Here is a 243,793-nt window from a genome sequence, read left to right as displayed (position 1 = left end):
TTTGTTTTGTTTTTTAAAGTACAGTTAATCATAATTTATCCTTGGTAAAATAACCGGGAGCCAAAATAATTTTACAAATTCTTGCCTCTTTGGCTCGGGTCATGATCCCGGAGTCCCGGGATCGAGTCCCGCATCGGGCTCCCAGCTCCATTGGGAGTCTGCTTCTCCCTCTGACCTTCTCCTCGCTCATGCTCTCTCTCACTGTCTCTCTCTCTCAAATAAATAAATAAAATCTTTAAAAAAAAAAAAAAAAAAGAAAAAAGAGGCTCTTAAGCCTATTTACTTACCGAAGATTCCTCCCTAAGCTGAGGCAGGAGCTCCTCTGGTTTAAGATCCAGGTGCTTGTTCTGCTGTTTGCCGGGCCCTCCCCCCAACCGCCCTGGGGGCTGAGCTCCAAGAACAGGGGGAGCGTGGTGGTAGGTGAGTTCGAGGCTTACTTGGGTTTGGCCACCAGGGTGAAGGACCGAGGAGACAGAGATTGGGATATTTCCTCCTTCCTCCGGGCTGGATTTTCTAGCAGAGACTGGGTGGACCTCCACTACAGCTCCCAATGGCCCTTCCCCTCTTTGAAGCTCCAGCTACTTCCGGCTGTGCTAACAACTTCCTGCTTTGCTGATATGCCTTCCCCCAGCCAAGTAGCCCCTTCATTTTCCTCTCTTGAACTACCAGAATTAGGTTCTGTTTCCTGCAGGGACCCCAACTACTAAGTCCATGAAAAGAAACCCTTGTCTGGGTGTGGAGGGGGACGGTGATGTCCGGACTTGTGGGTTATGGTGGCCATCAGTCACATTAGTGCTGGTATTCCAAGGTATTGATGGGGTTTTGGAGTATAGGTGAGGTTGGGTGGGGTGAGGTCTGGAGCCTATGACCAAGAAAGAATTCTTTTTGTTTTTTTAAAATTTTATTTATTTGACACAGAGAGACACAATGAGAGACGGTACAGAAGCAAGGGGAGTGGGAGGAGAAACAGTCTCCCCGCCAAGCAGGGAGCCCCATGCGGGGCTTGATCTACTGGGATCATGACCTGAGCGGTAGGCAGACGCTTAATAATGAGCCACCCAGGCGCTCCACCCACCCCAGGCCAAGAAAGAATTCTTAAGACATCTATGGTGCAAAATGGGGGTTATTAAAGCATGGGGATAGGACCCGTGGGTAGAAAGAGCTGCTGCCCCACGAGGGTGGCTGATTATATACTACAGGGTTGGAGGAAGTAACGGAGAGGGAGGTTTCAAAAGAACTTTCACATGCTAAAGAGGACCTACCATTGTCAAGTTAAGGTTGTTTTTTCTTCTAGTCAGGCATGAACAGTGAGACATTTGGGAGCTTCCTAGAGGAACATTGTGCTCTCTGGGCTTCAAGTATCAGTCAATCAGCTGCAGATTATAAGGACATTGAACTGTATGCACATTCCCTTCCAGAAGCTAGACCATCTTGTAGATTGCTAAGACTTTTGTAAACTGAGGAAGACTCCTGTCTTTCAGGATTGGGATCTCTGTAAGTTAACTATTTGTTTTTCCTTAGGGCAGCCAGGAGTACCTGAGGAATGCCACTTAAATCCCATGGCCGGGGGCGGGGAGGGGGTGTTGTGGGGTGTCAGCTTCTGCCTTGTCCTCAGCTTGCCTTCCCTTTATCAGTATGACTGGAAAGTTGAATGACTGAGTTTGTAAAACCAATGGCCTAGAACCCGTACCTCCAAATTTGATTGCCTCCTCAAAGTTGACACCTTAGGATGCTTGAAGACGTATTTCAGCAATGGCTACCATGTTAAAGTATTCTGAGGTTGGTTGCTTGTTAAGATTTTCTTTAGTGTTCATAACCTGTTATTCTTAATAATGTTGGAAAATGGTCCTCCTCTGACGGCAGATTTGATTCAGATCAACAGGCAGTATCAACAACACATTGAAAATTGGAAAGAATTTCATTATGTTTCTATGCAAATTTCACTGATTATTTTCAAAATAATCAGTGAAGGAAAAGAAAATTATTTTTCTTTTCTTTTAAGCCGCGATCCAATCAAGTTTCATAAATTGCTTTTGGTTGTCTCTTTAAGTGTTCTTAGAGATACAGAGATGTGAGTTTATGCCCTTCATACTGGGACCCAGCATCCTGTGTACCATGATAAATAATGTCAATGAACCAGATGGGTGTTTAGTGAAGGTTAAGAATGTTCCAGGCATTGCAAAGGACACAACTTGCATATGGGAGGAGGAGATGAGTCAGTCATTCATAAGGGCCATTAAATTGGTAAGAGCAGTCAGCAGTTTCCTTTTTCATGTTAAGGCACACAGAGCACCCTCTTTCCATAATGTCCTGGGGTAAACACAGGGAGTTCCTTGGGGGTTGTTTGGGGGCTCTGGCTGCCTCAGGTCCCTCCTCCTAAGGGCTGAGGGACCTACATTTGTATTATGGCAATTTTATGGCTTTCCAGTTTATGTCCCAGGGTATTCTTACTTCATATCTTTATCACTTTATTATTATTTTTTTAAAAGATTATTTATTTATCTTGTAAGGGCCTATTTAGCCAGAGCGATTCCATCTTGGATTAAACAGTCATTTTGTTGTTTATGCAGTAAAATTTAAACTGTCCCTGCCCCCCTTCCCCCAGGGGACTTAAAAACAAGTCCCGGAAACCAGTCCCAGGTAACAAAGCCCAAATACAAGGGTGGGTCAGACCATCCTTGGAGACATCCAATCAGCGGGGGAGTGCATACTGTCTCCCTAGTTACCAAGAAGTATGGGCTCCCCCTTTGGGTGCCAATTCTGACCAAGGTGATAGGCTAGTTCAAATAGCTACTAGGGTAAACTGTAATTCAATTGGTCACTTATGTGTGACCTAGCATGACTGTGCAGCTTTCTCTGTGTGTTACAGTTTCATTGGCCACCTGTGCATGGCCATGCCCAACCACATGGCCTTTGCCCTCAAAAGCTAGTCTGTGAAGCAGAGAGAGGTCGCCCTCTCTGTAAGAGGCGCAGCCCCGAACGTTCGGTTTGATTCTTGATGCTTGGTGCGGAATAAAGCTTTGCTTGACCTTCGTTTTGTATCAGTCTCGCTCCTTTAATCACGGACCCATTATTGGGGGACCTTTTAATCTGACAGAGAGAGAGAGAGAGATGGTGAGAGAGGGAAGCAGGGTGAGTGGGAGAGGGAGAAGCTGTCCTCCTGCTGGGCAGAGAGCTGGATATGGGACTCCATCCCAGGACCCTGGAATCATGACCCAAGCAGAAGGCAGGTGCCCAAAGACTGAGTCACCCCGGCGCCCCTCTCTATCACTTTAGATAACCAGGCATATTTCTAGATAACCCTACTTTAGAGTCTTGCTCCCCTTCAGCAGCCACCAATACTCATTAACCTGGAAAAACAAAGACAAAGGTGGCCCTTTTTCCATGTTATTTATTCACCATCAACTAAGCTACATGAGGGGGATAAACAAATTAGCACAAACGTTTTGGGGAGAATGGGGTATATGAGTGGAAGGGTGGGATTTAAGCAGAAAATAATCTTATACACAGCTAGATAGAAGATTTACAGATATTCTTAAAAAAAATAATATCCTCTGAAGGTAATGGAGGAAGATAATATCATCATGAATAAAATAAAATTGCAACTTATCATTATGTAACGCACAACAAAGGTCTCAGAAAATGGTTTGGATTTTCTGTCATGATTTACAGATACTCCTGTGATAAATATTTCCAACACAGAAAAATAAAGACTAACAGCAAGTAACAGATTTATACAATGCAGAGGGAAGTTTAACGCATGAAAATAGCTATCATCTGGTAGCAAAAATAGATTTATGCCCATGTTAATATCAAAATTAAAGACATTCAAATAAAGTATGCTAATACATTGGAACTATTACTCCTAACATCATAAGAACAACTTTATTGCTCCTACTCACAACTAAAAGGTCGGAGAAAATTCTATGATAGCTTGAGGGCATAATATAACTCACTGAATATGTAGTAGGCCTACAGCAAGGTTCAATTGCCAAATAAAAACTTAATTCTTTTCTTTCAGGGTGGAGACTGCTTATAGCAGCACTCATCGTAAATCTGGAAAATAACAGATGAGGGACAGTCCTTGAAGCCCAAGCACGTGATTTACTGGAAGTAATTAAAAGGAGAATATAGGAAAAGCAGCAGCTCAAATGAAGTAAACATGAAGAGGTTTTTTTTTGTTTTGTTTTGTTTTGTTGTTGTTGTTTTTTTTAGATTGTGTATTTTTCTCTTCCAGAGAGTCCCATGGGAAGCACACAAAGACTGTGGGCTGCTGGGGCACTCTAGCGACTTGATGGAGAACTGGACTGTTGTCCTAAAGTGAACTCGGCTGTTCAGTTAGTCCCGGAACCAGACTGACTTCTTGGGGGGTGAAGGGCCGGGAGAGCCTCAGTGGGATTCCGATGATTACATTTGACTCAGGGTAATACCGGCCTCTGCTCTGGGGCCTGCAGCCGAAGGGATCTGCTGTCAGGCCACACCGGAGGCTGCTGGACTCTTCCAGAAGGATCTCCTGCAGCTTGGGGTAATCTATAGTGGCCACAGGCACATCCGAAGTACAAGGTAGTCGACTGCCCAGAATTCCATTTTCAAGAATACATATGTAATTCACCATCAATTTGGGATAGAATAATCAGGAAGAATATGGAGGTTAAAGCATGTATCTCAGATGGCATGGTGATCACAATTACTGGATTGGGATTTTCAAAGTCCAAAAAGCTGAATTCTACCCTCATTCTTCCCAAAGAACAACACGTTTCTCTTTTCTTTGCCTTAAAAATAGCAAAAGCCCTTGAGCTACAGATGAGATGGGGAGGTGCTATGGAGAAAAGGGACTGAAGGAGAAAAGAAACCATTTCCCCTTCAAGGTAGTTTTAAGACTATAATAACAGGATGCATCACTAAGCTATTTAAATTTTAGAAACGCCCTTTATAGGGCTGGTACTACTGACCAATAGCTTTTTATGAGACTGACGCGCTACCTGTTGCGCTAACGAGGCACCTGACCAGTAGCTTTTTAAATTTGCATATGGTTCCATATCCTATTCTAATTTATCTCCACTTGCATCTCAAATAAGATGACTACCAAGGTGGTATTTATGCTTGTGATTCCAAAATAAAGCATAAGATCAATTGAAATAGCGGGAGAATTAAAACATTTCCAGATACTGTATGACAAAGCTACAGCCATTCAGGCTGCCTGTCTTGCTTTTCTTGTGGTGGGTTTTTGTTTTGTTTTGGTCTTTTTTGAGCCAGCTTCTGGAGGAGGCCTATTTAGTAGTCAGTATTGCTCAAAGTCTGCATTTTCCTTCATAATGTGAAAACTGGATTTGGTTTTCCCTTGAGTCTCCTTAAATCTACAGAATGCTTCTTCCTGTGTGTGAGGAGAATTCGGATACATGCTTGAAAAGAAAAGAACAAAGCACATATGCCGAAGAATTGGACTGTGTCATCTAAACTGCTTAGAAATGGAAATGATATTCACATTGTATTCATCTTGATTTCCTGATATGGAAGGAACGAGTGTAATATTTAATAAGCCATTTATTGTTTTTAAATGCTAATCACTTGCAGAGTCCAAAAGGCTACTGACCCACTTTAAATAACTCCATTTTGAAAATGCAATGCTGTCCAACTACTTGTTTATTTGGTGTGACACTGGAAAAAAAAATGCATTCTTTTTTCCCCATCACTTATTCTACTTTTCGTTCACAGAATTCTACACGCTCTGAAATTATTTAATTATCTGTAAGCGTTTTCTGGAGAAATCTTTTTACTACACCATTATACTTGATATTCCATAGGATTGTTATGGACATTAGACTAAAAGGCTTAAAAATTAGGCTTTGGTTTTAATGTAATCTGGGCAGAAGTTGGCTTTGCTTTGATAACACACTTCAACTACTGCACAAATTGTATTATTGTACATCAAAGTAACATATTTAAAAAGACAAAGTTTCCCCTTTTACTAGTTGTAATCTGTATTATTCAAGACTGCTGCAAAACTCACAGAAGAGTAAAATGAGTAAGAGGAAAGTGTAGGAAAGAGGTTATCAGAACACAACACAAAGAAGAACATCAATTCCCTACATTGTCTATAAGGCAGATGGTCAAACTTTTTATACAAGATCTAAAATATGGTGTTATTAAGAGGTAGAAAATATCAAAACAGTATTTAAGAAAAACGCATTATTTAAAATAATCCATTATTTTGCTAAACTTTTAGAAAGTCAAACTGTTGTGTGGAATGCACTGTATGTTTTAGGCTGAACTGGAACATCCCATACTCCACAGAGCTATGGTAAAGGGTGAGGAACCCAGGGGTGGGGGTGGGAAGCAGAAAATAGTTTAACTTGTCAAGAGTTCAGTTCTCACTAAGGAGAAATTTCCTACCATGTCTCTGGGATGCCACTATAGCATTTAATTAATGGGAATGTCTCAGATTGATGACAATTTCTCTGCACAACAGGGTACAATTTTGCACAGAAGGCAATACACCTCTAGGGAGGGATGAGCTCAAATGCTTCCTCCTCTTCAGGAAGGCGCCGTATCTGTTCGATATTAAAAACATACATTCCACTACTCTTGTACCATCCTGCCAACCGCCAAAATGCAAATGCAAATATTCTTCAGACTCCAGCACCAGCAGAATTGTTTCCTACCAGCCATTCCAGAGCCACTGGAGCCAAAAAGAGATCCGAGTTACCAAATTAAACTCGGGTAGCTTATGCATGAGTGAGTAACCTTGGGTATTCATATTTCTTAATGCACCTGGATAAATTTTTGTCTCCAACACAATTTTATAAGGCATAAATTTAATTTGAATTTTCCTAACCTTTGGAAAATTAGTGTTAAAGCTTCTTTTTTAACCCACACATTAACATTCAATCTTGCATTTTTATTAAATAGTTTATATATAAAATGAAATATCAAGGTGTTCTACATTCATATAAACAATTGTGATAACATTTGAAATTGTAAAGAAACCTATTGAAGAAAAGACATACTTTACTACTTACAATGCTAAGCTAAGCACAGGTGATCATTCTAGATAATTTCTTCTAAATACATAGACGCAGGTTTGTGGCTTCAGAAAGCAAATGCAGGATAAGTATTAGGATGTATCATTCTTCTTTCCTTTTTCACCATAAGACAGGATGGTCCAGTTTGGAAAAACCGAGATCTTTTCTAAGTTCCAAATAGGTGCCATTGCTCACCCAGGAGTCATCACTGGATTTCCTGTGAAGGTAAAAGAATTTCTTAAAAGCTATAGAAAATATTGTCATATTCTCTCTTTCTCTTTCCCTCTCCCCATCTCCCCCTCTGCATCCCCCCCATATCCCCCCCCCCCCCAGGGGCCTGGCTGTCATTCTCATGGGCACACAATATCCCTGACAGTCTCCTTTGGGGACCGTGAGGGACCAGGAAGCTTGGAAACCATTTTGTTACTCCTGACTTGCGTTTCTCAAACTTACAGGCTATGACAAATGGTGCTTCTGAGAGAAACATGGATAAGGGAAGAGTTGTCAGTGTGTAAAACACGGCTGGGATGACGGCCACCATGTTGGGTGTGACTATATAAAAGCTAGGAATCAGCTGGGTTGTTCACAGCAAGTTCTAAGGTGACATTAAAAACAAAAGGAATTGGAAGACATAAGAGTCAGGAGAGCACAGCCTTGGTTCACTATTATTTGACTAGACAATATATTAAATAGATAAAAATTCCTTAGGTCCAAAGGGGTGGATAGCTAAAAGTCTTCTTTCTATTCCCATTTCCTAGACTCCTAGTCCTTTTTCTTCAGAGGCAATGCTCTTATAAGCTTCATTCTTTCAGAGAGATTTCACGCATGTCTGAGCGTGCATGCATACCCGTGCACACTCCACGCCTCCCATTTTTTACATAAAGACAGCCTTGTATGGCGTCCCACCCCTTGAGACTTTGACAGAACGATATCTACTGGAGATCATTTTCCATTGTCACAATAAGGTCAGCAAGCTATAGCCCAAGGGCCACATCCTGCCTTCTGCCTATCTTTGTATTATTGGTTTTTAAAATTGAAGTAGAATTAACACACAATGTTTTATTAGTTTTAGGTATACAACATATTGAGTCAACAATTCTATACATGTCCTTCTATCAGTGGTCATCACTGGACATCTGCCACCATACATTATTACAATATTATTGACTATATTGCTTGTGCTGTTTTTCATCTCTGTGATTTATTTATACTTAGATCCCCTTTAATCTTAATCCCTTTTTACTGGAACACCACCACATCCACATCCATTCACTTAACTATGGTCTATGGCTGCTTTTTATGCTGTGCAGGGGGCTTGGGCAGATACTACTATGACCCTACAGCCTGAAGGGGCACCTGGGTGGCTCAGTCATTAAGTGTCTGCCTTCAGCTTGGGTCACGACCCCAGGGTCTTGGGATGGAGCCCCACATTGGGATGCCTGTTCAGCGGGAAGCCTGCTTCTCCCTCTCACACTCCCCCTGCTTGTGTTCCCTCTCTCTGTCTCTGTCAAATAAAGAAATAAAATCTTAAAGAGGAAAAAAAAGACCTTACAGCCTGCAAAGCTAACAATATTTACCATTTGTCTTTTATAGGAAACATCTGGTGACTCTGGCCATAAGGAATCCTGATTTTAAACAGTTGCATGATATTCCATTGTAGAAATGGACCACAATTTAACAGGTAGCTTACTGGTGAGCTTTTAGGAGGTTGTTTAAATCTCTAGCTATCCCAGACATATGTTAATAATAAGAAGGTAGACCTGCAACAATATGTAATTTTGTATGCACATGAGTACAGTCACATTGAAAATTCCTGTAAATGGAACTGCTAGGTCAAAGGTTGCATGTATTTGTAACTTTGTCTGATATTTCATGTTTTAAGAAGAAAAGGGGAGAGACTGCCTGTTTTCCTACACTCTTGGGGACATAGATTTTTGTCACACTGGTTTCCCTCTTCTGATAAAGGGATGTGTCTAAACTGAGCCAGTCTGCCTAGCAGACACTTTACTGTGACACAGAGGAGCCCGGCTTGTCCCAACTGTAGTTTCCACATGGAATTCCTGCTGACGCTTTCCTTGTTGCCACGTGCCTCTCGGTCACCTCTGTGCTAGGACCACTATGGCTCAGTGTTCTTGCCTCCTCTCCAGCCCCTTATTTGGCACATCTGATACTCTGACACTTTCCCAGACTATCCAGAGGAAAAAGAGCCGTGGCCATGCGGCTGCAGCTGTGTTCCATCCTTTCAAGTTCCATTCTAGACGGTGGCCACCACAGCCTAGGTAAGGTTTTGTATTTTACATTTAAATGTTAATTCATTTTCCACAGAGCTCCACAGCCTTTATGAAGTCACTTCTGATGCTTTCACATAGATCGAATCGATGCCTCACCCTCCCTAGTTCTTGAGACAACTTAGTTACTTGCAAGTTTTAATGATCCTAAAAAACAGGGCAGTGAACATCTTTATATATGTAGATTTCCCTTGTTTAAAAATGACACTGGGTGAAAGAAAGAAAAAAGAGAACTGGCCTACTTAAGGGTATTTGTGAATATCTATCAACTGGTCAGTTAAGTCAATAGATCAAAATAAACAGGTTTGTTTGTTTATTTTCATCTATCCCTTTATCTATCTGTTGTCTTTAAAAGAAATAGTTTAAGGAGTCTTGTTTTTAAAATATTTAAATGCAACTGATGAATCATTGAACATTACATCAAAAACTAATGATGCACTGTATGTGGCTAATTGACAATAAACAAAATAATAAAGATAAATGAAATCTATAAACAAAGTTCTGAATATTCTGGATATTCTGAATATTCTGGGATGAAACTCTGGCCAGTTGAATGATTTTCATTTGCTCGTAACCTGAGTTGGTGGAAATGATCAGAAGGGACCTGACAAAATCCACAATGACTCTAAAAAAGTAAAAAGCATTATATTTTGGGGATGAAACGTTACTTGCTGCTCTTTTGCTATTTTGGAATATACAGTTACTTAATTGCTACTACTGCTGCTGCAAGATTAGTAGCTAACTCCTATTGTCCATTAAAACATAATGACAACAACAACAACAAAAAACTAAACAGTAAAACCCAGGCTGCTCTGAAAATAAGACTGGGGTGGAATGGGCAGGGCAAGCATCTGCTGCATGGGCCCGGTTTGTTTATTTTTTTAATGAACAAACAAAAAAGCCCCTATGGCCATACACAGCCCTGGCATGTAGGCAGGAGGGCTAGACCCCAGCCTGGGGCATCTCCCTGGGGCCTTCCGTAGAGCCCCTATGTTCCCCGGGCCCCTGTTTCTTCTCAGGTAATAAGAAAGAGGGGGTGAAGAGCTGATGCTCTCTGATGCCCCTTCTAAATCCTGGAGTCTACTTTTAACAAGTCCTTTCATGGCAAGTTACTTTCAAATGAAGAGTAAGTGTCCCAAATCCAAACTGGAGTGTTTCTGGAACTTCTGCAAACCGAGCATTAGACCACTTGCACGTTCCGTGTTCCAGAGGAGAGGTTTTAGGCCTCTGGAGCAAGAAAGACACCAAGAACGCTCACATTTGGGGAGGGGACACTCTTGTCCTCTTTCCTGCTATAGAAGCCTCCAGGGTCACCAGTCCCTGTGAGCCCAAGACCCCCGTGCTGGGCGTGCACACCTGAAAAACCGCGGCTGGTGCTCCACGCAGTTTTCTTCTAAGACCCGCCGCCTTTCTCTCTGCAGCTGTTCGATCCTCTGCTTTTGTATTTCAGCTTCTTCTATGTTCCCTTCCTCCAGGAACCTGGGGCAGGAAGGGGGGAAACACGCAGGTTCCAGGATAACACCGTCATCATGACTACTAGAATGATGGGTCTAGAACTGGAGATTCCCTACCTGTAAGATCCCTCTCCAAGCCTAAAAGCAGTATTTTGCAGTAGTTAGGGAAGATACTCTTTGTGGAATTGGTGATACATACAAGGTTCCAAAAATTGTATCTCTAAGAAGGAATCTGTCGCTTTCATCCCCATCCCTCATCCCACCTGCTTCCTCACCACGCCCTTCCGTGGGAGCCTTGGAGCCCATCAGACTGTTGAATCTCCGCTAGCTGGTAGGTTATGAATTCATAGGTCAACATGTTTTTAAAAATATGCCTTTCTTTCAGGGACGCTGAGCACCTATTCATATGTTTGAGAGCTGCATTTCCTGTTTTGTGAACGGTTCATTTTCCGATGTCCATTTTTTTAATGAGTTCATCTCGATTTCTGGAACCAATTCATTAAATGAATTGTAAATACACATTTCTGTTTGTCATTTAACTATTTAATTCTTGGTATGTATATATATGTATATACACATATATAAAAATATAAAAATATATAAAATATTAAACATATGTACATATGTGTGTATATGTACGTATATACTTATGTGTGTGTGTGTGTGTGTGTATACACACTTTTTTTTTTTTTTACTTTGCCACGAAGAAGGATTTTTTTCCTAAAATAAAGTCAAATATATAATTTTTTTTTCCTTTCTGGGTCTTGAGTCTTAAATAGGCCCAAGGACAGAGAATAGTTTCCATTTTACAGATTAAGAAACTGAGACTAAGAAGGTTTACACAGCATATTGCCAGCAAACACAGGATCAGAAGTTAGATTTTTATGTGCCAAAATAAGTGAAATCTGAGGGATAAGGGAGCTGGGTGCTTCTCACTCTTCCAGATATATAGTAAGTTCTGTCTTGTTGTGTGCAATAGAACTCTTAAAAATTAACACGTGTTTGGAGATTTCAATCAATTGAAATAAGGTGCTACTGAGCAATGACCTGAGTCCCTTCCTTTCATGACCTGAGTGCTTCAAGGCCCCCTGGGCCTCTAATCCTGATGACATTCGTCTCTCTTGGGCGCCTCTGGTGGGGTGGGAGTTGTCAGTAAGACTTTTCCCAACGAGTTTTACATCTCTGGGGATACAGATCTTTTACAAAGTGCTTACCTTTGGTCTGGTCTAAATCGAGTGTCCGTAGGTGGTAATAAAGACTTTGACAATGGATCCATTTCATTTAATTCCAGGGCAAACTGTGTGAAGCCATAATATTGCTCGTAGCCTTTTGGCATGGGATCTAAAAGAAAAAGAAATCATTCATCTCTAAGTTGCCTTTCATCTACATTACATCTTAATTCCTGCCTCTTTTTCATCCCAGACCAGCTATAATTTTTCTCTCTCAGCTCTAAATCCTGGCTAACAAACTGGTGGTGAATGTTCCACTATAAATCTTTTTCTCTAGAAGTTTTCTTCTACCTACAAGGATAAGACCTCTTTTGTGTGGTCATATAGGGAATTTATGTAATGCCATGAAGTTTTTATACTGTGTAAGCTATAAAAATAATTTTACAAAAATAAACATGTTAAAAAGAACTCTGGGTCCATTTTTTCCTGACTAACAAGACTCTGATTCTGGAGAATCCATTTTTCATTTAAGAGATGTCAAATCCTCCTGGAACTCTGGCTAGTTCCTAGAATAGTGTTGAAGCCCTAGCAAGCGGTCAAGGTTATTCTTTTCTTACATGCCTGCCCTTCTTTCTACCAACTCTTTCCCTCTAAATCTTACACATTTAAATTTAAATCTAGTTCAGCAAAAGCCAGGAATAAACATGGGATTACACCAGCAGAAATGCTGCCTGAGGTGAAGGGCATAGAGAATATGGGACCGAAGGAAGTAAGGCTGCTGGCCGGCTGGCATTCTACAGGATGGGACCCTCGCAGTCTCCAGCCGCAAATGTGTGTTATCATTCAAGCAAAGGGAAGAACACGCAAAGGTGATTCAGAGAACCTCTCGGCTGCCCTTCCCACCACAGGTCCAGACTACACAGGCCCAGGGGGGAAGGCAGCCTCCACCTTTCAAAGGGCGGGGCTACCGCAGAAGTTCTGACCTGCCTTGCGGCCACCACCCAGAGCCCTGGGGGCCTTGGGAGCAGAGCCACTGCCCCCATGCATCCAGAGGGTGGGGCATCGAGCCAAAAAGTATCATCTGCTGTCTTAGTATCTAATGGCATTTTTCTTACTGGGTTTGGGACTTACCCAGTAGCCATCGCCCCTTTCTTCTTTCCTATCTCTCCTTTTTGGAATGGGAATGTCTATCCTATGGGTGTCCTGTCATTATATGGAAGCACATTTTTGTTTCATGGGTTCAGAGCTGGAGAGGCTGGAGAATTAGACCTCAAGTCTCACCCGTACCTGATTTAGATAATATCTAGTTAAGAATTTGGATTTTAGACTTTTAGAGTTGATGCTGGAATGAGTTGAGATTTGGGGGGCTGTTAAGATGGAATATTTGACATGTAAGAAAGGTGAGGTTTGGGGGGGGGGCCCAGGGGCAGTGTCATGGGCTGAACGTTTATATCCTTTCAAAATTCTTATGTTGAAGCCCTACCCCTTCGTATGGCTATATTTGGAGAAGGAGCCTAAGAAAGTAATTAAGGTTAAATAAGGTCCAAAGGGTATAGCCCTGATCAGGCGGCCGTCTGCAAGCCAAGAAGAAGCTCTCACCACAACCCAAATTTGCTAGCACCTTGATCTCTGATTTCCCAGATTCTAGAACTGCAAGAAAACACATTTCTGTTGTTTAAACCACCTGATCTGTGGTATTCATTATAGCAAGTGTATATCCAAGTGTATTGCCCTAACTTAAATCCCAGCTAAAAATCAAGCTAAAAATACCAAGTTTATATACTGGGTAAATCAAATGTAGGCTAATAAAGTCCACTTCTAGTCTTAGCAGGAGTTGCTCTCACATACAAATACAAAAGCTTTCCAAGCACTGTTCTGCAAACCCAGTTTTTCAAGCCTTGGGAGTCCTTTCTGTCTAATTTTAAGTCTAATGTCCTGTGCATCCTAGTCATGAAAATAGTAGTAAAGCTTCCTACTGTGCCTTCACAAATCCAGCCCAACCACCAGAGTCAAGACAGTGGTTCTTCTTGAAGATGGGCCAGAGATGCTCATGGTCAAGGCACAAACACAAAGTCAGTGAGCAACCACAGCAAACGTACAGCCCACACCCACCACGTGCTCAGCCCAGCCGCTGCTTTAACATCCCAGAGAGAAGGTTGTTCTCATCTCCGAAACATACTTTAAGCAAAGGACAGTGAGTGCCTCTCTGAACTTCTAAAGCTAGGAAGGTGGCTGCTAGTGCCAATTCGTGCCAGCTTCATGGCTACCTCTGTGACAGTGGATGCTATATATGGCTGCCATCCAGGGAAAATGACACTGTTGGTTGCTTACCCTACAGTTATTTCCCTTTCTTACTTGCTAATGGGAAACTGATCTGTTTGTGTGGCACTGTGTCCTACCTAGGGGGTGAATCTAAGCCCATCTGAATCTTTTCTGCCTTCCCAGTTGCCCTTGACTGGATGGATTTGGACCCACTTGAGGCTGACAAAACTTAGTGACTCCTTTGCTGGGGAATCCCAGTAAAGGTTTCCTGAAAACTGAAAGGCTACAAGAGAAGATAGCTCTTTTATTCTGGCTTCTCTCCTGCTTAGTGACCTGTCGCATGGGGATATGATATGGAATCATGATAAATATTTTACACCCATGAGGGGACACATCACTGCCATATTGGGAGTAGAGGAATGTGTCGTCAGTGGTCTGTGCTTTTGACACAGGTAAGTTGTCTGTATAAACACTGTGGGGCCATCCAATCCCTTACTTGTTAAGTAATAGCACACCTCCTAATGGTTTAAGTTACTCTTAGAATGTTTTTTTTGTTTTACTTTGATCAGCCTAAAGCATACAACTGTTGGTATCTCAGAGCAATAGTTTATAATATGGTCAACACTTGGAAATATACCTATCAGATTAGAAGATGGACAAAAGTTTTAAAATGTTTTAGGGGACATGGTGTGAAGGTTTGGCTTCCCTAGCCCTCCCCACAGCTACTTCGAGGGCTCAGTATTTTCTAGAATTACAGGAGAGATCAGAGGTGGTAATGGTAATGGGTGAATCTGGGAGGCCCCTAACTTTTATAGAAGCCCCAGGTCACTCTTGTCTAGCAACTGCTTTTTCTTTACTCATTCTTACTCTATGATGACCTCTTATACTTCACTGACATTCCTTCTCAGAGCCCAGGATAGGCACGAGAGTGATGTGCGTAGCCTGGAAGACTTCCTCTGAGAAAGTGACCATGGATTAATAATGGCTTTGTTCTGGGATTAAGAACCAGGACCTAGCAGGCCAACTGAGGTGTTGTTGGTAAGCAGGAGGATGAGGTTGAGAAAGAACTGGGGAGTGAATGAAGGGCTGGTTGCTTGAACAGCATTTAAGCAGGTACAGGCTGGAGACTTGGGACGGTGGACATGGAGTCCAGCCTGTCTGCAGCAACTCTGGCCGTGCCTCCCCACCAACCCGTGCCCGAGACTGATTAGCCGGGGTACTGACTTGCTCTCCAGACACACGTGGATGAAGATGATCCCCCACAGTAGATGCTTTCATGCCATTTCCCGAACAGCCGATGCACCACTTTTCCATCCTTGTCAAATACTGTGCCTTCAATTTCACGGGCGTTAGTGCTCCAGTATTTTGCCTAGGATTCCAATGAGAGTTATTTATTTAATACTTTGGAGTCAACTAATGTCAGATACTAAGAGAAAAAAAAAGTCCAGAGAAAAAAAAGCATAGGAATGACTCTACATTGCATATAATTTGCTAGCTCTGGGTTCTGCCTTTTTTAAAAAAATCATACTTTTAATTACTTAATAAAAATTAACATCTAACCCTTTATTTATAGTTTGTGACCCAACAGTCGACATTGTGAGAGATACAGGTTTTCTCTTCTTTTGCTACACACAACATCAGAAGGAAAGGCTCAGGGCTCACACATTAGCCAAGTAATATAGTTAGCTCCTAAGCCCGCTTGTCTGGAGAAGCTGTTCCGTGGACGTCACCATGGCTCTATTACAATTTAAGACAAAATTAACTCATATATATTCTTTCTCAACAGGAACTGGACAGTCTTTTGCAAACCAACAAAGGGGGTTCCTTTGTAAAGCAACCCATTTTCTGTTTCTACATCATTTCTCCCCCAAACTAGATTTATTCATCCAATCCACTGGAACGTGATGCGTCCCATATTTCCCCTGTGGATCAGTCCTGATCTGAGAGCCCCTCAGTCGGGCTCAGCCTTGTGGGTTTCATGCAGTACTGCAAGCTGGCCAGCAGAGGGGGGTCTAACTCCCTAGAGTTGACTTTTCCCCCCCAATCTCCCAGTTACCTGCCCTAAAAAATCCCCAGGAAAGAACGGAAGGCATTACCTCATAAATCAAAACTCCTAGTGCTATTTTCATCCCAAACAGAATCCGTAGTTAAAAAACCCAGTAAAACTGAGTGGCATTTTGGGGTCATATTCTGGTGGTCTGGTTTCCCCATGCTGTGTCTTATGGGGAAGACAGGAGGAAGGCCAGAGGACAGCAGCATCACAGAGCTACATCAGAAGCATTAACCTGACGTCTCGACTCACGTAAACATGGGGGAAAAGGGAAACAAACACTGTCTAGGCTCTTAAGTGTATTCTGAAGCAGGAGTCAGATTTTCTGTTACAGCTGCCCCTGACAAATCCAATGCTGGCAATACGGTGGGACGCAACAGGGGAAGGCGCTCACGTTCCACTGGGAAGGTTGCATCTGTTTTCAGATTCTCTTCCAACACCAGAGGCACATCCAGTATTCTAATTCCCTTTTCTCTCGTAGCCACAGAAATGGATTCTCTGGCCCTGAGTGTGTGAGTACCAAGTGGATGGTGGAAATGGGACTCGAGCCCATTTCCTTGGCGGAGCTGCTGAGAAGCCACGGCCCTCACCTGGAACAGGGGCGTAGCGCCCTAGCCCAGATCACCCTTTGCTTCTTTTTGCAGAGAGCCTACGTGAAGTTTTCAAGGCAGGTTCATTTTTACTTTACCCCAAACATCATTAGCTTTTTCTCTGTCTACATCCTGGTCTGAAATCTAGGATATAAGAAAGACCCCAACCAGCTCTCCATCGAGTCCCCCAGCAGCTCTAAGTGGTGCCGAGAGGTACTGCATGAAATTCCACAGTTAGAGCCTCATCTCTCTGCTTAGGATTTTCATCTTAATTCAATGCAAATATTCCTTTAAGACCATTTTAAACCCATGAAATTTTTAAGGGCAAGAGGAATCTAAGGGAATCAAAGCACTTGCAAAGGTAAGCAGACTATTCCTTGCTTTTGCCTTTGGCCAATCTGTTCATGTACCCTATGAATGTTCATGAGCCTTTCCAGACATCAGCCCACAGCAGTGAGCAAGATTAGCTCAGGCTTTTGCTTTTCCGGAGTCAGGGGCGGCGAGGAGGGTGCTGGGACTGAAAATGAAAATACCCAAGTAAACCAACAGTGAGCAAGTTAACTATAGGCGGGAGTAAACACTTGTAAGAAAAGGGGATATGACTGAAAGTGACTAACAAGGCTGGGCTGATGATGTAAGGGTCTGAAGAGAGGGGCCTGAGGAAAAGAAGGTAGAGAGAGAAATGCCAGTGTGGTCAGAGGATGGTGGGGAAAAAAGAGAAAGGGAGCGTGGTGGGAGCTGAGACTGGAGAGAAAGGAGTGGGTGGACGCGTGCACGCATGTGCGGACACAGAACCACGTGCAGGTGTGTGCAGGTGTGCATGTGTGTGCACGTGTGTGAACATCGGGATGAGGGGGCAGTGCATACCGCACAGGGCCTTGGGGGCGAATGTCAGGAGGCAGGCTTTTATACTGGGAAAGATGGAAGTTGGGGGGGGAATTCTTGTGATATACAGCATGACATTCTTTTTCTAAATCCTAGTAAAATATGCATAACAAAATGTACCACTTTAACCATCTCTAAGCATACAATTCAGTGACATTCCGCACATTCATTCACAATGTTGTGCAATCATCATTATTATATATTTCCAGAACCTTCCCAAACTGAAACTGTGTGTCCATTAAATACTAACTCCCATTCTCCAGCCCCCCAGGCCTTGGAATCACCATTCCATTTTTTGTCTCTACGAGTGATTGCTCTAGGTACCTCACAGGTGGGGGTCACACAGTATCTGTCCTTGTATGTCTGGTTCATTACATGGAGCATAATGTCTTCAAGGTTCATCCATACTGTAACACGATGAGTTATGTTTTAAAAGTGTCCCTCTGGCCACTGCCTTGAGGACAGACCATGAGGAAGTATGAGTAGAAGAAGAGAGGCCAGAGGGGCCATGGCCCTGATAGAGGTGAGAGAGGTTGGGAGGGGGGACACCGGGGAGCCCCTGGCATTGCTTGCCCGATGGCACAAAGGTGAAGGTGGAAAGTTCCCTGAGATGCCCTGTGCCCCCGGGCCCCAGCTCTGCCAAGGCCTTTCCAGGGTCAACCTCACGAGGCCACCTGGGTTACCTTGATAAAATTCACTTTGCAGTGGCAGGAGTCATCATTCAGGTTCTTGATGACAATCTCTCCATAGTGCTCGATCCATCTCTGGCCACTTAAGATGTTATGGATGCAAGAGGTCACCTTGTTCCACTCAAAATGATCTCCGAAGCTAAAAAGGGGGCAACAGTGTCCTTAACAATTCCCAGAAGAGCCAGCAGCAAATGCAAACAAATATAGCTATTAAAAAAAATAAAGTCCCAGGATGAATTACTCATTCCTTCATTTACAGAACCAACACTGACTGAGGACCTAAGCTGTGCTGGGCAGCCTGAGCTTCTGCTCTCAGACATGCAGGCCACAGAGGGCCACGGTGGGCAGAGCTGGGCACTATGGAAGCTGTCAGGGACTTCACTAGAAGCTGGTGATCTCCTGGAAAAACCTACTCTCTCCTTTGACAGAGGAGAAAACTGAGAGCCAGAGGTGACTTGTCTAAGTCATCAGACTAGAGATGGAAAGAGCAATGGGGAAGGTGTGGGGATCTCACAATCTCCTCTCTCTCCCCACACACACATGCATATGCATATATATATATATACACACATATGTGTATGTATACAGTCTATGCAGAGACACATAACTATCTTACATATAAATCTTAATATACACATATCTTATACCTTTTTATGATGAGAAAGTATTCAGGTACTACTTTCAGAGTCATATACCAGTTATGTGGATAATGGTAATAAGACCAAACACTTAACACAGCATAGACTCTGTGCCATGGACTTTCTTCAGTGCTTTACAGATATCGTCTGTTTAATCTTCACAACAGTCCTACAGAGTAGGTGGTCCTGTTTTGTAGATGAGGGAACGAGTGCTCAGGAAGGTTAAAGAACCTGCCCAAGGATCTGCAACTGGTAAGCGAGCATCGGAGTCCTGTTGGGCCCCAACCTGGAAGCCACCCTTGCAGCCACTTTGCTTTATAAATGAGGGTCAGTAATCCCTGTAGAATCAAGATGTTCTTCTTAAAAAGAATTTTGACAGTGAGGTAGGTCAATGATGTTAAAGCAAAACCACCATCCCTAATTTTGTTAGGAAGTAAAAATAAGTTTTTAAAAAGCTTCTGTTCAGGGAACTTTGGTTTCTAGGTAGTATTCCCATGGGAAGGAAAGAAAATGTGAGCTTGTTGAAATGAGCTACATTTGAACTTATTGTCAAACCAATTAAAAGAAAAAAAAAACAAGGGGCGCCTGGGTGGCTCAGTTGGTTGAGCGACTGCCTTCGGCTCAGGTCATGATCCTGGAGTCTCAGGATCGAGTCCCACATCGGGCTCCCTGCTCAGCAAGGAATCTTCTTCTCCCTCTGACCCTCTCCCCTCTCAAGATCTCTCTCTCTCTCTCTCTAAGTAAATAAAATAAAACAAAACAAAACTAAACAAAACAAAAAACCACATACTCAACACCATGGGGTATAACAGGAATCCCATTCCTAAAGCTGTATCTTGGCCCTAAATTCCACACAGTTCCCAACCATAGAAGAACTTACGCTGGCAGAGTCACGTGGGTTGTGCCAATAGGAACAATTTCCATGGATTTGCCCCAGAATTTGTTTTTCCATCTCACATCTGAAAAGAAATATCAATTAGTGCATATCTAGCAGGAGAGCTACACAGATCAAAGAATTCTTGGGCTGGGAAAATAATCACTATATAGAACAGTCTCTCCATAATAAAGTCCATTACATTATAGGATAACATTTCATTCAATACAAGTACCAACTGAGTATCTGGGACAGAATCAGGAAAACTAAAATTATAGATGAAGTCCCTCTCTTAGAATAACTCATGGTAGGAAAGGCAGACAAAAGTGAAAACAAGTAATGCTCAAACAGAGAAGCACAGGCTATAGCTAGGTACACTGTATGATGAAATGGAGCCAGAGAAGCAGGAATGACCAACACTCTTGGGGAAAGCATCAGAAGGGGCAACTTAGATCAGGCTTTGAAGAATAAGCAGGAGTTCACCAGGCAGAGAAAAAGTGACAGAAGACAGAAGGCAGCTGGTCCAAAGAGAGAGAGAGGTGTAAAAGAACAGGGTGTGCTTCTGTCCTTTGGGTCTTGGATTGTTTAGAAAGAAGAGCAGAGAGACAGATTGAGCACAAGAACAATGGACTCTAGAAGCCAGGCAAAGAAGTTTGGTATGTATGCCTTGGGGGAAATGAGATATTTCTTTAGACAGAAAATGCATGCGATTATATATGAACTTTGCAAAGACAATTGGGAGAAACAGTTAGTGGACCAGTAGCACAAGAGATGAGAAGGAAGGTGACAAGTTACAAGGCTGCTGTAATTGGTCAAGAGGTAAGGAGGGTAAAGTGAGCTAACACAGTAGTGGACAGAGTAGAAGGGAATGATCCGAAAACCCGAAAGAAGTAGAAACAGAACTAGTTGGCAAATTAGATGCAGATTCTGAACAACAGGGAGAATTTGTCGGTTATTTCATATCTGTCTCACTTGCATAAATGGTGGCACCAACAAGGAGAAAAACAGAAGAAGAGAGTAGAGCATGGCTCAGTCAGTTAAGCTTGTCTGCCTTTGGCTCAGGTCATGATCTTGGGGTCCTGGGATCAAGTCCCGCATCGGGCTCCCTGCTCAGCAGGGATCATGCTTCTCCTTCTACCCTTCCCCCCTGCTCATGATTGCTCCCTCTCTCAATTTCCTTCTCTCAAATAAATATCTTTAAAATTGAGAGAGTAGAATAGAAATAGAATTTTTAAAAAGGATAGAAAAAGGGTGGCATAGACAGGTGATCCCACAGACTGCTGCAGGACAATACACAGACCATGGGGGAGCCAAGGTGAAAGTAGGGAGGCCAGTAGGGGACCATGGCCATGAACCAGGAGAGGGATAGGCCTGGGACCAGGCAGCCCCTAGCCACATATATATGATTTCACTTACATAAATATCCAGAATAGGCAAATCTATAGAGATAGAATGTAGGTAAGGGGTTGCCTAAGGATGGAAGAGGCCGATGGAAATTGGAATTTGTGGTGGGAATAGGTATTGGCTAAAGGGTGGTTTTTTTTTTTTTTTTGAGTGATGAAAATGTTCTCCTTTTTTTAGAATTTCGTTCATTCATTTGTTCATTCATTCATTTATTAATAGAGCTCAAACGGGGAGGGGCAGAGGGAGAGGATGAGAGAGAATCTCAACATACCCCACACTGAACATAAGAGCCCAACACAGGGCTCAATCCCATGACCCTGACGTCATGATATGAGCCAAAATCAAGAGCCAGATGATCAACTGACTGAGCCACCTAGGCACCTCTGGAGTGATAAAAATGTTCTTAAATTGATTGTCATGATAATCGGAAAATCTTGTGAATATATTAAAAATTACTGAATTATATATACCATTTAATTAAGTGAATTGTATAATATACAAATTACATCTTGATAAAGTTGTTACCCCCCAAAAAAGATAATTATTGTTTTTGTTTTTTTAAAGATTTTATTTATTTATTTGACAGAGAAAGAGATCACAAGTAGGCAGAGAGGCAGGCAGAGAGAGAGGGGGAAGCTGGGCTCGATCCCAGGACCTGAGATCATGACCTGAGGCCAAGGCAGAGGCTCAACCCACTGAGCCACCCAGGCACCCGAAAACTGTTGTTTAAAGCAAAAACAGTAATGATGTATTGTGGGGTTTATAACATATATAAATAAACATTACTTCTGCAATAGTTACAAATGTTAAGAGAGGGGAAATGGAAGTATATGTGTAAGTTTCTTATATGTAAGTGGCATATTATTACTTGAAGATAGACTTATGATATATTAAACATATATAATATAAAGCTTAAAGTAAAAATGAAACAAAAAGGTATAGCTAAGAAGTCTACAAAGGAAATATGATGGAATCATAGAAAGTACTCAGTTCAAAAGAAGGCAGGAAAAAAAGGGGAGCAAAGAACAGATAAAACAAACAGACGACAAATACTAAGAGGCCACATTTAAATCCATCTACATCAATAATGATAATAAATGTAAATGGCCTAAACAACCTGGTTAAAAGGTAGAGAAATGTCAGATTGGTTTAAAAAGCAAGATTTGGGAGTTGTGAGCCTATGCGAATAGGTGAGATTGCCCAGGAAAAGGCTGATGAGGAAGAAAAGAAGAGGGCTAAGGAGAAAACTGTCATGTAAAGTAAGGAGCACACAGAAACTAATTGGAGGAAATCCATATTATCCGTAACTTAAAAAAAATAATAAAGGGCTTACAGGGTCAAAGACATTTAGCAATTAGAAGGTTAGAGATATTATAAGAATTATTCCCAGAGGGCTTCAGTGAAAGTTAGAGGTGTTTCTAATCAAGCTTCACTTCTAAACTTTAATAGGTTAGAAGATTCAGAAAAAGTACTATAGTACTTGTACCCTAAACTGGTAATATTGTCTCCAGAGAAAGAAACTGGTTGGCTGGGAACTCGGGTGGAGGAAGGAGCTTTTTTTAATGGCAAAGGAGTAAATCAAGTGTCATCACTGTTGACAGAGAAAAATGCTTTAAAGTTTGATGTGTGTGCTCACTGTTTGAAAAACCAGGATGCTCAAATTTTCCTTGCCCTTTGAATAAATATATGTTAACAAAATTAATTAATCCATTTAGAAAATATTTGCAGTCTTACTTATTCTTCAGAACAATCCACCCTCCTCCCAAATCCAAAATACAAATGGAGACAACTGCAAAACTAAAAAAAAGTCAGCAATCTAAAATGTACTGTTTAGAAATAAAATCAAAACTTTTCAAAAGCAAGAAGAACCCTGTTGTCTAGACTCTGATAAATACCTATAAATATTTAGTGTCTCTTGAATACACAAGGCATTTCAAGCTGCTGTGGAATTAGAGAAAAAGTTACAGAAATAAGTGGCAGTGGCCCAGACACAGATGGAGAAATTTTTTTGTGTGTTTTAAGGGAAAAACCAGATTATCTTCCTGAATCCTTAATTATGAAGTAGACAGGTATTGGTAATTGTTCAGGGGTGACAGGCAAGAATGCCAAGTGGTGTAGATCCATACAATAAGGCCCAAGTCCAGGGCCTACCTGTCATATTCATAAGCACCTTCAGTAGTTCTTGAATAAAAGAGCTCTAGAACATTACAAAAAGCAGTGCAGGCCAAATATATGAGCACATTACCTTGCCAGAAAACAAAATTTCCAGACTCAGCATGACATGCAGAGATAGGTGGATGGTGGCTGACCTGATGGAAACAAAGGCCAGAAAACAAAAAATTAGTTCACTTTTGTGTCTCATGAAATCCATTCCTTCGCCCTTGTCCTGAGAGGTGACACAATGTACAGTGTCTAAGTGAATGAAAACTTCAGTTTTCCTACAACAAATCGGTCCTCAAGAGGGCGCTCTTCATACAGCCAGCCCCAATTTGCTCATCTTGCTGAGGACTGAGAAGAAATCAGGTGCATGGAAGCCTCCCGAAGTACAGGAAAAACAGCCAAGAGGTAAATGTTGGGTATAGAGACACATTTTGAAAGATGTAGAACAAAAGCAGGGTCTCTCTCAAACAAATAAATAAAATCGTAAAAAAAAAAAAAAAAAAAAGACTGGTTCAAGAAAATTTTTAAAAGAATAATGTTTATTTTTTAAAATTTTATTTATTTATTTGAGAGAGAGAGAATGAGAGAGAGAGAGTGCGCGTGCACACGGTGTGTGGGTAGAGGCCAAAGGAGAAGCAGACTCCCTGCTCAGCAGGGAGCCCGATGCGGGACTTGATCCTCAGACTCCAGGATCATGAGTTGAGCTGAAGGCAGTCACCTAACCAACTGAGCCACCCAGACGCCCCAAGAATAATATTTCTATATAAAAGATCCAAGCAATTATTGAAGAAATGTTAGTCAACTGCTAAGGAAAACATCTAATTCATTTTCTGTCAAGATAAAGAAAATCTTGAGTAGATATGTAATTTTGTTCCAGGAAAGAGAATTCCCCACAATGGAGACTGCTGCACATTTCTCTGGGTTTTGTCACTGGGGTCATTACTTCTGTGCTGTTCACTAATGAAGAAGTTAAAGAGAAAACCCAGCTCCCGAGCTGGGTTTCCTCATTTCCTTAGTAACTCGAGGCAAGTGAGCGGTGTACATATTACAATTACAGTTCAGGACCAGTGAAACCAGACAAATGCTGTCAGCAGCTTTTCAAAGTTTCTCTGACTGGGCTGCTTCTTAGCAAGTATCTTACATTTAGAGCATCCAGTCTAATTAACGTCTGTATATTACCCAAGAGACCAACATCAGAAAAATTCAGCAGTGTTTACCAAACACACCGACAGGAAAGAAACAGACGTAAACCTCAGCACTTTAGGTTTAGTAAATCAGCGGTTTTCAGTGGGGAGGTGACCCATCTCCAGTCACTCGCCTTGCCCTGGACCCTCAGCTGTAATGAGGAACAGGGTCTGAAAACCCGTTGTATGAGCCTGTTCCTTCCTCGGAGAACTCTGGGATAGGATAGGCTAGTCTAGAGTCGTTCCGCAAGCACATGTAACTGACGGAATTTCAACTTTACCAACTTGACCCGAAGAAAAGTAGAGACAAAGATTTCAATAGTCCATGTATCTTTCAGGTCTCAAGGAATATAAATGCCAGATCTGATATGAGGCAGGAGATGCAAATTTGCTACCCCTTGGATGGTTTTCATTCCCACAGGCCTCTTAAAAATGTAGCCCCTCTCAACACCTGGGTGGCTCAGTGGGTTAAAGTCTCTGTCTTTGGCTCAGGTCATGATCCCAGGGGCCTGGAATCGAGCCCCGCATCGGGCTCTCTGCTCAGCAGGGAGCCTGCTTCCTCCTCTTTCTCTGCCTGCCTCTCTGCCTACTTGTGATCTCTGTCTGTCCAATAAATAAATAAAATCTTTAAAAAAAAAAAAAAAGAATGTAGCCCCTCTCTGTGCCTATGGGATTTTCTTTCTTTTTTAAAAACTTTTTCTCCCCCCAACAAAGAGATTGAGAGAGAGTGTGAGTAGGCAGAACAGCAGGCAGAAGGTGAGGGAGCAACAGGCCTGAGCCCCAGTGTGGGGATCCAGGACCCCAGGATCATGACCTGAGCCAAAGGCAGGTGCTTAACAACTGAGCCACCCAGGTACCCACTATGGGATTTTTTAGGGCAATATTCACTTTTAGCAGGGTTTAGAAGCCTAAGTCTTCTTCTGGCCTTCATTGTCTTTTTGTCACTGAACTCCTTGGAGATATTTAATGTCACAAAATGAGGCATTCCTGTTCCCCCTTCTTCCCCCAACAGCTCTCAGTGAAAATAGTGGAGTTAACTACTACACCTTGGGATCATATAAAACTAAGTCACGGAAGACAACCTGCACCCTAGTTCTTCCTCCGCTCCCCCCACCTACTCCGCAGTGCAGCAGGTGAGGAGCTACGGAATGTTCCCCTTCCCCCAGAACGTAGGTATATTTTAAAGTAGATAATTAAAAGTAGATCATAGTCATTCCCACATAAACAATGTGGTAAAAAATGCAGGGTTTGCAGTCTTGATTAAGCATGTGGCATTTCATAGGTGTGGCCAAATCTGGCTACAAAAATCAAACATCAAAGCAAAGTACAGTATATACAAACTATAAATCTCTTCTGTAATAATTTTAAATCCCATAAAACTGGGATAAATATACTATCCACATGAACTATAAAAGAAGCCCTATCATACCATAAAATCTATACACACCCATAAAAATTCAACTTTGACCTTTTAAAATTATTGTGTCAGACACATGAATCAGTGCTTAGCAAAAGACCTTTATGTGGGTTCAAAATCTGTTTTCTGAACGAATAAATCTCAGTGGTCAAATATCAATGATTTTGCTTATTTTTTTTCTGGCTTAAAAGGGCCTTTGGGAGTGATTTATTTGGTGCACATTGCTTTTAAGAAGTTTACAAAGCTTCCCAGGAAAATTGAAGTGAGGTCTGATTTTTTCATGGATATATTTTCTCACAACAGGTATTTATTCATGAAACATTTCTGGAGCATGTGCCGTGTGCCACACTAGCATCAGGGAACGAGGTAGGGCTTCTGGAGCCCCAGAGATGCAGGTCTTAACTCGGCAACGTCGTCTAATGGCTGAAGGGCCTTGAGCAAGTTTTTAAGTCTCTGGGCCTGAGCTACCTCATCTATAAAACAAGGCTCATACCACTGGTTTTGCAAACATAAAGATGACACATAAAATTACAGGATCTTGTGCTGGTATGAAGTGGGCAGGGACTAAAATTTAGCCATTTTTCATGAGTAGTATTTCCATTTAGTCATCATGGTGACCTTGACCTCATGTCTTCATTGGTCTTATTTTATACATTAGGAAACAAAGAACCTCTCCAATGCTACGTGGTTAATTGGGGGTGGCTTTAAACCAAAGTCCTCTGATTTCGAATCCAGTGTTTTCCTTTCTGTCCCAGCTGTCTCTCTATGGCCGCTTTCAAAGCTGGGCTCTGGTCCTCCCCAAAGCCTCCACACACCGTTAAGATCCCATCGCATGGATATTTAGAAAAAGAATCTTCTGAGTCTGAAATTCCAATTTCTCTGAGTCTCATTTATGTCATGGTAAAATGAGGTCTGAGGGTCCCTCTGACTTCAAAATGCTCTAAATCTAATTCTCAGTGTCTCTTCAAATCCCAGCACCAGTGGATGTCAGCCATTTGGGAGAAGATTATACTAAGGCTTTGACTAACTTGAAGGCCCATTGAAAGGGGGTAATTCAAGGCTCATCATTTAATTTTTGCTGATGGCAATCTTTCTAAAATCTACTGGAACAGAGAATGACGAGCACAATATAGCCTTAGTGTTGGATTTGGTTGAGTTTCTCTTCTGTTACATCTTAACCCAGATGTAACTCAGAAAGTTATTTGGTTTTGAGTCTGAACTGACCCAGCCCTGAAGGAGACAGCGTCTGTCAGCTTACAGGGTAAATCCAGTTTAGACGGTTTCTAGCATCCCTCTCTGCTTCCTCCTCTCCATCCCAAATCAGAGCAATCTCTAACTGGTAAAGATCCCCAAACATTCGGGAATTTAGTATATATGGTCCTTACTGTTCAGGAATTTTTATGTAGCTTTCTTTCTACAAGCCCAAAGTCAGCAAGTTCCCTGACTAGTTGAGCATTCCTGTCATTTATTTCTATCTCTCAAGACTTTCTTACCCTGACCTGACATTTTTAATTTATGTTTTAAATGTACTTTATATAAGAGGTGAGTGGTATGGGGAGAACCAGATGGGGAAAGAGTGTATTTTAATATTTGTGTATTTGTGAGTATATCTTTTTCAGATTTAGAAAAGTCTCCCTTAAATACATCACTTCTGCAGCTGCCCAAAGACCTAACTATAGAGTCTACCTAGTGTCTGGTTCGCCTCCAGCCTTGAAGGACAGCTTGTAGAAGGGAAGACGAATGCCAGGTGAGAAATCAGGCAGGTGCCTGCGTGTTCAGGTGCCTGCCTCTGATGTGTCCCTCGCTGTCCTAATCCCTGGGGATAGAAAACATTCTGGTGCATAAGTGGGCGAGATAGATAAGGAAATAAAGAAATAGATAACATAGATAAAGAAATTTGTCAGTAGAGAGGATGGTAAGTGGGAGCACTATGCCAGACAGGGCAGTAGGGGCAGGACTCTGTACCACGGAATCGTCTGGGGCTAGGAGAAATAAGGAAGCGCACCGTGTGGAAAACCGGGAGAAGCGCATCAGAGGCAGAGGACATGAGCACTGCTCAGGGCTAGCCAACACTCTGTATGTTTTAAGAGAGGCAGAAAGCCAGTGCGGCTGACACTGAATGAGCAGAGGTGGGAGAGGTATCCTCTCCGGGACTAATATCTTGGGGAGGAGGGGAGAGGGCTTTGTGGGGCCATGGCCAGGACTTTGGATTTTATTCCAAGTGACAGGGGAAATCATTGGAGGGTGTTGAGCAAGTGTTGCTCCTGTTTTGAAGCAGGAGCTGGCTGTTGGGTGAGAAACTGGCTGTGGAAAAAGAGACCAGCTAATGAGTCTACTGCAATGATCCTAGTCATTGATTACCCTGGCTTGGGCTTGGAGGCCAACACCAGTGGGGGAGCCAGTGAAAATGGCTGGCTGTGGAAGGAAGGCTTCTGAAGGAAGACCCCAGGATTTGCTGATCAACAGGATATGGATTCTAAGAAAATGCTATTAAGGATGATGCCAAGGTTGCTGGCCTGATTTTTTGGGGGAGAAGGCAGTTGCCAATTATTTTCCCTTCCTGCATGTTCAGCATGCATCACGTTGTTTGACAAGCCTATGGCTTCTTTTCAAAAGCAGAAACAAAACACACATTAAATGATAACTTGACCCAGAGTGGAGGTTTAAACCAGAAGGCTGGTTTAGCAGCCTTGGATTTGATCTACTGTTAGTTCTCTTTGAACATCCTGAATCTCCCTTCTGAAAACCTCTTTAAATAAGATGCCACTTTAATCAGTAGTGACAAACTCTGCCTGCTAATAGATAACAGAGCTATTTTATTGTGAGTGAGCGCGCAGGGAGAGAAGTGATAAGCATGGTATTTATAAGTCCGTCCAAGAATATCTGTTCATAGTTCTCGTGATGAGTAACAGAAAAGCAAGGAGGGCTGAGGCCAGGGAGCAAAGGGGAAAAAAGACTTCATTTGAGTCTTTTATGGGTTAGTGACTGCCAAGAACTCCATTTAACTTTTCAGTCCTAAACTCTAAACAGCACGTGGCTGGGGGAGGGGATCCAGGGGGAGTAAATGGTTAGAATGGCCCCAACAGTCATCCGAGAACTGAAGTTCCAGATCATCAGGAACGATCTTTTAGAATAGCTTAACTGCACAACCTTTAGATACCAGACCTTTCCCAAAGGTCTACAAACAGAAGCAACGCTAACTGAAAGCAGTTTTCTGAACCAGTCTCATCTGAACCCCGTCTCTGATGATGCTCCAAGCCAGCTGCTTAGCTGTCTGCCAGGTGGCAGGAGAACAAGTCAGGAAGAACCTGTCGGTAGGACACTTGATCCCTGAGGAGAAAAAGGAAGTTGGCTGTTGGCTGTTGGGTGAGAAACTGGCTGTGGAAACAAGACACCAGCTAATGAGTCTACTGAAGGGAATTCCTGTCTGAATTCCCCCTTTTCCGAGCTTATTTAGACGGCCAAGGCTGACTCACAGTTCTCGGCACATCAAAGTCCTCCCCAGAGAAGGTGTTACAGCCAGAGGGTGGAACGCAGGACAGGAATGTTTATGATTTGTTGCTTATTCACAAAGTCCTACCTGCGTTTGGTCTAAGTGACAAGGGCAGGCCAAGTTCCAGAGTCTGATCAGCATACGGAGCGCTTTTTTCTCACCAGAAGCCAATGACCCCGGCAGCTCGGAGCACAGTAACTACACCTACGAGAGACCCCGAGGCAGGTGAGGGAGGGAGGCCACTGCAGGGAAACAGTGGGCACCAGGAGAGGCGAATGCTCCAGGCCTCGGGTTCCCTGCCTCTGACTCATCCACACCTTACCTGCCACACAGCGGGTATTTTGAAAATCAAATGAGTCTGTGAAAAGCACAAAGGACTCTGAACCTAATTGTTCATTGTTTTGAGGAAAATTTGAGCAGCCACGTGCTTCCTCTGGTTTCTGACCGCATGAGTCATTTTGATGGGGCATTTTGGGGTCTTTGGGGTGAGAGGCGACACAGAGGAGCAAGCTGCTGTGGAGCCAAACTCTGTGAAGAAGCAATTATTTCAGTGTCTTCAGCCACTGACCACTTCGAACAACCACATCCCCACCCAAACCACAGAACAACACCGTCCAAAGGCTTGGAGTAAAGGATAAATATAGCTTTTCAAATCTCGAAAACTCCACAGAAGAGCCGAGTTACCCTAGTTTCTTTCCACCGGGGTAAGTGAGTTCCGTCAGCATCTTTGTTAGAGTAAAATCCCACCCAAAAGTACTAGTTTGGAAGTCCTACCCAGCTTACTAGTCATTCAGTACACGCGACTCGCTGTAGAGAGGTACCAGAAGGCAAAGCAGGCCCCGAGCTCTGAAAGCCGACGTGTAACGTGTGCATGTAATGTGTGCTGGGAGCCATGTGCTGTCTCCCTCAAGGCAGAAGATCTCCTGGGCCAGGAGCAGGAAGAGCCGCACCGGCAGGTACCAACATGCAACCCACCAAGCAGCCCAGCGTGCTCTGTCAGTGTGTCTAAGTCTAAGAAATTAGACATAGATGGTCTTCGCGCGCAGTGAGTCAGCGGGTCAGCATAAACGAGGCTGGAAGAGGGAGTGCAGGAGGCTGAGCTGATGTGTCTCCCCAGGGCCAGGAAACGGACAGCCCTGCCCCAAACCCCTACCACTCCTGGGGCCGTGGGCAGCTGAGCACCTCAAATTCAACAGCCGCCTCTCCTTTTCATTCTATGCTCACCCAGTGATGAAATTCTGGTTTCCCAAGTCATCTGTGTATGGGGAGAGGGATGCCTGGTCTTGTGACCGAAACCTGCGGGTCCCCAGGTCAGGCCTACTCTTTAGAGCAAACGCACAGAAGGGCGTTCTAGTTTATAGATCAGTTTCTTAAAGGCTTAGCTAAGGCGACTCTGTCCTTGAGAGACTCTTCCATTCCTGGGTATCCTCAAAGAACCAGCTCTCTGAGGCCCTAAGGCTTAAATTCCAGGCAGATGATTGGGCTCCAGCATGATGGGGACTGGTGAGCCCACATGGCTGACTTTCTGTTAGAGACTCGCCAGGGACAGTCTGCCTGCTTTAAACCCCTCGAATTATACACCTCATTTACTATTTTTAACATGGCGCAGTAAAAAGCACTTTCAAAAAGTTGCCCTCAAGATGAGAGCAACAGCCAAGTGCAGAACGTTCACTGTCTTCAGTGGGAGTATTTTATACCTCAGTGTAGCCCTTCACCTGAGCCATACGGCAGCCTATGAGTTCAGCCTTATCATTCCTGTTTTAGAGAGAAAGACGCTGTTGAGGCTCAGAAAGTTTAAGTAGCTTATCCGAAGCCACACACAGAAGAAGTGCTGGGGTTAAGGTAGGAAAACAGGTCTCCATTACACCCACACACCCTATGCTGCTAACAATGACCAGATCTCTTTCTTGCTTATTTCCTGGGGATCCATTTCACAGAACCAAAGACTGAGTTATGTAATGCTCTTTCTGTTTTTGTGCACACATGTCCAGCAGCTCTGTTTTCTCACTCCGTGCCACCACTGGAGGTGTGCAAGCAGATCCTGATTTTGGCCCTGCCCCGCCGGGGGCTCACGGGATGGAAGCTCAGCTTCACGCGAAGCCCACGTTACTACTCTTTCCTTACACCATTCATCCTGTCCTGACTGTCTGCTGTAGTCTGGGCTATTTCGGGCCGTTATTTCCTCACATGAGTGCATATAATGCCATGGTAACCAAATCATATTTTCATTTATTCCCATTCCATTTTAGCTTTGGTATTTAAATAACCCAGTTGAATTTGAATCGAATTATCTTTTCCTTTTAACTACTGATTTAACTCTCACTTCCTCGATATCCGTATTTAATTTGTTTTAGCTTCTAACTGGAAACCTACTAAAAATGTGCTTTGGGATTGTGGTATATTCCTTTGCCTTTGAGTCTTGGAGAACACTGCTTGTCCTCGACAATGAAGACCAGCACCAGCCTCCTAAGTCCCTCAGCTACAGGCCTTTCCACTTCTACCTGCGGGATGCAAATCCATTGACAAAGGGGGCAGCAAGGTAACAGGAAGGAAAACAATATGCTAGCATCCCACCCATTTTCCCTCAGTTTTCCAAGAACTGGGAGGAGAGAAATGTACTGAGCAAATGTGTTTAATGCTCCCAGGCTGACATTTAGGGATATGTGGAGGGTGGACATCTTGGGTTGTTGTCTTAACTAGAGGTGAGAGGAGTCTTTTTTATTTTCAGTATTAGCTATTTCAGCTAAACAATTCCTTACTGGCAGACACTCAGGATGTTCCAGTATCCCACTATTCCAAACCATGGTGTCATGTATCAATCACGACCACAAACACTCCGATCACACTTCATCCTCCACGTACGACACCACACCGAGCCCGTGGTCGAGAGTATCTCATTTAATCATCACAAAGCCATCTGAGGTCTGTAACCACTGTCATTATTTCCGCTTTAAAGAGGAAACTGAGGCACAGAGATGTTAAGCGACTTGCCCAGGGTTACAAACCTGGTGAGAGTCAGAGTTGAGATCTGAACCTAGGCTAACCCCAGAGACCCTGCTCTTTCTTCTCGAATATTGTTATCTGCTAATGCTTACGTGGTTAAGTCTCAACGAACTTCCAGGAATGCAGGCTACATCAGTATAAAGTATGTCCACCCGCCAGATGAAAACAGGCATTGCCGGCCCCCAGCCCCCATCCCACTGCCGTCTCCCCGCGCCTGGAACAATGCTGGGTAGGCTTTACACGCTCAAGAAATAGTTATTGATTGAATGAATAAATACATGAATGAATGATACCTCTTAAAATCAAGAATGATGTCTTTTTTTGGTGCTACCCATTTCCATAGTGACGTTCATACCCCAGAAGGACAAGGTCAATGAGTAAGGGTGCACACTTTAAACCTTTAGATCAGTTTGGGCAAATGCTTCACCCTTTGAAAATCTGTCTCCCTATGGCTTTCCACAGAGGGCACTGTTGATGCCTGCTGTCAAAGGCGGGCTCTGCCTCCCAAGTGCCTTCCTGCTCACGGGGGTGGTCAGGTTTCAGTGGAAGGGAAATCGTTCTTTCTCTTTATGTGTAAATGCACTGTAATTATCTCGGTCGCTTTAAAGCCTGTGAAAGGCGGACAATAAATATTTCAAAAGCACATGTAATGGAAGGCGTGAGTGACTCCTTCAGTGCAAGCTGATATAAAGGGGTACACAACAAACAAAAAGGGTAGATAGCCACCTGCTCTGAAAAAAACTGGAAGCCTTTGTCCTCACGGATACACTCATACGTTTCTCCGAGAACAGGATTAAAGGGCTTGCTCCCAGCTCGGAAGTAGCTGGACGCATATGCCGAGACAGCGAAGGCGGCCACGTACACCTGAGGAGAGGGAGGAAAGAACGTTATTATTTAACAAACAAACATTTTTTTTTAAACAAACAAAGATATAAACAAAACAAATTTCTCCCTTGATGGTTTATTTTCGAAAGCCAACAATTTATCTCTGGTTTAGAAACAACCAAACCAACTTTGGTTTAAAGTGGCAGGTTTAAATAAAGTTCATTTTGGCCCAAAGACAAACAAAGCAAACATTTGCAAATGGCTCATCTGTCCTAATGTCAGTTGGTAGAGGCTTTTAAGAGGATGATATTTATCAAGTGAGCTCCCCTGTTCTTGAGCTGTTCAGCCAAGTCCAGTAGCTCTAACCTGGTAATAATCCTAATTCTCAGGAAGGAGAGAGAAAAATATATTAAAGGAGCCAAACTCCCCTCAGAATTCAGGAAAAGCGACCATTCCTAACTAGATACCGTGGAAACCTACAAACTCATTTTGACAAAAGAAAATCTGTGATAGCAATTTCCTGAGTTTTCTGTAACAAACCACGGGACAGGACACAGTGCCTTTGAGAGAATCTGGCTTTTCTGGGAGGAAAAATGAAAAATCAAAAGGCAAAGGAAGGACAGGCTATAGATAAACATGAAATAAGCACTCTCTGTGACGCTCTCAGCATTTTTATCAGTTCTCCTTTCAGGCCACCAAAAAGACACATTATTTTTCTAGTCTTTTTTGGGGAGGGGCAAGTACAGAACATTGAACCTAGGTAGTGATAGCAACTTCCCCTTTCTACCAGTGAGTAACAATCTCAAGGCCTCCCCTCCCCAGCACATTTCAGGAGGTTTCTTATACTGGGGGAGAAAGCTGAGCGCCTTTCATAAATGTTCACTAGTCACACTACTTTTCTTAAGCCTTTTGCATATAGGACCCACTTTTCCACTCACATTACAGAACATCGTAGAGCATCTGGAGGCTTATAAAAATCAATTCAGTTTGCTCAATTCTGTCTTTGTTCTGGAAATCTGGGGATCTGTGCCTCTCTTTGACTCCCCACATGTTGGTTATCTGTTAAACAGTAAGCCCACACTGTCTATATGGAATGTTGAATAAAGCCTGAATCACCGGCACAATTTAAAATGTAACAGAATCTGGTGTCATTCCTAATGCTGGGGGGAGAAGGGAGTGAGGGAGCAGGCACACGGAAGCAACCCCCTCTTAGGCTGGTGACCTGAGAGGTATCCCATGCAGGGGCAGGAGCAGACCTGCAGAGCAGTGAAAACCCACAGCTATGGTTCTTGTGCAATGCCTTCCTGTCCCTTCCCTTCCAGGGGCATTGTATTGGAATGCAAAGCCTTCCCTCAAAGTCCTTCTCAAGGTCAAGTCCACCAATCAATCAGCTGACACTCTCAGAGTCTCTAAATTTCTATAAGAATGAAACACCATGAAGAATATTTTCATCTTTAAAGTCAGTCTTTTACGAAAAGAGCTGTCCACAAATGTTGACTTTCCACACTTGCTTTAGAAGCCATCTGCCTCCCTTTGTTCAGCAGAAAGTCTCTTGGAAAGAATAATAAAGAAGATAAAAAACACACAGCAGCTTTTTTCTTAGTCTTATTATCATTAGTTATCAAAAAAGTCTCTTTGACAGAGAAGTCCCTGGAGACTGTGGAACTGTGGGATGCATCTCTCTCTCTCTTTTTTTTTTTTTTTTAAAGATTTTATTTATTTATTTGACAGACAGAGATCACAGGTAGGCAGAGAGGCAGACAGAGGACAGAGAGAGGGGGAAGCAGACTCCGTGCTGAGCAGAGAGCCCCATGTGGGGTTCTATCCCAGGCCCCTGGGATCATGACCTGAGCTGAAGGCAGAGGCTTTAACCCACTGAGCCACCCAGGCGCCCCCTGGGATGCATCTCTTGTCCATAGCTCTCTTCATCCACAGAAGACGAAGGGGCATCCATGCCCCTTCATCTTCAAATCACTAATGTAAAGAAGTTTCAGTAAGGGTCAAAACTAGGAAACACTTAGAATTTAGAAAAGAATGGTGTCCTCCATCAGTGAGAGGACGACTTAGGGTCAGGTCTACGAAGCCCAGGGAGGTGTGCCGACTCCAATTTAGCCCACGAGCAAATGCCCAGCACAGAGACTGCATTCAGGGGAAGACACTGAGGTCCAGCCACCCATACCAACAATGACCTTACCGTGAAGCAGGTAACTTACGAGGGAGCCGAAAGGAAGGGACACTCAGTGTCAAAGAACAAAGCTAGTCACGGAGAGGGCTGATTTGGCAGTCACCTGACCACCAGGGTCCATTCTCTCCACCCCACAAGACAGGGGAAAGATGAGAAACACCTGGGGAACCCTTCACTGACCAGCCCATCACTTGATCAGAAGTAATACTGAGTAAAGAACAGAAGGTGAATTTTTCTAAGATGAGACTTTTTTTTTCCTTTCCTTTTCTTTTTTTAACTTACTCTATAGCATCAGAGTAGGGTTGGAACAATCATCTTGTGTAAAAGCCTCCACTACAAATGTTATTTTCAAAAATCTAGTTGATTGTGGGACCATTCCAAGAATAAACAAAGCATTCTCAAGGGAAATATACCCTGGACAGGAAAAACAGCTTGAGAAATTAAATTCTGTCCACCCAGGATAGTAAAAAATAAACATGCAGACAGCCTTCAAAATATGGTTTCCAGTCAGGCATATCAGGACAATCCCTTGGAAGGCTCTGGAGAAAAAGGAAGCATGACACCTCAGAGCTGAACTACCCAGAGGCACTGTCACAGAGAAGCTCCCCACCAAATGCCAACTCCTGACGTGACTGCGAACCGCTAGGCACAGGGGAACTAGAGGCTGGTGAGCCAGGAACCCATCCGCAGAAGAATCAAGACGATGCGCAGAGGCGCGCCCAGAGCTCTGGCTCAGCCCGGCTTAGCTCTGCTGGGCCGTGGGAAGGGCCTGGGGGCGGCCAGGCGGGGGGGCTGTGGGGGACGACAGGACCACCCAGCAGGAAGGTTAAGTCCTCACCATCCTTTCCAAGGCGTTGGGGATCTGGGCGGCCTTGTCCAGGAGCTCGCTGTACTCGAGCTCCTCGCACAGCCGCTGCAGCGTGTTCAGGGGCTCGTTCAGCTCCACCGGCATGGCCACTTTGGACAGGTCTTTCCCGATGTTGTTCCGCAGGATGTTCCACAGGCTGACGGCGCTGGCGCTGGGGCACGGCGCCGGCAAGCAAGTTCTTCGCTTGGACTTGGCTTCGCCGCCGCTTTCAAGCACAGGCCCTGAAAGGGAATTCAGCCCCGTGGTTTGTAGAGGACTTTTTATTATATTACTTTAAAAAAACACAGAAATAAAAACCTGACCCAGCAAGTACTCGATTCTACTGTTAATCTCAGTTATCTAGGGCTGAAAGCCAGACAATGAAAAGAATGGACACAGAGCTCGATTAAGCACTGAATATGACGTGTGCTAAGCTCCACAGACTTTATTCACAGGGAGGTCTTCAAGTCCCTAACTCAGAAGCCAGTGCCACAAAGCTTAAATATACTTAGGGTAAAACCGGAAACTGGATTTCTATGCTCCTAGCAGTTACTATCTATACTTTTAAACTTTTCAGGTTGTTTGTTTTTGTTTTTTTTTTTAAGTAGTCTCCATGCCCAGAGTGGAGCCCGACAGGGGTCTTAAATTCCTGACCCAGAGATCAACACCTGAACAGAAATCAAGAGTCAGATGCCTAACCAACTGAACGACCCAGATGTTCCTAAACTCTTTCAATTTTTTTAAACTTTTTTTAAAAAGATTTTATTTATTTGTTTGACAGAGATCACAAGTAGGCAGAGAAGCAGGCAGAGAGGGAGGAAGGGAAGCAGGCTCCCTGCTGAGCAACAAGCCGGATGAGGAGCTTGATCCCAGGACCCTGGGATCATGACCTGAGTGGAAGGCAGAGGCTTTAACCCACTGAGCCATCCAGGTACCCCAACTCTTCTAATTTTTAGAAAGCACTACAAACTCTGCCTTTTTAAAGACAATCTTTTTTTTTTTTTTAAGATTTTATGATTTTATTTATTTATTTGAAAAAGAGAGAGAGAGAGAGGCAGACAGCACAAGCCAGGGGAGTGGAAGAAGGAGAAGCAGGGAGCCAATGCTGTGTCCATCCCAGGACCCTGGGATCATGACCTGAGCCAAAGGCAGTCGCTTAACCAATGGAGCCACCCAGGCATCCCTGATTAAAAACTCTAAAGCCTTTAAATATCTCTTCAAATTCTGATAACAACAATTATTTATTACAGAAAAAAATGGTAATGAAAATAAAAGTCTTCCATTAATCCCACTACCTACAAATAGTAGCTGTTTATATTTTGGAATATTTTCATGTAGTATTTTCTCCAACCACAGAGCTCATATAGCACAGCTAGTTTTATGTTCTGCTTATTCCCTTAATTATTTTTCCATGTTATTTAGCATTTTTCTAAAATATCATTTGTAATGACTGTAAAAGAAATTCCATGCTATGAATATGCCATAATCTACTGAATCATTCCTCTATTATTGGGCTTATAGATTTGTTTCAATGTTTTGCTATGAGGCAAAATAAATAAATAAATAAATAAAATAAAATAAATCCACTAGTGACTATTTATATTCTTAAGATTTGATTATATCTCTGAGTATTTGCTTCAGATATGTAGACATGCAATTACTATGTCAAAGACTATAAACATTTTTAGACATTTGATTCATAGGATCAGATGGCTCCTCAAAAACGCTGTATCAATTTCCTATTTACCAGCAGCACATGTGTGTCCATCTCTTGAGACCTTTCCAGGATTATTATCATTTGCTTTCAATTTTGGGCAAATTTTTGAAATTTGGACAGTGTTATTTCCTTGTTTCAACATTCATTTAAAAAATTCCTAGGGTGATTTGGAATGCTTTCATAAATACTTCCTTCCTGAACTGTCTGCTTTCCTATTTCTAACCAGGATATATTTCTTTCTTTTTATATTTGTTTTACAATCAAATCACTGTTTGGCATTTATCTTTAAATTTAGACCATGTGGTTCATTGATGAAACAAATACTTGCATCTACCAGTCTTTTCCTTTGTGACACTTGCATTGGCTCAGGCTCTGACATTCTTTTCCCATCCCAACTGAGCCTATTTTTAAACAAAATCTCACCAACATAGGAGAAAGGGGCATTTTATCTGCATATATTTATCTACTAAAAATAAATATTTAACATTTACTCATTGTAAAGCCAATAGCTCTGAATAAAGAGGCTGCTTTGATAAACAGAAAAGTATGAAACTGGGATCATACTTTGCAGTTTCACAGTAACCTAAGCATCCAATGAATTGTTGAATTTAATTGCTTGACATAAGCAAAAATCTGATTTACCCAAGTAAATCAAAGTAATTTTTACCCAAGTAAATCAAAGTAATTTTTAAGAACAGTTTTCCACATCATCTCAAAATATTTTCTCTGATTACACTAACCTAGCTTTTGAAACAACACTACATGATGACTATTATCTAAAAATAACTAGTATCTATCTAGTTTTTACTCTGGAGCAGCAGGTCTTCAAGAATTTTACATATATTACCTTACATATTTTTACATATACTTTACATGTATCATCTCTTAAGTAATTTGCCCTAGAATACAGTACCAGTGAATGGGAGAGCTGAGGTTAACCAAGAGAATTTGGTCATGAATCCATATTCCTAAGCCCGGAACCTCCCACAACACCCATCATAGTGACAGGGGATCCTAATATTTGCCTCCTGATTTGGGGAGGGAAAAAATCAACAGGAAGCACTCTAAATATCTAGCCTTTCTTATGGACTCAGAAAAATTCTCCTGTCTTAAATTATCAAGAACTGGATTCAATCCCTATTTCCTTTTGTAGGCAAAAGTGTGTCATATGATGCACATGTTATTTCTACATCCAGTCTTTTCAGTAGAGTACTGAGGTTTAGAAGTCTAATCTTCAGTGGAGACAGTTAAACTGGAAGACACCTATTTTTACTTCTAAATACTGCTGAAGAAGAAAGCTGGTTTTGGCCCACTGTTTGTTAAAGCCAAGGCAATGTGTTGGTCAGCATTCCAGCAAAGTGGCTGTAGAACAGGATGGAGTGAACTGGCTTCAATGCTTCTCCTGGCTGATGTCAGCTCAGCACAGTTGTAGTCCTACGTTCTGGGACAAGTCTTCCATTTCCACTATACCCCCTCAACCTTCTAGACTTGCACTCCTCTTGGTCCCTCCCCAAGGCCTCAAAGAGAATGAGGGCTTCAGCATTTGTCTGTCGTCCTCATGCATGGCGAGAGGGCCATTTTAGTGTGTGATCTGTGTGTCAAGGGAATGTGATGTTTCTTCATCTTCTTTCAATTCACCTCCTTGTTTTTCTAGAAAAACAAATAGCTCCCATATTATTGGCTTTCTCCTTTGAGCCACTGGTTCTCAGACTTTTCCACCAAAGAGTTCATCTCTCCGGGAACATTTCAAGCAAGATAGAGTATAATGAGCATCAAACTTCTAGCAGGTCTGATGCTATAAGGATGTTCTGCTAGAAAATGGTAAAATTATCTTCCTTTTTCATGGTCCCCAGAGAGTAGGCTCTTTGGCCTTCAGAGGGCAACTCATCATCATTGTAATTCACACATACTTACTAACCTGGGAAGCACCAACACAGAAAAAGCACTGACATGGTCCCTCTCCTCTGGATAGATATGAAAAGAGGTGGTGCCCATTATGTGATACAGACAAACCTCAAGACCCCAACACATACTGAATACCAGGACTGCAAACATCTGATGGTACAGGATCCATGCAGAGAACTGTCCAGAGGGCTGACACTTTCCTAAACAGACTGCTTCTTCAGCTCCTACATTGGGACTGTTTGGGGAGACACTCTGGGTATCCCATGGTACAAAGTAATATTTCTTGGGCATCACTTTGCTCTTGGGATAAAGCAGTAATAAAGGAATATCTCAAGATACCTTGACAGCCCCATCCTCCCCTCTAGGAGGTAGCAGTTACTTTTAAATGTGTTACCTTGAAGAATCTGAGGCTAAATGACCACTTAGAGGGGAGCCTGGGTGGCTCGGCCAGTAAAGTGCCTACCTTCAGCTTAGGTCATGATCCTGGAGTCCCAGGATCAAGCCCCATGGGCTTCCTGCTCAGTGGGTAGTCTGCTTTTCCTTCTGCCCTTCACCCTCCTCATGCTTGCTCTCTCTCTCAAATAAATAAATAAAATCTTAAAAATAAATAAATAAATATTTATTTATTTATTAGACCCAACCTTTTTATTACATGATCCCTACAGATTCCTAAATCATGAAAACCACTAGGTACCTAAAGGCAAAAAGCTATATATTAATATGTTTGCTGAGAGAACACGTAACCATATCAGGGGTATCTGTTGGACTAATTTTTGATATTTATATGATCATTGGTACACATTCACTTTTAAAAATAGACATTTTTATGAGCTGACAAATTAACCTGAATGAATATAGTTTTCACACATGAGTGCTGTCTCCTGCTTAGACAACATAAACCTCAAGGGAAGGGAGCATATCTTTTCTTATACAGAATGTGTTACAGTTCAGTGCCTGCAGCAGATACTCTGTATATGCTTGTTAGTATTCTGTGAAGACCCAAGCTTTCAGACATCAAATAATTTACATCTTACCCAAGGTCTGTCTCTCATTATCTAGGTCATTACTGAGATTGTCTAAGGAAAGGTTATCACTTATGTCACTGACATAGGAGTCATCTTCAGAAATCTATGGGAAAAGAAACATACATTAGAATAAGAAACAAACCAGATTATCATCACACCTTTACTCCAAATTATCAAACATCTTGAAGCCCACATTATAAACCTCCAGAAATAATTTTGGGTTGTTTTCATAGAGACCCATACACCAGTCTGCCTAGAAAGTGTTCATGATAAACACCTGTTATTAAATTGTTTATACTTTCTTGACCAGTTATCCCAAAGAAAGCGTAAGTTAACTTGAGACTATAGTATTACAGAAATTGTTATTAATTCACACTGCATTTACACATGTGTTTGCATGGAATGAGTTCTAAATTGTCTTTGAACCATTTGTGAAAGAAAAGAATCTTCTATGAAAATTAAATAAGATTAGTACTTCTATACTAAAGGGGTAAAATTATCAATTTGCATTTTCACAAAATAATGCAAACTACGATACTTGCTTGTTCAGGAAAGTAAGATTTTTATGCATCAATTTAAGATAATATTATTATATGTTATAAATGAATTACTATAATAGCCATATTACAAGAATTATCATAATATAATAATGGCATGTTATAAATTAATATTGATAAATTCACTGATTAAAAAAACCCCAAGATGCTAATTTCGGGTCCTGCAGTAGAAATAAATTACATTATCAAACAGCTAATAGTTAAAATGATGAACAAGTAATTGAAAAGAGATAGAACAAATCAAGTTACAGAAATGAGGTAGTACCCAACACCTTCTACTTTTGCAACCTCCTCCCTAAGGTCTTGTATCTTTTTGTGTTTTTTGGGGTAGGAGTTACAGGAAGATTCTCAGAATGTAATGGTAGAAAGAGGCCATCGAGTTAAGTATTTCTAAAGACAGGTATTTACTGAACAAGTAAAGCAACAAAAGAGATTTTGAGGCACCTAACTAAAAACAGGGCTCAAACCTCATTTTCTGAAGAGCTAGGAGATAACAGAACTTCCTGTGCATCAAAAAACTCGGAAAGGGAGTCAGTGATGGAGAGTCTACTCTCGTTGGAAAGCTGATGGACCAGAGCTCGGCTGTCATCTCTGGAGTTTTCCTATTTGAAACACAAACACAAAATTGCATATAATTAGAAACAGTCTCAAGAGAAGCAAAATAAACAACTGATTTCGTTGCACAAGACACAAGGTCACAGGTGCATGCAAACAAGCAGCTCAAAGCAGAGGTCAGCTCCCAGGTTGAGAAGAAGCAAGCCTCACACGAAACAAAATGAGAAACGAAGGGCCCCTCACTTCATAGGCACTATCATTGGTTAGGTACATGCAACAAATCTCAACGCCAAAGCAGACTGTCCAGGTCAGTGTTCATTCCATTTAAGAGGGGGAAAATTCCAACACTCTCTGAATCATATCCTCTTATTCTCTACCACTGCAGGATGTTTCTTTTCATTCTAAAATTTCTTCAGAATTGTACTCAGTGTATGTCCTTGCATGGCTGATTCCAGGCAACGTGCTTTCTTCTGCCACCACGCTCTCCCAGAGGCCAACATGCTGCTTTTGTGGCATCCCTTGATAAATACAGTGTTTTGCCCCAGAAGTGCCCCTGGTGGCAGATCATTCATTATTCATGGCTGAATGAGATAAATACTCTTTGTCAGTATCTCTCTAACACAATGACTCTGAGAGGGAAGGAAACTCCCAATCCGCTTTGTAAGCCTCCCTACAAACAACACCGAGGCAATCTTGATTTTCTCACCTTGCATGGCCCTCCCTTCCCGACTTGGCTGGGTCTAAACTTTCCCTCTGGGAAGGACCGAACTACTTTGTTTGGGAATGCACTTTCTAGTCAGTTTGCAACTGCAAATTCAATACAACTCAACAAATTGAACAACTGCTCTATGCTGGCTTTGGGGAGATAGAAGGATGAATAAGACAAGGTTTCTGGCCTGAATGAGCGTCACAGAGAACGCCCCCAACACAAGAGACCAAGACTGTGGAATAGAAAGTACTACAGAGGAGAAGAGGAAGGTGAGATTGATAGATTCTGTTTTGGGCTTTGGCTTAGGGAAGGCTTCACAGAAGAGGTGACACCTGATTGGACCTTGGGGAATGAGAAAAGACTCAGGACACGATAACTCGATTCCTTCAAATCCGAGGAAAGGACTTTTGCCCTGTATTTCCCTCCAGCTTATGTTTCTCACAGGGCAGATAAAGGAACTGCTTCTGCATCATTGTGCATCTGATAAATGAGTCCCAGAATAATCTGGGGAACAAAAGTAAAAGCGGATTATGTCTTTTCCAGAAGTTTTTTCATGAGTTCAGGCTATACTCTTCAGTTTCAAAAACAAATTATACCCAAGATGGGGATACGATAACAGGCGGCCACGGCAGATTTTCAAAGTGGTCCCTGTGTGGAATGTTTGCTTCAGGAACACATTTAAAGGGCTATCCCCTCCTCATGGATTCTTTCTAAATAGGATACCTGGTCATTCAAAGGTCTTACCTATTTTACTATCTATATAGCCTGTGAAAAGCAAGCTGCTTCTCTGCCCTGACAGAGATCACTTTAGGATCGACAAACAAGTACCACAGCTATTACCTTCAAGGGAAAGTCACATCTCTTCCAAAGAGGAGACGCCATAGGGAATAACTGAGCTCCTTCAGTGCTCACCGAAACAACAGAATCTTCCTGTCTTGATGTGCCACTGCCATATAAGACTCTAATGATTTATTTACTTGTTCTATTCATTAATTCATTACTCTCTATCACCCTCCTTCTAGACTGGTGGATCAGGATGGGCTGATCAACAGGGAAAATAATACACCTTGCCCTAGCCCCTTCTGGCATTCCACCCCTCCAGACACTTCCTGTTAATACCCACTGAAAACTCAGTGGGACTACAGCAGCCCCATGCCCCAGCACACTACCCTACAGACACGGGACCATGCTTGTAAATATCAACTTGGACAGTTCAGTTCAACAATCTCCCCACAAGTTTAGGAGGCCTGAATGGTGGTTTATATTTTTTACATTGAAAAAAAGATAAACAGAGAAAAGGGAAGGAGAGGGACGCTCATAATCCTATCACACTAAAACCACTATAAGCATTTTGATACATTTCTCTCCCATCCTTTTTATACATGTGGTCTTGCTTTGTTTTAAAATAATTGTCTATATGTATGTGTGTGTGCCTATATATAAAACATATATATATAATATATATTAAAAACTTTCTCCTAACACTGTACCACAATAATTTTTTTAAAAATAAACATTTATCCTGAGGATAAAAGTAGTTCATCTTCAAAATAGAAAGTACAGAAAAATGTAAATAAAATACGTATTATTTAAAGCTTCATCAACCAGATGTGGCCCCTGTTAGCCTGTTGGTATATTTTTTATATACCAATATTTTATTAATTTAATATTAAAATATTTGTGTGTGTATGTATGCATATGTGTAAATGTTATATATGGATACATAGATAGTTCGAAATACTGGGATCACACTTTATATAATCTGCTATATTCATTTAACAGTATAAACTTTTTTCCAGGTTGTTAGTTTCTTGAGACATTAACTTTAGTTGATAGATAATACTTTATTATAAATGGGTGTTACAGAGTGACCCTTTTATGTATTGGAAATTAAGCGTGTTTTCAAATTTGTAAAGATGGTGAACATGTTTGTAAATGTCTTTTGTAAATAATGAGACATTATCATTATTTTTTAGGATCAGTTCTCAGGGGGCACCTGGGTGGCTAGGTGGGTTAAAGCCTCTGCCTTTGGTTCAGGTCATGATCCCAGGGTCCTGGGATAAAAACCCCCATGCTTCAGCAGGAATCTGCTTCCTCCTCTCTCTGCCTGCCTCTCTGCCTACTTGTGATCTGCCTGTCAAATAAATAAAATCTTAAAAAAAAAAAAAAAAGAATCAGTTCCCAGAAGTAGAATTATTAAAAACGTTTATAATAATATAAATATTACCTAATTACATTAACAAATAAGAGAACATCTGTTTTCTCTAAAATCTCTAAGGGCATATAGTAATAATATAATTTAGAAAAATTCTTTTTATCTAATTGTTCTAATTTGCATTTCTTTGTTAAGAATTAGGTCAACAGTTTTTTCTTTTAAAAAATCTCACTGTAGAGATGTTAACATTGGGGGAGACTAGGTCAGGGTACTTGGGAACTTTGCATTTCTTTGCACTTTCTTGTGAAATTTTAAGTATCACAAAGTCCAAAGTTTTTTTTTCTTTAAATCTGTGTTTGGGTTTTCTGGTAAATTGTGTCCCTTTTTCCATTCATTTGTTGAGGTCTTCAGTTGCTTGTGATTACCTATTACTTACATATTAAAGACATTATCACCTAATTCACAATATCTGAGTCTGTCATTTTCACTGAAAATATTTTTCCTTGTGTATTATTTGTCTCCTTATATTTTCACACACACCATTTTTTCCCTAAAAAGTCCCATCAGATTGAGTCAACATTTCTTTTTTAATTTTTCTATTGTTTCCGAGTTTAGGAAGTCCTCCGCGCTCTAGCCATTTGATAAATCTTTAAATCAATCTTTCAATTTCAGTTTTTATATTTAACTCTAATTCACTAGCAATTCATTTTAGTGTGCAGCGGAAAGATTTAAACTGCTTTCCAAATTGCTTTTGAGCTGTGCCAACAAAATTGATTGAATAATCCATCTCTTCGCCATTGATTTTCGAGCCTCTTCTATCATATGTTTCTTTTATACGAAATGGTGTTTATGCCTGAGATAGTTATTCCGTCCATTCTCACACCATCCCCAGCGTATCTTCACTCCTGGAGCCTCACTAGGTCATATTTTCTGGCCTGGCACATTCCTCAATATATAGCAGTAGATCCTACTGAGAAAACAGTTCTGACTCACCAGCTATGGACTGAAATCCCCACTAGGTCTCTACCTAGCTGTGTGCCCTGGGAGAAGCTACTTAACCTCTCTGGTTTCTTGTCTCTAAAATGAAACTACCATCACCTACCTCAAAGAACTGTGGTTAGGATTTTGTGAGTTAATGCATTCAACTGCATATGGACTCTAGCCATGAGGCAATTAGAAGGAGCTCCCTTCCTCTCTGACATTGCTTTAAAGTTCTTGCCTAATTAGTCTCTTAAACGGACTGTAGATTCAGTAGAATGTTACCACCCAAAGTCACTTGGCCTTTCATTTGGAATCTAAAATAAGGTAAGAACTAATAAGCTGATAATATTAAATGTTCACATTCAGAAACACAAAACAGGAGAACTTAATAGAACGTGGGAGTAATTTCTGATAGAAGAGGGGGGATTTTAGAATCTAGGAGCCAGGTTCAATGCCAAAGATGGGTAATCTGCACAACTCAGAGGTAAGGAACAAAACAGAAACACAGAGAAGAGAGCACCCTGGGCTGACCCCACTGTGGGGACTGTCATTCCCTGACAGAATGCTTGGGAAGTCTGGGAGCCATCTAAGAAAAATAAGCAGGAAGGGCACCTGGGTGGCTCAGTGGGTTAAAGCCTCTGCCTTTGGCTCAGGTCATGATCTCAGGGTCCTGGGTTTGAGCCCCGCATCAGGCTCTCTGCTCAGCGGGGAGCCTGCTTCCTCCTCTCTCCCTGCCTGCCTCTCCAACTACTTGTAATCTCTAACACATAAATAAAATCTAAAAAAAAAAAAAAAAGCGGGAATGGAATTTTTAGGCTTTGGGGCGGCCACTTCCACTCACTCTCTGGTTTCCTGAAGACAAGAATGTCTCTTCCCTTTCTGGAAAAGTGAGCCTGAGTCACTCAAGTGAAAAGCAGGATAAGACATGGAGAACAGAAAATCCCTGTAAGAGGAAGCAGCAAGGAGAACACTCCATCATCAAGACTCCAGAAGGTTGTTTTGGAAAGTGTGAATGTGGGGGATACCACTGTTCCCCCTCAAGGACATTTGAGCCTTCAGGTACATGCCTTGTGAGATCAGTTTAAGAACATGCATCGTAAAGACTTATAATTCTATACTTTCCTTTCCAAAATGCAAACAGCCCCAAGTATGCACACTAGGCATAAATACATAGAGCCATAAATGAGGGGTCAGCTTGCTTAAGCTGATAAACACAATTAGGTGGTAGTACTATTTAAAAGGTAAGTACTGCTTCGCAACAGGTATGCAACCCCACGGAACACCCTGGCTCCTGGTGGCCAACGGCACTGAGCGACGGCCAGTCAGAGTGACTGCGCCCTGCTTCAGCAACCACGCACATTCCCTCGCCCAGGCCTAAAATGAAGGTCAGTCCAGTAATGTTCAGGTGCTCAACGTCAAAGATGATTCAGTTTAGTCTGGGCTAAAATGACTGGAAAGATCTCTTCGTGGGGAGTGAGTGCGCAGAGGAATGCCATGGTCAACGAATGCGTCTCAGAAGTAACAGCAGCCTGGGAGCCTCTGCAAAGACAGTTAGGTCCCTCGTCAGAAAACAGGGTCCCCTGGGCATGTGGCCCAGCCCATGGTCCCCGTGGCTGCAGATGCCCAGGCCTCGTCCTTGGTGCTGACCCATATCAGCCAGTAGTCTCCTGGGGCTTCCCACAGAGTGAAGGATTGTGTGAGGGCTTTGTTTTCTTTGAGGATAGGAAAAGGAGGAAGAGGGATTAAGCTTCAACATTAGAAACTCCTTTTAAAAATGTACACACACACACACACACACACACACACAAGCCTTGTATATTACCTTCCTTCTTTTCATTATAAATACTCTCAGTCTAGTAAGTTTGTTAATGAGAAATATAGCATATCTGAGGCAGGCATATACATATGATAGTTTTTAAGCCTTATTATCCTTTTCTACTTATTTTTTGAGCAATCCACTTGTATCTTTTCTGCGGTTTCTAATTTTAAACACATGCAAGGAACCTTTTGTATAAACATCCTGAGTTTTGAGAAAAGCTATTTTAACATATTATTAGTTGACCAAGACACTTCAATTGTAATACAATATTTTTTCCCTCACAGGGTACTGCTGTGCTTTTTTAAAAGAAAAAAAAAATCATAGAAGAAGAAGGGAACAACCACAAAGAAAGGGGAGAGGGGATGTCACAGAGGGGGCAAAGGACGCTAGCAGGGACTTTGGATACCACAGGGCAGAGGAAAGGGGGCCTCTTTAGAAGTAACAGAAGAAAATATCTCTGGGCATTCCCACTCTAGGAATACTAGTGAAAAGAAGGCGATTGTTAGGAGGAAATAGGGTAAAGAAATACAAAAGGAAGACAACTTCTGGGGGGGGGGGAGCAGTTGAACAATGCAGTTAGCACATGAGTAGGTAAGAAAGCCTTGGGGTGCGGGGTTCAGACCCTGAAGCAGCTGCGGGGCGGGCAAAGATGTGAGCACCACTCCCCACTCCCCACTCCCCAGGGAAAAGAGGGGCACAGGGACGGACAGAGGCTGTCGGGTGAGGGGGTGGCGGTCGTGGAAACATTCCCAGGCGAGAAGCCTTACCCACCTCTGCCAGACTGTCACCCGACTTGGCAGCAGCGGGGGAATCGAGGAGTAGAGACTCAGCATGGATTCTGCGTAAGCGTTCTTTAAGGTCTGTGTTTTGTGCTAGGGCCTGGAACATGTTAAAAATAGTGGGGTTCTGTTAATAAATGGATGTATCAGAAAAGCACAGCAGGGGGCCAGGAGGACGGAGCCTCTAGCAGGGCACTTTCCAGGACTTTCTTCTTGAATGTTATCCAACAGGATACGGTTCTGAGCTGCCAAGGAGATCAAAGACACTAAACTTTGGAAGTGATGTCCCTTCTCTGGTCTCACTTCCCGGGATGGAAGAAGGGGCTGGAGAGGCTTTGCTTTCCGTGGAGAAGGAATTCACCAACACCTTCAGCTCTTACTAGGGCTAGTGGTTCCACAGCCCTACCTCCCCAGCTCTCTCTCTATGATCCCATGCTTCTCTTATCCCACCTCTATGACTGGACATCTTTTAATGTTATTTAATTTTCATACCAGTTGAACTGGACTTTAGGTAGTATGCTTGGAAGTAGGATTTTGTGGAAGAGTAATTTTATTATCTCCCAATATAGGTAATGATTGCTTTATTCATTCTTCATGACTAAGATATTTTATGGAAAATCAACTACGCACTTTCACTTACCTGGAGAAAGGCTAAGGACCAGGGCCCTGGGAATGGGGGGAGGGAGGTGGGCACGGATAAACCCTCCCCTGGGCAGGTCAGATTCTCTATCCCAACATCCCAGAGGGGAAGGAACTGGCTTAAAGGTAGAGGAAGATGTTTCCAAATGATCTGTCTTTGGAAAGGGACAAGTGTGCCTGACTGTCCCCCCAGACCCTCCCACAGTCGGCTCCCCAGGTGCTTGCACGCAGATCTGTCCTATCTTCCAGGCTCTAGTCCCAGAAGCTCAGAGCCTTTCCCATCCATTAGTGCCACAGGGCCTACCTGCTGAGATCATAGAAGGATGTGGCATGGTCTGATCTATTGCCTAAATCTCAGACAGGATGTTGGTTTTAATTTTTAATACCCAGGAATGGAATGGATTATTTGGAAATTCTTCAGGATCATTTAGGAATCACTGAGTAAATGTAAATGAGTAAATACACACATGTACACTGAGTAAATACACACATGTACATGTAACAATCTCTATGGGGTACTCACTTTTTTCTGGCCAAGATGTTGCTGGCATCTTAGCATCAGTGGCCAGAATCTATACCAGTGGCCAGACTGGCAGTACGGTCTGGAAAATGTGTTATTTTAGCAGCTTCTCTTTCCTTTGTAAACCACAGGAGAAGAGAGAAGAATGCCAAGACTGCACGTACAGCCCAAACATACGCATTCTGATACCCTGCGATGACACTAAAAATGTTATTTTTAAAAAACAAGTCTTGAATCTAATCCAGAATTCAAGCCAAAAGAGGAAAGAAAGGATCATTTTGTTTTATCTTAAGTTTCCAAAAATCCTGAACATAGGAGAGAATAAACTCCTTAGAAGGGTAACAACTCTGGCCTAGGATATCATGCCCTCGACCAGACAAGCAGACTAAGAAAATGAGGCCAGACCTCCAACGGAGGAGAGCAGGAGAGAGAAGACCCCTGTCGGGGGGAACGCATCAGAAGTATTTTCTAAAAGTACTAAAAACCATTAAGACCGGGAATAATAAGAAATGTTCTGTAGCACTAAAAAATAAACTTTAAAAAAAAAAAAAAGGGAACCCACCTCACTTCTTTCAAACCCAAACAGCACCCAGTGTGCAGCTAGTTGTCCACTGCAATCCAAAAAGGGGTGTTTCTCTCTGACCTTGGAAAACCCAAAGCTCCTCAGGGTAGACGACAATAAGACTAAGTCCACATTATTTTTTATTTCTTTCAAAGATAACATACTTGGAATGCCAACTGAGTAGATATTCCTTAAGTATTTTTCGACAGCAAATATGTACTATGTAATGTGTTTCCCATTAAGGTCATACCACAATCATTACTTTACTTTTCTCAGTAATATCATGAATTGAAAAGATGAATGGATATTTTCTAGTTCTCTCAAAGGCTGAATCCGCTCCTGAAAACAAGATCCTGAAACTCATCTCCCCGACCCAGCCCTAAACAAAAAGTTCTGTATTGCTTCAGCAGGTGACTTCCCGTGTGTGCACACACTCTCTTTGCAGTAGGGATTCGAAAGGACAAGAAAAGACTGGGGCATAATAAAATAAGATAAAAATAAAAGAAATATATAAATAAGTAAAATAAATAGAAATAACAGAAACGGTATGCTATTTTTAAAATCCTCCAGCTTTCCGATAGATACAGAGTGAGCAATCAGACAACTCCAGCTGTTCAAAGGAGAGTCCTAGGACACTGCGCCTGAATGGAGCCCAACAGGAATCATGGGGAAACTGGAGAGTGACTAACAGAAGAGCGGACTGAAAAACATGTGGGGCTGGACCGTGATTTTTCTGTTGGGATGAGAACACAATGATTATCTGACATTCCTTATGACTCATCTCTTTGTGCCCATGCAGGAAAAAGAAGCTAAACGTTTATATTACCAAATCATATCAAATCACTTCCAAACAATTTTGAAGGAGTGGTAAACCGGATCAGAGCTGGGCAGCAGAGAATTTAAAATAACCGCCTGGTCCCCGTCACTTGCAGTCAGTCTAAGCTTGAGAAGTCTTTGGTAAGAAACCTCCACCAAACTGCCAGATTTTGATCTAAAAAGCGGATGTCTGGAGACCCACACAAACACACAACAAACGCTTTACAGAAACAGAAAAGTCAAGATAAATGGAAAGAAATAAAACTTAAAAAAGTCTCTAACGCTCCATGAAATACAAGCTACCAAGACTGGAGGTAGGCTCGGTGTTGGCGCTCAGAATTAGCAGATCTGATACAAGGTGAAAACAGAATTTGGATAATTTGTTTAGTTTTTTCATGAATTTTCAACACAAGCACAGACAGAGTCAGAAAATGTAGAAAAAGATTCAAGAGCTTGGCCAGGTGGTCAGGCATTTCTGTGACACAGGCATGCGACTTACGGATGACAGGGCGTGTTTCAAGCCGATGACCTGGGCAGAGGGCGGGGAGGAGACATCCTGTTCCATCAGCTGCTTCATCTTCTCTCTCTCCGCTGACAGGGTATTAAAAGCTGACCTTAAAGTGAAGTAAACTAGAAAGATATAATCATTATAAAAAGGAGTAAAGGAAGAGGCATAATTAAATGCAAGACACAGAGACACGTATTTCTTATGAAGGAACTTAGAAAAGTAACAGCCCCAAACAGTGCCTGAAGAGTACAGCAAAGGGACACTCTAAGTTGACATTTAAAGAACACATCTGGAATGTACAACACCCAGAGTGAACCCTAACTGAAACTATGGACTCTAGGTAATAATGCTGCCTTGTTGTAGGTTTACTGATTTTAACAAATGGACCACGCTGGTGGGATGCTGGCAGTGGGAGAGGTTGAGGGTGGGTGGGAGGGGGAGGGCTATATGGAACTCCGTACTTTCTGCTCCATTTTGCTATGAAGCGAAAACTGCTCTGAAAAAGTCTATTAAAAAAATTTAACAGTGTACATATTTTTCAATTCCAAACCCCCTACTGACTACGCAATTCTAGGAGTTGATGACCTATCAAGATATTTTGACACTTGAAAAAACAGCTCTGGATTCTCCATTATCAGCATTTAATTTTGTTTCTATCCCTAAAGACCAAAACTGTTTGAAAACAAAGCCTGTTGGTCACTGGGGAGTCATGAAACTAGAAACCAAGAAACTAGATAGCACCTTAACCAAGTGACCACAGTAAATCCCCAGTGGGGCTCAGATGGACTTGTGTGCCTCTGGGTGTGATATTCTGAAGAAGATACACCTTGGTTTGTGTTGTATTACCAGCCAGGGGCAGGCCACTCCAAAAGGAGGAACATCTATGTAAAAACTGACCTGTATCCTTCAAAAGCATCAGTTTCATCAAAGAAAAAGAAAGGCTGAGAAACTGCTCCCAATGGCAAGAAACTGAAGAGACATGACAGTTAAGGCGGCACATGATCGTGGGTTCGATCCTGGACTGAAGGGGAAATGTGCTATTGAAGGACGTTATTGCAACCACTGACAGCATCTGAACGTGGTAAATAGGGGAGTTCAAAGTCATGTTCCAATGTTAAATTTCCTGAATTTCACAACTGCACTGTGGCTACGTCCCTATTACTATCTCTATTCTTAGGAAATAGATACTATAGTAAAAAGGCATTAAAAAAACGAGGTAGGATTCCTACTCTCACATGGTTCAGAAAAAGAAACACCTATGTGTGTGCATACATATAGTGTGTGTGGAAAAAGAGGTAAGATATATGTGGCAAAATATTGAAAGTGATAAATTGGGGTAAAAGATCTGTGGGAATTCTTTGTATTATTCCTGCAACTACTCTGTCAATTTGAAATTATTTTAGGGTGTTGCCTACACTCTTGTTAGTCTTCCAGCTGCTTTATCCAGAATCCCCAGGCTCTGAACTTGGCATTTAGCTACCCTGTTCACTTTAGTGTACACTTAGCCCCATGAGCGCTTAGCATCGCTAGGCATTCAGATGCCAGAACTGAAGTTTTTAGAACCCACTAACACATACAGCAAAAAAATTAATCAAATTTTGATCACATTTGTATGAGTTATCCCCTAGGAATGGGGGAATGGCATCTAACTTACGGATCATGGATATGACATTTAAACATTATCTTTCCGGTGTCCTTTATTACATTTTGTTTTAGAAAGGTAGCAAGAAGGAAGAGGCAGAGACACACTTGTCAGAGGACACTCCCGAACTCCACGGGGCTGCATCTTTGGAAGTACTGTCACTCAAGAGTGGCTGATTCAGTACTGCAGGACTAAATAGGCATTACTGACTTGCTTCCCTCATTTCCATAGCCGCAAGGACAACTGCATCTCTCCACAAGTTGCTGCTGAACTCGTCTGAGGTTGTGGTTTAGTGATGGATTTAGACCATCTTCGGAAAGTCATCGTACAAATAAGCAATTTGCTTAAACACACACTCATGCACAGTTTCCTTAGTTTAGTAAGTACAGTTCATTTCTTCCCTTCTGTCAACAGAAGACAGGGTAAATAGGTACTAAAGGCAAACAAGTACTAAAAATTTTCCAAAAATATCTAAGGAACACACTTAGCGCTTTGATCTAAACAATTCCGTCGAGCAAAAGAATGGGCTGCACAACAGAGTGACCCAGAGTGTGGGCTCTGAACCAGCTCTGGATTCTTCCCAGCTCTATCGCTCAGGCACTGCAGGACCCTGGGCCAGTGCATGCTGTACCTGAACTTCCCTTCCCTCATTTGTAAATGGGGGTCATGAGAGCGTTAACTTTATGAGATGGTTATGGGGATTAAAGAGGACAGTGTGGGGATAGCACTTAACCCCATGGGCAGCCTATAATAAAGAATAAGTGTTACTGCCATAGTAAGAGTGATGGTGATAAAAACAACACACGAGAGTCGAAGTGGTGGGGACTGGAATGCAGGTTTTAGGAGAGTACTTCGTTCTCTTGCCAGAACAACACTTGTCAATAACAGGCGTGCAGGGTACAGGGTCTGATGAATGAGGGACTGACCGGAATCTGTTCAACAGCAGAAGAGCAGCCTCAGCTGGGGAGCAACGAGCCCCGCAATTAACACTTTACGGCCCAGTAGATAGGCACCCCTAACACACACTCCGTAGGATACCCACGCTCATCTGAGTGGGTCCCGGGAGGGAAAAAACCATGGGTTTTTTTGTTTTGGCCTTTTGGTATAAGTTTCCTTAATTTGCTATTACAATTGACATTAACCTTCTATGAGTTCTGGTGTCTACCGTAATGATTTGGTATCTGTATCCACTGCAAAACGATCACCACAATAAGTCTAGGGAACATCTGTCACTTTACATTGTTACAAAAGAAAAAAAAATTTTACTGTCATGTTTATTGCTTTAGATTAAGTAAATGTGGTACTCAGCTGGCTACCACTTTACCAGATCCATTCCTCTGGCCTCCAGACAGCCTGTAGTGAAGCAAGGCCTTCAGCCTGATGAGAAGATTCCATTTAAAATTGGCAAAATACACACTCCTTGGTTCAAAATGGAGAGCTGGGGCGCCTAGGAGGCTCAGTCGGTTAAGTGTCTGCCTTTGGCTCAGGTCATGATCCCAGCATCCTGGGATCGAGCCCCATGTTGGGGTCTTTGCTTGGTGGGAAGCCTGCTTCTCCCTCTCCCACTCCCCCTGCTTGCGCTCCCTCTCTTGCTGTGTCTCTGTCAAATAAATAAAATCTTAAAAAAAGAAAATGGAGAACTGATTAAGACTGTGGTGGGCATAAAATAAACAGAAAGTCATACAGTCACGATATCTGATTTTCATGTGTAAAATGCTTCCTAAACCACCTGACAAAGGATTGCTATCAACTGAATTTCTTAAACGACTGGTGAGGCCACTCAGAGGACAGGAAGATTGTCATTCGCAGCAGCCTGATGGCCCAGCACACGCAGAGCCATTGTGAGGGCTGCTTGCAGGAGACTATATTTATATTAACCGCTAAAGACACAGGATCCCAAAGGTGAGGAATATTCTCTGTGGCAGAATGCTTTCTTACTAATTTCTAACATGATGTTAGAGAAAAATAAAGAAAAAACTTACAAAAACAGAGCGATCCAAATGAATGCATCACATCTATGGATAGCTGACAACAAATGAAACCACATAGAAAGGCTTTGGTGGTGGTGCCTGGGCAGCTCAGTCAGTTAAGTGTCTGCTTTTGGGTCATGACTCCAGGGTCCTGGGATTGAGTCCCACATCAGCTTCTTTGCTCAGCGGGAATCTGCCTTTCCCTCTCCTTCTGCCCTTTCTGCTCACCCACTCACTCGCTCGCTCTGTCTCAAATAAATAAGTAAATAATCTTAAAAAGAAAGAAAGAAAGAAAGTCTTCAATGTTCAGAGCTACAAAGAACCCCAAAGATCACTAAGGCCACCCACCATATGGAATGATCAACTCTTCTCTGCCCCTAAACCTCCTTGCCTGTGATTTTGGACCATGTTTCTCAGACCATTTTCTGTCTCCTAAAGCAGTCCACTCTGCCACTAGGATCTGCTGCAGGGAAGGAAGTCCTCCTGTGCCCAAGCCAAAATTTCCCTCTGTGTCTCTTCACTGGCAAACAGCACTACCTATTTGTTCATTTGGTGTTCAAATTTCGAAAGGCAATCATGGCATCTCTGTTTACTCATCTTTCCCAGACTGTCCTTAGCCATTTCTCAGACCCTCTCACCGTACTAAGAGAGTGGGACGCAGGTTGAGTTCTGACAGAATGGAACGTTGTACGCCGCATACAACTGACTCCTGGACCACTACCTTTCTGGTTTCTACAGGATTCCATGATATTCTTCTGTTGAGTTAGACGGCGAGAGTGCAGTTAGCATGTTTGGTACTGAAGGACACCTGTACTCTTAACACTACCTGAGCTCTACTGTTGAACATGCTCCTTCTCTAGCAGTTTCTGAGAATCAAAGAGAATGAAGTCTGGGGGAAGACAGTAATGCCATGGACGCCACGTCCACAGAGGTAGTGTGGCAGAAGGGAAAGACATTTTGTAATAAGGCAAATGCAAACCAAAATCCTACTTCTACCAATTGGTTGTCATTTAGATTTTGGACGAATTCTCGGTTTCCACATCCGTAGTTGGGGGTAATGCCCGTTATCTCATGAGTGCTTTAAGGAAACAGTGAGAAAACATATCATATAGTGCCCAACCCACATTAGGACTCATTACTTTTCTTTCGCTCTTTTTTTTTTTTTAAAAGATTTTATTTATTTGCCAGAGATAGAGAGAGAGGGAGAGAGCACAAGCAGGGGGAGCAGCAGGCAGAGGGAGAATCAGGCTCCCCGCTGAGCAAGGAGTCCAACACGAGACTCAATCCCAGGACTCCGGGATCATAACCTGAGTCGAAGCAGATGCTTAACTGACTGAGCCACCCAGATATCAGTTTCTTTTTAATGAAAAGCACTTTTTGCTGAATTTTCTTCGAAATGATAACATACCTAAAATATCTGGGGTGGTTTTAACTTCTCTAATCTGCTTCCTCTCATTTTCAAACCTCACAAGATATCCATGGTTTTAAAGTACTTTCTGATATTCTATCCAAATGGTTCTTTCATTTAGATACATTAGGTAATTTGATTAAATGGTCCTACTTATTTCTGGATAATTTTCATAAATATAAGTGCTCAGTATATTTTCATGCTGAATTCTAAATTATGCTTGATAAATGATCTGGCTTTTCTTTAAATTCTGTATAGCTTCTAGCTTTTAATCTATGAAAATGATATCACTGTGATATGCTTGGCTCTTTATCCAATGCTTCCAGAAACTCAAAACACTTCAGAAAATGATCCTCCAACAATTAAAACTCAACATAGGAAAAGAATCAAAAATGAAAGAATACTAAATAATGGAATACAGTTTAATTCTGTTCTACTTTTAACCTTTTCATTTATAAATCAGGATTTCCCTGTCTGAAAATGCCTTCAGGAAAGTATCAGTAAGCCTTGTTTCTTTCCAAAGCCAAACATAAATGCCCCATTCCCAGAGGACCCTGGTCCTATCCTAGTCCTTGCTTTTCTATCCTAGAACTGCTCACCATATTCAGTCATTTCTATTTCAGCTAAGAATAGAACACTGTCTCATAAAAACTTCTTGTAACAATAAGCAACAGCATGAATTCTTTCTATTCAGAACAAAATAACCAATCACAGAAAATAGTTACAGAATTTGAGACCCAAAAGTCAGGAGAACTACTTTAGGACATTTTTTTTTTTTTTTTAAGAGAGGATTTTTTTTTTAAAGGATTTTATTTATTTATTTGACACAGAGAGAGAGAGAATGACAGAAAGAGAGAGGGGAGGTCAGACGGAGAAGACGACTCCTTGCTTAGCAGAGATCCTGAAGCAGGACTCCATCTTGGGTCTCCAGGATCATGACCTGAGCTGAAGGCAGCTTGCTTAACCAACTAAGCCACCCAGGCACCCCATATTTTAGGACATTTAACAAATGAGGCAACTGAGGACCAGAGAAGTCAATTGGTGAGCTAAAAATTCCACAGCTAGTCATAACAGAGTGGCCTAGAATGAATGTCTGCCTTCTGATTCAGATGGTATAGAGGGTTAGCTCCATAAAAGTTTATTATTTACTATGTTCTGGCATTATGTTTCTCAAGAACTTTAGTTCCTTGGTATCAACAGCTACTGGGGAAGTGAGGAAAAGTTTTCCAAATACATTGAAAATCACTGACTTAAAGCTAACCGACTTCTCTGCTGCAGGACTTCTCAGGGCCTTTAATATTTACTGTTTTGGGGCAAATTCAAAGGGGACCATAGTCAGAAGGGTTTTCCAAACATTTTTAACCATGGAATTCTTTAGTTTTTAAAAGCATTTTATGGGCAAAATGTTCTGTGAAATATATTTGGAGAGATGTAATAGTTAATATATGCAATGTAAATTCCTTAATTTCTTTTAAGTTTTAGTATTTTGTTCTCTGCTTACTTAAATGTGTGTCAACATATGCTCAAAGCCAGACACATGAACCAATGAGATATGCCATAAAAAGCAAATTCCATTTATAATATATAAGGACTTTTTCACCTATGATGGGTATCTATAGGTTGTCTAACCTTTGATCTAATCTTCTAAAAAGTAGAGAACACAGATGCATTTGACAAATTAAAGAAAAAGTAAGTAACACAGACTATGTTACAACATCAGTAGAATTCCTACATTTAGTTCACGTTCCCTGGAATCACAGTGGATAGATTAGTCATACAGTCAAGAAAGTATCACAAAAACTGTCCTTGACCAGGTCAGGCTCAGGCAGGAAGAAAGGAAAGGTCAAGATGCTTTGAGTTTGAATGTATGGAAGTGAGCAAGCACACAAGCGTGCGGGACTGAGGACAAACCTGAGCAGTGTCTCCATCCCAAGAGGACTCCGAGTCACAGCCTGTGTGAAAGGGACTCCCAGAGACCCTTCAGTCTATGCGAGCGTACTTGAAAACCACAGCAGGGAAACACAGCCTGTTGGGCTCCCGGTGCAATTCGAGTCTGTGAGCCCACAGGGCAAAGGATGCTGTTGTTGAGTAAGCACACCTGGACCTTTCTGGGAGCACAGATCTCGACCTCGTCTAGGCGTGTGGCAGCTCTGCGGCCAGCTGTTTTTTGACAAAGCCTGAAAGGCAGAGCAGCTGGCTGCAGCCATTATAGATGGTCCAGGAGGCTGAGTGCTCTGCAGGGGTAAGGCATTGGGGGCTGAACTCCACATGGCAACCTCTCTCTCTGCTGAGGGAGCAGCTTCTTCCGTGATAAAATGCAGGATATCCCTGCTGTGGGATGCATTATCCTCTCATTTGTAAAAAGACAGTTCATGTTTTTTTTTTTTTTAAATTTAAAGATCCACTTATTTGGGGCACCTGGGTGGCTAAGTGGGTTAAGCCTCTGCCTTAGGCTTAGGTCATGGTCTCAGGGTCCTGGGATAGAGCCACGCCTTGGGCTTTCTGCTCAGCGGGGAGCCTGCTTCCCTCTCTCTCTCTGCCTGCCTCTCTGCCTACTTGTGATCTCTCTCTCTGTCAAATAAATGAATAAAATCTTTTTTTAAAAAATCCACTTATTTATTTGCACAAAAGAGAGCATGAGTGGGAGGGGCAGAGGGAGAGAGAATCTCCAGCAGACTCCACGCCTAGTGCAAGCCCAAGACAGCCTCACCACCTGAGCCAAAACCGAGAGTCCAGACGCTTAACCAACAGTGCCACCCAAGTGCCCTGACAGCTCGTGTTATTGAAAAGTCATGTTCTTTTTCAGGGATTTCCTCCCATAAAGCCTAAAAGGCAACACCAATTACAGCAACTAGGACACGAGTTTGGTTGAGGTGGGGATTTGTAAAGAACATGAAAGGGTTTCTCGTACGACTGTGGGCTAACGGAAGAGAGACCTGAAAGGTTCAACAGTGTCGTGGCGGAAAAACATGGGGCCAGAGGAATAAAGCAGCAGAGCCCGTATCTTCCTTCCTTTCACTTCAAGCACTGCCCTCCCATTTACAAAAAAAAAAAAAAATTAAGGCAGGGAGGGGCAGAAGGAGAGGGAAAGTTTTAAGCAGGCTCCATGCCCAACTGATGCAGGGGCTTGATCTCATGACCCTGAAATCATGACCTGAGCCAAAGTGCCAAAGTCAAGAGTAAGATGCTTAACTGAGTAAGCCACGCAGGCACCCCACTGCCTTCCCATTTAAAACTTTTAAACCCATCTGCCCCTTTAAAAAATGATAAATACATCACATTTTTTAAAAAGATAAGCAATAAGAAGATAACAAGCCTTTGCAAGTCCAGTCTCCATCATTAAAATGTCGGTGTAGATCTTCCCAGACTGTTTAATACACCTCTATGTGCCAAATTTATATAGTTCATTTTTTCCGAATGGATAGGATCCTACCTATACATTGTTTACTCAACGTATTTTTACTCAACAGTGTGTTGTGAACATCTTTCTGTGTCTGTAAAAGTAGCCCTGTGTAAGGGCGGTGAGACACCAGACGCTGGGCCAGGAGGACTGGATTCAAGTGTCAGTGGGTCACTTCCTACCATTTTCTTACTCAGGAAGCTCTTCAGCTTCTTCGAGCCACAGCTTTCTTATCTGTGCAACGAAGATTACAATACTATCTGCTCCACATGCTGCCGCTGGAGTGAAATGAAACAGTGCTTGTAAAGTACTTAGTGAATACCCAACCTCAGAGCTGTGTGCTCCATATGTTTATTCCTGTGCTGTTGACTCTTCTATCACATAATTATATTACATTAAAAATCCAATTTCCCTATTTGGCATTTAGGTTATTTCCATTAAAGAAATAGTTTCTGCTCTGAAATTACTATAGATTCACAGGAAGTTGCAAAAACAGTACAGAGAGGTCCTGGGTACCCTATAGCTCATTTCTCACTGTGGTGACATCTTACAGAACTATGCTACATTATCCACACCTGGAAACTGACCTTGGCCACCTCTGTAGTTCGCCCGCAGATGTCACCAGTTTTATGTGCTCTCATTGTGTCTATGTGTGTAAATACACATCAGTGCAATTTTATCACACGTGTAGATTCATGGAACCCCCACCACAATCAGGATACAGAACCTTCCATTACCATCAAGATCCCTCTTGTTACCCCTTCATGATCACAGCCGTATTTTCTCTCTTTCCCTGAGCCCTGGCAACCACGAATCTCTATTCCTATCATCTTATCACTTCAAAAGTGTTAATACATGGAAACATACACTACACAACCTTTAGAAACCAGCTATTTTCCCTCATCATAATGTCCTCGAGATCCCCCCAGGCAGCTATGCATACACATCATTATTTGGTCCTTTTCGCTGTTGAGCTGTATTCCATTGTAAGGACGTCCTATAGTTTGTGTAACCGTGTACCTGTTGAAGGACATTTGCGTTGTTCCGATCTTTAGCTAATACAAATAAATACAAATAAAGCTGTTCTGAACATGTTTTTGTATAGACTTCAGTTTACATTTCTCTGGAATAAATGGCCAGGAATGTGAATGTTGATTTAATGGTAAGTGATGTTTAATTTTATATAAAGCTGCCAAACCACTGTCCAGAGTGGCTGTACCATCCTGCATTGCCACCAGCAACAGGTGAGAGACCCAGTTTCTCCATGTCCTCACCGGCATTTGCATCTTTTTGGAGCTAAAATAGGGGTATGGTAATATTTCATCCTGGCTTTAACTTGCAGTTTCCTAATGGCTAATGATATTGAACATCTATGTCTAATTTTTGATACGATAAACAATGCTATAAGAGATCTCTTTATTTGGATAAATTCTAAAGTAATTTCTATGAATGAATTCTTCAAAATGGAATTGCTAGATAGGCAGATTTTTTTTTTTTTAAGCTCGAAACATAATGTCATATCGCTCTCCAGAAAAGCACCAATTCATACCGCCACCAGCAGCATGTGAGTTAAAGAATACCGAATGCTCTCACTCTTTCCCTTAGGGGCTTAAAAAAGAAACTTCCTGTCAATACACTCCCTAGTACAGGGAAATAAAATAAAAATTAGATTGCCCCAAATCCTACTAGAGCAGAAGATGAACCAGCTAAGATTCCCTCTCCAAGGACATCCCATACCCAGACATGCCTCTGACATTTTCATCAAACACATCAGGAAGAAAGGAAACTCATTTACCTTTATGGGCAATATGACACAGGTCTTCTTGCATTTTAGAAAACTCTGACGAGGTTTCAGAGCCATCAGAGTAATTTTTCTCTTCTCCAAAATCTAATGTTGACAAATTAGGATTGGAGGAATGCAGTCTTACTGGGCCAGAGAAAGGTTTGGGGACCTGAAGTGACACCAAAGGGAGACATTCCTTCTCAGATGCAAGAGGCTTAGAATATTTACTTGGTACTAAAATTAGAATTTTGTAGAAGAATATTTTATAGGTAAATCTTTCTACCGAGTGACAACTTAAAAGAAAATAAATGAAAACCCAGGAAAGCACTTTCTCTAGCAACTTGCTCTGGCTTCTTGCAAAATAAAAATGGGTGAGAAATCACATATTCTTTTGCAAATGATTGAACCATTAAAGCTCTAGGTTGGAAATGACAGCTACAGCTGCCACACTCTTTCTCATTTCTGTTCAATTCCCTCCTCCTGGCAATAGCCATCCAGTACCTAGGTTGTGAACAGTGGCTAGGTTTTAGAATGTTTCCTTAATTTGCATCCGGTGCTTCCAAAAAGCTAACTTCTCACATGTCTGTACACAAATCATTCTTCACTTTGAAAGTACTGACGTTCAACCCATAAAGTGCTTTGAACCAAAGAACATACATGAGTATAGACAATGACTTATCCATTAAGTCTCTGATTTATATGACCTTAACAATGTCCCCATTTAATATGCAATGGCTGAGATGCAAATCTTAGCCTCTGGCTTAGCTGTGCACTCAGGAAATTGGCAGCTAGTGTAACACAGTGAAACTCTGATGGGGGTCTGGGGGGTTGGACACAGAGGCAAAAGAGAGTCTGCACAATGTCCCACTTCAGAGACTCCAGTGGGCTCAGAGGGATGATGAATCCCCTGACTAGCCACAGGAGAGGTGGGTCAAAGCACACACGCAAGCAGGGAAGAGGGCAAGTGGGTTTGGCATTAAAGAAGGGGAAACCTAAGTCCAAGAAAGGGCCCAACTCCTTCCATCTTCATGCCATTTCCCCTTACCCAATTCCATTACATGCTTATTGTAGCAACCAGAAAATCGAAGTGATTGACTTTCTCTCTGCACAGGCTATTAGCGAGCACAACTGCAGAAAATCCCATCGGAGTCCCCGCAGCCCCCAGCATGCGGGCCAGAGAGCAGGGGAAGCAGCGGTTACCTGCAGCGTTCCTGTAGTGTCTTTGCCAATAGCTCTGGACCGCCACCTCCTGTGAGATCTTTTTTCCTTTTTGGGACTTTCAAAAGCTGTACCCTTTGTTTCAAAACAGGAGAGAGAGCACAGAAAATAAGGCCTCCCAGACCGAAGAGGGAAAACTGCACAGCAAAGTGACCACCTCCGTCCCCTGGAATATGGCGGAAGCAACCAAGACCGGACAACGTCCCACTGTTAGCTCGAGGCTGAGGAGGAGAGAGGGAAGCAGAAAAACACCACAGTGCAAACAGCAGAGGGATCTGGCTGACCTGGATGGCATTGATGGCAGGCGCCGAATACGTCCGGTGCAGGACGTCCATACTCTGCAGGAGCTGGCTCATTTCCACCAGGTATGTGTGGCAGTGTGCCAGGTCTGTGGGACAAAAGCAAAAAGAAGATTCATAAGCCCTCATCCTGGCACCCAGGCTGCCCTATGCTCATGCCAGATACTTCTTAAATTTCTCTCTACAATCTTACTTCTTCCTTTTTTACAGAAGAGGCAGTGCACAGCTATGGTGATGGTCATAGATTTGGAGAACAAGACTGCCTTGGTTTGAACACTTCCTGAACTCTGAATCTTGGGCGAATTATATCACTTCTGTGCCTCAGTGTCCTCATCTGGGAAAGGGAGAGAATTATACACCCCTTTATAGGGTAATTGTGAGCTGACATAGGTCAGCATGCTTTTGGAGTGCTGGTACCCTGGTCAGCAGTGAGTAAATCAGCTCCCATCATTAGCATCATTATGTCCAATATTGCAATAACAGGGTGTCATTCTTTGCTTCCGAGGACTCCAGACAAGTGAATGAATGAAAAAAAAAAATGAAGGTTGTACTGGTCTCCAAGGACACCTATCGATCAGGGACCCACATGAGATAGTGGTGATTGTCTGCACATTGACCTGAGAGGACCTAAGAGTTCTCACACCAGTTTCTTGGTCCCTAACTCAAAAGACAGTCCTTAATTTGCTGTTTGTTGGATGATGGTGGCTGTTTCCACTGAGAAATCAAGACCCAACGGCTCTCAAACTTTGGCCTCATTGGAATCAGCTGGGGGGGTGCCTGGGGGGCTCAGTGAGTTAAAGCCTCTGCCTTTGGCTCGGGTCATGGTCCCGGGGTCCTGGGATCGAGCCCCTCATTGGGCTCTCTGCTCAGCAGAGGGCCTGCTTCCCCCTCTCTGTCTGCCTCTCTGCTTACTTTTGATCTCGCTCTGTCAAATAAATAAATAAAATCTTAAAAAAAAAAAAAAAGAATTAGCTGAAGAACTGATTAAACCACAGATCCTTGAGATCTGCCCACAGTTTCTGATTCCGACTGAGAATTCGCATTTCAAATAAGTTTGCAGGCCAGGCCTGTGCTGCTGGCCCAGAGATACCTGTGCCAAAAATGTCACTCAGTGAAGCTCCTGAGTGACGTTTACTGGGAGGGCAAATCTTATAAGGCCCCACATGTGATAGTATCTGCATTCAACGGAGAAAATGCACTTTTCAAGACCTGGCATCTTTCTCTTATCACGGTTCTCAATCATGGCTTTGCTTTAAAATCCACTGGGGAAATTCTTTAAATTCCATATGTCTGACTCCCTTCTGGAGATAATTAAATCAGAACATCCCCAATCCCACTGGTGACTTGTTTTGTTTTTTAGTTCCCTGTGTGGTTCTTAGCTCATTAGGGTTGAGAACACTGAGCTTCCTTATGGAAGAGTTCTCAATCCTGACTCCTTATCAGAGTCATTTGGGAAACTGTAGAAAATCAGTGATGCCAGGGCCCAAGTGCAGACCAAATTAAAGATTCTTCTGGAGAGTGGGTATTCTTGCCTTTCAAATGCTCTTCTGGTGATTGTGTGTGCAACTAGGGGAGAAAACTCCTATTCGTGGGGATCTCCATTTGGTTCGCCCACTTACTGTGAGCCATGACTCCCAATCCTGGATGTACACAGGAGTCAGTTTGGGTACTTAAAAACAATAACATCGACAACAACCAGAGGACTGCACAGAGCCCACCCATGGAGACAGCGATTTAGTAGGTCCTCATGGAAATCAGACGTGGGTACTTAAAGAATACTTCACCATGCACAGCCAGGTGAAGATGGGAAGCTCTGCAGGGAGAGTATCGTTTGGTCATCACCTGTGCAAACTCAGTGAGCGAGCTCTGAGAGGAAATGTAGACTAGTGACAGGAAAATTCACCCGAGGTGTGAATACTCAACGAGTGCCATCTGAGAGCCATGACAGAAAGAAGCAGAGGTTTCAAGTCACTTTACCTTTGGAGCATTTTTCCATGTCCTCTGAAGACAGCAACCATAATGGAACTCGCGTCTCACCAGCACAAGAAAATGATAAATTGCTTCCGGTTTGAATTGAGTTCTGCTTTGATATACTGCTACGCTGTTCCACAGATGACAAAAGCACATTATAAATGAAAACAGAGCCCCATGGGGACACGTTAGGATAAAGAACAACAGAGTGAGCTGGTTGCTAACAGAAGCCATTGACTTATAATGGGAAAGAAGCTTCTAGAAAGCACTCCACTAGCAACCCCCAAGCTCTGGCTGTCACCTCAGCCTGGCCATACCATGCTCTCATGCCTGGGGCTGCAGTCCTGAATTTCTTCTTCAGTCAAATGATAATCATACCCAAATTATGATACAAATGTTGAGAAATTTCATAATCCTATACGGCTATTAACAAGCACACTTCATTTTACAAGCAGAGAAGAAAACCTAAGTCAGAATGGTCAAGGGAGAGCTGGAGACACCATTAAATTCCTCCCTGTGTTTTTTCAGTTACTGTCACAGTGACAACAGATGCTCCTCTGGCCCTAGTTCTGAGCAGCTGGGCAAAGAGATTCTTTCCCACGAGCCCTTCCTCCTCAGAGAGTCCCCACTGGGGACACGAAGTCACCACCTTCTTCTTGATTCATTATTGGCAAACTCTTACCTTCCTACTTGATATGGAGTCCAAGACCCCAGATGCTGAGTCTGTGACAGTGGATCCGGGGAAATAATGATTAACCTCATGTGGAAACATGGCGATTTCATTCTGACGATACATTCTGTGGTGGCGGAGTTTGGATACCCACTCATCAAAGATTTCTTCTGACTTGACCTAAATTGATTAAAAAGAAAAAAACAAGAGTGTCACTCACTGAAAGAAACAATTTCTTCATTAAATTGAGACGCCCTCTCTTTACATGTTGACCCGTGTAGAAATGTAGAAATATGAGTTTATTGATTTAGTTTAAATTTATGTGGAATTATAGGAATACGTTTGAGAAGGAAATGGAGAATAAAAATGGTCTTCATAATCTTCACTTAGGTTCTCAATGAAAGGGTCCAATTGACATTGGGGAGGGTATGTGCTTTGGTGAGTGCTGTGAAGTGTGTAAACCTGGTGATTCACAGACCTGTACCCCTGGGGATAAAAACATATGTTTATAAAAAATAAAAAATTAAAAAAAAAAAAAAGAAAGGATCCAATTGTCATGCTATTATTAAGAAAGCAAAAACATTACCACTTATATTAAACAACAAATAAACTAGAATTCATGTTGATCTGTCTCAAAATATTCCCAAATTCACTTGTCCCCACTTCCATTCTTCCTGAAAATATTAGCACCATGTTTCTTTTTAAACTCTTCTATAATTCAAACTTTTCAGATCAATCTTCTCTGAACTGGAATGAATTTGTAAATTCTTCCCAAAATATTTAACCTTGTTAATCTTCTCTGACAAAGAACACATTGGTGAGGAATGTGAAGGTTTTTTTTTTTTAAAAACACATTTCCCTGTACTTGGAAATAGGAAAAAAAAATGTGAAAAACTATTATTGGACATTTCCAAGATTTTTCAAACACACCTACACAAACAGTTAGCTACTCTCTCCATAAATGAGTATCTGTGTCTTCTTTGCAGGAAGAATAATGTTTATAACTAGCAACTTTTATTATAAAGTAATTAGAATGTTCATAAAAGTACTAGAAAGAATGTAACAAGCACCTACGCACTGGATCTTTCTTCACAGTCCATGTTTTGTGTGTACGAGGGTGTACTAATATTTTCAAAGTGGAAAACTATAGATACCTATATACTGGAATAGAGTTTCATGAAGTGGCAACTTAAAATCACCCAACATGATGCATGGTCGGTTATCTTCCAAGAAGCAAACTCCAGGTCAATCTGTTCAAATCTTTCCTATCATCACTGCCGAGAGCAAAGATGTCTGTAGCCATCACTCACTCGTTTAGGAAACGGTAGGTCAGCTCTTAGGTATGTTGTGTTGGTAAGAAGGACATGCAGGACCTAAACCACCCTCCTCCCCAGGTGCTACTGAATATATCACTTACAGGAAAAAGCAACACCAACTGGCGGACATCTATTTATTCTCCCTAAATTATGTCTTTGAAATGTATTTCACTTCCCAGAAACGCTTATGGCAGGAACTTCACAGAAATCTGACACCACCCTTTGCACTGATCTGCTCTCAGAGGCTCTTAAAAATCAGCGCCCAGAACATTCGTCTTCACTCATTTTTTTTTATTGGTTAAGTGAGGTAGAAGAATCAAAGCACTTTATTAAATAGCTGTCCGGCTTTCTGTTCCAACCCCACCAGCAGATATAGGACTGTGGGTGGACAGCCACTTAACCCTTCGGCTACCCAGATTACTCATCTAGAAAATAAAATAATGGGATTGGGCAGCCACCACTTAAAAGCTGCCTGACTCTGAGGCAACTAACAAGGACCCTCAGACAATAGCTCGCACCTACACGAACACTCACAGCTCACTTTCAATCAAATGAACAAGAAACACGAACAGAACTTAGAGTAAATCAACACAGAGAAATACTAAACTGTTTGTCATGGTATTAGCACACAATGTTATTTTAAGCACTCGGGTTCTTCCAAACCTAGGAATGAATAATTACTTTTATTCTATTATGTGAAATAGTGGATGAACCTGACCATGTCAAGACAGAACTAAGTAGGGGTCATTGAAAATATATGGAGACACAAGTGACACTCTTCTAGAGGAGACTAATCAACCTTTGAGACGGGGGTGGGAGAGTGGGCTGTTTTATCTTTTTTTTTTTTTTTTAGTTATTCTCAACCAAGGGACATTTGGCAATGGGAGATTTTTTTTTTACTATTATAACTTAAAGGGGTTTGTTACCAACATCTAGTGGGGAGAGGCTAGGGATACCCCTCAATACCCTCTAATGTACAGGACAGACCCCACAGCCAAGAATTCTCCAGCCCACTACGTCAGTAGCGCCAAGGGTGAGAATCCCTGCTTTGCTCAGGCCTTAGGCTAGGTAGCAGCATGACTGACCACATGTATGTATTAGGCATATACCTGTGTAATCGCCACACAGGTCCTATGAGGAGAGCAGGGGCATCCTAAGACATGGAGCTCACCATCTCGTGCTCATTTTCCCAACCCCCAACCCCCACGCTCATTATTCCAAGTAATTTGCTCAAAGTAAGAAAAAAGTTTTAAAATCCTCTCAATTAACTCCTCATGTTCTGGTCCCCTCTAATTACACACAAAAACTAAAGTTCTTGAGCTTACAGCAGGCTGGGCATCACGCCAAGTTTCCTCCATGCAGCAGTACAACATGGGCACTATAATAATTCCCATTCTGGGGAAGGACGGTGAGAAAACGGAGACTTTCAGGATTAAAAAATTTGCCAAAGGCCAATAGCCTGTAAGTAGCCAGGTCAAGATCTGAACCAGATGTGGACCTCTGGACCCTACCACCTAGCAGGGGAGAGGGCAGAAGGGACGAGTGAGGCACTTTCAGAGGTACTAACTGGAAGCCCCTACTTTAGGAGAAAAGTTCCCGACACTCACTGTACTATGAGAATTTTATTGGAATCCCTATAAAATTAGCTAAAGCGGTAAATACTGTGTTTCAGGGAACTTACTTTAACCCATGGTACATGGTTCTTCACTAAAGGCGCTACAGTCTAGGGGAAGGAGGAGTTATTTGGAAACATGACAATTTTAGTAATTATTGACTGGAGTCATAATCATGGTATATGTGGGGCGTGGTCCCTACGGGGTGGGCAACGAGGATGCTAACCCTCTGGCAGCCTGTGAGACGGTCCATCCAAATATCAATAGTGTCTGTTAGAAATAACTTTGGTAATGAAGATCTTCTACACGTTGGTTGGATCTTTTGAAATAAAAAAAGGGCATTACCAATTAGCACTGTAACTACAATCCCTTTGCAACCGAAAGAAACCATGGGACAGAAGATCACGCCAGGGAAGCAGCCTCACCTTCAGATGGTAGATGTGCTCCTCGGTATCCAGATCTATGCATTTTGATGACTTTTTCACGGACATCACCGAGAGCCCAACATCGATGCAGCCGTGCAGCTTCTCTCTCTCGATCTGCAGAGGCGTGAGAAGAGGGCCAGTTGAGGTGCAGGGTGTTAAAAACAGTAGTAACATCCCTGACGCTCCTCTAGCCTCCCCTTCACATCCACGAATACAAACGTAATAACGATGACTTACCAAGCAGTTAGTGTGAACGGGTACTGAATTAAGTGCTGTGCATGCATTACCTGTTTGAGTCTACGGGGGATTAAGCAACAAGTGCTATCTTCACACAGCCAGTGAGTAAGGAAGCAAGGGAGGAAGTCCATGGATGGACCCCCATGGCGATGAATTCACCTGCTACCTGCACTGACTTCCCCAGAATTAGTTCCCAGTCTCTAAATTCATCTGGAAGTGATTTAAGAAGGGGAGTAAGGGTGGGAGGCTAAGACAAGCCATTGCGTCAGGACTTACGTCGGGTTTTCTACAGGCAACCCGAGGACATGAGCTCCAGGAGGCGAGGGAAGCAAGAAGGGATGAGGGATGTGCCAGGGAAGAGGAGGACCCGCACAGGGGACAGGACGAACAGTCATTCCAGCCCTTGTGGGCTGTGTCCCTCATGTTAATGCAACAGGGAACTTCCTATCCCCTTCATCAAGGGCCTTCTCCACCAAACCCCTCGGTCACTGTAACTGTGGGAGTGATACCTGTCCTATGTTTTATTCCTGTTAGCTTCCTGGGAAAATGTCTTTTCCCACCAGAGGACCCCTCAACCCAACCCTAAGACCTGAACAGACCCCTGGATACCCACTGGGGTGTTGAGAGGAGTCCTCCACCTAGACTTGATGGGCAAACTGAGCCCATCCAGAACCCAGGGCTGGGACAGTGGGAAGCTGACACATCTGGTCCATACGAAGGAAATATTACCCCCTATGGTTTCCAGTTCAGAGAAATGCAATCCCCCAATGTGTACAATCTCATCCATAGGCTGACAACAATGAGCACTTCAGAATTCTTTAATAACATATTCGATTAAGGAGAAGACTCACATCGGTTTGGCTCTTGGCATATTTCAAGATTCCTTTGTCCAGATAGAAAAATCTCTGTAGGGAAGAAAAGGGTAATTCACTAAGGCATCCCATTTAAACATGCACCCTTCCCTTGGTCCCAATGTTCAACTTCAAATTAAATATACACTATACACGCCTACAAACCGTGTACTGAGTAGGTACAAATAAAGATGAGTCCAAGGCCAATGTCTTACCTTGTGCCAACCTTTCAAGGGCCATTTCCTCTTTTTCAGCAAAAATCCTTTCTGAATGGCTGGCTCCTGGGTGTAGCTCATCTCCCCTCTCAGCCCTTCCACCACTTCCCAGCTGTCCTGTTCCAATAAAACAGTCGTGCTAAATGGCTACCTTCAAAACCAATAACAACATTTAGAAGCTACTTTATCCTATTGGTAAATCCATCCGAGATGGTGAGATTGGCTGGGCTTGCTGGGGGAAAGAAGTTAAACTTTAATTTCCATACAGGTCCTGGACTTCATGAATTTAATGCTATAATTTAATGGCATCAAATTTGATTTTTTTTTTCCCAAAAGCCCTCTCCTAGAAAGGAATATTTTTCTCTCTTTCGTACTGAAACACGGCTAACGGTAAAGCTTTTACTGGAAGTTCTATTTTTGTTCCCTTTTACATCATCACACAGTTACTGCTTGCTCACCGCCAGACTTCAGTCTGAATTTTAACCAAAGGCTACAGCCATCAGGTGGGAATATAGGAAAATTGGCTTAAGTACTGGCTGAAAAGTAGGAGACTGAATGCAAGCTGGTAAACATGACAACTTGGTCAAAATAATGAGTCAGTTGCAAGGTAATTGTTTCAAATTCTAGCTATTTAAGTACTGGAAATCCTGAAGCATTAAAAAGGTGCTTTTGAAACAAGTATTTTCATCTTTTTTCAGATGCCACGTCCTTCTTCCGTTTCAAAAACATTTGTTTGGAAAGCAATTATTGCTCTACTGAGCTGCTTGTAATTTTGAAGAGGTACAATGTTATTACATTGTTATTACAATGAACCCTCTGTTGTTGACTAGGTAGTGTCAACTCATTGACTGAGAAGGATTTAAAAAACACTAAAAATTCTGAAAATTTATTTTAAGTGTATGAAAATGCATAAATCATTGCAAAATTGCCCTAAGATAGACCAAAGTTGGCAATAGCCATTTTAGAGGCCAAGATAATGCATTTTTATCTTACTAATGGATTAATATACATGAAAAGCACAAATCTTAAAAGTACGACCTGATGAATTTATACATCTATGCCATCAGTAACTACCATCCAGATCAGAGAGAAACATTTCCAACACATAATTAAGTTTTGACAAACATGTCCTTCCCCACCCCTCCAATGTTTTTGAGATATTACTGGCATATAACACATACAAGTTTAAAGTATACAATGGGATGATTTGATACCCCTCCTCTCAGCACCTCCCCCCTTCATTACCCCCTTTTTTTGTGTGGTGATAACACTTAAGATCTACTTTCTTCACAACGTCCCAAGAATATAATAAGGCATATACTCACCGTGCTGTACATTAGATCCCCCAGAACTTACTTAACTTAGAGCTGGGTGATTGTACAATTTCACTAGCATTTCACCATTCCCACCCCTGCCCACTCCTAGGAGACACCATTCCACTCTCTCTTTCCTGGATTTCAGTTTTTATAGATTCTGCATATAAATGACAACGTACAGTATTTGTTTTTCTCTGATTTATTTCACTTTGCCTAATGTACTCGGTGTCCATCCATGTTGCTGCAAAAGACAGGATTTCCTTCTTTTTTATGGCTGGATGATATTCCCTTTTGTATGTGTATCACATTTTCTTTATCCATTCATCCACGGATGGACACTTAGGTTGTTTCCTTGTCTTGGCTACTGTGAATAAAGTTTCAATGAACATGGGGTGCAGATATCTCTCCATGAGACAAACATGTCCTTTTCGCCAAGAGTTCATATTGACTAATGTGCTCTTAGTCAAATGTCCAGACTACAGGTGAGGGTTACAGGTAGAGGCCAGAGGAATTGGGAGATGGACAGTAGTAAGTCTGGACCAGCACCAGGGAGCAGAAGCAATTTGATTCAAGCCACTGGAAACAGTCTAATGGAAGGGCATGGAACCAGAGGGGTCTGGGGTCCCCTGGCTCAGTTTCTGTGTTGTCCTCAAGTTCAATACCTAGGAAACACGTGGTATCGAGAATACCTCTCTACTTTAGCAACTGAACTCTATGATAATCCTGGCAGATCTGCCTTCTATCTGATTTTACCTTTACCTTTTTACCTTTACCGTGAATATAGTTAAAGGCACATTCTACACTTCTGAAATGGTAGTAGGATCCCAAGAGCTAGAGTGGTAAAAGGGAATTCTTCTATGGAAAAAAGCAAAACTTATATTTAGTTCTTAAATTGGAGGACTTTTTCAGAAAGGCAGCAACATCAAATGAGATTTCTTTATCACATCACCAATTATTCAGTCACTTAATTACACCCAGATGATACATGGAGAATGCGTTTTATTAAGGAATGAGAAGCCACACGCACATGCACACACACACTCATGAACTCTGTTCACATGTATTTCAGCTTAGAAAGCCATTCCTCAAAATTTAACATGTCCTACCTGCCAAAATTTTAATGAATTCTTAAGGTCAAGTTTAAAACTTCCACCACCTCCAGGAAGCCTTCTTCAAAGGAGACTACTATTTCATCTCAGAAACTTCATCCACACTCCATCTTACCTTTCCAGTGGTTTACCGCCTACTTTTATATGTGAGATTTTATCATTCCTCCTAGACAACAGACTCCTTGAGGGTGTAAAGCGTCTAGTTCACTTCTGATTTCCTCACAATGCTCAATCTGTTGTCCTGAATAGTATACATCTGATTGGCTAATCAATAAACTTGGTCTTAGAATAAGACTGCAAACCAATTTATGTCCTTGGAATATTATAAGTCAGAATGTGTTTGAAATGTGCCCAATCTCTTTGGGCCAAATGGCTATTTACAGGTTAAATACAGCACATTCGTATCTGCGAAAGAGAGGATATGTGCCTGTTACCGTTGTTAAATTAAATGGAAATCAATGGCTCAAAAATCTTTTGGGAAGTACTCTCAGGGGATCAAGTCCTTTCCATTTGTTTAAAACACCCAAGCAGAAGGCAACATGTAGTGATAATACTAGACAATCGTGCATGTCTGCTCAATACATTCAATTGTGCAGAATGCAAATGCCAATGGGGATTAGATGTTAATTGCATACCTTACAAAACTGGAAAAAAATGGAAGGAGATCATATCTATAGTTTAAAGAAAAACAAGAATTAAATTTCAAAAATGTTTCAAGGATTCATGTTAGAACTAGATATCTCCTGAATTCTTGAGACCTAATACATTCCTGCCAATGAGCCAATGTGGAAGGCAGGGAATCAGACTGCATTTGCTAGCATTTAAAGGAAATAAGCCAGAAATGGTTTGCACTTATGCCAAACAACATATCGTCTTTTTCCCTCACTTTATTTTCTACCTGGGCTCAGAACTTAAAATGCTCACCAGGTTGGAAAAGCCAGATTTGACGTATTTAAGGAAGTGGAGACTCTGCTCGACTAAGGAAGAAAGCTCTGCAGCCAGCTCCTTTTCTGGGCTTGCCACCCAAATCCTCCCCTTCCAGCTTCCCTGTCTGCCACCATCCTTGAGTTACCCGGCTGAAACCTGAGAGCCAATGTTCTCCGTGGGGGCAGTCCTCTCCCTTGCGGGCTGCCAAGTGGTGGGGGTACTTCCAGTTGTTTCGGCTCCCCAGATCTAATGGATGGGATCCAGGGACGGTCAAAGTCCCACAGGGCCTCCATCTCAGACAATGAAAAAGTTGCCCCACTTCCCACTAAGTGCTAGTGGACTTTTTTGTAGGTGAAACCTGTTTATAATTTCTTGAGCACAGAATTTGACTCTGTTTCACACCTATACCAAAGTATTTCTGCAAGGTTTTTAGACCCTTTGAATTCTTAGTATTGCAACTACCAGGTAACTGAGGGGAGGCTCTATTTCCTTCTGTTTGGGACTTTAACAAGCATCACCCGCCATTCTGGAGAATCGTGTCACTGAAGGCCGTGTCACTTGTGGTATCTGAGTTATTAGCACAACACACCCATATGGGTCTGCATTGGTAGCTATCATGATTTACATATAAGTATATCTGACCACATCATTATATCTTCTGGTATGATCATACGTGGACATCTATATTTTAAAATAAATACTTTAATATTAACCACTTTCTCTGAGTTTTCCTTTATGTTCAGCAAATCATTACGGTGATACTTTCAAAATTATTATTCATTATGAATTAATAATGAATTTCATTTGAGGAGAGTAAAGGGTCACTAAAATATTGGTCACAACAAAAGGATATTGTTTTGCTGGGATTAAGGACCACTACTGAACCTGACACAAATTCTGTGAGAAGAAATGTTATGCCCTCATGGTGCAGTGAAATCATTCGGAACTGAGAGGGCTTAATTAATTTTCTTATAAGTAAGTACTGTTGGTTTCATCCTCAAAATGTTTATCTTCTCTGTCCCTTCCTCTCTGTTCCCCAGCCACTATACAGACCCAAGCTCTCATCCAACCTGGTTTCCCAAGACTTTCCACTTCCATAATCATTTATGAGGCCCCATTATGCCCTATACTCCATGCAATATACAAATGAATATAATGCAATACTTGTCTGCATTTCCACTTTGGTGGTTTATTTATATTGTTCGAGCCTCCCAAAATCTTCTCTTGATCTTCTCCACCCATGCAAACCCTTCAAAATTTTAGTTCAGTTTCTCAAATTTTCCTATATTATCCAACCCACATCAACTGTATATTACTGAAATATGGTATTATTTATTATCAATAATTATTATTGACATTATCAATATTATTATCAATACTATAAAGTAGTATTATTTATTATCAAAGACTTAGTGTCTCCTTAGTTCATGATATTTTTTCCCTACTTTTATCCTAGGACTTTGGTCTTTTCTCCTCAAAACAGTTATGGGGAAAACCCTACATTGCTTAGAACACCAGCAATGATCTATATATATATTTAAAATTTTTGCTATATATGTGATATTTATTTTATATATATATATACATATATATATGTATATATATATATATATACATATCAAATAAAATAATTCTCCCAGGTTTATTAACTATTGGGCTTTCAACCAAGAAAATGGATAAGTTCTCAAACCAAGTAAATGGAGCTAGATAGATGGCTAACAAGGAAGTATTAAGTCGTACCCATACTTCTATACAGCCTGATATTTAAAACACAAAAGGATAGGGCCAGGAAATACTACCCAAGGGGGTCGACTAAAACAAGAACATATAAACAATAATAACATAAAATAATTGGAGAACAGTTTTTAGCTCCATAAAAGCAGGAATCTTTTCTGCCTTGCTCACTACTTAATAGGGCACAGTAGGTATGAATAAATATGTTGAACAAATACATGAAACACAATAACTAAATGTATTAAGCATTAAGTATCTCCCAGGTTGTGTGCTAAACACTGTATTTACATTATGATACTTAATCCTTGCACTATCCTGTGAGGTTGGATTAGTATCCTTATTGGTGGAATGTGGAAACTTCTGGAAATTTTTGGAATGAGGAAGAGAGCATTAGATAACTTCCTCAATGTGATAAAGCCAGCAAATAGTAAAGCCACCTGACTTCAGAACCTCCATTGTTATTCATGCTGCTACGTATTATAATATAACACATATTCTGCTATAATTTTAATATATAAAAACTGATGATGAACCGGAGTAAATGCCAAGCAGCAGCCAAGATCCTGAAGCAGTCTGAAGGAGTTAGGGAACACTGCCCTACGGGCAGAGACAAGCAAGGTCTGGGGTCCTGCTCAGAGCTACCATGTTTCCTATTCTGCAGTCCCACTGAACAAGGGCAGGAAATCAGCCTGTGCGTTTTAACACAGCCAACTCTTGGCTTGTTCGCTTTTTTGTATTTGGAATGTCTGCCCCATCTACTTCTCAGCCTGCGAGTTCTTATTTGCCCCAAACCTTCTCCTTGGGGCACAAATTCTCTCCCTCATCTGCACCTCCACAAGCCTCACAAATGAGTCTCTCTGAGCCAGAACATGGTTGCATGAGACCAGGAACAAAGTCCTCTATGAAGTAATCTCACTACTGGGGACGTATGGGGCCTGAATAAAATACTCACTGAATGAACGAGTCTGAGGAGCAAGGGGGTATGAAAAGGGCCCAGCAGAGTCCTCAGGATGAGGGATTTTAATCAGGTGTGCTGGAACGGGGGTGAACTGGTACTCAGGACAGAAAAAAGCAAAGATGCTGGCTTCTCTGGGCTCAAGGGACCAGGCGTCCCAAAGGAGCTATTTCTGTTCCACACACCTGGTGACCAGGAATTAGAACATGCACCTTGAGCTGAATGTCCTAGGATACAGGACAGGGTGGCCTTGGACCCCCGGGGAAGATCGAGGCCCTGCTGACTTAGCCCAGCACGGCTGGGCTGATGTTGTGTCCTGAGGCTGTCAGGCAGAAAGCCCACAATGAATATCAGATGGGGAGAGAAATGTGACAGGGGCTGGGGAAAGCGGCTTCCTAAGGTCTTCGCTTCAGTTTAACTGAAGACAGTCTGGCACTGTCGTCCGGCATTAAATTCAGTCTGTTTTACTGAATGTCAAAAGAGTGCCAAATATAGAAAGCTGCTTTGTGGTTGGAAAGGCAACTAAGCATTTATCTGTGCTCATGAGCTGGCACAGTTCATTTCCATATTGCTGAGTGCACGAGTTGAAAGGCCCCCCTGGCCCCCCCGCCCGGCACAGCTGTTTCCACAGTATACGTCTCCTCTGCGACTTTCAAATGCTGGATTCTCGGCGCTGTCCTTGCAGTGATGTCAGAAATAGAAAGTGACTTAAAACTTCTATTCTTCCTGCAGCTGAAGAGTGTTGGGGAAGAAGTTTTGTGGCTGCCTCTCCCTATCTGGCATGACTGGGGAGTGGGTTGCTCTAGATTATTTAATCTGTTTCTCAGGTTTTTAAAATTCACAAGGCAACAATACCCAGCATTAGATCACATGGAGCATAACTTAACAAGTTTAATGATTTTAAAGGCATTTCTGATTTTTTAAAAAGATGTTATTTATTTATGAGAGAGAGAGCGCATGATGGCGGGGAGGGCACAGAGGGACAAGCAGAGCCCCTGCTGAGCATGGAGCCCAAGGCAGGGCTTGGTCCCAGGACATTGAGAGCATGACCTGAAAGAATTCAGAAGCTTAACCAACTGGGCCACCCAGGTACAATACTTGCCACCAAGAGCACCCAAGGCAAATACTTGTCAATAGATTTCCAGTTAATATAAGGACAGCTTTAAATGATGCCAGACCGATTCTGTACTTACATTCAATCACAGAGTTGTAATTGTTACTTCTCGTCCAATTGTTTATTACTCAACTAAAATTTCTGAGCACCAGCAGGCCTGATAGCAATAACAATTGAAAGAACACATTAGGGGCTCCCAGGTGGCTCAGTCATTAAGCATCTGCCTTTGGCTCAGGTCATGATCCCAGCATCGTGGGCCCGCTTCAGGCTCCCTGTTCAGGGAGGAAGCCTGCTTCTCCCTCTCCCACTCCCGCTTGTGTTCCCACTCTTGCTGTCTCTCTGTCAAATACATAAATAAAATCTTAAGAAAAAAAAAAAAAGAAGAAGAACAAATCCGTTGGGGGCATGGTGTGTGTGATCTAATGTAGTGCTTCTCAATCTGTAATATAAATGCTGATTACTGAAGATCTTGTCAGAACACAGATGTCAGTCTGCAAGGGAAAGCTAATCATTCCTTCTGTACCCAGAAAACTAAATAAACCTGGAAGAGACTCTTGAGTCTCTTGAGCGCAGAGTTACCCTGTCCTCACTGGCTAACACACGTGCCTGTCAAGCGCGGGAACGTGAGACAGACTGATTGTGCTGTGGGGAGAGCAGTGCCCGGCGGCAAGGAGCCGGACTGGCAGGGCAAGCAGGTGGTCTTGGGTGGCCTCTAGTATCCTCGTGGGTGATCTTGTCAGAGTGGGCGTTGGGCAGAGAGGTTCTGTGTGCCGTCTGCAGACCACAAATGGGGCCGCCACTTCACAGTGGGTGCTGTTGGCCAGACTCTGTGCACCTTCATTACAGAGTCATTGGAGACACACAGACCATCAAGCAGTTGTAGATGATGGGCTGCACGGCCTGAGCCCAGTGACATTTGTAGGTTTGGTGTCTCCATCTTTAACAGTAGGTGCAGCTCTCAAGAGGCCCTCTTGCCAGAGAAGAGCGTCACAGAGAACAGAGTGCATGAAAGATGCTGTCCACAGCCTTGAAGGGCTTGTGTACCATTAGGGGGATTTTTAGCAAAATTCATAACCCACAAATATATTCGAAGATCCTTAAAAAAGTACAGATGTCATTACAGCCATAACTGCTGAGTGCCCAACAGGGTCAAAATCATCATTATATGTACATTAAAGTTTATTTTTATTAATACTACTTTAATTATAAACCCATCTGTGGTTAACACAACTGGAAAGCATTTTTCTCTTATTTGGATCTCAGGTGGAATTAGCAACAGAGCTGACACAGCCCTGGCTTTTTTCTCCTCCTTGTCGGCGTCTGCGGCCAGTGACCCTCCTTTTCTCTCCCTGACATCCCGTGCAAGCACTCACCCCCAAGACTGAGCGCATACTCTCCCACTCTCCAAGTAATTAAGGCACCAGTGTTTTGGTTTGTGACAACCCCAGGAATTAAGACTTAGTACTTTTTGAGGACTAAGGCCTCTGGATGTTTGCCTCCCTGCCTAGGCATGGGTGGGGGAGCTGTGTGTCTGGGTGGGAAGGGAGAGGAAAGATATGGCCCTTGGCAGGTCATGACTCTAGTCCGCACGTAGCCAGTCTGGGTGGGCTCTTCCCTGCTCAGCCTTCCTTTTTTCGTCAGTCTTCTCACTTAGGTCCTTACATCAGAGACTGTACCTGAGGTTACTAGATAGAAGCTAATGCTATTGGTTTTTTGGTTTGCTTTTAGGAGACTTTATCAGCCAACATTTTATTTTATTTTTTATTTTTTTAAAAGACTTTATTCATTTGAAAGAGAGAGAGGGAGAGCACAAGCAGGGGGGTAGGGGTGGAGAGAGAGAAGCAGGCCCACTGCTGAGCAGGAAGCCTGACACAGGGCTGATCACAGGTCACCAGGATCATGACCTGTGCCAAAGGCAGACGGTTAACCCACCGAACCACCCAGGCGCCCCAGAGATACCCTCTTTTAACAAGCTTTTACATTCACAATACAGTATCGTAACTTTTGGCATAATGTTGTACAGGTGATTTCTAGAACTTACTCATCCTGCATAACAGAGACTTCGTGCCCATTTTCTATGATATGAATTTGTGATATAAGATTTGGAGGAGATTTTGTGGTTCATTTATCCCGAGCACCTTCCTGGTCTCGGAATCCCCTGCAGTCCATCTGCTAGCTTCCGATGGAGCTCTCCAGTGATGAGGGAACTGGCCATAGAGGGGCCCATGTTGTTTTTGTTATTGTTCATAGCGTTAATTATTAAATAATCGGACGATCGGTCCTTCATCAGCACTGGGATCCAGGGCCTTATAATTCTTACCCATTAGTCCTGGTTTGGCTTTCAGAGCCTATCAAGTAAAACCCAGTTCTTCAAGACAGCCTGGTCTCCTAGAGTGTGGCTGCTCTAAGTGGGCCTGTGGTCCAGCAGCAGCAGCCGGAACTGGAAAAGTGTCAAAGCGCAGACCTCACCCCAGAGCTGCTGAAGGTGCACAGAGTCTGGCCAACAGCACCCACTGTGAAGTGGCAGCCCCATTTGTGGTCTGCAGACGGCACACAGAACCTCTCTGCCCAACGCCCACTCTGACAAGATCACCCACGAGGATACTAGAGGCCACCCAAGACCACCTGCTTGCCCTGCCAGTCCGGCTCCTTGCCGCCGGGCACTGCTCTCCCCACAGCACAATCAGTCTGTCTCATGTTCCCGCGCTTGACAGGCACGTGTGTTAGCCAGTGAGGACAGGGTAACTCTGCGCTCAAGAGACTCAAGAGTCTCTTCCAGGTTTATTTAGTTTTCTGGGTACAGAAGGAATGATTAGCTTTCCCTTGCAGAGTCATGGAGTCATTCTTTTAAACCTCAGAGTTTGAAAGAGAATGTGAAGTCATCTCCCCGGCTCTTTCCACTGAGAGATGAGGAAGCTATGAGAAATAATTTGTGTAGGACCACGAAGATGAGTGAAGGACTTCTGGGGACTCCGACCTAGTGCCCTTCCCACTACCTTTTCTAAGAATTCCCTCACTGTCACAGGGGCAGTTAGTCTCATGGAAGAGCCCCCAGGCTCACTCTCCACACAGGGGCAGGTGCATGTGATGTCAGAGAAATTCTCCCAGGCAGACTCTTCTGTAAAGGGAACTCAGTCAGAGGCACAAAGTGGGGACACTCTCTTGCACTCTTTGTTGTATACCTCCCAGCACCATTTTAATATTTTACTTTACTACCTTTTCATTAAAAAAAAAAAAAGAAATCATACTGTAGGGATGCCTGGATGGCTTAGTTGGTGAAGCATCTGCTTTCGGCTCAGGTCATGATCCAGGGGTCCTAGGATCAAACCCCTCACCCGGATTCCCTGCTCAGCGGGGAGACTTCTCCCTTTGCCTACCACTTCCCCTACTTATGCTCTCTCTCTTTGACAAATAAATAAAATCTTAAAAAAAAAAATCATACTGTCTTTGGCATATCATAGAGCTCTGCCCTTCAGTGTCTGAGCCTGGAGAGAACCGCAGACTCTTCGTGTTCAGACATCACACATCTGCTCTCCAATTACAGGGCACACAACTCCTGAAGAAAACCCTCTTCGTTGCTGGATGGCGCTAGCTGATAACGGTGTTCTCTCTGGTGAGGGTGCTCAAAACTGTTTTTTTTTTCCCCCCCAGAGCTAACTGAAAATTGCAATCAAAGTAGAGACACATTCTGGCTAACTGATGCACATATAATTTAGAATCATAGGAGTAGGTACCAGAATAGGCTCTTCCTGTCTCTGATCCAAATCATCAGCGATTTCCTCCTCAGTCTGTACAAGAATAACGTTCTCATAATGAGGACCCAGTGACTGGATAACATCCCGGGGAGCCTTGCGAATCAAAGAAGGAATGACTTAGGTGTTACGGAAGTTAGAGTCTGGTTCGTAACTGGCCTTCCATTTAATAAGGCAGGCTCTACCCAGAGGTCTGAGGCTTAGAACCAGATACTGGAGATGAAAAGACGGAAAACCCAGGGCTGGCTTCCAAGAAGTTAGCATATATTAAAAATAAAGAGATACGAGGCTGAAGTCTGGAAAATGCTGAATGGGAGATTCAAAAGAAAGTGCTACCAGAGTTCTCAAGCAAAATTCCATGAACTAGACCCACCTCAGGAAGAAGCCTTGAGCTGGGACTCAAAGGAATATGGACACGGGGGTCAACGGCTCAGCAGAACCACAGCGGCTCTGGAGGCTCTTAGGGAGAATGTGTTTGTATCAGCTAAGGTTGCTGTAACAGAAAACCACAGACTTGGTAGAGGCTGGGAAGTCCAAGATCAAGGTGCTGTGAGATTCGGTTCCCAGTGAAATTCTGCTTCCTGGTGTGTAGACAGCTGCCTTCCTGCCTTGTGCTCCCATGGCCTTTTGGTGTGTGAGAGTGAGCGCTGGTGTCCTTCTCCTTCTTATAAGGGTACTAATTCCATCTTGAAGGCACCAGCCCTCGGGACCTCATCTAAACCTAATTACCTCCTGCAGGCCTGCCTCTAAATACCAGTAGGAGGGTTAAGGCTGCAACATGTGAAAGGGGGTGGGGTCGGGGACGAAAACATTCAGTCCACTGAAAGCATTACTCTTCTCTTCCAGTTCCCAGTGGCTACTGGCATCCTTGGTTTGGAGCCACATCGCTCCAACCTCTGCCTCTGCCTTCACATCCATGTCTGTATTCTCCCCTGTGTGCTTCTTATGAGGACACCAGTCACTGAGTTTAGGATTGAACCTGATAGTCCAGGATGATCTCTTCATCTCAAGATCCTTAAATTAATTATATCTGTAAAGATCCACTTTCCAAATAAGTTCCAAGGACTAGGCTATGGATGTAACATTTGGGAGGTGGGGACACCATTCCCCCACAAAAGGAACCAGGAAGCCAGAGATGCGCCAGGGATGGGCCCGCTCTGACATGGGACAGACAGAAGGTGACTTTAGTTGGGAGACAGGCTTGTGTGCAGATGTGAAGGGAGACACAGCTGCTCTTGAAGGCAGGGCCAGCATGTAGAGGACTTAAGGAGGCTGTCAGATTATTCTAGAGAAGGCTTCTGTTTTGCCACCATCCTACTTCTTATACTGTCATTTCTGGGCCTTCAGCATTTTAATATCAGCATAGCACCAAAGCTGATTTAGACTCTCCCTCCCTAGGAAAGAACTGTTGAGTAGGTTCAGTTTATATTTGCATGTATAGCTTCTAGAGGAAAATTCCAGTAACTGCATAGCCAGTAAGCTGTGCTTTCAAGAAAAGCTTTAGGGTCACTGTTCTGCTTTCATATATACTGCACTATGGCTGATACCAACTGTAAATAAATAAATTGAATTCTTAAAGCACCGCATGTAGTCTCTCTCATAGCAGTATTTCTTTTTTTCTTTTTTTAAAGATACTATTTATTTGTTAGAGAGGCAGAGAGAACACAAGCACGGAGAGCGGAAAAAGGAGAGAGAGAGAAGCAGGCTTCCTGCTTAGCAAGAAGCCCTATGCAGGACTCGATCCCAGGACCCTGAGATCATGACCCAAGCGGAAGGCAGACACTTAACCAACTGAGCCACCCAAGCACCCCCCAAGGTAGTATTTCTAAATCCCACTGGAATATAGTTTCTGTGCTTGTCATCCTGCAACTGCACAACAGGCTAAACAGTCTAGCAACTTCCAGAAGTGTTTAAGGAGCTCAATTTCTCCTCTTTTTCACAGTGTGGAATGTAGCTGACAGTCTATCATTTGTGGACGTGGAGAGTAACAAAGATGCCCTGACAACTCAAATATGTCATTTTAGCTGAAGTCTTCACCTCTTCTACCAAACATTTGTTTGCTTTTTTCTTTCCAAGACAGAGTGGGGACACGTTGAGAACTCAGCCTTGTATTTTTGCCCTTCCTCTTTTCAGTGTGACCTGCTTAGGTATGACCAAAAGGTAGGCAATATGAATAAATCAAAGGGCCAGTAAGTGAGAATCTGGAAAGCTAACATAGAAACATATAACTAATTATTTTGCTCTGCTGGGTCCACCAGGAAACAAAAAACAAAAACAAAACAGAACAGCAGCTCCAGAGAGACCTCAGGGATCCTAAGACCATTTCTGCATTATTCTCGTCCCTACATCCACAAAGGTATTTCCCTATGGAGGGTTTGTTTCAATAACAATCTTTTGTACCTAAGGCACGTGGGACTTGAATGAATGTCTAAAGCAGCTTTCTAGTACCTAACGAAATCCGAAATCCGGTGTTCTCCCAATAGCTGGTTGCCTGGTCCCCTACCACTTAGAAGCTGTGTGACTCAGAACAAGTCAGTTAATATTTCTGAGCCATATTTTCTTTCTAAAGTGTAGAAAATAATACAAACCTCCCTGGGTTGTTTTGAGATTCCAAGGGATAGTATGAAAGGATACATGAGCTATAAAAATGTTAACAGACACTTGTTAATTTCTGGTGTCCCTCACTAACACTTCCTTTCAGACCAGCCCAGACAGAAGCAGCCCAGCCATGTGACTGCTGTGCCACCCAGCTGGCTGCTGAAAGGAGGAAGTGGGGAAGCAGTCACCATAAGGTGTTGAGGGCTCTTGGGACTCCTGCTTCTGGAAGGTCAATGGTTTATGCATCCAACACTTACACAGAATCTACTGCCTGCAGCCTTTCGTGTAATTTGCACAGCCTTACAAGAAACCAAGGCAAAGAGAGTTAAAAAACTTGTGCAAAGTTAAACTGTTTATAAACAGTCAGAGGTTATAATTCGGGCCCTCCAATTCCCAAGGGAGTTCATGCTTGTCGCCTGTCATCTTTTGTGACCATCACAGCATAATGAATGATACAATCACGACATTCTCAAGTCTCTCCTCCTTGACTGGTTGGTCTTCCTTGTGGTGCTTATACAGCTCCTACTTTAAAAAGGCAGATGTTAAATCTCAGTGTCTCTAAAGATACGATTACATAAAAGAAGTAAGTAGGACGAAGCATGTTCAATACTCGAGGACTACGCAAGTTCGATAAACACCAGAGCAGTAGAGCTTTCATTCACTTTTCACTCCATGGCACATTCTCTCCCACTCAGCCTCAAGTCTTATGGGTTCTGGCACCAAACCCAGACAGCCTGGGCTCCCGGAAGTACAACATAATCTAATAGCCTGCATAAAAACACCCTCAATCAGGTGACCCTGGGAGAGCTCAAACATCATCTCAGATTAGCCCAGGGCCAGGCGGGTGACCAGAGCAAACTGCATAATTGTATGGAGACTTACCTAGCAATGGCTCTCTCTCTCTCTATTTCAAATCCCCTACAACCAAGAGTGAAACACTTGCCAATTATTTTGAAAGGATTCACTCCCTGATTCCTAACTTACTATCTAGCAAATACTAACAACACATTAGGAAAGAAAGGAAGCGTGCTCTCCTAACAAAGCAGTCTCCCTCACAGTGTCAATTTTTTTTTTTTTTTTAAGATTTTATTTACTTGACAGAGAGAACACAGTGAGAGAGGGAACACAAGCAGGAGCAGTGGGAGAGGGTGAAGTAAGCTTCCCGCCAAGCAGGGAGCCCGATACGGGACCTGATCCCATGACCCTGGGATCATGACCTGAGCTGAGCTTAATGACTGAGGCACCCAGGCACCCCACAGTGTCGATTTCTTAACTTTAGTGGTCTGTTCAGCTGTCCTGTCCTTGGTAGCGTCATATATCCCTGCCCAGGGTCTTTTAATGATAGCTTCTTAGTAGATGTTGCCTAAAGAATGGGCATACCGGACTGTTTCAGTAAAGACAAAACTTACTCATCTTTATCTAGCACAGTCTGGTTTCTGAAATGTGTTACTTTGAAAGTTCTAGGAAAGAAATGTAAGGGGGCAGTGGAAAGAAGGCGAGAGAAAATTACTCATATTTTACAAGTTCAGAAATAGCAATTCTTTCTCCCACTTAGGTATCCCTTAACCTACTTAATATATCCACAGAGCTTTCTGAATAATTATCTCTCAACCTAGCAACGGCATGCTTATTCATTCATTGATCCACACTTACCTAATGTCTGCCATGTGCTACCCTAGGTTCTTCATATTTATTATTTCACTTAGCTCTCCAAAGTAAGCACAATGATCCCAATTTCACAGCTGAAGAACTGAGACTAAGAGGTTTTAGGTAATGCGGCAAGGTCAGCCAGCGAGCAAAAAAGCAGAGCCCGTGTGAATACAGGTCAGTTGCAACAAGACACCTTGACGTCTGTTCCATACTTTAGAACAGAGTGTTGGTTCAGAGACCACGGGTACAGAAAGCGATTAGGAATGTCATCATTTGCCAGAAGAAACTCAATGGAGAGGCCTTTGTTCATTTTTGAAGACCCTCACAATACACCCTTGGAAGGAGGGAGCTCGGAAATTTGTGGGCATTTTGCTCCCACCCCCCTATGCCCACCTGGCCATATTGTTCTAACGTATGGATTCTTGCTGTTGGCATTCAGTAAATTTGTCCAATAATTTGCATCTGCCATGTGCAAAGCCCTGTGCTAGGTACTATGAGGACTAAAAAGATGTGTGAATAGAAACTCAGGATTCTGAGACGTATACACTCTTTCGACCAATGAATCAATCAAAAGAGGGTTATCCACGTGAGCAGAGGAAAGGGCAATGTTTAGCTTGGCATTAGTCAAACTCAAGGTTCCCAAATGGAACATGTGAAGGCCTATCTCAAATCCTGTCTGGGGCCTGGTAGAATTGGGGTGCCCTCTTTCTCTGCTCCTCTTCTATGAGAATGAGCTCTAACCAGCCTTTCACACCTACCTCTCCCACTAGACAATGGCACCAGTGACCTCCACAACCAATGGTCATTTCCCAGATTCAATTAATTGGAACTACCAACACTTTAATTCATTAAAAGTAAATGAATTAAAGTGTTGCAATTCAACACAGACTTGCACTTACCTTGGAAATGATCTGCAGGGAGTACATATTATTTTTATAAGTTACTTTAACAATATTACAGTGATGGGGTGCCTGGGTGGCTCAATGGGTTGAGCTTCTGCCTTCGGCTCAGGTCATGATTTCAGAGTCCTGGGATTGAGCCCCATATGAGGCTCTCTGCTCAGCAGGGAGCCTGCTTCCCCCTCTCTGTCTGCCTGCCTCTCTGCCTACTTGTGATCTCTGTCAAATAAATAAATAAAATCTTTTTAAAAAATTAGAGTGATAAATGAAGATTCTTTTCCAGAAAAACCACAAAATTCAAAAGGGAAGAACAGTTTCATATGACTCAATCTAGCTAGAGGGGTAGCTGAAGCAAAGCCTGTAACAGGTAGGGACACTAAAGCAAAGACGGACCTAGCACACTACAAAAAATAGGGTATGAGTAAGACAGTCAGAAGGGACTGACCGCCTGTTCCTTGGGTAAGCTGGTTCCTTTAACTGGGGATTTTCTCAGGGAGAAGAGGTTCCCGTCCTACAGATGAAGGCACTATACCAGAAGGATGTTCTGCTTTTCTTCAAAGAGATTCATCTCTTCCGCAGACTGTCAGGTTTCCTAACACAAGACCATTTCCCTTCTGGCTCGGGAATGGGCCTCAGTTCAAAGGGAGCTGATCTGTAATTGTGAGAACTTCATAAATGGACAGAAGATCTTCCTCCAAAGAGTTTTAACATCTTTTAGCCAGTAAAAACATTCCATTTTTTCTCGTAACAATCCTGGAGAGGGAGGAGGGGAGTTTTGTCTCCATTTCATGGCTCAAGAACTGAGGCAAACTTCACTTGCCTAAAGTTCTTGCAACAGCATAATATAAAGCTCTAGCAGAGAGGGCTTGATCTCAACCCTCCAATATCGCTAATGGGCGACAAATGCGACACCTGTGCTGCCATTCACCCTGCCTATGCCCGCGGGCTGGAGCTGAGAACATGGGGTTCTTTCGCACGACAGTCAGACTCAACCACAGAATCATCCCCAACACAAAGCTCTAAGCAGCTGCTCCCAACAGATAGGTGCTGGCACGGAAGTGGAAAAATCACTTATACCCATGAGAGCACAAGGCCCAACAGAACAGGAAAGGGGTGAGGATTCACCAACTGGTTTCACTTGTTTTAGGTACGGATCAGGCCAGATATTGAAGATTGCAAATGCAGCCCAGACATTAAATATCCTATTACCGTCTTCTCAAAAAGCATTTTGGGGGCACCTGCGTGGCTTAGTCAGTTAAGCATCCTACTCTTGATTTCGCCTCACATCATGATCTCAATGTCGTGAGATCAAGGCCATGTGTCCGGCTCTGCACCAGGCATGCAGCCTCCTTGATATTCTCTCACTCTCTCTGCCCTCTGTCCCTCCCCCATAACACATGCACTCTCTCTCAAAAAAAAAAAAAGGAATGAAAATAAAGGAATAAATAAAAGCATTTTGTTAATGTGTATAAAGGAAGGCACTTTTATGTTAAAAATATATATTCACATATACACTGTATACTTTTGTGGACCTTTGTACAACATTAACCAGTACTGGGTAGATACATGTACAATGCCTGTAGAAGCTCCTAGGGGCAAAAAGCAGAACTATTCTCTATGAGTATTTACATTCTCCACACATAAGAATGAAGTTCTAATTAATGTTAACTATAATAACAAAAATGAATGTTAATATTAACTCAGGACCTATTATGAGTCTGACCCTGGATTAGATGTCTCAGTTTTTACCCTCATGATAATCTATGTGAAAAGAACTATTATTATTTCAGTTTTACTGATGAGAAAACAGAGGCTTAAGTTTAAGAATTTAAGGTCACAGAACCAATGAATGGTTGGAACCGAGGCTGGAGAGTTCAAGTTCTAATCACCCACGCATACATTCCTCCCAAAATCATATCGATAAGATTATATTTATAGGTTGTTCCCATACTGACAAAATGAGGCATGCTATATTTAAATTTCAAAAGCCCTAGTATTTAAGCTAAAAGATGACAGAACTCTTCTTGGGTATTCATGTTCTAAATTGTCAAATCTGTCTTAGATCAGAAGCAAAAACAAAGACACCAATCACAATTCTTGATCATTCTGTCCTTTAAGATTTTCTAACAAGACGTACAGATAGGGAATACCTCTACCTAAATGCATAGTTCCTCATGATTTCATGTGAGGAGACTCTGGGATAGGAAGGACAAGTTCAAATTCAGTTCAAGAAACAAGGACAAGAGCAAGTTCAGCACAAGGAACTGAAAGAAAACCAGTGTGGCTGGAGTACATATACTCCCAATGTCACCTAGCAATGCTAGAGGAGAATTTAAGTAAAACGACCTAAGATGACAGAGTCTTTCAGCCAAGACTATATTGTAAGTGCGTGCATTCAGTGACCCTCTCTTGTCACCACCCCAGGTCCAAAACAGCAAAAATATACAAAGTTACAGACATGTAGGGGCTTAGTGTGTATGTCTGTGTGATTAAAAAAAAATTAAATATCTCCATGGATCAAACACAAAATAGAAATGCAAAGGAAATTGCAGACAGAAGTGTCTAGGAGTTCTGCTTCTGTGGGCTAATGGGGCCAAAAATGTCCATAGGAAAAGTCTGGGACCTGAGTTAGGCTCACAGCTGGAAATAAGCAAATGTGGAGGGGGGAGCTCCATACCACAGTGAAAGGGAGCTTTAAAACTTGCCTTATCAGACAACAAAGGCAGTCCTGAGAGGAAAATATATAGCGGTACAAGCCTTTCTCAAGAAACAAGAAAGGTCTCAGGTACACAACCTAACCCTACACCTAAAGGAGCTGGAGAAAGAACAAGAAAGAAACCCTAAGCCCAGCAGGAGAAGAGAAATCATAAAGATCAGAGCAGAAATCAATGAAATAGAAACCAAAAAAACAATAGAACAAATCAACGAAACTAGGAGCTGGTTCTTTGAGAGAATTAATAAAATTGATAAATCCCTGGCCAGACTTGTCAAAAAGAAAAGAGAAAGGACCCAAATAAATAAAATCATGAATGAAAGAGGAGAGATCACAACTAACACCAAAGAAATACAAACTACTATAAGAACATACTATGAGCAACTCTACGCCAATAAATTTGACAATCTGGAAGAAATGGATGCATTCCTAGAAACATATAAATTACCACAACTGAACCAGGAAGAAATAGAAAGCCTGAACAGACCCATAACCAGTAAGGAGATTGAAACAGTCATTAAAAATCTCCAAACAAACAAAAGCCCAGAGCCAGACGGCTTCCCGGGGGAATTCTACCAAACATTTAAAGAAGAACTAATTCCTATTCTCCTGAAACTGTTCCAAAAAATAGAAATGGAAGGAAAACTTCCAAACTCATTTTATGAGGCCAGCATCACCTTGATCCCAAAACCAGACAAGGATCCCATCCAAAAAGAGAGCTATAGACCAATATCCTTGATGAACACAGATGCAAAAATACTCAACAAAATACTAGCCAATAGGATTCAACAGTACATTAAAAGGATTATTCACCACGACCAAGTGGGATTTATTCCAGGGCTGCAAGGTTGGTTCAACATCCGCAAATCAGTCAATGTGATACAACACATCAATAAAAGAAAGAACAAGAACCATATGATACTCTCAATAGATGCTGAAAAAGCATTTGACAAAGTACAGCATCCCTTCCTGATCAAAACTCTTCAAAGTGTAGGGATAGAGGGCACATACCTCAATATCATCAAAGCCATCTATGAAAAACCCACCGCAAATATCATTCTCAATGGAGAAAAACTGAAAGCTTTTCCGCTAAGGTCAGGAACACGGAGGGATGTCCATTATCACCACTGCTATTCAACATAGTACTAGAGGTCCTAGCAATCAGACAACAAAAGGAAATTAAAGGCATCCAAATCGGCAAAGAAGAAGTCAAATTATCACTCTTTGCAGATGATATGATACTATCTGTGGAAAACCCAAACGACTCCACTCCAAAACTGCTAGAACTTACACAGGAATTCAGTAAAGTGTCAGGATATAAAATCAATGCACAGAAATCAGTTGCACTTCTCTACACCAACAGCAAGACAGAAGAAAGAGAAATTAAGGAGTCAATCCCATTTACAATTGCACCCAAAACCATAAGATACCTAGGAATAAACCTAACCAAAGAGGCACAGAATCTATACTCATGAAAGAAATTGAGGAAGACACAAAGAAATGGAAAAATGTTCCATGCTCCTGGATTGGAAGAATAAATATTGTGAAAATGTCTATGCCACCTAAAGCAATCTACACATTTAATGCAATTCCTATCAAAGTACCATCCATCTTTTTCAAAGAAATGGAACAAATAATTCTAAAATTTATATGGAACGAGAAAAGACCTCGAATAGCCAAAGGGATATTGAAAAAGAAAGCCAACGTTGGTGGCATCACAATTCCGGACTTCAAGCTCTATTACAAAGCTGTCATCATCAAGACAGCATGGTACTGGCACAAAAACAGACACATAGATCAATGGAACAGAATAGAGAGCCCAGAAATAGACCCTCAACTCTACAGTCAACTAATCTTCGACAAAGCAGGAAAGAATGTCCAATGGAAAAAAGACAGCCTCTTCAATAAATGGTGCTGGGAAAATTGGACAGCCACATGCAGAAAAATGAAATTGGACCATTTCCTTACACCACACACAAAAATAGACTCAAAATGGATGAAGGACCTCAATGTGCGAAAGGAATCCATCAAAATCCTTGAGGAGAACACAGGCAGCAACCTCTTCGACCTCAGCCGCAGCAACATCTTCCTAGGAACAACGCCAAAGGCAAGGGAAGCAAGGGCAAAAATGAACTATTGGGATTTCATCAAGATCAAAAGCTTTTGCACAGCAAAGGAAACAGTTAACAAAATCAAAAGACAACTGACAGAATGGGAGAAGATATTTGCAAACGACATATCAGATAAAGGACTAGTGTCCAGAATCTATAAAGAACTTAGCAAACTCAACACCCAAAGAACAAATAATCCAATCAAGAAATGGGCAGAGGACAAGAACAGACATTTCTGCAAAGAAGACATCCAGATGGCCAACAGACACATGAAAAAGTGCTCCATATCACTCGGCATCAGGGAAATACAAATCAAAACCACAATGAGATATCACCTCACACCAGTCAGAATGGCTAAAATCAACAAGTCAGGAAATGACAGATGCTGGCAAGGATGCGTAGAAAGGGGAACCCTCCTACACTGTTGGTGGGAATGCAAGCTGGTGCAGCCACTCTGGAAAACAGCATGGAGGTTCCTCAAAATGTTGAAAATAGAACTGCCCTATGACCCAGCAATTGCACTATTGGGTATTTACCCTAAAGATACAAACGTAGAGATCCAAAGGGGCACGTGCACCCGAATGTTTATAGCAGCAATGTCCACAATAGCCAAACTATGGAAAGAACCTAGATGTCCATCAACAGATGAATGGATCAAGAAGATGTGGTATATATACACAATGGAATACTATGCAGCCATCAAAAGAAATGAAATATTGCCATTTGCGACAACATGGATGGAACTAGAGTGTATCATGCTTAGCGAAATAAGTCAAGCAGAGAAAGACAACTATCATATGATCTCCCTGATATGAGGAAGTGGTGATGCAACATGGGGGCTTAAGTGGGTAGGAGAAGAATAAATGAAACAAGATGGGATTGGGAGGGAGACAAACCATAAGTGACTCTTAATCTCACAAAACAAACTGAGGGTTGCTGGGGGGAGGGGGTTTGGGAGAAGGGGGTGGGATTATGGACATTGGGGAGGGTATGTGCTTTGGTGAGTGCTGTGAAGTGTGTAAACCTGGTGATTCACAGACCTGTACCCCTGGGGATAAAAATATATGTTTATAAAAAATAAAAAATTAAAAAAAAAAAAAACTTGCCTTATCGGGGCTCCTGGGTGGCTCAGTGGGTTAAAGCCTCTGCCTTTGGCTCAGGTCATGATCCCAGAGTCCTGGGATTGAGCCCCGCATTGGGCTCTCTGCTAGACAGGGAACCTGCTTCCTTCTCTCTCTCTGCCTGCCTCTCTGCCTACTTGTGATCTCTGTCTGTCCAATAAATAAATGGGGTCTTTAAAAACAAAAACAATAACGAAAAAACCCTTGCCTTATCCAGGGAGATGGCAGAAGGCAGACATAGCCTTACAATCAGACCTGGGCCAAGTATGCTGGCCTGGCAGTGGATCTTGGATATTCTATCACTGACATGGAACAGAAGCCTCCAGCTGCAAATATAACCCTCGGAGGCAAGAAGCAGGTAATAGCAAATCCCTAGGTAAGGCAGGGCAGGTGCTAGGAAAGAACATGGGGAAACAAACTCAAGATGACCCTCTAAAGCATAATTCTAAAGCACAGGAGAAAACCCAGCATTAGGACGTTCCAACATGGTCACCATCAGGCTTACCCACCCCTCCTCACCACGAAATGAAAAGAACAGCCTCATAGTGGCTTTAAACTGAAGCTTTAAAAAACAAGTAGGTTGTTGCACAGATCATCTTTATCAGCTAGAATTCAACATTCCTCACATTGAATTTCTTATTATATAAATCTTGAAGTTGTAAGTGTTGAACTCATACTTTCCAGTGAAGTGACTAGAAACACAGTGTTACTATCTTTAGCATCTGTGAGATCATGGGATATGTCTCTGCTCCCTCAGAGCCATGAAGGTCGAACTTCCAAGGTGCCTGTACCTTTAGAGAATGAAAGATGACCTTGGGACAGCTTGTGATGTTGGAACGGACATGGCTTGTCGAGGTGAACGACACGGATGGAGGAGCTAAGCCACTCCTGTGACAGAACACCTCCCTCTGACAGAAGGATGGGAAAGTGGGCAGAATAAGAAAATGGTCCCTGAAATTAAACATGCCCTGTAGAACTAGATTCAGTCTAGAGTTGGAATAAACTTACTAAATTATCCACCTGCCCTGCCTAGAAGCGTTTATGTGTATAAAGCAATGTTACACATACTGTAAAGTGGGAGATCCTAAATACAGAAGATGACCATTTGATGAATGAAGAGCTGAATGGCCATCCATTCTAAGCAGGAAAAAATTGAGGCTTTGTGCACATTCCTCTCCATCTTTAGGACAAGCTCAGAAGAAGCTGTGCGAAAACCAAGTTCATCAATTCAAGTAACAACACCTAAAGAAAATTCCTGTAGTATTCAGTTATAGAAGGTCACTGCACAGCTCTGATTCCTATACTTGTTATAAGCACCAGCCATTTAAATGAATCATGTTCCCTCTCTTTATCCAAGAAGGACATAGCAATAGATGTGACTAGGTACAAAAGGTGAGGGAAAGATCCCACATTCAGGCTCTAATCCCCATCGGACTCTCGGCTCAGGGAGAGAAGCACCCCCATGGAAAGCTGAATGAGCTATCTCACCCTTCTGAAGCCAGAACTCCAAAGGGGCCACGATGCATTAGCCAAGGACTAGTTTTAGTCGTTTTTTTAAAACCCCAGACAGAAGTGATTATAGTGCTAAAAAAATCTTTTGTCTTCCTAACCCCTCACAGGAGATCTTGGAGGGCTCCCCAAATGTCCAGCCTGGGGCAAAATCTGACCTGTCTAGAATCGTAGATTCTAATGACACAAAGCAGCACTGGGAAGTGGCCAGCTCCCTGTCCCAGCCAGTGCTCAGATGGAGAGACCTGTGATGATGTGTCAGAATGTGCAGGCATGCCTGAGGTGGGAGGCTGCCGGATTGTTGCTTCCAAATCTGGAACCAAGGACTCTGGGCCAATTCTTAGGCCAGAGCTTCCCGTGGAGGAAAGGCAATGCCAGCACAGCCAGCAAATGCTGAAAAGGCTCAGAGACCACTGTGTCGTGAATCCACAGCTTCCTGACAGCCCACTCTCTACTTCACCGAAGGTGGTACGATTATAATGATTAACGTGCATTTACTGCCACTGACCTAAAGCCAGCGAATTCTGCCAACAGAGAGTTCTTGGAAAGAAAACGAAGAAATAACATATAATTACGACTGGCACTCAGGCGCTACATATTCAGCTCTTTGTTTCACTTCTTTCTTCTTCCTACTGAATTCCTTTGACCACTTCTCTGTGGCTTTAATTCCCTCCCCCAGGGGTAAAAGAAAGCAGGGGAGACTCAGAGTCACCCACATAGCAATCTGTGGTGAAGGGGAAGGTAGAGGAAGGCAGGAAAATATTAAACTTACTGGAACAGTGACTGTTTTTTTGTCTTTGTTAGTATGGTACAAAGGAAAGTATGGGCTCTGGAGTCAGACTGAGTTTTGACTTCTTGTTCTGCCACTTGCTAGCTGTGTATCCTTGGGCAAATAACTCAGGTGGTCCGACTCAGCTTCCTCGGGGAGAAAATAGGGATATGCACATCTGTGTTGGAGGAGAGTTGCAAGGATTGGAAAAAAATAATGCAAAGAGCCAACTATAGATCCCTCCCATTATGTAAGCATTCAAGCTGCCTTATTAAAAGCACCTAAAGTTTACTCTTCTCATGTAATTAAGATATGACTGAAAGCAAATGCTCTTCCACTGAGAAGTAGGGGTTCCCCAGTAAATGCACACATCTTAATTGGACAATTTCTTGGTATAAATTTGCATCTTAAAATTTGCATTGGTTAAACTTTACCTGTCGACTTCCCTGCTTAGAGGAGCAGCTACTTGTGCTCCTTGAAGGTGAGACCAGTTTTTGGGACACCCCAAGGTTCTTCTCGTCACTCATCATGAGCAGTGGGTCACTTGGCTTTGGTGTGGTCAAAATGCCATCCGAAGACAGTGGAGCCGAGAGTACAGAAGTCCCACGCAGGCAGGTGGCTCAGTTCTTATCCAGTACGTTTTAAAAGCATTTTGTATGACCCAGAGGAAATCTCTAAAAGCAAAAGAAAAGGATTACAGAGAAGATCAGAGGCACCAGACACCATCTGTAATTATCCCCCGATTGTCTACAGTACAGATCACAGGAGCCACTATGCTTAGTTGTATCAGGAGCTGTGAAGGAAAAAGATGCTCTACACCCATCTCTTACTGGAAATTATGTATAATGGGTTTTTCATGTAGCTTTGCAATATGCCAAAATTAAGAACAGTAGTAAGAAAATTTTAATCCAGACACGTGCAAAATCAGAACTATAAAAAACCATCTCAACCACGGTGAGATTTACCATTTCATACCTACTAAATGATAAGTATAATTTTTTTTAAAAATGGAAAATAACAAGTATGGGAAGGAACTGGAACCCTCAGGCATTGCTGGTACGGACATTAAACAGTACGACATAGTTAGAAAGAGTTCGGTAGTTTTTAAAAAAGTGAAGCAGAATTTTCGTCTGATCCAACTGAAAACAGGTGTTCAGACAAAAACTTGTACAAGAAGGTTCACGGTAACGCTACTAGCAGTAGCCAAAGGTAGAAACAACCCAATGTCCATCCACTGATGAATGGAAAAACCATATATGGTGTACACTGCGGTCTGAATGTTTGGGTCCTCCCGAAGTTCATGTGTTAAAAATCTTAAACTCAATGTGATGGTGTTAGGAGGTGGGGCCTTTGGCAGGGACTTAGGTCCTGAGGACACAGACCTTTATGAAAGCAATTAATTATAAAAAAGATGACACAGAGCTCCTTAACTCCTTCTGCCATGTGAGGATACAGTAACTCCACGACTGGAAGAGAGCCCTCTGCCCATCATCCTCATTCTGGGCACCCAGCCTCCAACACTGGGAGGAATAAATTTCAGTTGCTTATAAGACACCCATCTGTGGCATTTTGGTATAGCAGCCCAAATGGACTAGGACTGCATAGCCATGCAATGGAACATTATTCAGGAATTAAAAGGAATGAAGTGAAGTGATACAAGACACAACATGGATAAATCTTGAAAACATTATGCTAAGTGAAAGCAGCCAGACAGAAAAGACCACATATGTATGTTTCTATTTATATGAAATAACCACAGTGGGCAAATCCATAGAGGCACAAGGCCAAGTAGTGGTTGCCAAGGGTTGGGGGAATTGGGAAATAGGGTATGGCTATGAGGTTTCCTTTTAGGGTGATTAATGTTCTGGAACTAGATAATGGTGGTTGTTGTACAACACTGTGAATGACTAAATGTCATGAAACTTAACAACAGAAAATGGCTAAACGATGATTTTATGTTATATGTATTTCACTATAATTTAAAAACACACACACACAACTGTTTTTTGGAGGGATGGGGTGGAAGATTTGTTCTACCAAAGGTTTGGAGACATCTTTTTAAACATCATTACATAGTGTGACAAAACTATGAAGGAAAACAGAATTTCCCACATCGTCTATAGTACCCCAGTTACTGAAACAATAATCACCTTGGAGTGCCCACACTACCTACTGTCAAGTCCCATAGTAAGAGTTACCCATACACGTGATCTCATTTAATTAACAGTCTGCTGGGAGGACTCTTACAGAGGAAACAACAGAGTCTCTGATAAGTTAGGTAACTTGCCCAACCACGCAGCTGGCAAGAGACGGCTTTCAGGCAAACGCCAGACCTTTCACCTTGGTGTTGGAAATGAGCACCCTTTAATAGCTGGGTGTGGTGCCCACCCAGCTACTGCCCAACTCTGGGACCCAGCAGAACTGAGGAACTGCCTAGAAAGATTCAGTAGGGGGCACATCGTAAGCCAGCTTCACGGAGTCCTGCCCCATTCCTTCAACCACTGCCTTCATCCGCAGCCCTGAGTCAAGGGTGACTAACATGTTTGGTTTTGGCTTCAGAAGGCCAGCCTTTTATTTGACACACTAAGTTCAAACAAACTCTGTAAATTTCCCATGCATGTTAACAACAATTATATATATATAATATATATATGATTATATATATAATAAATATATTACATAAATATATTTAATATATAATATATGATTATATCATATATAATACATAAATATATAATTTTATATAAATATATTATATATAATAAACAGATTGAAGATATATATATCTTCAATCTATTTAGCTCTTAGTGTTCACATAATCTTAATTTTAAAAGAAGCATGTTATATAATTATAACATGATATAACCAGGACCCAGCTAGTTGGATATTATTTTAAACCTCTGGTTCATTAATAAGTATTCAATCTCCTATGCTTTTCATGGACACATAGTTCTTTAAAAATGAGTATGCTGATGAGCACTGGGTGTTGTAAGGAAGTGTTGAATCACTAGATTGTACACCTGAAACTAATATTACCTGGTATGTTAACTGGGATTTAAATAAAAACAAAAACAAATGAGTATGCCAAAGCCATCAACTAAAATCAAGCCAATGAGAAGTATCATGTCAGAAAATAAAATTAAGATAAGTGTATAGCCAGAGAACTCAATTCGTACGCTGCTTTCATAGAAACCCCCCCAAATCTCTGTATTCATACATATTGGATCCAACAATAACTAAGACTAAATAAAACCAAACCAACACCAGCCTCTTCACAAAGTTAGCTTGGCTTGTGGGGCATGACTAATTGGACCCAAAGTTAGAAGCCAATGCAGTCGAGTTCAAAGCTGCCAAGAAAGGTTGTACGGATATATTAATAGTTGGTTTAATAGCATGTTGGCTATTGCTGTTGAAGAAAGAGAAGGCAAAAAAAACCATGATGGGAACCCCAAACGATGAACTTCGTGTGGGGGCAGCCGTTGCCATGACAACCGATTCCACAGCAGATCCGGAACGCCAGCAAAGGGTTTCTGTGTGTGTCTGCCAGCATTTTTGTCATGTTTTTAAAAGCCGAGGCTCTGACAGGGAGGGCTCAGGACAAGAGACACCACAAGGGGTGGTCTGCAACATGTGCAGAAGGGGCAGAATGGGATACTCGGGTAAGAGAGAGTCCCAGCAATTCTGAAACTGCCAAATTAGAAACACAATCACCCTGTCCCAGAGGCAACTGATACAAAGGGTCGTCTTTATGGCTTAGCTCCACCAAAGTTCACCTTGGAGGAAAGAGCTACCAGGGCCAGGCTGGGAGCCGGCCAAACCCCATACTCATTTAAGTTGGTACTTTGAGGTAAGGCCTCTGCACTCACCACAAGCCTCTTTTTCTCCTCCAGGGAAAAGAGAGGGTGAGACTGCAGCCTCTCCCACATCCATCTCCCAGGGAGTCTGGGATTATCACCTAAGGAAATATATCTTATTTTATCCCCCAGAACCTTCGAGCCTAGCCTCATGAGAAATTCAGTTAAAATCACCAGTTAAAATTCAGTTCTTGGGGCACCTGGGTGGCTCAGTGGGTTAAGCCTCTGCCTTCGGCTCGGGTCATGGTCTCAGCGTCCTGGGATCGAGCCCCGCATCGGGCTCTCTGCTCAGCGGGGAGCCTGCTTTCCCCTCTCTCTCTGCCTGCCTCTCTGCCTACTTGTGATCTCTATCAATTAAATGAATAAAATCTTTAAAAAAAAATTCAGTTCTTTACAGCGTGAAGGGCAAAAGAGGTCAAAATCTGAGAAAAGGAAATACTTAAAACAGGGTAGAATAGAGCGTGAAGGCAACAGAGGCCTGAGACCAAGGTGTCCCAGGAATGAGGGTGTCCTGTGGAATAAGGCAGTTATTGTGTCAACCTTGGAGAACCTAAGGGCTGGCCTGCGGGTCCTCAGAGGGAAGACCCTGACAGGAGTCCCACGATAGAGGACCTTAACAAAGAGGAGCCACATGAAAGGTTGGTGTCTCCTACTCCAAATAGCTGACTTCGCAGTGCCGACCTAGTAAAATGGGGAAGACGGACCACGGACCCCTTAGGGGTGATGGATAGTGGCCAGGAGAGAAGGCCCCTGCTTCAGGGGTATGGGGACCTGTGAAAGAGCTGCGGGGCCTTCTCCTCTTGCAGTGACCCTTCCATGGAAAACCTCTAACTCAAGGGGTTTGTATAAAATATAATAGTTTTCCTACTCACAAGTTGTGAATAACTTAAGGACAATCATTTATTTCCCCCTTTGTTTTTTTTTTTTTTTTACTGAGCATAACTTCCATATAGTAAAGTGAACAAATCTTAAGCACACAGACAGCTTTATCAAATTTACATCTGCAAATACTGAAATAATCACCACCCAGATAAAAAAAAAAATAGAACACCTGCAGTCTCCTCAGAAGGTTCTTCCACCACTTGGCCATTGATCTGACAGGTAGGGGGGCCAATCCTCCTACTGAATGCTGTGGTACTTGCCCCAAGTAAACCTGTCAGGTAGTCTGGGGACTACGTGTCTGTGCCCTGGAGAGAGACAGCTGGGACTTCCCAAACTCACGGGAGCAGGTTGTAGGACGGCTCTTGTGCCTTCTGCCTGATACAAACATTTGATGCATGACAGAAGTCAGCGTGGGATCTGCTTTCATTTCAACGAACCAGCTGGTAGCCAAATCCAACAGGGATGAGAAGCTCAGTGCACTTAAGTCAACTGAAAAATGCCCTTCTTGGGGGTGCCTGGGTGGCTCAGTCATTAAGCGTGCCGACCTAGTAAAAGCCGAGGCTCTGACAGGGAGTGTCTGCCTTCATCTCAGGTCATGATCCCAGGGTCCTGGGATCAAGCCCCACATCAGGCTCCCTACTCAGTGGGGAGCCTGCTTCTCCCTCTCCTGCTCCCTATGCTTGTGCTCTCTCTCTGTCAAATAAATAAACGAAATCTTTTTAAAAATAAATAATTAATTAAAAATGTGCTTCTGAAATGAGCTAGGTCCTCTCTCATCATTGCTACTCACCTGGGAAGCTGGTGGGTCAGGAAATGGTGTTCCCACTACAAGTCCAATGCATGAGACGTGCAAGCGTGGAACATCCAGTAGGGAAAGAGAACTCTGACTTCTACCAAGAATCGGGAAGAACAAATGATCAAGGCACTGCCAAGTTTTTTGGTCACAAAGGCTGATTTTAAGACTTATTCTGGCCATTTTCACTTTAAAAAGAACATAGAGTTTGGGCAAAGATGCAAAGGAGATACATAGACCAAGATGTATGTGACTCAGACCAAGATGTATGTGACTTCCTTGGCTATCCAAGGAAGCAACTCTGTGACTCAGACCTAAGTTTGCATTTAGTGCTTTCTAATTACAAACTCTATGCACACCTTGACATGCGTGAATACTACCGTGGTCTTTAGGGGTTTTATGTAGGAAATGGGGCATCCTGAGGATTAAATGAAAAACGAGGACAAGGTGTCTGGGGTGGATAGAATAGACACTCAACAGACGTCAGTTCTGTTTCTTCCTCTCCTGGCTTCCTGGAAGTGGCACACACAGCACCAAGTAAGATCCCATACTCTCCTGGCAACCAAAAACAAATAAGGACTCTGCAGAATTTTAAAACATATTAACATTTCCCCAAATCTGTATCACAAATGTGAACAGATTTTTAAACCATCAAACCAGCATGCTTACTTTGAATAAGACACAAATGCAAAAAGATAAAAGTCACATTATTCGTCACCATTGGCTATCCAAGGAAGCAACTCAATATTAACTAGTTGGGTTTGAAACAGTGACCTATAACACAGGTAGTTATTATTCTATTAGGCCTGGCGGTCTGCACGCACACACTCGGTCATGTTTCGCCAAGAAACAGGTTCTCCTTCCATCCTTGAAAACAATTTGCACGAAGACCAGATGGCATATAGTTCCAGTTAGTTTAAAATCTCCCAGTAAAATATATAGAAGAATTATGTCCCAAATTAACACCAAAAAAAATTCATAATGGAATATCCACTTTTGGTCTTCCAGTCTTCTTTGGTAAAAGAAAATTATTCAAATCCTGGATGTGCATCTTTTTAGAAATGATGCCTGCTGAAACCCCTTAATTTCCAAGATGTTACATGACCAACAGTACACCTCTGGTCATTTGGCTCTAAGATCCATAAATTGATCAGAGGTTTCTGGAAGGAAGTTTCTAGCCACGATGCCCTCAAATGGCTGATCTTGGACCTCTGTGTGTCATGCTGGTCAATCTGCTGTAACAACCTGGACGGCTGACTTGATCCAGGGACGGTGCTGACTGTTCGCTGGGGGCGGTGAATCCCGAGACTCATAGCCAAACTCGTCTCCAAAGAAGTCTGTTCTAGACGGTGTTTCCTTTAGGGTTGAAATCTGTCTCACTAGGAGGAGACTATTCCCAGACCTGCCCTCTGTTGTGACAGAGAGCAAGATTAACAATTTCCATCAGCTCCTGTACTGGAACCACCACTGCTCCCCATCCCACCCGGAAAACCTTTTCTTTTCCAGACCAGTCACATTTTCATCTGCTGTATCTCATGTGACCCTAATGATCACAGCCACCCAACTCTGATCACACGTTAATTTGTCTGTGCTTCCCCGCAAAGGGTGCCTAGACCTCAAAACCAGCTCCAGGTATGATCTGGCTAGAGCAGGAAGGATGGGCACACCAGCCTCCCTGGCCACATACACGCCACAGCTACGACCACGACCTACACTTGCCTGAGCTCTGGGGACACCGACACCTCTTTCTAGCACACACCATCCCCACCATTCCCTAGGACTCCAATGCGGTAGGAGCTGTGGAGAAGCTGGGCTCTTCTCTCAGGAAAGGACTCCTTTCCTTCCTTTGGCTGAAATTCAGGACTTGCCTATTCTTTTTTATTACTGTATTTCCTCACATTAGTTTTGACCCCTGATTCCAGTCTGTCAGGACATTTCTGTGGCCCAGCTGCCATTCAGTGGTCTCAGCCGGCTTTTTCTTTGTGGGAGCATTCGCAGACTGCCTAGGCATGTGGATTCTGTCCTCATCTAACAGATGTTACTGGCAGATTTCCTAAGAAGAGCACCAAAGCTACTGAAATCCTCTCCATAGGCTGATGCTAATTTATCCCTTCATTGGCCTTTCCGGGCTCAAAGTTGCCAACCCACCCACAGTCAATCCCAACTGTATAGCCATGTCCAATTTCCCAAAGCGTCCAGATCCACCTTCTTCCCATCTCCAGGGTTCTTTTTTAAAATGCGGATTTTGGAAGCTCCACTTTAGACGGATTCAATCAGAATATCTGGGGATGGGCCTAACATCCTGTACACGTGACACAGTCTCTATGGGATTTTGTGTGTGACGGAGCTGGTCGTTCTTAACCCTGCTTTTCTGACCCCAAGCAGATCCTCCTCTCTGTGTATCTGTGATATAACAAGTAGGTAGAAAGCCAAAGCTCTTTTATTATCCTAGGCCTGTGCTTTGCAAAAGGTGGTGCTCAGGCCAGCAGTGCCAACATCACCTTGTTAGAAACGTTTGCTAGAAACACAAGTTCTCAGAGCCTGCCAAAGCCCACAGAGCAGGGGCTGAGGGTGGGACCCAGCAATGTGTTTTTAGGAAGTTCTCCACAAGTTTAAGTATCACTGCCCGAGGTTAAGACTCTTCTCCCCATGGAATCTTGAGGCTTCTGGGATATATTTGTCAGAAATAGACCCTGAGCTCTCCTCTGAGGAAGATTCTGTCCTGCTGCCTAACGATGCCTTTAAGCCAGGGACGGCAAATACCAGATCCACGTGCTTCTGGTTCCCACTCCCATGCTGAATCACCACGGCAACCTCCAGAAAACTAAAAGACATTAGTGGGACAGACAGATCCCACCCTACACAGGCCTGTGTGGACGTGGTGGGGTCAGTGGAGGTCCAGGCATTCCCTTTTCCTGATCAGGGGCCTTCATTTCATGAGACATTAAGTGCAGTCTGATCAAGAGAGTTACCCTATCTGGATCTGTCCTTGATCCTCAACACAAACTGTCCTCCCTGGAAGCTCTCGCCAAGTATCATAAGCTTGAATGTGGCACTGTCCAGACTCTGGAGAGCGGTGGATCTCAACTCGGACTGCACATTAGATTTATATGGGGAGCTTTTAAAAATGCTGGGGACCAGGCCCTGCCCATGATCTAGTGTGTTGGACTTCGTGGTCGGGCCAGGCTTTGAACTTCCTGAGACCTCCACAGGTGACTCTGATGGGGATCCTGGGCTGAGGGGCATCAGTAATGATTTAAAAGGGTAACTTAAAAAAAAAAAAGATTTGTTTATTTATTTGACACAGAGAGAGAGAGAGCGAGCACAAGCAGAGAGAGCAACAGAGGGAGAGGGAGAAGCAGACTGCCTGCTGAGCAGGGAGCCCGATGCGGGGGTCAATCCCAGGACACTGGGATCATGACCTGAGTCAAAGACAGATGCTTAATGACTGAGCCCCCCAGGCACCCCTATAAAGGTAACACAATGCATGCACATAGCTCAAGCTAGGTCATTAGATGGAGGAGCTGGCCCAATGGTACTGTTTTCACCTCTGATGAAACGCTTTGCCTGCACTGCCCTCTGGGTTGTGTCCTTTGCCTACAATGCAAGTGATCATACATACAAAAATAAACCACCAACCCACTTGATGATATTGGGAGGTTTTATAGAGTGGTATAATAATTAAGGTCACGAGGGGTGCCTGGTGGCTCAGCCGTTGGGCATCTGCCTTCGGCTTGGGTCGTGGTCCTAGGGTCCTGGGATCCAACCCCGTACTGGGCTCCCCACTCGACAGGAAGCCTGCTTCTCCCTCTCCCACTCCCCCTGCTTGTGTTCTCTCTCTCACTGTGTCTCTCTCTGTCAAATAAATAAAATCTTTTAAGAAAATAATAAAATAATTAAGGCCATGGGCTCTGGATTCAAACTGCCTGGGTCCAAAGCCAGCCTTACTAAGTGGCTTTCAGCAAATATTTAGCTTCTCTAGATCCTCTGTATTTCGTGTGACAAATGGAAATAATGAAAGGATCTCCCCCATAGGGGTTGTTGAGGTGATTAGATGAGTTAATGCATATAAAAGCCTATGTAAGGTGGACAGGGCCGTCATCACTTGATGAGCTAGCCAGTGTACGATGCTATGGTCACTCTGGTGCACAACATCACCATGGCTGCTCTACTCTTGGAATCAGAAAAATAAAAAGGATATGTACAGGGAGGCCCAGATGCTCAGTGGGTTAAAGCCTCTGCCTTTGGCTCAGGTCACAATCCTAGAGTCCTGGGATCAAGCCCTGCATCAGACTCTCTGCTCAGCAGGGAGTCTGCTTCCCCCTCTCTCTCTGCCTACCTCTCTGCCTACTTGTGATCTGTCAAATAAATAAATAAAAATCTTTTTTTTTAAAAAAGGATATGGGGGCCACCTGGGTGGCTCAGCGGGTTAAAGCCTCTGCCTTTGGCTCAGGTCATGATCCCAGGGTGCTGGGATCGAGCCCCGCATCAGGCTCTCTGCTCCACAGGGAGCCTGCTTACCTTCCTCTCTCTCTCTGCCTGCCTCTCTGCCTACTTGTGATCTCTGTCTATCAAATAAATAAATAAAAATCTTTAAAAAAAAAAAGAAGGATATGTACAAATATCCACATTCCTACCACCCAGCATCAACAGGTCTCCATCCTTGTTCACACAATATTCTATATCTACTATTTTTCTGGCTTTTAAAAACTTGAGTCAAATAAATAGGATCATACCATACATTTCTTTCTGCAGCTGGCTGATTTGCTCACAACTATTACACACACACTGTAGCTCATTCGTGCTCACAGTTTTGTGGTATGACGATGCCTTGTTTAACTTATTCTTCCTTTAGTTCGTCTCTGATTCTTTGCTTTTAAAAACAGAGCTGCAGGGTCTGCTCCTTGTGAGGCTGTGGCATCATTTTCTAAAATAAGTGGAGTGACACTATGTTAAGATAAGGCTTTGCTGGATAGTCCAAATTCCTCTTCAAAATGGCCACATCAACTTGGACAAGGATTTCTTTAAAGGACCTTGATAATGAAATAGCCGGGTCTCAGGATCAGAGTGTCATTCCTAAATGACTGGCTTGTTCTCAGCTTTTGGACTGGGGAATTTATTTATTTTTTTAAAGACTTTATTTATTTATTTGACAGACAGAGATCACAAGTAGGAAGAGAGGTAGGCAGAGAGAGAGGAAGAAGCAGGCTCCCTGCTAGGCAGAGAGCCCAATGCGGGACTCAATCCCAGGAACCTCAGATCATGACCCGAGCCGAAGGCAGAGGCTTTAACCCACTGAGCCACCCAGGCACCCCTTGACCGGGCAATTTATATAGGAGACCATATCCCTCTTTGTTTGGGGTGCGCAGAGGGACAGAGAACCACCGTGGTGGTGATGAGCTTACCTTTACTGCCATTGTGCTCAAATTCTCTCAACTACCCACCTATTTGCCTGGATTGTGTGCATATTCTTGGGAACCACTTCAAATACTTGGTGAAATAAGACATTTCAATAAAAAATGCGTTTTTTTAGCTAGAAAGTTATGCGAACTGCTCTTGGCAAGATGTCCTGAGAGAGTGGGCATCCTCAGCTTGCCGGGATGTCCCCATGCTGTCTCGTCGGGGAGCCCCAGCCTCAACCTGACCATCCAAATGCCTCTGAGATGCTGAGAACAAGTGAGAGTGGGAGGGACAGACAGACAGAGTTCACAGAATCAGAGAGTAGCCTAGCAAAGGTACCTGTGGTGAAGAAAGGCAAAGGACAGGACAACTGGGGAAGATCCTAGTGGCCACAGCTGCTCACACTAGCCTTTCCGAGTGTACAGATGGACGGCTCCAAGCTGGCAGGCTTCCTAGGACGGAGCACTTGCATGCAAATATGGAGACGGAGGTAGAGGTAGTTTCCAAACAATAATTATTTTTTGTCCAAGTGATTATTGCGAAAATTCCATGTCATACACCTACATGTATCCTATCCTTCACCAGAAGAGAAGCTCTTGACTCAGACCTTAGTTTCACAAGGCTATCACAAGATGGCTACGTTAGCGGATACTTCAAACACACTTAGAGAAGTCCGACATCCTTCTCAAAAAACGGGAAAGGAGCATGCTCCCAGAAACCCTCTTGTCTGGCAATACCAGTGGGCCACCCTGATGCCCAGGGCTTTGCCCCCATGCAGAGCCCCTAGTCCTGGTCACGTGGGCTCCACTCTTGGCACTTACCCCTCCCCCCATGTCCCCAATTGCCGACTTCCCTCAAGAGAGTGCCTTTTGCTGCTGGTGTGACTTCATCAGGCTGTGTCCTCCTCAGCAGTTCCATATTCTCACCATTCTCCCTCCCCATGGTTCCCAAGGTTGTAGATCTCAATTATCGTTCCATCCTAGCTCTCACAGGACAAGTTCCTGAGCTGAGGACGACCCAGTCGACTGGTAGAAATAAGGTCTACTCTATCAGTGATCTTCCTAATTCTTGATTCATTTTTTACCATCTGGTAACCTAACCACAAGGGCAAACTAGAATAATCCAGCCTGTTTTAGGTAAACCCAAATGAACTCCTTTACTTTCTTTCATTCTTTTATTTAAAGATTTTGTTTATTTGAGAGAGAGACAGTGAGAGACAGCATGAGAGGGGAGAAAGTCAGTGGGAGAAGCAGACTCCCGGTGGAGCTGGGAGCCCAATGTGGGACTCGATACAGGGACTCCAGGACCATGACCTGAGCCAAAGGCAGTTGCAAACCAACTGAGCCACCCAGGTACCCAAACCAACTCCTTTTCTAATTGTAAACTGTTCACCTGATTCGTAATACTACGTGAAAGAATTCTGCAATGGATGGACAGAACTGATGAGCGTGCATTCGGGACTCTTAGCCCTGGGTGCTTGTGGGAATGTCCCAAGGGGTGGTGGAATGTCCTTACAGCCCTTTCATCAGAAATTTAGGGGTAGGACGTGGGCAGCAACAGTTCAGTAAAAGCTCTCCGGTATGATTCCAATGTGCAGCCAGGACTGAGAAGCCCTGTTCTAGAGTTTTCAGAAATTTCCTTTCTCTTTCTATAATAATCTTGACAGCATCTACCCACTGGGAACCCACCACATCCTCTTTCATACAGCACAGCTTGCTCTCAGAGGCTCTGTGAAGACTGGAGGAACTCAGTCCCCTGGTGTGTTTTGGTCTGAACGGACACCCCGAACTCATCTCCCAGAGTGAGGTACGTTTCCTACCCCATTCCCCTGTCTTGGGTTTCAATTTCCTCTTGTGTGTATTCAATTCTTTTCAGCTGGTGCTTCTCCTTTAGAAAATAGATTAAGAGGGGGAAGAAAAAGTGGAATTGGAATAATTCTTCTCAGTCCTGATGTTTTGTTAAGAGAAAGTTTCCACACCAGAACCTTACTTTCATTTGTTCACCTGGCTCTGGATATATGTTTGAAAAGCTGTTTTGTAGCTTTCCAGTATTTTTTTTGAAAGCCTCAGCTCATTCCTGACATGAGTTATGCAGACTTTATTCCAGCACGTGTGACACTCTTAGTTCATTCCTCTTCCATGGGTGGCATGTTGGCTCCTCTTCTTATCTCCCAGGCACACAGGCATTTTATTAAAGTTTTGTCCTTCATCTGCTTTTTTCTCGGAACTTGAGCTTTTTGTCATCTTACCCATGCCCCAGATTTCAGTAAGGCAGCTGTCTACCCATTTTGCGATCTTTACCCTAATCTAGACCACAGCCTGGATTTATCACTGGAACATGAAGCCTACTGCTTACTTCAAGTGCAAACTCATCACTCCTGCATGGGGACACCTGGGCTGAGCTCCCTGACTCCAAGACACTCACTGTCTCCTGGTCCACCCCAAGCCCCCCGACCAGATCTCTCAATACTGTAGATTCCAACTCTGACCTGACACTCACCTCAGCACCGGCAACCAGTTTCTCATTCTAACGTGGCCATAAGCACCCGTCCGCCCTATACCTCCGCTGAGGGTGTCTCCCATCACATCAATCCACCTTACCTTCCCTTGCCCAACTCACCTTCCCCAAAAGATTCCAGTGTCTCTCCTCAGCTCAAAATTCCCACTGGTCTTGGAACTAGGTTAAAAACCCCAAGCCCTTCATATTTCGGTTAAATTTAGCTGGCTCTGGACTTCAGCTCTACCTACCATTCACTGTGCGTTACAAAGCTTCTGAATTGTGTCTCATCCGAAAAGAGAATGAATGATAGTATTAAGCTTTTGTGAAGAAGGACTGAAATAATGCATGGAAAGCACTTGACACAGTACCTGGCACATGTCACTCCATTATACTTTGGCTGTTACCACTCATACCTCATCTCCAAAAGCTCACATAGCACACCCTGTGTTCTAGCAGATAGAAACACCTGCAACTAACCCACTCTGATTGATTCTGGCTAGTTTCCCTCTGTGAAACACCCTAGGAAGCACATTCTCGCCTCCTTCTGTGGGAATGTCCTCCACCCTCTAAAGAGCACTTCAAATGTCATCTTCTCCATTAAACCTTTTCTGAAACCACGCCCACCTCCAGTTTGGGTCTCTTTTGAACCCCTGCTTTACTTTCGTGTTCTCTGAAAGCCTGTCTTCTGTTTCCTGTAGTGATTCACTCTTCACACACTGACCACTAGGTGTTAGGTCTACATCTAATGGGGGACTGCATTTTTCCTCATCTTTACATTCTATGGGAAAGCAAACTTAACCAAGACTGGTAGCAATAGTAACAATAATAATTGTGATTGCTGAGCCACACTGATGGGAGTTTCAGAACATTCTAACCATCCCTTCTTTTTGAGGTCTCCTTCCCATGCTGTCTGTGGCCCCAAGAGAGCTCATTTCTCTCTTTCATCCCAACTGTTGAAATGTTTCTAGAGTATATGGCTATGCCCACAGCATGCTTCTTCAGGGATTTCACCTCCTGGCTCCTGTCACTTTATAGCACTGGCCAACGCATCTTTGTTGGATCAGAAAGAAATCCAGAGATGTCAACCCCTGTGTTATTTTCTCAGTCTTAAAAATTAAATGATTGGCAAAACAAGCCAAGAGTTGATCAGAAATGAGCAGAACGAGACTTGTGGTGCTTCCATCAGTACCTCTGGCAGCCGCCCTAGACTTACAGTCTAGGAGAGAAAGACAAGATCCATAACCTCTGTCCCGCGATCCATAATATTGATCCCACTGCAGCAGCGCTTCTGTGGCTTTTCCCCCTCTTCCCCAGTGATTCACCCTCAAGGTCTGGATCTTCATAGGTCTGCTTCATTAAAACAAAATACGCCCTTCTAGAATCATATTTTAGCCATGAGAACAACCCTCACCTTCTAGGTGAGATGATCAGATGATTGTATCTACATATCTATGCCCATGTTTTCATGCCTCGTTTCTACTTTGCTTGACCCTCACAGGCTGCACTAAGGAGGATGGTACATAATCACCTCACTTCCCAGGGGTCTACGTGAATTACTACTGAAGTTCTCCTCTGTTAGCGCTCTTAACTTTGCGATGCCTACCGTGCTCTATCCAATCAGGTCTTAACATTTCTTCCTTGCCATTACACTTCAGTTGAACTCTCTTGACCAGGTTGGTGAAATTCTTGCCAAACATGCTTGTTTACAAAGATGCCAAGAGGCTGCCCCACAAACCAAACCCATTTGTCAACACGCCCTGTGTTATGGTTAGATGTCCATTTTCCACAACCCCTTCCAACTCCTGGCTCCCTTCCCCAGAAAGGTAGAAACATGACATGGTCTGTTGGAGCCCTTTGGTGTCCTACCATGACTTTATAGCATGAGAAATACATCTGAGGTTCCTTTTAATAGTTTAATTTTTTTTTTAAAGATTTTATTTATTTATTTGTCAGAGAGAGAGCGAGAGCGAGCACAGGCAGAGTGGAAGGCAGAGTCAGAGGGAGAAGCAGGCTCCCCGCAGAGCAAGGAGCCTGATGTGGGACTCGATCCCAGGACGCTGGGATCATGACCTGAGCCGAAGGCAGCTGCTTAACCAACTAAGCCACCCAGTCGTCCCAGTTTAATGTATTTTTAACCAAACCAATCAACAGGGGTGATAGTTGGTAGATCTCATATTTTGGCAGATTATTACGCATCCCCTGGCTTACGGTTCACTGATAGCCATTCTCCGTTCCTTTCCTAAGAGAACTCTTAAGTTGTAGTTGGGCACAAGGTAATCTAATTAGAAGCTACATTTCTAGTCATCGATGCAGCATCATGGCGGGGTGGGGAAGGGGGTTATGACCAAGTTCTGCCAGTAAGGTGCCGAAAACAATGTGCTAACAAGAGATACACACTTGTTCTCTGTCCTCTTCTAAGGGCTGAGAGACAGGGACGACAGGAACCAGAAATGAAGCCATTGGTTGAAGAGAATAGTGTTACCATGCCCACTCAGGGATCACTGCATTTAGATAGTTATATAAGGCAAAAATAAACTTCAATCTTGTTAAAACCACCTAATTTGGGTGTCTGTCAGTTACAGAGCTGGAGTGCCAATAACGTATGCCCTAAGAAGGCAGCATGACTTAAACTTAGGAGTCCTGGTAACTTTCGTACCCCTCCACAGGAGGGCGTCACCCACCCCTCCCCTAGTCAGCATCCTGGGCCAGAAACAAGCCCCTGAAAAACTGGCAGTGAGAATCCTCACCACTCGACAAAGTTCAGAAAGCTACTATTTTCCAGTTCTCAGGGCATATTCTGCTGAAACAGTCCCATATTCTTTAGCAGGCTTTTCCTAAAGATCTGTTCCTTTAAGCACGATCGCTTTCTCCAGCAGGACAGCCCCCCTCATGTTGCATCTGTCACTCACAGGGCCCTAAAAACCACTAAGGAACAGGATGACCGAGTGTTCTGATTGCAGAAGGAGGAGTCCACAGGTCAATCCCTCCAGGCCTGACCCTCAAAACCAGCAACGGGCTGGGTTTCCCCCATCCTGCCATTTCGCCACTCTGACTAGCCCTGCCATTTCTCAAGAGGGAGAAAGTGATCATGAAAACACAAGAAGCCAAAGGAGAATGAAGGGCTACCCTGATGAAAACTGAGCTCAGGATACATCTATACAGTACCTACTAGGTCGGCATCCAGGGCTAACCCGTAAAGGATGGATGGAAACTAAGTGACCAAAGCTTAACGCAAGGAGGAAACCACTCTGATCAAGGAAATAAGCGGCGTGTAGATGAAGCCAGACAGAACCCAGTTCACCGTGGGCCATCTAGTCGGGATTATGGGCAGTCACAGGGAAGAGCTCAGTGGGGCTGGATTTGTGAGCAAAAGCTTGAAAGAGGTGGTCTGTGGGGAGAAACTCCCCAGGGGAGTTTCCTGCGGCCAGGCTTGAGAAATATTGTTGCAGGACAGGATCCCCCTAGGGAGCTTCTACAAAATACCAGTCTGGCCCCACTCCAAACCCATTCATCGAGGAGCTCCAGGTTGAGGCCTGGGCCCCCGGGGGGTGGGGGAGGCATTGGAAAGCTCCCCAGGTGATTCTGATGCACCTTGAGGGTTGAGAACCACTGCCCTAAATCTGGCCTCCAGGAATGACAGCAAGACTTACTCCACAGAAAACCGCCTTCTTTTATTTTGGCATTAAATTTCATTTTAGTATCTAACGCCAGACCTACGTCTCCTGCATCTAATTTATAGCAAATTAAAATGCAAAGCAGGATGTGACTTAGCAGTTTAAAGGGTAAAAAGAGAGCGCGCCACCCAAGAACTTAAAATAACATCTTGTGGTTTGAATTTTATCAGTGGGTGTTGTTATCCAACCGTAACTGACAACTGCTGGCGGAAGCAGGGTAGAGTTTTAACAAGTGGCAACCACAGGCTGCCTTGCAGTACTTATCTAAAAAGGCGATCGACCGAGTCACTGTGAAACATGAATGCAAATTTTTAAAAAACTTCTCTATCATCTGTAAAAATCTACTAATTGTCTTTTCAGAAATGTAAACAGGAAGCTAAATGTAAACATGAACAATGGTCCCTAAGAGCCACCTGAACCTTCTCAAGTAACAAGAAACTAAATACCAGGGGCTGATGTATCAGATGGGCACACTTGAAGTTCGTCTGGGCATCTAACTAAAAATAACCTGAGGAGGAAGAAACTAAGCTGATAAAAAAAATTCTATCAAATGAATTTCTCTACATACAGTTTGGGGGCGTCCTTCCGAAACTGCAGGGGCGGTAATAAGCAAGGCGTTTTAAAAGCCTCTAAGGAAAGCAAGAATTCACTAATTCGGTGAATGCAGGTGGGGAGAGAAAGCAATACAGGAAGTTTTACTCCTCAGGGAAGGGCTGAGAAAATGAACACACAACACTTTTAAACTGTGCAAGTGGAACAAAATTATAAGGAGAATTGGATGGAAAAGGCAGAGAGAAGAGATTTTTTAAAACTGGGGTGGATGTAAGGAGACGAGAGCTAAAAAGGGAACAAAAACGTAAAAGCACCTGTCTCTGTAACTCATGCCAACAACGCCGTGGTATTTTTTCTCTCCAGGAGTGACTACACCAGAAACAACTGGAAGGCCGTGTCTTATTCTTTCTTGGTTCTATTTTTTACATCGCCTACAATGGGCACAGAACTCGGCATGTGACATGTTATTTATCAAATGGATGACCCATGTGTCCCCGCCCCCTTACACTAGCTACTAGATTTCTGCTAGAATCTATTTTAATCTAGAATCTGAAGAAGAAATATTCTCATTTATCTGTCCCCATTTATCAAATGTGATAATGTTAAGTCTGGATGGATCCTGTTTAGAAGTTTGTGTCTTCTGAGGGCACTATAAAATTAATAAGCAATAGAAATTACAAGAAACCCGAAGTCAGAATGTGAGATGTAAATAATGTATCAAAACTCCTGCTGGATTCCATCAGATACATTTTTTTTTAAATGAGGGTCAGCAGCCAGACCCCTGCTCTTCACTTGGAATTCCCCAATGGACTGCAGACCTAGGCTGAGTCAGGGAGGTGAACACACTGGAGGGGTTTCAATGTCCTGTTTTGTATTCAGATGGCATCTCTCATCAAAGAAGTCCCAGCATTATGCAAATGGCAACCCCCCACCATCATACCCACGAGCCGCTCCAGCACAGAGCAGTGACAATCCTCTCCTGGAAAGGAAACGTGCCCCAGTTTCTAGACACAGGTCAGATCTCAAGGCTTATATTTATGGCTTAAAGAGAGCTGATGCCAATTCTGATTCATCATTACCAATGTAGAAGACAGTTTTCAAAGATGACGACACCAATATACACCTCATCCCCAAACACTCCCCACTTTCCTTCCCTTGGACCTGACTGAGCTTGTCATTATGGCCAAGGTGACCCCCTCTCCGTGTGACTTCCAAGGCTACATTAGAAACAGGAACACAGCTTCCGTCTGATGCTGTGTCTCTCAGGATGCTCCGTCTTCAACTAAGCCATCGTGATGTGAGGAAGCCCAGACTGGGCAGTGCAGAAGGAACACTTGGAGGGGTTCGTTTCTAAAAGAACTGAGGCCACACCCCACACCAGCCAAACACCGCCACTAACTCTCAGGCACGTGAGTGAGTCTTTAGAGGATCCCCCTGCCAGCCTTCTCACATCCTAGCCAACCCTGAATGGAGTAGACTCCAGCTTTCCCCCAACCCCCAAATCCTATTCACATCACAGATTTGAGGGCTAAATAAAATATTCATGTCTTAACTCACCAAGTTTTGGGGTTGTTTGCTACACAGATTCACATAACCATAGCACTAGGCAGGAAGCCTTAGCAGACCCTACTCTGGGTGGGAAGCATAGGAACATGGGATCAAAAGGACAGTTCAATCAGCAGTAATACCCCCTTCTCCTAACCCTCAGGCCAGCAGGCTCCTCCTACCAGAGTATCATGCTCCTGTCACATATGTCAGACTTGGTAGCAGGCCTCTTGGTCAACAAAGCGAGACCTGCCTTAGAAAGTCATGGACATGAAGCACACAGTAGAGCATGTGGGTCAGTCAGCTGATCGAGGTGGCTGTGTACCTGATGGTCACAGACTACAAAAGGGACAATGGAATCTAAAACGGGAAATATGAGAAGGCAAACAAACCCTTAAGAACCATTTAAACATACATTTTAGCACAGACCACAGAATTTCTCACTCATCATTTGGCATTTATCAGTTGCTTAGGCTGGGAGTGTCCTACTGCGGTCACAAGGTCAATCATGGGAGTACAACTAGGGCAGAACCAGGACCATACTCTCCATCAAGAACACACACCCAGAGACAAAGAGGGAATTGAAGTAAAAGTCTGGGGCAGATACATTTCTGAAGAGCAGTTTTGTTGTTAAATTAAAGAGTCAAGTGGCATCTAGGTGGCTCAGTCAGTGGGGCATCTGACTCATGGTTTTGGCTCAGGTCGTGAGATAGGGTCCCACATCGGGCTCCATGCTCAGCAGGAAGTCTGCTCGAGTTTCCCTCCTTCTCCCTCTCCCCTTCTCTCTCTCTCTCTCTCATGGGTAAATAAATCTTAAAAAAAAAAAAAAAAAAAAAAGAGTCAAAATCCCAAGTCCCATTGAATCCTTCAGTAAGAACACTAGTTAGCTTTTGGGCCTTGGCCATACCATTGCCTACTTGACCCTCAGTGCAAAGATCTAACCTGGGCCACACACAGGATTCCCAGCAGCCTATTTAAGCTTAGGACTGGAGGGTGCCAACAAGGCAATAAAGAGAGCAGTCCCTCATCATCTGAGTTGGAGCCGAAAAATGATTGAAAGCAGAGAGACGGAGAGGAAAAAGCCAGAAGATTAACTCATGCAGACTGTAATGAGCCCTAACCATGACCTCATGACACCATGACCAGCACAGAAACTGGAAGTAGCCGATAGAATCTTCAGCACTGTCTGATACCAAGGCCTCTTCACCCCGGGTGGTGGCTGTTGAGTCCTTGAATGTGGCCGGTGCAACTAAGAAACTGAATTTTAAATTTTATTTAACCTCAAGTAATTTAAATATACATAGTCCCATGTGGCTGGTAGCTGCCATTAGACAACCCAGCTTTACCACACCATCCTAAACCCCTGATTTCCTCCCAGCTTTTCTCTGGCACGAAGTGAGAACACCTTCAGGACATCGCCACCTCTGAAATCTTCCAGGTGTGTTCTCACCCCTACCAACTAGAAAAACTCAATGGCTGGTGTGCAGCTGCGTCACCATAAAGGATGATGGCCAAAATGTAAACGTAGTAACTCATCTGCGCCACTTTCTTTCCCATTCCCTCCACCGTTTGAGAATGAATTACAGGGAGAGACAAGCTAGTAGTTTTCTGCATAAGGTCAGCGGGGAATTTTAGTAATAAGCCCAACCTACACTAACAGGTACCTTAAACTATTTCAGAATGGAGATAGCTTCTTTAAAAGAATCAAATCCTCCAACTCATAACCCATTAGGAATGTTATAAAAAGATGTGTAAAGGTCATGTGTCATTTAGGAATGGCTTATAATGGCTGCTTAGTTTTAAGACAATAGTTAGTGATAGGCAAAGATCATATTTTGCAACAGAAAGATGTTAGCCCACACAATTATCAGATGTTAATTTTTTGGTAGATGAAAATATTTACCATTTTCTACTATCTTCAGAAGGCAACAAAATCCACTCTTGGCCAGCCAGGTGCCTTTTCACAGAGAGTGGGGAGGGAAGGTGAGAAGCCTTTTAAGGGGGTTCCTGCACCGTTTACAAAGTCCTAGAAACAGCTCCACAAAGCTGCCGGGTAACTGTCATTCGGCCTACCGTAAAGTTATAGATTTGGCAAGGAAATGAGAAGTTAACGGAGAAAACAGCCAGTCTCCCAGGTTCTTAATATTCAAGTGTTTTCATAATCCGACATCTGATTTACCAACTTAATTTACCACTGCCCAGTATAATAACCTCTTCTGCTTGCCTGAACCAATGTCTGTTTGCCTCCAATTCCTAAAAGTTCCCAATTCATGACAGGTGTTCTCATAAATTGCTAGTAGACTCTGACACCTCTTTAGAAGACAATGTGGGCCATAGCAAGGTTGTGTTTCAAAACTAAAGGCAATAGGCAACCGCTTCCAAAAATAAAACCACTCAGAAAACATGGCATCCAAACGCCCTTTTCCAACGAATCTTAATGACAATGAGCCCCCCACACACGTTAAATGACCAAGAATGACCAAGCCATGGAGAAAGACCAATGGTTAACAATGCATTGATTATGACTGAAGCAGTCAGGGAATAACCAGGGGAATTATGACTACTGGGGTCAAAAGTATAAATCCTAACAAAATAAAAATAAAACAAGTGAAAACCATCTGAAACCAGGGTAGGGATGCTGGGCAAAAGCGACAGATTGTTTATCATACTATTAGCGTGTGCGCAAATCATTCTGACTCCCAAACCTGCTGGAGGTGCTCATCTCTCTTCTGCACTTGGAGAACTAACCCTCTTCAGATAAAAGATGACTTTTCAGAAGATTGGCGATTTATTTTCCTTTTGTTAAATTCAAGTAAGATCAACTAGAATATTTTACTTTTAAAACTCCGTTTAGGGGTACCTGGGTGACTCAGTTAAGCACCTGCCTTCAACTCAGGTCATGATCCTAGAGTCCAAGGACCCAGCCTTGTGTCAGGCTCCCTGGTCAGTGGGGAGTCTGCTTCTCCCTCTCCCTCCACTCCTCCACCACTTGTGCGTGCTTGCTCTCTCTCTCTCTCAAACAGATAAAATCTTAAAAAAAAAAGAAGAAATAAAAAATAAAACTCCATTTAGTATGAGTTCAATCTTACACAATTATTTCTGCCTGTCATTTATCTGTCCCATCCCTCTGTCCATCTCTCTCACTACAGGTATAGAGGCAAGCCTGAAATAAAGGCCAACACTGGTTATTTTCTGGTTGAGATTTTTGGGGTAATATTTTAATTTCTCCTTTGACCTTTTTTTGTTTTGCTTGATTTTTAAACATAAGGAACACATGTCACTGATATAAAAATGAAAAAGCAATTACTTTCTGATTTGAATGGTTCATTGTCCTGATCCGGCTTTACCTACTTCCCCCAACTTCACCAACCTCGGATTCGGACTCAGATACCCCAGCCTCTGATTCTTCTTTCTTTCTGGCTTTTGTCTCCCTTGTTGGAAACACGTTAGGATCCCGGAGAGAGAATCTGCCTGCATCAGGCCTCCCAACAGGGTGAGGCGGCCACCCTCCCAGAACAGAGTTAAGACCAGCCATGGTGCTGGGGTCTATAGACTGGAGGTGTGAATGGAAACTACTGACACCGAGCACCCACCTGCGAGGCTTCTCCACCACAGCGGTGACACACCAGGCCACTGCGCTCGCCGGACGTGAAGGCAGCTCGAGCACCAAGTCCCCTTCTGACTCTCTCTCTACTCTCCCCACAACGCTCACCCCCCTCTTTAAAGAAAGTTAAAGAAACAGACTGTATGGGACTTGGAAGCAAGGAGTGTTTGGGAGGAAGGAGGGCATCTGGAAGAACTAGGAGGGGAAGAGAGGAGCCTGTATCACACTGTTCTAGCCAAGAACTCCAGGAATGCGTTCCAGCCATAACATGCCTATCTGACAACTCAGAACAAGGTAGCCTCTGAGCTCTGTTTATTTCACAGAAGTCAGTGGCCTTCTCCTGCTTCTTCCTGTCCTTTATTTTAAGGAGTACATATCAGAGTAAAAGCTACAAGAATCAAATTTTGTAAATTCATTAGATCAGAGATTATTAGGCCCTACACAAACCAAGCTATACACATAACAGATTAAAGATAAATAAATATGTAGCTCTTAGAAGCTATAAAGTATCTTATAAGTTATATATACATATTTGTGGTGTTTCAGGAGTTTGATTATAGCTCCTACTTTAAATGTTTCCTTTTTGGATAGGTCTCTTAGTAGCACAACAGAGAGACACAAGCAGCTTCTATGTACTAACAGTCATGGCTTCCCAGAAATAGCAGCTCAGAATCGGAGTTCATGCCTGAAAAATTAAGGAGCTACCCTAGATCATAATTACTCAAACTGTGCTCTGCTAGGGACACCTGGGTCTGGGTGGCTCAGTCGGTTAAGCATCTGCCTTCAGCTTGGGTCATGATCCTGACATCCTGGGATGGAGTCCCTCAAGGGCTCCTTGCTGGTCAGGGAGCCTGCCGCTCCCCCTGCTTGTATGTGTGCTCTTTCTCTCTCTGACAAATAAATAAATAAATAAAATCTTTAAAAAAAAAAAAAAAGTGCTCTGGTAAACAGGGTTCTCTGTGGCAGTGAAATAAATATAAGTCCCCACAGACCAGTGACCTTGGTGATTACTGCTCCTACCTTCACTATTGAAGACACAGTGTAATACACACTGGCACATTAAAAGCGCTGAGAAGTCCTACAGTTAAAACAATTGCATGTTTATTTTGTTGAAGCCATTCAAACACATGTGACCATGGAATGTCTTCTTTGAGGTGACACTTAATAGTCCTTCAGTGTGACAATCCTGTCTAGCTTTAAAACTCAATTATCCTGAGTCCATGAAATTATCTGAACTCTTACTTTTAAAGGTTGGTTTATCCATCATGTAGATAGTAGTTTACCATGCATAGGCACCACTTCTTGGTTATAAATTAGGCACACAACAGCTGGTAAATAACACTTAGACATTCTTTGTTTACAGTTTCATGTCTAGACTTGGTCTAGAGAAACCACAAGAAACCATGAAAATCACATAAAAACCAAAAGCAAGTGTCAGAAACTGGGAACATGCTTCCCTGTTTGACCCAACAGTCCCCTAAAAGGCCCTCCCTGGTCTCACATTATCACATATACCCAACTTCCCCGCTCTCGTTCCCCTCTTGTTTTCCAAAGTTTATACTCAGACTCAATCTTTTCTACCTCAGTCTGAAATTGCCCTGAAGAGGAAACATCTGAATAGGAAGTAAAACATCATTTGGAGAAAAGAAGTAGCACTTCAGAGAGAGGCACTCTTAATTAACTGGACAAAATGCTCAAAGAAATCTTGTGGAAACTATCTCAGAAATTAAGTACTCACACAACTGTTATGTAGGCTTCAAAACACAGCTCAAGCAATTTGCACATATTCACCCAAGTAATGGGAATCCCAAGAAAATGGGGTCGACATTAAGTATTTACTTCACAAATGTTTACTGATCATTTACTATCAGTCAGGGACAACTCTAGACAGTGGGGATAAAGTAGCGAGCAAAGTCTGAAACATTGTGCTACAAACAATACTATAGAATAGACTAGAAAACTCACTAATACTAATCTATATGATAACTTTGGGGAAAACAGTTTCTAACTTGAGGAAGGCTGATTTTAAAGAAGAATTTAAAATGATCTTATAAGGCACAAAGAAAGTTTTCTTGCATCTCTGAGAAGGGTATGGGAAAGGCAAGAGATATTTATTTGGTACCTGTCATTTCCCAGATACTATGCTAGATGCTTTCACATATATAATGTTATTTAATTTTCAGATCTGTTCTTTGACTTAGGTTTCAAGTTTCAGTCTATGGTTAAGAAACCAAAATAGAGCTAGTGGTCAAACTTTTATAATATATCTGATTCCAAATCAGATATATTAGTTCTGGACCAGACTCCAGAACTAAAAGAAATAGATGTTTGCTTGCCATTTAAGCCAACCAGTGTGTGGTAATTTGTCATAGAAGCCTGAACTAAGAGATCAGACAACGGAATATTATTCATCTGTAAAAAGGAATAAAACATTGAGTCAAGCTACAAGTGGATGAACCACATGTAAGTGAAGGAAGAATGATAAAACAGGCCACACAGGGGTGCCTGGGTGGTTCAGTGGGTAAAACCTCTGCCTTTGGCTCAGGTCATAATCTCGGGGTTCTGGGATCGAGCCCCACATTGGGCTCTCTCCTCAGCGGGAAGCCAGCTTCCCCCTCTCTTTCTGCCTACTTGTGATCTCTCTATTAAAATAAATGAATGAATGAATGAATGAATATTTGGGGGGAAAAAAGTCACACATTATGTAATTCCATTTATATAAAATTTCCACAATAAGCAAATCTATAGAGATAGAAAGTAGATTATGTTTCCCAGGGCCTGAAGATAGGCAAAATGGGGAAGAATGGGATTCCTTTTGGGGTGGTTAGAAATGTACCATAATTAGATGATGATGATCGTCACACAATTTTGTGAATGTATTTTTAAAAAAAAATCACTGGGCACCTGGATGGATCTGTTGGTTAAGTGACTGCCTTCAGCTCAGGTCGTGGTCCCAGGGTCCTGGGATTGAGTCCCACACTGAGCTCCCCCTGCTCTGTGGGGCACCTGCTTCTCCCTCTCCCTCTGCCTGCTACTTCCCCTGCTTGTGCTCTCTCTCTCTCTGTCAAATAAATATTTTTCTAAAAAATCACTGACTGACACATTTTAAAAGAGTAAATTTTGTGGTATGTGAAATTATGTATCAATTTTTAAAATCCTCTCTTCCTAAAAATAACCTTTGAATCAAATAGAATCAGACATATAGTTATCAATCTCCTCCCACAAAAACCACTGGCATGAGGTAAATCCACTTTTGCGGAGTCAAATGCGACACCAGCTGTGACACTGGCATTTAGTCCTAAGATTCAAAAAAGAACTATCTGTGTTCTGAAAGTGCTTTAATACAGCATATTCAATTAAAAAAAAATGATCACAGACACCTGGGTGGTGCCCTTGGTTGAGTGACCGACTCTTGGCTTCAGCTCTGGTCATGATCTCAGTCATGGGATGGAGTACCAAATGGGGTTCTGTACTCAGAATGGAGTCTGCCTGAAATTCCCTCTCCCTCTGCCCCTCCCAATCATCCTCTCACTCTCTGCCTCTCTCTCTTTCTCAAGTAAATTAATAAGTCTTTAAAAAAACCTAATGAGGGGCGCCTGGGTGGCTCAGTCGTTAAGCGTCTGCCTTTGGCTCAGGTCATGACCCCAGGGTCCTGGGATCGAGCCCCACATCGGGCTCCCTGCTCAGCAGGAAGCCTGCTTCTCCTTCTCCCACTCCCCCTGCTTGTGTTCCTTCTCTCACTGTGTCTCTCTGTCAAATGAATAAATAAAATCTTTTAAAAAAATAAAAGTAAATTAAATTAAAAAATAAAAAAATAAAAAAACCCAATGAGTAATATAACATCAGCATGGAAGACTACATTTTCAGATTAGTCTACATAAAGCTTCTGAATCTATATGCTCTAATGAACTCATGGAAAGGAAAGAATGAAATAGCCAAGTCAAAGGTCAAAGGCAACCTCAACACGTGGAAATACCAACATAAATCCCAAGACTTGTCAACCCTGCCTGCCACATTAGTCATCCTAGAAATCGTGACTAGATCATGGACACGCCTCCTCATTTGAGAGGTTGCTGACACTCAGACCCAGAAATGAAACACTGGTCCCCCCTCCAAGATCTCAAAGGCATTCTTCTACGTGGGTAGCAGTAACAGCTTCCATTACCAAGGCCCTAGTTACAAGCAATTGGGCCTAATTAAAACCTTTACAGAACGACTGAAAGCCAAATCTGGATGTGATGTTAAAATGACTTTCAAGGGGCGCTTGGGTGGCTCAGTGGGTTAATGCCTCTGCCTTCGGCTCAGGTCATGATCCCAGGGTCCTGGGATCGAGCCCCGCATCGGGCTCTCTGCTCAGCCAGGAGCCTGCTTCCTCCTCTCTCTGCCTGCCTCTCTGCTTACTTGTGATCTGTCTCTGTCAAATAAATAAATAAAATCTTTAAAAAAAAAAATAAAAAAATAAAAAAATAAAATGACTTTCAAGCTCTGAAACGGTTGGTTGATCTTCGATCTGTACTCCTGCTTTACATTCAGCAATGACTCACACCCACATTTAAAAAAAAAAAAAAATTTTTTTTTTTTTTTTACTATGTCTTTAATTCTCAGAAATACCACCATATAGGTTAAAATATTCACACAAGTCCACCCATCACTAGTCCAAAGAGCACCCCAAGTTCAATAAAACCCCAGATTCTATTGTCTGCAATAAAAGAACAGGATAAAACTGAGCAAGCACAGATAATTCCAACTTTTGAGAGGTTATGTTTTAGAAGGTATTCTAAATCAGCTGTTTCAAACTCAAAACATTTTTCTATAGAAATATTTTAACTCATGATCCTGTATTCAAGCTAGCCCAGAGAGACCTACTCAATGCACTTAAAGTAGAGAGATGATGGCACTTCTTATAGGGGGAAGATGCCTTCAAAGCCAACTCCAGAATGTAGCTTAGAGTGGCAGCACCCCAAGTGCAGCATCAGGAAACAGGATGGGAATGCTCTGGTCCCATCATTCCCCACGTGCTCTAAACTGGTGGACAAATACAGGCCGTGGTCCGCTGTGGGAATCCCTCCCTACTCCCATTCAGACAAAAGAATCCTTTTTCACAAGGACCTCTAAGGCTGGGAAATCTGTGGTTTTTGCTACTCTCCCAAAGTTGGTTTTTTTGTTTTGTTTTGTTTTGTTTTGTTTTGTTTTGGGGGCGTGTTGAGAGAGAGAGAGCACGCATGTGAGCAGAGGTAGGGGAAGGGCAGAGGGAGAGGGAGAGAATCTTAAGCCGCTCCACACACATCCAGGAGAGACACAGGGTTCGAGCTCATGACCCTGACACCATGACATGAGCAGAAATCAAGAGTCAGACACTTAACCAACTGAGCCACCCAGGTGCCCCCACAAAGTTCTAATTTCAGTAAATGTCTGCTTATCTGGAAATGAAAGCAAACCAAAGAATTCATATTGCAAGATTTTTTAAACCTTTGTTGAACTATCCATATAGAAAGTCATATTGCTGAATTTTTTAAAAAGATTTTATTTATTTATTTATTTGGGGGGGGCATGCAAGTAAGAGGAGGGAGAGGGACAAGCAGACTCCACAGTAAGTGTGGAGACCAATGCAGGGCTTGATCTCACGGCCCTGAGATCATGACCTGAGCAGAAATCAAGAGTCAGATGCTTAACTGACTGAGACACAGAGGCATCCCTATATTGTAGAATTTTTAAAAACGCATTTTGTAGAGAAGATACATGAAAAGTAGTGAATTTCAGCAACTGCTTGTATGTTTCTATAGTCAGCACAGATTTCATTCCTCATTACTACTAAGTCTGACAGATAGCAGAGAGGCTATACATAGCAAGCCCCTCAAAGACATCTATGAAATCTCTGTACCTTTAACATCATTAGTATTGTATCTGCTACTTATTTTTAAAACTCCCTAGAATAGGGGCATCTTGGTGGCTCAGCAGGTTAAGTGTCTGACTTCGGCTTAGGTCATGATCTCGGTGTCCTGGGATAGAGCCCAATATCGGGCTCCTTGCTCAGCTGGAAACCTACTTTTCCCTCTCCCCATGCCCCTTCCGCCAACTTGTACTCTCTCTGTCAAATAAATAAATAAAATCTTAAAAAAAAAAAAAAAACCCTAGAGTAACTTATGTACACTGCAATAGGGACTAACAGGAATGGCCTGGCCTCAGAAAAGATATCATATAGGTGGAAAATAGAAAACATGATTAAAAAAATAATCATCACTATCCTCAAATGCTTCAGTGTCTGGACTGTGTTATAAAGAATTCCAACGGGAAGCAGCGGGACAGCAGAGACGAGGGTGGCAGAAAGATGGCCTTGCCCTCACCACAGTGTGACCTTGAGATCTGCCTCTTGGTGCCTCAATTTCCTCAACCACAGAACTATTTTCACTCAGGGAACTGGGTGGCCGAGTGGCCAGGATGGGAGGGAAACTGAGTATTCAGTGGACGCCCCTGATGCCTGTAGAACGTGGTTTCATAAATAGGCATCACTCATCGAACAACTGAAGAAATATGACACCTTAGGGGATAGATCATTCCAGCAACCCCACAGGAGAGCTGGGAAGCAAGTGCTAATTCAGGCCACCCCCAGCTCTTCTCCCAACACCTCCTGGCTCTCCTCCGACTTACCCTGTGGGGCCGGCTCGGCCCCCATTCTTCAGTCTGACCTCATTCCAGGCTGACTCACAGCCTTGCCATCAACCCTGAGGTCAGCACTAATCCCCCCAGCCCCGACTCAGGTGTTCAGGTGAAGGCTCTGTCTCCTCTGCACCTGCCATGGCCTGCCAACGCTGGTGCTGACCCGGGCCTTCCAGGGTCAGAGTGAGCAATTGTCCTCCTTGTGGAAAACCCCATGGTTAATTCTGAATACAAAATGTCAATACAGAAAGAAAAAAAAAAAGGGAAAGAAAAATGAATGAAAAGTCTGGATGAGTTAGAGTTTTAGGAACTGAAGAAAAGAAAAAGAAAAGGCAAACCTGTACGTGCGGCCATCAGTCTCACCCACCTCCCCTGTGCGTACACACACACACACACACACACACACACACAATGTCAGGGATGGGGCAAACTCAGCAAATTGTTCTCCGCTTCAGGGATGGCAAATCTCATCCTAAAAGATAGGTAATCTATCACAATGGATGGAAACGATCAAGAAAGGGTCTGCACTTAACCTCTGCCTTTAAAAGGCCCACGAAGAACACAAGGCCTGCTTGCTCAATTCTCTCCTCAGAGAGGAGCTCACCATGACTGGTTGTGGGGGCAGGTGGGGGCAGGACGTGCCACAGTCTCATTATAGGCACCTGTGAGAGGGACTCCTCTCCTTAGCACCCCTCTCTCTGAAAGCCAGCCCCTCCCCGGCCACCGGAGTCACCCAAACCAAGGGCAGCCACTGTATTGACTCACCTGCACCGACGTGATTCTCTTTGTCCAGAATTTGGGAGGCAGACAAGGGGGAAGAGGCTGACTGTAAGGACACTTAACTTGGGAGACACGTGGGATATGTGGGGGTGCTATTCTGAACCACAGGCAGGGAAAGCAGAGAGAATGGGACAGCAGGGTGCGTAGACAGAGAGGGGCTGGAAGACAAAGAGAGGCCAGCTGCAGACGCAGAAATGAGGATGAGACACAGAAAGACAGACAATACACTAAGGCCGTAAGGCACAGCTTTAAGTCAAAGAAGAGGCACATAAAGAGACAAATCAGACAAATGGGCTGCGTGGGCTGGGCGACCCTGTGGCGGGGGGGGACACAGATTTTGGGGAACTGCTGCGATGTCTGAGGTCCTGCCAGTTTTCAGCTGTGCTTTCTGCCACCTGCCCTGGGCACGACCCCTGCGTCCCTCCAAAAGCACCCTCCCTCTGCAGATCCCACTGCATGTACTATTTTCCACATGTGCAGATAGAAAAACAATTTTATTTTGTAAAATTTTTTTTAACATTTTATTTATTTATTTGATAGAGAGAGACACAGGGAGAGAGGGAACACAAGCAGGGGGAGTGGCAGAGGGAGAAGCAGGCTTCCCGCTGAGCAGGGAGCCCATGCTGCGGGGCTTGATTCCAGGACCCTGAGATCATGACCTGAGCCAAAGGCAGATGCTTAACTGCTGAGCCACCCAGGCACCCCTAGAAAAGTAATTTTAAATATCAATACCCAGGGGCACGTGGGTGGCTCAGTGGGTTAAGCCTCTGCCTTCGGGTCAGGTCATGATCTCAAGGTCCTGGGATCAAGCCCCACATCGGGCTCTCTGCTCAGCAGGTAGTCTGCTTCCTCCTCTCTCTCTCTCTCTCTGCTTGCCTCTCTGCCCACTTGTGATCTCTGTCAAATAAATAAATAAATAAAATCTTTAAAAATATATATATCAATACCCAAGGAGAGGAAGTTTGGCAAATTTTGACACATATTATTGATTACAGTATAAATACGTAAAAGGAGCTGGGAAACCTATTGAGCAACTGTTACTCAAATGTTATAAAACACTCTAAACCTTTTACTCAATATTTATAACAGGGGAAAAGTCGATACAACCTTCATGTCCAACAGTAGGGGAAAAGTTAAGCAAATTAAGACTAGAATATATTATATCCTACCAGGAATAATATTGCCTCTAAAATCATTTACGAAGAACGTTAACCCGTAACCTGTTCATGTTAAAAGAAACATGCTAAACACAAAATGCAGAAAAATTTGTAAAAATGTATACTGAAAATAAAGACAATAGTTAAGACTCAACCAGACAGTGAGGGGCTTGCTACATTTGGCTATCAAAACAAGGGAGTTCCCCCCCCCGCTTCCTTATTAATATATTTTCAATACTTTTATGAGAATGTATTCAAGATGATATAATCACTTAAAATAAGGGCAGGGTGGGGGGAGTAGTGAGAGTCTATCCCCTCACAGTTTCGCACTTGTTTCTCTCAAGCTGTGACTTACCCTATAGCTATGGTCCCACTCTGGATTCCTCCACAGAACTACCGACTCTAATAACAGTGTGAAGCTTCTTGCCAATGCTGTCATGTGGGTATTTATTAATTACACATTTCCTCAATGTCTGCCACCTTGTATAAGGCTGGGTTTAACTGGTGCAGACACACTGATGGGATCTTCTTACTTTCTGAGACAGCCATTTCATCTTTTTTAATTTTTATTTTTTAAAGATTTAATTTATTTTTTTTTGAGAGAGAGCATGCAAGTGAGAAGAGGGACAGAGAGAGAGAATCCCAAGCAGACTCCACAGGGAGCATGGAGCCTAAGACAGGAATGGATCCCACGACCCCAAGATCACAACCCCTGCCAAAAATCAAGATTTGGGTGCTCAACCAGTGCCACCCAGGTGCCCCAGCCATTTCATTTTTAAATGTTTTGATGATGTCAATGATCTCCAGCTTCATCTGCAGCCCTGAGGTCTCTATAAGAGGCTCGCCAACGCACCAATTGTCAGGACACTGTTCCACATCCAACAAGGTCCCACTTCCCCTGGATATTTAGATCTACAGTGTTACTCGAGGTTCTGCCCAGGAATCAGATTTGTCCTGGCTCAGGTTGGTTGCTTATGCTGTTTTCCCTTTGGCCATAATACAGATCAGCCCTATTTGGCTGCCATTAATGTCCTCTTTTCCCCATTTCCTTTTTATTTGCATACATACATACATGTAAAGGGGACAAGGGAAGAGGCACAGCAATTAATCGTTTTTATACATGTCGTCCAATCTAAGAGCACTGTAGACCTATACATATAATTAACATTCAAAAAACATTATTAAAGGTTGCTAAATAAATTGTATGACTACAGAGTTCAGTGTTTTAAATACCGTATAAGTGAGCATGAGGTCTGATTAACAAGGGCCAAGAGATGAAAGAAAAATTCTCCCAGTAGGCTCTTCACGGACCTGCAGCTATAACAACAAACCCTCCTCAGTCACCCCTTTCAGCATGCAGCCCGGTGTAGATGGAGGGTGGCGAGGTCAGTATACTTACCTGACTTTCTTATTTGTTGTCTAGGTCTTGGAACACAAAAAAAGGGTGCCCACCTATTATAATATATGGCCAGATGCCTTTTCAAGACTAGAAGTAATATCTCAATTCCAGCCCAGATATTCAAAAACCCAATATATTTTCCAAACCTCTCCTTTCTGGGTCTCTCAATGAACAACAAAAATTTTTCTTTCCCACAAGAGGCCAATGGGCAGGCCTGCTTGAAGGGAGAAGTACCAAAAGGTCTCCAGTGATTTCTACATGGATGGCTTTTCTTTCAGGTTCAGTTCCTGAGGAAGGAAAACTTCCCCTTAGGAGAAATCTCTAGCTTCTTAGGGCTATAAACGGCTTTCCACAGTTCCTGTTCACCTGGGAACATTCCACTGTCTTTCTCTGTCACTGTCTGTAGCGGAGGCCATCGCAGGGTTCCGCAGAAGAGGAAAAAAGCAGGGAGAGAAGTAGGTTCTACTAACTATTTAAATCAGGCTTTCCTCCTTTACACTTCAGTGTGGCTACAGTTCAGAGAGCTGGCCGCTTTGACACGTGCAACCCCACAGCCATTATCTGACCCATATTTGTGACACAGAAAAGGCTGAGTAGAAGAACTGTCTTGGCTTCCTTGGATCACTTTTAAGACAGGCTGACATGCCTGGAGTTAAAAAGACAGAACATTTTTTCTGTTGCATTAAAACAACCCTTAAATAGCTATAGAGTAAAAGCTTATCAGCCTTTAGTTTTGCCCTGGTGCGGTGGAGAGGCAGACACGATGACTAGGTGACTCCCATAACAGGGCTCGATAGGCGGTGGTAATTGGAACCTACTATTTCTTTATGTCTAGAACAATGACCCTCTGGGTGTTTGGATTTGAGGGAAATGACAGTGATCTATCTGCAGCTATAGAAACAGTGTTTGCAAGACGGACACCAGTTTATAAAAAGCTCTCCAGTCCTTGGTTTGAACATGTCAGGGCATGACATGCCCCTGCTCAAATTTCCTCAGTAGATACTCATTACCTATAAATAATAGATAATCTGCGAGTCAGAATCTGCGGACATTTAAAAAACCAAACACGCTCCAGTCCTCTTCTTGAAGATTCTAATTCAATGGTTCTGGGATCTAAGGATGAACATTAAAAAAAAAAAAAAAAAAAACAAAAGCTTTCCAGATGGTTACAATGCACAGGATTGGGCACTTGGGTGGTTCAGTCGGTTAAGCACCTGCCTTCAGCTCAGGTCATGATCCCAGGGTTCTGGGATCCAGTCCCACATCAGGCTCTCTGCTCTGTGGACAGCCTGCTTCTCCCTCTCCCACTTTCCCTGCTTGTGTTCCCTCTCTTGCTGTGTCTCTCTCTGTCAAATAAATGAATAAAATCTTTTTAAAATAAATAAATAAATAAAATAAAATGCACAGGATTGAGGACTACCAATTTAAAAGAAGAGGTCTCAAGCCTTGTATGACATACAAGCCTCAATTCCTGTAACTATCCACCTCACATTCCACCTTCCAACAACACCCACTCACTCGCAGTTTCTCACCAACTGTCTCTGAGCCTTTGTGGCAGCCACTTCTGCCCTCATGGTGAGTACGGCAGGTTAGCCACATCTAGGGTGTGGCTCCAATGGGGCTTTCTGTCCATTCTTCCCTGACATTTCCAGACACACAGAAGATATAGGACAAGGAATCAAGGAGACCACTGCAGAAAAGCATCAAATCACAAAGGAAGAGAACCACAGAAGAACAAAGGAACAAAGGAATTATAAAACAGCCAGAAAATAATGAACGAAAGGGCAGTAAGTGCACACCTACCAATAACCACGTTAAATGTAAATCAACTAAATTCTCCAGAGAGTAATGAATGGATTAAAAGAAAAGAAAAAGACTCACTTCAGAAGTAAAGACACACACAGGCAGAAAGTGAAGGAATGGAAAAAGATATTCCATGCAAATGGAAATGAAAACTTAGTAGCTATACTTACATCAGACAAAATAGACTTTAAGACAAAGGCTGTAATATGAGACAAGGAAGGTCATTATATAATGATAAAGAAGTCAACCCAACAAGAGATACATTATGTGTAAATATTTATGTACCCAGCATAGGAGCACCTAAGTAGATAGAGCAAATATTAACAGACCTAAGAGAAGAAACAGGCAGCAATACAATAATAGCAGGGGATTTTAATGCCCTCTTTCATCAAGAGCTAGATCATTCAGGCAGAAGATCAATAAGGTAAGATTAGCCTAAAGTGACAAGTTAGATTAGATAGACTTAACCTTCCTAGGCAGGCACACACCAGGCTGCTCTTCCACACACCTGATTCTGGCAATCACATTCATCACAATAAAGTATTTGTTTGCAGGTCTCCTTATGAACAGTAAGCTCCTGGAGGACAGACATCATTCTTCTTCTTTATACCGTGCTGTTAGGTAAAATACCTATCCTGTGATAGGTACTCAATCTTTTTTTTTTTTTTGTAAATGAACTAATAAATGCACCATATGAAAGTACTATAGCCAAAAGTGTGATAAATAATAGCACTGGCATTATTTTGTTGCCAAAAGAAAACATGAATAAACAAAAATCAGTTTTATTCAGTTAGAGTCTCCACCATGTACCTTAGGTTCTAAAAGTTACTTAATAATCCTCTAACACACTTAAAGGAAAGCTCTTGGGAATTTTTGACTCGGTGAGAAGCAATGCTGCTTTCATCTTATGTCTAGAACTCATTCAAAGGGGACTCCTATGACTTCAATTCTAGTCTCAGACATTGCTGAAAGAAATCTCTGAAAGAAGCTGGCAGGAGAATTGGCAAGACAAGGATACATTATACATGCAGTTTAGGGTTTTCTGAATAGCATTTTGCTAAGCTACAGGCTTACAGGATTTAAAATCTGACTCAGAACACCAATCATGATGCCAACGTTTTTATTTTTAGATTTTTTAGCAGAGAAGATGGCTATAAATTCAACCTACTCAGTCTACAAATCCTCTAAACTTCCTCCTCGAGAAAAATGCCAAGAACACTTGGCATTTCTCCGGGTATTATTTTATTTGCATGTATAGTGATGCTGGTAAAATTTTGGTAACTAAACAAGAATTAATAACTGAAGTTCTAAATGATTCCCATGATTACGGCTTAAGTTGGCAAAATATCCTCCAGAAAAGAAGAAACTTGCTCATGGAAATGTGCATGGGTGGACTGTTCAGTTTTTTTCACAATGGTATGCTTGCTTGTAGTTATATCTGTGTTCTCAGACAAGTGCCAAGGGGATGACAACAGAAGGACCACAAGTTTGGGTGACGAAATAGAACCACAGAAAATTCAAAGGCAAGGTAAAAATATTTTTTGCCTTATACCAAGTGTGCTTTGCTTTTGACACCTCAGCTTCTCATAATCGTATTTCTTATTTTTAAAAAAATTCGACTATATTGAAGTATAGTTTATATGCAACAAAATGTACCCCTGTTAAGTGTACAGTGTGATGAGTTTGCACAAATGTGTATACTTGCGCCCCCTCAAGCAACAGACAGAACCCTTTCCTCACCCACAAGCGCCTTCTACAGTCAACTCCCACACTCACTCACCTTTCTGATTTCCAACCCTATCAATTAGTTTTGTCTGTTCTAGAGCTTCACATAAATACAATTGTGCAGAATATACTCTTTTTGTGTCTCTCTCTTTCCTTCAATGCATTCTTGACTTCCAGCCACAGTGTATCAGCAATCCCTTCCCCTTGGTTGCTGAGTAGTATTCCACTGTATAAATATACCACAAGTTATCTGTTCACCAGCTGAGGAACATATGAACTATTGTTATAATAAAGCTGCAATGAACATTCGTATAGAAGCCTTTCTGATGGGTAAATACACAGAAGCAGAACTCCGAGGCATTAGGGTAAATGTATTTAACATTAGAAACTGCCAAACTGCTCTCCAAAGTGGTTGTGTCTTTCTTTACTCCCACCAGCCATGCCTCCTGACCTCTCCAGTTGCTCCATATCATAGTCAACACTTGGTATTGTCAGTCGTTTAAATTTTAGCCATGCTGGCAGGTATAGGGTTACTTCACTGTAGTTTGATATACAAGGTATATCATCAACCTTAAACATCATTCAACCTTCTTCTCCTCCTAGAATATAGGCAATATGCTATAATAAAAGATCACTGGGTTAGTTTCTGGAATCTTGAGTTTTATCATCAAGTTCATCACTAAATAGTTGTATAATGCTGTAGAAACCATCTACTGTGACCTCATTTTTGCCCCATCTATAAAACGGTTAAGTCAGCCCAAAGGAGACTTAAATTCTTGTTCTAAATGAAAATGAGCATAAATGAGTTTTACCAAAAGCAACATATTCCTTTCATAATATTTAAGCATTATTTTTGCATAATGTCCCACAGTTTTCAAAGAGAATTTGTATCTGTCCTGTTTAATGCCAAAGGAATAATTATCTCCAAAATATCACACATTTAAAAAGGGGGGGATAAGAACCCATCAAGAAAGGAGATTCCAAGGGGTACATGGGTGGCTCAATGGGTTAAGCCTCTGCCTTCGGCTCAGGTCATAATCTCAGGGTCCGGAGATAGAGCCCCACATCAGGCTCTTTACTAGGCAGGAAGCCTGCCTCCCCCTCTCTCTTTGCCTGCCTCTCTGACTACTTGTGATCTCTCTCTCTCTGTCAAATAAAGAAATAAATTCTTTAAAAAAAAAGAAAGAAAGGAGATTCCATTTATGTAAGGCTCCCTCTTTTGCCTGGTGCTACAAACCTGGCTTGCTAAATCAGTTAACCTTCCTGAATTCCTTTTCATAGTCCTCTGAGCTTAATTTCCAAATTGCTTTTAAAACCCTTTCTGAGGGGGGCGCCTGGGTGGCTCAGTGGGTTAAAGCCTCTGCCTTCGGCTCAGGTCATGATCCCAGGGTCCTGGGATCCAGCCCCACAGCGGGCTCTCTGCTCAGCGGGGAGCCTGCTTCTACCTCTCTCTCTGCCTGCCTCTCTGCCTACTTGTGATCTCTCTGTCAAATAAATAAATAAATAAATAATCTTTAAAAAAACAAAACAAAAACCTTTCTGAGGAGTGCCTGGGTGGCTCAGTGGGTTAAACCCCTGCCTTCGGCTCAGATCATGATCTGTGTCCTGGGATCGAGCTCCACATCGGGCTCTCTGCTTAGAGGGAGCCTGCTTCCCCCTCTCTCTCTCTGCCTGCCTCTCTGCCTACTTGTGATCTCTCTCTGTCAAATAAATAAATAAAATCTTTTTAAAAAATTAAAAATAAAATTTAAGAAAAAACCCTTTCTAACTCATAAAACACAAATAATCACCTTTGGTCTTTTAAGTTTTGCTCACTAAGCTTTAAATTGCTTATAGTGACCCAGTTAGCAAATTATTGGATTTCATTGGTGATTTTGCCTTATGCATATACAATATTTCTTTACTACTCTTAAGTCTCATCTACCTAGCAACTTATGGATATTAAGCAAATTCCAAAAGTCAATCCTCATCCTTTTCATTCCCATACGGCAAGGTAAGGGTAAAGTAAAGGTGAAGACAAAGTTAATGATAAAAGTAGGAACACATCATACATTCTTTATGAGGAAACTCAAGGAGATGGAAGAAAAGGTAAGTAGTGATCAAAGTGGGGAATACATGGCAAAACACTAAAGGAAATGAGTTTTCAGTTCCAAAGAAATATGTACTGAAAGAAAAAACTACAGATCAAACATCGTGTTCAGGGAGATATGGGGGGAAGAACACAACACTTCTTACCTTCAATCCTGTCTACGCAAATCACATATTGTCTACCCAGGATTCAGATTACACTTAACAAAGGCTTCCCATATCTTGTTTGTTCTAAAGATATCTCAGAATATGCCAGCAGACACAGAATCAACCTTTTATTGCTGACAGCAAAAAAGACATGGGCTTCAGTGGGAGGTCTATTTCAATATGAATGAGGGAAGTGGAGTTGAAGCTAAAAAAAGATCACATCATTTATTAAAAACAAAAAAAATATGCAGTGTACACTTCGAGTGTACTCATCGAGGGCAAAAGGAAAATAATCTACCTGCCATCAGTTGAGTAGATCATTAACCTCTCTTAGGTCACTAACCTCTTTAAGTCCAGTGAAAGTTAGAATGCAGACTTTCCAGAAAAGCAATCCTATGGCTTTGCCCAGCCCCAAGAAGTTCAGCTCCATAAAGGCCTTCCATGGAGTCTTTAAGGGTTTAGGGATCCTAGGACTAGAGGAAGGGCCCCTGGTTAAATAAATTCATCAGTGTGCTTTCTGCTGACAATAATTCAAGCAAATCTGTATCCAAAAAGAGGAAAGCAAATGTCTCGTAGTCCAAATCCCCAGTATCATACATGGTAGAATCGGAAGATTTCTTTTTTTTTTTTAAGATTTTATGTATTTATGTATTTGACAGAGAAAGGGAGCTAGAGAGAGCACACACAAACAGAGGCAGAGAGAGAGAGAGAAACAGACTCCCCACTGAGCAGGCAGCCTGACATGGGGCTCAGTCCCAGGACTCTGAGATCATGGCCCAGGCAGAAGGCAGATGCTTAGCCGACTAAGCCACCCAGGCACCCCAAAGTTTGTTTTTCTTTTTTAATTCTAAAAATTACTGAATATTCTCTTAAGAAGTATATGTTCAGAGGTAGAAAGTGAGCTGTACAGATGCTCCCAGACAACCATTCTCCAATGGCTGCCCCTCCAACATCAGAGTAAGCCAACAAGTATGAATAGTCATTTGAGTGGGTGATGTCAGTACCTTCCATTTCTAGAACAGGTTTATTCTAAAAGGAGGAATTCTTTATGGGGCACAGAGGGAGGAGAGTAAATGGCTAGAAAAATGTATGGGAACAAACTGATGTGATTTAATTTTGAGACATTCAGAAATACAAGTGAAAAAGGATGATTTGAGAATTCTGGCTCGTAGGACAGATGCCTGTCTGTGGCAAGTAGAATAACAACCCCAAATATATCCACAGCCTAATCCCTGGACCCAGCAAATGTTACCTTATATGGCAAAATGGACTTAAAAGATGTGATTAAAGTAAGGCCCTGGAGATGAGAGGGTTATCCGGGATTATCCATGTAGGGCCAATGCAAGCACAGGGTCCTTCTAAGAGAGGGGCAGGTGACCCGTTAGCGGCCTGCAATGTGATGAGATGGGATGGTGGAGAATGAGACGAGATGTGGACCCTGAGCCAAAGAATGCAGGTAGCCTGGAAAAGTTGGAAAAAGCAAAAAAAAGTTTCCACAAGAGCCTCCAGAAGGAACACAGCCCTGATGACAAGCTGATTTTAGACTTCAGACCTCCAGAACCATAAGGGAATACATTTGTATGGTTTAAAGCCACAAGACTCAACAATTTAGTTTTGTTACAGCAGCAATAGGAAGCTAACACATTCTCCATCTGTTTTCTTTAGGATGCTAAGGAAACAAAGGAACAGCACATGAAACAAGTATATCCTGATGAACAACAAATAAGACCTCCATGAACAAGGCTAAGGATGGTTCAGATGTGGCCCTGAGCCAGTAACACATGGGGAGGTTATGTGGTATCATGGAAAAACCACTGGACTAGGAATTCGAATATTTGGGTTCTCATCCTTGCTCTTCCAATGTACAGCTATAGGCTGCCAAGCAAGCACAGCCTCTTTGGGTCTCAGTGACTGATCTTTAACATGAAACATGTAGATTACACAAATTATAATGTCTCCTTAACAAAGGCCAGAGAACTTTCTCTACTGACTGGTTCTAACCAGCGGCCAGTTTTCCCATTCCCTAGTGTTTCCATATCTCCTCTTAATCCTTATAACACCCTGTGAGGTTGGCCCCAATGTTTCCTGTTTTAACCTTAAAGAAGTTAGGTCATTTGCCCACCATCTTTGGGATCTGAACATAGGCCTGTCTGATGGAAGGCCACCTCCTTCTCGGCAGTACTGTGCTGCCTTTCTGAGCCAGGGTTCATGCTGTGCGTCTATGAATCTGAAACGGGTTAGAATAGAAGAGCCAGAGAAGACCACCAACACCAACCAGGATCATGAAGATGCTTGAGAAAAAGCAAGAAAATCTGGGGGCGGTGGAGAGATTACATTGCCTCATATCCAAATATTTTAAATGCTAGACATTCAAGGATAAACTTTCTGGGAGCACTTTTTAAAACAAAAGAAACATTTCATGACACAAAGTGGTCTCAGAGGGCAGACACCCTACTGTTCTAGGAGGTAGAAGGCCATGTTCCAAACCAGCGAAACTTCTTTCCTTCACATGCAAATTCCACTCTGGGTCTCTACTGCTACAGCAACTCTAGCCTTCATGGTTCATGAGAGGAGAGTGGAAAGGCTGCTGCCCAAAATAGTTTAATAAGGCCAGCAATGAATCATGGAGTAATAACAGGCCAAGCAGGCAGATGCCTGCAGAACTGGGGCCCAGCTGAGAGGGGGTTTCACAGCCCAAGGTTACAATGGAGAATAAAGAGGACATTCATTACCCGTTTTCAAGGAGGGAAAGATTATTAGTACCACCTGCAAACTCCCAAAAAGGAAGTCAAATATGAGATAATTCAGCTCGATGATTTATTAACACTGTCCTAGAGTTCAAAAGCAACAGACCCATAAAGGTAAAAAGCAACCATGCAAACAAAAGCCCTTCGGAATGTCTTCTCTCTCAAAGGTTCTGATTGAGTCCCAAAATCTGCCAAATAAATTTCATATGCATAACCACATCTTATGTTTATGAATAGTTTCAAAGAAACAGAACATGTAAAGGAAAACAAAAATACCCAGAAAACCACAAAGAGACCAACAATTGTAGGCCCGTCTAGAAAACCAAACTTGAATAACCCCACGATATGGAACACTTAGGTCATTAATGATATTTCTGATTATACTCCTGTTCCCAAGGAAAACTAACAGTCAAGCAAAAGTTTAAGCATGTTGTACAAGGAAAGAAAAGTTGCTTTTTCATAATTAATCTATCTTAAATTCCAGGTGAGGCAAGTATTTGCATATGTTCCCAGTTCTCTTCTGAAGTCAACGTTTACATAATTAGTTACTAGACAAGTAAACAGATGGGCAATTTACAAAGTTAATCACTATCTGTTTTTGCTATCGAAATTTGGTATTCCAGCCAGAGTCAGACATACCTATGCAAAGATACATACAAGAGTTACATACAGCATAAATAAAAAGAGTAAAACAATAAATACTAAGATTCATTGGCATTACAGTGGTTTCGTCTAGAAATAGCTGCGTGGATAAAACGAGAAAAGCAAAGTTTAAAAGAAGGAAGAGACAGAATGTGATGAAGCTGATGAGAAAAGGCAGGCCATATGTGTCATTGCTCTAAAATGGAACTTGGAGAGAAAGTCAATTTTCTCAGCTGGAGTCAAAAGTAAGAGTTTGGAAGTGATGGGAAATAAGGTCATGTGAGAGTAATTTTTCACAGGTGAAAAGGTAAATCTCACCACTTCAATGAAGGCCTTGTGAAAAACATCTGTATCAATGACCTCAGTATGTTTTTATTCAAATATTAACAAGTAACCACAGCATGTTCAATGCCTATCTCACTGACAAGTGTGAGTCTTTGCTGGCCACCTGAGATGCAGAAATCTTTCATTATATTCCTCATTTATCTGAGTTAATGACAATAACTGAGTTCCTGGGATCAAAGACAAACTACCAGTAATAGACGTGAAACGAAAACAAGTGCCTAAGAACAGCAACAACAAAAAATACCTTCATCAATTATTAGAGTATAAGGTACCTGCTGAGCCAAAATGGAAAACAACATTCATTTAACAGGTGCTTTGCCAAAAATATATCTACTTTCCCCCCAACCACTGAGGAGGAGCACAGAGTACATTATGGCTTCCAGAAGCCTGGGTCCAGGCTGGTCTTCTTAAAATCAGGTTAAAAATCAAGATGAACGGGGTCATCTGTCTGGCTCATTCAGTAGACCACGTGACTCTTGATCTTGGGATCATGAGTTCAAGCCCCAAGGTGGGCATGGAGCTTACTTTAAAAAAAAAAAAAAAAAATCAGGATAAACAATACCAGGAAAACTTAGTGTAACTGTTCGGATGGCTTTGCCCTTGAAATAAAGCCTGTAAAATTGAGTTTACCATGCAGCTTACCTTTGAGTGAATCTTCTAGAAATATTTCAACCTTGAGAAACAATGTAATGACCTATGTTTTAGTTAGGCTGCACATCCGTTTATATCTTCTCTTTCTTGGTGCAAAGTTCAATATCCTTGGGCTTTAGGCAAGAAAATTCTGGCAAGAAAAGCCAGAAATTACAATTTTGCTGAAATGCCATCTTCCTGGGAGAGCTGATTATCCCCACTGCACAGGTCTGTCTCACTCTATGAACTGCATGATCTTAAAAATTGTATATAGTCATGAAAAATGATTTCAAGAGCCTTGTAGTAGCTTCTTCAAGATAAGACCCCTTTGAAAAACACATTCATTTTTACTCCAGAAAATGAAGAGAGAATCAGTCATGTAAGCTTTTATGTATCTCTACAGTAACCCATAAGATATCCGTTAAAATAATAACACAGGCATGAGGAAGACTCTTTTAACTTAAAAAAAAAAATCATAGAATCACAAGAAGTTGCCAAAACTAAGTGTGCAGTGTACCCTTCACCTAGCTCCCACTAATGGTAATATCTTCCATATAATCAGCCAAAATCAGGAAATTATCATTGGCGCAATACAATTTGCCAGACCAGAGTCTGCTCGGATTTCACCAGTTTTACATGCACTCGTTTTGTGTGCATGTGTGTGCAGTGTGTACAGGTCTGTAAAATGTTCTCACAGGTATATTCTTTTATCCAGGTACCCACCAAAACTAACACACAGAACCATTTCATCAGCACAGAGGAGCTAAAAGAGAGCCTTCTGCTGCACTAGTACATGTTCTCTCTATCAGTCTGGGTAATGGTTATGCTGTACACTTAACATTTATGAAATTTAGAATGTAATTTATGTCTGAATTTTTTAAAAAATGATGATGATGAAGCTCTATTAGTTGACATGGGCAACTACTCCAGAGAGATTAGGCTAAAAAATGTTATAAAACAGTCTTTATAAGAGAATCCCATTTTTATAGAAGTCTATGTCTCTATGTACACCAAGAAAAAGAAATCCCAAAACAAAAAAAGTACATACAGTCTTGAGGAGGGAATCTTTTTTAATCACGATTTAATTCATTCATCGTTTTCTCCTGGTTGGGAAGTTAACTTTTATATCTCCAATGCAATCCTTTTTATCACTCCCCTAAAATGCAATGCCAATCAACTTTGTAATGAATGGATCTCAGGCTATCAGTTCTAGTAAAAAATGAACTTGAAAAGGCCTTCCTTCTGAAGCTCAGTGTGTTAGAATATGTGTGAATTTTCCAAAGAAAGCTGAGACACTGCATACAAACTGCATTTAGGGCTAACTTTTCCTCTCACAATTAAAAAAAGAAAAATACCACTACATTCTTTTGCTATAACCTTCAATGACCACAGACCGTGGGCTAAATTGCAAAAAGGTCCGAGGGACCTCAAAAAGCAGAAGACAAATATCCTGCTCTCAATGAGATCAAATTTACAGTACAAGGGCACCTGGGTGGCTCAGTCATTAAGCATCTGCCTTCAGCTCAGGTCATGACCCCAGGGGTCCTGGGATTGAGTCCTGCATCCAGCTCCCTGCTTTGTGGAGAGTCTACTTCTCCCTCTGCCTCTGCCTGCCACTCCCCTTGCTTCTGCTTCCATTCTCTCTGTCAAATAAATAAAATCTTTTTAAAAAATTGTAATACAATATGCCAAGTTCTTATATCAACAGCAAAAATAAAGTCCTGGGAGTAGAGAGCAGAGTAAACCACCAATTTTGTCCAAGAGCAGGAAGGTGGAAGTATTCTAAACAAAGGATGACTCTAGATCTGGGCCTTGAAAGCTTGTATTTGGGCCAAGTGAAAAGGAATGAGGAAAGAGGATAGAGTCATTCCAGTCAGAGAGACTGCTATAGGCACAGGAACTTTGAGGACCTGCTGAAGGACAGATTCCTACAAGGTAGGGAAGATGTGAAGGGAGATGATTCTAGAAACAATCTTAAATACCATGCTAAAATTTTGGACTGCATTATCTTTTTTTTTTTTTTTAAGTAGTCTCCATAGACCAGCATGGAGCCCAAGATGGGGCTTGAACTCACAACTCTGAGATCAAGACCTGAGCTGAGATCAAGATGCTTAACCAAATGAGCCACCCAGACGCCCCTGGACAGCATTATCTTACATGTGGTAGAAAACCAAAGGATTTTTAAGCAGAGGACTGGATGGCTGGCAGTGTTTAAAGTGAGTTAGAAGGGAATTGTAAGAAAAGATAAATTACTGAGCTCTGACTGGTGTCCTAGATGAAAGACGAGACCTGAATAGGGACAGCAACAGCAGTTGTAAAAGAGAAGGATACAGATTAATAAATTTGATTTGTACTTTTTCCAAATAGATAAATGGATCAGCATCTATATATTTCCAACTATATAAATGGATACAGCATCGTGCTGTATATACCCCACAACCTGACTTTTTGTTCAACATTATTCTTGAGATTTATTTGTCATGACCCATGTAGTCCTAGTTCTTTCATTTTAAGCTCTATAGAATTTAGTTGATTGAATACACGATCACTCATCCGTATGTCATTCATGAACATTGACGTTGGTTCCAATTTTCTAATTTTCCAATTTTCTAACAAACAACAGAGTGGGGAACAGAGTGTATCTACTTCCTTATTCATATCTATGAGACTTTCACATACTGGAAATAGAACTGCTGGTTTTTCCTTGTTCATATCTATGAGACTTTCACATATTGGAAATAGAACTGCTGGTTTACAGAGTTATATGGTTTGAACATCTTAAACCAAGCTATTTCTTGCCAAATTAACCTCTACAGTAGTTGCTCCAAATTACATGCCCATAGACAAAAGAGGGGTTTCCATTCTACATGTCCTTGTCCACCCTTGGTATAGTTAAACTATTGAATTTTAACAAATCTGTGAGTGTAGAATGGTTATTCCTGTCCTGGTTTTATATTACTGTTTCCAGGGCCTAGAGCTATTTCCAAAATATAATCCATGAATTAGAATGTGGGTAGTGAGGGAGAGGGAGAAAAACTACTGTGTGTAACAATGCTTGGGTAACAAGCATTGAAATATACTTAGCTGTAATTCGCACACACATGCGCAAACATGCACACACACACAAATGATGGCCTAAATAAATAAGGGTTTACATGCCATGAAAAAATCCAGAAGGCATTCCAAAGCTAATATGGCATGCAGCTCTATGGTCACAAAGAGCCCAACATCCTTTTATCCTGAATTCCATCTTCAAGATCACATAAGAGTCAAAGACGACTTCTGAAACTCTAGCAATAATTCAAATTGGAAGGCCAGAAGAAGGAAAGAAATTTGGGCAAAAAGGTCATTATTTCCCAGCCAAAGAGCTTCTTTTTTTAGCCTTCCTGGAAATCCCATAGGAGACTTCTGGTAAGATTCACTGGCCAGATCTTAGTCCTATGGCCATACTTAGCTTCCAGAAAGATTAGATAATGAGGTTTTGTTGTGTTGTTTGTGTTTGTTTGTTTTTAGGCAAGGTGCCCAGGAAGAAAGCAAAATTCTTTTACTAATGAAGAAGTATATGATAGGAGGGAAAATTCTTTGGTGTAAGTAAATGATATGATTAATCAAGATACAGAACACAAGAACAGACAAGAAAGGAAATAAAGATCAAAAGACGGAGGTCAGTGTAGAGATACAGATTGAAGAACAGATTTGGAACTATAAGATATAATCATAGGAGTGACTAAGTTCTGGAAAACACCACCGATCAAGAAAAAGACATGGTGAGGTGACTGCACCAGGAAAGCCAAGATTTAATAGGAAGGAGGAAAAGTCAATGAAGGAAGCCAACATATAGAAAGAGAACATTCAGAGAAGGAAGGAAATTAGTGCTCAAAATTCAAAAAGAGCAAAGTCTTTGAGCACTTAGGAAGCAGGTGTAGAAGCTACTAGAAACTGTGTCCCCAACAGCCATTCTCCCTGGCTTCTTCATTACTAATAGAATTCCAGTTTTGTTCAGACACTGAAAAGTTATGTATTTGAAAGGAGCCTAAGCCCCTCCCCAAATCCAGGCTAGAAACCTAGACATTTCCAAACCTATCAGGAAATCCCATTCCCCTGGCATTGATTGGCTTAGGCAAGGAAATGTGGTGCACTCCTGGCCAATGGGAGTCCAGGGTCAGTTTGAAGAGGAAATACAGCTAACATGCTGTGATTGGCAGGAGGAGAGCTTAAGGACACTGGGTCCTAGTGACGCTGTCAAGCCATTAAATTAAGCTAATCTGGAACTGTCCTACTTCCAGACTTCTTTTATATAGCCTCTCTCTTTTTAGAGAGAGTAAGCAAGCCAGTACAAGCAGGGAGGGTCAGAGTGAGAGAGAGAATCTTAAGCAGACTCTACATCCAGCAGGGAGCCCAATGTGGGGCTCAGGACGCTGAGATCATGACCTGAGCCAAAATCAAGAGTCTGTCATCACTTAACCTGAGCCACCCAGGCGTTCCTATGTAGCCTTTTATTTAAGACTCTTGAGTTTGGGGGTGCCTGGGTGACTCAGTCGTTAAGCATCTGCCTTGAGCTCAGGTCATGATCCCAGTATCCTGGGATCGAGCCCTGCATCAGGTTCCCTGCTCAGCAGGGATCCTGCTCCCTCTCCCACTCCCCCTGCTTGTGTACCCTCTCTCGCCGTCTCTTTCTGTCAAATAAGTAAATAAAATCTTTAAAACTCTTGTGTTTGAATTTTCTATAATTTCATCCCAAATCAACCCAACTGATAGAAAAGTCAACAGTATCAAAAGTTATAGACAGGCAGGATAGCACCAGTAGGCCTTGGGACATGGGATTTAGAATGGAATGACACCGTTCCATCACTGAGGGAAACATCAATAACTCTGGAGGCTGTATATAAAGTTGGGAGAGTTGCTTCTTAGGGACCTCTGTTTCTAGATAAAACAAGGACAAGTTCAAATGCTGAGAATGAGGTCGTGTAAGAAACTGCATCCTTGAAGAGAATAATAAAGGTTTAGAATGGCTGCTCCAGAAAATGGGAATATATATATATTTTTTTATATTTTATATTTTATATATATATATATATACACATACATACATACACACACATACACGCATACACACACAGATCAGCAAAGAGATTTCCAAGTAATATCAAGTGTTGTGGTAAGCTTAAAACCATACATTTGTGGGGTTTTTTTAATGAACATATAATGTATTATTTGTTTCAGGGGTACAGGTCTGTGAATCATCAGGCTTACACATCTCACAGCACTCACCACAGCACATACCCTCCCCAATGTCCATAACCCAACCACCCTAACCCTACTCCCCACAACCCTCAAGTAAACTTCAGTTTGTTTCCTGATATTAAGAGTCTCTTATGAAAACCATACCTTTGTAAGGAAGCCCGCGATCAGTTACAGAGTGAGTACAGAGATAGAAGAGGCTGTGGTGTTGATTCAGAGGTGAAAAAAGAGTTGAGTACTTCTGAGGAAGATTGGTGGTGAGGAAATCGCTGTCCCTTTGACAGATAATCAAAATCACCGACCATGCTGTCCAGGTATACCAGGGAGAAAGAGAAGGAGTAGGGGAAGTCAAGTGCAGACAGACAGAAACAGGGTATTAAGGGAATAAATTCACAAAGTCTGTAGAACAGGTTTAGTGTGAGAAAGCAAATGAGAAATGTGGAGGCTCTGACAGAGGGAAGATATCTCAGAAGCCAGAGTCCCTGGGTGTGGTCATGGAGTGGGTTACTGAGGTGGCGTGGAAGGGAAGGTCACGGACACCAAGGAGATGGGGCACAGTGAATGAGGATGTCCAATTAGTCCCCCAAAAGGGCACACCACAAGCCAAGAGATCAAAGGAAATCAGGACACAGCTACAATGGGAGCTGACACCACCCAAACCACTCTTCACATTTCTGAACACTTGTGGAATCCAAAGATTCCTTAAAAAGGAGAACTCTAGGGCGCCTGGGTGGCTCAGTGGGTTAAGCCTCTGCCTTCAGCTCAGGTCATGATCTCAGGGTCCTGGGACTGAGCCCTGCATCAGGCTCTCTGCTCGGTGGGGAGCCTGCTTCCCACTCTCTCTCTGCCTGCCTATCTGCCTACTTGTGATCTCTGTCAAATAAATAAATAAATATCTTTTTTTTAAAAAAAAAAAAAGGAGAACTCTACTAGCCTACACAATAGTTCCAGGCAGACAACTTTATATTTATATATATATATATGTGTATATATATATATATACACATATATATATATACACACACACACACACATACATACACACACATACACGCATACACACACATACACAAATATATATATACTATATATATACATATATATACACACACACACACAAATACACGTGCATACACACACACACACACACACACACACTCACAATGTGGCCCTGAGCCCTGGGAAAATCCTCGAAAACTCCGTCTGCTATCAGACAACTCCTTCTAATTGGGTCTTCCTTCTTACCAATTTAAAATGCCCTTGAGGAATGAAATGAGAAAACTGCATCTAAGAGATTTTTTTTTAATTTCTGCTTCCAGCATTTCCCTTTTTTCTCTTCCCACCACTGCCTGCCAGGCTCAGATAGAAATTGCTGCTTGTTGCCTAGATGATGACAATAGCTCCTATCTCGCTTGTCAGCCACTGGGCGCTCCCTGCCAAACTGTCCCCTACATGCTTACGAAAGCCGCCCTCCTAGAGCATCTCCCTGGGCCCATCCTTCCACTAGGCAAACGTGTGCCCGCCCTCATCTTGTCTAGGGCTCTTGCTCTCAGGTTGAGCTCTTAGAGCCACTACAGCCCATGAATGGAGGCAAGTGCTCCCCCCATGAAAATCCAATGATGCAACTGGTTCTCAAATTGAAGATAGAAAAAAAAAATAGATGCAACAGATATTTTTCCTCCATTTTAAGTTTCTCTCGTTTTTATATTTTCTTAATTTTTGGCCCCGATTCCCTCTTGTCCACATTACCATCTCATAGAAGAGATAGGTAATCTAACGTAATATATTTAGTTACTCGAAGCATAACAGATCATTTTGTGGAATTCTTCCACATGTAAACCTTGTGACAACATGCTATACAAAATAAAGTCCACCGATTCAGAGGCGGTATTTGACCGTCTCCAGTTCTGACCTGATCCTTGCCAACCTTGCCTCGCACACTGTAGTCCACTTACCCTAAAGGCAAAGCCAGCTGGACAGGCTTCACAGTTATCTGTACCCACAATGATACTCTCTAAGGACACGAGGCTGAATCTTGCTCGAGTTTCTCTGTGTCACATGTAACACAGCATGGGGGGCAGCTTTGTTCTGTGGGTCCCCTGCTTATCTGCTTCATCTACTTTTGGGCACCACCAGAAATGTATGTTGAGTCCCCCTGACTCAAGTAAATTTATCTTAAAAAAATCTCAAGAAGTTGGGGAGCTGGGTGGTTTAATCGTTAAGCGCCTGCCTTCGGCTCAGGTCAGGATCCCAGAGTCCTGGGATCAAGCCCCGCATCAGGCTCCCTCCTGAACGGGAGGCCTGCTTCTCTCTCTCCCACTCCCCCTGCTTGTGTTCCCTCTCTTGCTGAGTCTTTCCCTGTCAAATAAACAAACAAAACCTTAAAAAAAAAAAAAAAAAACTCAAGAGTTATTTTATGACATTTTATAAAGAAAAAAAATGGATTACCTGAAAAGAACAGAACTTGCAGAGTATGGAATAATCTATACCAAATTTATGAGCTAGTCGGTTGAAGTAAGGACATTCTCACATATGGCAATAATGAATACAGAGCTCAAATAAAACTAAGAGGTGTCTTCCCCACCCCCTGCCCCCAGACACAGCAGTAAGCCCACTTGAAGCCGTGGGTGATGAAATTCATGACTGTGGAAATTTCAGTGTCTAGATAGGAAATTTAACTCCTCTCTAAACACTCTGCTTCTTTTGTTTCCTGGATTTTGATCCTTCCAGGCCCCTTCTCGGTCACATGACGATCCACACATTCCATGCTGCTGCTCACCAGAATAGGAACATCCTGGTATGAGGTCTCGTTTAGCTGGCAAGAGAAAATTCTAAGTCCCTGAAACGTGAAATTCTGACAAATGCAAAGTACAAAAGTTTCCGGTTTCTATGATGATGGCCATTTCTTGCCCTGTTAAGTGCAAGTCTTCTGACCCTCTGCTGAAATCTTTGAGGCCAGAAACATTCAGAATTATGTTTCTTTTTGTTTTTCATTTTAGAAAGGGAGTAGGGTATGTATATCATGTAACAGCCATTCCAGCAGGACCTGGAGCAGCATCTCATAGACAAACACAGTATAGAGAAATGTAGGAAATTCCTATTAACCACAACCACCACCATAAATAACCTCCTATCAGTTCAGGTCAGACTCCGCCTTCAAATATGCCACCAAAACACCCAAACCAAAGCAAATCAAAACCTGTTGCTGCTCAGATTTTACAGCTGTGAGAAGAGACTTGAGTTACAAATAACTGTGCAATGCTGTGAATACCACTTCTGTCGTGCCTTCTGCGAAGATAAGATGCTATTAAGGCAATGCCTGCTTGAAAAGCCCATCTTCCCTGCAGCTCGGGACTCAGGGGCCACAGGAAATATCCAGATCAGATGCAAGGTCGGGAGCTTTTCCCCCATAACTTACAAATTTCCCCAACTTATTGGTTATTTCAAGGGCTATATATCACGAATTCCTTATTCTACTCTATCCGGACTGCGGCAGCGCCTGGTTTTAGGACTTAAGCAATTTCTGCCGCCTCCGTAATTGCACCACGCAATTTACGTGGTGCGTAAATACACCACGCAAAGTGGCAATATTCACACTGAAGACTCGGGCTCAAGCTCCGCAGTGCTCTGGGTCAGACCACAGCGCATCACACCCCGGCAGGCAGCACAAGAATGCTTACAGCACACAGGCAGCTTTGTGTATCTGCTCATTCATCCTACAGGGGGAAACATTTCAGTCTGTTCATTCATTCAGCCATTTCATTCCAAAACAAAAATCATAAAAAAGGCCGCTGACTTCTACACCGGCCCCTCGCCACCAAAGATCATTGGGCGGGAGGACCGGCCCACATACAACTTCCCAGGATTCTGCTTTCCGGCAGTCTGACAACCCAGTATTTAGTAATCAGCAGAAAGTTTATACAACAGGAAACAAACGGAAATGAGCCAAAAAGAAATGGGGCATATGCATACCCAGAGATGTAAATAAAGTAGTTTCAGGAAACATTTGTTGAAATGCATGACCAAAGAAAACAGCCTGAGGGCTATAAAAATAGTTACTGAGGGGTTATGTCGGGTTTGTCTCACGATTTATGAACGATGTCGATTTGCATCTCTGCAGATTAGACTTCGGCAGGGAGGCACACTTGTGTTTGGCTTGGTTTGGAGGAAACATTGGCCAGCATTAAAACAAAAACAAAAACCAACCTCAATTCTCTAAGCAAGATGTCAAAAATTCCCTCCCAGGATCCTTCTAGATTTCTCTAGTCTTCAAAGTTTACAACTGAGAAAGCAGAACCCTTTTCCTCTTACCAATAAATAGAAAGTGTCAGTAACACGCTCACTCTCTTTCAATGGTCATAGGAATTCCTTAAATTGCTGGGATGGAGCTTGGGATTTGCCAGGTACTCAAGATCTGTTCCTTCTGGAAGACCTAGATGTTGTGATAGTTGATAATGCCATCATTCCCCCCCATCCTTATCTCTACCTTCAAAATCGCCTCTATGACAGAACACCAAATTCAAAAGGAGAAATGCATCACCACAAATCTCATCTCTGCAGCTTCTATATTTGCTTTTGTGGAAATCTTAACGACCTAAATAAGAACATACTTTTCTATGAAGGCCATTAAACTAGGTAAGATCAGGGTTAATGCTATAAATCTATATCTATGCATATCTCCAAGGAAACCCATCTAATATTAGAGCCATGCTAAGAAACAGATTCAATTTTGAAGGAAACCAGGCAAGTAGAATTTAATAAAATGGAAATGTGACTCTAAGAAGAGCTTTCATGTTCCCTGATGCTGATTGTATCTTCACAATGTCACAACTAAATTGGGATGGACTACTGAAAAGGGCCCTACCCACAGTCAGTATTATAAACAGATGGGACTTTGGCTGGTCCATTCTGAATCTTCCTCAACACACATCACTGTACTCTAGTGTAGTCCGTTTATGACGCTTATCTTGTGTTTCAGGTTAAACACAAACCAGAAGAGGCAATAATAGCCAAATTAAGAATCCTTTACTCAACCAGTCTTCCCCGTGTGAATAGGAAGCTATAACAAGTCAACAATCTCCTTTCAAATGCAAAAGGAAACCAAGAAAGAAATTAAAGTCTGTAGATCTGAGGTCAAGAATAATTAAAGAAAGCAATTTTATGGGGCAGAAACCAAAAAGCGGTCTGACTTGGAGGGATGGGGTGATCGCGTTCTGTGTATTCTAAAATACGACTTTCTGATCAACAAATGTGGCTGTAATAGCTCCCAACCTTAGGATAAAACTTTGATCAAGAGCTACTATTTTCCTATTTGCATTAAGCTTACCTGAGATCACAGTGGCAGTGCTAACAAGAAGAAATTTCAGATGTTAAAAAAGCCTTTATTTAAGAATTAAAATGCTCAATAAACCCGACCCATCTCTCCCTTCTAAAAGATACGGGCTCTTCTGTAAGCTTCTATTTATCCAAATGTTTGTACCCCAGAATGGGGTTTGTGTTTCTATTCTTCATATCTGGCGAGATACATGATTTCTTCTTTTATTTTCTTTAATGGTGACATATAAATTAATGAACAACCTACATCTACACTGTCATCAAAAATATTTTAGAAACCATAAAAGACATAGCAATAATTCTGTCCCAAAGAGTCAACATCTGAACTTTTTTGTTTCCCTCAGGAATTCCATGGTTAGCTTTTTTCTTGTATTTGAGCAAGCAACATTCGTCAGCCAAAACAGCCATGGCCAAGTTACTTGATCAAGTCCACCTAAGGCACTATTTGATAATAAAGAGACAAAAGACAGTCCACTTTATTTCAAACCATGCACCATTTTTCTTACCCATAACAGGCCTTCCCTCCTTCAAGCAAGTCTTCTTTTTCCAGGCTGAGCCTCTCCAGTTCATTCACTGATCTCCCACAACACCATTTCCTGCCCCTTCTCCATCCTGCTCACTCCCCTGAGAGCAGAGTCCATGGTGAGTGTGTGTTCTGACCGTCTACCATAGTGTCCTGTACCTACACACTCCACAGAGGCTTAGTGAGCAACAAGCACTATTCTAGGAACGAAGGCTACACCTCTGGCAAAGTCACGGCTCTCTCGAAGCTTAGCATCTCATATAGCACCTAGAAAAATGCCCGACACAAAGCAAGCACTCACCAAAAAACAAAACAAAACAACAACAACAAAAAAAAACCCACCTCTCATGAAATGTATAGCCTGCACTGGAACACAATATTCCAAACATGAGGTTTCACGTCTTGAAAATGGCACACTTGGAGATGCTGAAATGATTACTGACAGCTAGGGGAAAGAAAAAGCTAAAAGTATGTGCAAGACTTTGAAAAGCTGAGCAGTCTAGCTCATTATATAGCTAAAGGCCATAACTACATTGTGAGGTCCAAATTACGTCTGCACTCTGTTCAAAAGTATAGATAATATATTTTAGAGAAGTGTAAGGCACAGCTGATTTAAAATACTCTCTTTCTTTGTACATGTTCCAATTCTCCTTGCTGGGTAACAGATTACTCTGGCAACTTTGAACAACTATTTTACATGGCGTGTAATTGGGAAGGGTCAAGAACTTAGGAAAGGCTTGGCTGGGCAATTCTGGTTCAGGGTCTCAGATGCCAGGAGGGGCCGGCGTCATGTGAAGGCCCAGTTGGGTGGACGTCAAGAGGGCTCCCTCACGAGGCTGGGAGCTCCTCCACATGGCTTCTCCAGCACGTGGACCTCAGAGTCATGCTATTTCTATACCGCACTTGGCTTCCCCAGAATTTCCCAAGAGAAGCAGGTGGAAGTGGATGGCCTTTTATGACCTAATATTATAAGTCCAACAGCGTCATTTCTGATATATTCTATTGGCTGAAGCAGTCACAAACTAACTCATATTCAAGAGGAAGGCACACAGACCCCATCTATCAATGTCAGGAGAATTCTGGCCATTTTTCTAAAAAATTGCCACAGTTCTTAAAGGATAAGTTTCAATTACTTATAAAATGTGGGAAGGCAAAATACTGCATTCAAGATATGAGTCATTATGAGAGAAATATTATCTGCTACTTTGCTTGGTCCAAATATTTTCTTTTGTTAAACAAGTTAAGCTTAACTGATTAACAAGAAGGTCACGAAAGGCTTTCAAACTTTGGGGCTCTTAAGCAACAAAAGGCCACATGAGCAAAGTCCCTCTCTTTAGAACTTCTTAAGGACAGGCTCTGGGTTCACCTTACCCACCCCAGATGGCAGTGATTTCTCCCTTCTCTGCTCTGCTCTGCTCCCCTCACTTTTCATCATGTACTTCAGGCGGATGAGCGGTAGAAGCAGGTGGGAGCCGAGGCAGTGACGCTAAGAACTGTCTAAATTCTCTCTTTCCCATAGCATCCAGCAGGCACCCCAAAAAAGGCTTGCTCTTTGACTTGCACTCAGAGTCTCAGTGCTCGTTATTCCTGCCCCATTCATACTTTTAAATTGTTGAAACAAGACCATCTGGATTACAGAGGCCGGGCTGCTGAGTTGCAGAGAGGCTCAGAGCTGTCTAAAACAGAGATGGGAGGTTCCTCCTTTCTCACAACAACCATCGAGTCTTCAAGGGATTTAAAGAAGATCAAAATGTCCCATGGAGGTTGGACTCAAAGATTCTAAAGGTCTTTCTGAGTAAGAGCTTTATAACGATGTAATATAGGATTTATGAAATAAAAGGAAAATTGAATTCCTATAAATTTGTGAAATATTAACATTCACTACCCTCCTTCCAAAAATGTATTAAAATAGAGAAAAGGATACTTAGGAAACTCTGATTAACGCATCTTAATTGGGAGGGCATATGGGGGAGCTCTCCAGGGAAAAAGCTCTTCTGAGATGTACATACAGAACGTTTGGTTGCATATGATTCAGCAAAGGAAACCAGTTGTTCTTAGTGGTGGCTGCCATTCCCTTATCAACAGAACAGTAATTAGTTGAACAATATTCAGGAGAAAGTTTTAGGCATGACTGTCATGATCTGCTAATGATTAACCAAAAGACTCTACCAAGTCATGATTTCTCTGGGCCTCTATTTCTCCTTGTAAGTTTCTTGGTTCCCTGTACATTCTCCCCATCATTAAGTAATCTCACCACTCTGGGAAGAATTAATGTTAGAAGTTTGGTGTGAATCCACCTAGAATTTACTGATCTGTTTATATTAATGGAATCATATTCACATGTTGTTACGTGTGCATTCTACAGATTTCATTGAATAGGACATCTTTCCATGATAAGACATACCGACCTATGCACAGCTTCACAGTATTCATCATATACTGTTTCATCCATTTTAGGAAATGTTTTTTCCTGCATTTTAACATCCCTGATATTAAGTGTGCCTCATATTTAATAGCCATCCAAGTTTACTTGGCCGAATAGTTTTCTTACCATTCACAGCCTTTGATTCAATGATATTGTTGGCTGTGGTTTATATAACCAACCCACGTTTGGTGTTGGCAGCAGATACTCTTGATGCCCCGCATCGCAGTCCCCTAGCCCAGCTCTGATTTCAGCCATAGTCATGGTAAGGAGTTCCAAGTGGGATAGATACAAGCTGATGACTCCCACCACAGGCATACAGGGATCTCCTTGGTTTTCCAGGGCCTTCTCTGAAAATGGACAGTAGCTCAGTCTGAAGGCAAACGCGTGGGAGCATTAATGGCCTCGGTTACAACCTCAACTAGGAGGGAACAGGGCCGGCTGTGTAAATGCTCTAGTGTCCTTCCTTTCAAAAGGAGGACCAAGCCCTAGTTGCCTACAGTATCAGCTCACACATTCTTATTTTGGCTTTTCCTTCCTCCTTGCCTCTTTCCCTGCTGCCTCATTCCTGCTTCTTGGGATCATCCCCCAGATAAACTATGTGCACTCAACTTCTTGCTTAGGCTATACTTCAGGGGGAATCAAAACTAAGGCGCTGGTCATTTCAGTTATTTCTAGGTCTCAGTTTATCTGTAAATGAGAAAATGGAACTAAAATTCCTTCCAACGCTCAAATTCTTAGACTCCAAAGGATCTCCTTCTCCTTTATATCATAATAAGGGCGACCTCTTAAGCCCAGAGGAGCAAATCACCTCTTTTTTTCTCCTGAGGCTAAGTGATTTGTCACACCAACAAGCTCTGATATTCTAAAACCAAGTCATTCAACTTTTTGGTAAATATAGGACCAGGCCTTTGAAGTGAGAGAAAGAGAAAGCAAGAAAAGCTCAGAGATGTCACAGCTGACATGAGTGATCTGCTTCAGAATGGTGTGATCATCACATTAAAGAACTCACCTGACATGTCACTTACACAGACATCTGGCCCCAGTCGGAGAGACTGACCGGACTGCACTATTTAAACAGCCTCCAGGGGCCCCTGGAGGGCTCAATCAGTTAAGCTCAGGTCAAGATCTCAGGGTCCTGGGATGAACTCCGTATTTATTCTGCAAAAGCACCAGCAAAAAAGTTCCTAAGGAAACACATAACTTTACTGCACTGTATTTCCTAACCACAGAAAATATTTCGTTATGCAACCAAGATACCCAGAACAAATATTCACCCCACCCCAATGTGCAGACTTACAGACAAACAAACTAGTGAGAGGGGATTTTTCAAGAATCAAAATGCCTACACAGTGTTTATTTAAGTCCTTATACCTGGTCTCAAATCCAGGTAGGGAACAAAAACTTAAACTCACCATAGCTCTCAAAGGGGAAAACAGAGACAATTAAGTTCAACACAAAACATGTAAAACTTCTTGGCCTAAGGTAGAGTTGAAGGAAACAAAGAGGGCCATTCAGAACAAGTGTGTTCAGAATTAAAGTGGTTATATAATCTGGAACTCAGATCACCACAAAAGACTGTTTAAAGTTAATGCCTAACAGCTAAAAGCCAAGCTATAAAAATCACAAGAGACTAAACCTAAGTTGAAAAAAAAAATTAGTTTCGTATTTTTTAAAGACTTAAATCTTAATAGATCAAAATTACATTTAGATGAAATTATATCAAAGCTCTACAATTAATATTTGTTCATTTAACCTCTAATCAACCACCAACCACCACCACCACTGTCATAAATGGACTCTCTTGAAACTTGCAAATCCTGTATCTGATAAGGAGTCAATAACCAAAATATATAAAGAACTCATGCAACTCAATAGCAAAAATACCAATCTGACTAAAAACGGGCACAGGATCTAAATGGACATTTTTCAAAAGAAGATATACAGATGACCAACAGATAGATGAAAAGATGCTCAGTTTCACTAATCATCAGGCAAATGTAAATCAAAACCAAAATGAGACAGCACTTCACACCTGTTAGAATGGCGATCATCAAAACAAGAAACAAGCATTGGCAAGGCCATGAAGAGAAGGGAAGCCTGTGCACTACTGGTAGGAATGTCAGTTGGTGCAGCCACTGTGGGTAATAGTACGGAGGTTCCTCAAAAAGTTAAAAATGGAACTACCACATGATTCAGCAATTCCACATCCGGGATTTATCCAAAGAAAATCACAACATGACCTCAAAGAGCTATCTTCATCCCCGTGGTGATTGCTGCATTATTTACAATAGCAAAGATATGGAAACACCCTAAGTGCTCACTGTTGGATGAATGGATTTTAAAAGTTGTGATATTTATATACAATGGAATATCATTCAGCTATAAAAATAGGAAATCTTGCCATTTGTAACAACACAGGTGGACCTGGAGGTTATAATGCTACGTGAAATAAGTCAGATAGAGAAAGGCAAATCCTGTATGATCTCACTCACATGTGGAATCTAGAAAGAAAGAAAGAAAGAAAGAGAGAGCAAGAGGAAGGGAGGGAGCGAGAGAGGAAGGAAGGAAGGAAGGAAGAAAGGAAAGAGAAGTTAATTCATACCAAACAGATTGGCAGCTGCCAGAAGTAGGGGTTGGGGGGGTGGGCAAAATGAGTAAAGGGAGTCAAAAGATATAAACTTCCAGTTATAAAATAAGTAAGTCCTGGGGATGTAATATACAGCATGGTGACAGAATCAATAATACTATATTCCATATTTAAAAGTTGCGAGGAGGTGGGGGGGGGTGCTCCTGGGTGGCTTGGTCAGTTAAACATTCCACTCTTGATTTTGGCTCAGGTCATGATCTCAGGACCATGAGATGGAGCCCTGCATCAGCTCTGTGCTGGGTGTGGAGCCTGCTTAAGATTCTCCCTTTCCCTCTGCTCCCAACGCCCCCCACCCCCATCCCCACTACACTTGCTCATGTGCTGGCTTTCTCTCTTTAAAAAAAAAAAAAAAAAAAGGTTATTAAGACAGTAAATCTTAACAGCTCTAGGAAAGAAGGGAGGGAAGGAAGGCAGGAGGGAGACTGAGCTTCCTAGCTTATTACTGATAATTGTGGCATCAGGGAATAGAAAGTGGAGAGGAGAGAAATGAAGAAATCTGGGATTGTGGAAATTGACTGTCAAAGAAAGCAATCAAAATCTTATGTAAAAATCTTTCATGGCTGGACATAAGTGGATCCTTAAGTGATCTTTTTTCAAGTTTCTTAAAAATAAAAGTGTTTTCAAAGAAAAGCAACTCCTTTAAAAAAGGAAGGAAAGGGGGCGCCTGGGTGGCTCAGAGGGTTAAAGCCTCTGCCTTCGGCTCAGGTCATGATCCCAGGGTCCTGGCATCGAGCCCAGCATCGGGCTCTCTGCTTAGCAGGGAACCTGCTTCCTCCTCTCTCTCTGCCTGACTGTCTGCCCACCTGTGGTCTCTGTCAGTCAAATAAATAAATAAAATCTTAAAAAAAAAAAAAAAGAAGAAGAAGAAGAAGAAAAAAAGGAAGAAACAAACAGACAAACTACTTACCCAAGTAAAAAAAGTACACATAATTATTTTTTCAATTGTGCACAGAGGATCTGTATTTTAAATTTCATAGGGCTTCTGGTCAAAATGAAATGAAAAGTAAATGCAAACCAAAAAGGTCATACAGTAATATTAAAGAAATACCTACAGTCCATGACTATAAATGTGGATACAAAAACAAAAAAACACTTTTAGAGGCAGGAAAAAAATTGTTTACAAAAGCCAGAAGACTATTAGGGTTTATGACCTAAACCTTATTATTTCCCATGTTCTGTTTTTCTCTTTTCCCCAAATTCCCTAGTTTACTGGCAAAGATGTAAGAGTTGAGCTGAAAGAAACAATACTCTGTAACTTCTTTCTTCCATGTAAGGGCTGACAAAAAGAACCACAGGGGAGAAACATGTATTAATCATCCTCATGGTTTGCAAGAAAAGCTCTTTATTAATCTCTGTCTAAACAAATACAAATAAACAGAGACAAAACACTCTAGACACCAACCTGCTGCAAAAGCTCTCAGAAATCAGACATAACACCCACAGTACGTCTTTCGGCTTGAATGAGTAAACACTTCCAGCAAGACCTCAACTGTTTTTGTTTTCTTAAAACATAAAAGGGAATCATGTTATTCAAGCACGAATAAGACTGTAGAGAGCTTTTGTGTTGTTGACAGCAACACTTCTTGGGGATACGAATAAGTGGATATCACCAAATAACTAAAAGGAAGAATATTAGTGAATGTGGAGGGTCCTCCTCCCATTCTTCCAAGCTTGGAAAAGAGAGCTCAGACATGGATATTGTTAGAATGCAATAGTCAAGAGGCACTTGAACTACCCAGGTACCAGAATGAGGCACAAAATTCTACGAAAAAGACTAATATTTGATTTGGGTTAGGACCAAGAATCACAAGATTAAGAAAAGGAATTTAGGAAGCTAAGTAAAACATCAGGAGGTCAGTCTTTTATTTTAGGGGCAGGGAAACTGAGGCCCATAGACAGACTCATATCTGCCCAATGTCATGTAACCACTAACCGTAGAGCTGTGTATCTAGGTGTACCTTGTGTCTTCTTTGTCACTCAGTATAATGCATGATAGAAGACTGAAACTTCAGAAGGTTAAGTTCTAACCTTCCATGTTTGAAAAATTATTTTTATCATCCTTAATATGTGAAATCAGGTGAAATTTTTGGTGTTGCTTTACTGATAAGGAAAGCCTCACATAAGCCGTCTCAAGAGACTAAGTATTAAAATTTTTCATCTAGTTCAATATAATTCATGCCAGGAAGAAGTATATTTATAGACAAAATTCTACAACGTTCTTAATTCTCTGTGTTACATCAACCATAACGAGGTTATGGTTAAGTAATTTCCAGGATTCCCTGGCCTTAAAATCTGCAAATCATTAACTAAATTTATAAAGAAGAGTACCGTCAGTGTTCCTGGATCTAACACACACACACACACACACACACACACACACACAATTCCCTTTCCCCTCCTCCATCTCACCCAAAATAATTCTGGGATATTTCAAACATAGTACCACCTTAAAAGGTGAAAACTTTCCCACTCTTGAGTAGTTTTATGTCATCATTCTAATTGTTTTAGTGACCCATCTCCAGCTCGATTCCCAACACCCAACCAATCCCCGGCACTGCCAAGGAGTCTGCCCGTATCTCTTCAAACCAGGCAACTCTTCTCTGGGGTTTCTTTCAAGGAGAATTATACCAGCAAGTTCTAATTTCCTATCCCTGTAGGAAAGGTTGCTCAGAGCTGAGTTTTAATACCTCTTATTCAAGTATAGCCTGCCTGCTAAATTATGACCAGATTTTCAATCATCGTCTTAAATAGGAGTTTATTAATTGAGGGTTTATTATTCTCCATATGAAAGCCAAAGAGACTAACAGAGAAAGAATGAAGCATAATAAACAGCAGTCGGACTGTGCCACTGATTAAGTACTTCACGGCCATGGACAGAAGCTGCAGGTTTACCTCCACTCCCTATTTTAGGACTTGGCATAACAGATGCTCGGGAAATGTTGCATGAATGAAAGAAACTGCATATTGCTTTAGGCAAAGGCATAATTGAGGCTCTTTATAAATGGTCACTGCCATCTGGCACCACCTTACACGCTCAACGGCATGAGCTAGAAGGATACCACATGTAGCCCGAGATAACTCTTGGTCAGTGTTAAATCGCTTCGCAAAGAAAGTCACCTTCATGCTAATCAACATAACAGCATTGGGGCAGACCTTAAAACATACTCAGAGAAAGGGTCTGAGTAACACTGGGGCAATAGCCCCAGTAAATCACGTGAAGCTTTTTTTTTTTTTTTGAAGATTTTATTTATTTATTTGACAGAGATCCCAAGGAGGCAGAGAGGCAGGCAGAGAGAGGAGGAAGCAGGCTTCCCGCTGAGCAGAGAGCCCGATGTGGGGCTCGATCCCAGGACCCTGGGACCATGACCTGAGCCGAAGGCAGAGGCTTTAACCCACTGAGCCACCCAGGCGCCCCATGAAGCTTTTTTCTACTCAAGAACTTTCTTTCTCTTACATTGTATTTCACTCTACTACCTTCCCCCATGGCTACAGTTTCCATGTAGGCAAACAAAGGAGCTAAGATGTCCAATTAGACAGTCACTCAAGCCAAAAACAGCATCCTGAATCCCAGGAATAAACCAGTTGCTTTATTAAGTGATGAAAAGTCTTTCCAGTCAAACATTTTGGATTGTTTTTTCATGAAGTTATTATTTATTCTCTGTACCAACACAGACTGTTATTTTTTAAGCCTTTCTCCATGAGTGTGTCAAAACCTCAAGGTAAGGCATCAAACCAAAATAGCTTTCAATTTCCATATAATTATGAAAGTCTTTACAGCTACTCTTACACCGAGAATCACATTACACCACTTGAATTCATATAAACACATTCCCTACAGACCCACTTCACCTAGGCATGTCTGCTCCAAAGAAGGCTTTTAGACAAACAGCACTCTCACTGTTCCAACCATATCAGTCAATGCTGCCTGGCCAGTTTTCTCACACAGATCGGGAAAAAAGTGTAGGCGCGAGTGGGGTCCAAAGAAGAGTCCTGCAATCCTTCTCACCGCACCGTCTGCAGACAAACTTAGGTTCTGTCCAAATAGCACAGGAAAAAGAACTGAAAATTTTGACCATAAATAAACAAAAATCATTCTGCATTGACACATTCTCTTTCAATTCAAACCTAGAAATTTTTAGCAAGTCTGTAGTAGCCAAATCATATTACCTAAAAATTAGTAAGGGCAGAAGACACTCTGAAAGGATTTTTTCTTAAAGCATAAGAAATATCACACCAGGTCTGATAAATGGTCCCTCTGGCCAAGGGTTCTTGCCAATGGTACTAAAGGGGATAGAGTCAAGGATAAAGCAACTAGGCAAATAAGGACAATGTAGTTATCCCCTCCATAATCATGACCTCAAAACCCCATGATGTCCTTTGATCACCAGAAGTTTCATGAGAACAGGGACTTTATTTTGTTCACTGCTATACATAACCCCAGCACTTGAATGGTATCTGGCCCAGAAGAGGCTCCCCTCAAATTATTTTTGAATAAATACATTATTCCAGTGCAGTTACTCATGAATTTGCTTAAAGACAGTAGCACATTAATTTACCAATTAGTTCCCCATTAAGAAGGCCAAAAAAAACCCCCCAAAACAAACAAACAAACAAACAAAAAAACCCATAAGACTGGGCACCACCACGTCATTCAGGGATTCACTGATTCTAACAACAAAAGTATACTGAACACCTGCAATGTACTGTCAACTTTTCTAGCGCTGGGGACACAGTGGTGGACAAGACATGGAGTTCGCGCCTCATGGGGCTTCCATCCTAGACTCGCACAGGCTACAGTGTGGAGGACGGGCTGCTGGGGTAGGAAGGAAAACAGAGGCCAGTTAGGACACTAGTGCCGACCAAAGGTGAGACAATGATGGCTCAGAGCAAGGAGGAGCTGGTGAGCAGGGACTGGATTCAGGATACATTTTGTACATTGAGAGCTTCATGGGAATAATCTAGGTGAAAGAGAGACGGATAGTGCAGGAGAGAGGGGATCCACCCACAGCGCAAAGTCTCTGAGTAAGCAAGAGATGTTGGGGACCCATGTACAGGTGGACGGCCTCAGACCGGGGCAGAGACCAGGGAGCTCCTGTAACAGGAATGAGGACAGAGGGTGTAGGGATCGTAATCTTCCCCAGTCCTAAAGTCTGCAATAAAGGAAATTCTTATCTCAACAAAACCTCCTAGGCTTTAGGTTAAACTCACTCTTTTCTGTGACTAAGAAAAGTAATACATATTCATCACACTTAGAGATTTCAGACAATACAGAAAATTATTGAAAAGCACACACTGATAGCACCTGTAGTTCCACCATCCAGTAATAACTATTATAAACCTCTGTTGCATTTCATCTGTGAATTTAGATTATAACTAATTTTTTTTTTTTAAAAAGTCATCAGTTTCCCCTGGCTTTATTTCCCACCTGCCCATTCCATGTTCTTGCTGTTGTGAAGTAATGAAGAGTAAAACACCAGGGGATGCGTTCCCTTTTCCCCATCTTCCTTAACTAGCAAATAAGCATCTTCTTTCATCTTTATATGGTACACAGGATGCATATGTTTCTCAGTAGGAGGTGTTTCTGTTTATAAACTTGGTCTTATTGTTAGACTCAAAATTTGTAGATTGTTTCGTATTCTTCCTTGTGAATCTGGCCTTTTTTCTACATTGTTTGGTTTTCCCAAATGTTTTTAAGCTACTTGCATAATTTCACTTTATTATCCAAATTTTATTTCTTCAATGAGTATAGATTGTTTTGTTCCTCTACTTTTAAAAAATTCTTTCCCCTCTTAGCCATTACTTTCCTCTCAGTCTAGTTCTTTTGGTGATGAAATTGCTTTTGAAGATAAATTCTCTTTGTTCTGCTGAATTTCTGGTTCCTGAGTTCATGGTTGGTGCTCCATTAACTGAAAGAGTGAGATCTTGAGCATGTCCTTTCACATATTTTTCTCTCCTCATCGATGCCTCCCCTCCACTCAAGCCTCCAATATTAAACACTCAACAGCATGTTCTAACTGCTTATAGGTATGACTGGAATGAGTCGTGTCCCCATAGCCTTTCGCCTCACCTGGTGCTGTGAAGGTCAAGTAAGACCAAGTGGGTAGGAACTGGTTCTCAAGCCATTCTAGAAAGTTTCAGTCTTTATACTTACTTGAATAGACCCTTTGCTTCTGATAAAAGAGGAATTTAATACTCTGAATGGGCACCTGGGTGGCTCAGTCGATTAAGCATCTGCCTTCTGCTCAGATCATGATCCCAAGGTCCTGGGACAGGGCCCCACGTTGGACTCTCCTCTCAGCGGGGAGCCTGCTTCTTCCTCTGCCCCTACCATATTCATGCTGTGCATGCTCATTCTCTCTCTCAAATAAATAAATAAAATCTTATTTAAAAAAATACTTTGAGGGGCGCCTGGGTGGCTCAGTGAGTTAAGCCGCTGCCTTCGGCTCGGGTCATGATCTCAGGGTCCTGGGATCGAGCCCCACATCGGGCTCTCTGCTCAGCGGAGAGCCTGCTTCTTCCTCTCTCTCTGCCTGCCTCTCTGCCTGCTTGTGATCGCTCTCTGTCAAATAAATAAATAAAATCTTTAAAAAAAAAAAGTACTTTGAAAGGAAGGGGCCCAATCCAGCTGAAGCAACATAATTTGCTCATGTGGTCTTTGCCAAGATCATGGCAGAGCAGACACAAGCACACAAAATTTGCCATCATTAACTAAAGTTTGTGAGAAACAAATCCTTCCCATCAATAAAATGAGATTATACTTCCAGACCCCCCCAAAACAAACAAATCCACAGGCTGCATTAAACAAAGTGTTATCAAGCTTTCAACCACTTCTTTCTTAATGAATTTCAACTTTTTCACCCAGGGATAGTTTGAGACCCAGCTCTAATCTAGATTGAAGTGCTGAGATCGGATCACAGTGCTAACAGAGGATACAGGTAAAAATTGCTAATAAATTCTCAAATCACAGCTTCATCTACTATCATTCAGAACATATTCATTCTGCCTGGAACTACCCTCACATTTTGCTTTTGCACATTTATTAAAATTTTAGTAAATGATTTCTCTTAAACAATACACTTGCTTGTCCCAAATCTAGTATCAGCCACTAGAAGATTTTATGAAAACTGCTTAAAATACCTTAGCCTAAGGTTTCTTATTTCCAGAACAAAAATAAATTCTGCTTCTTCATTCAGTTATTATAAAAATGAAAAGAAGGAATACATGTGAAAGAAATTTATAAATGCTAACAAACTGCACAAAAATTCAGTTGTTAGACTGTAATTGAAAGTCCTGTGTGATCTCACTTCCTATTTGGGGGAGGGGGTCACAGGGAATAATTTTACTTGTTTTTAGTAGGTAATACATTCTCAGAATTCTAAAGTTGCCAAAGGCTATACAGTGAAAAGTCTCCCATTCCTTCCCACCAACCACCTAATTCCCCTGGCAGGGAGCAACTAATAAAATCAATTTATTTACTTTTCAGATGCATGTACATTTTCCCCCAATTTTCACATAAAAGCTATCATACTGTTCACCACTACGCACCTTTTTTTTCCAATTGAACAATACATCCTGGGGATTGTTTCATTTCCACGTATCAATAGTGAGCTCCCCCATTCTTTTCACTGGCTGCTCAGGAAGTCATCAAGTGGAGGAACCATGATTTTATCTTCCCGTCTCCCACATACAGGTTATCTCCCATCTTTTATTGTTAAAACCTTTTGCTCATGTATAAACATATTTGTAAGATACACTTCCAAAAGGGAATTGCTGCGTCAAAAAGTATACACATTTTCAACTTTGAAAAAGACTGCCAGATTACCTTCCATAAAAGTTTATAGCAATTTATTCTCCTTCCAGCTATAAATGGAGACAATTTCTCCACACATTTGTCAATAAAATCTCTTGTCAAACATTGTTGTTAAATCTCAGCCAACAGGGCAGTGAAAAACAGTATCTCAGTGTGTTTTAATTTGCTTTTTCTAATGAATTGTTTTTGGTCCTTTATATATCAGTAGTCGCTCTCTGAATATTAAAAGAAAATTTATTTTGCTCCCTTTAACTTTCTTCCTCTGTATCCCTCTGTACATCCTAAGACCCAGCCACTCTGTGCTGCTTGCTATCCCCAAATGGGCCACATTTGGGGAAATACCCATTCCTTCTAGTTCTACTCACAAAATTTTTTGGACAGTCAACTTCAAAGGCATTTCGATGTTTACGAAATAAATGTTCCATACTGTATTCCTCTCATAGGACTTATTCCCTCCTTCCTTGGAGGGGCCCAGGGCACATTTTTAGAGCTTCATAAAGTATAAAACCAAGTTCTCCAACTTACCATCCCCTATGATAACCAACATATTCACTCAATTAATGTGGGACAAAAGACTGAAGTAGAAATAGAAACTGAATTTTTTTTTAAGATTTATTTTAGAAAGAGAAAGAGAGCCTTGCAAGTGGGTGTTGGGGGGATGGGGAGCCAGAGGGAGAGAAGCACAGAGAGAGTCCAACTAGGGGCTCGACCTCAGGACCCTGAGATCATGACTAGAGCCAAAAGCAACAGTCAGATGCTTAACTGACTGAGCCACCCAAGCGCCTCAGAAACTGTGAATTTCTAATTGTATGTGTGTCCTCAACCTTCCAAAACAACACTGTGAATCTAGTGATGGGCATAATAAAATAAAGATCTGGGAACTTGTTCTTAGGCCGAGAAGGTCATATAACAATAAATGGTAATAAATCTTTTTTTTTGTTTAATGTTTGTTTGTTTTAACACCAAAATCCTATGACTTAAATGACCGAACAATGTAATAAGATCAAAGTATTTTTAAAGCAATATGTTAATTCCCAATAAACCCACAAAAAAGGGATTGACTTCTTTACTGGTCAACGAAATGTAATCTAAAAATCACAAGATACCATTGAACAACCATCAGAAAGGCTGAAATGAAAAAAAGAATGTCAAGCGTGGTATAGGTCAACTAGAAATCTCATATACCGCTGGAGGAAATGTAAATTAGTACAGCCATTTTAGAGAACTGTTTGGAGAAATCAACTAAAGATACACATATGCCAACCTTGTAACCTAGAAATTCTCCTCTAGATACAGACAGCCAGCAGAAGCACACATGCTGTTCACCTAAGAATGTTCACAGCAGCATTAATCATAACAGTCTAAAATGGGGAAAACCCAAATCTTATCAAAAGAATAGATAAGTAAATTTCTGGTACAGTCACACAGTGAAATTCTAATAGCAACAGGAATGAGTGAACTGCAACTTCGCACCAAAGCATGAATGAATCTCACACACCCAAAGAAACTATATGATCCCATTTATGTAAATTCCAAAAACAGGCAAAGCTAATCTGACAGTGTTACAAATTAAGAGAGGATAGGGATGGGATAGGGATAGGGATGGGGGATAAATGAGGGGAACTCGTAAGAATCCAGTAATATTCTGTTTTTAACCTGGATGCTGGTTACAGATGTGTTCATCTTACGCAAACTCATTAAAGTATACATTTGTGCTCTATATAATTTTCTGCACATATATTATACTTCAATAAAAAAGTTTATATAAAATAAAAGCAATAGGCTAAACCTCCAAAAGGGAATATATTTCTTTTTAAATACCCTTCATGTATAAATGCTTTTTAAAATATCATGGTGATTATCTGACACTTGCAAACCCAACTAATGTGCATTGGTTTAACCCAAGAGCCTACGATTAAAAAGAGATCCCAGCAAAAGCAATATTCTATTTCCGAAACAATGCAGGAGCCACAAATGGTACTCAGGCTTGTTTGATTGAGGGAGGGAAAAAAAAGAATTGAGGTGACCAAGGAGATCAGCTATATGGAATAAGCGAAGATTGCAGAAAAGATGAAAAGAAATAGAATCTCCTTAAAGTGTACAAAAATAGCTATTACTCTTACAGGAGCCTTCTGTGGAGCTCCTAAGGAAAAAAAGAAAAGAAAACTGTTTATTCCAGTGCAGTTATGTGCCTCAAAACCTTGCTTCCCTCCCAGTATTATTTTAAAACACTGCACAACAGACAAAGAAAGAGTACCATGGGAGTAGTAATTAATGGCAAATGCAGGTGTCTGAATAGAGGAAGGCCAAGGGAAATGAAACACAAACCCTTTCACTTCATTAGTGTTCTAAAAATACTCTTGTAATACAAAGGCCTGCCCTGCTTACATAGTGTGTGTGTGTGTGTGTGTGTGTGTGTGTGTATACACACATACATACATATGCATATATATATGAACGAGAAATCTCATCAAAACAGTTTTTGTGAATCCTGACCATAACCAGATACAAAGAGATTCAAAATGGAAGTTAAAAAACTGATGGCACTGAACTGGTAAAGCAGTGTTCCAAACAAACATGGAAATAGATAAAATAAAGGTAGAGTAAATGCAATTATCTGTGTGAATGAAAACGGATTTTTTTGGGAAAGGTTTATTTATTTGAGGGGCGGTTGGGGCAGAGGAACAGGGAGAGAGAATCTCAAGCAGACTCCACACTGAGTGTGGAGCCCCATGTGGGGCTCGATCTCGCAACCCCAAGACCATGACAAGAGCTGAAACCAAGAGTCAGATGCTTAATCAACTGAGCTACCCAGACACCCCTGAAGACATTTTTCAAAATACATTTTCCATTTGGCTGTGAAGTATAAAAATAACACCCCCTCCAAGACTAATAAACAGACCCTAACACTTAACGCTCTTTTGAACTGGACATTACTCTCATATTTAACTTGATCTCAATAGGGCTTAAGAAGAAGACAAAGAAAAAGATCTGAAGTCCAGGCAATTCCCAGAGGGAATGATTTTGCAGCCAACGTTCAAATTCCTGTTGTAAGAGACAGGAGAAAGATGATCAACTGAAATTCACAGATAATCCATCACTGTTTATGTTGGTCAATGTACAAACTGGTTTTGCACAGAAACATTGCCAAGGAGGTAGCCCCTCCAGGAGGAAACAAGAAAAAAGACAGGATGCTGTTAAAGTTTTAATTACAGAGACTCCTTGATCTTATCTTATCTGCCTTCAGGCAAAGGTGTTAATAAGCAGTGAAATTTGCAGAAAGCAGGTAGCAACAAGGAAAACAAGCAAGAGATTGGAATAATCAAACTTGCAGGTGAATTTTTTTCTTAAACCTGGGAAATAATTCTTGGCTCATGTAATAATAAAAAATACTGGTCTCCCCTTACAGAAGGAAGGATTAGAATTAACTACTAATGACCTGAGCTAGAAATAGCATCAAGGGAAAAAGATCAGACGTTACCTCCCTTCCCCCCAATAGCAAAGCAGATTTATTAAAGACATCTATGCTGACCATTCAGCCAAAACCAATCATTAATTGTTGAACACTGACATGGTTAAACAGGTTCAAAGAAAGGATTACCATCATCTACCCATGACTAGCTGAAATTGGCCTTGCAATTAGCATTAACAGCAAGAAAAGTGTTTGCTGAAGGCTTAACAAGGGCTAGCAGTCAAGTCCAGACATTAATCAAGGAATGACTAGGAGGTCTCTCTAAAAGAACTCACAAGTCCACGAAATAAATGAGTAGCTTGGGAAGGGACTAAATAAACAAATGAACAAAGAGCATAAGAGCTGAGCACTTGGGGCGCCTGGGTGGCTCAGTGGGTTAAAGCCTCTGCCTTCAGCTCAGGTCATGATCCCAGGATCCTGGGATCGAGCCCAGCATCAGGCTCTCTGCTCGGCAGGGAGCCTGTCTCCCCCGCTCTTTCCCCCGCTCTCTCTGCCTGCCTCTCTGCCTACTTGTGATCTCTGTCTGTGAAATGAATAAATAAAATCTTTAAAAAAAAAAAAAGAGCTGAGGATTTACTTATCCATCAAGCATTTACCCGAGTGTTCACAACACTATAAATGGACATCCATTATTCTTGTTTGTCCAGCCAATTCATCTTTCTGGTAGCAGCACCTCAAACTTCCTCAGAGGAACTATCCCTTGCCCTGTCCACAGGAAACATCAGACCCACACTTGGCCAATGACAGCCCTGATAAGTCTGGCCCCAGTTACTGGTTCAGAATTAGGAGCATGAGTCAAGGCAGGGACAACCAGAGGCAATAAGCATCTCCAGTCACTTGGCTTGCAGGAAATAAGCCAATACCTGCCAAGAGGTATTCAGGTGGAGAAAGCCTGACTGAGAATGAGGCCAGATAAAAACAGGGCAGGAGATGGCAAGAAACAAGGCCCCGATGACATGGTGTGAGTCCCTAGATCCAGCCATGCCTGAAGCTAGCATTACTCATGGACTTTTTAGCAACATACACCACCAAATTTTCTCCTTTTTTTTTTTAAAGATTTATTTATTTAGAGGTCACAAGTGGAGGCAGGGGCAGAGGGAAAAGGAAAGAGAAGATCTCAAGCAGACTCTGTGATGAGTGCAGACCTCCACACAGGGCCCAATCTCACAACCCTGAAATCGTGACCTGAGCTGAAATCAAGAGTCAGACACTTACCCAACTGAGCCAACCAGGCACCCTGCAAATTTTCTTTTAAATTGTCTTTAAGCTTGACGGGTTTCTCTTCCTTACAAATAAAATGCCCTAATGCATCACTACTGCCCTAGTCCCTTAAACTTCTTTATAGAAATAATTTTTCAGCCAGAGCACACACCCTCAATTATTAAATTTTTTTTTCAAAATATCTTCTGAAATTAAAGATTCTGAGAAATGGATATGAAATAAGTTTGTCATTTATTATTCCAAGAACCTTAGGAGCCTTTTGGTGACTGGATTATTTCCTCCCACGAAAATAAGCTTTGTGGTGTAATTGATTATTCACACCAGACCCTAATAACAGGCTGCTTGGGTCTTCAGAACACCAAAACCCTTTTTGTTCAGCTCTTTGTGCATCCCAGGAGTTCATAATAGCATGAAGTGAACTTTGAAGGTTTTGCTGCTTGAATTCCGTTCTGTTTGCCACCCCATTGAAAGGGGAGAATTCAAATGAAGAGTCCCTGGGTTCAAGGAGCCTCCCTTCTGTTCCCACTTCTCTGCAAAACAGACCAGTCATGGAGAACCGCAGTAGTGAAGTGCTGACAGCAATGGTCACATTCTGTGGGTTCATTAAGTCGTTCACATTACACAACTCCACTCAGACTGGAAAGCACACACTTGCTGGGGCAGTCTCCCCAGGGAATGTGGCCAGTATGCGCTCGTACCTATCCTGGGCAGGCAGCAGTATATCAAGCTGAGTTCAGGTCTGATTGCCTACGGACAGGCACGTGAGTAAGGTGGGAGAATGCTGACCCAGGTTCTGAATGGCAGAGTTGCCAACAGAAAATGATAGAAAAGACCCGGGCCTAGAAATCTAGAGGACCTGGTCCTGGCACCGGCTTTGCTACCAACTACTCATGACCTTGGGTGAGCCATCTCACCTTTAAAATGCTGATGTCCTCATTTTAAACCCAGAAATGGGTCTGTGTTTTCACTGTGGGTAGTGACTTAGGTAGCAGATGATATAATCAATTTAGTGGATCAAGACCAACATTAAAAACACTATTCTAGAGGCACCTGGGTGTCTCAGTGGGTTAAGGCTCTGTCTTCAGCTCAGGTCATGATCTCAGGGTCCTGTGATCGAGCCGTGCGTTGGGCTCTCTGCTTGACAGGGAGCCTGCTTGCCCCTCTCTCTCTACCTACCTCTCTGCCTACTTGTGATCTCTGTCTTGTCAAACAAATAAAATCTCAAAAAAAAAACCACAAACCCAAAAACACTGTTCTAGGGCTGACACAGGAATTATATATGATGAATCTAGAGCAACTTGTAGCTCCAGAAAGAAAGAACATCCTAAAAAAAAGTCGACAATGATGGGCTTAGGTCAAAAGAACAGAGGAACCAGAAGTGCAGCTGGTAAACCAAAACCGGTACAATTACAGCGACAAAATAAAGCACTACTGGGTCATAACCCAAAACATAAAATAAACATCCATGAACCCACAGATATAAATATTAACTGAATAAATCAATAAATGAGGGACAGACAAACCCAACATGCAGAAAACGCCAAATAATGTATGTAGCTACTCCAACCTCAAGGTGAACACAACCCCCCACTCCTTAGGTGTGGCTTGCACAAGTGAGTTGGGGAAAGAATAATTTCACAGTGGAGACACCTGACAAACAGCACCTCAAGTGGCTGACCAAAGTCACATGGACAGTGATAAATCATGTTGGCAGTACGTACCCTCAGTCTGGTGTGAGGAGAAGGGCACTTCATCTCTGTTATCTTTCTCCCCCAAACACATAACCCTAGTCTAGTCATGAGAAAAACACCAGACGAATCCAAACTGAGGGCCATTCTACAAAATGGCCAACCAGCCTGCCTCGAAATTATCAAGGTCATCAAAAACAAGGGATCCTGGGGCGCCTGGGTGGCTCAATGGATTAAGCCGCTGCCTTCGGCTCAGGTCATGATCTCAGGGTCCTGGGATCGAGCCCCACATCGGGCTCTCTGCTCAGCAGGGAGCCTGCTCCCCCCTCTCTCTCTCCCTGACTCTCTGCCTACTTGTGATCTCTTTTTCTGTGAAATAAATAAATAAAATCTTTTTTAAAATAAATAAATAAATAAATAAAAATTTGAAAAAAACAAAAAACAAAAAATAAGGGATCCTGGAATAGCAAAAATGTATTAAGTAAAAACCAAGGAGGTCGAAATGAAGTAGAGACTTTGGTTAATAATAATGTATTAGTGTTGGTTCATTAACTGAGACAAATGAACCTTCCTTGTGTAAGATAGTAACTATAGGGGAAACTGAGTGTGAGGCATAGGGAACTCCAGTATCTTTACAAGTTTTCAGGAAATCTAAAACTGTTTTAAAATGAAAACCTATTTTGGAGTCGGAAGGGTGATTAAAACAAAGTCTGAGCATTCGTGGAGTAGCTCATCTCTAAGCTTTTCACTGGCGGTAAAGCTAGTGAAACTATAAGGACCACAACAGCTACAATGAGAAAATCTAGACACAGTCTCAGCTCTGCAATTTGCCCCTCGGTTAAGTGACTCACCTTACCCAAGGTCCGCAGTCAGATTTTCCCCAACTATGCAACAAGGTTAATACCTTTCCTGACTACCTCACAGTGTTATTTTGTTGTGAGAAGCAAAGTAGATCAATGTGATATAGAAATGTGGAAATACCCTAAAAATTATGGTTATGATAACCTGGCCATGATGATAACCAGAATTCTCCGGCCCTTTCCCGAGTCAGAGCAGACGCTGGGCTGTCAAGACTCAGTCTTCTGCCTACTGAACCAATGTTTGGATTTTCAAAGCGGTACCCAGGCCAGCAGCAGCAGCATCACCTGAGAACCTTTTAGAAATGCAGAATCTCGAGCCCCACCACAGATCCACTATATCAGAAACTCTAGGGCTTGGGGAACAGCAAGCTGTGTTTGAAAAGGCCCTGCAGATCATTCTGGAGCTGCTGGAGCTTGGAACCATCGCCCCAGAGAAAATGACAGATCTTGGGGATAACCGTGAGTCCCAATCAAATGGGCCACATTCCTCCAGCTGGCTTCCTTCCCCATTAGCAACCCCGTGGCTCCATCTCCTCCGGAGTCCCCTTCACCTCTACTGACTCTTAGCCAATTCTCCCACAACTCCTCTGAGAGCATGGAGGAGACACAGTACTAGCCGCAGGGAGGTGCAGAAGGCCATGATATGCTAAGCATCAGTGTGAGCTAAGTAGCTAGAACAAGACACAAGAACATGGCTTTATTTGGCCCAACTAATCTGTCAAGTTCTTAGCAATGAGGGAAATCAGGGCACCCCTCAGGACCATTCTGCCAAACAGTTTACCAATACCCAGATTCCAACATTCTGTCCTTCTGGTCCCAGGCCTTAGTCAGACAAGGTGTCTTCATCTGTGCCTCAGAAAATGTAGACACCCATCCACGCTTATCTGCAAACACCCGTGAAAATAAAACCTTGGGATGCCAGAGAACCAAAGAGATTTCCAGGCCCTTAAACGAGGAACAAATGGCAGCACTGAAAGTAACAAACCAACTGGAATGCTACTAGAAAAACAGGAATTGCAAGTCAGGAGTACAGCTCCTTAGCAGGTCTGCACCAAGAAGCCCATGCAATCCTTTCTCTGAACCACGTTTAGGCCACAGCTGCCACCCCTTTCCTTTTTGACTCAATACTGGCATTATTCCTAAGGATATACATACAGTAAACATCAGACAGGATGGGGCTTGAAAAAGATGGAGAGAAACACCTAATTAGGGCAAACCGTACGCTGTCTGTGTACATGCACATTGACAAGGTAAAAAAAAAAAAAACTGCCGACACAGAGTCTCTCTGAAGAACAGAGGCACGGCCGCTTGGGTCTTAAGACAGGAAGACGATGTCTCAGCACAGCGCATAAATAAAACATTAGCGTAAAAATATATGCCAGCCAGTAATCCTTCTCTTCATTCACTTCCACTTTCCTTATTCCCCATCGACAGCCTCCTGGAATATAGAGGCTGTAGCCCATAATTTACCGACAGATGAAAGAAAAAAGATAAACGATATGCCATCACATAGGCAAACTGACCAAGAGTCAGAAAACCGACTAAGTGCGAGCTGGTACTAGCCCCACACTTCCAGTCTGCAGGGACCCCAAACACCTGTCCTTAGAGCCACCAACATGATCCAGCTTGAAGTTTGACCATAACTTCTCCTGTCTCCCACCATCCCTCCTCCCCACCAAGGAACACCAAGTAACTTCTCCAGTAAGAGAGCATTTACACTGATGAAAGTGTATTCCAATTTTTACAACATTCTGTGGCTCCCAGCTGCAGAGGCTGGGGTACTGCCTTGCCCTCAAGCTCCCCGGAATTGCTACCTTCCAGCTACATCAGACAGCACCTCTTCCAGCCCTTGCTCAACATCCCCTTGGCCTAAAATGTCTTGATCTTTATGATCTTACCACATTTCAAGGTCCTGCTCTGTTCACATCTCTCCTGCACCAGCAGCTCTCTCCTGGTTTATTCTTTAGAATTACTTACCTGCATTCACTGGCAATCTGGAAAGCAACATTCCCACTGCCACCACCACTGGGTGGCTGCAAGAAGGAAATTAAGTGATGTTCTTTCAAAATGTGCTGAGAAGACTGCCTCACTTTTTGTAGATAATCCATTAAAGGAAGCTACTACTATTATCAGTATATGGTCCTCCCGTCTTCGGACAAGTTGCCCTTCCCCGACCTAACTCTTAGCCGGCCTTCCGCAAAGGACCACATGCATCTATTCCCTCACCTTCTCTCATGAGACCCACCCAAAAGGTTGTACAGGTTGAGCCTCCCTTGGAAACCTCAACTGCCACAATTTCACGTAGCCTGGCTGACTCACAGAGGTGATTACCAGCCTCGCCCTCTCCTCTGAGTTACCCGCTGGACATTTCCAGTGATGTCAGCCAGACACTTCAAGCTTAGCATGTTCAAACCCAAAAGCTTTCCTTTTCCCTAAAATCTATTCAATCTTCCTATTTTCCCTTAGAGCATTCACGGCACCTTAAATAACACCGTCACGTATGCCTGAAACTCTAAAGTTCCTTTATGTGTTTGCTTTAATATTTACTGCACAATAACACACTGATGTGGAACAAAACTCAAGAGGTACGATTTCAATCCTGAGCGCACCTGTCCTTTTCCCACCACTCTCCCTTTCTCGGGGAATCTGACGTTACCAACCTCTTGTGCATGCTTCAAAAGATACTTTATATGTATGATCCACAGTGGGTACCAGTAAATGTTTATCAACCAGTTGTCTGGAAAAGCAAAAACAAAAACAAAAGCCCTGATTTGTTGCCTATTGTCTTGAAAGTTTCAATCCATGTGGAATTTATCTTTCTGGAAGGTATGTTGTAAGGCTCCAACTTTTTTTTTTTTTTTTTTCTCAAGTAGGCAGAGAGGCAGGCAGAGAGAGAGGAGGAAGCAGGCTCTCCACGGAGCTCGATCCCAGGACCCTGGGATCATGACCTGAGCCAAAGACAGAGGCTTTAACCCACTGAGCCACCCAGGCGCCCCGTAAGGCTCCAACTTTTATACCTGTTGGTACCAACGCCGGTTATTACCTCCCACAGAATCATCTTTGCCTTCTCCCTCAATGTCCCCACACCCCCTATCCCTGCCCAGATCACCAGAATACCGAGGGCCTGTCATTCTAACCTTCCAATATTTCTGAGTTGTCTTTCTCCTTTCTTCTCCATTGTCACCACTCCAGGTCAGGCTCGCCGTGCTTGTGTTCCGAACCTCGGACCTTCTCCACAAGCTCTAGCATACTTCCTCTAAGAGGGCTCCCGCCATGTCCCCTCTGTATTCCCTGTCTACAGAATAAACCCTCCCGGGGATTCAGGACCCCTCTCTGTTCTCATATCCTTTCACTTTCCCCATTTAAAACCATTCTTATCATCACTCTGGAAGTTTCCTCATTCCTTAAAATGCTAGGGCCCTGACTCACCCTGCATTCGCTGTAGGATGTGCTTTCTACCTAGCCCTCTGTTCCCGTCCTTCACCCTATGCGTCCTTTGAGGCTTGACTCAAATGCCCACTTCTCTGCGAAAGCGCCTCCATGCTCCTCCAACCGGGCAATACTGTGTTCCCAGCCGGCACCCACCCCTTCTTGTCTCTCACAATTTTGCCTTTAGATCTGCATCCTGGAATGACTGTCCCCTGAGAGCAGGACTGTACCAATTTTTTCATGCTCCCTGCTTCTAGGTAGCCCCTTACACACAATAAATTGTTTTTAATGAAATGAAAATGCCTTTGTGTGCATCAGAATCACCCAAAGGACGTACAAAAATTCAGATTGCTGGGCCCACTGGTAGAGAATCAGAAGTTTCAGCAGGTCTGGGGGAAGGCCCAAGAATCTGCATTTCTAAAGAGGTCCCAGGGAATGCTGACACAGCAAATCCTGGAACCCACTTTGAAAACCACTGTCTCAGACCACACCTCAAACCTCAAACTGAAGGCCTTGAGAAATATAGGTCTAAAAATCTCATGGGGGAGGAAATCTTCTGAATTATTTAGATATAGGTAGATCTCATCCTGTCCTCCCAGTTGGGCTTAAAAAGGTGGTGAATGGCCCATGGCCACAGAGGCAGAGACACTGCTGGGATGGCACCCATCTGCTGATTCTCTGGCTCCCAGTCCAGGGCTCTCCCCACACCAAGGGGCCCTCTGGTCAAGGATCTGGCAGGTGAAGCAGAATGATCAGATTGCATGCTGGTTCACTTTTTCCCTCTGTGACTGTCAGTAAACTACCTAAGCCTCTCCAGGCCTATGACAACCAGGGGTTCTCTGAGAGGAAGAGGAAGTCGAAGGCAAAGTCAAGGAAGTCAAAGAAACCAACTTGGCAAATGAAACTCCCAAAAAAATATTTTGGAAAAACACCAGAGTTATGAGCACACTAGGAAGTCACACACATGAGTCGTCTTTCTAAAACCAGCTTTATTTAGTCACAACGCAAAGTTAATCCTAATTCTAAAGCAAGTTCAGGATTCCAAACTCAGTGACATTTCACCATGTGATTAAACTTGGCTTCTTACACAGCACACAGAGCAGAACATAAGACAGGCCACACAACAAACACATAACAGAGGAGTATAGGAAATTAAGAAAGCAAACATGCAGTCTGTGGGCACGCAGTTGAGATAAGGCCTGGCTCTGGTCTGGTCTGGGTCAGTTAACTGCTTCTTATGTTCAAGCAGGAAGGATCCATTCTGCTGAGATCAATCCGGCAAGCCTTACTGGCAGCTGCCTTTTTTACATGGTCAGACATAGAGGGGTCAGGTCTGGAGAGTCTGACAGCTTGATGCCCCCCACTTTTTTAAAGACTTTTATTTATTACAGAGGGGGGACATAAGCAGGGGGAGTAGCAGACAGAGGGAGGAGGAGAAGCAGGCTCCCTGCTGAGCAGAGACCAGATGTAGGGCTTGATTCCAGGGCCCTAAGCTCAAGGCAGATGCTTAACCACTTAACCGACTGAGCTACCCAGGCGTCCCAATCCTCCCCTTATCGTGGGATTTAATGGGTCTCTGCCCCAGTAGACCTCCTCTGGTTCAGTTCCTTATCAGTTCCAGGGAGTCAGCTGACATGGGTAGCGGAGGTATCTTCTATCTGCAGTACCTTTAACTGCTTGCCTCATTGATGACACATTCTCCTTGACATGAGAGTCTCCATTTTGCTCGCCACAACCAGCTTAAGGAATTAGGAGGAGCTGACAGGCAAGCCCTGGCACAGCTGCACAGGAATGGAAGCCAGACCACAATCATGTGGCACAGACAGGCATGGTCTAGTCAGAACACACCCTCAGCAGCAGAACCTCCATGGCCCTTGGCATTGGACCCAGAGTCCAGCCTGGCTCGCAGGGCCACCCGGGGTCCAAGAGAATGGAGCCCTTGTTCTGGTCTCAGCAAACCAGATGCAAAGAAGTGATTCCTCAAATGGAAATCAGGAAGGGTGAGTGGGTGCTGGACAACCAAAGAACCAGTAATGGCTCCCCAGCTTCAGTTTGGTCACTGGCAGACTGAGACAATGACAGCCACCTCCCAAGTTATCCAAAGATCTAAGGGGTCTGCGGCACCCAGCAAGGGCTTCTGTTACTAGCTGCCACTGCTGCTTCCATTACTTGATAATTATCATCACTGCCTTTCAAGGCAGCATGGCTCCCCATTCCCTAAGGATGCCAACAGGCTCCAAAGGACACCTTAGTTAATCCCATATGCACTAGAACTCTGCTTGAAGCAGCTCTGAACCCATGAGAAAAACCCAAGTGGGTCTTCCCTATATTCTTGGAGGCCTTCAAATACCCCAGACTTATGGCAGCTCAGCTACTAGACAATGAGCTACTTTGGAATTAGAACCAGCAAGTGATTTTCAGCTACTTTCGTGGCTATGCTAGAGAACAGGTTGTTTTATCTCATTCAATTTCAGTTACAAAGGCGGTAAAAACTCAACTTCGGATTCAATTCCCAGTAGCAAATAAACCTGTGTAGCATCATAGAAAGCAATCCAATAGTTCAAAAGAAACACTGAATCCTTCTTCCCACTCAGTTCCACCTGGCCTCCCCTCCCGCAACGCAAGCAGCAAAAAGACACAAATAGGGCAGGGTTTTGCTTCGGTCATCCTCTGAGGTTTCCCAGCCCCATTCTCTTTCTCCTCCTTCGTTAGACAATCAGCAGCATGAATCATGACCTACAGAAAAATGGAACTTTTCTCCCCAGAGTCCCAATTACAATCCAGACTCGGCTCCCTTTGAGCCACAAAGCCCCACTGTAACTAACAAATTCTCTGTGACTGTGTTAATATCTCCCTTCCCTATCTAAACTGTAAGCTTCTTGAAGGGAGGTTCCACATCTGTCTATTCATTACCACATCCCCAGTACACAGTCTGGCACCCGACACAGTGTGCATCCTCAATAAATACTTCTTATGTATGAGAGCAGAAATCCCACTCCCGTTTCCATTCCAGGGAGGCATTTACTTCAAGTTTAATAATGTTTGTGAGATTTAAAAAACAATATTATGTAGCTTTTGCTTTGAAACATTTCAGATCACTGTCTACCACAATCAATTTGGGAAAGAAAAATGTGTTTTATAGAAGTTAAACTATGAAGTTCTTGAATTACAGTATTTGATATCAAGAAAGAAAACAAGTATGGGAATCTTCAATGGTACTACATTTTAATATGTAAGTGGAGAAACATTATATGGAAAAAAGTGTTTGACACAAACACTTTTTAAAAAGATTTTATTTATTCATTTGAGAGGGAAAGAGAGAGCACAAGCAAGGGGAGAGGCAGAGGGAGAGGGAGAAGCAGACTCCCCGATACGGGCTGACAGGGGGTTCGAACCTAGGACCTGGAGATTGTGACCTAAGCTGAAGGCAGAAGCTTAACCACGTGATCCCGGAGTCCTGGGATCGAGCCCCGTGTTGGGCTCTCTGCTCAGCAGGGATCCTGATTCCCTTCCTCTTTCTCTGCCTGCCTCTCTGCCTACTTGTGATCTCTGTCTGTCAAATAAATAAATAAAATCTTTAAAAAAAAAAATCAGATTTTAACATGTTAACTGTAGAGAGTAAACAAAATAATAAATCTGATTTTATATGGACAGTTACAGATCCTTTGATGATCTCTTGGGCTGTTCGTCGCAATTTGATTCTGTTCTACTTACATTAAAGCTATTTTTCAATTCAGGTCCACTCTCTGTGAGGAAACAAAGACATCCAGAAACTGACATAATGCTCCTCTAAAGAAATTTTATATGAAAGCAATGTGCTTCTCAGCCATAAATCCACTTATTATTATTTAAGCATCATACTCTGCTCATATTCCAGGGGTCTTGGGGAGCCTAGAAACAATCGCATTCTGACTCATAAACAAACAGATTTAGGCAGAGTGATTATAAATCAAGTCCAGAAAAATTCAATTTCAGGGTATAAACACTGTGAGTAAGAACAATGACATTACCATTGCATTTTCTCTATTTTTCCAAGATGAGGGAAATATTTCATCAACTTTAAAACAAAAGAATCAGATAAATCACTGAAGGAACAAGTCCCTCATGCTGCTGTCAAAGAGGTTTTATTGTCAAAGAGGTTTTAAATGCCCACACAGGTGAAGCAAGCCCAGGAATGACACTGCAAGCCCATTTGCTATTAAGCTTCTACAAAGACTCATCTCCAAACAAATCAGTATTTCTCAATCTTTTCCTATAAGAGGGGTCATTTATAAAAAACATTTTACTTCGGACTTCTAAAAAAAAAAATCAAATGTCTTTGATTTTAACTTATTTTGAAAAATCTCAGATATATGTAAAAGTATACAGCACTTCCCAACACTGAAAGTCAGTGTCCCAACAGAAAGGTAGTATGTCTCATATATGTAATTTTAATTTTTAAGTAGCCAATTAAAAAAAGTAAAAGGAAACAGGTGAAATTGGTTTTAATTATATATCACTGTAGTATGTCCAAACCAGCATCATTTGAACATAGTAACAAAAATTGAGATGATTTTACATTCTTTTTCATCCTACCTCTTCGAAACTCAGCCTATATGTTACACTTGTCACACATTGCAATAAGGATTCACTGTATTTCAAGTGCTCAGCAGCCACACATGGCCAATGGCCACCCTAGTCAACAGCAAATATAGAAAACAGTATTAAAAAATCCCATGAATTCATCACCCAGCTTCAGTCATCACTACTGTTTCCCTCTAAACTTCCTGCCTAACTGCAGATTATTCCGAAGCAAATGCTTAAAAAATTGTAACACTGCATCCATGTTCAAATTTCCTTATCTTCTTTTTTAGCAGTTGTACAGTTGCTCAGATTGGGATCTAAACAATCACAAGGATCACTTTTTAATGACATTGTTTGAGGACACTGATGTAACAGGAGCTATACTTTTGGTAAAATGCTCCTTTCACTCACATGTTTCTTACACATCTATCTTGTGCCAAACACTGCTCTAGCCCCAAGACAGGACAATAAACAAGACTCAAGGGACTTGTGGTTTAGTTCCTGACTGCACATTAGGACCACTCAAGGAGGCTTTACTAAGCAAGACCAATCCCATCAAAGGGCAAATGGATAAATAAAACACGGCATTACGTACATCAAGGAGGTGGTAAGGCAATTAAAAGAATGAAGTACTGGGGTGCCTGGGTGGCTCAGTGGGTTAAGCCTCTGCCTTTGGCTCAGGTCATGATCCCAGGGTCCTGGGATCGAGCACCACATTGGGCTCTCTGCTTGGCGGGGAGCCTGCTTCCCCCCTCTCTCTCTCTCTACTTGTGATCTGTCAAATAAATAAATAAAATCTTAAAAAAAAAAAAAAAAGAATGGGGAAGGAATGAAAGGAACAGAGTGCTAAAGAAAGAAATCCGCATACTCAAATGTCAGAAACTGAACTGGGGACTCACACCTTTTTTTTTTTTTTTCTTTAAATGCTGTAAGAGATTGAGTTCAAAGAGATTATTCTGGCAGAAGTTGCTTATGAGTTCAGCTTTGAAAGACTTGAGTTTTTCACAGTAAAAGATAGTGAAAGAGCTTTCTAGGCAACAGGAGTGTAGGTGCAAAGGCAAAATGCTCCATTGCTGAAAAAAGTTCAGGCTGCCTGTGCACAGGGCTGGGGAATGAAGGGTCAAGGTGGGCACTGAGCCCAGGCTGCCAGATCCGGACTCTAGGATAAGGGCTCCAGGTTCAAATGGGGACAGAAAGGACTTGGGTTTTTGGTCTCAGATCCATCTAGTCTTAGCTGTAAAGCAGCCTCATCTGGAGTACAATTTTTACTATCCTCACCTGGGTATAAAAATAGTGCCTACCCAGGGCACCTGGGTGGCTCAGTCAGTTATGCGTCTGCCTTCGGCTCAGGTCATGATCCCAGGGTCCTGGGATGGAGCCCCACATCAGGCTCACCAGCGGCAGTGGGGGAGGAGGGAGGTCTGCTTGTCCCTCTCTCTCTGGCCCTCCTCCAAACACATGCTTTCTTCCTCTCTCCCTCTCTCTCTCATAAATAAATAAAATCTTTAAAAATGACAGTACCTAAAAAATAATCACAGTGCCTACTCTGGTGTTGCTCTGAGAGTTAAAGGAATAACTCACCTACAGCACACAGGACGGTACAGCACAAGAAGTGTGGCAGCACTGCTTTTATTAATTTCATTATTATTAACTATATAAGCCACACAGGAACTCTGAACAACATAATGACGGCACTTAAAGAATTCACCTGACTGTGACGTACAGGAGAGCCTGAGGGAGGAGCATCCACCTGTAAATAACGTTAGCACCATGCGCAGATGTCCCTAAGACCCTGTAGCGATCATGGTGCAGGGGCAACAGGAAAGGATCGATCGATATGAAAGGTGCTGAGGAGGATAGCGCCAAGAATTGGGGTACACATGAGCGTGGCCTGAACACTAGTGATCGGGAACTCAAGAGGGAATTTTCCAGAAGAGAGAGCTCAGAAGCTAATGAATAAGATGCAGACAGAAGAGAAATTTACAGGGAACTACAAACAACTCTCAATTATCCATGGAAGGCTCTTTCAGCTGAACAGTTTCCATCCTCCTTTGTACGCACACTCCCATTACTTCTGTGGGTATTCTAGGTTGGAGGGCTCCCCAACCCTCCCTGGAGTACTCCTGAAATGGAATTAACAATTTAAAAACATAGCACTTCAAAAAAGCACATTATAAATAAAATTGGATTATTCAGACCCTCATGTAAGGGGAAAACGTTATACTACCCCCTAAAACTGGAATAGAAGTGGGGGGGGGAGGATCACAAATTCCTTTCCACCTCTATTTTGCCATTAGCCCTTTAGGTGGTAACCATGAAACTCTTATTTAACTTCTCCTTGCCCTCAGTTTCCTACAAGAATACAAAAAGCTGTAACGTAGTTATTTTACTAAAAGGTTGCTGCAGAAGCATTTAGAATTAGCTGTAGTTTCTGATTCTCCTCAGTTCTACACATGGAAAAAGAACAACTAGCTGGCTTTCCAGAACTTTCCTTAAGGGGCATATAGCATTACTGCATTCAGAACTCATTTACCATAATGGGTAAAACCCAACTGATTTCTCTTTAGATTTCGGTAAAAGTTTCAATGTAAGTGAAATTATTTCCTTTCCTCCTTATTAAAAGTCCCACATCTACCAAGCCCACAAACCATAAACTCAACCACAAAAATCAATGGCAGTAAGAGTCTCAACAATTCAGAAAACTATACAACTAGACACTTGATACCAGCAGCGGTAAATTTACAGCCCAACCTTACATGTTTTTAACTCATCACTGGACTCCATCGTTAACAACTAATTAAATCATGGGAGCAGGAGAGATTTTGTATCATGGAAGGAGCTAAAGATTCAGAGTCAGAAAGACTATTAACAAAATCTAGCTCAGCAATTTAGTATTGATGGGGCAAGTTCTTGAACCTAGGCTGCAGTTTCTTGATCTGAAAAACAAGAGACAACCTCAAAACACTGCCTATAAGATGTTAAAGATTGAATGAGATAACGCAACCTTTGGCAGCTTGCTAGGGTGTAGCTACAATGTAACTACTAGCTAGTATCGAAACTCTATCTCAATAATGATAAAGCACCAAATATTCTTTTGACTAAACAATAGTTTTTATTATAAATAAGGCTAAACATCTATTGGTTGTAATAGTGAAAACCGTATTTTACTTTCTTGGAAGTGGTCCAGCACAACAGAAAATGAACTTGAATTTTAGTTCTGCCAGGATAATCTTGGGGAAATTGGCTAACCTGCTAGAGCTTCAATTTCCCATCTGCTTAGAAATACCTAGCTAACAGGGGTGCTGGGTGGCTCAGCTGGTTAAGCCACTGCCTTTGGCTCTGGTCATGATCCCAGAGTCTGGGGATCAAGTCCCGCACTAGGCTTCCTGGCCCATGGGGAGTCTGCTTCTCCTTCTGACCTTCTTCCCCTCATGCTCTCTCTCACCCTCAAATAAAATCTTAAAAAAACAAACAAACAAACAAACAAAACCCCTAGCTAATAACAAGACTATGATAATGTTTAATGAGCTAATCTATATCAAGTTCCAGCACATATCAATTTCTTATTAAGTACTCAATCTATAGCAGTTACTGGTATTTGTTAATTTTCCAAATAGGAAAAAAAAAAACAAAACGGATAAATGACCATGAAAATCAAACCCAGGTATGAAGTCCCCTTTCTTCATATTTTACAGAGAAGTTCTTATTCATTTATTTCATAATTTTTTCTTGCATATCTACTGTGTGTCAGGCACTATTGTTGACTTGGGGGGTGGAGTGATGAACAAGACAGATAGGGTGTTTGCTTTCCTGGAACTTCCATTCTAGTGGAGGAAAGCAGACAGTAAACAGCCCAAGGAGATAATTTCTGAGAGAAAGGAGTGCTATGAGGAACACCAAAAAGGATGAGTGCCAGCACGCTGGGGGGTGAGGGGGAGTGTTTAAAATAGTCATTTAGCTAGGGTGCATTTCAACCCAGGCCTGCCTGATTGGTGTCCCTTGGCCAGAAGGAGAACCTCACCTTGTATGAGGCTTAGATATAGAGTGGGAATGATCAGAAGTCAGGCCTACATCTTTACCTATGTAAAGATACAGCTGCAGCTTAAAATATTTATAAACGCCCAACCCAGTTCTCAAACTGTGAGGGTCAGTGCAATATCGGGGAGGGGGGTGATGGAGGGAGCTTCAGATGCACCTTAGCACAGTTCCCAGACACGCCAAAAGCGACAACTTCAGAGTCCCCTCAGCTCCCGGTCCCGACTGAGACTGATGCTTTGTGAGATGGAGAAGGAAGAGTACAAGTGTGCACAAGTTGGCCGGCAAGTTGCATTAACGAAGGAGGGCGGCTTGCCCCGGTAAGAAATAAATACCTGGACGATCTACCACAATGCCCTGCAGAGACTCCAGAGGCTGCAAACGTTTCCTAGGGCGGGCGCTGGGACGCCCAAGGGGCGGGTGCCCCTGGCGGGGAGAACTGGGAGTAGGGCAATCCGAGCAAGGGGATTCAGGCAAGCGGGCGCCTGCAAGCACGCCCCATCCCGCGGATGTGGCCAAGCCTTGCGCTCGGCCCATTTTACACAGGTTTCCTGTGCCTCTCGCCCCGGCGCCGCGCCTCTTGGCTGCCCAGGACTACCTCTCCTCTCCCAACCCTGGGGCGCCCGGACTCAGGCTCCTGCGCTCCGCGTCTTCTCACCGTCAGTCCCGCTCAAACCGTCCCCTTCGGAGCAGGACCCCGGTCCTACCTCCCCGGAGCTGGCGCCGGCCGCGATAGCCATCTCCCCTGCTCGGGGCTGCCCCAGGAGCCGGTTCTTCCCTGGGCGACAGGAGAAAGACCCTGCTCGCACGGCGACTGGTGGCACCCCCCACATCGCAGCCCTTGGGAGAGCGCACCGCCCTTGGCCCCCACCACCCCAGAACCATTCTGCCCGGCGTCCCAGCGCTCACCTGCACGCTCCGCCGCCGGGGACACCGCCTAGTTCTCTGGTGTGCGGCTCCGGGCTTCGTCCGCAGACCCGGGAGGAGGCAAAGCCCGCTTCTCCAGTCCCCCGGCAACGCGCAGCAGACAGTTCCCGTGCCAGCCGCAGGAGACCGAGGCGGGGACGGGCACTCGTGGAAGGACAGCGGGGCCGGAGCCCGCGCCGCGTACTGGCCTCCTTGCGCTGGGGTTCCCCCCTGCGCTGCGCTGCCTCGCTCGAAGGCGCTGCGGCCGCACGGCCAGTTCCCGGTACTTTGCCCAGAACTTCGCGCGCCGCCAGTAGAGTAGCCGGAGGAGCTGCACGAGGGGCGGGGACGAGGAGGAGGAGCCTGTGGCCGCCCTGGGGGCGGAGCCACTTGGGGGGCGGGGAGAGCGGCTGAGTGACCATAATCTCACCAATGAGGAGTCGACCCTGAGGAAGAAGGTGGAGCGACGCACTGGGAAGGAGCGAGCGGATTCCATGACGCCGTCAGGGCAGTTGGGACTCCGGTTTCCGGCAGGTGGGCGGGTAGGAGGGAGAGGAGAGCTGCAGCAGCGTCGCAAAGGAGCTACTGGCAGGCTAGCCGTAGGAGCTTAATAAATGTTCCTCGAGTGGCATTGCCAGGCCCGGGAAGGAGGGAAGAGGAAGAGAACAGGGAGAAGCGAGGGCGGCGCGGGAGGGGCTGGTCTAAGGAGACGGTTCCAGGGGACACACGTGCGAACGGGCAAAGAGGACTCGACCTCTTGAGAAGTCAGAGACAAAGAAGGGCAGGGGGACGTAGTGAAGGGAGCGTTGCAGGCATCGGGTGGCGACGGACAGAATCAGCGTGGGACACCCGCCCAAGACTGTGACCCTAACATCCAGAGGCAGTGGGCGCAGATTCGTGCCGGGGTGCCAGGAGAGGACTTAAGGGGAGTGTGGTCGTTTTGTTAGGCTGTTCGTGTGCAAGAGGGAAGGGAGAAAGAGCATCATAATTAAAATTAAACTGCTGGAGCTCCTTGAGGGACAAGGAAATCCACCAGACTTCACTGCTCACTCGCTCCTCCGCCTCCTTTGATCCTACCAAGAACGCAGCAGCTAATCACCTGGGGCTAGTTTGGAGACTGCGGATGTGTCGAGGGCCGCAGGTGGCTGGGTGGAAAGGAAATTAACCTCTACTCAGCGCCTACCGCGTGCATTTACTGAGCGCCTACTGTGTGCTCCTGGAACAGATGCGGGCTCCGCTTCAGTGATGATGGCACACCAGGTTCCTACTCTCAAGGAGCTGAGCTTTTAAGGGGAAGCACACCATAAACAAGAACATACATAAATATAAACAAACGAGTAAATGCGATGATCTATGAGCACGGGGGTAATTGCTATGCGGAGTTTTCATAAGTAGGCATTGGGAGTTTCGAAGTGTTCTGAGGGTCTCTTGGCGGAGGTGGCTTCTGTGCAGGTTCCTGAACCAGGGAAAGGAGCTACCACACCTCAGTCTCCGAAAAGGCGTTCCAAGCAAAGGAAATGGAATATGCAAGGTATTTAACCACCCCAAAGACCCAACTAACCTACCTGACCCAGCTGCCCAACGAGTGTGATTCGCTGGGCTTGGTGCTCCCCACAGAATAGAGGCTCCAAAATGTTAAATTCCAGCGCCGCGTATCACTTGTGGCACTGGAGGCATTTCCAGTCTCCCAGCTAGCCCCATATTGAGGTTTCTAAGTCTCCCGCCAGAGCCACTCTATTCACATTTAATTCACCGCGTTCCATCTTCTGCTTTCTGGAACTATCCCTGTCGCGGAATGTCTGGGACTGTCAGTTTGGAACCTGGCAGGCGGCTTAGCGAGGGCGGGAGGATCCGGACACGCTGCAGAATGAACTCACTGAAAGCTGCCCGCGTCGCACACACGGAGAAACTTAGTGGAGAAGATCTAAAATCTAGTGACTCCAGAATTCTTCAGTCACCCCTCCCGCACCCCAGGAACGCCAGCTGGACGAACATGCCTGGGAGGTGCCCGGACCACTCAAAATGAATTCAAGGAAGCACCTTGCCCACGCCCAGCCCGGAGTGCCTGAGCAGCTCAGACTTTGTTTTCCCAACAACCATTATGGTTGTTGGTAATTTCCCAATTACCATTTTTCGGTAATTCTTCTCTAGGAGAGAAGCTCGCTCTTTCCTCCTCCTCCAAGCTCTTTTTTCTTTCTTTTTTTCATTTCCACTCTTCACCCTGTTTCATTAGCATTCTTTGGTTTGTTGTGGGGTTGGTTGGTTGGTTTTTTCCTGCAGGAGACTAGCCTTTAATCCTAAAGGAAGTTATTTGCATAGGATTTTATTGTTGAAACTAGCAAACCGGTTCTTGGCTTTTTCTTCAATTTCTTCCAAATAACCAAGTGTGTCTATTTGTTTTTTCTATTTGTACTTGAAGCGGTTAATTTGACGGGATGTGAGAGTTATTCATATTCATATTGTGCTTTGCCTCCAAGGAAAAAAGGAATTGTACTGTGCCTTTTCATAGTTTCATTTCCTCTTCTCCTAAATAAGCTTCCAGGCTCACCAGCTCCCAAAAACAAGAGGAAAAAAAAATTAAAGCTGAATCCCATGCAGAGCTAATTATTCTTGAAAAATCTCATTAATGTCCTAAATTAGCTTTCTCCTCGGAGTTTTATTTTAAATCAAGGACCCGAATGTCTACTCTGGTGGAGATCAATGGTTCTATAGTAGGAGTTTCTGAAGACCCTCTTTGAACTGTTGAACAAATACTTTTTCTCTTTGGAAACATACCCACCACAGTGGGAATTTTTCAGAGTTGTCTGAATGTTCTAAACCTCTGAAATTCATAATTGGTAAGCAAATGTCTCTCAAATGTACATATTTAGATGGTAAAGGAAGCTGATGGTAATAGTATGTCATGATGGGGAAGTCCAGAGGCCTCTCGAGTCAGACTACCTGGGTTCCTGTCCCTCCCATCATGACCACTTCCTGATTCTGAGAGCACCATTCTCTGTTTTCTCATTTTCTTCCTGTGAAGTGAAGGCATTGGATTAGATCAGCAGTGACATAGCTTGGCTTATTTGCTACTCCCCTCCCTGCCTCATGCCAGACATCACTATTAAGTCAAGGCTGTCTTTCCTACTAAGTCCAAATAGGGCCTCAGAATCCTTCTCAACACAGTGCTTCCAGAAGCTATTACTGGGGATGCCTGGGGTGGCTCAGCCGGTTAAGCCTCCACCTTCAGCTCAGGTCATGATCCTAGAGTCCTGGAATGGACCCCCACATCAGGCTCCCTGCTCAGCAGGGAGTCTGCTTCTCCCTCTGCCTGCAACTCCCACTGCTTGTGCTCCTTCCCTCTCTCTGCCAAATAAATAAGATTTTTTTTTTTTAAAGGAAGCTGTTACTGATAGATCGGTATCAACATGTAGGTGATAGGTGATACAGAATTACTATGGGGGCTATATGAACTTCAAGCCACTTTAAGATAAAGATCTTAAATCATCATATGATTAGAGCTTCATTGTTCTAGAATAGTGACTAAAAGACAAATGTGATGAGAAGGAACTATAGTTCATCACCTCATCAATCCCTCTTATGAGGGAGGAGGAGAGAGTTTGTTCTAGCATCTTATCTGTAATCATATAGCCTCTGGGTAATTAGAGGTGGGTCTCCTACCTTCTTAAAGTGTCCTCTTTCTGCCACTGTCACTGTGAATGGGAGGTGGAGGAAACCCTTGTCTGAAGCACTGATACAACCTTCCCCATCCTGTACCCATTTTTCTTTCTCCTTAATCTGGCATGTGAAACAAAGTATTTAGTCACATAGGAACACCTTGTCAGCATTCATTCACAGAAGTATTAGTCCTCATGGCTAAGGACTGCATAAGAACTCACCAATTCCTCTATTAAATATAGATTGACAGGCTCCTTTGTAAAAGAATCCATTCTTAGCAGGCACTCTAAGAGATCCAAAGATGAATCAGTGGGTGTCCCTGCCCTCAATGCTTTTGGGCAGATCAGAAATGGATATAAATAACTCCAATACAAGGTTAAAAAATAGAAAATGTTCCGGCAGTGTCTGAGTGGCTCAGTCAGTTAAGCGGCTGCTCCCTCAGCTTGTGTGCTATTTCTCTCTCTCTGTCAAAGAAAATCTTAAAAAAAAAAAAAAAAAAGAAAAGAAAGAAAGAAACAAAAGTCCTGAGAGAGGTACCAAAAATGTATTTAGAGAAGGGTGAAATTATTTTGGGAATTGGAAAGTAAAGAGTCACTTCCTGCATGTCTTTGTCGACATTTTTAACTTTTGGATCAAAAAAAATTTTTTTTTCCAGATCAAAAATTCTTATTTATCGCCATCAACTTATCCTTGTAGCGGGAGTTGCAACACTGTTAGGCTTCCTGGTTTAGACACAGTTCCTTACTCAGATACTATCAGTGCAACTAAAGGTCAGAGATCATTCTCACTCTCCTAGCATTCTTCATCAGATGTTGAAAATTTCTGGGATGTTCTAGAGGAAGACAGCTCATCTTTAATGACAACAGTCTAGCTTTCTCTCAAGCATTCGACAGCACCAGTCTTTTTACACAATATGCTGTGGGAGTACGGGCTATTTGTAAGAAAGGAACAGAAGTGAAGGGACACTAATGTCCTATATGATGAACCATGAAACAATACTTCCTTCAGGACAAAACTACCTCGGAAGTCAGGCTGAGGGACACCTAGATGGTTCAGTCAGGTGAGCGTCTGCCTTCAGCTCAGGTCATGATCTCGGGGTCCTGGGATCAACTCCCACATCAGGCTCCTCACTCAGTAGGGAGCCTGCTTCTCCCTCTGCCTTCTGCTCCCCCTGTTTGTGCTCTCTCTCTATATATAGTAAATAAATAAATCTTAAAAAAAAAAAGGCTGAACATTCTATTATCCTTTGGGGACTCTCTTCATAGCACACAGACACCCTATAGTATTCCTTATGGTAAATATTAAGTATAATAATTAGAGCCCACACATATGAAGCATTTAGGTAGCAGCCATTGCTGAACCGGGGTGCTAAGATTTCTGTCACTCCTGCCACCATCAGGAGGCCACCTGTCAAACCAGAAAGACTTGGCAGGACTGCCAGAACCACACCCCTCCCTCCACAAGCCACAGCAGCAAAACATATGCCTCGAATCCTGCTTCTCCAACTCTGTTACCTCATGCCTTGCATAAACGAATCTGATTGGTACATTCAGAGTCACGTTCACTAATCTAGCGCAAGGAGGGCCGGGAAATGTGCTTTTCAGCTCTTCAGCCTCGACAGAAAGGCACGTTAGGAGGAGGTTGGGTTAGAATTTGATAGAGCCAAGCCTCGGCACCCACCCTGCCTTTTCCTTCAAAGCTCCAACAAATATGTTGGCAGGAAAAAAGCTTCATATGTTACATCCTCTTTGATGTGTTTCTGTAGTTATGGAGTAAACCAGAAGGCCTCGTCCTTCACCAATCCCCCTAAGTTCCCATTTCAGTCTCCACCAGCAACAGCACTGCCATCTAAATCACCATCATTTCTTGCCCATATTAAGTTGGATGCTCATTTTATATTCCATTCTGAATTATAAACACTTTTTCTTATTCTTCTTGAATGTCTTCCCTTCACATAGCACAGTATTCCTCACACAAAAGATGTTCTATCACTTGTTCATTCAACAAACAAACATATTTTCCCCAAAACTACAATCTAAATTCATTTAGCAAGGTGAAAGTATGTTCTTTTTGTCTACTAGAATACTTTGGCTTCAAGTAAGAGAAAATCAATTAAAAATCACTTAAACAAGGAGACGTATTATCTCACATAACAGGAAGTTCTGCAGACCTAGTGACTTCCCTCTTGGTTCATTCAGTAGTTCAAGCATGTCAGCGATAGACTCAGGTTCTGTCTGTCTTCTCTGCCAAGTTCACCAGTGAGGGCTTCCTCCTCAGACTGGATGTGGTGCAGATACAGCAGTTACTAACATCATGTTCAGAGACAGGAAAGAAAATACCTTCCTTGAGTCACATTCTGCAAGTAAAGAAACCTCTCCCACAAGTCCCCCAGCCTGGTGGTCTTCATGTTTCATTGGCCAGAATTGGGGCACATGTCCATTCACACTTAAAGCAGTTACCAGCCAACTGTCAGCTATGATCGACTGAGACACAGGTTCATACAGAAAAACAAAACAAAACAAAAAGCTGGAGTTCAATTAGCTAATAGTGTAGACTGTGTTACCTTTAGCCATTATCTGCTATCCTTCACCAAGAGAGAATTATACTCCCCTTCCTCCCACCCACAACCCCATCCGCACCACCCGTTGAAGTCGTTCTTGGTCATATGGCCTGCTTGAGCCAATAAAATGACAGCAGAAGCTTTAAGAGCCGGTCCTTGCTTTGCTTTGCTAATATCCTCTCTACCACATGCACTAGCACTGTTGCTGTCAGAGAACGGCTCCCTCTGCCTGCCTCCGGGGGGTGAGGAAGATAATGATGCAGCAGTATGGACCCAACTGAGCTGAAGAGTGAAATATAAACATTTGAGGTTGGATCACTGAGATTTTGGAATTGTTACTATAGCATACCTTAACCCATTCCTACTGTTAACAGCAGAAAGAAATGAGAAGTAGATGTGGAAAAAGCAGCCGAGAGCATTGCTGTATCTCCTTTCATTCCGAAGGATAAGGAAAACCTGTCTGAACATAGAAGTGACACGACACACCTGACACTGGGTGTCAAAGCAGTCCCTTGCGCCCTCACTTGGGGCAGCTGCCTTCCCAGCGCTCCAATCACCTGCCATGGCGTCACCACTCTTCCCTTCACGGAGCTCACGGCATTTGTTCTGAATCTTCCTTGCCCCTGGCTATTACCTCAACTCCAGTACAAATATCCATTCTGGTCTTCGTGCTTCCATGCAAATCTGCTGGGCTCACACATGCTGGAATGTTCCTTTACATCCCTCCCCCCCCAACCTACAGCTTGAGAAATAGCCCTCAAAGGCCCTTACTACCTGACTTATCCTCTGAAAACTCATAGCTCATTACTTTAAAAAAAGATATTCTGTTGCAGGTCCCTGTAAGGCCATATTTATTTCCCAGACCCAATGCTAAGTTTGGATGGAAATGCACCAATGTGGTATAATTATTTCTGCCTTCTTACCCAGAAAACAGTTTCACTGTTAAACTTCCCCTAATGATTCAGGGCCATACTTCTTACAGTGATTATTGACATGATACAATGAAGACCTCAAGAATTACTGAGGTGTATAAAATTATCCGCCCTGATGCAAACTGACTCCGGATACTTTTTGAGTTCTCATGTATTAAAAAACACTAAAACAAGAAGAACAAGGATTTCTTGAACTTGGACCCTGTTTCAGGCACTATTCTAAATGTTTACTTCTCATTTAAGCTTAAGAGTCCTGGGAAATAGGTATTATTCTCATCGCCATTGTGGAGAGTGATAAAAGTCAGGGGACACATGAATGATCCTGGCAGCATCATTCGTAACAGCAAACAAGCGGAAACAACCCAGATGTCTTTCAACTGATGAATAGATACACAAAATTTGGGATATCTATCTAATGGAATATTAAGCATAAAACAGAGTGAAGTACTGATGTGCCTAATGTGGTTGAAACTTGATGAAACGTTATGCTAAGTGAAAGGAGCCTTTTACAAAAGGCCCCCAGAAGAATTGTAAGATTCCACTTATATGGAATGTCCAGAATGTCCAGCTCAATCCATAGAAATCCAGAGGGTGCGGCTCTGTGGTTATGAGGGGCTGGGGGGCGCACAATGGGGAGGAGCTGCTCAGTGAGTATGAGCTTTGACTGTGGACTGATGGGAATGATTTGAAGATAGATAGAGATGATAGTTCCACAACACTGAGCATTCTAAATGCCGCTGAATTGCTCACCTTAAAACGGTTAGTTTTTTTTTTTTATGTGAATTTCACCTCAATCTGAGTCACCCAGACACCCCACCTCAATCAATAATTTAATTTTTTTTTAAGTCAAGGGAGAGGGAAAGAAGAGTCAACATTTAAAAAATTCTGCCTCGAGGGGCTCTTGGGTGGCTCAGTCAGTTTAACTTCTGTGGTTCAGCCTCTGCCTTCAGCTCAGCTTGGGTCAGGAGCTCCTGCTCAGTGGGGAGTCAGCTTCTCCCTCTGCCTTCCCCACGCCCCCCACCACCCCCGGCTCAGGTTTGCTCTCTTACTTGCTCGCTTGTTCTCAAATAAATAAAATCTTTAAAAAAAATAAAAGCTACATAGAGAAACAAATCATAAAATAAAGAGTGTTATTTTCTTGAGGAAGGTTTTGATGTCCACTGAGAACAGGTTTAGTGGAGACTAAAGACAGAATTTTTTTAAATGTAAAGCAAGAATAAATGTACTTTAAGCAATGAGGAAAGCATATTGACTTTGTGACTGTACAGGGACCTCTGTGCTTAATTTTTTGACTGTACAGGGACCTCTGTGCTGTACAGGGACCTCTGTGCTTAATTTTTAAGTTTTTTGTTTTTTTTCCTGGGTTCCAGAAAGTTGGGATTATTAGATAACCAATCCTTGAATACACAGTTTGTCATTCTGGGTAAATTTCTTGTATGTACATTTCAGTGGTACCCGGTTTGGAGGCCAGGAATGGATTCCCTATCTCCACTGGTCTCTGCTTCCCTAGGCCATGCTGTGTATACCAAAGGCTGCCAGCAACGCATTTCTATTTATCCCATTTGGATCTGCCCTCCGCGCTAACACAGCTGCAGTCAGCTCTCTGCCCACTCCATAGTGAAAACAAACAAGTCACAAAAGCCAGGAGCCTTTTGGAGTTGTCCTTCCCATAGCTGAACAGCGCGAACTGTCCCTTGATGCTGATGCCTGGAGTGGCCAGGTTCAGTGCCAGGTGGGCTCTGCCACAGATGAAGGGAAATGGGGGAAGCATGGACCCCTCAGGAGCATATCTGGCCGCAGGTCGTTTGCCTCCTGGGTCTGCCCCAAGCACCCTGACAATGATCCCTCTGGTAAAAAGTGCCTGGAGAGACTCCAGCTGTGGCACCGAGTTCCAAGTTCTGAAACACCGAGGCTGGATGAGAGACTCACTTCAAAGGAATCTGAGAACCGCACATTAGAAATCAAAGCTCCAGCAAACCATTCCCTGAGGACACTCATCCTCAGCTTTCTGCATGCTCATTGTTCATTATTCATTTTTGCTTTCCTTTCTTAGAGGGCTTTTTTGTGGCTGTCTAAAATTACAGTCTTCTGAAGTTTTGTCCAGGATGGCCCTCAAGCTTCAGAGAATGGTTGTCTGTATTTCTACAGTGTCTGTCCCTCCGGCATTAAAAAAAAAAAAAACAACTTGGTCCAAGTCTTCGAAACAAAATTGAATTTTTCAAGTAAATTATGACCTGAGGTTAGGTGCCAATTAATGGTTAAGGAGAGGAGGGGGAAATGGTTTCTAATTAATGTCAGCCACTTGGCCCCTACTTCCAGTTCCCTCATGGTTTTCTTAGGCTTGTTTTCCATAAAAGGTAAAAAAGAGTCTCCCGCTTATTTGATTGCCTTTTCCTAATAATCCAGGAAATTATTTTTTATATAGCAAACTATATTCTATTGTTGTCTCAGCTAGAGTGCTGTCACTTAATAATGTAAAGGTTCCAGGGGCACCTGTGTGGCTCAGTGGGTTAAGCCTTTGCCTTCGACTTAGGTCATGATCTCAGGGTCCTGAGATCAAGCCCCGACTCGGGCTCTCTGCTCATCAGGGAGCCTGCTCTCCCCGCCTGCCTCTGCCTGCTTGTGATCTCTGTCTGCCAAATAAATAAATAAAATCTTTAAAAAAATAATATAAAACTTCCAACCACGTTAAACATCAAGTTTCGTAAGCATTTGGCTTAAAGAGTCTTGTCTTTCAGCTAACAGCTGCTCTTCTCTGTCACAGACCCCCAAGACCACCTCCATGTTGGAAGATTCACTAGGAGGATCACAGGACTCGCCACACAGTCATACTCATGGCTATCATTTATTCCAGCAAAAGGATACAACACAAAATCAGCAAAAAGAAAAGGCGCATGAGGCGAGGTCTGGACCCCCACAGAGTCACAAAGGGCAAGACAGGCTTCATTTCTCCAACTATAAGTGTTGCAAAAACCCAGTGAAGTGCTTCTAACTAGGGAGGCTAAGTGTTCGGGGTTTTTCCTGGGGCCCGGTTCCACAGGCACTCTCTGCCTAGCATATGCTACAGCTCCAGACTCCCAGAAGGCAAGCAGGTGTTCACCATAAGCCGCACTGTTTGCACAAACACTTCAGGCACAGTGAGCCACTCAGCAGTTAAGGAATTGTGGGAACCTTGCCTATGTCTAAGTGCCCAGATGCCAGGCAACACTCAATCTTGGGAGCAGGACTCTCATGGGATAGTAGTCTGAAGGCTGTCTTTCACTCTTCTGCACATCCTCTCTACACTTGAAGCCTGGTTTGCCTACCTACAAATTTCCTTAAAATAATGACCTGTATTATTGGTTCTTAAGAGTGGGCTGGGCAGGTGCATGTCCAAGGTTCTCTTTCCTGTCTTGGCTGTGTATTCATGGCAGGACCCACATGTCTGCTTTCAGGGAAACAAAGCAACATTTTGCTGGGCCCGTGCATTGTTAGACTGAGGGAGCTAATATGGAAGCCCTTGTATGGCTGTTCACAGAATACCCAAGACAGGTTAGTGAGGCTGTGCTCAAATCAGGTAATTACGAGTCCGTGTATTCACGATCTTTTTTTTTTTTTTTTAAGAGACTTACCCTTCAATGGCATATAGAATCTTTACATCCATCATCTCCCATCCTCTTGTCTGCCCGCAGTGTCATTAGCCATCATGAAATATAAACCCAAGTGGTCATGCATTTTTAAGCACTTACCCTTATTTTAATGATAAGCAAGTAAGAAAGTCTATTAGCCTTGGCTAATAGAAGGAGAAATCACATTCACAATAAATGTTCACAGTAGAGAAATGAAGACCTCATAATGTCAGCAAACATGTAGGGACATCCCACAGTGTTATGGCAGGGACTTTGGCCAAATCGATGTAGAAGGTGTTGCCCCCTGTTTAGGAAGAGGATGCTCACTAGCAATCATATGGAGACTTTCCGTCAAAGTAGTAGTGGGTTTGATTTATCTTCCCAAGTATGATGATGGGTTTGTGTTGTTCAGACTGTAGGCTGGGAGTGGCAAGATTGGCGAATGTTCTTCACTCTGCAACGGAAAATCCATATCTTGGCTTTGCATGGTGTCTTCAATTCCCAACTGAGTGGACCATTGTTATGGATTGAAGCATGTCCCTGAAAATTCATGTGTTTAAGTCCTAACCCCCAGTACCTCAGGCTGTGGCCTTATTTGGAGATAGGACATTTACCGAGTTCAAATGAAGTCATTATGATGAGTCCTAATCCAATGTGACCAGTGTCCTTACAAAAAAGGGAAATATGAACATGGATACACACAAAGGGAGAGTGCCATGTGAAAATCAAGGCAGAGATTGGGGTAATATGCCTCCAAGGAATGGCAGAGATTGCCAGTAAACCACCAGACACTGGGAGAAAGATTTCACACAGATTCTCCTTCACAGCTCTCAGCAGAGACTAGCCCTGCTGACAAACTGATCTCAAACTTCCGGCCTGCAGAACTGGGAGGCAATAAATATCTGTTGTTGAAGCCCCTGCGTTGGTGGTACTTAGTTACGGGAGCTCTAGCAAACTCAGAGGACCAGTCAACCAATTCAACAAAGGTGTGCAGAGCCCTGCAAAGGCCCAGAAGAGGATTAGGCACTGGGGAGGAGCCCTCAGTCTGGCAAGAGAGGCAGACAGACACACAGCGCCTGCTGTCTGGCACCCCTGGCAACTCCCAACTTGGTTATGTCTGGTTTTCAGAAGGATCCCTCTGTCCCCAAAAAGGCAACCTATAAATAGCTTATGCCATTAGGTTTAACTGAAACAAAACAAAACAAAAAAACTCCAAAACTTAGTAAAAATAATCATCAAAATTGCTTGAGGTTCTAACCCATGAATAATATGAATGACCACAACACTTGCCAAAGCTTTCTACCAGGGTCTCATCTCACGGAAACTCTTCAAGATCCATCCCGATGTATCCTCATTTCTCAGACTAGAAAATTGGGGTTCAGATGCATCGCCTCTTGCCCCAGCTCCTGCGTTCTGCACATGGCTGTGCTCAGCATGCCTCCAAAAAACTTAGCTCCTGCCAGTGTTTCAACACAGGTGATCTGTGGCCCCTCACATCAGAACCACATCCATCACTTGGTAAGATGAACCAGGGGACCCAGTTCCAGAATTACTGGCTTAATGAATCTTGCTTCTGATAAAATCTTGTTTGTTTGTCAACAAAATTCTCCTGGTGATGCTGACTGACACGCACTATTAATGCAGTCTGTGATCTCTGATGCCTTTGAAGAGCCTCTCTGCACTTAGCCTGTTAGGATCAATGGAGCAGCTTTTAAAACTCCCAACCTCCTCCCCGTCTGAATCAGAGTCCCCAGTAGTAGATCTAGGGAGTCATTTCTAAATATGCCACAGGTACTCTGAATGGACAGCCCCCGTTGAGAACCGCCAGTGGGGCATCCATGCTTTTCATTCAAAATGTTGGACTCGGTCTTAAAAAATAAAAGGCAGATCTAAACAACAGCCAAACAAACTTTTAATAGCTACAACTTCAAGCCATCTGAAGGTAGGAGGAGGATTCTGATGGAGGAAGGAGGACCATGGAATCAGTGGGCACCAGGGTGGGGAGTGGCTAGAAGTCAAAGAGGGAACCACTAATAGATTAAGAGGCCTAAAAGCAAGAGAGGGAAACTCAGGACAAGATGTTCTGACTTCACAATTAGCCTTAAATTGACTTCTGGAAATGCTATTCAATACCCTAAATCCACAGGACAGACACTACAACAGAGAATTATCTGCTCCAAAATTATGTGGTCAATACTGCTGAGGTTGAGAAACCCTGGTTTAAACACTCATTTTATCATGGCCTTGAGCTTAACCCCTCTGAACCTCACTCAATCTCCTCCATGAAAAATGGGGAGAATAAAACCTATGGCCCAGTAACACCTAAAACACTTATGAAGAACCTACTATGGGCCAGACGCAGGAAACCAAGATATAGAAGTTGGCATTCAGAGAGGTTGGTGACCAGGTCAAGTTGCATAGTTCGTGAGGATCAAACACTATCCCTTACATCAAGGTGTCTCCAAGCCGCCAGCTTGGGTATAGGGCTCCCTGGACTTTTCAGCTGTATCCCATAACTTCCTCCTTGAGAACTGATCAGAATACTGTATTGGCAACAATTGTTCATTGGCAACAATTAGTTCATTTACATAAAGCTGAGGTGTCAAAAAAAAAAAAAAATGTTGCAGTCAGGAGGAAGAATGCCCAAACATCTCCAGAGGGCGGTGATGCATTGCCATCAGTGGCTAATAGTCTTACTGGATATAAACAGACAAACAATCTAACATCACTTTTCCAGGAACAAAAATCCTGACTCGAGCTTTTCAGAATCTTAGGGTGTTTAAAATTTCCAACACCATGCCCTTTACTGCTGCCAGACCAATAGCTAAAGTGCTTTAGCTGGAAGCTTCTTATCCAAATGGGTTTCTTTGACAGAAAATGATGGCTCCATAAATGCAGCTACCAAAGGTCCTGTCTTTGTCTTTGGTGGATATATATATTTCCATTGCTTTTCTGTCTTCAAACCTGCAACACTTATTTTATCCTGAGAAGGATTTTGGGAGCATAACTTACAAAATTCTAATTTATTTAAAGATTTTATTTATTTATTTGAGAGAGAGTGAGAGAGAGAGCATGAGCAGCAGAGGCAGAGAGAGAAGCAGGCTCCCTGCTGAGCAAGGAACCGGATGCAAGACTCCATCCCAGGACCCTGGGATCATGACCTGAGCCGAAGGTAGACACTTAACAGCTGAGCCACCCAGGAGTCCCTCAAAATTCTAACTGAAATAGCAGATATGGCTCTAACTCTGGACATATCACTCAATTTTCCTGGGTTTAGGAATCCAGATTTATAGAAAATAACATTCTCAGTTGTAAGTAATAATAACAGTCAATTATTACATGTGTATTATATCCCATGTGTTTGACATGTACTGTTATTCTCATTTGACAGTTGAGGAAACTGAGACTCAGTTTCCTGACAATGGCCTGTCTAATCACAGAGATAGGAAATGACAAAGTGAGCACTTAAAACTGCAGCTCTCAGGGCACCTGGGAGGCTCAGTGGGTTAAGCCTCTGCCTTTGGCTCAGGTCATGATCCCAGGATCCTGGGATCAAGTCCTGCATTGGGCTCTCTGCTCACCAGGGAGCCTGCTTCCCCCTGCCCCCTGCCCCCTGCCCTCGCCTGCCTCTCTGTCTACTTGTGATCCCTGTCTGTCAAATAAATAAATAAATAATCTGGAAAGCAAAAAACAAAAAAACTGGGGCTCTCTGAATCTGAAGGCTGACGTCACGCTCCTACTATCACCACCATCCCCACCATCCCCCCGCCCCTGGTCAAGTGTGATACAAACACAGCGGACCTGCCATGACAGCTTCAAAGAAGTAAAGGAAGGGCGCCTGGGTTGCTCAGTCGCTAAGCTCAGTGTAGAGTCTGCTTCTTCCTCTCCTACTCCCCCTGCTTGTGTTCCCTCTCTTGCTGTGTCTCTGTCAAATTAATAAATAAATAAATAGGGAAATTGTCAAACTAGGTTTAGGGTTAGTCATATGATATTAAGGATGGGCTTCTGGCTACTTTGCAGGAGGCAAAGAGTAGCTAGTAGAAGTAGGGAAGGGGAGCCTGGGTGGCTCAATCATTTAAGCATCCAACTTGATTTTGGCTCACCATCATTTCAGGGTCATGAGACTGAGTCCTGTATGGGAGTGCGCACTCAGTGGGGAGTCTGCTTGGGGTTTTCTCTCTCTCTCTCTCTCTCCCACTTCCCCTGGGCACATACTTTTTCTCTCACTCAAATAAATAAAATCTTTTCAAAAAAAATTTCCATTCATAGTATCAATTTCTTGAAAACCTTTCAAGTTGCCCTAATTCACAGCACATATTACAGTTTTCGAGCCACTCTGGGATCTCCGATAGGCTCCATCACAAAACTTTCCCAAGCCCCAGCCTCACTCCGGTTGTTGGCAGGCCTCAGTCCTTTGCCACACAGGCCTCCCTGCAAGGTTGCCTTAGGACATGGCAGCTGGCTTTCCCCAGGGCCAGTGATCTAAGAGAGTGAGAGACATTACGTCCGAGACAGAAACCAAATCCTTTTTATAACCTAATCTTGGAAGTGACATCTCATCACTTCTGTCTTATTTTGTTCATTAGGAGAGAATCAATAAGTCTAGCCACACTCCGGGACGAGGGATGACACAGGGACACAAATGCTAGTAGGCAGGGATCATCAGGGGCCCTCAGATACCACCTACCTTATTCTTTTAAGTTATAATACAGTATTCCAAAGTTTGGACCAAACTATGATCTTTTTAAAACTATCAGCCATGGGCGCCTGGGTGGCTCAGTGGGTTAAGCCGCTGCCTTCAGCTCAGGTCATGATCTCAGGGTCCTGGGATCGAGTCCCGCATCGGGCTCTCTGCTCAGCAGGGAGCCTGCTTCCTCCTCTCTCTCTGTCTGCCTACTTCTCTGCCTACTTGTGATGTCTCTCTGTCAAATAAATAAAATAAAAAATCTTTAAAAAAAAAAAAAAAACTATCAGCCATGATTTCTTGTTTATTTTCTTGAGTTCTCTTTTCACTTCCTGCTTTTGTTTGATCGGTTCTACTTTTCTCTCCAGTCTTCTGGAACTCATCCATTGTGTTCATGGTGACTGGTCGATATTTTTGTCAGGATCTGTATCTTACTACCTACCCAATCCTGAGAGTAAGACAAGACTCTCAGAATGCTCTTACTCCCCACCTACTTCTTTATTTTCTTAAAATCATTTATTCTCCTAGTCTAGATCTGGCCTGTCCCATATGGTCACAGTAGATTCACAGAGCTATTAGCATTTATAATGTGGCTGGTCTGAACTGAGATAAGCTTTGTGGATAAAATGCACGCTGGATTTTAAGACTCAACATGGGAAAAAAGTGAGATACATTGTTAATAATTCTTACACTGATTATACTTTGATTATATTTCTGATTCTGGTGTGCAGTCAGAGTTGAGAACCACTACTGGCTTTAAAACACCCAACAGTGGAAGAGGAAGAGGAAGTGAGAAGGTCTTATCAATAGCAAACATACATACTACATTATCTGAAATCAGAAGGAACTAGAGAATACACATTCACCCTTTTAAAAAAGAACTTTAAACACAGCACAATACATCCATGGATACGTTGGTTGATTAGAGTTTTGTGCTTGGGAATAGAAGGTCTGAGGAGTCTGCAATGGCTTTTTAAAATGATTTAGTATTAAATCATTGGGAACCATAGCAAAGATTAGCTAGCCTGAGCCCAGCCCCTACTGGCTCAAACTATGACTCTGATCACAGGATTTCAAACCCTAAAGAAAACAAACTTGTTTTGATGATGTCTCCTCCTCTCTGTCCATTCGACGGATGCTGCTCCGAGACTGAGGACATTAAGGATGAAAGACCGAGGGCTAATAAAGCCTAACTCTAACCCAATTTTCAGAACATGCTCAGACAAACAAAAAAAGAATTTAGACTCTAATTTCCAAGTGCTTGCCACTATTTTGGAGGGAGGGAGCAGTGGAAGAAGGGTTCTATAGCAACACCAACCATCAAAGGGAATATAATAGTCACTTTTTTGTGTGCTAAAAGCTTGCCCAAACTAAGTGGTACCCCTTAGAGAGGACAAAGGGGCCTTGCTGGAAACCAGCACTCAGTTCTACAATGAGCTAGAAACTCAACCACCTGCAGGACGGAGGCAGATAATCAAACACAGATGACACACTGGTAATGAAATGCAGTAGGAGTTAATTAAACCTTGAATATTGATTACTGTGCTTTTCATGGTGGTCTTTCTACTTGACCATTTGCCCTTGAATTCCAACAGCTGCTTTCCAATTTACTGCAAACAGGTGAGACCTGGTTTTGTAGTTATTATCGAAAGCCAACACAGCAACTATGTTAAAGCCTAGAGGGAGTGTATATGAACTAATTTCTTTTCTAATTTCTGGACTCAGAGAAGTGGGTATTTGAGCGTCCAGCCACCTTGGGGCCTCCGCATCATACCTCCCACATACTGTACATCATCCTTCAGAAAACTGTCACACACCTTTCAAAGTGCTTTCAAAGAACAGCCCCGTGGGATAGGCAGGACGTCTTACTGACCCCAATTTAGGAGGGCTATGTCTGCCAGGAGGACTTCAGCGGCAAGTGATGGAAAACCCAGTTTACATAATGAGAAACATTTATTATCTCACACAATAATTGCAAATACAAACTAGTTTTTCTACACAGGAGAGGAAGTCCATTAAAATCACTACCTGACAGGATGGAATTTATACATCTATCAGTTACCTACAATTTACAAAGAGTTTCAAAATAGCTCAAACACAAGGACTCGGGCAAGAATCTAGAAACTTGAAATGGTATGCTATAGACAATGCAGATTTTTCCACTGAAATACAAAAAAATTTTCTATACCCTCAAAAAAGTCATTGTATTTGTTTACCCACTTGGAGCCAAAAAAGAAAACATCCATATAGACAACTTTCTTTTTCTCCAAAAAAATCTCACAATCGCTGGGTCATAAATTCTTTAAAAAAAAAAAAAAAAAAAAAAAAGGCTAGAGAACTAACCTTAAAAATAAACCTGCTGATTATTTTACCAACAAAAATGGGTTTTCTTCAGGAATAGCAAACACTTACAATCCAGGACAAGCCAGCAACAGCAAAACCATAGGCAAATGCAGAGGATAAAAGAGAGGAACACTCTTCTAGAGAGGAAAGGGAGAAGCTGGGAGGGTGGTTATAAACAGAAGGCCCTTTGGGGTAAACTGGAAGTTCAAAGTATGGTGGCTTCTTTTGGCACCCCTGGGAGACTTGAAAGTGGTGGACTCTTGATCTCAGGGTCCCGCATTCAAGCCCTCCCTGCTCTGGACCCTAGACTGGTTGTGGAGCTCGCTCAAAAAAAAAAAGTGTTGTGGGTTTTCATTGGCTCCGCTGTTGTCAGGGGAGAAGTTTTCTTCCAACTGCTGGGGGTAGTAAAGTAATAGCTAACGTGCTAGGGACTTCCTAGGTATGTCTCTTCCTGTTGGTTCTGCAGTTGGCAAGGAGTGGTAGGGCCTGAGAGCTCCCCATTCTGACCTCCCAGTTCTATTGTAAACAAGGTTCCCTTCCACTAATTTTCACAGAACCAAAGAGAGATTCAGCATCAGTCAGCAACACTAGAGAGAGTGTTGGCACACTGGGATTAGAGTGACTCACAGAGAAGAACACGTCCCAGGGTCAGAATTTGGGCAAGTGTGAGGCAGACTCAGGAATGGTCTGAGCTGGTGAGAAGCTGTAGAAACTAGATGCTGAGGCCAAGTTCAGAGTCAAGCTCCTGGTGAATCCTCTGTTTCAGGTCTTGGAGCTCTAAACAAGGCAGTTGAAGAAGCCAAAAGGGCCAGGAGGAGTCTAAGAGCATTCTGGACCCAATCTGTGGGTTCAAAGTCAAGGGAAGGGGACATTTACTTATCACCAATGGCATGACAAGCACTTTAAACATATATCCTATTTGAGCCACTAATGAGACTAGAGAGTGTACCTGGTATATTCTGTTGACCTCTTCAGACCCACTCCTCACCATCCTCTACCTTCCTTTGTGCCAGACGTCATCGGCAGTTCTCCCGGGGTGGGCCTCTGATGAGCGGGATCAGCAACACTTGGGAACATGTTAGAACCCTAAAATCCATCCCCCATCCACCACCATTGAATCCAAAGTCTGTTTTTCAAAGAGCCCCGCGGGTGATTCTGATGCAGGTCCAACCCCAGAACCCTTGGACTTCATCAGCAGGCCCTCTCGCGCTCTGGACTCAGGTTGGTTTCATCAGCTGGGAAGCACATGCAGCAGATGAGAGGGAGGGGGCATCGGAGCACGGGTTACTAGTGTTCCCAGCTTCTCACCTGCATGGTGACACCAGTCTTCACAAAAGGTGCAGACCCTGTTGGGTTGGCCTCAACAAGATATGCTCCATGTGTTTGGGTGAGGACCCTGCCTCTCTTCTCCTTATGTGTAGGGATAAAACTGGCCCTCTCTCTTTCTAGCCTTGAGGTACTGTACTCTCTCAGTGGCTTCCTTACACCTTGCCCTTTACATAGTTCCTTTATTAAATTTGTAAAAAATAGTCCCCTTAATAATTTTATTAACTTCTTCTTAGATTATGTATTTAGAAGACAAAATGTTAAAGAGAGAAAGAAACAGCTCTTTACAAGTTAACATATAGGTTTAAAATATTGTAATCTAGAATCTCAAAGGACTGTTTTGGAACAAAATAAAACAAAGAGATTCTAAAGTTTGTCCAGAAGACTAAACGGGGTGCCTGGGTGGCTCATTTCATTAAGTGTCTGCCTTTGGCTCAGGGCATGATCCCAGGGTCCTGGGGTAGACCCCCACATTGGGCTCCCTGCTCCTTCCCCTTCTGCCTGCTTCTCTGCCTACTTGCGTTGTGTGTGTGTGTGTGTGTGTGTGTGTGTGTGTGTGAAATCAATAAATAAAAACAAAATCTTAGAAAAAAAACCACACAGAAGAGCTAACAAACCAGTATAGCCAAAATCATGGGTGAAAAAGATGAAAAATGATGGAAAAACATTCCTAGCCCCTGACAAAAGCCCACAAAGACTTTAAAACTTAAATTTTTTTTTAAAAGATTTTATTTATTTATTTATTTGACAGAGAGAGATCACAAGTAGGCAGAGAGGCAGGCAGAGAGAGAGAGAGGAGGAAGCAGGCTCCCTGCTGAGCAGAGAGCCCGATGCGGGACCCGATCCCAGGACCCTGAGATCATGACCTGAGCCAAAGGCAGCGGCTTAACGCACTGAGCCACCCAGGCGCCCTAAAACTTAAATTTTTTTATCACAGCATTTGGAACTGGCATACAAATCAGTGGATCAGAAGAGAAACTAAAAAGCAAACTAAAGTATATAAACCAACTCTATTATAAAGGAAGTTTTATAAATCAACTAGATAAAGAAGAATCATCCCATTAATAAAAAGCGAAATTGACTTAGGTATTAGGGGGAAATAAAGCAGTTTAGATTCTCATCTCACAATATCATCCAAATAAGTCCCACATGAATCAAAGAACTGGATGTAAAAGAAAAACAAAACAAAATAAAAACAAAACACCACAAAATTAGAGGAAAAATATTTTTCCTCATAGATAGAGTTTTAAAGTAAATGGAAAATAATCACAAAAAAAGATTTATCATTTCTATTACATATCATATCTATCTATATCCTATCATATACATATATTCATATATACATATATATATATAAAATACACACACATATATATATGATATCATATCTATTACAAAGGGGCACCTGGGTGGCTCAGTGGGTTAAGCCTCTGCCTTTGGCTCAGGTCATGATCTCCGGGTCCTAGGATCCAGCCCTGTATCCGCCCAACTCTCTGCTCAGCAGGGAGCCTGCTTCCCCCTCTTTCCCTATACCTGCCTTTTGCCTACTTGTGATCTCTGTCTGTGAAATAAATAAATAAAATCATTTTAAAAATATATTACAAATAATCACAAGGCTAACAAGTTATGAAAAATATCTAGGAGCAAAAATGCAATTTTTTTCTAATATGTAAGTATTTTCTAGAAATCAGTAAGGTAACAGTAATATAGTTATAGAAAAATAAGCAAAAGATAAGGGCTGACAATTTAATTCCAAAAGACCAAAGGAAATTTATTTTTAAGATTATATTTTTAAGTAATCTCCACATCCAAAGTGGGGCTTGAACTCACAAGCCCGAGATCAAGAGTCTCATGCTCCACCCACTGAGTCAGCCAGGTGCCCCCAAAGGAAATTTTTTTAAAAGAAGAAAATTCAATCTCACTGAGCATCAAAGGATGAAAATTTGAAAATTTAGTAAGAAGAAAATATGTTCAGGCCTTTCAACTGTACAAATTTTGTTTAAATGAACACAACATACATTAACTATAAATGGAATCTATTAAATATATGTCTTTTGCTAATGCAAAATGAATACAGACAACAATATAATACTATAATCATTAAATATGCTGAGTCTAGATTATAATTATTCCAAACATTAAAAAGAAGTGATAATTATGTGACATGATAGAGGTGCTAATTATTACTACAATGGCAATCATATTACAATATATATGTACAATTAACATATTTTATACCTTAAATTTACACAATGTTACATGTCAAATATATTTCAACTAAAAATAAGAAAAAAAAATACAAAATAAAAAAGAGAGTAACCAAAAAACAGACTCTTACCTATGGAGAACTGATGGTTTCCAGAGGGGAGGCAGTTGGGGGGATGGGTGAAATAGGCGATGGGGACTAAGAGCACACCTGTCATGGTGAGTGCAGGGAAATGTACAAAATAAAAAAAAAATCAAAACTGAATATATGTGGGCGCCTGGGTGGCTCAGTGGGTTAAAGCCTCTGCCTTCTGCTCAGGTCATGGTCTCAGGGTCTTGGGATCGAGTTCTGCATCGGGTTCTCTGCTCGGCAGAGAGCCTGCTTCCTCCTCCTCTCTCTCTGTGACTGCCTCTCTGCCTACTTGTGATCTCTGCTGTCAAATAAACAAATAAAATCTTTAAAAAAAAAAAAAAAACAACACTGAATATATGCTGCTGCCCAAATCACAGAAAAGGGAAAAAAAAATTTTTTAACTTAAAAAAATTGGTAAGAAAAAAGTATATATCCTTTGTTCATCAAAATACCATTAAAGAGGAAGAAGGTAACCCAAAGAGTAGAAGATATCTGATACCTGACAAAGGATTATAAACTAGAATATAAAAATAGTTTATATAATTCAATGAGACAGAAAACTTAATTTAAAAATGGGCAAGGGGCACCTGGCTGGCTGAATGGGTTAAGTGTCTGCCTTTGGCTCAGGTCATGATCCCAGGGTTCTGGGATCTAGCCCCATGTTGGGCTCCCTGCTCAGTGGGGAGTCTGCTTCTCCCTCTCCCTCTGACCCTCTTCTTTGCTTGTGCTCTCTCTCTCTTTCTAATAAATAAATAAATAAATCTTTTTTTAAAAAAAATAGGCAAAATACTCAGACTATTTACAAAAGAGGACAACTCCAAATGATCACCAAACACTGAAAAGCTGTTCTGCCTCCTGAATCACCAAGAAATGCAAACTGAAGCCACAATGATGTATCACTACACAGCCCAGCCAAGCAGCGAAGGTAAAAAAGACTGATAATATTAAGTATTAACCAAAATTAGAAGAAGCTAGTACTCTTAAACACACTTGGTAGAAGTCAAAATTGACACAACCATTCTGGAAATTGCTCTCTGTAGTATGTACTGAAGCAGAACATATAGTCCAGGAATTCTGCTTCCAGGGACAGGCCTCTCAAAAATGCATACGTGTAGTCACCAAAAGAAATGTAGAGAATGTGTTCTTTTTTTTTTTTTTTAAGATTTTATTTATTTATTTGACAGACAGAGATCACAAGTAGGCAGAGAGGCAGGCAGAGAGAGAGGAGGAAGCAGGCTCCCCGCTGAGCAGAGAGCCCGATGTGGGACTCGATCCCAGGACCCTGAGATCATGACCTGAGCTGAATGCAGTGGCTTAACCCACTGAGCCACCCAGGCGCCCGAGAATGTGTTCTTAATCCCAAACAAGAAAGTACCAGATGTTCATTAATAGCAGAATAGTTAACTACATGGTGATATACTGTGTTTATAAAATAGAATCCTACACCAAAATGAAAAAAAAAAGTGGGACTAATCTATTGTTGTTAGAAGTCAGAATGGTAGTTATTCTTGTGACAGTAATAACAGAGTTGGGGCGTCAGGGGGATTCTGAAGATGGAGAGTACATTCTCTTTCTTGTGGATGCTGAGTACTCAGGTGTGCTTGCCTTGTGATAATCAGACACTTTTCTGTATCTATCTTTATGCTTCCGTAAAAGATTTAAAAATAACAATCAAATAGCAGTCTTTATTATTTCTAATTGATAATTCTCAATGTTGGCAAGGGAACAGAAAATGAGTACTTTCATATACTGTTGGCAAAACTGTAAATTGATTCTACCTTTCCGGAAAACACATTAACAATATGCATACTTTTTTTAAAGTCTATGCTCTTTGACCCATTAATTCCATCTACATGAAACTATCTTAAGGTGATAATCCATGCTAAAAACTGACAAGGAAAAAGGTTTATGACAGGATATAAAACTATGTCTAAAACTATCTATACACTACAATCCCAACTATTTTAAATACATTTGGAACAAAAAGAAAAGTCTGGAAGGAATGATATCAAAATATGATTGTTGTATGCTGAACGCTTGTATCCCCCCACCTGCTTGCATCCCCCTACCCGCACACCTGCACGTTCACCTGTCACAGCCCTATCCTTATTGTGATGGTGTTTGGAGGTGGGGCCTTTGGGAAGTACTTAGGTTTAGATGAGGTCATGAGGGTGGGGCTCTCACAAAACGAGTAGTGCCCTTTAAAGAAGAGGAAGAGGTATGAAAGCTCTTTCTCTCCGTCATGTGAGGATACAGTAAGAATGGGGCACCTGGGTGGCTCAGTTGTTAGGCATCTGCCTCTGGCTCTGTCATGATCCCAGAGTCCTAAGATCAAGCCCCGCATTGGGATCCCTGCTTGGTGAGAGGCCTGCTTCTCCCTCTCTCACTCCCCCTGCTTGTGTTCCCTCTCTGGCTGGGTCTCTGTCAAATAAATAAGAAATCTTAAAAAAATAAAATAAAAAAGGGATACAGTAAGAAAGCAGCTATGGACAAGCCAAGAAGAGAGATCTCACCAGAACAGACCATGTTAGCACCCGCATCTTGAAAGCTCCTGGCCTCTAGAACTGTGAGAAATAAATGTCTGCTTGAGCTACCCCAGGCTTTGGTATTTTGTTATGACAGTCCCAAGCAGACAAAGACAATGACTTTATGAGATAATAAGTGATTTTTCACGTCTATTCATTTTTTTTCCCAAAATATCTATTATGATCTTTATGAATTACTTTTTAATTTCTATTTTGTAATGCCTCTTCTTTTTTAATATTTTATTTATTTATTTTTGAAGGAGAAGAGACACAGAGCTGGGGGAGGGGCAGAGGGAGAGAAGAGACTGAGAACTTCAAGCAGACTCCCCTCAGATGGCAGAGCCTGGTGCAGGGCTCAATCCCAGGATCCTGAGATCATGACCTGAGCCAAAACCAAGAGCTGGACACTTAACTGACTAAGCCACCCAGGTACCCTTAAAATATTTCTTTATTTAAGTAATCTCTATACCCAGGGTGGGACTCAAACTCACGACCCCAAGATCAAGGGTCACATGCCTTTCCAACGGAGCCAGCCAGGCACCTCTACTTTTTATTTTCTATAAGGCATAATACATCTCCATCGCACAGGTCAAACAATAGAGCGATAAAACAAAACATCAAAAGTCTCCTTTAACATATTCTCTCACCAGCCCCCTTCCCCAAGTTTGGTTTCTCAAAGATATGCCCCAAGAAAAATTTATAATTTATAAAAATTTATAAAAATTTATATATGTATCTTCCTAGGTATTTTATTTTGTATTTATAAACACACACACACATCTACAAGAGAATATGCATAGCAGAGTTAGCTTTTTAAATTATTGTTTACAAATAGCCTTAGGGGAGCTGGATACGCCCAGTACAGTGTTTGGTTTGACCCACACAATAATTTAAAAGGTTGTATAGCTACCCAAATAGTACTTTTCTACAACCCCATCAGCGTGGCATCTGTTGTCATGGACCTGGCCCTTCACACTTCTATTACCTGCTGGGCCTCCCTGAGTGTTTGTCTGTGTCACCATGATCCCTTTAACATACTGCTCTGTAAAGTGTTTCTTAAAAAAAAAAAATAAATAAAACCACCAAATAATAAATACTTTTGCATGTCAACATAGCTACCTCATTCTTTCTCACTTAGTATTCCATAGTACACATCATTTTTATAATCAAGATTTTAGAAAGCACCTATTTTATTTTAAAGGAATTCAGATGCGAAATTTCAATGTGACTCAAGTTTCCAGAATGTGTTCCTGCCTCACATAGCTCATTAGCTATGAAGCAGGAAGTCTTTTAGTCTCTGTTTAATTTTTCATCAAAGATGGTTTGTGAAAGGGTGCATGAGCGATCTGGAAGGCGTTCTCATGCTGCCTTCACATCAACAAAGACTCCTGCTTGCACCGTGGAAAAGCAAAATTATTATTTGGAAACTCCCTTGAGGAAGCTTGCTTTTTGCACAGAATGGATTATTTGTCTTAATGTCAAAGGACTCTCTATAATTTTTGTAAATATTCTTCATGCCCAGAAAGCAGCAGTTGGTTGGAGATTTTGTGACTCACAATTGCCTCTGCCTCCCTGGGATAGAGCTTAAACCTTTGATTGTACTCAGGTTCATACATTTCGGTAGACTGTCTTATTTTATGTTTTAATCATTTCATACCTTCATTTAAACATTTAAGCCATGAGTCCCCCAGATATGGCAATCTCCTGGACAAAAGGATTCTTTTATCTATATGCAGACCAAGTAAATCCCAGGCACCCACCTGGCTCTGTCTCAACAGGGAGTTGCAGTCTGAGTCCAGCAGCCAAGAGTAATTAGAAGTAATTCCAATCTTACTGGCATCTCTCAAATACCATTAAAGCTGATCCAAATCATAGCCTGTGGTGACAGTTCTCCAAATGCTCTTTCTCTAGCCTTCTGCATTTCCTACCCTTCTCAAAAATCTGGCCAAACACCTTTCTTCCTGTGGCTCTCCTTAATTTCTCCTTTTCAAAGCCAACCGCCATCCTTGCTTCTATGTTCTTCCCAATGAATTGCCCGCGATATATAGTTTAGAACCTTGGAATAGGGGCAGACGAGGAAGGGCACAATCTTATCAGACAACACCAAAATAAACCCAGTAAGAGGGGAGAAGGCATGAGAGATGGGACAAAATCTAGATACTTCTGCCTAATATATGTATATGTGTGTGTGTGTGTGTGTGTATACACATATATATATATTTTGTACACGTTGAATATACCTAGCATGACTAATATTTTTCAGATGAGCAATTTATATGCACAATCTATAACCGGGCATCATACTGAAGCTGAGATTATTCTGGAAAATCAAGGGAGAGATCTTTTGTGTTTGTTGGTTTGTTTCTTGAAAAGAGGAAACAAGTCACGTTGACTGAGTGCAAGAGATGGCGGAATGCACCTATCCCCCTATCGCGTGTTATTTTGTTTAGCTGATAAGGATATGCCACAGTCTCTGTTTTACATGTGAGGACGGTAACAGACACATTTGGTGTACCTGCTCACCTGTCTCCAAAGAAGCGCTGCGTTCTCTCGGAATTGTCCTGTCAAATTCCCCGTCCACAAAGGGAACTTCTTCCCCAGCCAACGCTGACTGGACCAGAGTTGTGAGCCTATGACACAAGGCGGGCCAATCAGACATTCTTTCACAGAAATTTGGAATTGCAATTCAGAGACAGAATTGGAACATAAGACAATTAACCCTCTCAGAGAGCGGGTACTGTGTCTGGAGGATCTCTGTTGGAAGACTGCCGTGGGTGGATGGGTGCTGCTGAGACTTCAGTCAGCTCTGGAAGCTGGGAGAAAGTTCGCGCTCCCGCTTGCACAGGGTGAGAGATGGAGAAGACTGGTGGGGGAGGGGTGGAGCAAAGTGGATGACATGTAGGGACAAAAGAGAAGAACCCTTGATTGGCATGCTGCCCGGAAGGTCCGAGAACATACGGAGGATTTGAAAAACATGCCGGGCAGTGCACAGGGTACTCCCAGTTTCGTCCTTCCCTTGAACCTTAAACATGGTTGAGTCTCTCATGATTTCCAGAGAGCAGGCTGTTTCTAGAGCAGTGCTGAGTCTGCTGTCAGGGGTGAAACAGGACCAGGGAGTGGACAGGGAGACAGCCAGCATTTGGGCTGAGTGGGTAAGCTCCAGGGCTCAGGGAGGTCCATGTGGAGAGGGAGCCGGTAAAGCCTGGCTATGGAGAGACAGAAGAAATCTGGCACGAAGAGGGAAATCAAGGTGAGTGACAAGAACAAGTCTGGTTTTGTGGGTGGTGGTGTTTTATTATTCCCAGGCCTTGCTTCTAGTTCTTTCCTGTCTGTACTTTCTTTCTTTTTTAAAAATTTTATTTATTTATTTGACAGAAAGAAAGAGAGAGAGAGAGAGAAGAAATAGGGATTGCTGCAGGCAGAGGGAGAAGCAGGCTTCCTACTGAGCAGAGAGCCCAACGGGGGGCTCGACCCCAGGGCTCAGGATCCTGACCTAAGCCAAAGGCAGATGCTCAACCAACTGAACCACCGGGTGTCCCTGTAACCAGAATTACTAATAACTACAAGGACTCTAGGGTTCCTAGAGATTAAATTAGTTGAGAGAAGTTCTAAGGCTACTCACTGGTAGGAGGTGCACTCTCCAATGCACTCTCCCCCTCACACTCTTTGCTGGGGAGAGGGTGCCATTCCACAAACACAGCAAGATCGTGTCCTGCCTCGTGGGATCTGTCTCCCCTGCCCAGAACAGGTAAGCCTCTCCCTCCTCTCATTCAAGTCTCGATTCAAATGTCTTTCAGAGATACCTTCCCTAACAACTTCACCTGAAATAGTCACTCTCCAACCTCTTTTTCTGTCTTATTATGATTTATGTCCCATGGGTATCTATCTGCCCCCACCAGACTATAAGCTCCTCGAGGGCCAGGATCAACTCTGGTTCATTGGCGTATTTTCAGCATGCTGACTAGAAGAGAACTTGACATACGGAAGGCACCCAACAAATACTTGTTTCATTAACCAGTTCATTAAACTCCAATCTGTTTTTGACTTCCATGCTATTTTCATGGTCTCAGTGGATGATATAATTCTAGAACCACTCGGAAAAACCCTCCTAGATTAAAGAGGAAACTGCTGTCTGAGGGACATCTGTGACTCTTGGCTCATCGTCACAGAGGGAAGGGGAGGTCTGCTGGCTATTCGAGGGGATGGAAGGGAGGCAGGAGGCTGAGGCAGGCTGAGGCAGGTTGCTCTAGTCCAGCATTTATAAGAACTAAACCGCAAGCTGGTAAATTTGTTTCTAGATGTTCTCTTCTAATGAGTGTTCTGGCTGGGAAAACAAAGCTTCAACGACAGTAAAAATGCCTTGTTCCCGTAGTATCACATGTTAAATGACAAATGACATCTACTTTGCTCTTGGGATAATGTTATTTTCCAGCTCCGTTCCATACGGTGGTTCGCATTTATCATGCTCCCTGCCCCCGAGCTCACCTGTCAGCCGAGACAGGCTCTGGCTTGCAGAGGGTGCCCTGCCCCTACAGCCCTATGGGAGGAGAGCTGCTGGCAACTCACTTGGAAAATGAGGGAGGAGGCAGACGACACGGGCCGTGCTCGCATCTAAGCCTCTCCGGGCTCTTTCATAGTTTGATCGGGAAAGCACACCATCAAACAGAGAGTCCCTTTGGTGATGGCCTTCAGATCCTGTCCCCCATCCCTCATATATACACCAATGTCAATGGTGGCTCCGACCTTGTTACCCTAACACGTGTGTTATTTCATCTATTGATTAGTTTGCACCTGTATGTTACTCTTAATGACCTTAATGTATTCACGTTCACAGCTCTTCATAGGTAAGAAACTCACCATGATTAAATGGGGGGTTTCGGATCTTCAGCTAGTTAGTGGCAAGGCCAGAATTCGAACTCAGACCTCTAGACTCCAAGATCAGGGCTCTTGCCCCTGCAACTGCCTCTCTACCTTTACATTCAAAGAATGGTTTGCTATAAAAACTATTTTTCATAACTATGATGTATTGCTAAGTGAGCAGAGTCTTTAAAGGGCCACAAATCCTGAGAAAGCTGAAGATAAATCAGCAGCCTATAAAAGACAGTTGATAGGGGTGGCTGGGTGGCTCAGTTGGTTAAGCGACTGCCTTTGGCTCAGGTCAGGATCCTGGAGTCCCATATCGGGCTCCCTGCTCTGCAGGGAGTCTGCTTCTCCCCCTCTGACCCTCCCACTTCTTTTTTTCTTTTTAATTTATTTGATAGACAGAGATCACATGTAGGCAGAGAGGCATGCAGAGAGAGAGAGGAAGGGAAGCAGGCTCCCTGCCGAGCAGAGAGCCTGATGCGGGGCTTGACCCCAGAACCCTGGGATCATGACCTGAGCCGAAGGCAGAGGCCTTAACCCACTGAGCCACCCAGGCGCCCCTGACCCTCCCACTTCTCATGCTCATTCTCTCTCTCCCACTCTCTCAAATAAATAAATAAAATCTTAAAAAAAAAAAAAAAGACAGTTGATAGCTTTTATTTGGTAAATTACAACCTGAAGTCAGACATTTCCCCAAGTTTGGGTGACGGCTTCGTTTCTCCTAAGAGCCGAGACTGATGCGATACAAAGAAGCAGGCTCAGCTTCCCAGCACCCATCTTTACGGCCTGGGAGGCAGTGCCTGAGCCCTCTTACCCCGAAGTGCGGAGTCAAAGCCACCAACGGGCTCAGTTCCACAAATGGCAAAGGGCACTTCACTCCTTGGTGGATTCCTAGCAAAATTGTTGCAACGGCCAAGCAGACATCATTCCCTCAGGAGACTCTCATAGAAAATGAAGTAGTGAGGTGCCAGGGTGGCTCAGGGTCCTGGGATCAAGCCCACCTCGGGCTCCCTGATCAGTGGGAAGCCTGCTTTTCCTTCGCCCTCTGCCCCTCCCCCTGCTTGTATTTCCTCTTTCCCCATCAAATAAATAAATAAAATCTTTAAAAAGAAAAAAAAAGTGGTGAATTCACTTACTCTCTACCTGATTCTGGCGATTTTAAAGATGTTAATAATTAATTCTAATTTTCCTTCTCTTTCAGCACTCACTCATGCCAGATAAAGGGAAGTTAATGTTTGCTTGAATGATCCAGATAATTGCTTATTCTTTCCACTTGCCTGAGCATGTTCTGAAAGCATAGATATCAATTACCACCAGGAAGTGGTGGTTTTCCTCCTTACCTCTTTGTTTTATCAATTTTTAAGTGTCATGTGACCAGAGGGATAGTCCAATGCCCAGAGGCTGAGACATGTAAAGAGATGGGGTGACAAGAGAAGGGCCTGGCTGCATATGGAGGTTGACAGGTAGAGGGGAGGGCTTACGGGAGAGAAAGACAGCAGGAAGAAATGTCTTTAAATTTTGCTTGACCTTATAATTCAGCTTCTGAGAATTTTTCTGAAAGATTTTATTTATTTATTTATTTGAAATAGAGCAAGAGAGTGAGAGAGCACAATCTGGAGAAGGGGGGAGGGGCAGACGACACGGGCCATGCTCGCATCTAAGCCTCTCCGGGCTCTTTCATAGTTTTTTTTTTTTTTGAAAGACACCATAACACAATCACTTTAATGTCCTTGCTAAGGAATCCCCCGAAGACACTGGCAGGTGGGCTTAACGGGCAAGGAAGCGTCCAGAAGCGGCCCCTGCAGCCCCATCTCCATTCAGCAGTGGCCAGCAAGAAGGCTGAGTGTGGGGCCGGAGTGCTCAGCAGGGAGCCTAATGTGGGGCTCAATCCCAGGACCCTGAGATCATGACCCGAGCAAAGGCAGAGGCCTAATGGACTGAGACACCCAGGTGCCCCTGCTTCTGAGAATTTATCCTTATATCAGCGGAGGTCCAGCCTGGAAAAGAGAGATCTCTCTGAATGGTTATGGCAGGGGTGCCCCAGAGCATCATCATCAAGAAGCCTCTCCAGCTCCCTAGGCTGAGGGGAGATAGGGGAGAGGACCAAGGTCTAGGGTCACCTGATAGAAGCAGGGAGCTTGATGCACCTGTTGGGCAGGGGTGGGACCACCAAGAAGAGAGACACTTTGTGCTAGAGCCTGAGGCTTCCCCCTTTCCCTTAGCCCCACCTCCCACCCAACAAGTCCAGCTGGAAATGGCGGACACAGGAGTCTGAGAAGCTCAGCTTGCAGGGTACACCCACCCCCAGGGACACAGAGCAGAACTCTCTGTGTCCCTGGGGGTGGGTGTGAAGGAAGTGGCTCCGAGGGCTTACAGGCCCAGGAGAGCAGCCTTGAGTGAAATAACATGTATTTTGATAAGCAAATTGCTTGCAAACAAAAGATAGATGAGGTCATAGACTCCCGTCCCTTATCATAAAGAGTGAGTTTGGATTTAAGAGAAATGAGATCATCAGAAGCACTAGAGGAAGAGAAGTCCCGGAAATGTAAATGTAGAAAGAAAGCTGGAGTTCGGATAGATACGAGTGGAACGCATATTTTAAGTGATAAGAGAAAGAGGGAAATAACCTTGGCCGAAGTAGAGAGAACACACCAAGATGAGCTACACACACAGCTTCCTTTCTCACATGTGAGCCGGGTCTTATTCAGAACAGCAGAGTGTCAGAATAGTTGTGTGATGTGACATGAGATGGGCCTGTGACAAAGAATCACAGAAGGTGTGACTCTCTATCTTGAAGTCCTACCACCCGTTCGGGTACGTGCTCATTGTCTTGAGACCCTGAAGTCTGTATCCTGGTACATGATCAGGAATGAAGGATGAAACGGACAAAGGAGTCATGGCGGAGCTGGGGGTATAGACCTCTAGGGACGTGATCAGAATAGATTAAAAATCAATAAGCAACTCAGAGGGATGATTAACAGCGACATCCTCATTGTTATTTTACCAAGAAAAGCCCAAACAGAAAAAAGCTATGAGCTACAAATACCATTTATCACTAAGGACATAGGAAGACAAAGAAAATCTTAGGCCAGGTCTTTAAATTGAATACATTTAGATAAAATGAAGCTAGATACAATGTCCGATTTTTCTCCTTCTGCTACAAAGCAGTATTTGGTAACTCCCGGATTTTTATGACCCCTGAACCTCTTCCGATGCCCCAGATTCTATGATCCTGGCCTATTTTTGTGAGAGCGGTTGGTGCTCTATATAAGACACAAGCTGAAAAGGTTGCTAGAGGTAAGAGCAGATTTAAATGTAATTGATACCCTGCCAGGTGACGGACATGTCACAGATCACTAAGAAGCCTACTGGCAGAGGGAAAATTGCTCTCAGCCAAAGGAAAGAGGGAACGTAGTGGCCATTCCCTCTTCCCCAGCAGACCCTTCCACCATGTTTGTGTCCAATGAACAGAACTTCCTTTGGCTACAGTTCTTTGGACCACACTCAGCTCCCGACTCCAGTGCCATCAATCTCCAGATCGCTCAGAAGTTTAGGGGGTGGCCCTGGTACAAAAAACATTGTCCAAACAGGGATGGGGACGGCTTAACAGACTCTTGGGCTCTTTCTGAGAATTTGCCTATGAGATAGATGCAGAGAGAAAGATGGTACTGTCGGGAAGCTGGAGATTTCCTGTTACCAGAAGAGGTAGCAAGGGCTCTGTATCTGCTGAGTGGCTTTGTGAGTGGTTCCTGAAAGCCTAATCTTGAGCTTACTTTTCCCTCCGCATGACTCCATAAGCCATATAATAGCTACAGTAAATCCTTTCCAGGTTGTACTGGTTGGAGTGGATTCTCTTCTCTGATCTCCAGCCCTGAGTGATACAAAATGTAATTTCTGCATTAAAGGCATGCCACCTTATGGGGAAGAGGGGCATGTGGACAAGTCCCAGAGGATATTGCTGTAATTCAGGTGCTTTACACAGTAGCTGGGTACACAGAGGAGCAAGCATCTAAGCTGGAGGGTGTGAAGGAATGATTCACAGGGAAGGTAGCACTGACATCTGACACCTGTCTAGGAGGTTAGTGGATGCACAAGGAGAGGAGGGCACTGCACACCAAGGAAATGGTGAAGATACAGAGAAGAGTGTTGAGTTGAGGGACAAGGACAATGAGAGAAGGGTCCAGTCAGGTTGCAGGTGCATGCGTGTTAGAGCTATAAGAAACTTTAGGCACGTTCTAGTGCACTCCATTTATTTTACATATCCCCAAACGGAAGCTGGAGAGGTGACATGACCAACTAGTTTCAAGACCAGAAACTAGCTTTATTGTCCATGTTAGAGCACAGGTGTTCTGAGTCCCAGGTCCATGTCTTTTGAGGTAATGTACTGGATGTGTTGTTCGATGGTGAATGTTGTAAACAGAAGAACAGAGAAAGGGGGTGAGTGACAAAACGTCCCGAGAGCTGAGAATGGTGAGGCTGTGATACCCTGAGCCAAAGTGGCAAAGAACTGTCTGACTTCGCTCCTCCACGTAGCACATGGCCCAGGACAGGGGACATCTGTGACCCATTTCTGTCACTCAGCCTCTTGCCTACTGCATGCTTCCAGTGGCCCCATCGGGGTCAGTTGTCATTTGGCATGACTCTGTTCCATAAACCAAAGCCCCCTTGGTACCCTGGTCGTGGCACATAAAGGAAGAAGGGAGAGACTGTTGGTAGAATGGCTCAAATCTGTGCTCAAAACTGCTTCTGGAAAATCATTGCAGGGATCATGCTCTCTCTTTCATCCTCCACATTCAAAATTCATTTATCAGTTTCTTTACCATCCATCCAACCACTCATCCACCTGTCTGTCCATCCTTCCATTTATCCACTCATTTATCCTTCCCACCACTTTTCTGTTAATATTTCTACATATCTATTTATCTATACATCTACAGCTACAATGTCAAATACTCCCTAGTGCTTCCCCTATGTCAGGCAATGCACTTTATATGAATTAACCCAGTTCCTGCTATCTTCACATCCCTGTGATGTATTATTTTTATCTTCGTTTTACAGATGAGGAAATTAGACACAAAGAGGTTAGGTAACTTGCCCAAGGTCTCACATTTATACCTGTGGACCTTCCTTCATGTTTACATCCCTTCTCTTTCCTTGAAGTGGTACTCTGTCACTGATCACAGAGTTTGTTGCTTCTATTTCTTAGTTACCTCTCAACCTGTCGCCTTCCAAGTTAGTGCAGGCTTCTTCCCCAGCTGCCTGGCCAGCTCCTGATTTGAAATGATCGCAATAGTGTTCCTACGAGTCACTCTGATTTCAACCTCCACTTCTTCTTCCTCCATATTTCACACATTTCCCCTGCACAGGTAAAGAGATCTTTGCAAAATGTTTCTCCAGGGAGCTGTCCTGAGCACTGAGGGATGTCTGGTAGGTCTGGCCTCAGACCACTAAGTTAGCAGAGGCACCCCTCAATCACTGTGAGAAAAGAAATGCCCCCTGGACATGTTCACACATCAGAATTAAGAATCTCTGTTAAAAACCCTACATAATTGGGGGCATCTGATTGGCTCAGTGGGTTAAAGCCTCTGCCTTTAGCTCGAGTCATGATCCCGTGGTCCTGGGATCAAGCCCTGAATCGGGCTCTCTGTTTGGCGGGAAACCTGCTACCTCCTCTCTCTCTGCCTGCTTCTCTGCCTACTTGTGATCTCTGTCAAATAAATAAATAAAATCTTTAAAAAAAAAAAACCCTGCATAATTGAAAATAGAGTTACCCTACAACCCAACAATCGTACTACTGGGTTTTTACCCTAAACATACGAATGTAGGGATCCAAAGGAGCACGTGCACCCAAATGTTTATAGCATCAATGTCCACAATAGCGAAACTATGGAAAGAACCTAGATGCCCATCAACAGATGAATGGATAAAGACGATGTGGTATTAAAAAAAAAAGAAGAAAAGAAGAAGAAGAAGATGTGGTGTGTGTGTGTGTGGGTGTGTGTGTGTACACACACACACACAATGGAATACTATGTACACACACACACACACACACACACACAATGGAATACTATGCAGCCATCAAAAGAAATGAAATCTTGCCATTTGCAACGATATGGATGGAAGAGGGTATTATGTGGAGTGAAAAAAGTCAATCAGAGAAAGACAATTGTCATATGATCTCCCTGATATGAGGAATTTGAGAGGCAGGGCATGGATTTGGAGGGCTAGGGAAGGAAAAAATGAAACAAGATGGGGTCGGGAGGGAGACAAATCGTAAGAGACTCTTAATCTCAGGAAACAAACTGAGGGTTGCTGGGCGGTGGAGGGTGGGGATAAAGTGGCTGGGTTACGGACATTGGGGATGGCATGTGCTATGGTGAGTGCTGTGAATTGTGTAAGCCTAACGATTCACAGACCTGTACCCCTGGGGCAAATAATACATTATATGTTAACAAAAATTATTTTTAAAAAACCCTACATAAGATCACCTCTCTTAGGGGTACCTACCTGAGTGGCTCAGACGGTTAAGCGTCTGCCTTCGATCAGGTCATGATCTCTGGGTCCTGGGATTGAGTCCCACGTTGAGCTCCTGGCTCAGTGGAGAGTCTGCTTCTCCCTCTGCGTTTCCCCCTGCTCATGCGCACTCTCATTATCTCTGTATCTGTCTCAAATGAATAAATAAAATCATTAAAAAAAATCATCTCTCTTAGGCCTACTTTAAACCCTAAGATGAGTCTTAACAAATATTCAACACATATCTGTTCATCTCTTCCCATGCCAGCACTGGGCTGGGTGGTAGGGAGGCAGCAGCCAACAAGCCAGACACAGTTTACTCTCATGAAACATGCTATCTCCAGCAGAAGCCAGCTGTTGATCAAATGCACACAGATGTGTTCAGTGCTGCACAGAAGAGCAGGCAGGGGGCCCCAGGAGCCTAAGGGGCCAGGAAATGTTCCCTGAAGGATCTAAGATTTCAGCTACAATCCAGCTACAACGTTCACCCTCTGCCTGCTGCCCATGGTGCCCACTTGAGCAGGAGGCAAGCGGGCACGATGGACAGCAGGCAGAGGGTGAACGTTCTGGGTAGAAGAACAGCACAGATGAAGTTCTCAAGGAGGAGAAAGGCATGTCGAGTCTTGCAACCAAAGTAGCATGGCAAGCCTGGGACAGAGTGGTTTGGGGAGATCATTCACCAACGTGGAGATAGACAATGGGTCCAGTATTTGACCCAATGACTTGGAGGCACCAAATACTAGGAGATGGGACGAGGACAGACAGGGGAGCGGCAGTAGATGGCGAAAGGGTCAAGGAAAGAATTGTTTTATTTATACATTCATTTGCTGCCATTTATATATTTATCTGAGCAGAACAAATATTTCCTTTCTGCTTCCAGCCATCTGCCTTTTGTCCAAGGAGCGTGTAGCCCAACTTGGATGGGTGGCTGGAAGTGGGGGAGAGAGAGACAGCATGTTTTCCATAGGAGGGAAGGAACCAGAAAGAGGAGGAGGCTGAAGACGCAGGAGTGAGGGGAGTCTGTGGGGGGTGTGTGTGAGATGGGAGACGGAGAGCAGCAACCCCCCCCATGATGCCTCCGGTCCTTGCAGGCTCCTGGGGACAGAGCTGGCAGGCAAGTCTTGCCAGAGAGGTGAACTGTGCCAATTATTCAATGGCCTGCAATTATGAAACACTGGCATGATAGCTGGTACCTGCCAAGGAGGCTCAGGGGAGGCTGTAATTCAAATATGAGATAGATTAGTTGAGCTCTTTGATGAGAATCTGATTGACCTCTCCCTTCTCCCTTCATTTAGCTGAGCCCGTGGCCACCCCTTAAGTCTCCTTTTAGGAAAATTGATTTCAGTTGCAGTTGATGGGCAGAGCACGAGCTGGGGGCGGGGGGGCTCTGTTCCCTGCAGAAGAAAGTCTTTCCACTTCTTCCACCTGCTCCTGACTGCTGACCCCAAGGACAGCTTTTGGGATGTTCTTGTCCTTCAAACAGAGGGAGGAGAACCAGATATCCAACACTTCTGTTCCAGTTAAAGAATAGCTCTGCCAGCTTCAGTATATTACATTGTGGATGACTCTATGCTCCTGACACATACTTATGCAGATGCTGTTAACATGTTAGATTCCGAATTCTTTTTCCAAAGGGAAAGCCAATAGCTTCTCCATATCTCAGAGCTCTTTGTTGATCTACTTTTATAAATCTTATCATATGATCCTGATTTCTCTTCAAGTTTATCATCCCCGGTAATCTATAAATTTGCCAAGAGCATAATTTTCTCCAAGATGAAATTCTTGACTCCTCCCTTCCTTTTATTTTCATATCCCATCAGCCACCATGTGCTGTGAATTTTATCCTTTCTAATTAGTGTTCTTATGCCAGGGTGATACGCAGGGTCTTTGATCCAGGTAACAGATAAAATTTGGCCAGAATCAGGACTGGGACTAGGACGAAGTGAGTAAAGCACTCACCTCAGATGCAAAAACTTTAAAAGAATCCCCCCCCCTTGCAAAAATCCTTCAGTCATCAAGATAAATAATATTTTAGTGCACTATCTTTTAAAAAATCAAAACCAGTGCCAAAAAAATCCATTATGAACAAATGCCAGAATTTTAGATAAAGAACTGCCTTGCTGAGCCATATTAGAGCCTGAGGTAAAAGGAAGGAAAACTCAACACTGATCCTATCTTTATTTAAACTTTTGTGTTAAAATGTGATCCTGATGACCGAGGCTTTGGTGGCCCCTGAAATTTTGTACCCAAGACAAATACCTTGACTGCCTGACCTCAGTGCTGTCCCTGTCTGGGATACTCCTAGATTGTTTAGGACAGTATCCCTGACTTTCTTTTAGGTTTAGCAAATGCTGACAGTAAGCTGTCTTCGGTGTAGGACACCATCCTTGCCCCTTTTCAGTCTTCTCTTTTACAGAATGCTTGAGTCATACTAAACCATCAGGAGGTCCCAGGTAGTCTTTGTCTTTTCATACCTCTCTCTGGTGTATATGTTAAGCCTGATGCTTGGGGTGCCCTTCCCCCACTTGATAAATTCCTAGTCATTCATCTGACCATTGTCTAGTCTTTAAGCCTTCTTTTACATCTCCAGTTAGAACTTATTATTTACTTCCTCCTTCCACTTGTTACAGTACCAAACACTCTCCATTGCTACTATTTATTTATTGGTGTATTAGGAACAAATGATTGTTTTAAATTAGTTCCAGAATATCATTAGGGAGAGAACAATCTTTCTGTCCTCTCTGAGGGCACAAGCCATTTTGACTTAGATATTAAAGGCAAGGTGACTTCATAACGTCGGAGGATGTGGGGCTAGACACGTTTTCACTTCCCAGTGGACTGTGAGTTCCCTGAAGACAGGGACCACATCTTTTTCATCCTCTAGCAGGCACATGGGGAGGCTTCAATAACATTTGACTAGAACGTGGACTCAGTTTGCTAACACTGCTTTCATCACCCGGGTCCTATGGGTTGGTGGTGGTAGATGTCTATCAGCAGAACAAAAGAAACAAAACATTGCTATTAAGAGCTATCCAGAGGTGCCTGGGTGGCGCAGTTGGTTAAGCCTCTGCCTTTGGCTCAGGTCAAGATCCTGGAGCCCTGGGATTGAGCCCTGTGTCCAGCTCCCTGCTTAGCAGGGAGTCTGCTTCTCCTTCTGCCACTCATGCAGCTTTTGCTCTCTCTCAAATAATTTTTTAAAAAAAGAGAGCTGGTCAAAAAACAAATTCTTTTTTTTTTTTTTAAGACTTTTTAAAAATTTTATTTGAGAGGAGAGACAGAAAGAGAGAGTGAACAGGAGCAGGGGGAAGGGCAGAGGGAAAGGGAGAAGCAGGATCCCGTGCTGAGCCGGGACTCCAACTTGGGGCTCCATCCCAGGACCCTGGGCTCATGACCTGAGCTGAAGGCAGATGCTTAACAGGAAGGAAGCTGGTTAAAGAGAAGCTACCAATCTGTGCTATTCTCCCTGGATGGGGGAAGAGTTCATTTGAGGTGAAAGGCTTTGCGGACATAGGAAAATAATTACCGCACTGCTTTCAGTGGAATTCTTAAAACCAAAACCTATTCTTTGGAGGAAAGAAAGGGTTGGCAGCTGACTATTCTCTTTCTCTCTGAGAAGTCACTGGAAAGAAAGGAAGAAAGGAAGGAAAATAAAGTCAGTTGAATGGATCAAATCTCCTTGTAAACATATTAATGATATGCCTCCTGGAAAGGAAACAAATGGATACTTACTAATGAGAGAGCACTTCTCTAGGAAAAGCTTTTTAGCAGGATGGACTGGTCAGGCCAGGGTGGCTTATGAAAAATGCACCTGGAATCTAAGGCTTTATGGGGCATAGTTCCCTGAAAAACCACACGTAAACCACGTAACCATGTGAGTATAAAACTGAGATGTTTTACGACCCAAGTTGTTCTTTTGCTTTGGTGATGACAACACATATGACTTAGAGATCTCATATGTTATTCTGGACCAGAGCAAATTCTAATGTAGCAAGAAAGGACCCAGAGAGCTGCTTTCATGGGCCAGAGTCTCCAGTATTCACCTGTCCCTCACAATTACCTGTATTTTTTAAAAAAGATTTTTAAAAAGTTATTCATCTGAATCAGAGAGATACAGAGAGAAAGTATGAGCAGGGAAAGAGGCAGAGAGAAAGGGAGAAGCAAGCTCACCGTTGATCCAGGAGCCCGACATGGGGCTCGATCCAAGGACCCTGAGATCATGACCTGAGCCAAAGGCAGACGATTAACTGTCTGAGCCACCCAGGTGCCCCAAATAACCTGTATTTTTGAAATTATTAGTAACTCTTATTACTGGGAAAGATCTCTATCTCCTCTGAGTTTGATTTGACAACTTCACCCTTTGTGTTATCTTGAAAATCCAAGTCTTATACTTAGTTTGTATTATCTTTATTTCCCTTAGTTTTTAAAAATCTTGCTTTAGGTGAGACATTTATAAAGCCCTTGTGCCTGATATATACTAAAGCACTCAGTAGCTATTAGTTTGTCTTCCTTCTTGTTCTTCAGTCATGTAGGCTTATCTCAGTTGTGCTATGGAAAATAGGAGAAAAAGAGGGTCCCATGTGGTAGTGACATTGGAATAGAATTGAAAGATTTCACAAATACAAATGCTTAAGATGAAGGACCTGTTGAATATTTATACAGCCTTCCTTTCCCTTTTGGAGACTTTTCTCCATCAGAATCTCTTCTCTGTTCCTTGAGAAGTCCCAAAAAGAAGCCCAGGGCATACTCATGGTAAGGCTGTAAAGGTCATGAGTGGAAGGTCAGTGCTCACTCAAGCAGGATACCTTTCCTCATTTAATTCTTCTCAGTGTGGAGCACAACTCTCAGGTCTACAAGCTCAGGCACCTGATTTGTTAGTGCCTCAAGACAGAATCCATCTATTAGGGACAGACTCATATTAACTAATCTCACAGAAGCTGAAGTATACAAATGCAAGCCTGCATGTATTTATTTATGTGAAAAATAAAGGGAACAGGGGACATCCTTGTCCTCTGGCTGGCACATTCTCTATAAGCAGTCTATTTGGAAACCTAGAATCAGAAGGTCACTTGGTGAGTAGGCATTCATTCCAAAAAATTTACTTAGTGCCTACCAGGGGTACCAGAAACCTTTGGGAACAGAGGTTGCAGCTGTCAACAACACTTACAATTGCCTCCTCAAGGAGGGGGCACATTTCTAAGGAAGATGAGCAGAGAGACAAGTAAACAACAGTTAAAGCTATCTCCAGATAGAGATTAGAGTCCTATAAGGAAAATAAAACAATATGAGGAGATAGAGTATAGTGGGTGACCAAGGGAAGGCATGTTATTTGGGAAAGTATGACAAGAAAAAGCCAGCCACATAAGCTGGGGCTGGGGAATTAGCACGTGCAAAGGTCCTGACACAGACAGAGTTGGCAAGTTTGTGGGACAGAGGGAAGCCCAGCATGGCTATTGGAAAGTGAGTGAGGCAGAGGGGTGGGTAACACAGCAGAGAAGGAAAGTGGAGGTCAGTTCTCACGGGGCTTCGAAGGCTGTGATTAGGAATTAGGGTACTGTTCTACATGCAGTTCAAAGCAACTGGATGATTTCAGTCAGAGGAGTGACTTTATAAACAATCATATGGCAGCTGGTTAGACCACAGATGGGAGGGCAGAGAGGACAGGGGGAGACCTGTTAGGAGACCAGAGCAGGCGTCCCAATGGGAGATGATGGGGTTTGGGGAAAGAGCCACAGCAAAGACAGAAAAGATTCAAAAAACCATTTCGGGGGTGCTGCTGATGGGGCTACTAGATGTAGAGGAAATGAAAGAATCAAGTATGCCTCTTAGGTTTGGATAGTCAGGAAAGGGGAATTAATGATGCATGTTTTGAATAGGGGAGGTGCCTGGCTGTGTTAGTCTGTGGAATCCTTCTTTATTCCTGCCCCCAGGACCGGAGAAAGGAGTCAAGACTTTCCTTCTCCGGGCACAGAGGGGACAAAGAGGAGCTGTCAGTGCTGCCTTTTGATCCCTGTTTGCTGTGGATCCATTCAGTTCATTCAGCCAGCCCTTACTAAGCATTCCTGTATGGCTAACACCGTTATAGGTCTTGGAACTAAAGCAGCAGAGAAATAACACCATCAGGTATCAAGAATATATCGGGAGAGTTTGTGCTCTGTGGAAGAGAGCCATTCGCCATTCCTCCCTCTCCTTCCCCTTCCTGACAACCTCCCCCTTCTGTAAATCTTTCTTTGGGTCATCCCTCCACCAATCCACCCTCCCTTCCAACCCTTCCACCTCCATCCTCTCTCCACAGTGGTTAGAGTCTCAGCAGCCTTACGCAGTCAGCTCCCCCAAGAACCGTCTGTGGCTCTTCCCCTACCTCCAGCCGTGGACAGTCAGCTCTTGTGAGTCTTCCCCATCCAATCTGGCAAACCAAAGGCTCATCATTGTGCACATGGGGTGAGGCTGGGTCTTCTTCTGACACAATTTGGAGATGAGCTGAGGGACCGCAGGAAGCATCTGAAATCACTATGAGTCCCTGAAACCAAGGAAATCCTAAAATACCTTGACCTCTGTCTTAAAAAGCCTGTCTCATTATCTCCTCAGAGCAGTGATGTACTGGTACTGACCAGACCTCAGCTCATTTGTAGAATGGCCCCTTCCTAGGCACTTGTTTCTGCCTGCTTCTTTTTTTTTTTTTTTTTTTAAAGATTTTATTTATTTATTTGACAGAGAGAGAGATCACAAGTAGGCAGAGAGGCAGGCAGAGAGAGAGGGGGAAGCAGGCTCCCCGCCGAGCAGAGAGCCCGATGCGGGACTCGATCCCAGGACCCTGAGATCATGACCCGAGCCGAAGGCAGCGGCTTAACCCACTGAGCCAACCAGGCGCCCCTCTGCCTGCTTCTTATTCTCAGTAAGAACAACTCACTTTATATTTGCATAACATTTTGCAAGTTAAAACATGCTTTACCTATTTGGTGAGACCTCAAGTCATCCTTAAACAACTACGGGCAAGCAGATGGCGCAGATATCCACATGTCCGTTGAACATGTGAATGGCTTGTCTGAAGCCACAGGCCTTTTAGTCTGGTGGTATTTTTACTGTGGTCACATTACCCTTTCCCTCAAAGCTTTAAAAAGAGCATGTTCTTTAGTAAAGCCCATATCTCTATTAATATATACATGTGAGCTATATCTAAATATGGAAAATGCCCATAATCTGAATGTATGTTACCCATGCTTTCTTTCTCAAAGATATATTCCTGGAAACTATCTGATAAAGAGGATTCAAGTTTCCCATAGAAAAATGTAATCTCTTGGGGCGCCTGGGTGGCTCAGTGGGTTAAGCCGCTGCCTTCGGCTCAGGTCATGATCTCAGGGTCCTGGGATCGAGCCCCACATCGGGCTCTCTGCTCAGCGGGGAGCCTGCTTCCTCCTCTCTATCTCTGCCTGCCTCTCTGCCTACTTGTTATCTCTCTCTGTCAAATAAATAAATAAAATCTAAAAAAAAAAAAAAAAGAAAAATGTAATCTCTGAGAGTTATGTTACCAATGACCTGGTATCAACTGAATCACAGATTAGAATCAGAGTTTGGTGGAAAAGCAGTGTTCTATCAAGTAGAAATTTCTAAGGCAATCTGATTCACCACTTAAAATGATAAATAATAGAATTTTAGAGCTAGAAGTAACTGTGAGGTCATCTAAGGCAGTTCATTTATTTTACAGATAAAGACCCTGAGACCCATAGAGACAAAATGAATCCCACAAGTTTATGTATACAATTAAGTCAGGGAAGGGACTGAGACCACAAGGAAGCTTCTGGTTCTTGCCTGGTCCTCTTTCCACCACTTCACTTGTCTCCATTTTATTTTATTTTATTTTATTTTATTTTTAAATAATTCCCTTTTCTTTTCTTTTCTTTTTTTTTTAAAGATTTTATTTATTTACTTGAGAGAGAGACAGTGAGAGAGAGCATGAACGAGGAGAAGGTCAGAGAGAGAAGCAGACTCCCCATGGAGCTGGGAGTCCGATGCGGGACTCGATCCTGGGACTCCAGGATCATGACCTGAGCCAAAGGCAGTTGTCCAACCAACTGAGCCACCCAGGCGTCCCCACTTGTCTCCATTTTAAAAGTCTTAATTCTATTCACACTGATCATTTGAAGAATCCCAGTGTGGGGGTGTGGGGGAGGGGCGGTTCTTGTTTCAATTCCCAGTTCTTTTTTTAAATCTTTTTTTTTTTTTTAAGATTTATTTATTTGAGAGGGAGAGAGAGCACACGTGCATCTGAGCATGGGAAGAGGCAGAGGGAGAGAATCCAAGTAGACTCTGAGCTGAACGAGGAGCCCAAAGTGGGGCAGTTCTTGCAACCCATGAGATCAGGACCTGAGTCAAAACCAAGAGTGTGATGCTTTAACTGACTGAGCCACCCATCCATCCCCATTTTTCAAATCTTGAGATATAAATTACATAAAGGTTTTAAGCAAATGCTCTGATGAATTTTGACAAATGTACATCTTAAGAGACATTTCTCAGAGTTGAATTGGTGGGTAATAGGGTAGATATATAATGAGAGTTCCCGTTTCTCCACAACCTCACCAACACCTGTATGCTCAGTCTTTTAAATTTCAACCATCCTAGGGATATATAGAGCTATTTCATTACAGTTTTAATTTATATTTCCCTAATAATTAATGATGTCATCCATCTTATTATGACCAATATACTATCATGTGTACATAGAACAATTTATAAATTCAACCAAGTGAATAAGTAAGCTAAAGAATGATTTTTTTTTTTTAAGTTTCCTTAGAATTGAGAGCTTCCAAGGGAAAATTTGGACATTCTGGTTTTCTTTTCATGAACTCTCCAGGGAAGATTCAGCTGATGATTTCTTTTCTGTCGACAAATCATTTGTAGCAAGCAGATATATTCAGAAGTATGCCATTAGCTATTCTTTCTAAAGTAGTTGTCCCAGCAGTTAAATATTTGATGATGATTTCAGTAAGAACATTAGCTATAAAAATTTAAGAGAGCATCAGTGGAGTATAGAGAAAGTATGGTCGTCGAAGCAATAGAGAATTAGATTTTGATCCTGGCTCAAGTTTCAGTTTTCTCACCTTTAAATGAAGACAAGTATACCTACTCTGATCGTTTTTTTATGGCTGCCCTAACAAATCAACGACTGTGGTGGCTTAAAACGAATTTACATTTCTGGAGGTCCGAAGTCCAAAATGGGTCTCCCTGAGTTAAAATCAAGATGGCAGCAGGGCTGCATTCCAGCTTCTGGAGGCTGCCTGCGTTCCTGGGCAGGTGGCCCCTTTCATTTTCATTCACGGCTTAACAGGTGTTTTCTCAGGTGGTCGTCCTGGGAGCACAACTGGCCACAATAATAGCAACTAAATAATAGCAACTAAATAGCATTTCTCTGGCGTTAGCCCCAGCCTGCGGAATTACAGGGCCTCCAGACCTCACCCCCATCCCCACAGGAGCCTTTCGGTTCCAGTGGAGACCTGGGGCTTCTCACACGCCATCTCTGCTGCAGAGCACGTTTCTAACTGCTGCTCCGCAGCAGAAGACCCCGCCTGCACTCCCCCGCATCCAGCACCTCCCTCCTTTCTCTGCTGACACGCGGGCGGCCTCCGTGAAGCCTGTGGCACTGGGGCCAAACCCTGAGCCGCGCCTCCGTCAGACCCACGCACGCCTAATCTTCTGGAGGTCTCCATGTCTGTTATCTGCGGGGGGCTCCCCAGGATGGGGCTTGCTCTGTCACTGCTGTCGCCCACATGCCAGTTCTGCAGGATTGTGGGGCTCACCCAGGCCACTGAAGTCACGGAAGCCGTACCTCACCTGCTATCCCCTCGCCCATCCATCTGACCACAGGGCACAGGTCTCCAGAGCGCCAGTCTTCCTCGCCCTGGGGGTACGTGCTCGTGTCTATTACAACAACCTTCCAATAGATGGCAGTCTAGAGCCTTGGGGAAAGGATATTTTTGGGGGCGGGGTCTCTTTGACACATTAATTAGTTTCAGGTGTACAACATAGTGACTCAACTTCTCTATATACTTTCCTATGCTTATGAGTGTAGCTACCATCTGTCCCCATACGATGCTATTACAATATCACTGACTAGGGTTGCCTTTTCTAATTCACAAAAAGTACCAGAGGGATTAGCCACAGCCTCCCGGCCAGGGAAGGACCTTCACAACAGTAGTTAGTGTTCACTCTAGAAACATGTGAGAGATGCAGCCCTGCGGCTCTTGTGCTTTCAAGTCCTGATATCAGCCCAAAGGATCCAGAGAGCAAGTGCTAGAGTCAAAAAGCATGAAGGTGCCCAGCAAGTACTTCCACCCAGGCTGAAGGAGAGGAGTGCCCCTGCTGTGCTGCCCCCAAGTGCCCCCAACCCCTCTCTGTCCCTGCAGAAGAGGGGCTCTGGCTGGAATGCAGGCGGGAGGACGACTTAGCACTCCTGCTTTCTGCCCTGCCCTCAGCAGCTGGAGGTGCTACCTCTCGGATGTATGGGGGTCAGGGATTGGTTTCCTGTACCCAAGGTAGCAGAAGTTTCTCCTTTTCTGCTCCGTGACTCCCTAAGGCATTGCAACCAAAGGAGGGGTCTGTGTGGGCCTTAGAGAATGACATTCAGGGGTCCCTCAGGTGGCCTCGAGTGTGCTCAGAGCGAAACCAGAGGCACAACAAAGCTCAGGCTGCCTATTCGGATAGAATGAGTCACACAGAGCAGAGGGTGTGAAATATTAAACAGTTCAGCCTAAAGCAGTCTGATAGTTTAAATGCCAGTCACTGCCCCAGGAAGCAGCGCTGCGGGGGTGGGGGGGTGTCAGGAAGTCAGGAAGTCACAGACACTGAGGCTTGGGTGACCCAAGCAAAAGAGAGTGTCACCACAGAGATAACAAGTTGTCAGTCACCAATTAGGTCAATTAGTGGTTGCGTGGGTCATTAGAACAGGTGACACCAGAGGAAGATGATTTCTGCGAAGGACCTAGTCTGTGTGGGGAATGAGCTGGTTCCTGACTGATAAAGACATAAATGATTAAGTTAATGGTGAATTTAGTGATGAACCAGCCATGAGTGGCAACTCAGCAGACATCAACAAAGAGATTCCTACAATGGAAAAACGTTCCAGATCCTCTTCCTCCTCCTTCCCAAAACTAGGAGCGGATGGAGTCCCTGCACACAGCACCGCATGCGTGCTGATGCTCACTAAAGCCGGGTTATAGGAGATTCCTCAGTCGTCTTACAACTTATACATTGTCGTTAGGGAGCAGTTTTAGGAAGACGCCTGTGTTCTCGATTTCCTAGCTTTTTCTCGGATAAGTCTCAGCTATTCCATCGCTTTCCAACAACTGCTTTCTGAAAAGATTAACGGTGACATAAAGTCATTATAACAGTGACATAAAGATGAATAATGGTAAAATGATATAATAATGTCATTTGAATAACATCTATGCCTTAAAATCTTTCTATACACTATCCCATCTGTCAGTATGAGGGTGCTGTGGAGAAAAACAAATAAAAGTTTTGGCACAGTACTTTGTAAATAATTAAATACCAGTCATTCATCCCACTAGTATCCTTAAAAAACAAAAACAAAAACAAAAAACAATACTTTGTGCATTAAAAAAAAAACATGAAATACTTAGGGTTAAATTAAACAAAATATGTGTAAGAGTTATACTCTGAAAATTACAATATTGTTAAGATAAAGTGATCAACCTGAAATAAATGAAGATGCCATATTCATGCAGTGAACACCCATTAATGCTGACATATCATTTCTCTACAAGTTATCGAGAGTTTCAACAGAATCCCAATCAAATCTACAAACTGATTTCAAAGGTGATATGGAACTACACAGGATCTAGAATAACAAGAATGACTTTGGAAAAAAAAAAAGTTGAAGAACTCAGATGTGATTTGAAGTTGTAATATCAAAGTTATTAGAGTTATCAAGATAGAATCACAATTATCATATATGTGTTCATCCCGGTAACACTGTGAGGGAAAGTAGCCTTAGGCAATTGTGAGGGCTTTCACCATAAATAAGCCACCATAAGTCACCATACACCATGGTATCAGTCTTCCCTTCAAATCGTCCTTCTGTCTTTAAAAAATGTTGCAGCGCAAAACTGAAAGGAGCAGAGCAAAGGTTTCAAAGCAAGTGGATAGAAAGGACTTCTGCAGTCTCCCTAGGCAGGAACAGAAGAGCACGAGATTGACATTTGATTGCACCAACTCCTTCACAGAGTCATTTTATGACAGTGGTCTTTTTCCTGACCTTTTAGCCAATATACAGAGCCCTGCTTTCCACCCCCACCCCACCTCACGCCAAACCTCAGGCAGGAAACTCACGGCCCAGGAGATTTTTTTTTCCTCTTACCCTTTGAACAACTGTGTAATTAGCACACAATCTAAAAGATTTAGAACCACCTACATTTTTATTTACTTGTTTTCCAGCACAAGCCAGGTACAATAGTTAATTTTTGTTGCTTATCTTCTGGCTGTGAGGTCCTACTCCCTTACTTCAAAGTTACACATTTGCAGTTAATGGTGACTCCCTGTCTTCAACCAAGTAAAAGCAGTTTGTACTTTTTGTCATGTTTGCTTTTTTGGCTTATTTGATATTGCCTAAAAACCACTGATGGTTATGTAATAATGGGCAAGTTCCCTTACCCCAAGGAAGGTCACATCCATAGATACAAAACAGACTGAGTCTTGAGGATGAGAAGAGAGAAAGCGTTCCCCCAACTGTGAACTCCAAGATGCATAGGTCAGGGTAGAGAAGACTCCTTAGGACATTCTGAGGCTGTGGTCAGTAACCTTCTGTGGGTCCAGCTACCCTGGCTGTGATGCGATGTCTCTGGGGAAAATGTGTGTATTTACACCTGAAGAGCTATGTCATTAAAGGACTCTGGTGTTGGCCTGGAGCACCCAGAGTGAGCCCAGGGACAGATACTTCTTTTTTCTGAGTGACCCAGGACCCAGACCCATGATGGTAGACCAGCAATTATGAGCTCATCAACGGTTCAGCTCATTAAAATTTTTTACTTGGATGGCCAGAGATGGTATCAGACGTTGGGGTCAATGCTATCTATGGCAAAATCAGTCTTGTCACCACAGATGATCTGATAGTGGATGGAAAAAGGGTAGCAGATGACTGTCTGGCCCATTTGTAGGGATCATTTTTACCTCAGACAGGAAGCTTCGAAAATGTTTGGGATGATAGTTTAAGGGGTATTATCAGTGGCTTTTTTGTTTTTTTGTTTTTTTTTAATCAGTGGGTTTGTAAATTGTACCAAAAACAATTGTGTATTAATAAGAAAACCAATTAAAATGGTTTTCAATTGACAATTAATAACTAAATATTTGAACACAAAAAATTTCATTGATTTTCTAAGGATGTTTTGTAAGATGCTGTCATAACCATAGATGTGGGTTGGCTGTTGGAAGTGTCAGTCTGTGTGAGAGGATTTAAATGTTGGAAATATTTGGGGTGCCTGGCAGGCTCAGTCGGTTGGGCTTCCGACTCTTGATTTCAGCTCAGGTCATGATTTCAAGGTTGTGCGGTCAAGCCCTGCAACTGACTCACCTTGGAATCTGCTTGTCTCTCTCCCTTAGCTCCTGTCCCGATCATGTTTATGCCTACTCTCTCTCAAATAAATAAATACATAAATCTTTAAAAATAAATAAATAAATGTTGGAAGCATTTGGGGCACCTGACTGGCTCAGTCAGTAGAGCATGACACTCTTGACCTTGGGGTTGTAAGCTCAAGCCTCATGTTGGGTATAGAGATTACATAAAAATAGAATGTTAAAAATAAATAAGTAGGGCACCTGGATGGCTCGGTGGGTTAAGCCTCTGCCTTTGGCCCAGGTCATGATCTCAGGGTCCTGGAATCGAGTCCCGCATCGGGCTCTCTGCTTGATGGGGAGCCTGCTTCCTCCTCTCTCTCTCTGCCTGCCTCTCTGCCTACTTGTGATCTCTGTCTGTCAAATAAATAAATAAAATCTTTAAAAAAAAAAAAGTAAATAAAATCTTTATAAATAAATAAATAAATAAATAAATAAATGAATGAATGTTGGAAACGTTTGTGAGTGGTGTTAAGGGAGCATCTGGGGAGTAGATAAGATGACTGGCTTCAGAGGCCCAGAGACTGGCTTCACCACCGGGTAATGTTCTGGTTAACAGCCCAGATCAGTGTATCCTGACAGAGCCTTGAATTTCAATTCCAACAGTCTGTCCCCATTTAGAGCCAGCTGCACTTCCATTCATTGCTATGATAAGTATCTGTCTCAGCTGTTGGTCTGGAGATAAAACCCTCAGCAAAGTCCTGATACGGGAAACAAAGGCAGAAGAAAAATTATTAAATTTCCTTACTACTTATAGCCCAGTGCTAAGTCCTTGAAATAGGCAGGGTGACCTTCCTCTAGGGACTCAGAGATGCCTCGACTTTGCTGAGGGCAAAGGTATCTTAGCCCGACCCTCCAGGATCCTGTAAATCTACTTTAACATATAGAAATTCCTTTGGAAGCTCCCTTTTTCTTTTTCTCCCGCACCCTCAAGAGACATGTTAGGAATCATCTTCCTCTGTCCTCCTCCAAGCATGAGAGACATCTGTAGGGTCTCAGGACCACTTGTTTACTAAACAGTAATAAATGACCTTTCCTAGCAATAGCTATGCTCCTCGGGGTCCTTGGAACCTTGTTTCCAAAATACCTTGGAAGTTTGTTCTGTCCCTAACCCTCTCTCAACTTGAAAGTATACAGTGGGCCACTTCTCATGACCCAGGGCAGCTCTTTCTGCCCACAGGTCCTGTCCCTGTGCTTTAATAAAACCATCTTTTTGTACCAAAGATGTCTCAAGAATTCTTTCTTGGTCGCTGGCTTTGAAACCTAATATCTTTCCTACATCACTGACCTCAATCTAACCTCTATTTGTAGCAGAACAAAGCAAATAATAAACAAATAGGCTCACATATAACCTAAGGTCAGGAGGTGTTGGGGCCTAAGGAGAGAAATAGAACAGATCAGTGCGGAGGGGCATGTCATCTTAGACAGTATGACCAGGGGAGGCATCTTTCAAGAGGCCCCCTGAGAGCCAGTCCCTAAAGGAGGAAAAGGATTCTGAGCTGGGGTGGCCAGAGAAAGGCCCCATAGTGGCTCCTGGAGCTGTTAGGACCACTGGGACTGGAGTGAGATGAGCAGTGGAAAGATACCCGAGAGCTATAGGGGACAAGATAACCAGAAGAAGGTCAAGTAAGACCTAGGTGATGTCTCATGGTAAGACAATGGATGTTATCTTCTGTGAAATGGAAGCCTTTAGAACATTTTGAAGAGGGGAGAGCGACCTGATGTGATTTACTTTGTTGTATCAGTTCTCTGGAAACAGTTCCATCTGTTTGGCCTGCAAAGAACGGCTCGCATGTCGTGGGTAAGGTCAGGGAGGAGCGACTGGTACCAGGGTAAGATGGTGGAGATACATCTTGTGGAGGTATGAGAGTGGAAATGGTATAGGAAACAAAGGCAGAAGAAAATGTGGTTAAAATTAACTTTCCTTATAACCTGCCCCCCATTGACAAATACTTAAGGTAGGCAGCATATAATGTTTCTCCTGGAGACTCCCAACTACCTTAATGTTAATGTCTTGCTAAAGGAAAAGACAATTGTTTGACAATAGCCAGGCCTCCAATAATCCTGTGAGTCTTCTTTAGCATATGAAAATCCTTTTGCAATGTCCCTTATCTTTAACTCCCCCAACACCAAAGGATATAATCAGTTGCTCCTCACAGTCCTGGACAGCCACTCTTTCTGCCCACAGGTCCTGTCTCCATGCTTAAATAAAACCACCTTTTTGCATCACAGATATTTCAAGAATTCTTTCTTGGCTGTTGGCTCTGGACCCCAACACTACTCCAAAAAAACCACATCAGAGATTATGAGAAATTACCTGTTTTGCAGCTGAAGCCAATAGGAGTTGATGTTGGGTTGGACTGGATTTGGTGATGGAATCTGGGAGAAAAGAGTGTAGAATGACTCTACAGTGTTTCGCCTGTGCAACTGGGTAAATACAGATGCTTTTTATAGAAATGGGTAAGACTTGAGGAGGAACAGGCTTTGAAGGGAAAGATGCAAGTTAGTTATTGATAGGCTAAGCTTGAAACAACTGTTAGATGACACTGGAGATGTCAAGCGGGCAGCTAGATATGGAGGCTGGGGCTGAGGGAGAGGTCAGGAATGAGATATTAATTTGGGAATCCTACTCTACAGATGGTATCCCAAGCCACCGGGCTGCATGTAGGGAGTGGATCATGAAGGTGATGGGGAGTCAACTAAGACTAAGAGGCCAGAGAGGTCAGAGCCAAGTCAGGAGAGGGCAATCCAGAAGCGAGTGGGTTTCAGTAGGAAGTGGAACCTGACCAACCCTGGCAATTACAATCAAGAGACCGAGATAAATGAGGGCTGTGAGTCAATGGAACATTGGATTTGGCAACAGGAGAGAAAAGAGTTTTTCAGGGTACTGAGTGGGAATAAAACCTGATGGAAAGAAAATGGGAGGAGAGAAAGTAGAGACAGTAAGGGTAATCAACTCTTGAATTTTCCTCTGAACAGAAGCAGAGAAATCAGACAAACTGGAGGTGATCTGGGGCCAAAGGTAGACTTTTTTTTTTTTTTTTTTTTTAAGTGGGAGATATTGTAGTATGTTTGTTTGCTGATAGGAATGATTCAGTAGGACAGGGGAAAAAAAAAAGTGATAATGCAAGAGTCCAGATGAATCCCAAAACAAATAGCCCAGTTACTCAAAAGCTTTTGGATTCCAGGAGGTATGCGCCCTTCCTTCCTCATCTGTTCCACTAAAGCCTGGGGTGTAAATTGGTAAGGGCCCAGATCTAGAGAAGATAGATGACAACAGTAGGTAATACACGTACTTGGTTGTTCAAATTTCTCTTGTAAATTGTTACCTCATTATATCTTGACATTTAACGGTGGGATTTTACATTTGTGTTTATATTTTTCAATCTATTTTTTAAAAAAATCTCAAGCGAACTGGACCATTGTGAGGTAGGTAACTCAGGTTTCATTAGCGACTCCTAGTGGCAGTAAATAGCACTAGCTGAAAAGAATTGAATTTCTGACCAACCGTTTTCCCTTTTTTCCTACCTCGGGGTAGTAGTAACTGAGACTGACCCTTTGTATTAAATAAACATCTCTAAAGTTTCTTGAAGTGATCCAAGGAGAGAAGTCTCCAGAAAAAGGAAAAATCTACTTGCCTGGTGGATAGGGTTGGAGTCTAGAGTCGTAACACAATTTGAGTAACAAGGACAAACTATTCATCTTCTCAGCTTAAATGCTCTGAGTAATTTGAAGGGTTGAGTTCTCCCTTGATCTGAATTTTTTGAGGACTGGTTTGGGCTGATACATACAATTCTTTTGCTAAATAAACTGAAGGGAGAGTTGGAGTAGATTCTGGCCAATAGAAGGTCTCACCTTATGACTTTGAACTATGGTGTAAGGGCAGTCACCTTTGTTCACATCTCACGAATTTTAGTTGACTTAATTTATAACTTCTCCCAAGACTCCTGAAGGAGGACTACAGTCAATTTATTATTATTTTTTAAAAAGATTTATGTATTTGAGAGAACACGCACACCAGGAGCAGGGCAGGAAAAGCAAGGAGGAGAGAGAGAAACTTAAGCAGGCTCCAGGCTCAGGGAGAGCTCCATTGAGGGCTCAATCCCAGGATCCTGAGATCATGACCTGAACTGAAATCAAGAGTTGGTCACTTAACTGACTGAACCACTCAGGTGCCCTGCCAACAGTCAATTTTAAAGATAGCATTAAATTTCATCTTTTTTTTGTTTTTGCCAATAGCTTGATGCTGCCAAAATGTCCCAAGAATCTATAGTTCCCCAGATGTGAGAGCTCATGCAAGTTCATTAGTGTCATGGGCACATCACATTTTCAGTCTTCATTTTAAATAATGAAAAGAATAAACTGTGCAAATAGATGAAAACATCCAAAATGATAAAGGGAGAAACTCACACAGCTGAAAAAAATGTTTCTACTCTGAAGTATTTACCATAGTAATATCATAAAAGATCGTGACAGATATGGGATTATTACAGGGATTAGGAGAGAAATATGATTCATTGGTTGGGTTTGCAAATCAACTCATTTAATTCTCAAGCAACACACACACACACACACACACACACACACACACACACCCCATGAGCCAAAGTGCCGGTAACTGTAGATTTGCAGTCATTTGGTTTTCTAGTACTTAGTGAAATCAGATTTCTTGCCATCCTAGTCCAGCCTGGTATGTATTTTCGTAGTACCTTTGTTCTTGAGGCTTTGAATGTGTAACAAAAAATGTGTGTTGGGTTGGAAATTATACATTGTTTATACTCTACAGGACACCCCTCTGGATGTTCTGTGATTCCAGTGACCTGGAATCCATTATGTAACTTTGTAAATTGTAGTTCACTGAGAGCAATGCAGACTTCATTCCTGTGTATAGACATGCAAATTCCATCCCATTTAGTAGAGGTTCAGTTGGCTTTCTTCTCCTGAATGAATGTACATTCATTTCAATATTCCTGCTCTTTAAATATCTCATTTTTTCAACTTCTCTTTTAAACTGGTTGTGACCCAATTTCATGAGTAAAATAATATATTTTCACTTTATATCTGTATTTGTCTATTTTGAAAACATCATTTTTGAAGTTATCAAATTATTTTGAAAATTATCATTTCTTTTTTTCTAAAAGTTCTTATGTTACTTCTGTTTTTTATTGCCTTACTATATTTTATGTAGTTTTTAAGTTGCCTCAAACTCTTTCTGAAATAAGTTAGGGCATAAATGAATAAAGAGTAAGTGCTTAACAACCAAAAATTTTGTTGGCTTACTTTTTTTTTTTTTTAAGATTTTATTTATTTATTTGAGAGAGGAGAGAGATCACAGACGGAGAAGGAGAAGCAGACTCACCGCTGAGCGGAGAGCTCGATATGGGGCTTGATCCCAGGACTTTGAGATCATAACCTGAACTGAAGACAGATGCTGGACAAACTGACCCACCCAGGTGCCCCTGTTTGCTTGTTTTTTTAACAAGCAAAATGTTTAGGGGATCTCTACAGTTCTTTCTTTGATATTCTATTTATCTGGGAACAGGAAGTTCAGGGTAAAGCTTTTTGTCTGATATGACTTTTTTTTTATTACGGTAAAAAATATATATGTAATATACAGCTTGCCATTTTAATCATCTTTTAAGGTATATGTTTGTTTGTTTGTTTGTTTTTAAAGAGGGTATGATAGTTCCTTGATAAAATACAGTTGATCCAGGGGACCGTGATGTCTTAGCCAAGCCCCAAGTTCAGAATGTGATCCCCCAATTCGCCATTGGGATGCTCCACCAGCCTGATTTCCACGATTTGGAACAAAGGGCATTAAAACCATGATGCGGTTGGGTGGGGAGACCCAGGATTACTCCGCTTGTGCTAGAAACCACAAATTCTTGATTTAAATAAATTTTTGAAGACAGACTTCAGCTATGAAATTTCCTGTGATAACCATGCTTCCTGTGACAACAGTTAGTGAGGGAAACCCATCAGAGTAATCAACTTCATGCAGGAAACTTGTGATATATGCTGACTCAAGGAAGCTGGGAAAAAGTGAGGGAGGGAGTAGCTTGCCACTGGCGAGTGTTGTAATCATCTGTATAACTCAAGGCAGAAAAAAAACCCTAGTGGTTTTAGAAAAGACTGTTTTTTCTTTAAGATTTTATCTATTTATTTGACAGAGAGAGATCACAAGTAGGCAGAGAGGCAGGCGGGGGCGGGGGGGGGGGGTCCCCGCGGTGGAAGCAGGCTTCCCACTGAGCAGAGAGTCCAATTCAGGGCTTAATCCCAGGCCCCTGGGATCATGACCCAAGCCAAAGGCAGAGGTTTTAACTCACTGAGCCACCCAGGCGCCCCTAGAAAAGACTGTTTCATGATCTGTCAAAACTGAGGGTGTTTTGGATTGCCTGAGACAGACCCTTCATCATTGTCATCACCATTTCATTATTTATGAAGAAAGTGAAGTGTCAGGGGCACCTGGATGATTCAGTGGGTTAAAGCCTCTGCCTTCGGCTCAGGTCATGATTCCAGGGTCCTGGGATTGAGTTCTGCGTTGAGTTCCACATCGGGATCCCTGCAGGAAGCCTGTTTCTCCCTCTGCCTTTCCCTCCCCTATTTGTGCACTTTCTCTCTCTCTCTTTTGCTTTCACTCTCTCTCAAATAAATAAAATCTTAAGGAAAAAAAAAAAGAAACTGAACTGTGACAACACTGAGACAGAGGATGGACAAAGGAAGCTACTCTCCTTTTTTCTGTTGATAAAATACAAGACCGAACATGACCCCGAGGTCATCTGTACTGTCCTGCACCTCTGCCTGAAGGAGTATGTCTTAATTATCCAGATAGTCCAGAGCACCAGAACCCTGGGCATGTGGGGCGGGTCATGCAGGGATGGGGCTGTCCCCACTCCAGGCCACCGAATCTGCCAAAGGGAGCAGGTGACTGTTCCAAAAACGGAAGGTGTTCTGAAGGCTTTCAGTGCTTTCTTTGGGACAGAAAATATGAACTAGAAGCACTCCGTCCTAACTCTTAGAGACAATGACAGGTGAGATTTTTTTTCCTTAACAGAAATAATTTTTTTAAACAACCAGTACAGTATTTTAATAGAGACATTCTTCATAGGCAAATTGCAAACATTCCAAATTCCCTTCTGAGGAACAAACTCATAGTCTGTGTTCTGGAAAGGTACACACAGATGCTGATAATACTTCCCTTGAGAAAAATAGGTAACAGTTGGTTAGATGTCTGCCTTCCAATCAGGTCATGATCCCAGAGTCCTGGGATGGAGCCCCACATTGAACTCTAAATGCTCCTGCTCAGTGGGGAGCCTGCTTCTCCTTCTCCTTCTGCCTGCCACTCTGCCTACTTGGGCTCTCTCTGTCAAACAAATAAATAAAATCTTAAAAAAAAAATTCTATCCCAAAGAAGTCATTTTAAAGATGGGTAAGTGGGGTGCCTGGGTGGTTCAGTGGGTTAAGCTGCTGCCTTCGGCTCAGGTCATGATCTCAGGTCCCTGGAATCGTGTCCCGCATCGGGCTCTCTGCTCAGCAGGGAGCCTGCTTCCCTCTCTCTCTGTCTGCCTCTCCATCTACTTGTGATCTCTCTCTGTCAAATAAATAAATAAAATCTTTAAAAAAAAATAAAAAATAAAGATGGGTAAGTTTATGCACTAAGATGTTCTATGCATCATCATCCATATTAATGAAAGAAAAATTAACATAGATTAAGTGAAAAGGGGCATTTGCTTATTCAAGAAAATACTAAAGGGTTATTAGAAATTCTTACAGTTAGGGGCACCTGGATGGTTCAGTCGCTTCCGTGGCTGCCTTCAGCTCTGGACATGATCCTGGGGTCCGGGATTGAGCCCCATGTTGGGCTCCCTGATCAGCGAGGAGTCTGCTTCTCCCTCTGCCTGCTGCTCGCCTGCTTGTGCTCTCTCTCTCTGTGTCAAACAAATAAATAAATATTTTAAAAATAAGAAAAATTTTTACAGTTATATAGAATGTCATAGAAAGTGCTTATTATAAAACAAGTGAACAGGATATAGAATTATAAATGGAATATGATTAAAATTATTTTAAGAACACTATGTATCAAAAAATATAAGGGAATTCAGTTAAATATTAATGGGAGTTGTGTTTGTTAGAAATTTAAGTCATTTTTTTTCTTTCTTTTACTTTTATTTTCCTGATAAAAATGAAATACTGTTTTTGAAACTAATGTCTCAGGGTGCCTGCCTGGATCAGTTGGAAGAGCACATGACTCTTGATATCTGGGTTGTGACTTTGAGCCCCATTTTGTATATAGAGATTACTTAAATAAAAAGAAAACTTAAAAAAAAATTAAAAACTAACATCTTTTTTCTTTTTTAAGATTCTATTTATTTATTTGAGAGAGTGGGTGGGAGAGAGAGGACAAGCTGGGGTGAGGGGCAGAAGTAAAATGAGAAGCAAACTCCCTGCTGACCAGGGAGCCAGATGTGGGGCTCGATCCCAGGAACCTGGGATCATGACATGAGTTGAAGGCAGACACTTAACTGACTAAGCCACCCAGGCATCCCTAAAAACTAAGATCTTATCTTTGTTTAGCAGTTCCATGTTACAAATGCCTTTCATAAACTGTACATCATCCTTAGAAATGTCGTGATCCTATGAGATAAGTAGGGCAGAACGTATTAGTCCCAATTTACAGAAGGAAAAATTGAGGCTCAATGATTTTTCCAATATTACATTTGTCCAAGAGTCTGCATAATGGATGTGTGAAAAGTAAATAATGTTTTTTTAAAAGATTTTATTTATTTATTTGACAGACAGAGATCACAAGTAGGCAGAGAGGCAGGCAGAGAGAGAGAGAGAGAGGAAGAAGCAGGCTCCCTGCTGAGCAGAGAGCCCAATGTGGGGCTCGATCCCAGAAATCCCAGAACCCTGGGATCATGACCTGAGCTGAAGGCAGAGGCTTTAACCCACTGAGCCACCTAGGCGCCCCATAAATAATGTTTTTAAATGCCTGTGAGGAGTTCCTGAGTGGGATAAGTGTTTGCCTTCAGCTCCGTCATGATCACAAGTTTCCTGGATTGAGTTCCTGAGTTGGGTTCTCTGCTCAGTGGAGAGCCTGCTTCTCTCTCTTCAGCTCCCCCTGCTTGTACACTCTCTCTCTCTCTTTCTCTTCAAATACTTGACATATATGGAAACATACTTGACATGTATGGAAAGATAAAAGTCCTCAGCAGAGAGAAAGAAACCATTAAACCTCAGAACTAAAAAATATGTGTCAGAAATTAAAAATTCACTGGATATGCTTCATGTTAGGATGGAGAGAAGAACCAGTGAACTTGAAAGCCCATTAATAGAAATTATCTACTCTAAAGAGCAGGGGAAAAGACTGAAAAAAAAAAATTAACAGATTCAGAAACCTGCCAAAAGGTTGAACGCAAGTTTCCTTGAAGTCCCAGAAAGAGAGGAGAAAAATGTGACATAGACAAAAATTTTGAAGGTAAAAGATAACTGAAAATTTCTCAGAATTGGTGAAAGACATACATTTAGGGAGACCACAAGCTCAACCATCCCCAAACAGGATAAATTAACATACAACCATTCCTAGACACTCCTCAGTCAAATTGCTATAAAAAAGAAAAAAAAAATCTTAAAGGCAGGTAGAGAAAAAGGATACATTACATACGAGGGGGTTGAAAACCATGAAGTTTTTCCCATCAGAAGTCACAGACTGTGGAGGAACATATTTAAAGTGATAAAAGAATTGTCAACCAGAATTTTATAGCCTGAAAAAATTACCTTCCACAATGCAGGTGAAATAAAAGACATTCTCGAAGAAGGAAAACTAATGGAATTTGTTTCCAACAGCCTTACTCCAAAAGAATTGTGAAAAGAAGTCCTTTGGGCTGAAGAGAAGGAATCCCAGAAGGAAATCTGTATGTGCCGGGGTAAAAAAAGCAACAGAAATGGTAACTATCTGTTCATATAAATATGAAATATACTGTATATAAACATAAAAGTTTATTTTTTTCTTGAGTACTTTGGAATATGTATGACTTTTGAAAGCAAAAATTATTATCTGGTGGGGTTTTCAGTATATATACATGTGTTGTAAATGACAACTATAGCCAAGTTCAGGGAGAGGGGAGTTAAAGGAAGTATATATATATATAAAAGATACATAGTTGCAAGGCTTCTATATTTTACTTAGACTGATAAATATTAACTCTAAATTGTGTAAGTTTAAAAATGTATACATAATTCTAAAGTAATTATTAAAGGGGAAAGTATGAACAGATACAATATAAAAAGCCAACAGATAAGTTAAAATGGAATACAAAAAAAAATGTTTCTAATAATCCAAAAGAAGGCAGAAAAGAGGAAAACAGAAATGAAAAACAGAAGGAAGAAACAGATAACAAAATAATATAAGGGCAGACTTAAATCCAACAATGTCAACAATTACATAAATGGGAAAGGCCTGGACATACTAATTAAAAGATAGATATTGTCAGATTGAGTAAACAACAAGACCTAACTATATGCTATTTATGAGAAACCCTTTTAAAATATGACACATACCTAGGTTAAAAGTAAAGGACGGTTAAAGATATACCATGCAAACACTAATCAAAAGAAAGCTTGGGAACTTAGACCGATATCAGAAAAAGTAAATTTCAGAACAAGGGATACTACCAAGGGCAGGAGTGATATTATGCAATGATAAAAGCATAATTTACCAAGACAACATAACAATGATAACTATGTATGTACCTAATTACCTGGCTTTCAATTGCAAAAAGCAAAGGTTGATGAAATTACCGGGAGAGAGAAAACTCTCCCTCAACCCTAACAGAATACACACTTGAGGGCACAAGAAACATTCACCAAGATAAACCATTTTCTGGGCCAGAAAACAAAACACATTTGAAAGAATTGAAATCATACCAAATATGCTCTGGGACCATAATGGACTTCAACTAGAAATCGGTAACAGAAAGATGGCTGAAAATCCAAAAATCTATAAATGAAAATTTAATAAATATCACCTGAGTGTTTTCCCAAAGTTTTAGCAAAGCAGATCCCCATGTAGGAGAATGTTTGTTTCCTGGAGAGAACTTCTTCCTTCAAAGGTGGTTTGGAGGACAAACGAGACTCAAGAATGATCTCTGGTACAAATATCTTAGAAGAGGAAGTATATGAATAAAAATAGCATGGGTTCTGGGACTAACTGTCTGTGTGACATTAAGGAAAACACTCCACCTCTGTCTCACTTCCCTGGTACAGAGTCACTACTGAAGACTCTAGAATCTGAATATTGGGCTTCCAGGGCTGACACCATCACTTACCCATGTGTGATCTTGGACAATTTTTTAAAAATTAAATTTAATTTTTTTTTCAGTGTTCAAGATTCATGGTTTATGCACCACACCCAGTGCCCTCCTTAATACCCACCACCAGACTCATCCAATCTTGGACAATTTAATTGACTTCCCCATGCTTCAGTTTCATCACTGGTGTAATAATAATAATATTTACTATTACTATTATTATTGTTATTGTTATTCAGGTCATCGTATGTCCTGGTTTATCTGGGACAGTTCTAGCTTATGTTTGTTATTTGGCTATAATTAGTAACAGTGTCCTGATTTTGGTGATAAATTATATGCTCACTCTAATAATAGTACCTATATATTATAGGGTTATTGAGAGGATTGAATTGTCATTGTGCATAGTATTTTCGAATGGTGCAGGCAGTCAGGCTCATATCCACCCTTTCGGTAAATTTGATCACCTGCTGTGGCCCAGACACTTTCCTAGACTCGAGGCTATGGTGCAGACACCACACTCAGAGTCGGTGGCCTGGCACAGTGGTTAAGTGCACAGACTCTGATGCTAGACTACCTGAGTATGGATCCTGGCTCTGCTCTCTACTAGCCATGTGACTTTGAGCAAGTAATTTTGGTTCACACTTGTCATGTGAGTTGTTACGAAGATTGAATGGGTTATTATTTGCAAAGCACTTAGATCAATACCCGGTACATAGTAAGTCCTATATAAATATTTGTTAACTAGAACTTATATTCCCAGTGTTAGGAAGATTAAGTGCTTTGGTACATGCAATGTTTTATGTATTTGTACTGGATATTTGCTTTTCATTACTAAATTTGTCCATTCTGGTATTTTTCTCAAAACAAAGGAAATCTCTGAAGGTGTACTGATGACTCCTCTACTTCCAGAGACAGTAGACTTCCAGGAACTTCCAGAGGACAATATTTTTTCCTAGCTTAAAAAATATAGTCCTGGGGTGCCTGGGTGGCTCAGTCGTTAAGCATCTGCCTTTGGGTCAGGTCATGATCCCAAGCTCCTGGGATTGAGCCCCATATCCAGCTCCTTGCTCAGCGGGAAGCCTGCTTCACCCTCTCCCACTCCTTCTGTTTGTGTTCCCCCTCTCTCTGTATCTCTCTGTCAAATAAATAAATAAAATCTTTAAAAAAATATATAGTCCTGTCATATTATCATGACAACTGTAGTATTATTAATATGATTCTTATAACGAGACAGGCTCAAAGACTCACCAAGGTCACAGAGCATTGCATCTTTTTGATCAAGTCTTTGGCAAAGCTGTTAGGGTGAGTGTTGCATTTCATTGTGTTTCTAGAGGACAGCAAGCAAGCTTCATTTGCTGAACCAGGCCAGAGCAAGTTCAAATAACACATTATCAAAACCAACATGAAGAAGCTAGCTTGTTCCATTATCCGAGATAGAAAAGCTGTAATAATGA

General features: G+C 42.7%; 1 protein-coding gene across 5 annotated transcripts; it reads right to left on the bottom strand.

The window, feature by feature from the left end:
- Window positions 1-3,374: 3,374 nt before the first annotated feature.
- On the bottom strand, window positions 3,375-182,662 carry OSBPL3 (oxysterol binding protein like 3). Of its 5 annotated transcripts, XM_032304466.1 has the most exons (23): window positions 182,062-182,662; window positions 95,416-95,655; window positions 70,705-70,821; window positions 70,490-70,543; window positions 69,402-69,515; window positions 66,060-66,227; window positions 65,384-65,507; window positions 63,392-63,495; window positions 63,090-63,182; window positions 61,902-62,058; window positions 51,678-51,808; window positions 48,634-48,741; window positions 42,111-42,245; window positions 41,096-41,189; window positions 36,431-36,681; window positions 33,309-33,446; window positions 23,571-23,634; window positions 19,928-20,006; window positions 18,404-18,548; window positions 15,420-15,564; window positions 11,979-12,105; window positions 10,667-10,789; window positions 3,375-7,239 (listed from the first exon to the last, which is right to left on the bottom strand). In XM_032304466.1, exons 2-23 carry the CDS (start codon window positions 95,509-95,511, stop codon window positions 7,143-7,145), a joined length of 2,664 nt encoding a protein of 887 aa, XP_032160357.1. In that variant the 5' UTR covers window positions 95,512-95,655; window positions 182,062-182,662; the 3' UTR covers window positions 3,375-7,142. The 5 variants fall into 5 exon arrangements, with proteins under 5 accessions (XP_032160357.1, XP_032160358.1, XP_032160359.1 ...); XM_032304467.1 differs by lacking the exon at window positions 63,090-63,182 and having other exon boundaries at window positions 182,062-182,661; XM_032304468.1 differs by lacking the exon at window positions 48,634-48,741 and having other exon boundaries at window positions 182,062-182,660.
- Window positions 182,663-243,793: the final 61,131 nt, after the last annotated feature.

This window comes from Mustela erminea, chromosome 11 (assembly GCF_009829155.1).
Source record: "Mustela erminea isolate mMusErm1 chromosome 11, mMusErm1.Pri, whole genome shotgun sequence".
Lineage (NCBI taxonomy): Eukaryota > Metazoa > Chordata > Mammalia > Carnivora > Mustelidae > Mustela > Mustela erminea.
This window is presented reverse-complemented; position numbering and strand designations above follow the sequence as displayed.

Coding starts and splice junctions, on each gene's coding strand:
- OSBPL3 (XM_032304466.1), bottom strand. CDS start 95,511: ATGATGAGTGACGAGAAGAACCTTGGGGTGTCCCAAAAACTGGTCTCA. Junction 62,059..63,089: donor ACACTACAGGAACGCTGCAG/GTAACCGCTGCT, acceptor GTGTCACTTCAG/GTCCCCAAACCTTTCTCTGG. Junction 33,447..36,430: donor CCAACGCCTTGGAAAGGATG/GTGAGGACTTAA, acceptor CCCTCTCCTCAG/GTGTACGTGGCCGCCTTCGC.